At 38.7% G+C, this 243,793-nt stretch overlaps 3 protein-coding genes across 13 annotated transcripts; 2 read left to right on the top strand and 1 right to left on the bottom strand.

The window, feature by feature from the left end:
• Positions 1–28,051: 28,051 nt before the first annotated feature.
• On the top strand, positions 28,052–79,075 carry MUC6 (mucin 6, oligomeric mucus/gel-forming). Its single transcript, XM_058850190.1, has 42 exons — positions 28,052–28,103; positions 33,345–33,407; positions 37,048–37,288; positions 37,904–38,030; positions 39,128–39,215; positions 39,614–39,723; positions 40,652–40,859; positions 41,659–41,781; positions 42,432–42,552; positions 42,864–43,002; positions 43,176–43,280; positions 43,622–43,694; positions 43,976–44,113; positions 44,965–45,126; positions 45,674–45,768; positions 46,413–46,545; positions 47,186–47,435; positions 48,591–48,643; positions 48,766–48,875; positions 49,623–49,774; positions 51,292–51,433; positions 51,923–52,033; positions 52,425–52,610; positions 53,040–53,279; positions 53,714–53,870; positions 54,624–54,767; positions 55,277–55,339; positions 56,175–56,222; positions 57,508–57,684; positions 59,603–59,644; positions 59,878–60,111; positions 60,803–60,850; positions 61,945–62,209; positions 64,683–64,768; positions 65,286–65,705; positions 66,212–66,631; positions 70,851–71,270; positions 71,790–72,209; positions 72,714–72,977; positions 75,497–75,817; positions 77,097–77,199; positions 78,898–79,075. The coding sequence occupies exons 1-42, from the start codon at positions 28,052–28,054 to the stop codon at positions 79,073–79,075; spliced, it is 7,032 nt and encodes a 2,343-aa protein (XP_058706173.1).
• Positions 79,076–80,385: 1,310 nt separating this feature from the next.
• AP2A2 (adaptor related protein complex 2 subunit alpha 2) lies at positions 80,386–125,373 on the bottom strand. 2 transcript variants are annotated; one of them, XM_058839030.1, is made up of 22 exons: positions 125,180–125,373; positions 111,640–111,708; positions 103,912–104,054; positions 103,121–103,314; positions 101,054–101,183; positions 99,969–100,070; positions 98,472–98,580; positions 97,832–97,979; positions 97,266–97,434; positions 96,006–96,143; positions 94,596–94,778; positions 94,176–94,273; positions 93,769–94,000; positions 92,801–92,968; positions 90,720–90,883; positions 87,935–88,017; positions 87,115–87,204; positions 86,196–86,319; positions 85,318–85,434; positions 85,070–85,139; positions 83,770–83,904; positions 80,386–83,030 (listed from the first exon to the last, which is right to left on the bottom strand). In XM_058839030.1, exons 1-22 carry the CDS (start codon positions 125,244–125,246, stop codon positions 82,953–82,955), a joined length of 2,811 nt encoding a protein of 936 aa, XP_058695013.1. In that variant the 5' UTR covers positions 125,247–125,373; the 3' UTR covers positions 80,386–82,952. The 2 variants fall into 2 exon arrangements, with proteins under 2 accessions (XP_058695013.1, XP_058695003.1); XM_058839020.1 differs by having other exon boundaries at positions 97,832–97,982.
• A 4,116-nt stretch (positions 125,374–129,489) lies between these two features.
• On the top strand, positions 129,490–230,469 carry CHID1 (chitinase domain containing 1). 10 transcript variants are annotated; one of them, XM_058845142.1, is made up of 15 exons: positions 130,058–130,158; positions 130,818–130,984; positions 131,632–131,700; positions 132,856–133,022; positions 134,377–134,526; positions 135,827–135,959; positions 136,904–136,948; positions 138,275–138,381; positions 139,657–139,718; positions 148,959–149,051; positions 166,793–166,894; positions 168,118–168,273; positions 225,746–225,826; positions 228,121–228,163; positions 230,198–230,469. In XM_058845142.1, exons 4-15 carry the CDS (start codon positions 132,897–132,899, stop codon positions 230,294–230,296), a joined length of 1,197 nt encoding a protein of 398 aa, XP_058701125.1. In that variant the 5' UTR covers positions 130,058–130,158; positions 130,818–130,984; positions 131,632–131,700; positions 132,856–132,896; the 3' UTR covers positions 230,297–230,469. The 10 variants fall into 10 exon arrangements, with proteins under 10 accessions (XP_058701180.1, XP_058701106.1, XP_058701175.1 ...); XM_058845160.1 differs by lacking the exon at positions 130,818–130,984 and having other exon boundaries at positions 130,051–130,069; XM_058845152.1 differs by lacking the exon at positions 130,818–130,984 and having other exon boundaries at positions 130,097–130,158.
• Positions 230,470–243,793: the final 13,324 nt, after the last annotated feature.

Here is a 243,793-nt window from a genome sequence, read left to right on the forward strand (position 1 = left end):
AGATTTTCTTGACAAGCCATACTCTGATTCTACCATTATGTTTCACCACTTTCAAAAAACATCAAAACTGTCCGTTTCAAATCGTTCTTCAGTAGAACCTGGCTTGGGATAGCACAATAGAGAATTCAAATCCTGAGTGTTTGCATGCAATGTAATTAAATACCCATGAAAAAGGACCAGAGTAAAATAAAATTTACTGTTCCACAGCTATGGGTCTGTTGAAGTCCCACTCAGGTGGAATAGTTGTCTTTAACCATCTGAAAATTTAACAGTAAACACAGAAATGTAATATGATTAAGAAATGCATTCAAAGTTATTTGCATAGAAACTAAGTTTGCATAGAAATTCAAAAAGTTATTTCATACTAATTTTCACCAATCACAACATTGATGGGTTCACAGTCACAATAATCAGAAGGTATTAGATACAATAAACAATGTAAGCCTTGTGGTCAGGGTTTCTCACTTCCAAGCTAACTGGGATCCCTCTTTCCAATCTGGTAAACTTGCTGACTTTCTCACAGTTATTTAGCCTCAGCAGGAATGGAGGGATTTCTACCACCATATTCCCACAATTTTGATCCTAAAGACACTCTCAAGTTTATATATAAGCCTTCTCAGGCTGCAGCAGAAAATATTGGCTATGCAAGGATTTCGCTTGCAGTGTCAGTTCACAGAGGTACAGGTTATTTTCAGCTAACCTATTGAAAACCTAAATCACAGAACGTTCATGGATACGTTTTTAATATCTCTTTTGGTCTATCTTTAATTTGCCCAAGTCCCAAGTACTCAAACTTAACATGACAGAACAAAAGACTCTCCTAAACACAGAGAAATTAGGGGATTCATAATTTAATAAAAGAGCAAATAAAATTAGGTTAAAGAAAGTAACCTAGGCTACAGAAAAGTCCGCCCTAGAATTCAGGGCATCTAAGTTCCTGTTAGTCCTCTCTCTCACCTCCCAGTCCCTTCTCTCTCAACTCCCAGTTCCTTACTTCTCTGCTCACTTTTCCCCACTCCTCCATCCCCCCAAAATTAACTATATGTGCTTCAGCTTCCTGCTTCAACTCCAATAAAAACAATGCATGTTTTTACTATGGTCCTCCAACCTCAAACACCTTCCTGCAGGGCCTAGGGATGAAATGATGGGAGACAGCTTTGTCCCACAACTACATCCAAGGAATATCCTTTCCCTCTTTCTCTTCCTGCTGATACAAAACTGAGCATATGAAGAAGAAATGGAAATTCTGATCTAGTTTAAACCATGTGGGGCAGGGAGGATTAGCTTTCATTTTCTGCATTAATTCTCTTTTCTTCTGCAGGAGGTTTGACAAATACTTTCTCTGCAGTATACACCTGCCTAAAGACCAGTCTGTTCATTATAAGCATGTCAGATATGCTCTGTCATGTGCAGCAACCCCAACCAGTTACTTCTCCCAGGAGACAAGGAAGGAGGAAAGCTTTCAATTGAAACAATATCACTCACCAGCTGTGATCTGAGATCTCTCAAGATCTGTCCACACTGCCATAATTGTAGGCCTAAACTAGTGAGCGTTCTTTGCAAATTCTTGCCATGTTTCCTTCCTCATCCTTCCTTGAACTTAAGTAGAATTTACTACAATTTGGCCTTTAATTGTCAAAACCCTGGGAAGTCAGAATGATTTCTCTCTAGACAGCTGTGCTATTTACATTTACCACCTTATCATATGGATGACATTTGTACATTAATGAAAAGCTACAGCTTCTTCTACTCCACAGCATTTGATATCCAACACTTTAACTGATGTCTGGGCATCAGATACAGCATTTGTTTGAGCAGAGAAGAAATTTATAATATTCCATTTCCAACCAAAATGCACCTTTTTTCATCCAGCAGTTGGTGAAGATGATCAACATCAGAAACATTCTTCTCTTTTTTGGAGAGAATGGTGTAGTATCACACACCTTTCAGAGCCCCTCTGTGGTTACTCATGAAAAAGCATTCCCATAGCATTCAGAAGGCCCGGGCTTTTAAACATCCACATCCTGCAACATACATGAAGTCTGCAAAATTAAGCAAGGTCAAACCAGGAAATTTTTTCCATGTGTCTCCTCAGGATGAGCAGTTTTATGGAAAGAGGAAGAACCGTATCATTATTTTGTATTCAAAAGACAAAAAGCAACAAATGGTACTGTGTTAAAGCAAAATATGTTTCAGATAAGGAGAAAAGGCTGTTTGATCTAATTTATCCTTTTCTTTTGAATATAGGTATTATACATTTTCCTTTTAATGTTTCTCAGCATCTGCTAGTCATCTGTGAACAGAATTTCAGATGTTCTCAGGTGAAACAGCTCTCTGGTGCCTTCACAGGTGGTGGTGGAGGTTTGGAGATTGGTTGGGGATTTTTGCTTTTTTTGTTGTTTTGGTTTGGAGTTTTGGGGCTGGTTTTTTTGGGTTTTTGTTTTGTTTTTTTTTTACTTTTCCTACATTTCCAGGAGTTGCACGTAGTTAACACTTAATATCTGGGGAAATAAGCAAAATGAGGTTAGAAACTGAACCAAGAAATGAGTTAAAGACAAAGTTATTTTACAAAGGGGCAGTGGCTTGAGAGAAAAGATTTAAAAACTGAGTCCTGTGAACGAAAGTGAAGCCAGTCTTAAGAAGTTTCCCTCAAACTGAGGAGTATGAATTGCTCTTCCAAGCTAAACTAAGAGAAGTCCTGGAAATAAACTGCCCGATATGGCATCAGACCATTAAAAGTGTCAGACATTACTGTTATTTCTGTACCTTTCTAGCCAATGCCCCAGGTCAGGGGTATCTAAGGAGTACACATTTCTAGAGCAAAGAAGAATGTGTCAGCTGGCACTGCATCAGTATCTTGTTCTGGTATCCCCATCCTTGCAAAGTAGCACCATAGTCCCAACACTCTTAGACAGTATTTTACGGCATTCATTCATGAGCTTGCATTGAAAGACAGATGAGCAGGGTCTGAGGGATCAGATGTCTCCTCCTTTTGGCTCTACTGTTGAGACCTCTGACTGAGATTAGAGGAACTGCATTTTTTTAATTATGAAGGTGGCAGTGAAAAGGACCTCCTGGTTTACAGAAAAAGCATAAAATTATTCCCTGTTTCATAGGAAAAAAATTGCATTAACACTGTTTCACTGAATAATTAAATCATAATAAGGATCACATCATAAATGTTTTATTAAACTCCTTTATTAAGACAAGGCCAATGGATACTTTAAAGGAAAACGTTCTATGTAGATGGTTTTCTGATTCAAACCTTCATAAATAATGGACCTCACACAGAAATAATTGCATCGGTGTGGTAAAGATATGGCCAAGATCAATGAATCAAACACAGCGGGGAAGAAAGGATTTGTAACTAATCAAGGGAACACATCAGCTTCATGAAGAAAGCACCAGAAGTAGCCTGTCCTCGTCCTCTGCCAGCAGATGGCAACATTACTTCTCATTAGGGAAAGGGATCAAGGGACTAGATCTGTGTCATCAACAAAAGCAGTGGCCACTGTGTAGATATTTTTGCTCTTTTATTTTTGCATAAAAATAGAACGCTTTGCCTAAGGTGCCATGTTTATGTTTCAGTGGACAGCGGCAGATAAAAGTAACCCTCTGACCACACCAGGAGGCTGAGAGAAAGAGACAGAAAATATTGAAACTCACTGTAATGGCACACTACTGGTAGCTTATGCCTGTGAAAAAGGTTCACAGAGAGAATGTAAAGAAAGAGATCTGCATCTGATTCAGACCCCACATAAATTGATAGATACTGAGTAATTATTTATAATGCTTTTTCATACAGAAACTACATTGAATACCTTTTTTTCTTTAAATTCCCCTGTGCAGATGGACTCAGGCCCTGAATCACAATATTTCTAAACAATTCTTCTATTTCTGCAAATAGATGGCAAGTGATGCAAAAAATTAATGAATAATCCTACTGAACATAACTACAACTCCTGATAATACATAATGGTATGAAGCTGTGTCAAGGTACATTCAGATTGGATGGACATTAGGAAAATCCAGAGGGTAGTTGGGCACTGGAACAGATTCCCCCTTATGACAGAGAAACTTGTAACCAGTGGTTAGGGAAAAACAAATTATCTGCAAGTTAGCATTCCTTGAAAATAAAAGAGGTTCCTTTTTTTTTCTGCTCGTATTTCCACAGATTTTGCATCCAGATTTTAAAATCCAGTGCTTCAGCTGCCTTATTTATTTTCAGCAACTGCCACATCTACAGACCATCAGCTGAAATTTTTTCCTGAGATCCTTAGAGTTTCAATGCTTTATCCTGTATCTCCTATATATGTAATGACAACATAGCTTTATGAAGTCAAACAGTGGGAATAACTGATGTCTTGCTGGGGATGTAGACTCACAATAGTGCTGCAATACCCAGGAGTAGTTCCACAGCATTGCTTAAATACCAAACATACATTTCTGCTTCTTAGTCCCCTCCATTTCCAAGAACAGAATCCAGTGGAGATTAACCCTCCTTTTACTACCTTATGTTTAATTTTTCTCTGTCACAGAATGATGAGAGAAATTACTGGAAGCAAACCTGTGAAAATAGTCAAAGCCATCCTAAAGTGACTGATGAACAACACTGCTCTGAATTTGTTCAAATGCTTGGAGAAGAGGTGCTAAGGCCTCAGCCTTAAAAATTCTCTGAAAGAGAATGAAAGCAAACTAGTAAGCCAACAAAAAGGATGTGGGAGAACTATGATTTTGTGTCACACTCTTCAGAAAAACATTTTATAATAATGCTTGTATCAGATCTAATTTGATCTGATACAAACTAACAGAGAGTTCTCTTTTTCAGCACTGAACTAATTTCTCAACTGTACAATACAGAAAAAGTCACATTCAGCCATTGCAGCTGAAGTACTGTGCTTCCACAGCTGGATGCACACAGCTGCAATGAAGCTTTTTGTTTACCATGTCTCGGCATTGGGTGGGGCCAATAAATAAGGCTAATACCTGGGAAATCATACTTGTTTTTAGATTAGCATCTTAATTGCCTTTTTTTTTTCCTTTGAAATTGTGTATGTATATGTATATGCACACATATTCCTGCAGAGGTGTTCAACAAGACCCATTTACATACATTTATCCATATATCTGGAATTTGTTCAATAGTACTACATCCACTACTGTCACTTCGGCATATCAGGGTAACTATCAGCAAGAATTCTAAAGCTATTATTTACCCACCACTGAAGCACAGTTAGACCTGGTATGAAGTGTAGAAGCTGTTTGAGCAACCATACAAAACATTCCTGGCAATAATATGAAAATGTACACTCATATGCAGTAAATTAGCCTGACTGAAGAACATAATGCTCCAGAAGATGGAACTCTACCAGGATTTTTTGTTTTGTTTTGTTTTTTGTTCGTTTTTGGTTTTTTTTCACTATACTGGGGTACCGGTTTACTACTCAGAGAGAAAACATGTTATTTGTGATGTTTAAAGATCATCCCAGGGCAAAGATGCTTGAGCAATCAGTTCCATCTGTCTCCGCATAGCAGAAGGGGAGATCTGCAGCTCTTTAGACTCGCTGCTGCAGAGACCCTCCCAGACTCCCAGTCCGAGCTCTCCCGCAGCCAACCCTGATTTCTCTCGGCAAACGGAGAGGACCCGCTGTGCAGGTAGGGACGGGAGCTGGGGCTTCCAGTTCTGCTGAATAGGAGCTCGAAGTCCCTCAGCGGCAGCGCCGAGTGCAGGGATCTCCAGGCGTAGCCCATCCCCAGGGTGAGTCACCGGGCCGGGCTGTGCTCGGCTCCCTGACTCACTGCGGCACCGGCTCTGCTGCAGCAGCCGCTTCCAGCTCCCTCTGCGACAGGGACCGCACCACACGCAGCTTTTCAGTCACGACTTCTCCATTGTGCTCTCTCACTTCTCACCCCCACGCCATTGGCAAAGTACAGATGCTAGATGGCAGGATAAATTGAACTGGTTAAGCTGCGGTAGCTGAATGATAGAAAGGGCAGGTAAAACACAGTAATTTATACAGTATTGTAATTTATACATTAAACCCTACAATTTATCAGTTATTTTATGCTAATCTGTTTTATATTGCATTGCCTAGGAACATGACTTTCAAAGAACAGCTGATGTTGGCAAATGCACTGACTTACTAAAATTAAAGTCTTACTTGTAAACTGTAAAACTAAGAAGAAGGAAGTTGTCCTTCTCAGCTTGGCACCCAGTCTCCAAGAACACAGGTGAAGCAGCAGTGTCACCTAATGCACTTCAGGACTGCTGGCAGCTACCTACTTTGCTTTGTACATTTCTGTCAATAATGAAGAAAGTGAGCACACAGAGTGAATGAAGATGGATAAAAAGGTTGACTGGAAGAAGACAAATATCAAAAGCATCACCATAGACAGAAATCTCTGTCACAGCAGAGGATTGGCTATGCCAGCCATCTGCGGATGAAGCTGGGTAGTTGGAAGTGGGAGGACTTGAAAAGGTTATTCTAAGTGTCTCTGATCGAATACCTCCATCTTTCTGAAGAAAAGGGAAATTCCTCTGCTAGGAACCATTTTTAGAGACAGTTTAGCACAGAGCTCTCTCTCTCAAGCAGTAATGCCAGCAAACTTTGCAATCATGGATGAGTCACTTCTCCATTTTCTGCTGCAGCAAAACTAAACACCATTTGCTGCCCCAGCCTTGTGAGAATTTGCAAGCAGCAGACAGCCTTTACACTGTGTTCCAAAGATTAAACTATTTGAATAAACATCAAGCAGTAGTATTCTGTCAAAATTCACTGACAACATATAGCAGGGCTGAAAAATTAAAGACATTGCAAAGGAATTGGAAAATAATAAGAAAGACCTTTCCCTGGTAGGAATTCATTGACCAAGGAAAGGGGGAAAGGACATGAAGCCTGCAAACAGTAATACCAGTCTCTCTTCATTATCATGTTTGCTCCCTTTATTCCTGGGCAAGCCCAAAGAATACACACCCAATCTTGTTCCCACAGGAGGGTGACAGTTGCCAGTCTCATGCCCTGTGTGACCCCTAATTAGATCCTCTGTCAGCCAACTGTGCTGTCCAAATTCCAGAATACAGAAAAAAAAAAAAGCAATAGACCAGTCTGTGACCTCTGAAAGTTTGCTATTTACTTTTCTGCATTAATGTGCTTTTCTCCATGAGCTGCTGGTTTCCCATTGGATTTTCGCTGCATATATTCTAACACACTTCAAAGTGGGCACTCCGAACAAGACACTGCGAACTACTTCATTGTAAAGTACACACCATGATCCAGGTCACTCACAATAAACCTACCTGAGGGCACTGTAACTTATTAACCAACTTTCTCTCCTGGCATTGTTCTCAGTCCTTACAGCCACAGACAGAACTGCCGGGAGCCTGTTGCAATCTGCAGCAACCAGTCTGTCTCAGGAAGTTACTCATAGGTACTACCAGGAGGGAAAGCTAGTTTATGTAGAGTTCTTTGAAATTACTAATAACAGAATGGCTTCAAATATGTCCTATTACTGATCCAAAATTAAGCTTTGCAGACATTTCCCCATATACTGATTTAGTGTCATGAGACACCTCATTGGTGTTCACTGAGAATTCATGATCTAAATTTTTTTCTTTAAACTGCAGTATTTAAGTCAATCCAGTGCATTTTTGCCCTAGATTTATGGAAGGATAATGGTGACTGGAAGACTTTAAATGTCTCCTTCTACCTGACACAGCAGGCAGAAATATAGAACAACTGTTTCCCTGGAGAGGCAAATACATCTCAGGGAAAAAAAAAAAGAGCCATCAAACTTTAAAAGCTAATAATCCTCGTTGTGAAAATCTTGTGATGCTACCATAGTGGTTAAAGGTGAGACTGATTTTGCTCCACAACAGGAAAGAACTGCTACTCCCAGAGGGAAGCAAGCACAGTTTGCTCTCTGGAATCATGACAGCAACACAATGACAATTCCAAAGGGCAGGAACTCTACTTCCAGTCAATGATGTTATCCCATGAGAAAATTAGAAGCAATGTGAACACACAAAACTGGCTCAGAGAGTCAGTGTAGAAGGCAGCCACACAGCTGATCTTAAATGAAGATGGAAAGAAAATGACACAAAGACAGTTTTCTACCACACTTTTGCATGTTTTGCTTTCCCTGGCATGTAACAGGTGGAAGTCACAGATACCAGGACTATTGGAATAACACGGTACAAAATAATGTATTACCACAATTACATGGAATCAGTTCTCCCCTTTTTTTTGGCAGCCAGTAAAATCTGCCATGACACAGAACTCCACTGATCTGATTATACAAGCCATTTCTTAAAATATAACCTTCACTGTAAATTTCAGTTTTCTGAGGTTCAGATTTGGGGGAAAAAGGCATATAGAAGTAAACACTGCCTCCATTTAGATTAGTTCATTGTAAAAAAAAAAAAAAAAAAGTGTAAACATATTTCAACTGATCTGGGTCAGGCCTTCAGCATTGAGATCTGTAAACATTTAGTACTTCTGGTTTTGCAAAGATCTGTAATGAACACGACATTACAGCCATGAATCTCCCTTGAACCCTGCTAATGAACCTCCCTAGTTTGGTGCTACACTAAGTCCACTAGGACAGACAATTTAATCCATTTTAAACGGCACCCAAGTACATGTGAAATCATAATAATACTGTTGGACAGTGTAACACAGGTAAATCCAGAATTACTTCTGGGTTTAAATGACAGCATAACATAAAAACACTGAGCTAGAGTTTTTGCAGGGCCCAACAGAGATATATTTCAATCTCCCAGATGAATGCCTTATCCCAAGAAGCTGGAGAGCCGTGATCCTTCTCATTTGCTTTATTTCCCTTCCATGAATCTTGCTGCACTGTGTCACAGCATCAATAAGGCTGTAAAAAGGAGCATTTCTGCACAGACTAGGAGGTAGTTTAATAGTGATCAGTGCACCCTAGTGAACCATAAGAGACATGGGTTTGTACTCCCACAGACTGAAGAGGGAACAGAACTGTCTGATTAGCTTATTAGAGAAGACAGCAGTTCCTCAGATTTGTTTTCAGCCACAAATCATTTGGTAGGCAGAAAATATTCAAGAAGCATACTGAGAATTTATCTAATGCCAACATATGTACAGTCTGGCAATTGCAAATGACAAATGTTCCCATCAGTAAAAAAAACAACAGAGTTATTCCATGCCCAGAACAGATTGCCTGGTATTGCTTGACACTATGAATAGTCATTCTTCTCATCTATTGGGGTAGTTATAGTGACTGGAGAAAATTATCTTTTCTGTCTGTTCCTGCATTCTTTTAATTATTCCTAAATTTTCATCACATAGAGAATAAGATATGATGTGGATTACTGACTCTATTAAGCAACAAACAGGCATTGCAGAATATTGTTACTTCTATTATTTGGAATTAAAATCGTGTTTAGCTGAGCTGAAGTTAGCATCAAAATGGTTTCCAGTCAATAGACAATAGTACAGTTTTAGCTGGCAGAAATTTACAGTCTACATTTTCCAGATGCTGTAAACTACCTTCTCAAAACATGCTAAAAATGCAAAGTATCTTGAAAGATTTAAACTAAATGTCCCTCATTATTCTATGCACATGCAACAGATTGAGAAAAGTGTTAACACCCGTATGTGATCTGTCTTCTAGGTGCAGTAAGACTGCTCACTAACCTGAGTTTGGGAGTTCCTTGCTGTGAATGCCTTCCCCTGCATTCCCAGCTCTGATAAATGAGCAGATTATTTGTTGATATGCTGTACTCAACCTGATCCCTGCTCGGCAGGGGAGAGCCCCTTCCCTTTTTCCACTAAAGTGTGCCATATAGAGTGTGCTCACTCAAACTCTAGACACAGCAAGAGTTTGTCCATAAAACTTTATCACTATGAAAACAAATCCAGTTCTTTTATTTTCCTTTTTACTTTTTTCTGTACATTAAACCAGACTTTGTGGGCTAGATGGCCTGGCTGGTGATGGAAAATTAAAGAATCATATCACATTGGATTCCAAGATTACTGAATGTTTAAGATATGTTAAAGCAATAGAAATAAACACATCAGGAAGAGGTTAAAACCTTGTCTCAATATCAGCTCCAGATATCTAGTGCTGTTCTTAAGCTCTTGAAATGTTAAATAGAAATTACTCACCCATAAGACTATTAGCATGTTTAAAAAAAAAACCCAAGCAGTATTTCTAGCTGACATGCTTCATGCAGTCATGTAACAACCCCTTAATTTAGGAACAGGCAGGTCCTCAATAAATATAACACCATTATTTTATTATAAAAATATAGAAAGATATTTATTTCAAATTCAATCAGATGTTTGTGGTGAAGTAGGCATCCCACTCCTGTGTATCTTTTTAGCATTTAGCAGATATCAAAGTACATATTTTATACTTATATTCTGAAGTATTTTCTTATTGTTTATTGGCAATTAAGTCTCAGCATATTGTATTTGTGTTGTCATATAATTTTGGCTTGTTATTTACTGGGTTTTTTTGTATATGGTTGGAAGATTTTTCATTAATTTTTAAAGTTACTTGTCTCATTCACTACAGCATTTTAAATTTTAACGCATTTTAAAGATGTTTGCTAAACATTTCAAAAATAGAAATATCCAAGATATGAACAGAGGAAAAAGTTTTTTAAGTAAGGTCTTTCTCCTACCTTTGGCAAATTTGGATTGTTTGTTTCTTATACTTCCTACTCCTCCTTTATGACCACCATTGTCTCATCTTTGCTATAACCTTAGTTCTTCTTTTACAGCAGTGGGAAATCACTCTGGAATATATTTAGTTTGAGAAGGTATTGGATTTGTTAGATAAAATTGTGTGCATCAACAGCTGGATTTTGTCTTGGTGGGTCCCTCCTCTGGTGCACTCCAACCATGTGGCATATCCCACCACGCTTTCACGACACCAGTGAAGTGACAGCTCTGTAACTACTCTAAGACTTTTAACTTGTGCTTGTTCCCCAAACTGCGTTCATCAGTGTCCAGGCCTTCCAGAGCAGCACCCAGGAATGCTGATTCCTCAGAACAGGAAACAACCTGAGGGATCCGAGTCTTCCTCAGACTCTTCCTTCAGTGACAGAACCAAGCTTAACACCACCTCCATCCCCAAAGACTTCATCACTGCTTCACTGCCCTTCAGACATGCTTGATACTTCTCAGGTTGCCCTTGCCCCGGCAGTACTGGGGTCTCAGAGAATTGCCATTTGATGGCTTCCTCATCCTTTCAGATTCTTCACAGCTTGTGGACCTCCTCCCACAGCTGTTTCACTTGGAGGCACAGCTCACCAATGGTTCCACAGCTCTGGGCAGACCAGAAGACAAAGTGCCCCAGACCCAGGCACTCCAGGCTACCTCAGACTTGAGAAGCTGCATCCTCCTTTGGAAGTTGTGTCTGGGTCCAAAAGTCCAACAGCAGAGAGAGTGACTTCAAAACTTGAATTTGGATGTAAACCATGATTTGACTCATTGCTCTTAAGTTTTCTTTCAAAAATGACAGATAAAGAAACATGAGAATATTAAGATGGCTTTTGGTAAAATCGTAATTAAAGATTACACTAAATATCAAAAAAACTTACAAAAAAAAAAAAAAGGAAAATAAAGCCTTTCACTAAAATTGTGTATTTGCTTTCCTTAAAAATAATTAAAGAAAAAAGAAAAAATAATTTATTTGCTCTCCCTCACAGCTATTTATTTCCTTTTCCACATGATAAACAGTGGATGCTTTTAAATTACAAGATGCAAACTCAGTTATTTCATTCTGAGATTTCTACAGATAACTTCCTTACTCATGTATAAGCAGGCATTCAGAAAAATCCAAGCACCTATCACTAGACACACCTGCTCCTGCCAATAGCACACACAAAACTTCTTGCTTACTACTTATCGGGACTGTACCAGTCATGTTTGTGCAGGTCTAACGTCAACAAATATAAATATCAATATGAATAGATGTATTTTTACAAATAGATAAATGTTATTGTGTGGCACCTGTGGAAATCCAGGGAACAATTCCTATAGAGCAGTAGATTTTGCCTATGTATGTCAGGTCCAATTTTTTCCTGCTCTATGTAAAAAGGGAAAACCTGTGAACCTTTTTTTCTAAATAATTACTTTGTGTGCAGATCAAAGAAGAATTTTTCGGCTTTCAAACTCAGAAATGCTCAAATCACTTTGCACAATTGCATATAAAATACGGGCAGTGCTGTTACTGTGCTGTCAAATCTGACAGCCATTCTGTATTCAGCAATATCTCAAACACCATCCAAATGCAACCATACAAATGTCACCTCTTGCTGGTGGAACTTTATAAATGAAGCAATATTAATCAATTAAAGGACAGTGGAGTGTATGCAGAAGCAGCCAAGTCTCCCTGAGCATTACAATGGGGAGTTCTGGATGGGCAATCAAGTTTAAACTGCAGAACTGCCAAGGCACACGGATTCTCTGTATGATATAGCGGATTTCCGGTCACACACTGAGGGAAGCCCAGAGACTTTTGCCCGTGAACAGACAAAAGTCAGTTTTGCTCTTACACCACTTATCTATTATATGCTATTATACCATTTACCAAATCTTTTAACTTCTGCTTAAATAGATTTCTCTGATTAGGTATTAGGGAGATCATGCACACATTTCCACTTTGAATTTCTGAAGGCAGCATTTTCATATGAAATACCACAACATGGAGCGATATCCCTATCATAGGCTGCTTGGGAAGGGAGTCCTGTGCAAGCCTCTCAAACAGAAATGGAGACCCCCAAAAACACAAGCTAAAGTGAATCTGAAGAGTCACTAGTCACATTTTAATTACCTATTTATCTAGCAGCAAATAGAGCAGAAGAGTATAAATACATCTTGCCCTTTTATATTTTATGAACTTGCTATGCTTAATGCAAGGATATTCTATCTAAATTATCTCCTTGTTTGTCATATCAGACTTCCTATACCTACAGTTTTAGGTGTTTTCTTTCACAGAGGTGAAGAAAGTGCACAGTATTATATATTCCTCAGAGGAGATGCATTTCAGAGGGGTCAGTGGATACCAAATCAGTTTCTTTCCACTCTTGCCTTCATACACTCTAGGGGTTTATGAATTGCTTACTGCTCTAATGATGCCAACCTTTTGTTATAAACCAGCCCCAAAGAAACACAATAAACATTCCTAAATGTTGTTGTTTAGAATGGCTGCCATCCTTCTTATCTTCAAAGGCGCCAAAGCTCAACATGGCCAGCACTTCATCAAAGTTGTTATTGTAGAGGAAGATGCAGCAATTACCTTCCAGGAGCACAAAGCTGTTCTCAGGAGAAATGGCTGCACTTCTGTGGTACCTACTCACCTTGTACAAAGGCCTACACAGCTGAGACTGAAAAGCCACATGCAGTAGGAGACAGAAGCAGAGCACTCCGAGAAGATGGCTTCTTGATCAAGGTTTGTCTTTGGCATTGATAAAGCAGCTAGTCAGACTGACAGATTCTGAAAGTGAATAAAACAACCATAAACCCGTATCTAATTTTCTGTAGAACAGACTGGTACAGAGGATGTGTCAGTTTGTGCTGGTGAATGGCTGTTAAGGGTACCCTGAGAGACACGGATTGTGCTATAAACCCTTGTCAGCCAAACAATCACTAAAGGCAGATCCCGTTCCAATGCTATCTCTATCACTCACAATATCCTCATCTTTGGATAGGCACAAATAATTTTCTTCCTGCCTGGCAGAGCAGCGTTTACCACACCCTGTTTAGGAAGTATAAAGGATCAGTACCAGTGGCAGTAGGTTAATAACAGAAGCGGGGAATAGTAGAGATTGAACAACAGCTCCCTAAAGCAAAAGTCACCTTGCTCTGCAACTCAGGAAAAGGCAGAGGAGCCAGATCTTGCAAATTAGTGATTGCATTTTAGGCCTTGCAGGAAAAGCTCACCTTAAAAAGACAAACAGCCTCTTCATCCCATGATTTCAGTCATGAAATCCACCTAGGGTCTGAAGGATACCTTTAGGTCTAAGCCTTCTACAGAATGCTGTTTACCATTTCAGAGTGCCTTGAAAGATTCTCTCTGACCTGGACTAGAGAAATCAGCATTTCTCCTCATTGCCTCACAGTGATTCCAGTCTTTCTGCCTAGAGATTACGCAGCAGGCAGTGGCAGAGAGCATGGTCCAGATCTAAGGGAGGTCCTGGCACAGGAAAGCAATGAGGAGAGGAGACATCTGGGGGAGGATTACTGGGATCTTGGCCAGAAGTCATGTCCTCAGACAGCAGGAAGGAAAGATCACTAGAATACAAAGCAATTAGTTTTGGCTCTTTGAATAACTAATGATTACTAACTAAGTAATGATTCTATTTAAGGAACTGCTTTTGTTATACTTACTGGAGAATACAGACATAATTGACAGAACGCATGCAAACAATTCAGAGCAACTCCAAATAATTCCAGACATTTTTTGAATTTTGGAGATGCTGGTATTTTAAGCAATACTTAACAAATGAAAATAGTCTGCTAAGCCACAGAAAGAGATTTTTAGGATTTGGTAACTGTCAGCAAGATTTATTTGCAAGTAATTGGTTCAAATTATTTGGAACAAATGATAGAGAAGGTGAGATCCTGGTACTTCCTTCAAGGGAAGGTCACAGGAAACTAGAGGCTGGTCAGCCTCACCTCCGTATCTGGGAAGGTGATGGAGCACCCAGTCCTGGAATACATTTTAAGGGACATGAATGACAAGGAAGCTCAGTCAGGAGTATTCAGCACCAATTTTCCAGTGGGTAAATTTTCAGTAACAGATCCAACTCAAGTCTGTTTTGCATGTGACAGCAAATGGTGATTGATCTCCCCCCATCCTTATCTCAACCCATTAGCCTTTAGCTATATTTTGTCTCCCTTGTCCAGCTGAGGAGGGGAGTGATAGAGCACCCGACATCCAGCCAAGGTCAACCTGCCACAAGTTCTTATTTCAGGTAGGGAACACTTTGCTCTGAAAAACTCTCCAATAATTTCAGCATTTGCTGCAAAGAAATACTGTCAAAAGATGTCATGCAACCATTTTCCCCACATATGCTTTGCTTCAGACAATTCAGTTTTGTTCTTCAAACAAAATCTATATAAATATCCTTTAGATATCGTATGTACAAGATGAGATAAACTTGTCTGTTAGACCAACAGTGAAAAAAAAAAGGCCATATGAAACTTGCAGAGATATCACAATCTGGTATCAACATCATCAGTGAATGTAAATACTAAATAGCGACTCACTGACTGCTACCAATATGTAAACATATTCTATCTGTTGATTGCGTAGTTAAAGTCCTGGAAAATCAGTTAAGAGTAAACATTTTAAATTTTACTGGATTTCTTGATATAAAAATTATTGTTCTGGAGATTATTGACCTACTCAGAATCCTGGTTTTCAGAGATACCAAAGTCCCCACTGACTCTCTTAAATTTGAAACAATTATAGTGAAGAAAAAATAAAAACCATACAAGCATATTTTCTTCTCTTTTTTTTAAAAAAAAAGGTTTTTAAAAAAAATCCTTTTATTTAATTTCCTGCTTATAGCCTAGAACTCATGAACTGATCCTCTTAGCATGTTATATTTAAATTGCATCCAAAATATTATGGTTTTGATACCTCACTGGTAACTGGATTTTAAAGCAGAGCATATATAATTTTGAATAAATGACATCCAAAAAATTGAAGAACATGAGGGTCAATGTTTCAATAATCAAAATAGACCAAATCACCACTCTAGCTGAGTTCCATTTAATACACTACATGTAACTAAATGACATTCGTGTTTTATTAGTACTGAGAAAGAAAACAGACCCAGGTTTGAAACAAACTCCATTAGGTCTACACATGCCAGCATGACTGATAGACATCTATATTTTGGTATTAAAAAAAAAAAATATGGATTGATCAATACCTGCCATTCCCACCTCGTTGCAGACACAACCTGGGTGTACCCAGTCCCACCACACATTCTTTGAACCACTTTCAGTAAGTGTCCCCCGAGAACAATGGGTCCAGGGGGCTCTGACAGACTGAGCACAGGCACTGTGGATGACAGGAGATCATTGACTCCAAAAGAGGTGTCTGAGGGTTCCACTACCTGGCAACCACATCAGCCCACCTCCCTGCTCAGTGTTTTCAAAGTACAAGACTCAATACACAGTCTGTCAAATTGCCTGCAATTTAATGTGTATTTGACAGTATTTTGCCTCAAAAAAGAGCAGAAGTAAATGAAAAAACTGCCTCCTTCTTCACCAGCTGCCTCTTGCATGAGGGCACTTCCCGGCAAGCCGCTGGGCATCCGCAGGGAAGGGAAGGGAAGGTTTTGGAAGTAGGTAGGAAGAGGGTTTGAGCTGAGCTCCATGGAAAGTGAGGGAGCCTGTAGGGTTAATGAGGTCAGAGTCCTGAGAAGGCACAGGAGGCTGTGCACAGGGTGATTCAGGCCATGCAGGTTTGCTGACGGGAAGATGCACCCCGAGTTAAAAAGCTGCGCTGTGAGGACGTTGTGCGTTTGTGTTTAGTCTTCTCCCATTCTTTCCCTTTTGTTTCTAAATCAAAACTATTCTGCGTCATATTGTTTAAAATGGTAATTCTTCCAGTCCGTTTTTCAGGAGAACTCACTTTTATTGAGAAGGTCGCTTTAAATCCTTCACACAGTCGGGCTCCGCTTGTCCCAGCGCAGTGTTGAAGGCTGAGGTGCAGCTGGTTTTGGTTAAATCCTGAGGCCGGGAGGTGAAAGCGCTCCAATTGTCCAACAGGCCCCTCTGTTGAGGAGAACATTAAGGGCAGGCAGCTCGGTGAGCAGCTGAGCTCTGTGTGGCGGGAGCTGGGGGCTGTGGAGTGCCGAGCCTTTGCACAACACAGGGCCCGGGGACGTGTGGCCCAGGCGGGGACACTCAGAGGCAGCGCAGGTGCTGATGATTCTGCTGGAAGACCTCAGACTGTCTGTGCAGACTGTGAGGCAAAAGCTTGGGAAATCTTTTGGCGGGCACTACCAGCTCGAGCTGGTAGTTGTGGTGCTGTGCCGCGATTAAATTCTTGCAAAGACCCAGATGTCTGAAACTCCACTGTAGGAAACCCAGGGAGGAGCCGGCAAGGAAACCTCGTCAGACTGCGTGAGTGTGGGGTGTGCAGGGAGCCTGTCGGGTCAGCGGAGCTCCTGCTGTGAGGGGCCTCGGTCCCAGCTCAGGTCGTGGGAGTGTGATACTCCCGGAGTGGCTCCTGGATGGCTGGACAGGAAAGCTGCCTTAACAATCCTGAGTCACAAAAAATTGCTGTCGGATGGGGAATGTTACAGCTGTGTTCGCAATGACACTAAATTCGCGTAAGTCGTTTTCCAAGTAAGACTATGCTACCAGGAAGCTGAGGCTTTTTTCTGCTAAAAGGAGGCTATGAATTGTCTAGAATAGACTTGAGTATGGTGTTTGGATAATTTTCCAGGGAAATGCTGAAAAATTATGTGAGTCACTGCATCTTGAGAACTAATTCTGTGGTTTACCACTTTCTGTGTGTTTGCAGTAATTCTGAGTTGCAGGACACAACTTCTGGCTAACAGGTCTGTTTTGTATGGTAGCTGGGTCTGCTGCATTTTGCACAGCTGAAGCGATTAGCTATTCTCTTTCAGGAGAGCATGCCCTAAAGGCATTTCATTTTCAGTTAACAGGTTAAAATAGTCTGAGCTCACCATATGGTTTCTTAATCAGGCATCCCTTTCATGCCTACATGAACCTGTATTGCTGTTGGAACTCTGAGAGACATCCTCAAGACCTGAGTCTGGCTAAATGTGCCAGAATAGCATAGTCATAATAGATTTTCATGGGTAATGAATTATCAATGTTCAACATTATAATGTTCAATAGCATGGGAAGTTTAGAATCATTATAATTACTTATTTTCTGCTGTGAGATAAGGCTTAGGAAAAGAGCAAAGCAAGCTCAAAACTTTAAAACACACCTAATGTTTGTATTTTGACTCTAGGGCACTAGGAATTGAGTTTACCTGATCTGCTGTCAGGTGACTGTCATATAGCTCAAATCTTAAAGTTGCTCAGGGTTTTTTTTCTTAGATGATCCTAAAGTAAGGTTATCAACAAAGCTTGGTGTCATATGTAAGATTACAAGTCACAGATGCTTCATAACTGCCTTGTTAATAGGGCTCTTTGTAATTTCCACAAAGTCTTATGCTGTTGTTCTGTTTTTGTATTGCTATATTAGATAGAGTGAGAACACTACCATCTGTGTGGGGGATCAGACAAAAGTTCCCTGAATCAGTGAGATATTACACTCAGTAGCACTCTTTAGTCACAAGTCTCATGGTATACTACTGGTCTTCATGTGGACCATCACTGCTGTCAGGTCCAGAAAGAGTTACCTTGATGCCTCCCAGGTCTGCAGAAGACAGCTGGGAAAACCATTATGTTTCTTTAAAAATCCATTTTCTTTCATAATATTTTTGATGCTGATACTTAGCAATATATACTTAGTAATGACGAGAGTACTTAACAGGACATGCTTTAGTAGTGATGAGATTTCTTATCCTTCCCTCCATGCCAGTAGCCATGAATGGATGCTTCTTTTGGCATAACCAATAGCAAGACTTCTCTAAATCCAGATGCTTCAAAATGGGCCAAATAGGTGGAAAGGCAACATGAAAAGATGTTGCATCTTCACTGAAAATAAGCAATCAAAAACCCAGAGTCAATTTCCATTTGTGTATTCTTATATTTGACTCCATTAAAGAACATTGTTGTAAATATTTCAAAGCCTCAAATGCTCAACGATACCCTGATGTGGTGAATCACGCTTATGTCATTGTTGAGATACCTGTTGAGTTTGGTACTTGCTGAGGAGAATTTAACTACTTTCTGCTGATATTTCAGGATTTAATTTAGCAAGTAGGCACTATTAAAGTGCTAAATCTTGAACACCACACAATATTATGTTCACATCTAGTTAAAAAAATATTGAAAATTATAGCCTTAGTGATACAACTCAGTGTAGCAGTACAGACAGTGTCTGAAGCATTTTGCTGCTTTTATCTGTAACTCTGGAAAAAACGTACATGCAGGGACAGGTTTATCACAGTAAGTGTGCCTTCAGCAGTCCAGTGGATCCCTTATTGGACTTATTGTTAGGAAACCAATTGTGGAAGAATAATCATGTAAATTATTAATGCCCTCAACCCAAGTTGTCAGGAGAATGGTCCTGAAGATTATCTTGTTTGCTCCAAACAAGCAAACTTACTTTCCAAGTAAGAATCCATTGTCAGGGTTTATTCCCACCTGCTAGTACCACAAAGCTGCTCACTCACTTCCCTCTGCCTCTGCTCTGCCGTGGGATGGGTAGGAGAGTCAGGGAAAGGAAAAAAACATGCAAACTCATGGATTGAGATAACAGCAGTTTAATAAATGAAACAAAATATAATAGTGCTAATTATAAAAATTAATACTGATATTACATTAATAATTAATAATAAAACTCCAGAAAAACCCAACCAAACAAGTGATGCACAATACAATTACTCACTATCCAATGTCACTATCCCCGTCCTCAAACAGCAACTGTACCCATCCATATAACTCACTTCAGTTTATATGCTGTTCTGTGATGTTCTGTGGTGTGGAACATCCCCTTGGCCAGTTCAGGTCAGCTGTCCCAGCCATGTTCCTTGCAGCTTCTTGTGTGCCTCCTCACTGGTAGAGTGTGAGAAAGTGAGAAATCCTTGACTGAGGGTAAACACTACTTAGCAACATCAAAACACTGGCTTGTTTTCAACATTGTTCTCATACTAACTCCATAACACAGCACTGTACCAGCTACAAAGGGTGCAACTAGCTCTATCCCAGCCATAACCAGAACACCCATGATGCAGGTAGCCTTAACTGAGTTTCTTAGTATATCTTGGAGTTGCCAACATGCTGCTGTAGAAGAGTAGAAAACCTCCACCTCCGAACAGCAGCCACCCCACTGCTCTCAGTTGTGAGGAGAAAGGTCAGTTGGGTTTAGCTGTTACAAAAACTGCTGATAAACAACATTTTTCCTCTCTCACCTGTGTTCTTCATCATCATTGCAAACAGAAGAAAATAGAGGAAGAGGCAATTAGCACTGACAAAACCAGCAGAAATGTTTTCACAGTTATTAATGTACTTTTGCTGAGTATAACACTTTGTACCTTGCAGCCCTCTGCAGAAAACCTGCCTCTGTCAGTATAGGCTGTAATAAATGGGTATTCTCAGATAGCCATGAGTGGCTACAAACAGTTCTTTCTGTTGTCTCCCATTGTATATAAGGCTGCTAAATATCTTTCTAACAAACTGCACAGTCTTTTCATTGCTTGACAGAAATAGAGGATAATAAACTGAACATGAAGTTTTCATTATATGGGAAATGATAGCCAGTGAAAAATGCTGCAGAGCACCTTCTCATCAGTCCATTACAAGTATATCACATATCCTTTGTTAGCTGTGCTGCCTTCCCATACAGTTTCAAATCCAGAACCAGCCTTTCAGCAGACTCTCTTGTCTGAATTCAGTATTCAGAAAGCTCTGGCAAAAGGCTGTAATCCCCAGCAATGCTCTTCTACCAAACTGGCAGCCTTTTTGATAAGCTGACATTATACCTCAATGAGCTTACCTGAGAGCAAGAGAGGACTGCTCTAATGCTCACTGCTTGTCACGCATTGTGTGCCAGCATTCACCTCAGCTTTCCTGGTACATTTAATGGTGTTCATTAAACACCAGCTCTTTAAACAAGAGTCCCACTGCTACATCTTTCTCACTTTGGGGAAGAATGAGAGATTGAACCAATACCTGGTAGATGTGTAGTCTTGTTTTGCAGTGCATTACTGGAAGAAAGCAAGATCATAAGTGTGATACAGTAGCAATTATCAGGAATTCCATATGAAACTCAATTCTCAAAATAAAGGTGTGTGGGAGACCCACTTTTTTATATCAATCTTAGCAGAAGCCAATGATGCTGTAGTAATTAAACTTCTTTGCACCCGTATTTGCAGTTCTTGCAGAAGTGACAACACAACAAAAGTTCTCCCATTCTTTTCTGATTCTGTATGAAACATCTCACATTTTGATGTCTGCTTCTTACTGAAAAATCCAGAGGCTGCCAAACCCCAGAGTAACCAGAAACATGTGCTTATCAGTGAGGGCAAGGAATACATGACATTTCTTGCGCATTTATATAGGCACCACTCCACCACATCATGAGGGGTCTTAGTAATTGGTGAGAGCATATGTAAATATCGTAAGCTCTAACTTTTCAGGTGAGTTCAATGAAACACAATTAAATAAAATTCTTTCTGGAAATGTGTGGAAGATAGGTAAATATGACAAAATAACAGCTCAAGCTCCACTTATTTTTTTTTTTAAAAAATGATCAGAATATATCAGGTAAAGGGTAAACAAAAGTTTATGTTTGACTTTATTATCTTAGCAGATATGTTATATTAGCATCAGTTGGAGACTATCTGTTCTAAAATGCACACACATTAAAGTACAAGGTAAACATGGATTGCCACTGACTTCCTGTTCCCAGCTCTCAATATTTGTGTAAATACAGGTTCTATTTTACTTCCTTACCAATAGAGGTCAAAGCTTGTACTTAATGAATTCCTGGTTCACACAATGTATTTGCTTTTCATGCTGTATCTGGTAACAAAATTGATCTGATTATTAAATTAACAGAGCTGTGATATAACAAGAAGCAAATAATTTTATTTTTTCCAAGTCCGGTTTGAACATTAATTACAAACTACAGATTTAGCTCAACTGTGTGGCATTTATGAGTACAGCAATTAAGAAAACTTAGGATGTTTCAAAGAACTTACTGAACTGATTTCTAACCAAGCTAGAAACGTTTAAGCCACAGCTGCTTTCATGTGTAATGCTTTCCATTCCTTTTCTGTATAGTATGGAGTCAAAGTGCATGCTGCCCAGGAGAACTGCTGATGTATAATTCAGGATACTCCCTGAATTTCCCTTAGAAAAGGAATACTGATTAGTTGTTAAAGCCTAAAGGCCAAAAAAAGAAACCCCACCCCTGACCAGTGCTTTTACAAATTTTTGCCCATCATATAAATGTTCCCCATGTTAATGTAACTCAGAAGAAAAATATAGGTTAGGAATTTAAAAAGTAAAATAAATTGGTTTCAATATTTTCTATTTGGGAAAAAAAAAGGAGCACTCCTAGTCTGGATTTAGTTTAGCATACAGTCTAATCTGTCTCTAGACTTTATATGAGGTCATCATGAATTTTTTTCCCTCTACTAGCAAATGAAAATGAGGGATTCAGTCTTTCTCTGCAAATTCTTTAATCACTAGAATATAAGTTTGGCCTTAAGAGAATCTGCATAGAATTTTTATCATGATCATAGTGTTTGAGAGAAATTTTAGTTAAAAAGTCAAAGGGAGACAGACATGAATAGAGGTGACAGTCCTTTCTATGTTTCCTTTCCACAATCCTCTTATTCTGTTCTTTCCTGTCAGCAGTGTAGCTAAAATGACCAGAATTTAGGATTCTTATAGAACAAAGTGTGCAGTCCAGACCACTCCAGAATGCAAACCAGTTTGAGTCCAGCATCAACAACACAGGATTCAGAAGCAGGAGAAGAGTGGGGGAGCTGAGAGCAAGCAGAGTTTATCTTCCCAGTGTTCCTGTGCAGGAAGGGGAACACAGTATTATACTAGCAGGCCTTGCTTTGTTTTGTGTGGTTTATTTTTTTCCCCAAAATGGTTTTATTCCAGAAGCACTTCAAATATTTTGTCCCTGTCCTCTGGGCAGCGGATACACTTCAGGGAACTGTGGGACTGGTGGCTTTGTCAGCTTCTCGAGCTGGCAGGATATAAAGAGTGAACTGCACCAACCCAGGTCCCCACAGCTACAGTATCTGAGATATTCATCATAGTGAGTGCCAGAGGCATGAAGCCAACACGAGGAGGTCTCAGGCCATTTTTCCCAACAAATTATAATTAAAAGTTAAGTACCAATCAATGAAGTCTTTACCACTTTTAGAGGCATGTGTTTTAAATTATTTTCTACATTTTTTTTTCTAACAGGTATATGGGAAAAACTTGACTCTACAGCCATTTTAGTTCAAAAGTACTTTTGGAACAGTATTAGAGTGCTACTTTTGGAACAGTGAAAGAGTCCTGTTATTGTGTTCACTTTCATCTATACACACTGTTAAAACAAGAAATTAAATACTCCTTGATACCTTTGGTCACCGTGTGTCTGCATATTGCAACCAAACATAATTTACAATGTTAAATGAAATTAATTTGCATTTAAATATCTGTAGGCAGCTACCCAAGGACAGCAGAGATGGTTCCAACTAAATGGCAGCCCTAAGAGTCTATTCAGTACCAATTTTTTCTGGTTGTGTGTGAGATATCTCATCTACTTCAAAGCTATGAAGAAAAGTTTTCTTGATTCTGGTAACCAAAAGGAAAACAGATAGCATGGATTTCTACAAGAACCATAAGGTGGATTATTTAGTGTCTGGTATTATTTAGTGTCTGGGTTTCTTTTAGGTACTGTTTGAGGAAGGAGTTTAGGTGTTCAAAATGCATAAAGAAAGGCAGCTGGAAAGGGCACACAGTATTAAATACCAGGAAGTTCTAAAGATGGGACATGGCTGAGGATGAGGGACAAGCTGGTCATTACTTTTTTGTAAATACTTCTCAGCCAAGAATTTCTTATTTACCACAATTGGAACATTCTCAGAATATGTATCTGTTTTACTGCCAGTGTCTTTGGAAAGCATCTTGGCAGCAGGGACAACCAGCTGGCTATGTGGTGCCTGCCAGCTACTCACACAACTAGACAGGAGCCCCTGGTGGGTGCCATAAGCTTAGCCCAGCTTAGCTGTATGTGAACCTCTGCTCCCTGTCTGCATTACCTGAAAGACAAGGATGAGAAACAGGAAGGAAAAATGGGAGCTTGTTTTCCTCTTAGCACATTAATGCCAGTTACATTGTGCTTTTGGTTTATTTTTAAAAAGTGAAATGGTAATGGAATTACCTTGTGTAAGGTGAAGCACCACTAAAAGAAAACAGTGTTACCTTGAGACAGTCTATACCAAAAAAACCCTGGATCGTCACACTTTCCTACTGAAATTTTACAGCTCATTGGATTGTAGATAGAACCCAGGGCTGCCCTGCCAGTCATACTGAATGTCTCAGTCATAAAGGATAAAAGATAACCCAGTTGATTTCAAGAGCCTTATTTTATGTAATTCTGATACAGCATTTATGAGACAATAAATGTTATGTTCATTATACATAAATGATTCACTCATTAATATTTTAAAACAATTACTGGAAGGCCAGGCATCTAAAATAGTTTGGAAGTTAAAGTACAGATGATTTTAATACTGTCATATTAAAAAAAGTATTTTTCAATTATTCAAAATTTGAATGAGACAGGAAATCAAATTTCAGAGCTCAAAGACAAAACCCTCCAGCTAAGCTGTTGTGTCAGATTGCTATCAAGCTGTAGCCTGTATCTTTGCATTCCTCAAAAAGCAATAGAAACTTACAGGCACAAGCTTCCAAAGCTGGAAATTACTTGTACACCCACAGGGACTAGGGATAATCAAATACTATATTTTGATCTGACTCCTTATAAAGATATGTAGCTATTTATCCAAGATATATGCAAGGCTGCTAAAATAATATACAATGAGTATATTACAGGAAGTGGAATGTTTTCTTAGCAATCTGCATAAAAGCATCAAAATATTCTGTAATTGATATGCCTAAAAATTCCTAAAGTAATTAAACTATAGACAAGATAGTCTATTACTTAAAGTATTATAACTTACTCAATTTGCATAATATCTGACTTCCATAAATTCCTTTGACATTTCAAAAATCTTCCAGAAGTCTACATGGTGCTGGAAACTAAACTATATTTCAATACAGAGAAACTGTCACTGGATATTAAATATGGCCACAACAATCTCTGCTCTCCTGTACAACAGAAGTTTCTGACAAATGATGTTGTTTACTCAACCAATTATAATTATTAAATGGGAAAAAACCCCACATTAATTAGAGGCATCATTCTCTCACTACAGCTGGGCACACAGTTTTTCACAAAGCTCCTCCACTTACAATAATTATCTATGTACTGCGAACTCAGTCACTTCTTATAGTCCTCAAGCAAATGCTTTTTTTCTTGGTCTGGAGTCCTGACTTAAATGCAGTTGAAGATGGATGCTTTTGATTAACTGTGTTCATATCATCATTGGAATTCTCCTTAAAATAATAATTTGTGAACCATAAGTATTTAGACTGATTAACTGAAATTCCTTCCAGGGAAGCTGAAGGTAATATCTTCATCCTGACTTCTCAGACAGAATGTATTCAGCTGAGAATCTTGCTACAAGTACAGGGAAGTGAAAACAACAATATTTTTGGGTAAATATTTGTAGTACTTTTGTCAGTATGTGCATTCCTTGAGAATTTTGTAATCTCCATATAGTAAAGATATAAAAGGTTTCGGTAGACATAAAGGCTACAGAGAAAATCTTGAAACCATGGTAGGAAAATGAACTGCTACCAGTGATCTTAATTCCATCATGTCTCAGTCTGCCACCTTTGATAGTAAGAGTGATACTCTCAGGTGCCCAGCTCTTCAAATGAGGAAGTCATGAAATGCTTATTGATGTCAGCTGTTTTAATTTATTACTGCTTGACAGAAAGATTATGAAAATATATGACCAAAAAAAAATCTGTTTGACAACAGTGATGAAAATTTTTTGTCTCTTCTGTCATAGAAAGGCAAGTTTCTGTCTGACACTATCAGTTAATCAAGTCTGAGTTGCTAGGGAGCACTATAGTCCCTTATCTTCATAAAGAGGTTACTTCTTAGAAGTGAAAAAATGAAATTCAGTTTTGGATTTCATTAATAAGAACTTAGAGCTGATTTGTCTGAAATGATGTGATATGTACAGTTGTGAAATCTTAATTATATATTTGTCATAGTATCAGTCTGTTAGAAGTTTTTCACTTTGATCATGATTTTCAGAAGTGACATGTGATTTTGGTCATTTACTTTAAGGCTTTTATAAGGCAGATGCAGAAAATTTTCAACAGAATTTTTTTAATTTAGGGTTGCAATTCCTTTATCAACAGCCATATACTTAATCTGCCTTCTGTTGCTGAGGAGGGGAATGGGGAGTAGTAAGGGGAAGAAAAACCAATGCTGAAAACCAAAAAGGCAGATCTTAGTGTCAATTAAAATTTAATTTTCTCATTTTGATTACAACCATGTTGAGCTAGGGCTGAAATTACGTTAAGTCATTGTCTCTCCTGGGCTTCTTACCACCACTCAGAAGAGATAACTGAGAATTTCCCTTCTGTTTCGCTCACCTGGACTGACCTTCCCTTCTCTGACTCTTAACGCGCTGCCCCTGGATGCTGGAAGCACAGGGAAACACCAGGGCATGCACAGTGTTGGCAGCTGTGGGCGTGGCTTGTGATCTGGTTGTTGTGATATTGGTGGGGATGGCAGAGGAGGCACCTCTTGAGTAGGCAGATTGCCAAGAAAAAAGCCCCATCTATTCCCACTTTCTTCAGAGGCTCACCTCAGTATTGCATAGGTGAAAACAGGAAAGGCTGAAGAAATAAATATGGAGAGATATGTGGACCTGATTTTCTCTGAGCCTGAAAGAATTGCAAGCTGTCAGTGGCTGATCTGTTCCCAAGGGAAAGTTTCTTGGGAGATCTCACACTCAAAGGCAACATTTGTAAATCATCTTGCTTTCTCAAAACAGTTCTGCGTAACTGTAGATAGCGTGTTTTTCTCCTGTCCCACCAATGAGACAAGAGGTGGTGTTCCCTTACCCAATCATGTTAACCCTGTAGCATAAAACCTTATAAAAAACTGAAATATTCAAAGAATAAAAACCTCTTCTCCTGACAATTCAACTGGTGTGTGCTGTGAACCCACACTTCTACATCGTGCCCAACAGCGACAAAGATGACCCACGCATTTCATATTTTATAGGGAAAGTTTTCTTATATTGAGACTATTTTTTCCACAAGCAATTATTTTGCTAATGAAAAATGACAGGATCAAGCAAGTTCCTTTTTCACTGTCAAATCAGTGGTGGCAGTGATGCTTTGAACATATCCAGTGCATTCAACATTTCACTTCAAATGTGGAGAGATTCAAGTGTAACAGAAGTGGAATTGATCTGTGATGTTGGTGGGAAGGTGGAGATTAACTTGTGGAAGTTTCCAAAGTGCCACAGTGCAATAGTCTTCCCCATTTTTGAACAGTGTGCCCTCTGTCCTTGGCAGTGCTAAGGTGGTGGGCAAAGGCTTACTTAGCTCCCTTGCATAGTCCAGAAATCAGCTGTGCCATGGACAGACCTCTTTACCCAGGCAAAGTTAATCAGTTTGCTTAAAAAGTCACACAAGGGAGAGATGAACACAATCATCCAGGAGCGTGAATGGAAGTTAATGAAAGAAAAGTTAATACAAAAATCTGAGATCTGTATCTCTGTTCATTCATGTCTTACCATCTTTTATTCACACAGTCTTTTCAGCAGTTCCAAAACTCCTGCACTTCATTCTTCCACTTTGTGTGCTGGTCCAATATTATTCCTTTCCTTATCACTTAGTGATCATAATTTGTGTATTATTTGTCTTTTTGCTTTTGGGTATAATACAAAATTTGTTCAATAAAGGCAGGTAAAAGTGTTTGAGCTGTTACAAATAGAAGCTATTATAAAAACCTTGTAAGAATGATAATGAATTGGAGGAGGTTTGTATTTTCTTTTTTCTTCTTTTTCTAAGTAGCTTTTAAGTGTGTTGAATTTGATAAAGAGGAGATCCTGTTTGGCGGGTACTCTGCTGTTGCAGTTTTTGCAAGCTGTGGGAATGAGGGAGGGCATTGCAATTCTATATATAAAGCATCCAAGCTTGAAGAGGGCAGCCTAGAAAGTGGCAGCATTGGCACTGCCCGCTTGGAACGGAGGGGAGCACTGAGATCAGTGCCCAGGCAGGGCGTGCATCATGCTCCCAACACTGGTACTGCTCATCTTCTGCAGTTTCCTGCATTCTGCCGGTAAGTCCGAGGTGCCTGGGCTCCTCTTGGTACATGGCTTGAAGGAAAGTTGATGTACTACACCACATGAGGTTCAGGTTTTGTTCTCCTTTCACACAACCTGAAGAATTCAGTTTACACGTATTCTTCTCTTTTCTTCATCTTAAAACACATCAGGTAATTTAATAAATTTATGACTGAAATAAAATGATTCATTCTTAACTATTTCAGAAAGTTGGTTTATTATTTGTTTGATCCTTCCCTAAAACTTGTTCCCTAGGTACAGGAAATATTTTTAATGTGCTTTTGTTGTGTTTCCAAGTTTCCTAGTGCCTTCATCTTTCAGATGTTCATGATCCAGTGCCCTAGCGATATCGTTGCAGATATATATTGTATATCTTCTGTGTAGAGTAATAATCAAAAAAATTTTTTCTTGTTATGTGAGCTGCAAAAAGCATTAAGTATGAGCTATGTGGTGGCATTTCTTTTTTGAAAAACAATGTCATAGAAAGAATCCTGTGCTGGAAAACAGGCAAATGGTTGTAGTCTAAATATTTTACATGACTCTTAATGTATTTCTCCATATATTATTCAGTACAATCCTTCAGTCTTTCTAAGAAGTCTGTCTTAGTTTTTTGATCCAACCCACCAGTATACCAGATGAATGTGTAATTTCTAAAAAAATATTTGATAGGTAAGTTCACTGGCTCTGTAGCTACTCAGCTGCCTTACTTGTTTTTCCTTCAGTGCTGTTATCCATGGATTTTTTTGAGAATAAGCCTTTTTTGCCATGGTTTGGCATTGCTTAAGATGTTGGGGTTTTTTTTAATCTCTTTTGTATATTCTCTTTAATTACCATTTATTACAGTTGGAATTTACCAGTTATTACAGTTGGAATTTCCAGAAAATACTTCAAGCTGCTAAAAAGCATACTTCACTTGCTTTAGGTTAAACAAAGTTAAATTTATTTCTTCTGTATTGTGTTTACTACATTTAATGAACCATATAGTTCAAATTGCATGGGACGTTTATTTGCTCTTAAATCACTGACTTAAACTGTAGCATGAAAATAAATAAGATATAGGCAACTCAACCCTTTATTAGACTCTCAGAGCCAATTTCTAACCTCAGCTGTATTGTTATAAATCAGGTGTAACTCCATTCACTGAATTAGAATAATTGTAACCAATATCAAGACAAGTACCTGAATGTGGGTCCTAACCCCAAGTTTTGCTGCCTGCAAGAGCAAAATCTTAACCTACATGACTTCCTATTTTACATAATAGATGTATTGATATAAATACTTGCAATCAAATAGAAAATTGCTGTAGACACACAGCCACAAGCTTTATGTGCAAACTTGGCAATCACAAACCAGAACTTCTTCTACAAAGGACTAAGTTGAATGTAAAGATAAAAACTGTAGAAGCAGGATCTAGAAAATTCTTACAGAGCAGTTTTCTCCTTTGGGATGTGTCAATATTTCAGGTCCTTGGAATGCCTCACAAGATTGGAGACTGAAAATAGATTTCATTCAGTCAAGGAAAGATTTGAAATCAGACAATTTTTTGGATGTTGATCTCTTCGTTCTTAAATTGGACAACATGCAGAGTGCTCATTGTTTTGAACTCTAGATCCAAGTGTTGTTTCCTTAGAATGAGTCAAAGACAGGACTCAATTCTCTTCTTCATGGATTTGCATCCAAATTCTGTACCTTAAGTCTGTCTCTAGCTGGAACTGTAAATATTGATTGTAAGGGCATATATTTGATTATTTGATGTGAAGTCTGATGTAAAGTGGTAACTTTAGAAAAATCAGTAAATATGCATTAGCTTGAGTAAAAAAAAATCTGCAGAAGCTTAAAGCCTGATTAAAACTGTTCGTTCTAGCATTTACTTAATAAGAAGAACTGTTTCATTGATCAAATTGAGGCTTCACCCCTTTAGCTATTTCAGTAGTCAACCCTGCATGGATCCTTTTAAGAGGTTTGTGTACAATCATACTTTTAATAATGAAATATGTAACTAGGAAGTCACCTTGATTTATGCTGTTCACATATCTATGTTTGTAAGAGGCAAGAGAGTTAATAATTTCATACTGAAGAGAAATCATCATGAACATGTGCAACTGATAACTCATATTACAGCTACAGCTCTACAGTACCCTCAGTGTTAAATTTAATTTTGGGCTTCTATCGTTTGTTTTAAAGTTCTTGTCCTTTCCAGAACATCTGACATTTCAACATTTCTGTTTGTCTCAAATTAGAAGAGAAAAACTGAGCCCTTTAGAAAACAGAGATTTTAAATTATTTCTGCAAGTTGGAAGTACAAAGATTTCATTTCAATGTTTTGTTTTCATTTGTTTATCTGATGTGAAATACTTTGATTGAAGCCATTACAACATTAAATTTTATTTTCCCATAGGGATGTTTCATAATAACCACAGTATAGGAACAAAATTATTTATTTCTTCATAGTAAGTTGTGTTCCCTGACTGGCTTGTATTGCTGCCATGAACTAGACAGGCTGATTACACAGAAACTGCACTTCAACAGATATAATTCTCAAGTTGGCCTGTTGGCGTAGAGTGGGAATTGGAAGTTAAATCTTCCTTTATCCAAGAGAAGTGAAACTTTGGTTAAAGCTCTGCTGAGATAATTCAAGATAAGTGTTTCATGTCATTTCTCAAAGGAAAGCAGAATACTTGCAGTTATAGTAAAATGTCAGTAAGGAAGATTTCAGTACTTTAGAAATCTAATTTAACACCAAGACAGCCTGTTAAATGAAAAATTCTTAAATGATTGCAAAATAACTTCTGCATAGCCATAGCACTGGATACATCTGTACAATCTGCTATTCTGTGTGCTTCTGAATGGTTGATAACGTTGCCAGGAAAATGTAACTATTCTCTTCAGAGTTAAGTGTGAGAAAAAGAATGTAAATGCTGAGAATTACTGTACTGTAATTCATAAAATAGAATAATTTGTATAATCTGATGGGATACAGACTGATTGGCAGATAACAAATGACTTTGTTTTATTAGCTGTTCTTTGGGCAAAAAGTTAAAGTGGATTTCATATCCTTAGTTATTTTCAATCTTATTCTTGTACACCTCCATATAATCCAGGATGATTATTATGCTCAAATTTAATCTAAATACCAAACCTGAAGTATGTGTTGAAATTTTTTTGCCATGCTTAGATGTTTGAGTTTGAAAAGCTAATGAACAAGCTTTGTAAACTGATTTGTTTGTTCTCATCTAAAATATTTGTCCATTCATTATTAGACATTTTGCTTTACATCAAGCTCTCTAGATAGATCTGACTTGAAGTAATGTTTTAGGCATATATTGAATTACTGCAAATCTGATATCCTTGGAAGGCAGCTGTTACACACTCCTGAATCCCATTCATGTAGCGTTTGAAGTTTAGGATTAAGCTGTAATGATTGGAAAACTAAAACCAACAATAATGTATTGAACAAATGCAGGTATCAAAATCCAGGCATTCAAAAAAGGCAGCAGCAACTCTAGGCATGAAGAGTGTTAGCTTGAAAGCCACAGACTGACCGTTTCTTTTTGTGGTGTTCTTACTGTGTTGCACGGTTCACTAGGAACTTGGAAGGAGCATGCTGGATTTTGGAAATGCCTGCTGAGTTGCCGGCCAACTGTGGAGGTTCTCTAAAACATTGGCAAAATTTCAAACAATTATTGGCCAGTGCTGACCAATTCTAGACAGCAAGGCAGCATGAGTAGGATCTATAATGATTTTGTGATGAGTGTGTCAGACAACTTGGAAGTGGCTGAAATAAATGCCATTTTAAGCTATTAGAATATTTAGGATGGGAGCAGTTCTGTCATTGAACTTACATCCTTGATTTATTTCCTTTATGCTTAAATATTCATTGTATACAATTCTACCAGTGTAGTATTTTAGCTCTTAAAAACTTAGATTAGTTTATCGAGATAACCCCTTTTCTCAGCAAGTATCATTTCATAGAAGAATTGAGGTATAGACTGATGGGAATGTTGGAGATGTCTGGATCTGAGATCCAAAGCAAAAGGATGTGTTGAAACACTCAGTTCCAAAATTCCCTCTTGTGCCTTACATAAAAGGCAGAGCTTCACCTGTTTTCCTGCAGCCCTTGAGGTAGCACATGGCAAATATTACCTTACCTTCAGCAGCACAGTGTGGAATTGGCTGAGAGTCTGCTACAGCTGGTGAGCTCCCTGGAGGCTTCCACTCCCTGCAGTATCCAAGGAAGCAGCAGCACCCTGCAGAGCTGTAGTGTATATATAGATATGTATGTGGATTTGCCCTGGCTTATTTGATGAAAGATACCTTCTGCCACAACGTTTTCTATGTCACAAAAGATCCTAAACGTGTAATAGAGAATTACATGGATTCTACAAGACACTTGCTCCTGCTATCTGAGAAATAGCAGACATGAGAAAATTTAAAAATGACTAGCACGTTTCTGAGGCACCTCGAGTCTTTATCCCTGCGTCTTGTTTTGTTTTTTACCACCCAGCTGTTGACTTTGAGAACTCACTATAGCAGTGCTGGAGGAAAGTGCTGGGTGAAAGAGCCTTTGGGTATGTGTGACAGTGTGGAGCAGTTGTGCTCATACAGCAGGTCTGTGTTTGACACAGAAGAGGAACCATACTGTACTCAGCATTTGCTAAACATTGCTTGGCTCCTCCTAACCAAACCAGGCTTTGTGAAGAGGTGTGTAGAAGGGAGCAGGTGACAGTTTGCATCATTCCGCCTTAACGTGAGCAGCAAGAGCAACAGCTGTGTCTGGGGATTTCCTGCTCTTCAGCTCCAGATCCCATGGTTCTTGTGAAGAACACACAGGACAAGACCTTCTGCATATTTTCACACTTTTGGCTACTCCTTCCACTACTTCTACCCAGATGGTGAAACAACAACTCAAAAACATGAGGAAAGATTTATCCCACTTTTTTTAACAGAAACATAGGATTTTAGTATGAGGTATAAAGAGCTCTCATATTGCATAGGATTTATGGCAAATTTTGATAACATTTAACCAGTATAGAAGAATTTTTTATTGCTTAATTATGTAATAGGAATTATGTGATTTTCCATTATAATTTCCATTCGGATTTGTGTGACAGAGCACAGTTTGTATGTGCTGACCCTGTTTTGACTTGCAGCATGCTTAAAAATAAATAAATATACAAATATTTAACTTCCTTTCACTCAGAGGATAACTTCATTGTGTTGTCTTTTTCCTTTCACAGCTTTTGAAGGAAATTATTGGTCCCCCATTTTTCTCCAAAAACAGAAAGAATCTCTGCAAAGAAGTAAGTGTCTGACCTGGTTTTTAGTGTTTGCATTCAAGTGTGAGTGACAACTCTATTCAGCATCAAGTCCATATTGCAGAAGGCACTGTACAAACCACATAATAAAAATAAGTCTTCGCTTCAAGAAGCATATGTTTTGAAGCATTAAATTTTAGAAATTCCAAATTAAGACTTTGCATATGAAAAGTTTTTAAAATGTGTTGTCTTGCTGTCGTAAGATTTAATCTAAATGGAGAGCGCTTTATTGTGCCATGCTGAGGTTTTTGATGCCTAAGGATAGAAACTGTGAGCAGTTTAATAGCCTTCCATATTTAGAAATATGCTATTGGGGTAATTTTTGTGGTATGTTTGTGTCACACTATATTAGGAACGGCAAGAAGTACAACACAGACTCTCTAGTGTGTTGTACAAGAGAGCTAAGTTTATTATTATCCTTGATCTTCATTTATAGACAGGTCTGAGAGGTAAAACTCTCATTGGTCATTAAACTTACTCATCACTATCATTGGTCAATTGGAACACCAGCCCTTGACTGTTTAGGACAAGGATCCTAAACAACACCTGCCAAGATTGTTGTCCTTTACCAAGGACTGTTTGGATTCTTTCTTATGCTTTCTCAGGCCAGAGTGAGAAGCCTGTGTGACTTAGTTTCACACAGGCTCTGTGTTCCCTGCTTGCTTTTTGCATTTAGCATCCACATGTTTGATTTTCATTCCTACATATTACTGCCTAATGTTATCTAAAAATTTAGGATATGGATTCTTTTGATAGTTCAAAATCAAGGAAACTAAATAAAGCTCATTCTCCATGTACATTAGGTTTGTAACAATGATTTTAAAGATTTCATGTTAAAGCAAACTTATATGCAAATGGACAATCAGATTGTGGAACATTTCTTCCTCACCTTTGTAGCCAGCAGCCACAGTAGGGCAGATTTCTGCTTCAGTGTTCAGCTGTGCCAGCTGCCACACTTCTGGTAGCTTACCAGAAGTTTTCCCTTAACTCCAAAGGATGGCTTGTGTGCATCCATCCAAATCTATATGCAAAATTAACACAAGCCACCTACTTACTGTAAATTCGTGCTAGTCCTTCTGAATCTGAGAAATAAAAATACTACTGTCTTAGTTGTGTAAAACAATGTGCAATGCAAGAACAAAAAGAAAAAATAAAAATTAGCATATAATAGCTTTAAAATATTTAAAATATTAGCTATCAGAAGTATGGTTAGAAAGGCAGGTATCCTTAAAATGTTAATTCATAATTAAAATTTAATGGCAAATTTTGACTGTAGTTGTGGAATTTTCTGCTACAAAGAAATTCTGGTTCTATTCAAAATGATGGTGGACAAGGACTTGGAAGCCAGAGCACAAGGGAGGGATAAGCAGAAAAATCTCAATAGCCTCACAAAATTCTCTGAACTGAAAATAATTGGAGGCTGAGAGAGTATCTGTGGAAGTATATATGCCTGACCCGATGGTAGTCTTCCCTTGGGCAGGCTGTTAATGGTCACTGCTGGAAATAAAATACAGAGCTACATCAAACCTTGGGCAGAACCAACACAATTTTTCCCTTGTCCTTTTCTGAAGAAATCTGAGGCATTAACTTCTAAATTGAAGTTCATTCAATAGTCATTTAGTGTTTCATGTCCATGGCAAGAATGAACAAATGTCATTTATTCATGACATATTTTACAGGACATGATGTCCCTCTGCTATGGGATACAGAAGGCTATAGCCCTTCTGAAACACAAAATTTTCACAAGATCCTTTCTAAAATAAGTAGGGATATCAGTCCTAATATTTAGACTTTTTTTCTATCCTATTCTATTAACAGACAATCTTCCTAGTAATTCATAATTTTAATGTTTTATACTATCATGCTTTATTTCTGCATACCATTAGAAAGCAATTCCCTGTAGTCCAAAGCTTGTTGCATATCAGTGGTTGAATGAAATTTTTTATCCAACTTGGGGAAAATGTGGAGGTGTAAAACAAAAAGAATTTTATATAATGAAAATTTATTATAATAAGCATTTCTTTAGGCAGAAGAAACTGAGTGACTTGAATTAGGAGAATTCTCATTCAGTATGAATGGAACTCATTCAGTGCATGGAAAAGCTGCATGAAGTTCATCCTTAATGTAAAAATCATTGAAAGACTTCTGATCAGACAAAAAATTCCCAAATATTCAGGAACTCATCTCTGTCTCCTATCTGTTCTTACAACAGGAGAAACAGTAGAGCATGGATATAGACTAATTAAAAGAAAATCCCTAGATATTATTTAGTAAAAGCTGAACTAAAAACACAGACATATAATCTGGATTTAAACTTCCTTGAGTTATTGACATTCCCATTTGTTATTTTTCTTTGATAAGACTTAAATAAAAACAAATACAGTGACCGTGCTCCTGTATTTATTGAAAGGAGCACCTCTTGCACCTGACCATTGTGCAGCCCCAGGTAATCAATCTTTGGCACACTCTGGGGTTTGGTGGTCAGTATCACTCAGGCACAGTGTACTAAACTACCTGGACTTGGGCATGAAGGATCAATGATAACAATGAGCCAATTCCTATTTTCTAGTCAGACCTTCAGGACAGAACAGAAGTGTGGAAGAGGAGTACTTTTTGCCAACAGGTGAGTGTTGTTCCAACTCATTGGAAAAAGTATTTTCTACATGACCTGGATAAAACCAGTAGCATTCTGTAGTTATTTTATCTCTCCTTCAGAGTTAAAAGAGATGTTGTGGCTTTAAAACAATAAATGTAAATTGCATGTAGACTTTGATAAACTTCTCTGATATTTTGTAACTCTAAGATACATTCTAAGATACCTGTGTTTCATATGATACTACCATAAGCAAAAATAATTACAAAATGAAAATAGCAAACTAAGTCTGGAAATACAGAACTTAGGACATGATTTTAGATACTTCAGTAAAATTATCAGCTTCAGAGGGACTGTTCAAATGCTGTAAGAAGGTGCAGAACTATCAAACGGCAAGTGCTGGAGTTGTATCTCTTTTATTTTAACTCATTTCCACATCTGAAAATATGTCTATTCAGATGAACATTCCACACTACTGCTTAAAAATGAAAACTGATTAAAACTTTTCATATACTTATAAAACTGGCTAGAATTTTGCCACACAAATACGCAGCCAAAAGAGTGTGGAATTACAAGTTGGGCTTTGAAAACTCTCTTTCGATATCTGGTGATTTGACTGTGCAGTTAATCATGATACAGTAATGCCGTAGCTTGGTAAATGCTGTGCCTGAGATGTTGAAGCTCTGTCCAGTAGCTTATCTGTCACCTTTGCAAACAGATCTACCAGACTGAAATTAGAAGGTAAATCTTTATATTATCCATAGGAGTTGGAAGAGTTTTTCCCAAGCTAGGAAGTTAGGGAATTCTCCTCTGCTTATAGTAAATGAGAATATTGCTCTCACTCCTAATACTGATTCACTTCCTGACTGGAGATAAAATTTTGATATTACAAAGAAAAAAAAATAGAGGGCTACAATGTTGTTTACAGAATTAATCTGAATAGAAACTTAATAACTTGTCCTCGTATTTTTATTTTAAATGCTAATCAGAATGAGCAAATATGCTAAATCCATGTTTCTTTGTCTTTTATAGTTTTGAGCAAAGATTCCTGTTCTACCTGGGGAGGAGGGCATTTTTCAACCTTTGATAAATATCAGTATGACTTCACTGGGACTTGCAACTACATCTTTGCAACTGTATGTGATGAGACCAGCCCAGACTTCAACATTCAGTTCCGTCGTGGGCTGGACAAAAAAATTGCAAGGATCATTATTGAGCTTGGACCCTCTGTTGTCATTGTTGAGAAAGGCAGCATTTCTGTCAGGAGTGTTGGGTAAGATTCTGTCATGAATGGGCATGAAGTGTTTGGAGAAGGCAGGGAGCTGTATAGCAGCTGCACTAAAGACTGCTTTGTGTCAAAAATGAATTAACAAGTTACTAAAGTTAACACACCTAACTGGAGTCTACTGCCATTGCTTCCCATCAAGCACTCGCACTCTACAACATTCTCTTTATGGGTTTCTCTGATCTTGTCCATTTTTGGTCATAAGTCTTATATTAAAATGCCATAGAAACTCCTCAGGAAATCAACATTAGTTCCACCACACCAACTTCATGGTTACAAGTTCTTGAAACTTACAACTATGCTGTAATAAAACCAAACCAAGTGAAGATGCCAAGTCCTGTGCAAACACTGTCAGTAGTAGAATCACTATGCAACCCATTTTCTGGTGATTCTTCTATGAAATTATTTTGATATATTGATTTATATTGATCTTAAATCAATAGATACTTTCATGTGTTTTGAAATGTCACAGTTAAAAAGGAAAACAATTCTGTTTCATGTTGCTGCAGGTACTCAGACTGTGTGTGTATCATATCCAAAATAAATAACTAATACTTGTATAATCTTGCTATGAGGTTGGTTTCTCTTCTCACCTTATTTCAGTGTCATTCAGTTGCCTTACACCAGCAATGGAATCCAAATATCACCTTATGGACGTAACATCCGCCTGGTAGCCAAGCTCATGGAGATGGAACTGGTGGTCATGTGGAACAATGATGACTACCTCATGGTTAGTAAAATGTTCTCAGTAGAGAAGAAAATTCTCACTGATTTACTGGAATGGCAAGAACACTCTGAACTTAATGGATGCTTTTGTGTGTATTTACTCATTCTTTTCCTGTTTTATCCATTCCTCTTGAAATAAAAAACTTTGCAACTCTGGTTACTTTCACTTGCAGCATTGGTAGTTAGCTAAAGCCACCAGTGCTGAGATTTGTGGATACGTTCACACATTTTAATCTTTCCTCAGGGTATTCCAGCAGCTGCAAAGTTTTGTTTAAGAGATGTTGTTTAAAGTTGTGTAGAACTTAATATTTTATGCCATAAAGTTTAGTCTTTTTTATTGGGCTTCCCTGGGATATCTTTTGGTTTCAAACACTGAATGCTTCTACCAGTTTCTTTTTTCTTTCCTCTTTCCTTTTTTTGAGGTTTTCTCCTCAAAATCCCCAGTACATTTTCTCAGTGTGACCTACGGTATTATTGCCACAAAAGACGCTGAATTCTAAATTGATTAAGTTTCCTAAAATGAGGAGATGCAGTAAATTGTCTGGGAGATTTATCAGCATTACTATCACATATATAAGAGACAATGCTACTGTGATGGGTTAATCTGACCATATAAATAATATGGTTTTATTTCTCTGATTTAAGATTTTCATAGTAATTCATTGTAGCCAGTGGTAATACTACCATTTTAGTCTCTAGAACAATAGAGAATTGAATAACCTTCTTCTGAAAATAGATTTTCTTCCTATAACCTTAAATTTCTTAAGAGAATAAACCTGAAATTCATGCTCTGGCAACAAAGTTATTAGCAAGACTTCAGCATTATTTTCTTTTTTTCCTGACTCCTTAGAATGCTATCCCCACTCAATTCCCTATGTCTTAAAATTTTATTCTTTTTATTAAATACTAATTTTAAAAAATCACAATTTGCCTATTGGGAAAAGACTTCACTGCTTACAAAATTCCTCCTCCAAAAAAGTCACTGAAATTAATGAGAATCACTTTTAATTGGGTGCTTGAACTGAATTTGTTTGATAAAGGTATATCTGTATAGATAATTTTACTTAGGGTGATCCTTTTAAATGTTTTATTTTATTTTAGGTTTTGGCTGAAAAAAAATACATGGGGAAAACATGTGGAATGTGTGGGAACTACGATGGTTATGAATTGAATGAATTTGTGCGTGAAGGTAAGAGACAGGGACATTTCAGACAGAAGGAGAATGAGTTAAAGTGAATCAAGGTGAAAATTCAATACTGTGATAGCATTGCTGTGTTTCAGAAGTGAGAAAAGCAGTCCCATGGGGTACCAACATTCCTCATATGATTATGCTACACTCTGTTATCTGCTATAAGCATAATATAATGGGTTCCTCACACAAGTGATAAGGACTCTTATCTTTTAGAAACAGGTGGTAAGGATCACACTCTCCTAACTTCCACAAGAGGCAGTTGTTATCATTGGGAAGATTAACTAGTAGGGCATTTAACAGCCAAAGAGTAAAATCAGCGTTTTGCTACATCACAGCAACAAGTAAACAAATCAATGCAGTCTTTTTTTGATAAATTATAACCCTTCAATTTCCAGGTAAATTGCTGGATACATATAAATTTGCTGCATTACAAAAAATGGATGATCCATCAGAGATCTGCCTGTCTGAGGAGATACCAATTTCCACCGTTCCTCACAAAAAATATGTAAGATCTTCTTGGCTTCTCTGTAACATGATTCTTAGCAGGGGGAGCATGACAGCTAGAAATCAACAAGAGAGGCAGTGGTTTCATAAAAATTACTTCCATGAAAACAGGTACAGAAAACATCTGTATAGCATGATATGAGAAAGAAAAGGAGTGCTTTGCATTAAAATACATTTGAATAAAAGCCCACAGACATTTTCAAGGCTACATTTAAATCACTCGTAAAAATTAATCAGCATTTAGCGCACAGCTTTCTGGAATTCCATGCAGGTCATCACAGGAATGCATGGAAACTAGTGAAGCTTTAAGAACTTCTCATCTAACAGCTAGAGACCTGACACTATAAGCTGTACAGATTTGAAGATATACACAATGCCTAAAACGTATTGCCAGATAACAGGGAGAGCCACCATCAACTGCTAACACACAGAGTTCTAAATTAAATCAGTGTGCCTGAGAACTTTTGAGACCTTACACTGCAGTAGGCAGCATGATAAACAACACAAACATGTAGGCAACAGAAATGCACCAAGTGTGTTCTCAAAGAGGAATGAATTTTGTGATCTTCACATCTGGGATGTTCTTCGTGGAACTGAATTGCCATGAGAAAATACATTTCCTGTGTGTAATGTCCTCAGCCATTTTCAGGGAGATTGATGGCACAGAAAGTGACTTAATTTTCAACATAATGAGAAGTGGAATTATTTTAATATATCGAGTTCTTTCCATTGAATGATGAATTTATATTTCCTTTTATGGGAATGTGCGTGAATTTCTCATGCATTTTAAATACAAATACACATAATTAAACTGTAGGGGGAAATGCAAACAAACCAACAAGAAAATCATAACTGGCAGTGTTATTCCATTTTGGTTTTCATATGAAGGAAACACCACCAGGAACAATTTTCTTCCTCTTTTTATTTAGGCCGTGATCTGCTCTCAGCTACTTAATTTGGTGTCACCAACCTGCAGTGTGCCCAAGGATAGGTTTGTCATTCGTTGCCAGCTCGATATGCAGGACTGCAGTGAGCCAGGACAAAATAATTGCACTTGCTCTACACTGTCAGAGTATTCCAGGCAATGTGCTATGTCCCACCAAATGGTGTTCAACTGGAGAACTGAAAATTTCTGCTGTAAGTTCAAATGTTTTATTCATGAGAGACTGTGCTTAACTTTTCTGTGTTTTAAATAGAGGGATAATGATAAATAACTGGAATATTAAAGAAAAAGTCTTTACTGTTTTTAATCAAACAAATGATTCTCTACAAAGAACAGTGGTCTTTGATAAAGTTGGAAAAAGGAGAGCAGGGAAACTCCAAAGAAGAAGGAAGCTCAAAACACAACTCCTACATCTAGATCAGTGGCAATAAAACAGATTAGCATTGACCAAGTGGAAGCTGTTCAACTTCTCAAACTTCCTACAGGAGGCTGCTTGCTTGTTCTAAACAGTTTTCTTATCACTGTAGCTGGAAAATTAGCCAGTGAAGAGAGAGCACTTCTAAATAGCCCCTGAAGTCTTTGAACCTTTTTGCTAATAATTGCCATAGCTCCTTTTATTCAAAGATGAATTTTAGTAGTCCTTTTTCAGATGCCCAACCTTCTTATTTACAATTACTGATTGGAAGTAAAACCTTGAAGTACTACAGAAAATCTGATTCGTGATACTTCATTAGGCTGCAGTTTGGCCTGTTTGCCATTCTGCAAGCTTCTGAAAATAATATTTCCAATTTTTTGGGAAAAAAAACTGAAAAAAAAAAAGCCAGAGTGAATATACGATGGTAGCAAAGAATACTCAGATAATGAAATGAGTATTGGGGCAGGATAAAAGAATGTTGGTGTCAGAAATCAGGTCTTTTCCTTGCTAGGTAGTAGATGAAATACTCTTCTATGTTTACACTTTAAAAATCTTAGCTCTCCCGCTGTTTGTTGCAGCTGTGGGAAAATGTTCTGCGAACCAAATCTACGAGGAATGTGGTTCTCCGTGTATTAAAACCTGTTCCAACCCTGAGTACAGCTGCTCCAGTCACTGTACCTATGGCTGCTTTTGTCCAGAAGGTATCGTTTCATCATATTCTTAATGGATCACACAAATGTTTTTTTGCACATATCCAGTCAAGTGGAATGGACTGCTTAATAATGAACTAGCTGTGCATTTCAGGGCATTGTGCTGCTAGAACTGCTCTTTCTCAGGTAACATAATGTAACTGTAGTCTTAAAGATGGCTGGTCACTCTTTGCAAGAACAGAGCTATGAATACATTTTCCTCACAAGGCCATGGTTTGTGATGGGATAATGATATGCCATCTGCTTAAAGTTCTTTACTTAACTATACATTGATCAGGCACCAGGAAAAGGCAGCACACCTCAGAAGATATCGATAATATTATGTGAATTTTATAATTTCCCTTTAAAATAATTCAATTATGGAAAATTATGGAAGCTGTGATTATTACTATCATTTGCATTTCAAAATAGAACAATTGACTATGCTTTCATATGATGAAGTAGCCAAAAGCTGTGGTCACTTGTGAATATTCAGTTTCATTTTAATTAGGAGAAAATTTCCTGCATGTTACATCTCCGAGTATGGGCACTGCCTGTGCAAGAATAGCATTATCAGGCTAATTTCAGAAAGCATTCAAGCTATAATAACGGTAGTGCTAAGTGAGGATGGGGAAAATTGTTCTGTTCATCTTCTTTGGCAGGAACTGTTCTTGATGACATCTCAAAGAATCGGACATGTGTTCACATTAGCCAGTGTCCATGTACACTGAATGGGAAAACATATGCTCCTGGTGAGACAATGAAAGCAGCGTGTAGGACCTGGTGAGTAGCAATAGGAATTCCATGAGAGAATGAAAAGTACCTTCACCAGACAATTGGAAAATTTTGCCTAACCTTTCAAAGGGCAGTGCTTTTCACGATTCAGGAAAGTTTACTGACAATCTACACATGAGTTCAGCAACTTTGAATTAAGATGAGCAACCTCAACTGATATATGTAGACAGAGAAAATCAAAGCATAGAAAACATAAGGAGAAATTGATTAAAACTACATATTTCATTACTAGGAAGTAGCTGAGCTTTTAGAGTGAGAAGAAAAGAATAACCTTACACAGAATTTCTTGTTTTCTGTAGTAAATGTGTGATGGGTCAGTGGAACTGCCAAGACTTGCCCTGTCCTGGAAGGTGTTCCCTGGAAGGAGGCTCCTTTGTTACCACATTTGATTCGAGGCCATATCGATTCCATGGGGTTTGCACTTACATTCTTATGAAGGTAATTTCCTGCAGTCTAGAAACACAGAATATCAAATGGTTATATTTTAGTCTGTCTTTGGTTTCCTATTGGAACACAAGCTGAGGACTTAATAAGATACACATTTATTCTACAAATCATTGTTATACTGATATAGGCTTCTCTTTTTACTTCTCTCTTCTCTTTCCCTCTAGAGTTCCAGCCTGCCACACAATGGAACCCTAATGGCTGTTTATGAAAAGACTGGTTATTCTCATTCTGAGACATCACTTAGTGCTATAATTTACCAATCTGCAAAGGTAGGTATTCCCTCCACAGGTTCCATCCAGCATTTCCCCACTAGATTAGCAACAAAAGTGCTCAAAGTCATTGTTAGTAGCTTGTACTTAAAAATTGTGGGGGATAGATACTGCAGATATGTTTCTGCTCATGTATACACAGCAAAGATCTCAGTTGCTACATCAACTCAGGAAGGTATTTTCAGAGTGAAAACTAAAAGCAGCATGTTATAATGTGAGAAAATGCTTGAATTATTTTTTTTTTCTTTTACATAGATCATTAACAATGTAGTTGCTTAATTTACCTTATAAATACCATCTGTAAAGATAGTTACTTCTGGTTCCATGTCCTCTTATTACAGGACAAAATTGTGATTTCTCAGAATGATCTCCTTACTGATGATGATGAACTTAAGCGGCTACCTTACAGATCAGGTAAAAAAAAAAAAGATGGGGAATATAAATTATATCCAAATTAAATTTAATGTCTGTTTTTACACATTACACAACCCAACATCTTTCACAATCTTTCAGTTGCTAATACCAGGGGTTTTAGAGGAAGGTTAAAGTCTTTCCTTCTGCATCTGTTCCTCTGTGGAGAGTTGTGTGTGGGAGAAGAGCTGTAGACAGAGTGCTAGAACATTTAGATATGCGTTAAAATCATTACCTTGCAGTATCACCAGCATCTCTATTTTTAAATGTGCTTGTTCCTTTAGGAGACATCACCGTTTTCAGACAATCCTCCATGTACATTCAGATGCATACAAACTTTGGGCTGGAACTTGCAGTTCAAACATCACCTGTATTCCAGGCCTACGTGAAAGTTGGATCACAATTCAAAGGCAGAACGCTAGGTAATTAAATAAGACCCCTTGCAAAGGAGAAAATGTAGGGAGTATAATTTTGAAAACTTAGTATTAATCATTTAAGAAATCAATTTTCTTCTCTAGATTCAAAGAAAAAAAATGCATTGGAAAACTGAATTGATTTTTTGCTAATAACTTTAAAATTAATCAAAGAAACTAGAGGTGTCACATTTTTCATACATAATGCAATGCTGTTTTGTATTTTATGTGTGCCTTTCTCAATATGTGCTTTACTACACAATGAAGGAGCAACAAATAAGTTTGTGTGATTTCTGCATCTTGGAGCACACAGTTCTTTGAATGAAGTGCACAACCACTGTAAACACAACAAGCCTAAGAATCTAAAAGCTTCTCAGCTGGTAATCACCAGATGGAGATGTTTGTTGCACAGCAACATTAGCCACACAAGCATATTTTGCATTCTGATTATGGCAAATTTCAGAGAGGCTTTGGCTTTTACAAAAAAATTTAGGCTTACAAAAGCCTAAATGCATATTTTGTCATTATGCATTTAATACACATAAGAAAATATGCAACTTCAAAAATGTTCCATGGTCTTTCTCTTTTACATTATTTAAAACCACCTTTTTTTCCTAAAAAAAACCCAAAAACTTCTCTATGATTTTGTCATTGATTAGAAGCTGACATTTTTAACTTGAGGAGGCAGAGGCTCAGTGACTGAATGTGTACATAATCAAGATTCTCTGGCTACTTGACCTGAGTGTTCATTGACACTGTGTGCAGAGCTTTTGGATTAGTTTTCTTACTATAGAATGAAGCATAGGCCATTGTGCACGTTCTTTAATTTCCGACATCCCTTGCATTTCTGATGTTGTCAGGTTTGTGTGGCAATTACAATGGAGACACTACAGATGACTTCATGACTAGCATGGATATCACTGAAGGGACAGCCTCCCTGTTTGTAGATTCCTGGAGGGCAGGAAATTGCCATCCTGCCTTAGAGAGAGAGACTGACCCTTGTGCTTTGAGCCAACTGAACAGTAAGTAGATGATGCTGTGGTAACTGATCTCTCTCCAGCTGGCTTTGTCCAACACTTCCATAAGCCCCTACCAGGGAAACAAGAGAGCTGGACAGAAACAGAGACTGAGAGGATTGGACATCACAAATTAGGTTACAACAAGCCATTTCTGCTTTCTAGAATACATATCAAGTGAAAGCTCATCAGATCCTGTTCTAGAGATCTGGGATTGAGATGATGAATGAGAGGGGTTTGATCTGTCTAGTGAAACTGCAATGTCCACGGTTGTCTTAGGCTTGCTCAGCAGTACTGAGACTGAAATCCAAGTTTCGTCTTCCCAAGTCTCTATTGCTATTGGTCTTAAAAAAAGAAAGGTGAAAAAGTAAAAATAGCTCTACTGAGCTGCTTGTACAAGAATAGAGTCTGAAAGCTAACAAGCTAAGAAGTTGTCCTATTGTTCAGTGCATCATTTCCAAAAGTTTATGTAAAATACCAAATTTTTTTTAAAATTTCCTTTCCAATTTTTTCCCCCTAACTTTTCCTTTTTAATGTTGTTTACTTTCATTAGAAATATCTGCTGAGACTCATTGCTCCATTCTGACCAAGAAGGGTACAGTGTTTGAGAAATGCCATGCTGTGGTGAACCCTATTCCTTACTACAAGGTAATATTTGTGATGGATGTTGTACAGAGGGAATCCAAATATATACCAGATGGGACTCATACGTGTCCCACACATTGAATCAGCATTGCAGAGAAGCCTAGGAACAGGTGTGGTTTTGAAAATTGTCTCCACCACACTGAAAGTCTGTTTGGTCACAGACACCAGTCCCATCCCTGTGAATCAGAAAATATTTTTGCTCATGCTGCTGTTGTCCATGACAGCAACTTTAACTGTTCAAAGTATTAATTTTAGCATGTGCATAATTGAGCTCAATATATTTGCCAATCTACATAAAACAGTTCGAATATTAAAAACAAGAAGCAGCAAATAAAGGCATTTTTTAGGGTACTAAGTATATTTTATTTACATCAGCAATGCAGTTACTCAGATATTTTCCATCCATTTTAGTTATGCAATAATATGTATCTTGTGTGACTTAGTTCTGTAATTCATCATAGAATCATATTGGTTAGAAAAGATTTTTGAGATCATTGAGTCGAACCATAAATACAACAATACCAAGTCCTCCACTATGCCACGTTGCTAAATGTCATGTCTACAAGGCTTTCAAATACCTCCAGGGTTTAGCACTTCCAAATGTCTGGTCCCCAGTAACAAAGTACTCTCTATGTGTTTGGTTTCAGAGATGTGTCTACCAAGCCTGTAATTATGAAGAGACCTTTCCTTACATTTGTTCTGCTCTGGGATCGTATGCACGAGCATGCAGTTCCATGGGTTTAATCCTTGAGAACTGGAGAAGCAGTATGGACAATTGCAGTAAGTAACTGAACCAACTCTTAGTGGTCTGTTATCAAATAAGTAATGAGGAAATAGGGAGCAGAAAGAAGAGCTGAAAGTGGATAATAAATATCCAACTGTTGGATACCCTTCTATTGTCAGTCTGAAGAGGGTTGTTATTTCATGACTATATGAAAAGGATTATTCATATGCTTTAAGGTGAGCATGTGAATGCTTCCAGGACTTGATAACTGAGATATAGAATAGACAGAAAAATAAAGCTATCCTTTAAAATGAGAAAGAGCTAGGGAAAACTGACTACAGATTTTATTATTTTGCAACTCAGACATAGGCATAGGTATCACTGTTACTCAAAAGTACATTGATATTTCTGCTAAGTTTCCTTTTGCATTGTTAAATGCCAAGATTCACAAAAAACCTGTAAGGTGTTTTGCCTGCATGAAACTTCTGAACAGCTGCATAGTTGGCTGTTAAGTCTTGGTCTGCAACATGTTTTGCTAGAGCTCCACATCCACAGGAAGAGAAGCAACAGGAAGCATTAAACATTGAAGCTGCTGACACAAAATAAACAGCACATCCTAAGCAAAAGGACATTATCTTTCACAAAGAACATGATCAGTAAGTGAAGTTTAACATACACTCTTGTCTTGTTTTATAGCCATTACTTGCACTGGAAATCAAACATTCAGCTACAACACTCAAGCATGTGACAGGACATGCCTCTCACTCTCCAACCGAGCCCTGGAATGCCATCCAGCTGATATTCCTATTGAGGGCTGCCAGTGTCCTAAAGGAATGTACCTGAACCACAAGAATGAGTGTGTTCGTAAATCTCATTGTCCCTGCTACTTAGAGGACAGAAAGTACATTCTGCCTGACCAGTCAACAATGACTGGTGGGATTACCTGGTAAGTGTGTCAAGTTTAAAGGTGAACAAACTGAAAATGGAGGTGAGGGGTCTTCATGTCTCTGTCAAGGGTCAGCTTGACAGTAAGCAGATAAACACCACACGGCCACCTTATTCCAGCAGGATGTGGACGAGAATCAGAAGGACATCAGCAAGAAACCTTATAGGTAGAGATATAGACGGTTTACTAAATTTCTTTATTAATAATACGCAAATAGTTGATTTAAGAAGCAAAGCAGCAAGAACAATCAAAACTTAGTAAGGAATTTATTCAGAACTTCCTGTCAGCAGGCAGCCATTCAGAAATTTCCAGGAAAGCATGAATTTGCCATGCATAATGGTTGGTTGGGAAAATGAGTGCTGGAACTCTGAACATCCCTTTTTCTTCCTTCTTTACCTGAGCTTTTATTGCTGAGCTTGGTGTGGTATAGTATGGAATCTTTCTTTGGTAAATGGGTCAGCTGTCCTGTTTGTGTCCCCTCCCAGCTTTCACTTAGAATTAAAATAATTTGCTTCTCAGCCTCCTCCCTGGCAAGGCAACCTGAGGAGCAAAAATGCTGGGACACTGCTCAGCACCAGCTAAAACAACACTGTGTTACCTACAACGTTTTGGTCACAAATCCAAAACATAGCACCACTGAGCTGCTACAAAGAATATTAACTCCATTCCAGCCCAAACCAGTACAGTCTCCTTTATTTTTAATTGCATAAATTTATTTTTCAAGACATCTTTTTTGCCCTTTTCTAAACTAAAAGTATTCTTAACTGAACTGAAAGCATTTGACTTACCTTCAGCTTCAAAATATTACCAAGAAAAATAGAAAATAATAGCTGAGATCTGATTATTCTTATTAGGAGATTTTGTCAATATCACTTAGCTATATACAAACTTCTGGAACTACTTGATAGGCCATCCTCATAGTGACAATTGCCTACTAGTGATAATAGTGATAATAATAATAAGCTACTATCCACTTTCCAAACTGATGGTAATGTATAGTACAAAAAGTGAAGAGACAAGTTGACTCATATTCCACTTCAAAGGATGGGAAGGAAGTAGTAACATGAGTGAAGCATTTCTAATAAAATAATTTTGCAAAAAATCAAAATTTCTTTCTTAGAAGAGATTTTCATTGATTTTTCTTTTTCTCCCTAGCTACTGTGTTAATGGGAGGCTAAGTTGCACAGGCAAACCTCAAAATCCTGCAGGTATGAGTCTGATATTGTTTCCTTAGAAACATTTTTTGTCCTTTATGTTGTAAAATTACTACTTCACTGTTCTCTTCTATGTTAATTTCTCCTTAATGTTGATTTTTCTTCCTTTTTCCTAGAAAACTGCAAAGTTCCTAAGAAATACATATCATGTTCTGACAATTTAGAAAACAAGTATGGAGCTGCATGTGCCCCTACCTGTCAGATGCTGGCTACTGGAATTGACTGTGTGAGTTTCACAGCTCTGGGATATTTATCCTTTGAAGAGAGGCAGAATGTTCCAGTTGTTACTTAGAACTAGACTACATTGCTTCTAGTGAAATTAAAAGAATTGTTTTATCTGACATGATGCAGTTAAATATCAGGCTGTGGACACAAAAATTGTACATACATTTAAGAAGTGATTAAAGAAATTAATTGCATTAATTAAATTCTATTAGAATAAAAATCCATTAAGGATTTTTAACTACATGGCTATAATCTCTGGCTCAGGTAATCCATAAACTGTGACTCCATGTCAATGGAAATATGAGATTTATGCTTCCTGATCTATTTTTTATCAACTCTCTGCTGCTGTTGATCACAGAATGCAGGAGACCTGGGCTAGGTGAAGATCTGGGCTGTCCTGATAAGGGTTTTCTTATATTAAGGAAACAGACTAATTGGAAGAATTGTAATAAGCTTCCTTGAGATGAAGAATTTTCTGTTGTACTGTTTCTGAAAGACTGGTAGTGATGGAAGACAAATTTTTCAGAGTGTTCAGGTATGTTTAGTATCTCAGACCTCAAGTACATGGTACAGCTTCAGTGAAACTAGTTCATCTGACAGCATGTTAATACAAGGAACATCACAAAACTAAAATTAAGCCCAAACAGAATTTAGCACAGGTTCAATCCTGACACCGTTCACATCCAGGATTAAATGCATCTTACATTATTTTCTTTTTTTTTTTTTGTAATCTGTTGGTCTTTCCCAGATACCCACAAAGTGTGAATCAGGCTGTGTCTGTGCTGATGGCCTCTATGAAAATCTCGATGGCAAGTGTGTGCCAGCTGAGGAATGTCCATGTGAATATGGTGGCCTTGCATATGAAAGAGGTGAACAAATCCAGACTGAATGTGAGATCTGGTAAGAATCACAGGGTTTCTATTGCAGATCCTCTGTTTCACTGAAGTGTACAGCCACATAAAAATAAGTGTTTAGCTGACTGGAGAGTAGGAAATGGCAACAGCTGTAAGGAAGAAATACCATGACAGAGTACAAGGATTAAGAGAGAGAGAAGCTTAGCATTTGGTAATATATGCATGGATAAGAGTCATTGTACCAGCTTCAGGAGTAATTTCTGCCTTACATATTGTAATTTCTCTCTCCTTGCCTCCTTTGGGCTCAATTCTCTGTGGATACAACTTTTCTCTAGTCTCTCAGCCTCCTTTGGGCTGAATTCCTCTGGGATCCTCCCTCGTGGGGAGTCCCACTTATCTCAGTCCTTATTATTCGAAGAAAACTCCCGAGCTCGTTAGGATCTTGTTTCTCATGTTTGTTAACAGGTGGTCACAAAACTTAACAGGTCTCTCCAGGCTGGTCACAAGGTTAATCTTTGCAATTTGGTACATTTCTTTCTTCTGATGGTAAAAATAAGGCCTTGTGGCACACTTCGTGTCTGATGCACAAAGTGGCCCCGAACTACGCAGTTCTTTTATCTTTATACCTATTTTTACCCAATTAACAATAGACACATATATTATTTTTCTGAATGACCCAATGACCCATCACCTCTGTGATGCACTGCAGCATTTTCTATCCAATCACTTACTATTACCCAAAAACCTCTAGGAGAAGAATATGAAGAAGGAAGAAGAAGGGACAAGGGACAACACCCTAAATCCTCCATCTTGTCTCCTGTTCTCTAAACTAACTTTTTCACCCAGTGATTTAAAAAACTTTCTAATCTACACACTTACACTTTTAGCTTTTATCATCTAACTTTAACATTTGTTTTCATTTATCACCATGAAAACATGCTCATGAATTTCATATTATATGAAATTCAGTGTTTTTCTAGATCTTATAACTAAGTATCAGAAACAAGGGCACACACTCTGTATTCCAGACTCCAACACGTATGTTCAGGAATAAAGGCATCCAGTAGGGCCTGTAAATGATATGTGACTGTAAATGATATAAAGTCAAGGATTATCAACAACTCTGCTTAAATAAAGATTACGGAAAAATCTTTCTTCTTTTCTGTAGATAAAAGCAACCACCCTCAAAAATATTTTCATCTCTTTAGCAGTATTCTCAAAGTATTTTATTCCCTTTCTAGTTAATAATCTATTACTAAAACCAAAAAACACACAGAGCAGTGACCCCTGATCTCATTAAGAGCAAAAATAAATGGGTTTTATATACTGTTTATTTCATGAAAAAGCACAAAAATTATTTAAGTTTTCTTCATTATTATTAATTCACTTTATAGGCAGTCCATAAATTTTAATAATGGTTTTTATATTAAATGTAATTTGGTCTCAATGTACGTAAGTCAATTGAACATGCTGTCGATAAAAGTGGATGTATATAAAAATAAGCAGGTGAAGATGGCATTTCTTTCTTTGAAATCTGAATGTGGTTTCTCTTCTCACTCCCAGCACTTGCACAAAAGGCAAATGGAAATGCGTTCAGAAAACAAGGTGTTCCTCCACCTGTAATCTATATGGAGAAGGCCACATCACCACCTTTGATGGACAGCGTTTTGTGTTTGATGGCAACTGTGAATACATATTAGCTATGGTAACCTGCTTCCTCCTGGTTATTTCAGCAGCATCTCAGCATCAAGAAATAGCTGGATTTAAGATTCTAATAAAAATATGCTAGGATGCATCAATAAACAATACAGCACTTTGAATCTTTAGAACCACTCACTGAGTTTTTATAGATTATGTTTATTTCAATATTTAGAATGAAAATATTTTACATGTAAAAAACCCCATAATTTTCATGCAATCATAACCAATTTTAGATTTTTTAAAATAATATATTTAAATAGTCATTGTATTATGTATAAATATAAGACAAACATGTCTAAAAGACAAATATGTCTTTTAGAGAAGTTACTTTAGTTTGACCAGAAGTGCAGAGGTCATCCCCTCCCAAAACAGAATTACTCATGACATTTAAAGCATCCTGTATTTTCTTATACTTCTATGTTTTAGTTGGAAGACCTCAGGCACAGTCTGTTGAGCCTTTCTTCTTCCTGTGGCTTGTTTTGGGTTTTTTTAGGATGGCTGCAGTGTTAACAGACCCATTTCCACTTTCAAAATTGTTACTGAAAATGTCATCTGTGGGAAATCAGGAGTTACGTGCTCCAGATCCATCAGCATTTACCTTGGGGTAAGCTCTTCTTTCTGCCATTATCCAGCTAAATAGATTTTGAGACCAGATTTTCTTCATTTTTGGAACCTTCATGCAGAAAGGTCTTGTAAATGAAATTATGTGCTAAACCTAGAGCCTTGGTTTTAATAGGAAATGCCATATTTTTTTTTTCTTTTTTCTTTTTTTCAATTCTCATGCTGTGTTTCATTCTCCAAGAATCTCGTCTGTGTAGAAGCCAGGAAATTTTGAAGTTTACTCCATAGTGAATTGCTCAATCAAAAAATACTGTTTTCCTGCTGCAGTATCACAGTATCAGAACTTCAGCAAGGAAAACACTGAAACTTGATAACTTTTCTGACTTTTCTAACTTTTTCTAACTTTTTCTAACTTTTCTAACTTTTTCTTCCAGAATCTGACAATCATACTGAGAGATGAAACCTTCGCTATTTCTGGGGAAAATCCTGGTGTGCAATACAAAGTGAAAAAGAATGCACTTCACCTGATGTTTGATATCATTATCCCAGGAAAATACAACATGACCCTTATTTGGAATAAGCACATGAACTTCTTCATCAAGATCTCCAGAGAAACACAGGTATTGCAGAATAATTTCCTTAAAGTGTCCCTCCATTCAGATTGAACTGCACATTTGATTACAGTTGCCTTGATTCTCTGTGATGGCAAAGGTTTTCCAGAAATGCTACTAGCAATTCATTTTTATCATTATCTCCAAAACAGCAGAGATCTTCACAAGAGGCTAACTTTTAAGGGATTTCTGTACTGCGTTATTATTACTACTGAAATTTTTGAGCTAAGTGCTTGTGATTTATGCAACTGCACTTTTAAATTTGATCTCTAAATGATGACAGTTTACAGTTTAGAGGAGAAGCCCATGCACAAGTATGTTATGAGAGAGTATTTGTAGATGACATTCACTCTTAAAGCACAGGAAGCTGTCAGTAATCAAAAGGGAAGGTGAGAATTTAACTTGCTGATCTGATATTGGTGCTTCCATTGAATCTAGGAAACGATCTGTGGTTTGTGTGGGAACTATAATGGCAACATGAAGGATGACTTTGAAACTCGAAGCAAGTATGTGGCATCAAATGAGCTGGAATTTGTCAACTCTTGGAAAGAGAATCCTCTCTGTGGGGATGTGTACTTTGTAGTGGACCCCTGTAGCAAGAACCCTTATCGTAAAGCATGGGCAGAAAAGACCTGTTCCATCATCAACAGCCACGTATTTTCTGCCTGTCACAATAAGGTAAGAATGCATTTGCTGGGTTTTTTTATTTATAGGAGTAATCTGTATTCTTCCAAATGCTCATGCTCCAACTGGTGATTTCCTGTTTGGCAAAACGTTTCAATAAAATACATTTAAAAATTTTTTATGGCTTACATTTATGTTAATTTTTTTTTTTTTTTTTTTTAATTTGCACTTTGCCAGCCCTTTTGTGAACACAAAAGCTAAGTATGGTATTAACTGATTAATTAAAACTACAAGAGTGAGAAAAGAATGAAGACTTAAGAATCAGGAATTTATCAGTCTGTTCATGATGCTTGATACTGATCAATGCATTTTCAGGTGGCGAAAACCATTGAGAAATGTGGGTATTGCTGAAGTGGCTATACATACACATAGAGCATAATAAGCAGAAAATAACCTTGGAAAATGAATCCTGTCCTTTTGCCACACAGGTGAATCGGATGCCCTACTACGAGGCCTGTGTCCGAGACTCCTGTGGGTGTGACATTGGAGGGGACTGTCAGTGCATGTGTGATGCCATCGCAGTCTATGCCATGGCATGCTTGGAAAAAGGCATCTGCATTGACTGGAGGACCCCCGACTTCTGTCGTGAGTTTTCTTAAGCTCTCCTTAAGAGTTTAAGAGATTAAGAGGTTTAAGAGATTCTTATTGTCAGTATTTGGCAACATAGGAAACTTATTAATAACCACCTCAAAGTTTGCAATTTCTCTGTGGGCAGAGTTGACCTCAGTCAGCTAGGTTTTGAAATCTGTACTTTTCTGCTAATTTAACAAAAATATTTTAACTCTTTTTACCATGGAGTAATGAGAGAGAAAATAATGTGGTCACAGAAAGCAGATTGTTTCTTCTGTTATCACTGTATAGTGTACTGTGAGTTTGCCAGCAGAGAAAGCATGAAATTGTAAAAAAAATGTTTCATTTGAGCTATGATGAAATCACCTTCTGTGTGGATGTCAAGGGAATGAAGACAGCTGTGTTGGTTGGAACAGTGTAAAACAGGAAAATGACATTAAGCTGTTCTAAAACACATATAGAGGAAAAAAGAGGATGAACATGCTATAAATCAATGTTAGTGTTCATTTTTGATAATTTTCTTTCCACGTTTCAATATATTGTGTATGAATAGTTGGGGAAATGCCTGCATACTGTACTTGAAAAAAAGAAACTGACTTCTGTGAGTTAAAATATATGTTTACATCAGAATCTAATCACTTCAGTGAAGTTTTTTTTTATTCCAACTGTTAATTAATTTTGTCTTCCTCCTAGTATTTGAAAATATGCCATTAATTTAAAAAACAACAAAAAAAACCCTGACTTTTCTCTTGCTTGTCCTTTTTTTAGCTGTCTATTGTGAGTATTACAATTCTCATAAAAGAACAGGCATTGATGATGCTTTTTCCTATGGCTACAACGATGACAAATGCACCTGGCACTACAGGCCTTGTAACTGTCCAAATCAAAACTACAAATATGTCAATATTGAAGGTAATAACCTCTACTACTATAAACCAGGAAACAGTAACATAATTGTTTTCAGTGTTGTTTTGTTGGGTTTTTTTTAAATCAGTCATACCACAGTTATATAATTGTAATCTAATTGATGTTATTTTTGAAGACATTTTGATGATCTTTTTCTTACTAGTAGAATACATAATGAACTCAGTAGATGTGCTATATTTTTAGCTTTATATCAAGCTCAGCCTGTCTGGAAGAGAAATTCTGACTTGCACCAAATCAAAAGAGTGAACTGTACTTAGGAAAGAAAACATGTGGAGAGAGCAATTTATATTTTTATTAAACAAATGGACATACCTGAGGAAATCAAACAAATTCCTACATAGACAAAACCTCCTTCAGAGGATAACATTGTAAATACTTACCTGAATAGATGATGTTGCAATTTACACAATTTTTAATAACATAAATATAATATATTCAATTATAAATAGTGGAAATGAGAAATGTAAAACAGACTTCTCTTCCCCTTTCTTCAGGCTGTTACAACTGCTCTCATGATGAATACTTTGACCATGAAGAGGAAAGGTGCATGCCATGTGGTAAGCAGCATTTCTTTCTCCACAGTAACTTGAAAACCATACTACAGCATTCGCACAGACTCACAGAAGATATTTTTCTAGTATCTCTCCATAAATGAGTATTCATCTAAACATAACTTCCTTTCAAAATAAACCCATTACTATACTGCTTGTAAAATAAAGTATTGGTGTTCTAGTCTGTGTCAGGCATAGGTTCAGCAGAGCTGTGAGTCTCAGAGGTATTCAACACATTTCACAGGAAAAGGGAACATGTAGCAGAAGAGTAGATTTAGCTACTGGACTCAGTAAATATCTTTTTAGAGATTTTTTTTTTTTAATTAACTTGAGATTTATTACCATATGTCTTATTTCCATGAAACCTTATCTTATTGAATAATGTTTTGGATAGACTCTAGCTTGACAGGTTGAATTTTCATGCAGATGTAAAAAAATCCATAAGAACGAAGTGCTTATTACAAAATTCTGTCTTGTGTAACCTGGATCTCAGCTAGTGATCTCCCTTACATACAAAACCATGTTCCACTATCCCTGAAAACTGAGGCGCCCTTAGCCATAAAAGTCATAACAAAAATGGGAAAAACTTATTGATGTTCATTATAATAATGGGATGTATTGATTTATTTGTAATTAAGTCCTTTGATGTGAATTTGACCACTGAATTTTTATTATATTTTTCAAATATTACATATTTGAAATATGTAACATTAAATAATTTCAGGAATACCTCGTTAATTAGCCCAATTCTTGAAATCCAATCCAATGAGATCTGCCTTATCTGGGGTATTTTTATATGCTCCTATTCACAAATTTAACCTGTTTTGCCTTTATGTAACAGGACAAGTAAATGTTACCACCACACCGGAGCCATCTTCACCTTCACCAGGTTAGTTTACACAGTTGACCAACTGTGTAACTTACACACTGATATTATGTCCTGATATATTTATGAAATCAGTAATGCCCTTTTCTGTGTGATATAGCAGCATCATCAGTTGCACATGCATGAGGTGAAATGATGAAAAATACCCTGGTACCATAATATCCTGGGCTGCATCAAAAGCTGTGTGGCCAGCAGGTCAAGGGAGGGCACTGTGCTCCTCTGCTCCGATGAGAGCCCGCCTGGAATGCTTTATCCAGCTCTGCAGTCTTTAATTCAAGAAAGACAGAGGAGGGCCACAAAAATGACCAGAGGGATGGAATACCTCTCCTGTGAGAAAATTCTGAGATCTGGGGTTGTTCAGGCTGGGGAGGAGAAGGCTCCATGGAGACATCTTCGTGGCTTTTCAATATTCAGATGGGGCTTATAAGAAAGATGGGGACAGACTTTTTAAGTAGGGCCTGTTGTGATGGAACAAGGGGTAATGGTTTTAAATCAGAAGAGAGTACATTCAGACTAGATATAAGGAAAGAATTGTTTATGATGAGGCTGGCAAAACACTGGAAGATGTTGTCTGGAGAGACTGTTGAATCCCCTTACCTGGGAGCATTCAGTTCAGGCTGGAGAGGCCTTTGAGCAACCTGATCTAGTTGAAGATATCCCCACTCATTGCAGAGGGAGTGGATTAGATTATCTTTAATGGTCTGTGCCAAGCCGAGTCATTCTATGATGAAAAAATTTATGTCCTCTCTTACTACGGATTGGCCATATAACACTTCAACAATTGAAAAAAGTCTTGATGGAAATGTGTGACTGACTATACAAAATCCCTATAGCCTGATACAGGAAAGGAATCTACATATGATGATCTTAAATTTGTTAGAAATTCCATTAATTTCCCTGAAGACAAATGGTATTGGAAAACTTTGAACTGTGGGTTGTGTGAATAATAAAATTATAGATATTATTGGATATAAGATTGGAATATTGTTCCATCTCTGCTGATTTGAACAAGTATTTATGCCAAATTCACTTTAAAGTGAAGAAAAAGGTATAAAGTATCTCCAAGAATATCTGTCTAATGTATTCACTGCACATAATAGCAAAGGAAGCAATGGATACCAGCTCTTCAAGGTTTAATCTAAAAGGTAATGGGTTTTAATAGTAGCTACTGCTAATAGCTATAAAAACACTGGTTTCACTTAAGAAAAATTCCATTTCTATAGATATGTTATCAGTAGATTATTGAGGACTATTTCTTATCTTTTCGTTTTGATTTTTTTTCTCTTAGTAACAACAGTGCAGCCTAAAGTAACAAGGAGCTCTACCACAAGCACCCTACCAACAGTACCTAGTACTTCTGCAACAGCTGTATCACCTGAGACTACAAATCCAACAATAACTGCAAAAATTACAGTTCCAAGAACTTCACCCTCACAACCTCTTGTCACAATAAAGTCAACAACTGGTAGGTTTTTTAGTGTTATTGTCTAAAATAAATTATGCTACACTTGCTGTACATTGTTGAGATACCATTCCTAGGAATGCATTTCAAATTCATACAACATCCAAGCATTAGACTCCAAATCATGAAGCAGGCTTCCAGAAAGGAGTTTGTAAACAAGAAATGCTCAGAAGTGTAGATTGAAAGTGCATGAAAACATAAAGGATGTAGGCATTAGGTTAAAAACGCAACCAAAAAGTGACTCATCTGAGAAACACAATTAGAAGTTCTATAAGCAGTGAGCAAGCCCAGCTCCATTTGGGTTTATTAGCTCAGCTTCAGCCTCTTTTCCACTGTTTCTTTTATGGAGTTCAAGGAGCACCCAATCTATTGACTGAATAATTAAGCAAGCCCCAAAGCAGAATCACACAGGTATCAGTATAGCAGCTTTGTCTAGGCTTCTAAAGTCCTGTTCTCTGGACAATGACTCTGCCAGAATAAATTACTCTCTGATTCTGTGGCTTGTGGAGCCTTGTTTAGCCTCATACCAACGTGCACTTCAACAAATAAACCATCTTGGACCATGGTTGTCAGGGAAAGCAGAGGTAAAAATAGGTCCCAAAGGAGTCAAACACATGAAAACTGACATTGTGACAGATGATTTGTGCACTGAGAGATTTGTGCTAAGAGAGTCTATAGTATGATGTTATTTAGCTTTTCAGTATAAATTGCAGAAAGCTGCAGGTGTGGCTGATTTAGAGCATAACAAAGCCAAAGGACAAAGCCCATACAGACTTTAGCCAAAGTGACAACAAAGCTAACTACTTATAAAAACTGTATTAAACAAATCTAATACAGGAAAATACACAAAATCAGAACAAAGACAGACATGAGACAATAGAAAACAAATATAAGTATAGAAATATTTGGTAAGCTTATGAGAACATGAATACAACAGTCATACTGAAAATATTAAAAAAAATAAAAATATCTAAAATATTAATAACTTCTTTATAATTTATCTGATTTTAATTTTTCTATAAATTGGTTACTTACGTTATATTTTTACCTTTACTCCAAAAGAACATACAACATCAATTTTTACCACACCAAACATGACTACAACCATCACTACGCCTTCCATAACTACCTCAATGAAAAGAACCATAGCCACTACATCAAAGTCTGTTTCCTCATCACCTTCTGCCTTGTCAACTGCTGCTTCAACAGAGACAGAAGGAGTACGGGTCACTTCACCTCCCTTCAAGACCACCACCAAAAAGGAAACGGCAGCCTCCTCAATGTCTACTCAAACCACAACTCAGAGCACAACTTTCAGCCAGCCTAAACTAACAACAGCAGGTAAATAGCACTTTCTTATATCTGTCAGGTGAAGCCATCACTCACAAGACATATGTCAATATACCCCTTATGAAAAAAAAAACCCAAGCATTCTTACTACTAGTGGTCTCAACATTGCAAAGCAAGCATCTGACATACAAATATGTTGTTAAAGTTAACATTTCTCTTCCAACACTTCCCCCAAATTTAGACAAAATCTCTCTATGCTTCAAAGCAAATTCTTGAAAACTCACAGACCAGACTGTGTATTCCCCCTACCTATTGTAAGAAATACCCCCCCAAAAAATACTAACCTTTTTGAATGTCTGACACTCAATATACAAACAAGGTTGGTCTCCTCTGAGGCTGTATGGCAATATGAATTACTACATTAGCAAGTGACAGGCTGAGACAGTGTGTGCTGCAAAGTCTACTGTAGTGGGAGGGCAGATGTACACTCTTTCCCAAATCCAGATCTCTTACAAAGTACTTTTGGGGTGCATACATCTAGGTCTTCTTGTGCAAGCAATTACAGCTTCCTCTAGGAACCTTACCAGCTCCTAACCATGTATTCATGGTTGTATTCATTCTTTCATCACAGAGAGTGAAGGAACTGAAGCAACCACTCTGCACTACCCAGAAGGTGAGTAAAAGGGACTAGAGAGATGCCCTTGGCCTAAGACTCTGCTTCACTTACCCTAGCTTTTCCAGATGATGGTCTTGCCCAGTTTGTAATGCCTGGGAAGGGAAACGTGCATCCAACAAGGCTCTTCTTTCCTCAGGAGCTTCAGAAAAAGGCAGAGAGTGTCAAATTGTCAGAGGCACCCTTCAGACCCACCCTCAATCACCCTCAAACTTGTGCTTTTCTCTCTGTAGTTGTCACCCACATAAGACCAACGTTGACACAGCCTGTGCAGCACTTCGTCACACAGACACAGACCACCCCTGCCCCATCCACCAGCAGCACCTCTGTCCCAGGAGAGACCGGGCCTGCCACCAGCCCAGAAGTCCCACTGACAAGGACATTTCCAAGCTCCAGCTCTTTGTCTGTCACCTCCTCTTCATCTGCTTCTTCCCTCTCCTCAACCCAGCTCAAAACATCATATCCTGGTAAGGCTCCCTCCTGCCCTTCCTGCTGTTCTACCTGCTTCTTCCAGCTCCCACCCTTCTCTCCTAAGCAGCACACCCCACAAAGGCCTCAGTTTTGGTACTCATTCTCAGTTCTCCCTGCTATTGCCATGGGAGACCAGCAGGTCCAGCAGGCTTGACCCACACATGACCCTGATTGTCTCCTCCTCCCTGTGATTTCAGGGCTTTGGCTCTGGAGCATAGGCCTCTATGAGGGTTCAGGCATCCATGAGCTCCTGCTCTACAGCTACCAGACACAGGCTAAAATAACTCCCTCTTCTTACAGTGCTGCCCTGAGAATGCACAGTGGGGCAGGGTTGAACAAAAAGCAGGGAAACTGGAAACACATCTCTAGTTTACAGCTCAGGACAGTTTTGAGTGAGAGGCATAACCCAAGGCATCATCTCCAGCCAAAGGATGCCTAAGCCCTGGCACACCCATGAAAAGTGCAGTTCAACAAATATGACCTCATGGACAAATGCTGACCCTGAGTGCACGAGTCACCAGTGGAGGGTGGGCAAGAAAGTGTACACTCAACTCCAGGCTAAAGTTTTTTCAACCTGCGTGCCAGAGTTGGATTAGTGATCCTCCTTTGGAGAGATGCCAAAACAGGCTTTGCCTAGAATCCTTCCCGAGACTCAATCATTCTTTTCTCTCATCCCTTTCTTTGTAGCAAGGGAGCCAACCAGAGCTAAGACACCAACTACTAAAGTAGTAACAGGTGAGTGCTCTGGTCATGACAGAGATAAGTCATCCCTGGCCAATGCATTCATATCCCTTCAATAGCCATGGCCCTCCCTTGGATCGCTCCCACAGGAGTCTGAAATAAGCCAAGTTTAAACTACCGGTAAATATGTGATACCTCTTCCCCACGCAACTGAGCTGGGAAGAATGAGATGAGATAAATTGCTAGAGGTCTATCTTCAAAATGGTCAAAAGCAAACACTTCCAAAAGAGAAGCAGGAAAGGATGGAACATATTTAGGATAATGGACACCATTATTAAAGGAAAAACAGAAAACTCAAAACCAACCAGATTTAGTAGGAACAAGGTCTCCCATCCTGACCTATAACTGAGCACAAAACCTCAAAAACAGAAGAGCCAACATCACCCAACTTCCCATAAGCCAGCAACATGAAACTGACCTGTGCTTTCCTCCTAGCAGCCTTCACCCATGAACACTCAACTGTGCCACACATTGTACCGCATCTGACCACACCCAAGACCACAGCCAAAACCAGCATGCTGCCATCTCCTGCTGCTTCTCCCTCCTCAACTCTGTCCTCAACAGGGCTCAGCTCCTCACTGCCTGGTAAGGCTCCCTCTTACCTATCCTGTTGCTTCTGCCTGCTCTCCCTTTTCTCTTTTTCATTTCCAGCAATGCAGACCACATGAACATTTTCTTCAAATTTACTCTCCATTCCCCCTTTTTTTTTTGGTTTGGAACGCTGGTATGGTCTTACTTTCTTCTGTCTCTGGAGCACTGGTCTTTCCCATGGAGCCTGCCTGTACTAAAGGATACTGTCCTTAAGCTCTTACTAGTTGTTGAATGGAGACCTTCATATCCACACTGGGTTGAGGTAGCTGGATCTTGCCTGTTGGAAGCTACTGCATCCATTTCCTCCCTTTTTAGGACAGGAACTAGTGGCGTGAGGAGAAGACACACGATACCAGTGTTCCTTTTTTCCTGGAAATACTCACTGCAGCATAGGCAGTCAATTTTAGATTCTGTCTCCAATCTGAGTATTCTGCCTGCCTCCATTTCCTACTCTTTTTCTCTTCATCCTTAACTGACCTGTGCTTTCCTCCTGGCAGCCTTTACCCATGAACACTCAACTGTGCCACACATTGTGCCACATCTGACCACAGAGAGGACCACGGCCACCACCTCCATCAGCAGCACCTCCAAGACCTCTGTCTCCACAGAAGTCCCTCTGGAAACAGCCTCTCCACATCCCAGCTCTCCACCTGCCCCCAGCAGCCCGCTCAGCACCTGGCTGCCATCCACTGCCACCACTTCCACAGTCTCCTCCACTGCAGCTCCAAGCACCAGCCCCAGGCCTACACCTACAACCCTGAGGCCCAAGCCCTCTTCCCCAACAACCAGTGCTGCAAAGGAGTCTCCTGTCACAGAGTCCTCTGCACCCACCACAGCCAAAACCAGCATGCTGTCATCTCCTGCTTCTTCTCCCTCCTCAACTGTGTACTCAACAGGGCTCAGCTCCTCACTGCCTGGTAAGGCTCTGTTGTGGTTTTAAAACAGTAACTAAAAAATTATTTATTTCCTGCTGTGAGATATGGATTAGAACAAGAGCAAAACAGGCTTAAAACTTAAAAATGAATAAAGAAGGTTTATTAACAAACTACAAGAATAAGAACACCAGAATAAACTTCCAGAAAACCCTTTTTATCCCCTACTACCCACTATTCCTTTGTTCACATGACAACATAGAGACAAAATCTTTGGAACCTTGGTGTTTAAAACAGTCCCAATTCCTGCTGGAGTCTTTTCATCAGCCTTTGTAGAGAAACAGAAGTTTTCTTCTGCTCATCTATGGAGTTTTCTACAAGAAAGCTATTTTTGTTATAGCTTTCTATTTTCCTGATGCCAGCTGCCCAGAAATCTTGTCATCAGTTCACTCCTCCCATTTTACATCACTCTGAGGTGTGTTATGGGTCAATGAGTCTACGGATGTTATTTTTAAGGATGAGTTATTCAAAGGCAAAAGTTCTCTTCATCTGTTTCTGTGAGCTTCCCTGGAAACAGTTTTCTCATTGGCTCTCAAGGCTTCAAATCTTCAACTATTAATCTACTCCACTCTGTTCTAGCACTTCACTGTATCACAATTACTCCACCTTTTGCTCAAAATCCAAACTTTGAACACTCTAGTCCTCCCTATATACTCTGTCATGAATTAAAGGAGTTTTTTCAAGACCCTATTGTTCATCTCCATAGCTTTAACAGAAAAATATTTCAGCTTATAAAGCATCTCCTTATTCTCTACCTTTTCTGAAACTTAATTCTTTTCTTTACTGTCTCTGATAGTTTTATAAAGTCTCTTTACATGTTGATTACTCTCTTTTTTTTTTCCTGGATAAAAAAAGATTAATCTGCAGATCTCATCTGGGTAATGAAAGGGTTAAAATCTTGCCCAAGCATTGTAGATGGTTCTGTGATCTCTGCTGGAGCAGCAGCTGGAGCTGTCTGTGATGGAAGATTCTTCATGGCTGCTCTGGAGAGTGTGGTCACTGTCTCAGCCTGCCGCAGGTCAAGAGCTATTTTCTTTCTTTACTCGGCAGTCTCTGGTGAATTCAGTCACAGCAAAAACTGCAGCCGAGCCAGGGACCGGCCTGGCCCGGCCAGAGCCCGGGGCAAGCCCCGCAGGCCCCATCTCCCGGCCAGGAGCCGCTGGGCCCAGCCCAGCCCCTGCCCCATGGGGCCTCATGGCCTGGGCAGGGAACGGGAGGCCAGCCGGAGCTGTGTTACCTTTCACAGCCAGGAAACAAAAAGAGAACAAGAGAGCTCTGGCTTTACATCTTAAGGATGTGTTTACAAGTTGACTTCACTTTTTAATGGTCAAAACTGCTGTCAATTCTTAGAAATGACCGATAATTTGTCAGGAGGAAAGACTCCCATCAGCCACCAGCGGTTTCAATTTCCTTAGCTCCCAAAGCTATCTTAAAGGTAAAGCCACGCCATGACAGGCTCCCTTTAATCAATCCTGCACCTTGCCTGTGCTAACGCTTTTCCACTCATTCTTTCCAGCCACACAGGTTCCTTGCAAAGTTGTTCTAGGTTTTGCTCTCCATCCCATTTGTTTCTGCATTGGAACACTGGTATGGAATTACTGTGTTTTGGCTCCAGAGCACTGCTCTCTGCCATGTAGCCTGGCCTGGTAATGTCAAAGGGAATTGTCCTTAAGCTTTGCCTATTCCTTGAAGGAACACGTGCATATCCATACACGGTCCTCTTCCAGGAAGAGGTAATGGGATCTTGCCTGTTGGTCAGCACTATATTGATTTCCTGCCTTTTTCTGAACAAAACCACACAGCATCTTGTAGCCAGGACCAACAGGAAAACTGTTCCCTTTTCCCCAGGAATACTCAGTGCAGCACACCATTGCCATTTTCTTTATATCCCCAATCTAAGACCTCTGACCATACACATTTCCTTTTTTCTTGTCCTCAACTCAACTGATCCCTGCTTTTTTCCTGGCAGCCTTCACCCATAAAATGTTGACCATGCCACACGCTGTGACACATCTGACCACAGAGAGGACCACGGCCACCACCTCCATCAGCAGCACCTCCAAGACCTCTGTCTCCACAGAAGTCCCTCTGGAAACAGCCTCTCCACATCCCAGCTCTCCACCCGCCCCCAGCAGCCCGCTCAGCACCCGGCTGCCATCCACTGCCACCACTTCCACAGTCTCCTCCACTGCAGCTCCAAGCACCAGCCCCAGGCCTACACCTACAACCCTGAGGCCCAAGCCCTCTTCTCCAACAACCAGTGCTGCAAAGGAGTCTCCTGTCACAGAGTCCTCTGCACCCACCACAGCCAAAACCAGCATGCTGCCATCTCCTGCTTCTTCTCCCTCCTCAACTGTGTCCTCAACAGGGCTCAGTTCCTCACCACCTGGTAAGGCTGCCTCCTACCCATCCTAGTGTTTTCCCCTGCTCTCCATCTTCCCAGATTAAGTTCTAGCAGAGCAGTTTGCTTGTACTGTTCTTTTAGTTTTTAGCCTCCATTTCCATTTCTTTTTGCATCTGCATGGTTGTATGGCCATCCTTCATTATGGCCCTGGGCAAAACGTCTCTCCCATGTAGCCTGGCCTGCAGGTCTTGGTGGGTCAGTCCTTACACACTTCTTAGTCCTTGAAAAGACATGAACATTCAGAAAGGGCCATGTTTACAGGAAGAGACAGAGAGATCTTGCCCCTAGGAAGGCACCCTGTCCACTTCTTCCCATTAAAGGGGGAAGTAAGCAGGAGCATGTGGAGAGGACACAGTCCTTTTCCTCCTTCAAACTTGGGAATACTCATTGCAGTAGAGGAATTCTGGTTTTCATTATGCTCGCAATCCAGCCCTTGGACCAGTCTTCTTTGCCTTCCCCTTCTGCCCTCATCCTCAACTGACCTGTGCTTTCCTCCTGGCAGCCTTCACCCATGAACACTCAACTGTGCCACACATTGTGCCACATCTGACCACACCCAAGACCACGGCCACCACCTCCATCAGCAGCACCTCCAAGACCTCTGTCTCCACAGAAGTCCCTCTGGAAACAGCCTCTCCACATCCCAGCTCTCCACCTGCCCCCAGCAGCCCGCTCAGCACCCGGCTGCCATCCACTGCCACCACTTCCACAGTCTCCTCCACTGCAGCTCCAAGCACCAGCCCCAGGCCTACACCTACAACCCTGAGGCCCAAGCCCTCTTCTCCAACAACCAGTGCTGCAAAGGAGTCTCCTGTCACAGAGTCCTCTGCACCCACCACAGCCAAAACCAGCATGCTGTCATCTCCTGCTTCTTCTCCCTCCTCAACTCTGTCCTCAACAGGGCTCAGCTCCTCACTGCCTGGTAAGGCTCCCTCTTACCTATGCTGTTGCTTCTGCCTGCTCTCCCTTTTCTCTTTTTCATTTCCAGCAATGCAGACCACATGAACATTTTCTTCAAATTTACTCTCCATTCCCCCTTTTTTTTTTTTGGTTTGAAACACTGGTATGGTCTTACTTTCTTCTGTCTCTGGAGCACTGGTCTTTCCCATGGAGCCTGCCTGTACTAAAGGATACTGTCCTTATGCTCTTACTAGTTGTTGAATGGAGACCTTCATATCCACACTGGGTTGAGGTAGCTGGATCGTGCCTGTTGGAAGCTACTGCATCCATTTCCTCCCTTTTTAGGACAGGAACTAGTGGCGTGAGGAGAAGACACACGATACCAGTGTTCCTTTTTTTCCTGGAAATACTCACTGCAGCATAGGCAGTCAATTTTAGATTCTGTCTCCAATCTGAGTATTCTGCCTGCCTCCATTTCCTACTCTTTTTCTCTTCATCCTTAACTGACCTGTGCTTTCCTCCTGGCAGCCTTTACCCATGAACACTCAACTGTGCCACACATTGTGCCACATCTGACCACAGAGAGGACCACGGCCACCACCTCCATCAGCAGCACCTCCAAGACCTCTGTCTCCACAGAAGTCCCTCTGGAAACAGCCTCTCCACATCCCAGCTCTCCACCCGCCCCCAGCAGCCCGCTCAGCACCCAGCTGCCATCCACTGCCACCACTTCCACAGTCTCCTCCACTGCAGCTCCAAGCACCAGCCCCAGGCCTACGCCTACAACCCTGAGGCCCAAGCCCTCTTCCCCAACAACCAGTGCTGCAAAGGAGTCTCCTGTCACAGAGTCCTCTGCACCCACCACAGCCAAAACCAGCATGCTGCCATCTCCTGCTTCTTCTCCTTCCTCAACTGTGTCCTCAACAGGGCTCAGCTCCTCACTGCCTGGTAAGGCTCCCTTTTATCAATCCTGCACTTTCCCCCTGTTAACGCTTTTCCACTCATTCTTTCCAGCCACACAGGTTCCTTGCAAAGTTGTTCTAGGTTTTGCTCTCCATCCCATTTGTTTCTGCATTGGAACACTGGTATGGAATTCCTATGTTTTGGCTCCAGAGCACTGCTCTCTGCCATGTAGCCTGGCCTGGCAATCTCAAAGGGAATTGTCCTTAAGCTTTGCCTATTCCTTGAAGGAACACATGCATATCCATACATGGTCCTCTTCCAGGAAGAGGTAATAAGGTCTTGCCTGTTGGTCAGCACTATATTGATTTCCTGCCTTTTTCTGAACAAAACCACACAGCATCTTGTAGCCAGGACCAACAGGAAAACTGTTCCCTTTTCCCCAGGAATACTCAGTGCAGCACACCATTGCCATTTTCTTTATATCCCCAATCTAAGACCTCTGACCATACACATTTCCTTTTTTCTTGTCCTCAACTCAACTGATCCCTGCTTTTTTCCTGGCAGCCTTCACCCATAAAATGTTGACCATGCCACACGCTGTGACACATCTGACCACAGAGAGGACCACGGCCACCACCTCCATCAGCAGCACCTCCAAGACCTCTGTCTCCACAGAAGTCCCTCTGGAAACAGCCTCTCCACATCCCAGCTCTCCACCCGCCCCCAGCAGCCCGCTCAGCACCCGGCTGCCATCCACTGCCACCACTTCCACAGTCTCCTCCACTGCAGCTCCAAGCACCAGCCCCAGGCCTACACCTACAACCCTGAGGCCCAAGCCCACTTCCCCAACAACCAGTGCTGCAAAGGAGTCTCCTGTCACAGAGTCCTCTGCACCCACCACAGCCAAAACCAGCATGCTGCCATCTCCTGCTTCTTCTCCCTCCTCAACTGTGTCCTCAACAGGGCTCAGTTCCTCACCGCCTGGTAAGGCTCTGTCCTAGTCATCCTTCTCCTGCTTTCTCTTTCCATCTGTCCTTTTTTCTGTCACTCTACCCATCTCCCTATCTGCTTTGTTCCTTCCAAAAAACACATCCCAGTTTTGCATTTGTGTGGCTGCTTATTACTCCATTACTTAGCTTTTGATCACTGTGGTTCAGCAGTGTAGTCCTGGGCCTGTGCACTGGCTCTTCTTTGGATGGAGCTAATTATATTTCCCAGGAGATTTTCTGTGTTGTGTTTTAGATGTGGATCCCAGCCAGTGTTGATAGCACTCAAGTACTTTGGTGATTGCTCATGAGTGCCAGCTCTGCCCCTGAGCCCCCCATGTTTTGTCCTTCTGCCATCCAGGGAGCAGGCATAGGGTGGTCACAAGTCCATCAGGGACTCAGCCAGCACAGCTGGCCCAAGGCCAGTGGCCAAGGAGACACTGCCTACCACAGAACATCATGCTGAGCTGCACAGTGGTGGTGGACTGGGTGGTATAGTTACTCCCAAGCAGCCATTGCATGGAGACTGGCAGATGTTGGTCAGTGGCAAGAAGTGCTAAGTCATGACCATCTCACAGGTGACCCTTGGTTTTCTTTTCCTTTAGTTTCTTTACTTCCAAAAAGGTTTTTATCCAGACACATGTGGGTTTTCTTGATTTTTCTACTTCTATCCCAATGCCTGAAGAGCAGGAAGTAAGTGAGTGACCGCCAGGGTAGACACTTCACATCCAGACAGGGTCATCCATCATCACCAGGCAAGTATTGGATCTTACTGTGTCTAAGAAGGATGTGGAGGCTAAATGAATAAGCAAAATGTCAGATCCTTCCTCTTTCCCAGAAAAATTCAGCGCAATGAAAGGCTCAATTTCTCCTCCCAACGGTATAAAACAAGGCTTGTGCCCATCTCTTTGGCCTTCCCATCCAGCCCTGATCCTCAATTGACCTCTGCTTCCCTCCTGGCAGCCTTTACCCATAAAATGTTGACCATGCCACACGCTGTGACACATCTGACCACAGAGAGGACCACGGCCACCACCTCCATCAGCAGCACCTCCAAGACCTCCGTCTCCACAGAAGTCCCTCTGGAAACAGCCTCTCCACATCCCAGCTCTCCACCCGCCCCCAGCAGCCCGCTCAGCACCCGGCTGCCATCCACTGCCACCACTTCCACAGTCTCCTCCACTGCAGCTCCAAGCACCAGCCCCAGGCCTACACCTACAACCCTGAGGCCCAAGCCCACTTCCCCAACAACCAGTGCTGCAAAGGAGTCTCCTGTCACAGAGTCCTCTGCACCCACCACAGCCAAAACCAGCATGCTGCCATCTCCTGCTTCTTCTCCCTCCTCAACTGTGTACTCAACAGGGCTCAGTTCCTCACCGCCTGGTAAGGCTCTGTCCTAGTCATCCTTCTCCTGCTTTCTCTTTCCATCTGTCCTTTTTTCTGTCACTCTACCCATCTCCCTATCTGCTTTGTTCCTTCCAAAAAACACATCCCAGTTTTGCATTTGTGTGGCTGCTTATTACTCCATTACTTAGCTTTTGATCACCGTGGTTCAGCAGTGTAGTCCTGGGCCTGTGCACTGGCTCTTCTTTGGATGGAGCTAATTATATTTCCCAGGAGATTTTCTGTGTTGTGTTTTAGATGTGGATCCCAGCCAGTGTTGATAGCACTCAAGTACTTTGGTGATTGCTCATGAGTGCCAGCTCTGCCCCTGAGCCCCCCATGTTTTGTCCTTCTGCCATCCAGGGAGCAGGCATAGGGTGGTCACAAGTCCATCAGGGACTCAGCCAGCACAGCTGGCCCAAGGCCAGTGGCCAAGGAGACACTGCCTACCACAGAACATCATGCTGAGCTGCACAGTGGTGGTGGACTGGGTGGTATAGTTACTCCCAAGCAGCCATTGCATGGAGACTGGCAGATGTTGGTCAGTGGCAAGAAGTGCTAAGTCATGACCATCTCACAGGTGACCCTTGGTTTTCTTTTCCTTTAGTTTCTTTACTTCCAAAAAGGTTTTTATCCAGACACATGTGGGTTTTCTTGATTTTTCTACTTCTATCCCAATGCCTGAAGAGCAGGAAGTAAGTGAGTGACCGCCAGGGTAGACACTTCACATCCAGACAGGGTCATCCATCATCACCAGGCAAGTATTGGATCTTACTGTGTCTAAGAAGGATGTGGAGGCTAAATGAATAAGCAAAATGTCAGATCCTTCCTCTTTCCCAGAAAAATTCAGCGCAATGAAAGGCTCAATTTCTCCTCCCAACGGTATAAAACAAGGCTTGTGCCCATCTCTTTGGCCTTCCCATCCAGCCCTGATCCTCAATTGACCTCTGCTTCCCTCCTGGCAGCCTTTACCCATAAAATGTTGACCATGCCACACGCTGTGACACATCTGACCACAGAGAGGACCACGGCCACCACCTCCATCAGCAGCACCTCCAAGACCTCCGTCTCCACAGAAGTTCCTCTGGAAACAGCCTCTCCACATCCCAGCTCTCCACCCGCCCCCAGCAGCCCGCTCACCACCCAGCTGCCATCCACTGCCACCACTTCCACAGTCTCCTCCACTGCAGCTCCAAGCACCAGCCCCAGGCCTACACCTACAACCCTGAGGCCCAAGCCCTCTTCTCCAACAACCAGTGCTGCAAAGGAGTCTCCTGTCACAGAGTCCTCTGCACCCACCACAGCCAAAACCAGCATGCTGCCATCTTCTGCTTCTTCTCCCTCCTCAACTGTGTACTCAACAGGGCTCAGTTCCTCACCACCTGGTAAGGCTGCCTCCTACCCATCCTAGTGTTTTCCCCTGCTCTCCATCTTCCCAGAGATGCAGAGCAGTTTGCTTGTACTGTTCTTTTAGTTTTTGGCCTCCATTTCCATTTCTTTTTGCATCTGCATGGTGGTATGGCCATCCTTCATTATGGCCCTGGGCAAAACGTCTCTCCCATGTAGCCTGGCCTGCAGGTCTTGGTGGGTCAGTCCTTACACACTTCTTAGTCCTTGAAAAGACATGAACATTCAGAAAGGGCCATGTTTACAGGAAGAGACAGAGAGATCTTGCCCCTAGGAAGGCACCCTGTCCACTTCTTCCCATTAAAGGGGGAAGTAAGCAGGAGCATGTGGAGAGGACACAGTCCTTTTCCTCCTTCAAACTTGGGAATACTCATTGCAGTAGAGGAATTCTGGTTTTCATTATGCTCGCAATCCAGCCCTTGGACCAGTCTTCTTTGCCTTCCCCTTCTGCCCTCATCCTCAACTGACCTGTGCTTTCCTCCTGGCAGCCTTCACCCATGAACACTCAACTGTGCCACACATTGTGCCACATCTGACCACACCCAAGACCACGGCCACCACCTCCATCAGCAGCACCTCCAAGACCTCCGTCTCCACAGAAGTCCCTCTGGAAACAGCCTCTCCACATCCCAGCTCTCCACCCGCCCCCAGCAGCCCGCTCAGCACCCGGCTGCCATCCACTGCCACCACTTCCACAGTCTCCTCCACTGCAGCTCCAAGCACCAGCCCCAGGCCTACACCTACAACCCTGAGGCCCAAGCCCTCTTCCCCAACAACCAGTGCTGCAAAGGAGTCTCCTGTCACAGAGTCCTCTGCACCCACCACAGCCAAAACCAGCATGCTGCCATCTCCTGCTTCTTCTCCTTCCTCAACTGTGTCCTCAACAGGGCTCAGCTCCTCACTGCCTGGTAAGGCTCCCTTTTATCAATCCTGCACTTTCCCCCTGTTAACGCTTTTCCACTCATTCTTTCCAGCCACACAGGTTCCTTGCAAAGTTGTTCTAGGTTTTGCTCTCCATCCCATTTGTTTCTGCATTGGAACACTGGTATGGAATTCCTGTGTTATGTCTCCAGAGCACTGCTCTCTGCCATGTAGCCTGGCCTGGTAATCTCAAAGGGAATTGTCCTTAAGCTTTGCCTATTCCTTGAAGGAACACGTGCATATCCATACACGGTCCTCTTCCAGGAAGAGGTAATGGGATCTTGCCTGTTGGTCAGCACTATATTGATTTCCTGCCTTTTTCTGAACAAAACCACACAGCATCTTGTAGCCAGGACCAACAGGAAAACTGTTCCCTTTTCCCCAGGAATACTCAGTGCAGCACACCATTGCCATTTTCTTTATATCCCCAATCTAAGACCTCTGACCATACACATTTCCTTTTTTCTTGTCCTCAACTCAACTGATCCCTGCTTTTTTCCTGGCAGCCTTCACCCATAAAATGTTGACCATGCCACACGCTGTGACACATCTGACCACAGAGAGGACCACGGCCACCACCTCCATCAGCAGCACCTCCAAGACCTCCGTCTCCACAGAAGTCCCTCTGGAAACAGCCTCTCCACATCCCAGCTCTCCACCCGCCCCCAGCAGCCCGCTCAGCACCCGGCTGCCATCCACTGCCACCACTTCCACAGTCTCCTCCACTGCAGCTCCAAGCACCAGCCCCAGGCCTACACCTACAACCCTGAGGCCCAAGCCCTCTTCCCCAACAACCAGTGCTGCAAAGGAGTCTCCTGTCACAGAGTCCTCTGCACCCACCACAGCCAAAACCAGCATGCTGCCATCTCCTGCTTCTTCTCCCTCCTCAACTGTGTCCTCAACAGGGCTCAGCTCCTCACTGCCTGGTAAGGCTCCCTCTTACCTATCCTGTTGCTTCTGCCTGCTCTCCCTTTTCTCTTTTTCATTTCCAGCAATGCAGACCACATGAACATTTTCTTCAAATTTACTCTCCATTCCCCCTTTTTTTTTTTGGTTTGGAACACTGGTATGGTCTTACTTTCTTCTGTCTCTGGAGCACTGGTCTTTCCCATGGAGCCTGCCTGTACTAAAGGATACTGTCCTTAAGCTCTTACTAGTTGTTGAATGGAGACCTTCATATCCACACTGGGTTGAGGTAGCTGGATCTTGCCTGTTGGAAGCTACTGCATCCATTTCCTCCCTTTTTAGGACAGGAACTAGTGGCGTGAGGAGAAGACACACGATACCAGTGTTCCTTTTTTCCTGGAAATACTCACTGCAGCATAGGCAGTCAATTTTAGATTCTGTCTCCAATCTGAGTATTCTGCCTGCCTCCATTTCCTACTCTTTTTCTCTTCATCCTTAACTGACCTGTGCTTTCCTCCTGGCAGCCTTTACCCATGAACACTCAACTGTGCCACACATTGTGCCACATCTGACCACAGAGAGGACCACGGCCACCACCTCCATCAGCAGCACCTCCAAGACCTCTGTCTCCACAGAAGTCCCTCTGGAAACAGCCTCTCCACATCCCAGCTCTCCACCTGCCCCCAGCAGCCCGCTCAGCACCCGGCTGCCATCCACTGCCACCACTTCCACAGTCTCCTCCACTGCAGCTCCAAGCACCAGCCCCAGGCCTACACCTACAACCCTGAGGCCCAAGCCCACTTCCCCAACAACCAGTGCTGCAAAGGAGTCTCCTGTCACAGAGTCCTCTGCACCCACCACAGCCAAAACCAGCATGCTGCCATCTCCTGCTTCTTCTCCCTCCTCAACTGTGTACTCAACAGGGCTCAGTTCCTCACCGCCTGGTAAGGCTCTGTCCTAGTCATCCTTCTCCTGCTTTCTCTTTCCATCTGTCCTTTTTTCTGTCACTCTACCCATCTCCCTATCTGCTTTGTTCCTTCCAAAAAACACATCCCAGTTTTGCATTTGTGTGGCTGCTTATTACTCCATTACTTAGCTTTTGATCACCGTGGTTCAGCAGTGTAGTCCTGGGCCTGTGCACTGGCTCTTCTTTGGATGGAGCTAATTATATTTCCCAGGAGATTTTCTGTGTTGTGTTTTAGATGTGGATCCCAGCCAGTGTTGATAGCACTCAAGTACTTTGGTGATTGCTCATGAGTGCCAGCTCTGCCCCTGAGCCCCCCATGTTTTGTCCTTCTGCCATCCAGGGAGCAGGCATAGGGTGGTCACAAGTCCATCAGGGACTCAGCCAGCACAGCTGGCCCAAGGCCAGTGGCCAAGGAGACACTGCCTACCACAGAACATCATGCTGAGCTGCACAGTGGTGGTGGACTGGGTGGTATAGTTACTCCCAAGCAGCCATTGCATGGAGACTGGCAGATGTTGGTCAGTGGCAAGAAGTGCTAAGTCATGACCATCTCACAGGTGACCCTTGGTTTTCTTTTCCTTTAGTTTCTTTACTTCCAAAAAGGTTTTTATCCAGACACATGTGGGTTTTCTTGATTTTTCTACTTCTATCCCAATGCCTGAAGAGCAGGAAGTAAGTGAGTGACCGCCAGGGTAGACACTTCACATCCAGACAGGGTCATCCATCATCACCAGGCAAGTATTGGATCTTACTGTGTCTAAGAAGGATGTGGAGGCTAAATGAATAAGCAAAATGTCAGATCCTTCCTCTTTCCCAGAAAAATTCAGCGCAATGAAAGGCTCAATTTCTCCTCCCAACGGTATAAAACAAGGCTTGTGCCCATCTCTTTGGCCTTCCCATCCAGCCCTGATCCTCAATTGACCTCTGCTTCCCTCCTGGCAGCCTTTACCCATAAAATGTTGACCATGCCACACGCTGTGACACATCTGACCACAGAGAGGACCACGGCCACCACCTCCATCAGCAGCACCTCCAAGACCTCCGTCTCCACAGAAGTCCCTCTGGAAACAGCCTCTCCACATCCCAGCTCTCCACCCGCCCCCAGCAGCCCGCTCAGCACCCGGCTGCCATCCACTGCCACCACTTCCACAGTCTCCTCCACTGCAGCTCCAAGCACCAGCCCCAGGCCTACACCTACAACCCTGAGGCCCAAGCCCACTTCCCCAACAACCAGTGCTGCAAAGGAGTCTCCTGTCACAGAGTCCTCTGCACCCACCACAGCCAAAACCAGCATGCTGCCATCTCCTGCTTCTTCTCCCTCCTCAACTGTGTACTCAACAGGGCTCAGTTCCTCACCGCCTGGTAAGGCTCTGTCCTAGTCATCCTTCTCCTGCTTTCTCTTTCCATCTGTCCTTTTTTCTGTCACTCTACCCATCTCCCTATCTGCTTTGTTCCTTCCAAAAAACACATCCCAGTTTTGCATTTGTGTGGCTGCTTATTACTCCATTACTTAGCTTTTGATCACTGTGGTTCAGCAGTGTAGTCCTGGGCCTGTGCACTGGCTCTTCTTTGGATGGAGCTAATTATATTTCCCAGGAGATTTTCTGTGTTGTGTTTTAGATGTGGATCCCAGCCAGTGTTGATAGCACTCAAGTACTTTGGTGATTGCTCATGAGTGCCAGCTCTGCCCCTGAGCCCCCCATGTTTTGTCCTTCTGCCATCCAGGGAGCAGGCATAGGGTGGTCACAAGTCCATCAGGGACTCAGCCAGCACAGCTGGCCCAAGGCCAGTGGCCAAGGAGACACTGCCTACCACAGAACATCACGCTGAGCTGCACAGTGGGAGAGTTGGGCATTTATTGCAATGTAGCCATTGCTCTGAGAGTGGCTGGATATTGGTAAGCCATGGGATGTGGTGAGTGACTGCCTTTACATCTTATAGCTGGATCATCATTTGGTTTTTAGTTTTTTCCCTTCTGAAAACTGTCTCTCTCTGGACATGCATGGGTCTTCCTGCTTTGGCTTTTCTGATTGTCTCCCCATATCTGAATAAGGGGAGGCATGCTTAATTTTACCTGTGCCTTTCTCCTGGCAGCCTCTACCCATGGAAAGTCAACTGTGCCACACATTGCACCACCTGTGACCACGCACATGACCACGGCTATCACCTCCATGAGCAGCACCTCCAAGACCTCTGTCTCCACAGAAGCCCCTCTGGAAACCTCTCCAAATCCCAGCTCTCTGCCTGCCCCCAGCAGCCCACTCAGCACCCAGCTGCCATCCACTGCCACATCTCCATTCTCTTCTGCTTTGTCGCCATCCATCAGCACAACATCTGTGCCTACTTCCACATTTAGCTCTGCTGAGAGCACTACACATTCTTACTTCCAAAATACCACATCAACTCCATATGGCAAAACGTCCTCATTAGCTGTCCCTACCAGTATCTCTACTCAGTCCAGGTCAGCGTTGATCCCAACAGTTTTATCTACAACTATTACCTTTGCTCCCCATGTTATCACTATGGCTTCTACAGAGTCAGTTGAAAGGAGTTCCCTGCAAACAACAACACTGACCACCGCCCGAACAACATCATCTCCTCCTCTCACCTCTGGCCTTGCAACATCCCTGTCCTCTGTTGTTCCATCAACAGTGCCACACGGTAATGCATCTCATGGAATTTCCTTTATCATGGATTTGCTTTTATTGCCTTTTTTTGAGGAGTGTGTGAATTCATGTATCCTTTGTCTATGATCCTGTTTGTACCCACTGGCTCCATCTTTTCTTTTTGTCCTTTCTGCAGTTATTTTTTGTAAAGCTATTTTCTGACATCCTAGATTTCATACAGATTCCCTGCTCGTCAATATTTTAAACTTTAAGAAGTGTGAGTTAAAGAGTCTGACAGGATGCACTTCAGGAGAGCCACAGAACCTTTATTCTGTCATCCTAAAAAGCAGTGTAAGAAACCTCTCATTGGAACAGGCTATCCTCTCATTACCCTGCAGCCTTCCTGTTAGCTCTTACATACATACTTGGTGTATATATATATATATACATATATATACATATATATATATACACACAGCATCTTAGTCTAGTGTCCAGCTAGTAGTTGTCTTATTTTCCAATTAGAAAATCCCAAAGTCATTCTACAGCATTAACTGAGCTCCCTCTACAATAATGTTCAATCATCTATAACCTTTCAGCAGGGAACCTGACTGTGCTTAAAAGATCATTGTGCAGGATCAGGTGTGAGTGATACATGAGTTGCCTTCATAGTTTTCAGTATTCTTCATCTTTGTTCTCCTTAATATAAACTTCAAACACTATCTTTGAACTCCTTGGAAAACCTGTGTTTTCAGTCAGCTTCCTGCTTCATAAAGTACTTAGTGTGGTGCTTCAAGGCAGGAGAAAACACTGACACATAGAATTGTTACCAACACGTAGCATTAAACATTCTCTCTAGTAAGGCAAGTTACAAACTTCTGGCTACCTATAAATTTATCCTTAAAACGAGCAAATTAAGCAATTTTCAAAGAAGTCAAGTCTGTGAACCAGAAATAACTCTATCAGAATAAGCCAGCTGCTTGTTCACTTTGCATCTTTGTGTTCTCAGCAGAGGATTAGTTTTTCCATGCTGGACTGAATGTATACTATATTCTTAACAGGACTTTTTTTTCTTATTTGTAATTCCCACTTCTGCTATCTTAAAAAAAAAAGGAACTTTATTCTTGTTCTCCAGGGCAAGCCTCTCCTGCAACTTTAGTGCCCAGTTTAAAATCTTCTCTTGCTCTGTAACTCACTTGTGACTTGTTAATTATCTCATGCAATAAGAATGGTTTTCCATGAAACCAAATATGGAGGCTTTTGGCATCTAACAAGGTTACTCGAGAAGACCAAAATTAATTATAGCAGATTTTTCTTCTTTTTACATTTGACAGAGCATTGTAGAGAAGCTGAATATGAAGAAAAAATAACTTACAAAGGCTGTTCCACAAATGTCACTTTGAGCCGATGTGAAGGATCATGTCCATCTTCAACAAAGTAAGGATAACTGAGGCTGTACAGTACTAAAGTTGTTTTCCTTACTTGGTCACCTGTAAGTAGGGAAATTGATGAACTACTGTGCCTTTATAATTCAGGGAGGAAAATGTGGTTAGAGTCCACCCAGCAATATACAGCATTGCTGTATAAACCAGTTAATAGCAACAATAAAGTCATTAATTACACAGGGATTTACACCTAATCAAGGAAGGTCATCTCACTTCCTTAAGTTTTTGTTGTTTTGTTTTTAAAAAAAGCCAGACATCAATGCTGCAGGTTTGGAGGGCTTTTTTGTTGTTTTGATGGTTGGGGTTTTGGTTTTGTGTTTCCTTTTTAAAGACTGAAAAAGTGGTTTAAACTATACCTATTTCAAATAGCTAAGACAGTAAAATAGGAAATTTCATCTAAGGTAAGTAATGTCACTTCAGTTATCTCATAGCATGCTCCTAATAATGTAATTCAGGTGTATTTTATAATTACAGGGGTACTATTTGAGCCTGTGGAGTCCTACTGCCCATTAGGAAAATCTGACAGGAAATCAAGGTTTCAATACAAGTAAAACAGTGCAGCAGTATTACAGTTCAGTTACTGGAAAAAAATTACATTCCCAACAATCCAAGCCAATACAATGTTCAAGAATGGAAAGCAATGAAGTTTTGCTTTTGCAGAAACTAATTTAAATTAATCCTGATGCTAAAAATTGTCCCTTTCAAAGCACATTTTAAGTGTTCCCCAGCATTTTGAAAACTGAGTGACTGACTTTGTACCCTGAGAGTTGACAAAAGGGCTGTCAAATTTTAGAGCCAAGGTTGTCTCAATTGCTAAGAAAGTTGTGGTTAAAACCCAGTTTTAACTGAAACCAAGAAAACTTCTCTCTGCTTCAAAAGAAGTTTTTCCAAAAAGTGTTTTTTCCTTAACTCTTTTTCCCCTACCTGAGTTCTGGCCTGTTATTGATAGAGTTTCTCACTGACAAAGGCAAAACCAAGACTAGCAGGAGGCTGAACACAGTCAGGAATCAACAGCCTAAGAACTGTAGTAGTGTAAGGACATACTAAATCCTTACCTGCCTATTCAAGCTCTCACTTCATCTGCCTGTGCTCTGTTACTGTGAATTCAGCAATTATGTGCAAGTCTTCTACCTTGTTACCTGACCTCACAACCAGAACTGGTATCATACAGCCACCACCTCAGATTCCAGCACTAACTGTTCAGAGGGAGAAAGGGATTTTTGTTCCTCTGTGAACTGCAAAAGGAACACACACAATTCAGCATCTGCAGGAGACCTTTTCTAAACTCTAAGTAGTCCAGGGCACAGCTTTAACAAATTTAATCCCTGGACACAAGTATTCAGAAGGCCTAAAAGAGACCAGGAGAATCAAATTCTATTAGTTTTCCAGTGATCTCTGAGGCCTAACAGATGAGATCATAGAATCAGACTATCCTGAGCTGGAAATGACCCATCCTGTTCTAAACAGGAGGCAGCAGCTCAGTACACCAGTTTCTGCATCATGAGAACTTAAAATGGAGTCATTTCCCACATTGTAGTCCTGCAGTTGACAGCCGTTCATCTGAGGGCTGTGCTCTTTTCTTTAAACCTCCCACCATAGGAAAGAAAGAAAGAAGTTCATATACTTGAAAAACTGTGAGCCTAAAATGCTGTAAATGAATGCCAACTGATTCTGCCTCCTTTCCACACAGGCTGGATGTTGAGAAGATGACGGTCACCACAGCATGTGGCTGCTGTAGGCCACTTGAACTTCTTAAAAAGCAATTCCAGCTACCATGCCAAGACCCAGATAACCCTGGAAGAAGGCTCACCACAGAAATAATTGTATTTAGTGGCTGTGTGTGTAACTTTGACAGTTGCACACACTAGCCAGACCTGATGGCTGCAGATACCATTTGTTGTAATTAAATCCTGATCATGAGTTAATCCTGCTACAGCTCATTGCTGGGTTCTCTCGTGCTGATTACACAAGACATCCTTGCTGTCAGGCTGCCTGAGCAGCTGCCTGGACTACCAGTGGAGTTACCAGATAAATTATTCCTGATCAGGAGCAGGGTAGGGTGCAGAGCAGAAAAGAAAGAACAGGCACAGAAATAAAGAACAGGCTCATGGAAGACAAGGGAAGACAAGAAACTGTTTGGCCTTGCTCAGGGTGATTTATTCAACCAGAGGCTAAAACTTGGCCCACGCATGGGCAGTAACAGAAATTAGATGTTCAAATAAAATAGAAGGAACTGAATTTGCTAATTTCTTTCTCCTTATTTGACCTGAAAAATTATTTTAACCAGAACTATTTTAACTGAAAAATAGTGTATTAGGTTCAGTCAACTTGGAACTGTGGAAGAGCCCACTACTTTACTGGGAGAAAGGAAACAACCTGTTCCTTGCCTTTGAAGGTGGACACGTGTGCTCATCATCCACAGATGACAGGGTTGGAAAACAAGGTGCTACATGACCCAAAAGTGAATGGTGAGGTTTCCACAAGTACCCTTAGTGTGGTGGGACATTTCTAGAAACATAACTAACAAACACATGGAGCAGCTTTGGGATAAAGCAGGTAGCTGAGGGCTTTTCTCTGCAAGAAATCAAAGCCTACATGCACCTAACAGGATACAAATCGTTCACTCACAAGTGATTTCTACTTGCTGCCACTCTAGACAATCTTTACTTTGTTTGAAAGTCATTTAAGAAAAAGATGTATGATTGCACAAAAGCTCAGAGTGCCCTTTTTTCCCTTTTAGCAAGTGTAAGGGGAGAATCTGAAGCATACATTTAAATGTTAAATGAGGTTATTTAGCAGTTTAGATTACTCTTCTTCTACAGTGCCATCAATCCTGCATGCAATATAGGTGTGTGCAGCCTAGCCTCAACCCTACACCACTATTAGGAGGAGTCTACTGCACCAAATACTGCTCATGTACTTACTGTTAAACACTCAAGGGAGAAAGATTTTACATCTGGGGCTTTTTAAAAATAGAGTATTTATAACCTGTAACCAAACACAAACAAAATCAAGCACTCACTGGGACAGCAAAAATCTGTAGTCCAGGTGAGGCTCCAGTGAATGAACCCACCAGTACTTCTCATAAAAGAATCACAGCAATTGTGCTCCACAACAGCCATTCCATGAGAATATTTTTCACATCTTCATGCTCCCAGACAAAAAAAGGACAGTTTCATCACTGTTCTAATCATTTATTTAATCTTAATATGTTCTTCTGATGAATATAGTCTAATATATAGTCTTCTATATGAAAATTCTCCACTTAATTTGACAGAACTTTGTTTTATACAAATAAGACAATCACCATAAATGTTACATACTGGAGTGTAGGTCAAGAATGAACATATGCTACCTGTTTTGCTATTCAGTTATTTTCACATGTCAATGCCTGAAAATACTGCACTTAAAAACAATAACACTGTTTACTGCAGAAATTACTTTGTCTGCTTGACAGGATACATCACTGGTAAGTTAACCATCATTCACAAAAAAAATAAAATCAAGTATTTGTCTTTAATTTGTTCACTTTTCTGCTCATGGCTTCGTTGAGCTGACATTTAATACAAAGAGTGAACAGTCATAAGCTTAACACAGTCACCACTGAAAAGACACTTTCCCTTACCCCCCCTCCTTCCCACATTTTAATGCACATTTTAGCACATTTGAACCAAAGCAAAGTGAAATAAAGTAGTGCAGTGTCTCAAGGTGTCCTTTAATGAGGGCACAGAACATTTTTCAGGGGGACAGATATACAACAGGATTTGGAAAATACAAAAGAGAACCTCCTCCTCTGTCTTTGCTAAGACTCCCTTTAGTTCAGCACATAAGATTTTAACACAGCAGCCAAGAGCATGGTTAACATAAGAGGACTAATAATGAGACACAGAGCATCAAGAGGAGAAAACAAAAGGTATTCCATCAGTATTTGCCAACTGCCCAACCTGACTGCAGGAACCCCTCACCAAGACTTTCAATGACAATATTTATGATTAAAGAGAAGTAAGAAGAATTTGAAAGGCCTTAAAGGCACCAATTGTTCAAGAGAACTTTTGCAAAAAAACAGGTCTTTGCCAAGTTTTCAGCTTTAATATCCATAGTTACCAGCTATTTCTGGAAAAACAAAACATATCACCCAAAATCCATACATCACAGCCAAACCTTTGTTCCTCATTTTTCACTTTTACTCAAGTACAAGCAGGAGCTTTCGGCCAAACCAAGTGATAACCTCCCAGTTGCATCATTTAGTCTCAAAGCACTGAAGACAAAAAGCAAGGCACACTCAATCATGGAGAGTCCTGTCCCCTGTTGAGCACTGGGCAGCATGACAGCAGCCTCATTTAAATGTATTTTCAGTGTCACCACCATGACTCAACACCTTCATTTCCTGGGCATGCTTGTCTGTATGTGTTGTGACACAGCAGTCCCAGGCTTCCATTCAATGGCCATGAGGAAATCTTGACCTGAGGTTCCCTCCTCCTGTCAGCAGGAGCTGATTTTGTTCACCGCGATCTGTAGCTCTTGCTGACACCAGCCCAGGGTTTCTAACTGGGCCACCTCACCTGCTTTGGTTTAGCAGCCTCTGTTGCATCTCAAGGCTTGAGGAGCGTGAGCCAAAACTTCTGTCCACTGACTTCTGCAGAGAGGCTGCAAAGAGTTTGATGTGAAGCAAGGTACAAAGATTTTGGCTGTAAAAACCACTAGAAAAGATGAACATTTTTGGGTCTAACACTTTCAACAGAAGTTTTCTACACCATGTTGGACATTTTTACCACTGACAGGAAGGAAACTGCTTAGATATCAGTTATTCAACCTCTTGAGTCTGAACATTAATGTACACTGGGGAACATATATTGATTACAATTACATTTTCGCCTAAGAGTGCATGCCTTACGGCCCTTCAAGGGCCCATTTCTTCCCACTTCTTTTATACAATACTGCAGTTTTCTGCAGTTAATTGCATCACATCATCAGGACTTGTGAAGTCTGATGGCAAACAGAATGTTTAACTTCACTGAGAAACAACAAACAAGTATATACTCACTCACCCCCTACCAGAGAGGCTCACCTCATTAACAGAGATAAGCAGAAGGATTAAGAATAGTTTTTGTGTTCAATCCAAATATCAGAAAACATTAAGATGTAAAATATTACAAGATTGATACTTTTAAGACTCTGGTCCTGTGGCATCTTTCAAATACAAAGATTGCTGACACAACATAAATCTTTAATCAGATTCAAACACATCTTCAAATCTGCCCTTCCATCCATTAGACAACTTGCGGAAATGTTAAACTTTACAAAGTTTTGACTCTACATTAACATGGGAATTAACCTTCCTGAGCAGCAGTAAATCGGTTTCTTTCAGCTCAGAGCAGAGAAAGTATCTCTTAAAGGTACTGAAGCAGAAGGTTTTTGAGCTATTTTCAGCTGAAATCCTTGATTGCCACAACTAAAACAATTTCCCTTCAACAAGTTTAAAAGCCTGACCTCTGCAAAAAAAAGGAGCAAAAGACAGCCCTCCCACCCTCTGTGTAACACACTAAAAGCCATTTTTAATGGAAAAAGTCACTTCCCTGTACTGTACATTTAATAGTCTTAATTTCAAACAAGGGTCAAGTCCTATTAAGGCAGGGAGCTGGTATTGGTTAACATTGCAGTACTCAGACAGTGATGTACAAGACATTTATTTGCAGTATGATGACAGTGATATAAGTGGAAAAACCAAAACTGACATGGTTAATATTAAAACTGTTCTGACAGCAATTCACATAATCTCTGAGATACAGCTTCTTTACTTGTTCGTAGTGTGAGCCTATACATCTGAAAAAGAACATAAAATCATACTTTTTAAACGGTTTGGCATTAAAGGAATGCACAGTCAACAGTGAAAACTAACAGTTAACCCCTTACTTGCTTTGTAAGCTTTAGTAGGAAAAAGATCTCAAAATACTCAGAGGGAGCTACCCAGCAACACAGCTTTTACAAACTACTGGCTGAACCAATCCTATCTTCAAACCCTTGTTGAGAATTACTCAAGTATTTTTTGGGTTTAACAGAAAGGTGTTGTCCAGAAAATCTGTTAAAGAGCAGCAAATGCTGTCAAAAGTCTAAAGACCCTGGACAGCCACTTCTTCAGAGAACAGAAGACATAGCCACTGAAACCTTATTTTTAATCCCTACTTAATTTTGATAACACCTCTGTCAAAAAAGCTTTAGTAAAAATACTCTTAACATTATACTCACTTATGCTTCCTCTTTTAGCAAATTACTCTTTTACAAATTCAAAATAGCAAAAGGAAGCATGCTTAACCTGGTCCAAAGAGCACACAACAGTCTGGAATATAACCATCTCTTCCAAGAGGAAAGAGAATTGCTCTGAAGAAGAAGCTGACCCAGCTGGGCCAGGACCACCTGCTACAATTTAATTTCTTTTTGGAGTCTGAAGTCATAAGGAGCTATTGCAAAAGTGATTTTTCAACATCTTAAGGACTTCAGATACACAGAGATACTTAGTTCAAACAAGTACTTATATCTAAGCTGGAGATAGTTACACAGATACCTGTGCCTGGAGGTTGGGTTCAAGGCGCAGCAAGCATCCAATCTGAGTGGTTTTTGTGTGTATGATACCAGCACCAACAAAGTTAGCAGGATTGGGATCTACCTCCTCAAGCAGGGCTGATCCAAATCCAATTATCTGTGAAAGAAACACAGAAGACTTAATGTGGGCAGAGGAGGATACAAATACAAAGTATACCTAAACAGTCACCATCAAACAGCAAAACAAGTCTTAAGTCTTCAAGACAAATTCATTACTACAAATTTTTGACAGCTGAAGCTGATAAATGAGCTGTTCTGTAAATAACGCTTTTCAAAAGCAACTGAGAAGGAAGTTAAGATTTAACATCAGTCTCCCCTGGTTTTGATACAGCCATTCCTGTCTTACACAGTCACTTCTGTTTTGCCCAAGGGCAGCCAAAGAGTCAGTTTCACCTTTTCTAACCAGTACTCAAGTATAAATTAAGGCTTGAACTATCTTCCAGTTCAGTTTTAAGCAGTGAATTGGTGCTTTCTTAAACAGCTTCAAGTCTCCAGCTGCTACTGAAGACTGCATCTAATTCAGACCACAGCTAGAAACTGTCCAACTCAGCACTGCCACAATCTATCACATAGCACAGACTCACATTTTCAATGGATGATCCAACTGCTGTTTAAACAAAAAAGCACAAAGTCTGCTTATACCACATGCTAATTTGGGCTGGAATAGAGTTAATTTTCTTCTTAGCAGTATGGGGCTGTGTTTTACATTTCTGCTGAAAACAGTTGCTAACACAGGGATGTTTTAGTTATCACTGAGCAGGGGTTACACAGAGCCAAGGTCTTTTCTTCTCCCCACTCCATCAGTGAGGAAGCTGGGGATGCACAAGGAGCTGGGACAGGACACAGCCAGGACAACTGAACAGTGGGATATCCCTTTCTGTATGATGTGCTGGCCCAGCACATAAGGCTGGGAAAAGAAAAAATGGGAGTATGTTCACAGTGATGTTGTTTTGCCTTCCCAAGTAACTGTTACACCTAATGGAGCCCTGCTGCCCTGGGGATGGCCAAACACCTCCCTGCCAGTGGGAAGCACTGAATTAATCCTTTGCTTTGCTTGTGTGCATGGCTTTTTCTTTATTGACTGAACTCTCTTTACCTCAACCCACACATTTTCTCACTTTTACCCTTCTTATTCTCTGTCCCACCCCTCTGGGGGAGATTGAGCAAATGGCTGTGTGGTGCTTAGTTGCCAGCTGAGGTTAAAACATGACCTGCCACTGCCCTGGTACACTATGAATTAAAAATATCACACTACCACCCACCTTTGCTTTCGTGATCTCTGCATCCATTGGGTGCTTTGCTTTAAAGATATTCTGTACTTCCTGTTTTGGACTGCAAGACAAGGCAAGACAAATACATTACGAACAGCATTTCCAATAGCAATTAATTCTACTGGGAGAGCTCATGGCTTACAGGATTTAGTGTGGGATGAGGCACTGCACCAGCTACACTCACAATATACCTTTCTCTTCCCTCGCCCACCACAAGAGCCCCAGGTGCAAAGTCTTACTTGCTCAGCTGCTTCCAACGCTGAAAAAAGTCTTGAGAAGACATCTCTGTTGGCTGGAAAAATTTATTCAGAGTGATGGGTAATTTTACCGAAAGATTTTGAAATGTTCCACCGTACCTGCAGATGGAATAGAAAAACCTCAGTGCATGTGGCAGCCTCAGCAATGTGTCAGCAGAAATCAACCAAGCAATTGAGGAAATGTTTATGATTAAAATCCATCAACTGCACATGACATTTCTAATACACAGCTTCAATCCACTGTTAAATAAATATATTTTCTCTGCTTAGATGGAACATAAATTGGCAGAACTGTTGATAAGGTTCTCTGAGTTTTAGCATAGGTTTATTCTTCTAGATATAGCACCTTAAGGGGTGAAAATATACCCCTGTGAAAACATACCAGTAAAAACCAGTTCAGACTAGAATAACAACACGTAGCCCAGAACCCAGGATTTTATAAAACTGAGCTGATGTTGAGTGGACAGAACAAGATTCTATTTCTGGTTGCATACACTTCCAGGCCAAGTTATTTGCAGAAATGTTCTTGGTTTCCAGAAGGGAGAAGTTACTGCGTATATTCCTGTCAAGATTTCTTAAGCAAACAGGAAGACTGCTGTTTTATATAGATAGCTGACACAGAAGTCATGGAGACATTTTATCAGTAGCTGCTTCTCAACTGTTTGGTTTGGCTGGGGTTTTAAACCACATTGTTCCAAGTGGATTCTCCCTAGCACCTTAAAGCTCAATCAGATCAAATTTTCTAGTTGTCTATCCAAGAGAGCTTTGTGTGTCCGTATTTTGCATTCAGTCACTGGGCCATGCCAAATTTAACATCTTTCATCTAATTAATTCACTAACATTTGAATCCTTTGTTTTACCTGAACTGAATGTTCAGGATGGGAGCTTCCATGAAGTCTGACACACATTCGATGTTCACAACCTGCTGAACCTGTGCACCTCCATCCACTGTGGGGTCAACAGGTTTTGTCTGAAGATTCAGGCATAGAAAAGTAGTTAAGGAAACAGATCAACAAACTGATAATTTAAAAAATATAAATCTTCCAATAAACTCTATGAGGAATTAGCATCAGGTTTTCACCTATTCTCTTTGTGCTACTGAACATTTAAAGCTCAGTTTTTGTACAAGAAAAGAGTTTGTTGGGGTTTAGGTTTTTTTCATATTGGCATATCTACAAGAAATAACTCTGAAAATTCTCAGTTAATTGGATATTCTTAAAGAAAGATGCCCTTAAAAAGGTGTGGAGGCACAGAGACTTCACAATAAAAGCCACAGGACTATTTTGAACATGACAGAGACACCTTGAGTCAAAAAAGCCTGACTACTTAATCTCCCAGAAATCCTAACTTTGCAATACCAAGCATTAAGGACCATCCATGAATTAAGATCTTATTTTAAAGTACCACTGTCTTGGCACACATGTATTCCATCTCCATGTCAAGTTTCAGATTATCTGCTAATGCAGTACTCGAAGGACACATTTCTATCTCTGCTACTTCATGTCAGTGGTGAAAGCTACAGTTCCAGTACATATTTATTCAGCTTAATTTCTTGTTATTTCAGAAGCAAAATTTTATAACCAGGGCTTTGAGGGAAGAATCTTTCATCCCTGCTCAACACTTTTCTTTCCACAAGAACTTTAGAGAGATATCGACAAGTTTCTCATTTCTTCATGTTCAAGGACACCGTGCCTTGATCCAACAGATTTATTATATTGTGCAGCAATAAACCACAAAAACCTAATAAGAACAGACACATGCTACTACATTTAAGGATATTTGACTGAAGGTCATCTGAGCAGATTACTGTTGGAGTAAAATTCAAGAACTGTGTTGATGTCTTATTACCATAGAATATGAACATACGTCCTGGAAAGAGAAGAACAAGACATCAGAATTTCTAAGTCATCTAATCGCATTGAACTACTCGTGCTTTAATTCCCTAACACGTTTTCTACATTTCCTTAAAACCACTTTTAAGAACAAAATACAGTTTACATGGTTTATCTCACCAAGACATTCACAGTTCAAAATGCAGTGATTTAACCAAGCCATTCCATTAGATCTCTCCTACAGTAGTGGTCACACAGGCAGTTAAATCATCAGCGGAAGTTTTCAATTGCTGGAAAACTTTGTTAAGATGCTACTATGGCACCAAGAGTTTTACAGAAAGGGAGAAGCAAGCAATTCTATTGCTAGCCTGTATTCAAATCCCATCTCTTTTCTAGATGGTTCCAGTATCTTGTGCATTCAATCTGATCTGTCTTGTGTCTTATATCATTACAATAAACGCTACTGCAAGATATTAATTTTGAGCAGAATGGTCCTTTATAAACCTGGCTGCACCAGCCATACAATCAGGCAGTAAGAGCTGGAGCTTAACACTCCTATTTATATCAGCTACCAAAACAATCAAAAAATTTAAGGAAACAAGAACCCACACAAAAGCCACGGATGCACAACAGTGGGAGTTGTAAAAACGTTTATGCCTATAAAGCTACTTCCCTCTTCAGTAGCTGGAAAGGGAGTCCTGTCTAGAATATCATGCTGGCATTGTGATTGATAATGCAACAGCCAACCACGACACAACAGATCTTACCCAGGTTCTGTCGAAATTCAGACTTCAAACCAATTTGTAGCAACTGATTTTCAAATAAGACTCCATTATTTTTACACACAAACCTAGGGGAAGAGAGGGAAAACATGTTTTAAATTGAGCCACATTAAACAATATTTAGAACCACAAAATTCAGGGTTTACACAGAGGATGAAGATTGCGGTTAACCTAGAATGCATCAATCTGTGAGAGAGGCTTTACAGAAAACTGCAGTTAGAGAAGACAATTTCACAACCAGAACCACCACTTGTAGGACACTAAAAGAACTGACACTTTTATTTGATAGGATGTCTGAGAAACTATGAAGGAAACCACAATATGCTATTTACACACACACTGTCTAATAAAGGACCAGGCAACAGATTAGGATTTTTCTTATTAGTCTTGAGAACTTCTGAAACTCATTAGGTTGGTGCACAATTGCAAAGTTTGAAGCTTTGACTACTTAAACCTGAAAGAAAAAAACCCTCCTTATTAATTCTGTATCACCTAAGCCAACTGAGAGATGTACTTTTTCCATTTTGAGAGAGGAAGCCCATTCTCCAGTGATCTCAGTCCTTTCTATCACCCTCCACTTAAAAGTAGAAGAGGTGGTCAGCAAACATCTGCCTTTTGCATACAAGGCACTTAAAACACTCCCAAATATCTGTACTTTTGACAAGTACTCTGTTTATTTATTTCCAAATAGTTGCAGAAACTTAAGATACAACTGGCATTGCCTCATTTTAGAGCAGTGTGTGATAGCACTGACTTGTAAAGGCAACTCTAACCTGTGTATTCATGAGCCTGTCACAAAATCCACAGCATCCACAGAGGTGTTCTAGTCACAAGTCTGACAGTACATGTTTCTCTAGTTTTGCTTGTATTAAGTTAATGAACAATATAGTTTTGCTTTTTAACTCTATTCTGGAAATTGAATACTTTGCCCAGCCTTGCAAGGTTTTAGTATTGCTTACTTGTGAAAAAGCTCATCAGCATCATGCACAGTATCAGCTGGTTCCTCAGAAACTACCTCAGATGAAGCCAGGTCAGGGCTAGTTCAGGCAGCACAAAGGAAGAAAGGCAGTAGCGACAGAGACAGCAGGAGTTAGTAAAGACAGCTTAGAGCTTAGTTACTTCTTTTACCTCCTTCCTCAAAAACGGCACTGCTGAGCTTAATGCACAAGAAATTGATTAGCTGCCCTAGCTCAGTACCCTAGAAAGGTTTTAGGCATTAGGCAATGTTTTCCCCCACTTCTCTCCCCCATCCCACCCCAACTATTAGAAAACAGCAATCCTTCATGAAGACTGCTGAAGGTGTTTAGTAAATGTAAACCTCTTAGAGAACCAAGTCCTTTTAGGTGTTTAACTGTGACAGCAAAAGTGTTTAAGTTCAAAATCGAAAAGGTAGCTGCATACTAACTACTACAAAGGTGTGTTTAAAAGCAGAGGCCTCATCAACCTTAGCGACCCTTCTAATGATAGGTGCACAATCAGTTCCTAAAAACATACAAGTATTAAGCATAGGCAAGAGTACACAGGCACACAGAGAATGACTTACCCAAGCAACAGATTAGAAACAAAAGTGACAACAGCACTAAAAAGAGGCAGGAGACTGTAAAAAGCAACTTCTCAGTATAATTAGAGAAGCATGTCATCATCTACAGACAGACCAAGGAGTTGGGCATTGCTATACTTTCTTCTGCAGAAATAGAAAACTCTTTTTAAGTAACATCTGCTCATGAAGCTACTAGCATTGGTTCCTTTAGTTACCCCCTTAAAAAAAAAAAAAAAAGCAAAAAGCAAGAACAAGCTTGTGTAGCTTCCTAAAGTCCTGGTTTTGTGTTGTATGATCAAGTATCACTTCTGACTTTCCAGGAGAAACACAGTATCAAGTATTAATCACTGCAAACCTGCAACAATGCATTGCCTGGAATAAAATTTTGATAAAAGTGTCAACGATTCAGGCAGATCAGTTTCCCCAATTATATCTTTTATATTAAGATGCATAGAAAATCTGTTGTGCCAATATTCAAAATTTAGTCCTTGACTATAGTAATACATTCTTGTCGGTAGGACAGCTGATTTTAAGACATTCTGTGATTTTATGTCATTCATTCCCAAAAATTTAGCCAAATAACATTTGAGAGCAGCCACGGGGGCTTTTAATACTAATGGGGTTAATAACACATTGTACCTACACTACACTTGCTAATGCAACTGTAGTATCAAATCCCCTTTGAAAAAAAAAAGAAAAAAAGAAAACCACTTGTTCTTTATCCCCCTTTTCATGCCCCTTTGTCAGACAGTAGCAGAACAACTGAAGTGTAGCATTAAAATCTAGGGATCAGTATCTCTGGATACAATCTATCTCCCTCTGTTTCAATAGCAGCTTGCCATAAGTGGAGAGACAAGAACACTTTATGAAAAGAAAACAGAAATAAATGTATTTATATCAGGACAGATAATCCCCACTTCAAGATGTATGGAGATGTACAAGCAGCTTAATTTAATGAAGCAAAACCAGCATGAAAAACCAGACACTACTGTATGGCAGTTATCCTCAGGTTGAGTACTACAGACTCAGTTTTTCCATTATAAGAGAGATAGAAGAGAGATTCTATAAAGCACATCCAGCAGAGTGTCCAAGAACATTTTTCTTGCTGCAAAAATGCCACCCAGGAATGCACTCAATATGCTGGAACAAAACCAGAAGTTATGTTTTTCCTTCAATTCTGTTTTAACAGACATATTCTCCTTCAAATTCCTTTCAGGGTGACTTAATTACCTCGCAAAGTTGTCATCAGAACCAGGAGCAAGAGGTGCAACTGCAGAAGCTGAATCTGAAAATACATCCACGAGCAGGCTACCACTAGAGGAAGGTGGGGGAGCTGGATTGGTGACAGGGGCAGCACCCAGACCCAGCAGATCCGCCGATGGAGAAGGAGTAGACTAAGGAAGACAAGACACTTTGGTGTTACACTGCAACAAAACTATAACAAAGCTGTCTCATTTGCACAGACAACTAAGCTATGGTAAAGTGCCTCTCCCCACCCCAAATCAAGGTTTGAATGACTGTAAAATGGTTCACAAACGCAGCAGTTACCACGCTGAATTTCAACTTAAGGTCATTTACAGATGTGGTTTTCCTTTTTTCCATTTGAAGAGAGTTATGTCCATCTAACTGTTAAATAAAAACAAAACCAAAGTTCATCTATCTAAAATCTGGTTCTGCAGAAGAAAGATGACAAAGATGACAGCTTTTCCTCCCTCTCTTTTCCCATCAGTTTCAAGGCAAAGTAAGTACTGTAAGGAATAAAATTCATGTGCTGCTTTTCTTTCATGAAGAATCCATCAAGAAAGCAAGTGGCTTTTACACAAACCTAAACCACAGGTCATCACAGCATCTTCAAAATTGACTGTCAGTTTAATCTTGGGTTTCTGAAGCCTAGCAAATCTTAGAAAGAATGTAAACCCAACCAGCAAAAAAAAGCAGAGCCTGTAGCCAGTTCAAGCTGCAAACACTAGAGGAAGAGATAAGACGTTTAAACTGTTTTTCCCTCAAACAGAACAGATCAAGCAGCCAGTACACAGAATCATGCAACAGAGGCTGCATATATGTGCCCAAGTCACATGCAAGAACAAAGCATAGACTGTTAACCAAAATGGTCATGTATTAGACATTAGCAGCTTCCACTATGCCAGATTATCTGAGGATGACTCATGAGATATGTCTGGATCAATCTGAAATCTTGTTTTTGTAAGCCAACTCCAAGTTATCATATATTCCATACAGTATAATGAAAAATTCCCTTGCAAAAGACTTTAAGCAGCCAATCATTATGACCTACTAGAAACAAAGGTTGGACCCAAAATTTCCAACATTTTTGGAATCTAAAGCAGATAAAGCCACTGGTGAAGGTAACACTGTGCAGTCTGTTATATGGCTGCAACCCAGAACATGAAGCTCATAAAGCATAATGCAGTATTAACTGCCAGTCACCTCAATTTGGTATTCAAAGAAAATTTTGCAACTTTTCTGCTAGAAAGAGATTTCTGTCCAGTCAAAATTGTTGCACTTGGAGTAGCTACTCTTATACACTGCAGTGACTAAGTAGTAAATTACTATGCTTTAACAAACTGAGCAGGGAGCATGCTGCAGTATTTCCTTCTCTAGGTAATCTTCTACAGCATCTTACATCTAATAACAAGTTATTCTAGGTATTAAAACCAGAAAGAAGTATTACATTATGGGAAAAAATAACTACCAGCTTACTGACAATAAAATAAGAAGCTTCAGCTCAGAAGGAAAAAAAACACGTGGACTTGTCTAGCATAACTGAACTCAAATAGTCCTGTCAAATAAAAAGTAACAACTTTATACTCATTTAAGGACATTGCAGCGAAGGTAAGTGTCGTCCACTTCTATTAAAAATAATAACCCAAACCAAGATGCAAAATGACATGTTAGACAAAGCAGAAAAAACAACTGATACTCTGAAATTCAAGTTAACTCTTTGAAATATGTTAATTTTATAACCTCACCCTCAGTGCACTTTCACCAACAAGGAAATCCACATTTCTAAAGTGAACACCAATTATTTTTCAAATAACAATGTACAAGGGATTTTTTTTAGGCTGTAGACAGTTTATCCCCACTTATATAAGATTTTCAAAGGAAAATTGCATCCAAGCATGCAGTGAGGGGAAAGCAGCTATATATGAGGGGAAAGCTGCTTTATAGCAAACACCCACAGCCTTAGGTTTTATATGAAAGGTTTTAAATCCCCAAAAAAGCCACTTTAAGAAACCAGTCTTTTCTCACTTGCATACCGTCTAAATTAGTGAAATAACAGCTTTTAAACTCACAACATCAGTGGCAGAGGCAGGTTCAGCACTTCCATTCATATCAGAGCTCCTCTCCTTTTTGATCTCTTCCAGGTCAGTAACTGTGCCTGGGCCTTTCTTCTTCTTCAGTTTAGCCAAAATAGAAGATTCCCTCTCTGGAAAGGGAGGCATTTCTTCCAACACGGTAGCCTTACCATAGGGAAAAAAAAAAAAAAGTATTAGTTAAACTTCAGATAAAAACCCAAACCAGCCTCTGAGTCTTTGAAGAGACACACCCTTATAGATTGCATAAAGCAGAAGTAGTTACCCACACAGAAAATTATTATGCAGTTTTGTAGTGAGGGATTGATCTCTTTTTTAAAAGAAAAAATTCTTTAAAACTTTCTGAAGTCCTTCCAAAGCACTTAGTTAAGAAAACAGGAGCATATCGCTTCTCTGAAACAGTGATATTAAAAAAAAGAAAATTCAAATAATTAGATCATAGCAGACCTAAGGGTCCTTAAGTCAGGCAGACCTAGACTTAAACCATAGAGAATACTCAAGTTTCTACTCAGACCTAAGCATTTATTAGATGTAAAAACTGAATGTGCAGTGCTCTGCTCAGACCTGAGAGGTTAAATCACTGAACTTCAAGAGAAAAAAAATTACATTTTTCCTGCCCACCATCAATTAAGTCCTCAAAAGAAAGCCCCAGCCTTTTGGTATCTAAATCCTCTAGGACCCTATATTATGCCAGCTTTCCCTGGCTTCTCTGCTCCAGATTAACATGTCTCAATGGTCCTATGTCCCACTACAGCAATAACAAGTTGGAATTTAGTTCTAAAATACAGATTACTACAGCAGAATTAAGTAGACTAAAAGAACCCACACCCACATTGTAATCCTTTATCCTGCACTGAGATTTCTGAGCAATCAGATAAGGTTTAGTTGAGTTTCACATGCTGACAGCAGAGTATTACATAGTGAAGAAAATAAACCTTTATACCTACCAATATATCAGTACTAGCAATAGTACTGAGCCTCAAATACTCAACAGCTCTCTGCTGCAGTTCAACGTCAGCATTCTTTAGCTGACTATCACTGCGCAGCACATCTTGAATTGTAGTTTTGATTTCTGGAAACAGGTTCACAAACTTGATGTAGGTAGACAGAAGCAGAGCTCGGGTAGGAACACTACACAGATGAAACTTGGAATGTAGCAAGTTGAACTGGATGAGGGGACTTAAAAGATGGAAAAAAAAAGAATTTGTTCAGTTTTTGTAGATATGATAATCCTTATTATTGCATTATTAGCAAGAACTGAATGATTTGTTAACCAGCCTTTAAGAATGCTAGGAATTAAATTCTTTATAGAAAGCATTACTCCTGGAATTCAGTATTTTAGAAGGTGTTTTACCTTGATCTTGGATCACCTGCTATCAGATTTCCAAATTCTCCCAAGATGTAGCCACCTACTTTTACAAGATTCTCGTGGCATGCTGGAGCTTGAAGGGCCTGTAACACATTAATAATCATTGATAGGCAATGTATGAAAAAAACATCTCTCCTGTCACTTCCATTCCCAGTTTTCTCATCTACTTTCCTGCAAGAGCAGACCATGGATCTAGGCACTACAGAGAACTTACGAGAAAAATATGATGGGTGGTATAATTTCACAGAAGACTCTAGTGTGAGTATTACTTGATTAAGAGCACACCTAGCAGCACTGTGGACTTCTGACGACAGACAGAGCTCCTTAAGTTTTGCCTGTTACATCATGTCGTGCTTCCTTAATTCTCAGCTCATTTTGGAAGGGAATTGAAACATTTACTCTCACCTCAAAAACAGTCTTTGCTGCATATCCTTGCACATCATCCCTGTTGATGACAATCTGAATAACTCGGTACCACACTTCTTCACTGACATAGTCACCAGCAATGCGAATCAGATTCAGGATTGTATCCACATACCAGGTGTAATCCACTGCATACTTCTCAGCTAGAATTGCAACCTTCAGAACCTGAGCACACAAAAGAGGATACAGAAAATTGGCTAGCTCTGACTATGGGTTGTAGACACCTGGTGATGCCCCACACTGGCCCAGAAGCCTCAGCTTCAGATGCATGAACTTGTTCACTTGTTCCCACAGCCAAGGTGAAAGGTGAACATTGAAATGCTGTGTCAGAATACAGCCAGTTGCCAGGTACATATTCCTTTCCCCATAATGCATTCACAAGTATGCTGTATCTTAGTGGCTTTCCAATTGTGTACCTAAGTGATCAAGAGCAATTTATAGAACATTTTTTGTTTGCTATAAAAACACCATCTAAACTACCACTGAGAAAGGATCAAATAGGAAATTGGAAACCTCCCTAAAAAAGGCCAAAGGAAACTCAAGATAGCAGAGGCAAATAGTCACCAAGGCACAGCCCACTTTTTCAGGTCATACTCAGCTTCCTGCATCCTGAAGCAAACAATCAGCTTCAGGGGAGACCCCCACACAATTTACTATCAGTTGCCTTTACTACTCCTAAAAGAACAGGTCAATAAAAGGGAACAGAATGAAATTCTCACTATCTGCCAAGTCAGGGGACACTGCCAACAGCAACCAGACAGCACAAGAGGTAAATCAACTAACACTGTATTCCACACTCACTTCTCCAACCAAGGGACTTCAGCACCTAACTAAGCTAAATAACTACTGTAAGTAAAAGTTTTGTTTACCATCCTAAAAAGATTTGAGTATTTCAACTTTTATCCTACTGGTAGAAAGGAGACAGATATCAGACCTCTTAGCTGATTATAAGTTAGTGGTTTTGGGAACCCTTAGACTGAACATTCTCAGAGCATACAAAGCTCTACCTACAAATAAGCATTTACCACTAATTTTTGAAGCTATTCAACAATTGACTAGAGTAGGACCTAACCCTCAGAGGTACAGAATGTGTTGGCTCACATATATAATTCACTTTGCTTTCTATATGCACTGTCTCAGGATCAAAATTAGCTTTTAAAATTCTTAACTTTCCAAGGTTCCCCCCCGCCTCCTGGATTAGTTTAACCTAATTTTTTTGCTATTAGACTACAAAGTTAGAAGTTTTTTGTTTGTTTTAGTAGTTTTGTCTGAGTTTTTTTTAAGCCACCATGAAAAGCAATCACAGACTATGCAGCATCCCAATCAATAAATGATACTTATGGTACCAAATCCAGCTATGAAACATATTTAAGAAAAACACCAATAGCTTACAATTTCTTCTCTAATGGAATAATCAGCAGTCTCCAGGTAATTGAGCATTTCAGCCACAATCTGCTGGGCATTGCTTCGGTCACACATCGCATACAGGAGATCAACAGCTCTTTGTCGTACACTTACATCTCTTTCAGTCTGCAAAAAGACAGAGTCAAAGATCAAGATGATTCCATCTTTGATTTCAGTACAAGCAACTTAAGAGATGAAACTTAGTATAATACAGTCAAATTAAAATAAATTAATTTTTGAGATGCAGAATGAGCTCAGATATACCCTTTATATAAGCTGTGACTTTCTTATGCTATTTTGCACTTTCAGTCACCTAGGAAGCGGTCAGTGGAGACTCAGCTTCCTACTTTTAAATACTATCACAAAAATTCAAATCATCAGGTTTTGTTTCTGTAGCATACTTATTCAAATCTGTGCAGGTGCTGAAAGAATGGAGTTTGTACAGAACACTTCAGTATTACACTGAGTAGGGTGACTGAATCTGTGGTCCATTATGCACTGAGTAACTGGTACCAGCGGCCATAAATGCACCATAACTGGCGGAAATTGTTAAATTGTTACCAGCCCAAGGAGCATGTAGCTAACTGCAGGTTTAGTGTTGGGCATGCCTTGTAACAACTGAAGTCCAGCTAGAACAAATACATACTTTGAACTTAGACAAATGTATAAATATGCCACAGCACAAACTTGGAAGAAAACAAAGCATTTAAACTTTCAAGTGTGCAAGTAAATTTACATGCAAATCAGTCTTACTCTTTTGACTTCTGCTTTGTCACATAAACATGGCCTGGGAATGTGTCTTTCTGGTTTCTGGTCTTTTACAATTCTACAGTGCAAGCTGATCTGCTCTACCACTCCCCATAGCTACTACAGTGAAGGAACAGTGCCCAATACCAACAAGACAGTAATAAAACTGTCTTCCCAGCATTCTCAATTTTGAAATTGCACATTTTTAAACAATTATTCCTCTTTAGCCTTCACTTGAGCAGATACCAGTGTTACAGGGGACACAGCTACAGGTATCAGATTTACCATCAAGATGCAGAAATCAACAAAATCCGACCTCCGTAATCCAAGATTTTGCTGGATTGAGGTAAAAAACTGAAGCAGACTTCAAAGAATAACTCATTTGGTCCCTAAGTATTATTAACTTAATTGGGGACAGGGAGCTTGGGGCAATAGGGGAGAGGGCATTGAGGCAGGGGAGAAGACAGTACTCAAAAACAGACCACACACTTCAATATTTACCTTCAGTGCATTGATAACTGTTTCTATGTGTGTTTTCACAGCCTCATGTGAGAATTCAGAGCTGGCAAGCGTGCACATGCTTTCCAGTGCTAGGTAACGCAAATTAGTTTCTCGGTGCTGCAAGAACTGACCTAGCTGGTTACAGGCACGGACTAGTAGGTTTGGCTCACTGCACAGAACAGGAGAGAAAGTGAAAGGGTTAAAAGCAATAGGTTTGAGAACACCCAATTCAGAATACTATTTCTGCAGTGGAAAATTCTTAAAATGCCTTAAAGTGTCTGCTAGAATGCTTTGCTAGTGAAATGCTAATTCAGATACTGTGAGCAAATAATCTCTGTTGGATTAGAGCAGTGGGGTCAATACAAAACATCAAATAAAGAAGCAGCAAAACCCAAAGCTACACAGTTCATTAACACCGTTCAGTTACACTGCTGTGGTTGTGGTCCAATCCAGCAAGCAACTTCGTATTCTTTTCCCCTCCACTCCCTCCCCCATCTGGTTCAAGACAAAGCCCCAGCTTTTCACTTCAAAAACCCCTCTGATAAAGAAGTGTTGTCCCAGCTCACCTGTCATGATGTATAATTAAGCTTATTGCCTCAAACAGGACAGCATTCTTCGCATTTGAGTGTTGCACTTTCTTTGACTTTGGTGGCTCCTGTGCTTTGTTGAGGATGGTTTCCAGGCATTCTGTCAGACGGCCACGTACCGCGGGGTCTTCTGGAGAAGACAGAGCCATTGGACAACTTCATTTTGCTCCAAACCCTAACCCCTACTAACCCGCAGCTAAATCAAAATTAACTAAACTATTCAGAGACATTAAAAACATTTACACTCCCCAAAACACACAGGAAAAGAATTCCAAGCCACAGTCCTTCTGGGTGAGAACAAAAGCCAAGCATAGTCTGCACTACAAGACACTTCAAGGCTTTAATATAGTTGATAATATTAATGAGTAGTTAAAACGGAAGCTGCCGATGATTTGTAAGATGCACACTGGTTAGACATTTTGTTAAAATTAAACACAACATAATTCAAAAGACCAAGTAGCTTAAAGCTACCAGAAAGACTCAAAAGTACAAACTTCAGTATCTTTGCCTTAAGACAACGCGCTTGCACTCTAAGCTATAGTAACACTGCAGTGCAGTAGCATTTTGGAGCCAGTGTATTGCAGAAGAGAGATGACCAGTGCTGTGATTTGTGCATTACCTGGAGGTGGATAGCACTGTAACAGCCTTAGAAGCTTCACAGATAGCCAGGGAGCAGGAACAAAGTAGTATGTATAATCCTGAAGGTCTGTTGATGCAGAAGTTACAATCTGTAAAATAAACAGCCAGCACATCAGCTGCTGAAGTTAACTGATTCACAATCACGAAAAGGACCCAAAGAACATTGTAGGTCACCTCCAACAGAAGCTTAAAAAACTGTGTCACTAGCAATGTCTAGTTCAGTAGATAATTAGGTGCAAGCTGCCATACTAAGAATATACCACAGTAAATGCTAGTAACGGAAATCCAGTTTTGCAGATACAGTAGTCTAGGAAGTCTCTTCTGAAAGACTACTTGCTTTTTTAAAGAATGAAGACAACCATCTTTTAACATCAAAATGTTTAACCAGTAGCTTGACTTTCTCTGTTCAGAAATCATTTATTTATTAATAATAAATATTGTTATTCAGCCAATAATCTGGTGGCTGCTGATAGGTGAGCCTGCAATTCAAGCACAAGATGCTATGATAAACTGATCTAGAGCAGAAGGACCAACACCTTCAGTAATATCCATACAGCAAAGCAGAAGAGATAACATTCACAGAAGAGGTTTATATGCATAATGAAACATGATATGGGTTAGATTAGATTATCCCTCTTCATAGGGATCTTCTTTTACCCCTTTTACTCTAGGGAAACCATGAGTCTGGCGCTAGCTCTGCTCAAAATAATTCTCCCTAATTCTTACTACTCCATTACAGAACAGATCTTCACTTCTCTCAGCACTCCCTTGCTTTTAAGTATCAGAAAAAATCTTCGTATTTGAAAAGAAAGTAAACTGTGCCCTACAAGAAATTTGGGTATAAGACTGCATAAAATTGGGTGTAAAATACATTTGTGAAGTAGAAGCATCCCTAGTCTTGCACACCCTTCCAAAAGTAGGGGGAAAACAAAATCAAACAAAACAGTGACATCAGTTTTCCTGCATGGAAATGCTGACTAACAGACATGTCCCTCCACTCCTCCCTGCCCCTGCTTAACCCCCTACATCACTTACATTTATCAGATGCTTCTGATTATTAACTTAGCAGCAGCTCAAAAGAAGGAACAGGAAGGCAATTCATCTCGTAAGAAGCTTAGATAAAGTTAAAGCTACAGTCTGTATTTTTGAGGGGTTTGTGTGAAGTCTATAGAATCAGTCTTTCATCCTCCTATTCTTTGGTATTACAGAAACAAAGTGAGGATTACTACCTGGAGCACAGCAGAGATTAAACCAAGAAAGTTTGGGCAAGCCAATACAGCCTTCTATCCTGGTAAGCAGCAAGCATTTAAAGAGGTTACCTGAAGCACACACATGAAGTGACACTGAATCATCTTTACATTTAATGGTACAGTAAACTAATCTGACCCTAGAAAGCTGAACAGGAAGCTAACCTGATCTAGAAAGCTGAGTAAATTAATCAACAGTGAAGTATTATCAGGGTCATCATTGGACTCACTCTGCTTAATCTAGACACTGCCAAGGAGACTGAAGTCTTAAACTCTTCCGGGTTCTTCTGTGCCAAAGTGGTGATCAGACTTGTAGCTGCAGTAACCACACCCTAGGAAAAAACAAAACAAAGCACAAAAAAACCCATGTTCAGTTTTGTATCAGTTTACGATGCTGCCTGTTAACACCTTTCAATTCAACTGTTTCTTAATATACAAAAAGAAAAAAGAAATTTTCCCCATTACAAAGCTCTACACTAATAAACCTTTTCTTTGGCTAGCAGCTAGACTAATTACACACCTGCAGAATCCAACAGAATTTTCAACAACATGATACTGCCATGCTTGCAGAGCATTTTATGCTACTTTTTGTATTACCTTTGTCTCATGTTTGGATAGTACATCTAAAATAAAAGAGCTGTATTAAAATTAAGTCTGGACACAAATTGTCTTATTATACAAGAGAAGCATAAGCACAAGAAATTCAATGCAGATCATCCAGGAAAGAATTCTTACAACCCAACATGAGGAGAGGGCTTTGTATAACAACCACTGGATATTACTACTGCAGACTAAAGCGCTCATTACTGTTGAAGCACAGTATTATTAGCCTTATTTTCATTAAATAACTGGACTGGGGAAAAAAAACTCAGAGTCTACCTTCTAAAGTAATACAATTTTTTAAGCATCAAAGTAAGAATGCCATGGACATGACCATAGGACAAAGTTAAGCAAATCACAAATCAAGTCTTGAATTTTTAGTGCAGATCTAATCTTAAAAGGCCTAGGAAAATTCATATTACACAATGTGACTTAGTGTAACAAGGCACAAGATTATTTACAGCCAGAGGAAAAGAAGAACTTGTACATACCATTCTTGTATCTACAGTGAAAAGGTAAACAAAGCTTTATTAAAAATTAATATATACAGCAACTAAAAAAGGACACCTCCGTCCATTTTCTTCCGAAAGCCTGAAGATAACAGCAAGCCACTTGCTTGGAAGACTCAAGAAGAAATAAATTCTATATTTAAAAGCAGAAGTCACATCATTCCCTATACACACTAGACCCAAGAAGCATAATGAAGCTGATTTACCAAGTGCTGGTCATTGAGGAGATGAACCACTCGAGATGTCCAGTCTCCCATGGGAACAAGGTCAGGAGAAGTTCTGTATAAACGCAGCAAGCATAAAGCAGCACTTTGCTTCACACTATCCATAGTGTCCCTGCAAGACATACATACTGATTTAAATACAGAGGTTAAGGCGCAGCAATATGTGCAGAACAGCTTTATGCCAGATTTCACACTGACTCAGCATCCTTGGCCAGGCTTTATCTTTTCAACAGTTCACTGAAATCTTCTTACGCTGAAGTACTTGTTCTTCTTAATTTTTCCAGTAAGTTCAATTAGTCAAGTTTTCAACTATTATAGAGGCTACTAGACATATGTAATGATTCTTTACAACATTACACATCTTTTTCTGAGAACTGAAAGTTCATCTCATCCAATCACAAGAACAAGGTTCTTCCAGGCTGACTGAAATCAGACAGTTCAGATACATTAACCTTATCAATGTGACCAAAGCTCAATCTCCTGATAGGCCCTGCATGTCAGATAAGAAATCAGGAACTGCTCAACAGCTTCAACACCTACCACTAGAATGTAAGCTGGCTGTCACCAAGCACACAACTCACAAATCCATTCACCTTGTGATCCCTGCTGCTGGCAAAGAAATGGACTATTTTAAGAGTGGCATGCAACTATTCTAGTTCAGTGAACTTTTCAAAAAGTAGTTGATTAAGCATTTTGTGGGATGCATAGACAACAGCTATAAAATGTACAGAGCACTACCAGTAAAAGTTTTAAGAGGCAGCTTATAATGTGCAATCTTGGTTAAATGTTCTGAAACCTCTATACCCCCAGTAGAAGTTCAGCCCAGCTATTCCCAATTACTTTATTGGTTTTCCATGAGATCAAGTTGTACCTCAGTTAAAAACCACAAAACAAAACCATGAACCTATTCCTCCCCATCTCTCATTTAAGTTTAAGCCAAGAGAGCTACACTGAATTTGCAAATGTACCTGACAATGCTCAGTTCTGCCCAGGACACTTAGACAGGACAGGCACACCAATGTATTTTATATATATTATCTTAGAAATGCAGAAAGAATGAGACCCTAAAGAGTGATCTCAGAAAACATAAACACACCTTGAAATTTAAGCAAGTCTGACCTGAAGGTGCTGTGCTCTGTCTGTGGTTAGTGACACCGAGTGAGATTTTTGGAATTTTTTAAGGTTATCTTATTAAAACCCCATGACTCATCACTGAAGTATTGTCTCCACTATGCTACATGGAGAACAGCACCTGGCAAGGGCAGTGGCCTGACATTTAGAGTATTAATAGAGTTTTTACACCACATGTCAATTTTATATTAATGCAAGACAGTTACTTGATATAAAAAGACTCATGCATATTCTGAAACATTTCATATCCATAAGAGTTTAAATGCACTGTTTGCACTCAGACATTTTAAGTCTCAAAATAAATTAGCCCTACAATCAGAGGTCAAACTTTACACTGACTTAAGTATAGTTTCAGACATTTGCCAGGTCTGTTTAGAAACTTTCAGCTATACCGAAGTGAGGAAGTTTGTGGTGACTATTTACCATTTACACAAATTGCTGTGTACATGGCTAGTAGAGTAAGTAAGAAAACTCACAAATCACAAATCAGTATTATCGTGTTCCTTATGAAGTCAGTACATTTACATTTACATAAGAACTTCAGTTTACAACAAAATTTGTAGTATAAACATCTATTGAGATTCATTTATTTATTTTTTCATCAGGAGAGGTAAGGAAAGTAAAACAAACGCATTTCAGGAGTAATCAGTGCCACAGATTAATCCAAAACAAAAATCAGATCACAACAAGGCTGTAAAAACCTATTCAAGATACTGAAAGTCTTTATTTCCATGGAGTCTTACACTCCTACAAGCATCTCCACACTCAGGCAAATGAAAGCACCTGCAGCTATTGGAACTGTCACTACACTGCAAGCCTAGGGTTGTATAGCCCATGCACAGATCAAAGTGCTGCAATGGAACCAAGTTGCTGAAAAGTTTATTGATGGTGTATTTGAAAGAGGCATGTCATACCTACCCAGCCACAAGAATTTTGGGAATTTCTCCAGCAAATGCTTCTGCCATCTCCCGGCTGCCTACGTTGGCAATGCAGTGCAGAGCAAGGCCCATGAAGGTGGGGTTCCGGCTGGCCAGGTCGTTCTTGATGGCGTTGTTTATCAGGCGAATGAGCTCGCTGTTGGAGTTCACCAGAACGGAGATGAACAGATAGCCCTGTGAGTCACAACATGGAAAATCTATTTTACCTGACTTCATTCATTGTGGTATTAACACGAAACATGACTTCTTTGACACATACACTTTTCTCCAATACCATATGGGCAGAAATGGGTATTTAAACAGAGCAAAGGCTAGAAAGATTAAGTGAATTAAACAAAAATGAGAAGTTCAGTGTTACCCTAATTATCTGGTTTTAAGTATTTCCTCAGCCTATTCTGGAATATACTAAAAAGATAAGTTTTAGATTAATGGGGACCAATCAAGATTTTGGCTTATTATTCAAACACTAGTAAGTTACATGCACCTCATAAACTCAACCTTACCTAGGGAGATAGAAAGATATGTTTGGAAAATTAAAAGGTTACTTACTGTCTAATGCAAGACCCAAGGCAGTTGCTTAACATGAGTAATAATTTTATGCAGAACACACCTTTTTTACAACTAGTTCAAGACTAGTTCAAGATTTCAGAGAGCCAAAATAAGGCTTTAAGCCAAGGCAGGGGGAACGAAGCAAAATTCTTTACAGACTCCACAGCTCAGGCAGGGTATTAGACAGACCAGCCTATCTTTTATAGAGCCCAAGTTACTCACTATTTGTTTCTCTGTATATCTATTGGAACTGAGCAGGTTTACAGCTTCCATGTGACCAAAGTCAATGTCATGCCCCAGCAGAAAGATGAAGAGCAGTTTGCAGACATATTTTTTCTTACTGTAACCATCCAGAGCCTTGTCACCTGAAAAGCAAGGAAACAAACAACAATTAAGTCTGTGTTAAACTTTTACCTGGCTACCTAGTGGTAATTCCATCTACCATTATCTATATCCTAAAGGATGGTGATGAAAGGGTGGTTAGGAAATAATGCTACCATCTAGTCCTTGAAGTATCCTGCAGTGTCCTTAGAGAACTTTCTTACTAAGAGGCAGCACATCCATGTTCATTCCATTTTGATTTTCCCACTTCAGTTAAGAGTGTTTATGTCTTCCATGCACATTCTCCTCTTAAACCAATTATCAAACCTTTATCTCAGTAAAAGTGTTAACATACTTTTCCAAGTGCACCACTGTGGAGAACTCAGCAGCAATAAAAATACCCCCCCAGCAAGTTGTTTTAGAAAGATCAGGTGACAATGGTGTATCCCAAAGACTCAAAGAAACACATGAAATGAGATTACCGTGAGATCTTTGAAATTTTTATAAAATGAAAGCATTCACAAGTGTTCCAGTTTTAGAAGAAAAATGCACCATAAATAGGTTTGGCCATATGTTGCAGTACTGATTTTAGAATTTTGCAAAAACAACATGGAGCAGTGCAGCTTCCAGTTCATTGCGAGACCATTGCTTTTCCTGAAGGGAAGAGCTACATATCAACATTACACTTTCTGTGTTACATTCTCTCCCTACCTCAAATCAAGAAATAAAAGGGTATCCAGTAAATCAGGCACGACTGACTGCTGGCTACTTAGTCAGGGTAGCAAAATTCTAATATATACTACTGACTAAAAGGCTATAAGCTACTTCCCCTCAGCATTCTGGGCCCAAAACTTATCTGTCACATGAAGTGTGTATTCCTTAATATGGGCAAGTTCATCTAGAACAGCATTCAGAACAGCATACACTAAAGCTTCAGTAAGATATCCCTTACTCACTGCCCTAAAAAATTCTAAGTTGCCTTTTTATTTTATATTTAGCTGCCTATTACATAAATCTGAAGTTGAAAAAGAATCTTAATAGTAGAGAGGTTGCTCCTTCTTCCTTCTCATGAACTGATACAGAGGCATATTAGATTTGCCAGGTCACATGAATCTACAGCTCTCATGGATTTCACACTACATTCACACAGACCAGATAAAAACCAAGGAAACCTTACCACTACTAAACTTACAGTTAGTGAAGGAATGAGGACTGCCATCTCTGTGTGAAGACAAGTAACAGTGTAACATGTAACAACAGAAAGCATACTGGCCCACTGAAGTACACAATGCCGAAAGGTTATGTCTACAGGCTGCAACTATGCATTTTGGGGGTCGCCTTCTATTTTGACCCTAAAATATTCTTCTATTTAATCTTATTTCAGCTGAAATAAATTTAAGCAAACCACTGCTATTTTAATGCAGACAATGATACCCTTCTAATTTGGGTTTTTAGGTGCCTGTTGATTTTTTTTTTTCCACTGGCACAGACAGTGCATCAGTTGCCAACAAAAAGCTTCACCTTAAAGCTATCTTTATGTTGTGCAAAGAGGAGTCGTCTTCAGGTCCATACTACAGAAGCCAATATATGTCACATTTTACTTCAATACAGGAAGCAGCATTACTGAAGATACCAATGGCAGTGAAATCCTGCTATACTGGATCCTGTCAACGTCCTCTGACAACAGCCAGCTCTGCAGAAAGCTGCCTGAAGATGTATTTTCTTCAAGCCACTTTTACAGTTTGCTGTCATAAGGCTCTTTTCCTGCAGAGTCAGCAAACAAATGTAGGGAATTTCACTCTCCTAGACATTAGAACTACTATCAGAAGAACCAGAGTGAAACATCCAGTGGCAAGTATTGTTTTTTTCCCTTCTCTGGAAGCAATATGGCCAGAGGAAAGAGAAGATACTCAACCATGTCTGCCCAGCTGCTGTGACCTTCAAACTATGGCATAAGTAGCAATGGAATATTCTGCATAAATATTTTCAGCTATACTATTTTCCCAATAAAATGGCACTCAAGAGCAGAAGCTTCTTCCTATCCCACCATGGCAGGGAGATGCAGATCAAAGATACCCTTCCTTAGCAAAGGTAAGGAAAAAACCACAGAAACAAAACACAGGAAAAGGCAGTGATAGCTTTAGTTTTCTAGTATTTTTTTCAGCTGCTTAGGAAGTATTTCTACTAACTCTTAAGATTTGATTTTAATTGGTCATCTACGTGAGATCCAGAAGGAAAAAAAAAAAGAGTGAATAAACCAGTGGGGCTTTACATAACCTAGCAACACAAACCATTCCAACTCCTGACAAGCCAGCTATTCCAGGGGACTGACGAAAGGAATTGTGATATATTACCATCAATCAATACCATTAATAGATACTATTATGATTCACTAAATAAACTGAATCCATTTTAGTCAGTCTAGCTCTAGTGGCCAAGCTCTACATAATTGTGGACTTACTATGGTATTGGATATCATTAATATCACTAGTTGCTTCTCTGAGATTCAGATACACCAAAAGACATCAGAAAGTAATTTTCACATGAACTTTACCACAAGTGAAGACACCCCAACCAGTCTCCAAGACGGAATTCCCAGCAGGTTAAGAGGCTGATCTGCAGCTGTCTGCTAGTATACAACCCATCAGCAATATAGAAAAGTCAGAAGCATTAAATCTAATCTCTTATATTCTCAAATGACTGGTGTTGGCTTTGTGATACCCGAAGGGAAGAGGGAGTACAGAATGCTGCAACCAAACTGCTTAAAGAAGAACGTAAGTGGATGAAAATATGTATACTTTGAACAACATCAGCTTTCACAACAAGCTATTTGTCAGTTTGGCAATTCTTTTTTTAGGTTTAGGACCCAGCTATTTAAAACATTATATACTTCCAAGATACCAGTATTTTAAGAGCTCAGATTAGCAAGTTCCTTGGATCTCAGGGTATTTGAAGAATTTTTCATAGAAGCTATGCCACGCAATCAAGCACAAAATGTATCACCATCCTAAGAAGCAACTTCCTTCAACACCATGTGGTATCAAAGAAAAATACTGTAAAATCGGTACCTGAAACACCTTTTCCGAAGACAGAAAAAATGCTACACTGAGTGCTTTCAAAAGCTTCTGTTCCTTGTAGACAGAACTGAAGGCTGTGTGACCATTCTCAGGCAAGCTTATAAACTAGGCCAAGTTGAAGTTACTACAGTTCTTCTTTAAAGTCTTAGTAGTTTCCAGCAAAAACAGAATATTAAGGATTTTAAAAATTTTTGTTATTTAATTATCTGAGCAATTTGAAAAAAGAGCACTTCAGTCAAAGGTCTCACAATAGTTGTTTAACTCCAGCTGTGTTTTGAAGAAGTCTGTGACTCAGATTTTTATTGAAATTTTAACTATTCCTCTCCCTTCCATGTTGCATTTACCAGGAGTTCTGAAGGTTCTATTTTAAACATTAATAACAAGTCTCATTGCTTAAGTACGTGCCAAAATAGCACAGCTTCCCCCAGACCCAAGCAAACATCCGAACAAGAGCAGAAGGAAATGTCACATGTTCTGTTATCTTTATTGCAATACACAATCACTTCTTTTAACTCAGCTCATTTACAAATGCTTTCAGGAACATTTGCAAGTGCTGCAAATCAAGTCAGCAGAAACAGGAAGGATTCACAACACATGTCAGCAGGTTTTGAGCCGAGTGGACATTTCAAAGTCTACTTGCTTTCCCTGAAAAATTTATGAGTTATTTTGCTAAGAAAGAAATTATTTACAGTTGATTAACCATGAGTATTATTAAGAAATAATTACTACTGCCAAAATTTCTGTGTATCACCTCCCTAGCATTTCAACACAGAAATTGGTTTTCATTGCTCATACATGTTTTTCACACAGCCCTCTGAAAAGAAAGAAATAAGGCAAGAAAGTATTCTAAGACCCTTTGGTTCTCAGGCAGCAGCTTCCAGCTGTATTTTGGAACATAAGTTAAAAAGTAGTACCTGCTTTTCAATCTAACTCAGTGTACCTAAAAGCCAGTGTGCTGCACTGTTACTGAGCCTGCTTACCAGTGAGAGGGTCAGGAAAGCAGTTTAGTCCTTGGGATGTTCACTGGGGGTAGATAAGGAAGTCTGATAAATCTAATCTCACTAGCTTTCACATGGCTGACTGCTACCTTAGTATCTTAGCTTTTAAACCCACAGTAATGGCTTTTGCAAAACAGAAGGGACAACACTGTTTCTTTGCTTCCTTCCTACACTGACCTCTGTTCATGCAGTTGGCAGCAATCCAGGGATATACTGGATCAGAAGGCCACTACTACATTATTGGCCAAGAAAAAAAAAATTGATTTTTATGCACATTTTATACACTTTGAGACAAGATCTGTATTTCTGTAGGAGTGACAGTCCAAGACCTCTACATCAAACACTGAGTACCTGTGACAAACAGCCCATACAAATCCATACACTAGTATTTATTTACCATAGTACTAGCACCAAAACAAAGAGCAACCCTACAACTTGGGTTACATTTGAAGCCAGATTTTACTTCCAACAATTCACTCTGTCACTGAGGACACATTATGATTTTAATGTGTGATTGCCTTCACATGTGATCAGAAGACAGTGTGACTAAGCAGGCCCTTCTTAAATATAAAGCCAAAGCTTTCACAGCCTGCCAGGAAAGTAACTTACTGTTACACAGTTTCAGTTTAAAAGAGGTATTTAGAGCCTTATCTTAACTTCCTCCAAAGGGTTACCCTGTATTTCAGGAAAAAAGAGATTTGCTCAACTATGGAAAACCAAGTCAGCAGAAGGAGAAAAAATAAAAAAAAAGAAAAAAAGAAACCACAGCCATTTACAACTGACATTGCGGCACTTCTGCACGGGCTGAAAAGAAGATACACAAGCATGTCTGAAATCTAGCAGCCACTCTTGTAACACAAACCCTACTAAACAATCAGAACAAAACTAAATTCTAAGGCCAGAGCAGGAAAAAAAAAATAAGCCTGAATCAAGCAGAGAATACAGCTCCTCTGAGCATGTAAACAGCATACAGATTTGTGGGCAGCTTCAGGAATACACAAATTCTGGTTTGAGAGATCAAAGTGATACAACAATTTAATAAACCTGTTCTTTTTTTCACTCCCAGAACAGTTACTGCTCTGACACTGAGACTTCCAATTTGGTTCAAGCATAGGAGCAAAATCAGCTTACAGTCTGAACATGTAAAACAAAAGCTATAGCATCTCTGCACACGTTACTCCTACAACTTCTCCTTTATCATACTGGTGTCGTTTCTCTCTACTACATTCTTCTTATCTCAGTTAATGCAGAAGCATTTAAAGCAACTGTCAAGGACACAGTGACCTCAGCAATGAAGCTTCCTCATGCTTATACAAGAGACACGGTCACCTTAAGTACAGAGATTCTAAATTCCTGCTGAGCTTGCTGCACAAAAGCTGGATCAGAACCCAAAGCCATAGCACAAGTTCCATCAGTTCACAGAAAGTATTGCTTGTCCAGAGATGTGAAACCTTATCCCAGCCTTGTTAAATACAAGGGTATTTTAAACACCAAGTTACCCAAACATAAAACAGGTATCAGGCTTGACAGGTACTTGCAGGAGGTTCTGTCTGCAGCAGTGTAAGAATACACCTTGCAAGCTACATGGGATAGGTGTCTACATACTGCAACAACATGTGCTGAAGCACACCATGGCCCAGAGGTAGACCAGACTCCTACACTAGTGTCAAGCAAGAACTTCTGACAAGAGGTCTTGTTTCTTGGAGCTTTCCCTAATTACAGCCATGCAGGCAGTCCAAAAGCTGCATCTTTGGCCAGGCAGGGCCAGTAACTCACGGCACCAGTATTCACCACACTTATTTAGTAAGAGACTTCATCTTAAATTCACAATCACACATTTGTCTTAATCCAAACTATTTAAAAACATTTTAAGGTCAGGGCTATGTGAAAAGAAACTGGGCTAAACTGAGTAATTGCCACTTTAATCAAGAATAAAATGCATATGAAGGTCTCTTAATTTTTATATAGCCCTTCTGCAAGGAAGAACCACACTGCCTGAAGTCCATGTGAGACTCCTGCAGCAGAAAGATAACACAGCTATCAGCTCCTCACACTCTCAAGGCCTCAAGCAGTTACACGAGTTGTCTAAACACAATTTTTTCCAAATGGTGACATTTATGTTTTTGCTTAGGCTTCATCAAACTATTGTCTTCAGGCAATTGAAATTTTCCACCCAAAATCCATATAGATTTAGTAATAAACTATAATGAAGATCAGCTACAAGAAGGTTTAGCCATCTTCCACTCAAGCAATTGAATGAGCATATACTGACCTTTATTCAAAGGTATTTAAATAGTGCTTAAAGGATGCTACACAAGGTATGCAGGCTAAAGTTATGAATGACACTGCTGAAAGCACCTCTATTCTCTGATTGTCACCTGATTTATGGTTCTATATATCCAGAGAGTCCTATAATTTCTCCCCTGCTTCACGAGTAAGCAGAGAAGAATTAACCGTTTATGTACTTTTGCCTATTTTTCTAAGAGAAAAGTATAAAGAGGAGGCATCACAGAGGCATGTGATGGGTTTTAATTTAGAAGAATGTCTTGAGTGTCTTGCACTGTGGTTAACTTTTCCCTTCTAAGCTGTTGATGACACTCAGGTTTCTAAAGGTCTTCATACACCTTTAAGAGAGATACCACTTAAAATGTAGCCACAGATCATACAAAGTCCAGGAAAGTTATTTGTTAAAGCATCATGTATGCCAAACAGATATGCTATTCTAAGCCAGGATAGCCAACTAAGGTAAACAAATTTACTACAAATCCAGCAGATTCTGAAGGCACATACATGATCTCCACATTGCAATGCCTTACCTAACTACACACACTGCCCCATAACTATTTAAACGGAACTTGCCACAGCCACTACTAACTCCATTTAAAAACATCCCAACTGCCCCTCAGAATCTTTAAACTTTGAAACCATGTACACAACTTGAAACAGCTAACAGCATGAGTTTTACCTTGTGTTATTTAATATTAATTGCTGCCTCTTGGAATTAGTTACTGCATATCCTTTGTTTCATATTAATAATTTGTACTGCTGTGCTGTTGTTTGTGGTCAAGATGTATAGCTTCAGCAACTACACATTTTAATCTTAATTCTGCTAGAAGACACCCTAACTCATTACTTCCATAAAGGGCTCAGGGCTGAAGAGCAGGGAAGGAAGAAAAGTTCAAACAGGTGCTGTTTTACTAGAAATAATCATGTCCACCCATATTCCTTCAATCTATTCACAGTCTCGCAGCCTTCTGGAAGCAAACAGTCTGAGTAGTCACATGGCTAGGAGGCCAAGTGTTAGAAACAGTTTGTGACCAGTAGCCCAATTCTTTGGTAGAAAAGGGAGTTTGCTTCTGTTATGGCCAAGAATCACAGGACTGTCAGAAGGTTCTGTAGTTAAGAGAACATTTTCAACCATTATTCCAACAGATTGCTCTAGCATTTTGCTTGAGTCAGCAGTTGACAAAAGAAGTCCAAGCATGTAAAAACAAAACCCCATTAAAGAATGTCATATGGAAATATATATAGTGTAGTATGACCAAGTCACTTACCTTTAAATTTTGACCGAATATTTGCTAGTTCTTTATTTATCCTCTTTATCTCTGCCTCTTTACTTTTGCCTGAAATGAAAAGAACATCTATCAGGACACAGTGATTTGGACATCCCTCTACCACCCGAAGCATCTTTTCACACAAACAGAAATATACATTTGTGAACATACAAACATCAGGAGGAGTTATTACTCTCCATTTCCATCACTGGAACTAAAGGCAAACAGAGGTAACTTAAGCATCACTTTATACAGGAATTTGAGAAGCTCTAAGGACCTCCCTGTTTCAAGAAGCTTTACAGACTTTAGACGGTGTCACTTGCACATAACCTGAGATGCCACTGTTACTGACTTTTACAAATGCTCCAGTTTTTCTGTTCCTGAAACTGCCCAGAGAAAAGTAAATTTTACTTCCTATGTGATTACTAAGTTGACAGTGCTTTGAAGGAGCGAATCTCCTAAGCACAATCTTATAAACAAGCAGCTCATGTTATTCCTCACCTTAAGGACAAGCCAATTCATTGTTTCTCTCTTGAATGCTTATTCAGTTCAACAGCTTTAAAAACACTCTTAACAGACTGAAGAGGAAACACAGTAAACTCACAAGGAGTCCCAAGACTCAAGACCTCACACAGTTAGGATACAAGTGCAGACTTCCTATGTACCTCATGGAAGTCACTTGAAAACCCGAAATATTTAAAATTCATACTTTATAGATGACTTGGCAACCTTATGCTTCTCAGCACCATCAGCATTTCATATCAACTTTTGATTCCATCAATAGGTATTGGAATTTCTAGTACCAATTCAAGTTACATAGAGAAACAGCTGCAGTTTAAATTCTGATAATGCAAACTTATTCAAATAATATTTGCATTGTCCAAACCAAAATGGCTTATTACTCTTTAGTATTTTAGTTTTTTGTGACTGAGATTCTACAGACATCTGGGTCCATTGTCTCCTATACGAGTAGGAGCACAGAAGGGTAAAACAGCCAGCTCGGGCATTGTGATCAGCTGCCTTTCATTTGAGGAAAGCAAGCAGAGTACATTTCAGCAATGCAGAACTGGCCATTTAGTTCTGTTGTTAACTCAGACCTGTACCTACTCAAGCTTTCAACAAGTCTAAAACTGTTGTCCATTTTCCAAAAGCTTCAAGCAGTTTCAAGGGTTATAAACATCAACTAGCAGCAGAAAATGACAGCCTCTTTCCCTCTTCATCACATATATTTTCTACAAGGTTATGAGTAAAAGTCTCCTACCCTTGGTTCAAAATGGTCCAACCGTATGAGTAGTGGGGATCACATGCCCTGTGTTCACACCACACATTTCCCCACACCACTGGGATCACAGCTACATCCATGAATGTGCAAGCAGGGGATGTGACAAGGCTTGAAGAGCAGATCATGACCAGCATTCCAAAGCACCTCCAATCCTTTCAATAGAAACATCTCACAGTATTTAAATATCCCACTACATTTGCATGTCCAAAAGCCCGTCACCCTATGACTGTTAATCCGCCCTTTACAATTCCTTTGGGGATCTTACAGCAGGCCCTATGAAAGGTGACTAAGTAACTTAAGAAAACAAGTGCCTCAGGATAGTTGAAGAGCAAAGTATAAAGGAATCTCTTGCCAAAATGAATCTAGATTTTGTAATTTCTTGACTTAGACTCAAATAAACTGAAGTTAAGCGCTTCTGAAACCAACTCTTGCATAAGCTGCAGAGAATGGGTTTGTATTAATCTGACTCTAACAATGGCCACAAGAGAACAGACACAGAACAGCCACAGCACACTGTACAAATGGAAATGTTAGGCTCAAAATAGAAGCAACTACTTCAGTTTGCCTTGTCCTTTTAACAAAATACCTTCAGACCCCACATATTCGCTTAAAACGGAATTTTTCCATTCCATAGTGTTTCGTAAGGGCCACTGCCCAAAAGACTGAAATGCAGAGTGCCTTAGCAGGCACTCCACAGGGCAAAAAACAATTCATAACTTCAGAGCTCAATAATTTACAATACCTTTTCAGAAACAAATGGTAGTTGCTATCTGTATGCACCTTGATTTCCAGATAAAGCAGAAGATAATGTCCACAGTTTAAATTTGACCTAGAACTTCCAATTCACTTCTAGAATGACAAACTAGAGAACACAGTATAGTTCCCTTAGTTTATAAAGATGCATCTATTGGAATCACAAAGCTGAATCAGTTTTCACTAATATATCATGCAACACATAATGAATATTGGTCTGATTTAATCTGTCAACCTAAAGAAAGCTGGTTTTAAAGTAGTAACACTATTGAGTAAATGAGCAGCAAGATGTACAATCTAAGACCTGCAGCGTCTTCCTTTATAGATTTTAGATTTGTCATAATTGGATTATTTGTCCTGTGCACACAGCAGAGGCACTCAAGTGTTTGCTTCTAGGGCACTTGCCAGCATTAGGAGTTCATTATTAGACTGAAGCAAGTAGTTTTCTTCGGGGTCCACCCTCTGAGAACAGGAGCCACAGTAACATACCCCAAAAGGGTGCAAATATTTATGTAAATAAACAACACTCCAATTTTGTAATCCATTTCTTTTTAAAGACATGAAAACACTTCCCTTATTTTCAGCTATGCATCTGCTTCTGATGAATAATTTAATCTCCTAAAGCTATTAGCTTATCTTTCCTTTTACCATGGGAAGAGCACATCTCATTAAGACATAACCACAGAATCTGGAGATTTTGTACTTCAGTTACATTAACAGGGCAGAGAATATAGACCTCAGTCTGGGACACTGCTAGCCTGAGTAGGATATTTAGTTATTTAAATCTAGAAACTAGGTCTTTGCTCTGTATTGTTAACTTATGTTTGTAAGGAAAGTGAACTGCTTCAGTTTGATTTATTAGAAATTGTTTCTCTAATCTTAGCAAGTGTGGCAATAATCACAATTTTAAAATGTTAAAAATGGGGTGAGGAAAGGGAAACAGTAATACGTACCAGCCAGCTTTTCTTATCCCAAGATGAAATCAAGGCTATCTTTTACTTTTTTAAAACCACCAAAACCTCCTGGCAAACCTTTCAAGCAGCATTATTTACCTGCTACACTCACAGATTACCAGTTACTGCTAGAAATTGGGTTCTTTGTGTCCTAAGCAAGCAACAGAGCGTTAAGCAAAGCCTGACTAAAATACTTCAGGAATTTGTGAAGTCAGCACCTTTGGTAGAAATAGTCTGCAGGCTCAGCAACACAAACGTGGAAATCCCACCCCATGCACACAGCTGTAACAGCAAGATGACAGTAACACCCAGAGTCACATCTGAAGGTTTACTCTCTCAAATTTTACATCTTGCTTAGCGTATGAACAAAAGCCTTTTTCTAATAATTCCTTCAGGCTATTCTATTTTGAAGGCAGTATATGATCTCATCCACACTGTGACCAAACATAATCAACATAGCAATTAGCAGGCGATAGATAAAAAGTTTAACTCCATATTGGAGATCACATTGAACAACTAAGTTTTCATCTTATAACTAATTACAATTGATGCAAGCCTGCAATTGTAGTTTTAAAGAACAGCACCAGCACACAAGTGTTAAGTGTCACTGAGGGCAATCACAATGCTGAGGACAACTCACATGTTAAAACCAGGCTGAAGTATCTAACCCCAAATTTCCTCAGCTCCAGCAGTTATATTGTATGGTAACTTATTCAAACATGATTAACTGCTTATATTGGAGGATGACAAAGCAAAACAAAATCTCACAGTGGAAGGCAACGTCCATTGTAAAGGACAAAAGAAAATAGAAGTATCATAAACCAAGGGCCAATTTCTAGCTAGATCTTCTGTCCCACTAAATGTGGAAGGAAGGGCATGGTTAAAATGCATTGGATTAACTGAGAAGTTTTAATCACATTACTCTGACTTGCCAACACTCACTGAATAATTTCTATATGCATATTTTATTTTTACCATCACTAGAAACACACAAGTAGTCTTGAGGACAGTAAAAAGTATGATGATGATAGCTGAAGGAGTGCTGTGCTGCAGCAATAGAGGTTTACATTTCAGAGTTAACAAAGGCAATTGTTCTGCCACACTTTCAGGCTGTTACCCAGCTCCCAGTCTCGTGAAATTACCAGAGGTATATACCAACAAAATGTTCTGTAACCACACTATTCAGCTTGGAGAGGCTTTAATAAAGGTCATGTCATGTATACAGACTGCTGGGTAGGACAATAGTTAAGCCAGAGCACAAGAAGATTATGTTCCATATGAGTTCAGGCTTTATCCTGCTCACTTTCACTTATTCAGACTTTTACCATTTTAACAAACTGTCATCAAATATCCATACTAAGTTATTAAAAGAGATGAGTGCAAGTCAGTGTGTGAGTGCAAGCTTTGGGTTGCTGTTTTTCTGCAAAGATGTGTAGCGTTTGTAGCCTTACAGCCCTAGCGTACAAGCGCCACTCATCTTCTCCAAGATGAGTACTGAGCACACAGGTACCCAGCCACAACACAGTCCAAGGTGCTCATGAGTGATTACTTCATATTTGGCAGTTTGTCAGGCTTCAGACTCCATCATGCTGCCTACTGCCTTCATTAGACAAGGTAAATTTAGTCTTCAGAGCAGTATTATCTTTAATTACCATCTTGTTTAACAAAGATAGAGTAGGGAACATCGTAAGTCACGCAGCTCATCAAAGAACCAACTACTATTCTTGTATTTCCCAGTAATCCAGGCTATAGTCAGCACTTCAGTACTGCATAAATACACCTCCATTCCTCTGTTCGAAGTTCTGCATTACAACCTAAAGAATGAGGAAACAGAGGTTACAGGAAAGGGGCTTGTTAAGTCCATTCATTTGAAAAGAACACCTGACATATCTTAATAGAAACCTGGAAGCAGGGATGCAAGGTTAAGTAAGTGCTTCAAGGTTAGAATTAGTGGGTTGCTTTGGCTCACTCAGCCAGTCATCTGCTCCATCAGGATTAACTTGTTGCTATACTAACTGCAGACTGTTTAAGGCAAGTTTGAGGCACACAACCCACCTGTGCTAACTAGAACTGCTATTAGTTCTTAAATTTCATACAAACCATTTGATATACTTCTGACCAAGCCTACACATTTATTTCCCAAAGGAACAGAGAAGCATTTTTTTTCTATCAGCAGCTATACAAATACTGAGCAGAGCAGACTTCTAGAGGCAAGGCCTTGAGACACAGGCATATTGTCAACATTTAAAGCAGTAAATAAATAAATCACTTCAGAAAAGTTTAGATGTTCCCAGTACTCATCTGTGTCCTATCTTCTTACGGCCACCAGCCGGTGTAATTGAACCCAGCCAATAATTCATTTGTTTTGAATTCATGTACAGGTGAGAACTGCTACGCTGTGTTATCTCTCAGCCTTACCTGCCCTATGGCCATCTGAGAATTTATGATTACAGATGCACCACTGCTGGTATGAGCAGCCATAAAACAGTGGGTAGGAGGCTCTGTTAGCACAAGGAAAAAATCTGCCACAATTCTGTCATGCTTCCTGAAGGTCAGTTAGTAGTGTAATGACTTTTTGTGGCACTATTGTAATTCTAGTATAACATGAACTCTGTTCACATTCAATTATGAAACAGGCCTTGAAGAGAGAGGAGAAGTCTACTTTTCTGTTTAGGAGAGAGAATACAAATACTACCAAGGTTAGAAGCAGGAACTTCTCCAAATTCCTTAATAGCTAGGAACACTTGGGAAGAACACAGTTCTTACACAAAAGACAAATTCTCCATTTTAAACGTGATGTTAGACATCTTCCCTGAGAGCTGTGAGTCATTGTTTTCCCAATGTAAGAACGTTTCTGGTTATGTTTTCCTCATCCTCTGCATTAGGAGCATCCAAGCTGACTGGCCTCTTCGATGGGAGAGACAGCACAGTCAAACTGCTACACTTCAGCGAAACACTGATAGTTTGAAAGTCAGCTTGAGTCAAGGCTATGCTTCTTGAGAGACAGCTACAGATAGTTCCTGAACACTGCTCTCACCCTGGCATACACATTCCTGCTACTACCTTGTATTGCTGCAAGTCAGCTGGGAGCCAAACAGCCAAAAGCAAGATGGGTTTATCCAAAGGCTAGGTCATGCCAGCTTTACTACAAGCGATAGTACCAGCAGAAGACATGACCAGGTATAGAGCAAGTTCACCCATTCACTGTCTAAACACACTTTAGTTGGCATAAAGCAATCAAATGACCCACTTGCCTTTTCTATTGCTAAAACAGCATGCAAGCATGATGCAAAGACTACACTACATTCTTGAACCCTGCTGTCAGGAAACAGAAAGAAACTGGTTGAAAGATAGGGAAAATCAAAACAAATACTAGTGTCTCTACTGTAAAAATGGTAGAGATAGAGGAAAATATGCATGTAAAGGCAATCAGTGCCTCCATTCTTGCCTTTGTGAAAGAGCTTTTACAGTACTTATAATACTTACTCATATCAGTAAATTAAACCACTACTTTTACCTCCCAGCAGGACAGATACTCATGTTACACTTCTACAGGATAGATTAGCCATTTGCCATGCAGATCATGATCTTCATGAAGAAAAACACCAAATCCATCCTCCAGCTCTCCCTAATCCCTCAGCTGGCTCTTAAGCACATCAGGGAAGAGGGCAAAAGAAAGGCAGACAGGTTGCACAGCAGTACATTACAGTGGTCTGTTTTCCCATCCTCACGCTGTTGATCTGTCTATATAAATCCCTTCATTTGGTTAAACTATTTAGGGTGCTACAATAGAGCTGAAAGCTCCAGCTCCACCCAAGTAATCTGAAGGAGCTTGTTGGTGATTTTGTTTCCAAACTCACTGCATAACTAATCCAAAGAGACTACAATAAAATACTGAACTCCTTTACAAAATGTTAGTATGGCTTCACTTTTGTTCACAAATCAACCTGTTCAAGGCTGCAGAACAAGGAACTTTTTGTCTACTGATGTGCTAACATGCTGTTATGAAGAAAAACAGGAGTGTGTGCTTCCACAAGATCTGTTTGACCGGAAGAAAGAAGTGCCTGTCTGTCATGCTGAAGATCATGAATGACACAAAGGCAGTTTAGGAGTGTTGTGTCTTGGGACATCCTGCTGTGATTAGATATCTAAAGGCAGAGACCAGTGACCTACTGATATTTTAAAACTTTGTAGAGTACATTTTCTAATATTCTGCACAGTAAGTGATCCATAGAACTGACTTCTTCCTCTGCTATGCCACTACAGATTTGCACCTGTAACAACACTTCTCAGGAAACAGCAGGGAGTCACAGGCTTTACTGTAATCCACTAATCCATTAACTCCTTGTCCTCACAAGAGCAGAGAAATAAGAGCACAAAAGCAGCTTTCAAACCCAGATGTAATAAATGGCAACAATTTAATACAAGTTTAATGATTTTAGATGCTTACCGTGGCTATTTCTTTCTAACTAAGCACCACAAGTTAAGAGAAAATTTGGGAAGTAACCCGGTAATAGCGTCTAGACCAGATTTTTCCCCAAAATAACTGAAAGCGTACTGGAAGCTCATATCCAAGTGACGTTGTGACATACAGAACATATATCTGGCAGTTTAAGTGGCAAAACGACATTGACTCCTATGAAAAGAGAAGCTTTAACCCAAGAAGATATGTAAACAGTAAGTGCAGGGTTAGGCTTGTACATAAAGCAGCTCTTCCTCCTTCCTCAACTGAGCAGCACCCACGTAGTCATTTCCTTGACCAGTCTTCTCACACTGTAGAACTACACTCCCTTCAACAAGATAAGGCAGTATTTGCACTGATTTACTACAAGTCACTGTGGACTCTCTTCTACCTTTGTTCATGTTCAAACAGAAGAACAGTTTGAGGCCTATCCTAGTTTAGCCATCACTTCTAAACTACCGTTTCAGGGACCTTAAAGTTCTTTTGAGCTCATTAACTAATGCAAATATGTAATAGCCTGTGCAATAATCCTTAATTTCCTCTTATCAGTTCTGATGAGCAGTTTTTATCCAAAGGATTTCAAATTAAGCAGTCCAGGGTATCTAATGGAGAGGTTGGATGTCACATGAAAGATTCTAGCTCTTTACTATCTCTCCTCCAATTACTCTCCCCTAAGACAAACATGCACAAACTAAACAAGCGTAAAAAAACCGCAACCAAACGAAAAAAAACAACAGAAAAATCCCAGCCCCTCAGAGCTAAGGGATGATAGAGCAAGCCAGGACAGAGAAGCCATTGGAAGAAGAGCAGTTTTGTTCTAGAGATCCTCCTCAGACTAATCTCATGCTAATTGTGTTTTCCTTAAATCACTCTCCTGCAAATAGTAGCCAGTGATGCAAGACTTAGTGCTTATTATAGCTCTAAGCAGCATGTTTGTAGGCCGGGCTTTTTAGGACAGAAACTGACCATATTAGATGTGCTGCCACAGCCTTGCAAAAGCAATAGGAGAGCAAAACAAGATGCCTTGTCTTCCAACTTCTTCAAAAAGGTAAGTAATCTAAGAATACACATAAAAAAAGTCTCTGACTGTCCAGAGTAGTATTTCAAGTCCTACTTTAGCACTACACACAATGCAAACAAGAACTCACATCTCAGAGGAGCAATGCAGTAGCTTTAGCCTACACAGTGAAAGCTTGTTACTGACATATAATAATTACTTACAGCTAACTAAGCCAAGCTGTATGTGCTCAACTCGCTCTATGTTTAGTTTGTTTCACTGGGTGGCTGTTCTTACAGATAACAAATAACTCTGCACATACCCATGTAGTCATTTAATCCATGTATATGCCCCTCCGACCTACACCTGCAAGGCACTTCATGACCTACCATCCATTCAAACAGAGTGATCATCATATGGTGAATTTAATGAACCATCTTTATTCAATCCCCACTTGCTGATCTTTAACCTGATACACCAGTCCCAGTGCAGCGAAGCAAAGATACATTTTGAGAGGTTCAACTTTGGGACACCATCCTTTGTCCAGTACAATGAAAATTTAATGCATTCAGTTCTATGAGAAAAGACAGACCTTTGTTTATTATATATGTTGCATTTTATTTAAGGAAAAAATATGGCCTGAGGAAAAATAAATAGTATTTTAGAAGAAAACATACAAAGAAACATTTGGAGACTGGAGCAAAACTGAAAAGGTAGGACAGTTACTTAGAATGGGAAATTAAGAACTGTCTTGTCCTCCAAACCTGTGACAAAAGCAGCTTTTGCCTCTGTGTACTTCATCAACCCAAGAGGAACTGGATTCCCAATTTTACTGTGGAGCATGGGGTTACCAGTAATACATTTAATACTGTAATAGAAACTATTTCCACATTACAGCCTGCAAATGAAAGGAGAATTGCAAGCTTTCCTGGTTTTCAAGGTGAATAGTAGATAGCACTGCTGCTGCAGCAGAATAGGCTGAGTGACAAATGACTTAAAAGTATTTCATTGTGAGATAAGCATAAAGCTGTACTCAAAAAAATGAAAACAGACTCCTGATGATGTATCTGTCAGCTAAGACAGCTGGAGAATTTATGAAGCACCATCATGCATAAGCAAAATAACTTCAGCAGCTCTGCATTACATACACAAGTACATACACATGAAAAGACAACATACTATTTAAGAATAAATATTTCTTGCAGGAGTCCATATGCTTATAACACAAGCAGATCTTGTTAGGTTTTAGTTCATGAGGCACATAATCCTTGCAGTGACAAGGACTCCTCCTGACCTGAACTCCTAAGTTTGAATAGCACTTCACCAGACCACAGGGTTCAGACCTTTCAGCTCCACTCCACCACAATCTTTTTGTACAGCATAGCCACACCTAACTATTTTCTCAGTCACACCAACCAAGCACTAATTAATTGGGATATCCTAATCAAGTACTGCAGTTTGGCTTTCAACCTGTAGCCTCCTTGTCTCTTCCCTGGTGTCTATGAAAGATAAGCTAAAAACCTACTTAGTGCAGTAATTCATATATGTTACAAAACAATCCAAATGAGCAAGTCTCTAGAAAGTCCATACATCTACTGGCAAATTGACAGATGTCTAAAAGGGTTGTTTTCTAAAAAATACTTTTATCTGCCATCTGCACTAGGACCTCCATATGCAAAATGCAAAGCCTACAATGCTGCCCTGAAACAAAATTCTGGAGAGCTATAAGAAACTGAAGGATAATCCATTTCCTTGCATTATCATATTTTGAAAATTCACTTGATCTTTGTATGAATAAAGAACACTTCATTTTGAAAGAAGACATTCAATATGACAGCTTCACAAAGACTAGAGCAAAGTCAAAGTGCTAAGAAGCCTCTCTTGGCCTTGAAATATTTTACAATTGCTGCTACAAGTAGTGTGCCAACTGTTTTTAATGAAAAACATCACAGGGTTTTGAGAAATCAGTGTACTTTAAAACAGTCTGCTTTAAAAATTACATCTGACATAGAAGTATTTAAGACAAAAATCAAGAAGCTTAATAGATAAACCACGTGCCAAAAATATGTCTAAACAACACAGAAGTGACAACCAAGCTTTTAAGTATTAAAGACAGGCTGGTAGAGCTAGATGCGTGTTCACAATCAGCTACAGTTGTAAGCACTGAAAACTGCTATCAAGTAAGACTTATGTGAAGCCTGTAACAGACTGGTATAAAGACAGGCAAGACAGGCATCACCCCCAAACCAGTAATATATCCAACCAGCAAAAGAAACCTGCATTATTTAGTGCTGCAGACATTGTAGATACAAATGTCCAAAAAATAAATACTGATGTAAGGAGACCAAGCATTTCCAAAGGTAGACAGTCAAAATTTACATAAGTACCCCCAGAAGTTTAAGATACTTTAATTATTTGAAATCATATGCTGTGCATCCACCTGAACAGTCAGCACACAACAACTGCACTTTCATTTTTCAGCAGGATCTATAATGTAGAATCTTTATCTGTGCAGTCTTTCAGAATACCCCTCCATACACACCATGTTTCACCATTACTCATAATCTGGAAAGGCTATTGGCAAACTAAAAGCACCAGGCCTTTGTGGCAGTATTAAAAATAGATACAAGAGTCCAACAAAGCAAAAATTTGGACTGAAATTAAGAATGCCAGCAGAACTTTGCATGTCACTGCAACTACCAGATATTTAGTCCAATTGCAAGGCTAGAAATAGAGGTCAAGAGCTACACATGGTATCTAGCTTCCCTCTCTTCTCAGGAAAGGGACACTTGCTTTCTTTGCTGAGTCAAACGATGCTGTTCACCTCAACAGCTGCTATTTTGTTTTTGACAACATCTAGATCCTCACTGAAGAGGCAAAGAGGGAGCTTTAGCGAACAGGGCTGCTTGCAAAGCCCAGGGTCTCCAGAGAGTACTTTTGTGAATACTGCAGGAATTATTTTTGTGAATCTTACTCTATGTACACTAGCCCATGGGGTTAGCTGGCAGCACTCAGAGCTCCACTAAAGGCTCAAATGCCATTCACAGCTATTTGGAAGCTTCATACATCACCTGCTAGTGGGAACACCAGCTCTTGTGCAGCTGTGTAGAAGATGCTGGTACTTTTTTCATTGTGAAGACAAGAAAGATACACATGTAATTACAGCTCCCAAACATCCGTCAGGACAGAGACAAAACATTAGAGAGATACCACTGTTTTTTTAAAGAGTCAAAGTGTTAACATTTTATTTGTATCACCAGTAAGTTACAACTTTGTGTCTCCTGCAGATAAGGAGAGCATGAGAGGTTTGTTATCCCATCTGGACCGAGGTAGCTTCAACTCCGTTCCCACACTGTCTAGTAGGGAAATAAGACCCAAATTGTAAAATCCTACAACTTTAAATTTTGTAATTCCACATCCCTTAACACAGCTTACAAAATTCAGATCCTGAATGTTTTTCTTGTATTTACTTCTAGTGAATTCCACTGAAAACAAGAGCAGACAAAGTTAAGCAAATGCAAGACATAAGACACTGACGAATCAAATCACACTGCTTCTAGCTAAATCAACAAAAACAATGATTAAAAAAATAATCGTGAATTGTATTGGCTAGCTACAACAGCAAGTCTTAACTGCTATGACACCAAGTGGAACTACGTTACACACGTATCTTGCACAGAACATCAGGACACTGGAAAATGCGCACTAAACAGCAAGGCCAACAAGACAAAGCACAAGAGCATTTGTGTAATTTTGAGCTGCTACACTACACATTTTATAAGCCATCTTCAACACACACCAAAGTAAAGTGTAAAGCAACCTAAGGACCTGCAACCCTGCTTTGAGAAAGAAAAACCACCACATTCAAGGTGCTCTAAGGAAGATTATTAACCTTGAATTTTACATATAAAGCCCCTGCTCACATGTCTGGAAGTCCAAATCACCTGATTTTAAAGACACTGTATTTAAATGGTCTCATTTTACCAGTGTAATTCTTTGACAGGTTTTTTTGTATTAGAAGTCATCAATATGAAGTTTTCCAAGCCAACGTAGTTAAATAATCCCAATGCAAACCCAGTTAGAACAATATAATTTGCAATAAAAAATTATCCAAATCTATTTATATCTTTAGAGAGAAGACCTTTCCATTCCTCCATTGCTTTTAAAATAGCCTCAAGTGATCTACAGAGACACACAGGTGGACAAAATAGAGCTGTTTCATCACACCAGCCGCAGCGACCTTAGCCCTTCCCCAGGCAATTCCTGCCACATCACTCACTTAGATCTCTAACTCTGATTAATATTAAACTATTGTATGCAATTCTCGGACAAAAAGGAAGACTGAGCACTGAGGTGTGCCCCCACACATACCCCTTCCCCCGAGACCAAGCAGCAGCAGATTTGTACTCCTCCTCTCCCGCTGCACACTCACAGACACGCTCCCTCGCTTGTCTTGGGGGGGCACTTACTCGCACCCTCCTCCATCCCGTTCTTAATTACACTGATCCAAAGCGCTGATTTCCGTCAAAGCAGAATCTTAAAGCCAATTTAAGCCAAGCCTAGGCATACGCACTGAGGGCCCTGCTCTCAGGCGCCTACAGAGGCCTGTTTTCCATCAGTGACGTGATGAACCGAGAGCCGCTCAGGGATCTGGAAGGAGCCCAGGGACGCTTCTCCCTGCCCCGCCGCAGACCCACCCGCGCCCCGGCACCGCTCCGGCGCATCGCGAACAACGGCGGCACCGACCCCCGGCACCCCCTCCGCCGGGGCGGCCACCGCCACACTCAAGGACGGGGGAGGGGGATGACAGGGGTGGTGAAGGGGGAGGGAAACACCCCAAACCCACCCACCCAAAACGCACAAACCCATGGGCAAATGCTTCATGCTGCCCCCCCCTCCCCACCGCGCCGCCCCCCCGAGCGCGTCGCCATTTCGTGAGACAGGAGCGCTCCGAGCTGCCCGCTGCGGGGATCAGGGGGAAGAGGGGAGCACCGGGGAGGGGATTGAGGAGTGAAGCCCCGGCCCCAAGGGGCATCAGCCCATGGCGACGGCCGGCGCGGCCCAGCCCAGGCCCCGGCCCCGACGGCACTCACAGTTGCGGATATCGGAGATGAAGACCGCCAGGCCTCGCATGCCATCGCCCTTCGACACCGCAGGCATCTTGGCGCACGATCACGGCCGCCGTGGGACGCGACACGCCGAACCCCCGCAGCCGCCGCCCGCTCTCCCCGCGGGCTGCTTCAGGCCGCTCCGCCGCCGCCGCCTCCGCAGCGCGCAGGCGCCGCCGGGGCTCCCGCGCCCCCGCAGCCGCCGGGCGGGCGCTGCTCGGGCGCCACCTGCCGTGCGGAGGCGGGAGCGCCGCGGGTGCGCTGGGCCCCCTGCGCCTCCCGGTGCCGCAGCAGCGGCGGGCGCGGTCCCCGTCTGTCCCCCGGGATGTGCCCTGGCTTGTGCCCCTGTTCCCGGACATCCCCTGTGCGACCCTGAGGCCCAAAAGGGCTGGCTGGCTAGAGGCCGGGCTCCGGGGATCGGCCGTGCCGCTGCTGGGACGCAATTTCCAGTAAGCGCCCGTGGGGGCAAACGGGCCCGGGCCGAGGTGAGGGGCGGCAGGGCGGCGTCAGCCGCTGTGTCCGTGGGTGAATTCACTGCACGGTCTCTGCTCCAGAGCAGCCTAATCCCTTCCTCTCCTCGTGACTCTAATGGCCGAGAAGTTTGATGATTTTTGAAGGTGAAATACCGGGCTTCGCAGGCGCCTCAGAGGATGTAACTGCTTAGGGAGGAGAGGGACGGCTGATCAAGATACTAGAAAATTTCACTTCATCGCTAAACTGTGAGCAGACTATTGACCTGCAATCTTATTTCCAAAATATGAAGGGCAAGGTAGAGTAGTATCGTCCATAAGAACATGCTTTCCACAGGGTGGACTGAAGGAGGCTGTGCCCTGGTCCTTCTCCTCAAAAGGGACCCCAAAAAAGTGCACGGGATCTACTGCCCGTGCCCTGCACGGTCCCTGTGAGCACTGAGAAGCCCGGAGGCTGCTGTGTGCAGCTGCATCCTTAGGCACATCCCCCTTGTGAGCCTGCCATCGCTTGTGTGAGTGGCGTAGTTGCTCTGTGTTCATGTAGAGATTCCCACTCCCTGACTCCCTGGGCACGCAGGTGTGCAAACCCAGGGCCACTTGTTCCTCCTGATGGCTGTAAACACGCAGAGTAACATAGTCCTACACCGCATCTACTCCTGAGACTGAACACATTTCAAGGTTAAACTGTCTTAAACATGCCAAAGAGGTGTGACTGTGCAGAGCATTTAATATCTTCAGCTGAAAATAGGTTCAAATGGTCTCAAAACTGGCCTAGACTCCCTAGCCAAAAGTATGCTGGGGGTTTCAGTCATGTTGTAAGGGATTAGTATGCCTAGTGGAGAATAATGACTTGTAGAATCATGGGGCTTAGGGTTACTGGAGATCAATCAGTCATTTCACCTCAATTTCAACATACTTCAAGCCATTTCATTTAATCTAATTTTTTTTCCCCTCCCAGTGAACTGAGCCCAATATCTAGCTTTTAGCTACAGACTCTTCCAGAAAGGCACTCAGTCTTGCTCTGACAATCAAATTCACTGTTGCCCTGAATAGTTTACTCCCATGGTTAATTCTCCTTGTTTAGAGCTTGCATCTTGTTTAGATTCATCAAGCTCCAGTACTTTTAATTTTGTGATACATTTTTCTCTCATAAAGATCTACATAATACTTGATATCCTCTGTCTGACAGTGGCTGTACTCAGTTAGGTCACCTTTCAAGGGTCTATTCTGGGGGTTTTCAGGATACATTTTTATATGAATGCTTTTTAACTGTGCAAGTATCTATGAGAAAGGCAGGATGACAGCATGTGGTAGTCACGCAATTATCCCTTTGTCCCTGGATCCATTTTGTAGACCAAGTGCAACTACAGGCAGTCGTGCACAATTAGTCTATTATTCAACTCAGATTATTTTTAGGCTTTCATGAAGAACACTCTCCTTTTTCACAGCTTTACAAATAGATTTTGATGCTTAATAATAATTTCCACACACCTTTGAAGATGAAAACTCCCCATGTCATCAAATGAGGCTTTTTCTATGATCAGAAAAAAAATATATATTTTTAGCTAGCCAAAATGTTGAGCTAATTTCTACTCTTAAGAGCACAGTGACACCTAAAGGCTCAGTCTTTCAGTCCTGTCTGGCTGTATTCTTGTCAATACTGCAAGTCATGCAGGTATCCAACTGCCTTTTCAGTGGTGCCTTAAATACTGCCAGCCGAATAGCTGTGCCAGTACCAAGCTAAGCATGAGCTGGAAATTCTTCTTGAAAACTGGTAAAATATCCAAGTGGTTAACACATGTGGATGCCTCTAGTTTTGTAGCTATACAGCTAAATGTTTCATTTGAAGGGGTCCAGTATGCAGTACACATACCCTGATTACTTTATGTCAACCTCCTTTGACTGGCTTTCGAGACTTCACTATATTCACCTTGTTCTCTGTCTTTTTGCCTCAACAAAGGCTTGTGCAATCAGGACTGTATGTCTGTCCTTACTGCCTCATAACTTAGAACTTAGTAGCACTGTTCAGATGTCTTAGTGTAGACAAGGTAGAAATTTTATGTGAATAATAGGTCCCCAGAGGAAAGAGAGTCTGTAACGGTCTCTAGATGCATCCTGGCTGAAAGAAACATTGTAATGTGAACTCAGCTGTTACTCAGCACAGAGCTTGCAGCAGGCACAAACCTCTGTAAACACAGAGTTGGTAATTCTGTAAAATAAAACACCAGGCTGCCTAAAAACAAACATAAGTGGTTCTATCCATCACAAGATGTTATGATTATATAAGATATTTATAATTTCTGTAAAATCAGCATTAAAGGGGAGATCGTACTAAGAAATATTTTTCTATTACATAAAATGTTTGGCATCACATTTGTTTGCCAACAAGTCCACAATGTTTGTCCCCTCCTTCCCATTTTATATGGGAGTTATTTCAAATTTTTTTTTTCAGGATTTCAGTGCTCTTTGTTATAAAGGCTTTAATAATTGCACTGACCCTCATAAAACTATTACTATTCATCTGAGTGTTTTCAGCTGGTGAGGATCCAGTTGTGGGAACTACAAAAAAGGAATTGTTCCTTTTCCTCTGTTACTTCTCTCACATTTGTCTCACCAATTATTGTTTTCTTCTGCTCCTCATGATCATTCTAGCCATTACTGGAAGCAAAAAGAACTCAGGAGTAAACAGAATTGGTGGCTCCACCATGCATACATGGTTGTGTATGTTTCTGTACTTGACATCTAACATTCATTATCCCTCAACAGAGACCACAATGCCTTCTGCCATGCCAGAGTATGAGATGTGCTGCTTTCAACACTAGAAAACTCAAAGTTAGTATAATATTATTATCATGAAACTCTAAATTTACAGAAATTTGGGGTGGATCTGGGCATAGAAGACCATGCATCTGCTTCACTGGCATGACTTTTATTCAGAGGAAAAATATTTCCATTTTTCTTTTCAGAAAAGAAGAAGAATGCTCATGAAGATCTTCATTACACAAGAGGGAATTAAAGAAGAGGGCAGTTCAGCAAAATAAGGCAACCTTCCAGTTCCGCTTCTAGAAGGTTGCACCAAACTGTAACCAAGACAGAAAGCAGGTCACAGGAAGGCTTCTGTTGGGAAGTGCACTGCCAGGATATGCTGGCCTTGCCACTACATCATGATATAACACATTTGGTTTTTTTCAGGTCTTTTGATAGGGTATTTAGTCCCTGCAAGCAGCCTGTGAAATAACAGGGTTATACCAAAACTTCTGCTGCAGTAAAAATAGCAATAGCACAAGCCATGCTGCACGCAAAAACACAAACTGTAGAAGGTCTAAACAGAAGAAAATAAAACTCCATTAAAAATGTAATCTTTTATTTTAGAGCCTGTTAAAAGCTGTCTGAGATTTGACTCCTCCTTTCTGTACGCCCAGTCAGCAGTATTGCCTGCAGACTCTCCACAGCCTTTCCTATACGATCATTTTGACTCCAGGTGGGAGTGTGCATTTTAGCTCAAGCTCCTGATTTACTCACACTATTTCTCAGAATCACAGAAACAATTTGTTTTGAAAAGACCTCGGGGATCATCGCGTCCAACCTGTGATCAAACATCACTGTGCCAACTAGACCACGGCTCTAATTTTTTCTTAGACACCTGGGACAGTGACTCCACCACCTACCTGGGCAGCCCCTCCCAATGTCTCATCACCCTCTCTGAAGGAATTCCTCCTCGCATCCAACCTGAGCATTCCCGGCATAGCTTAAGGCCATTTCATCTCGAGTTGCTGGGGGCCTGTGAGAAGACGCTGGTCCCAACCTGGCTACAGCCTATTTTCGAGCAATTGCAGTGAGCGATAAGGTCAGCCCTGAACCTCCTCCACACTAGACCTGAAGCTGTATCAATTCGCTATAGCTTGTGCTAAAACAAGAGGCTCTTTATGGACATTTAGAATCACACCATTATTAGCATTTCCCTTCTTCGGCTGCTGATGAGCCCCAGAGCACCGCGGCCCGGCTCGGGCCGGACCATCCCAGGGGCGGCTGTCCGTGGGGCCCGTCGGGATGTGCCGCCACTGGGCCGGCCCGGAGAGTGGGGAGCCGCGGCCGCTGCCTCTCCCGCCCCGCCATGTTGGCGCAGCCGGCGCCCTGCCGGCGCTGCCCGGAGCAGGCGGGGCGGGGCGCTGCCGCCCTCCCGCACTTCCGCGGCGGCGGCGGGCGGTACGTGCTGTCTGCGGCCCGCCTGGGCTGCGGAGCCACGGGGGAGAGGGGAAAGGGCGGCGGTGAGGCCGCGCTCCGGCGGGGCGGGGGCCCGGCCGTGCCGCGGTGGGGGTGACGCGGGGGGCCGCCCCGCCGGGTCCGAGCTCGGGGGAGGCCGCGGCGGGGCTGGCGCTGATGGCACAGCAGCTGGCGAGCTTTGGTATCTCGAGAGTCGGGCGAGTGTGGGAGGGAATTCTGAACGTCAAAGTGGAGCACGTTACAGGAGGGGAGGGTTTAATGTTTACACAGGTTAGAAACGGATTTGTTCTCACTCTTCACTCCCCAGTATAGATTTTATTGCTTTCATTTAAAAACGCATCAGCGGTATGCTCCCTGGGCTTTCTTCACGAGGTGATGCCGGCTCTTTCTGCAAGTGTAGTTAGAATCTAGTTTCTTCTTTATAAATACACTGTAAACATTAGCTCAGTGTTGTGTACCATCCATTTAGTTTCTTTGCTTGCTTATTATGGACAGCCTAATTCTGTGCTAGCTTTACTTGCTTTTAAAAATGAAGACAAATTTTAAACAGCTGACCAAAATTATGTTACCTCATGTGGAGGCTGGGGTTAAGCAACATCTGTGACCTGGCTAAGAGAAAGAAACCTGGGCTTCAGATCAGTTTGTCAAATGATATTTTAAGCTTTAAATTCTCCATAGTATCAGTTGGACAAGGACATAGACAGTCTTCAATTCTGTTTGCATTTTGCAGTGATGGAGGAGATAAACAAAGAGTGCCAGGCTCAGACAGTTCTACTGAGTTCAGCTAATTTGAGAAGTGTTAAAAATGGTGGAGAGTTCGTAGAAGAAAAGTTTGATGAGGGTTTAGTTTTGTAAATCTTGCAAAATGCATGCTTGTATTTTCCATAAAGACTATTTAAAGTTTGACCAGTTCATCTTCTGAGTTACAGTGATGCCATCTACTTAAATTTTCATTGATGTTATTAAAGAACAAGCTATTAAAATAAGTGTCCAACCAAGAGTTGATATGGACTGTCAGTAGCAGAAACCAATTTGCCACAGGCTCAGTGCTTCCTATAAATCTAGGAGTGGATGTTGACTTAACAATAATTGACAGGTGGGTACGATCCTGTCAAGGAAATGAGCACATTTTGATGTCTCATTAGAGTTCCGTGATGGTTTTTTAAACTTCTGTTATTCAGCTGTTAGATGTTATCTTCTTTTCAGGGAAGTGGACACTGTTGCTGATTGTTTCTGAAAGTGAAATCAAACACCTCCAAATCAATATATATGAGCTTCTGGGAGAATTGATATTCTGTCCAAATAGTTAAGACTTGTATTGACTGTTCAGGCTCTCAACTGTTCCTCTCTGCAATAGTTTATAGATCTTGTCAAGCTAGATGGAACATAGGAGATACTATCAAAAACAACCTGCTTTGTCTTATTTTTTAAAATGTGGAAAACAAGGGGGTTACCAGTGACCTTGAAGTCAAAGTAGAAGCATAAGACCTTAATTATTCATAATAGTGAATTTCAAGCAGTATAGCAATTTAGCTTCTGCCACACTCTCTGGATCCAAGAAATATTAGAAGGCTTTATCCTTTTATTTTACAGCTTCTAAAAAACTTGACTAAAATCTTCAAATCATTTTGTACGTGAAGTTTTTGATGTTTTTTGGTGATACTGGCATTGGTTTTTTTCAGCACTTCTGCCATCATCCTTCTGCTTTATTGCCTAATCACATAATCCTCTCTTTTCCTTCAGAATCCCTAAATACTTCAATAAATACTTCTGGTTTTAAAAATCTCACTGCTAAGTCACATCCAAATACTAGTAAGTTTGTTGTTTTGTTGTTTTTATGTCGGTTTCATTGAGTCCATTTCCATTGAAGCTTTAAAGTTCCTTCTGTCACAGTATTCAGAGCCTCAGTCTGGTGTTGTGGAATCCCTCACCTGTTGTTTTGTACAAAAACAAAGTACTCAAACTTTGAGCAGCACTTGTTACCAGTGCCAGTAGAACAAGTATTGTAAATATGTGTAGAAATGAACTTGTAGGTCTTCAAAGTGAGTGGTAGAGTAATATAGAAAGCAAGATAGTTTTTTAAGTGCAACAAAAATTCAGAATATTGGAAAAAAACTTTTTTCTTCTCCATCAGGATCTCATATTTATGAGAAGCAGCTTGATACAGATCTAGAACCCTGGTTCCCCAAATGCCATATATTTTTTTCTGTGTTTTCTTATTCACTGCTGGGAGCTAGGCTGGGAAACCAGTGTGACTTTTAAATGGGGAGAGTTTGGAAAACTAACTCTGACTATATTTGAATTTTTTTTTAAAGTCTTCCTATAGATTCAAGGTGTGATAGATAAATAGAACTGTTGTATACTAATTCTCAGTTCCTTTACCTGGTGCTAGGGCAAACTGTCCAAGCTATTCTTCTAGACAAAAAGGACATTCCTCCTCCCCTTCTTTTTTTTTCTTCAATTTCTGTGCCAGTGACTTGGCAAGGAATTGAAACAGAGCTTTCACCTATTACATTAAAGGGGCATAGCTGTGAGCATATAGCTATAATTCTTTATGTCTGTTAATTAATTTATGACACACTGGCCAGGCTGGATAGGACCAGAAACAAATGTTATCTCTTATTTGCTATAGAAGAGGTAAGGTAGTACAATAATTGTTCTGTGCAGCAGACATTTATCTCAGTTTCAGCTATAAACAGTTGTACTTCTTCTGGGGGATTCTTTAAAAAGGAAGCTACAAGAGTCCAATCCACTTCATGTGATACAGCTGTTAAAACAAGGGACAAAAAAATGTTTGAGTCTAGAAATAAGCTCTTTCAGTGATCTGCTTTCGTTGCCAGAGCAAAAGCACTATTAAAACAGTACTACCTTAATAAGTCTGGTTCTAAACAGGAGAAGATAAGAAAATGTCTTTACTTTTTTAAGACATGAAAACTGAATGAAACTGTTATATTCCTCTGTTCACAGAGACTCAAACCCTTATGTTCTAAGGAGAAGAGGAACTTGACATGGGGAAAAACACCATGAAGCTTCTCTGTGCTTCACTTTCTCTTGCCATGATATGCTGGCTAGCTGAAGGTACCCTGTCAAAAACAGATGCAAAGAAAGGTGCTACAAAAAAACTGGAGGAAAAGGTAAAGGAAATAACTGAAATTTTTGTCTTATCTAACATGTGCAATGAATTAATTGAACTTTGGTAAGTGGCCTCTACTTCTGTTAAAACAGTGTTAATGCATCTCTGCTGAAGCTTATATTCACAGATAAAACTTGAAACTGTTCTTTCCTTCAGCTTTTCTCTGTGTCACAAATGTTTATTTCTTGAAACATATGATATAGACTTCTGCATCTATATCCTCTATGCAAGTTGCAGATGCAGGAAGTTTTTGTCCCTTCAGGGAACACACTTCCATCCCTTTGGAAACCAGGGTGGGGAACAGTAGTTTGGGCCAAGAGCTCTAGATCATTTACTGGTGGAATGGAGCCTTGCCAATGGGAAGGCTGTATCCTGATGAAAGAGTTTGAAGAGCATTCTGAGCAGTAATCCTTTTGCAGGCAGAAGTGATTCAGAGTCCCACAATAAGCAGAGCCAGCATGCTGAAGTGTCTCTTCACTTGCTGAGCATGTTGTTGTTTCCTGTCATTATGCATATACATCTGTCAATGTTTGTATTACTTGCTTAACATCTACCAGGAAGCAAATCTCATCTGCAGATAGTGAGGGTAATACAAGGTGTTAAGTCAGGTCAAATCCCTACATTCCTTACAATGAATCAATAGATGGCTTCTACGTACCCAGCATGCACGTCTTACTAGATCTTCTCATTCTGTTTTTATCTGCTAGGTCAGTGGAAGCATCTTCACTAAAGAAGAGTGTTTAAAATCTTGACCTTCAGTAACCACAATGCAGCATTCTCAGATTAAAATATATCCAGTTTAAAATTTGTCTTCAAATTCTTGGTTAAGAGCTTCTGAGTAACATGACAGAAAGCATTGATTACAAAACAGAACACCATCATCTGTCATAAATTATGTTCTTTACTCTTATAATATCTTGGATTTTTGTTTTTTTAATATGCTTTAAAATTAAATATTACTATTTTATATAATAATATATATAATAAAATAATAAATATATAATTAATTATATTATTTTATATATTATGTATTATATAGAATATATATTAAATTAAATATTCTAATTTATTGTAATAGATAAAATCAAATATATTTTAATATATTATTTAATAATATTAAATATTTTTAATATGTTTTTAAATTTTACTTTCCAAATAAACTAAGTTTACCGATGATGACCAATCATTTCTGAGGACTTGTGTGTTTCAGTTCTAAATCAAAGTAATCTGCATCATTTAAAAGGAGTGCTCAGAGTTTAATGAAGTGATTTGTTTTGCTAATGTTTTTAAAGTCTGTTGCCATTGAAAGTGGCTGTTTCATATAACTGGTTCTAATAACTGTCTTCTCTCCACAGAAGCTGCATTCTGATAAAAATGTTCAGGACCGGGGATTGGTGGTTGTGGATCCAAAAGCAAAGGATATTATACTGGAACATAAAAGTTATTGCTCCAAGAAGATGAAGGAACGACATTTCTCAGGAGATGTTCTGGGATATATAACTCCTGTAAGTTGATACAATTAATAAAATTTGTGCTTTGAATGAATATGCAGCAGACTGTGCTGAACTGCAACTTTGCATCCCTGCTATAAAAGTATTTTTATAGTAATGGGGGCTGCTGGTTAAATACAGTCAAATAGCCAGACAAGTATTTGAGACTTGATTTGGGGTTCAGGTGGTCTCAAACCCTTGTTCTCCCATCTGTCTCTCGGAGGCTGTTTAGGTTATATTGTTTTTCTTCTCCCTGGCATTGAGGAATACACTTAGAGCATGTACTGGGTGTGCAGTTGCAGTGAGAGCTGCAGGTTGTGCCTGGGTGGGAGCTGTGACCTGGTGCTGACCCTTCAGACAGCAAAGAGCACAGGGACCTGTGGCACCAGCCAGGGAACCGGACACTCAGGCACAGCAGGAGCCAAGGGCTCAGCAGAAAGACCCCAGACTCTTCCAGGCATGGAGGGTACAAAACCTGGGCATTCCTTTGTTGGGCGTCCCTCCCCAGCGGACTAGCTGGTGCTATTTCTGTGTTACTGCACCACAAATAAATTACTGTAAGGATCCAGACATCTGGGACTATGCCATGGGAAACCCAGGGCTGAGCCAGTAAGGAGACCCTGTCTGAGTGTGGGGTGTGCAAGGAGCCAAGAGAGATGCCCCTGGAGTCACTGGAATTGCCCTCAGCAGTGAAAGTTTGGAGTGGTGGGCGTGTGACTGCCAAGAGTGGCTTGCGAATGGTCAGACAGGGAAGCTTCCTTAACACTGGTTTTAACAGGGATGAGAGTATTTTCCTGTCAGTGGTGAGTCAGGTGAAGTTGCAGTGAAGTAACAATTGTATGCTGCTGTCAAACTGATGTCTTTTGCTATTCTGTCTCCTTCAAAGCATTCTTTCTTAAATGATAAATATTTCATCCTTTTTTTCAGAGGATAGTTTTCACTTGTTTTTGTCTTATACTGCTCAAAAGACAAATAGGTGCCCTATAAATTTTCACCTTTCTCAAGTTCTCTTGAACATAAATTCAGAGTCTGTAGATTCAAAACTGTGTGGGAATCTACAAGCAACTTCCTGTAGTTCAGCTGAATTAGCACAATTTGAAGATTGCCTTTCATGTAGCTATTAGAGCTTCCAGAGTACTTTCTTATTTAAATGAAAGCAATATCCTATAAAGATATGAAGTTTCCTCAAATGAATGAAGAAGGATCTAGCAGATGATTATATTTCTGTTAAAGAGTTTATATTGCTCAAAAGTGAAGTGAACTGCATATCTTGCTTCTGAGTCTCTCATGTTTTTTCTCTCCTTTGTTTTTCAAGTGGAACAACCATGGCTATGACATTGCTAAAATATTTGGAAACAAATTTACACTAATCTCACCGGTTTGGTTACAAGTGAAAAGGAGAGGGAAGGAAAGGTTCCAGTTCACTGGGCTCCATGATGCTGATCAAGGTGTTATTTTCTTTTTCTTTGAATATGAATTGCAGTATTGTTGTGACTAGGTAGGTTTGGCATACTAGGTGGGTTTTGCTGGCTCTGCCTCATGGTGAAGTACTTTCATCCACTCCATTTTTTGGGGTTTTCTTCAGAGTGAACTGCTTTCTGTCCTCATCTGCTTCCACGTGTGTACATAGTTTATTTGTCAAAAAATGTAAGTAGGGAGGTTGGCTTTTCCACCATGCTATCCACAAAGCTCCTCTTAAAAGAGGAAAGGGAAAAGATCCTGTACAGGGAAAAACAGTCTTGGTGTTGCACTGTGCAGCTATTTGCCTGTTGTGGGTTTTGTTTTATTGCTTTGCAAAAAGCTTTAGGCAAATTTGTTTTAGAAAGGGAAGATAAATTTAATTTGAAGAGAATTTTTTCCCTTCATTGTGAGGAAAGTGGCAACAAGTTTAAATTTCAGCTAATATGTACTACTTCGTGGTTTTGAAGTTAATTGAATGTGAAATTTCATTTGAAATAGCTATAATTCTTACCATGTTAGTGCCTACTAACAAATTCATCCTAGTGCAATGACTGCCAGAAGGAGTGGATGGGACACTTTGAAGTACCATCTGAAAAAGTGAAACATTCCTCCCAGGTGATGCCTGGTGGCTGCAGAAGTGTTGTTCTAAGTAGGGAGTAGGGTAGTTTCCATGATGAGCCAGCAATAAGCAGGGAGGGGCTGGGAGAGGAGTATTTTAAAGCTGTAGTGAATGCTGTGGTGCGGGCTCATGGCTTCAGATTCTGTGCATCACAGGATGTTCTGTCTGGGTGGATTATGAACTGCTAGTCTGTGGCAGGAAGATATGTATAATGAAACTATGCTACATCATTTGAAAAATGCTTGAAAATACATTGCTATTGTCAACATCATTTATATTTTATCAGCTGTCTTACTTGATACTGTTTGACAGGCTGGATGAAAGATGTGAGAAAAACCTCCAAAAACATCAAAATAGGTGAGCCTCTGGTTTATGATTGTTTACTTTCTTTTTATCTTTAGCTGCTAGGAGAGAAAGGAAGGCTTTCTTCCAGGTCAGTATGGCAGGAGGGAAGATTACCTTAGCACAGCTGTATGAAGAAGATGTCTGAGAAGAAAAATTAAAGCAGTTAACTGTAGATAGTTAGGTAACTGAAATGTTGACCCTCTTGATGCCTTTATATTTTGCCTTAGCTTCTTGTCTCTGAATAAATCCTGGGTTGTAGTGCCCTCCCTGTAGGGATACTAGTATATAACACTGTGTACCTCCCTCGGGAAAGAAGTCTTCAAACTTGTTGCTTGGGGTTCTGTGTAGTTAAAAAGAAAAAAGAAATAAATCCACATCTGAATCAGTCAGACTTTCCTGCTTGATAGTAGAAAAGTCCTGTTTGTCTTTTCTCCCCTTAAAGCTGGGAACTCATGGGATGTGCTACAGTGTGTCTTTAGGGAAAATTGCAAATATTGCTGTAGAGATTCTGCTGTGCTAGACTTCTTTTATTTGTTTATAGCAAGAATTATATGGAACTGTGAAATGTTTCTTGATTCAGACGGGAGTATGAAATTTGAAATGTATTAGAAAAATTGAATGCTCAGTCAGATATTTTAACGTACTTCAGCTGCCAGAGGATAAGGCTTTTGAAATCACTCTATACTTTTCTAAAGCACTCTTTTACAACCATGGTAGTTAGAAGGGGCTTAGACACAGCTCCATAAAATCCATTGCCTTTTCCTTTGGGCATGATTGTTGACTCTTCCAACAGTAATTTTTTCCTATCTATGTTTTTAATGTTTTGTGTTTTTGGAAAAATAAATTACACAGGCTCAAGTGCTTTCCAAAGGTAAAAATTTGTCTTAGGGCCTTGAGTTGAGTGGAAGAGTGAAGTGATATTGGGCTATGTATGGAGTAAATTAGAATTTGAGGTGAACTTTTGTACTTCATTACTGTGGTAGAAGGGATGCACAACTTAAAGATTGATGTCTTGTGTTGTTGCTAGTTTAGGACTCTACTTGAGGCCCTAAGTGGTAGTTCAATTAAGAACGTTCAGTCAAATGAAGGTATTTTCTCTTAAAACTTGTGTCAGTGCTGGTCATTAACTAAACTTAAAATGAAGAAGAATGTTCAACGGTGTCAGTTTATCTATGCTGCTGAAGTTGGTCAGAGTGAAAAAGCAATTATCTCAGTTATGGGATATGATTTTTACTGTCATCTCTGCTTGTATCTGCTGTATTCTGTTACTGCAGAAACATTCCAGTATAGATAATAAATTCTTAATTTTCCCTACTGATTGACTACTTTGCCTTATAGTGCCTCGAATTTTGTTTGATGGCTGGACTTACCAAGACTTTGAGAGTGTTTTTGGTAGTGAAGATGAGATAGAGGAACTTTCCAAGAACATGGTTCTGCTAGCCAAGGTAAAAAACTATTTATGATGCTTATAAAATAGTGTGAGATGATATTTGATTCCTTTTGTAATAGATGTTTTCTCTTTTCTCATGATTTTGCATTCTACAAAATAGAATTGACTCAAAAGAATAATGAGGCAGGATTCTTAATAGTGTGTCCAGTTCCTATAAATATGAAATGTAGCAACACTTAAGTATAGGTGACTACGAGGCTAATGTGAGACTACATCAGTCTGATCAACATAACCTTGTTGTCATTGGCAGCTGCACTCATGATTTTTGCCTGCTTTAAATTTCTCTTATATTTCTATTAAAAGTATAATTATTGAGCTGTGGCTAAACTGCTTAGTGGTATTTTCTGGTAGGCAGAAAAAGTGTCATGGGTGCAATGAGTATTGTTTTCTGCACAGGAATACATTCAGGGTTCGTGTGGTAAAGCTAAGGAGCCAATTTAATACCAAGAATCATTCACTGGATATGTTTTACTGAACAGTTTTGCTCAGGTCTGATCAACCAGTTTTCTCAAAATGTTCAGAAACTAGGGAGAGGAGAAGAGGAATTTTTCTAAGGTTTCTGGCCAACCCCTTTCCTAATGGCTTTAGAGCTATCCCATGTGTGGGACTAGACAAGTTGCACCCAAAAGATATTCGGTATTGGTTGTTGATTCATGGCAGCCTGTTTATTGTCAGAATAGGAGTTCTCACTTGCTGCATGACATAAAAAAATCTTACAGTGCTCTAGAGGAAGTTGGATGTAGAGTTAAACTGAGTAATTTCTTAAAATTTGTAACCGATACATCAATTTTAGGTCCTCAGTAACATCTGACCTCTTAAGGAGATCAACTAAAGTACAACAGTATCCTTGATCATGCTAAGAATAAATTATCAAAAGGGAGACTAATTGTGGGAGATATTTGGAATCAAGTCTATGCTAAATTAGCATTTATGTCTTTAGACTCAAGAGATAAGGGGTTTTTTCCCTGATACACATGTAAAAGTGTGTCAAATGATTTGTTTAAGAACCACCTTTCATTAGTGTCTGAATTTTCCTAATACAATATTGGTTTATTCTGTAAGAGTAGATATCATGGATAACTAATAGAGATTTTCAACTTTTGCACGTTTGTGTTTGTTAAATTATTTGATTCTCTTGGACTTCTCCAAGAAATGCTGTGTTAAAGATGAATCTGGTGTAAGAATACAAAGCATGTTCAATCTGTAATAGTACAAGAAAAATAGCTACATGGTCATTAACTGTGTGTTGATGACAATTCTTTTTATTTAGAATGAAAATTTTGATGGTTTTGTAATTGAAGTTTGGAGTCAGCTGGGAAATCAAAAGCAAACGTGAGTATAAATCTCTAGGATGCAATTCCTAAAAATCAGTTCCTTTAAAACATCCTTTTAATTTGTCCATGTTGATTTGAATATGTCTTTATAAATAAATACATTTCATATTAGAACAACTAAAGGTTGTTCTGCTTGTCTTACAATGTTGTAAGTAGAAGAGTTTACCTCACTCTACATGAGATCAAAGATTACATAATAATCTTCACAGTGGGTTTAGCAGGCCATGTTAGTCTTTCAGACTTGAGTTTTGCATGATGTAACTTTTACGAGGATGTAGAGGGTGCATCAATAACATACTCACTCCCATGTTGGCACTTTCCTTTATCATAACATTGTTTGGTTTGGGTTACTGGGTGAAGCTGGGAACAGTGTGAGACTTTGAAGACCTGAGGCAAACACCAAACTTCTGCTACATGAGGAAAATTCAGAATAAGGTGGTGAAATTAATGATTTGGTGCAGGAATCTGAAGATTTTGTGTTAGTTTCTCAGGAAATCCAGGCATCCATTTCTGTAAAGTGCAGTGTTTCTTACAGATCTCTGTTGCCTAAAATGTCTGGGGGAAAACAGCTTCAAGGAAGCTGCACAGAATGCAGAGTTTATTATGGAAGGCTTTCACCTTTCAGAAAATGGTTACTTCAGGTTATTCTGGTTAGGGCAAATGCTTCTGTCTCATGGCATATATTAGTTACTTCTCAAAATGAGCGTACTATTAGCAGTCCTACCTTTTTCCTGTAAAGTTAACACTGGGGAACAAAAAATTGAAACTGCAGAATCTTCTTAGCTTTGTAAAGGGCTCCATCAGTTGCCCTGCAATGAGTAATCCTTCAGCTAGATGCTCTTGCTTATAATTAGGTTGTTCCTAATTTGCCAGGTTGTTCCTAAGAGCTTATCTGTATCCTGAGCTCTGAACCTAATGCAGTGTCTTAATAAGATAGCCAAGAAGGTGACTGAAGCAATTAGTAACTGCCAGTCAGGGTGGTAGTGGTCATTTTATTTATTGTACTTACTGTATTTAAGTAAAATCAATAGTTTTCCTATTAGTTAACACAGATATAAGACAGGCTGTGTAACTGTCATTGTAAGACTCACTGAACATAATTTTAAACACACTGGCATGAAAGTGCTGTATTGCAAATGGAACACATGAGCAAAGCATACTTTTCTGTTAGCTCCAGGGTGAGTTTATTTGTGGCATAGTAAAAATACTGCTTTCTGTTGGTTTAAAACAGTTTCACAGAATCACAGAATAAGCTGAGTTGGAAAGGACCCACAAGGATCATTGAGTGCAGCTCCTATCCCTGCACAGCACCATCCCCAAGAGTCAAACCATGTGTCCAAGTGTGTTGTCCAAAGGGTTCTTGAATTCTGTCAGGCTGGTGCTGTTACCTCTTCCATGGGGGAGCGTGTTCAAGTGCCTAAGCACTCTCTGGGTGGAAAACCTTTTTCTGATATCCAACCTGAACCTCCCTTGATGCAACTGTTATCAGAGAGATCAGTGTCTGCCCCTCCTTGTCACCTCATGAGGAAATTGTAACTGCAGTGAGGTCTCCCCTCAGTCTCCTCCAGAACAGACCAGACCAAGTGACCTCAGCTGCTCCTTATACAGCTTCCCCTCCATCCTCGTGCCCCTCCTTTGGACACTCTCTAATAGCTTTATGTCATTTTTGTATTCTGGCACCCAAAACTGCCCCCAGCACTGGAGGTGAGGCTGCCCCAGCTCAGAGCAGAGTGGGACAATCCCCTCCCTTGCCTGGCTGGTGATGCTGGGCCTGGTGCCCCCCAGGACAGGGTTGGCCCTGCTGGCTGCCAGGGCACTTCTGGCTCAGATCCAACTTGGCTCAGATCCAACTTCCCATAGTCCAGGACCCCCAGGTCCCTTTCCATGGCACAGTTTATCTGTGTGCTGGACATTTGGAAATGTGAAACAGGTGTCATAAAAACTGTGCATACTAGAGGAGATACTGCTGTTTAGTTGCTGTAGCTTTCAGTTACCTGAATGTTATTTAGGTGAAACGCTACTTCCATTCACTGTCTGTCTGTTGTTGATAGAAAGGATTGGGAAGTATTTTCCATAATTTCTGAAAAGGAAAGAGTTCTCACACCATATAATGGTAACTGGATCCTTTCCTCTGAGTAGGTAACACATAATCGTATGTGGCCACTGTGAAGAACAGTTTAGGATTATCCAAATTTAGATGTGAGATTGTTTGTCACGGAAGTATAAAAGGAAATAGAAGTTAGGAACTGCAGGTTTTCCTCCATTTCAAACCTGATCTGATTTAAGTGCTTAATTGGAAACTCATTGGTGGGTTTTTCCTCCTTTTATTGCCATGTCCCTAAAAATCGTTAGGATGTTTATGTTGCACAGTACCTTGGGTTGGGCTGGCAGCATTCTGAATGATGCCAATTGAGACAGAAAGCTGAAGCTGGGCTTAGTGTGTAGTTACAGCTATTTTGTGAATGTAGGAGACTCACATCATTACATGGAAATTTTGTCTCATGGTGCCTCTAAGTTGTGGGAGCAGTGTCTTCATTTTGAGATTGTGTTTTCCTATCACTTGCTTTGAAGCTCGGTGGCTTGGCTATCCAGTGTCCCAAGAGTTTTCCCCAATAATGTTTTTTGCAGGGAACAAGTCTTAGAACAGATCTGAAGGGGCAAAATTAAGTGAATTTATTACATTGGCAAGCCTATGTTTTTATTGCACTTTGAATGCTGTTACTTTGGGATCAGTTCATTTCGAGTAGCAGAGCAAGAGTTTTTTCTGGGTAAGCATGGGTGGTCTTTTGCTTCACTTGTCGCTGGAGTTGGAGCAGTGCAATGCCTCCTTTAGCCCACAACGTGGCAATATTGTAACGTGAGTCACGCCTGATCCTCCCTCAGCTTGTGTCTTTCAGAAGTGGCAAACACCGGTAGTAAAGCAAGTTCTTAACCTAGGAAAGGTGGGGGTTAGTTCGCAGAGGATGTCAGCACAGAGATGAACCCTCATCCTTTGGAGAGGTTTGTAGGACGGTATTTGTGCATGCTTCAAATAAAGCATCTGTCGTAACTGTTAGGTACAGTGCAGGCTTTCCTGATTCAGATCCTTCAAGGTCAAATGCCTGGAAGTAGCTTAACCTGCTTCTAGTTAAGGGGGCAAAAGATCACAATGATGCTCCTGGGAACAAATATTTTGCCTTCAAGCTACTTTCAGAGCAGTCTGACAATACGAGGAGACCTGCCTAGCTGATACAATTTATTCATGTTATTAAATGTGAACATGTTTTAGTTTAAAATTAAAATTTAAAAAATCCCTTCTTTTCCTAACATACAATGAATAATTTCACATAAGCAGATAGCAACAGGTTATTGAAAGTCAACACAGATGCATAAAAATGTATGGGTATACACTGCAGCTGCCAGCTTGCTTTATGCAATGTTAGAGCAGTGATGTTGATCCAGAGAAAATATTTCACTGAGAATCATTATGGTTCTCATTTTTCAAAAACTAAATGAAGTGCATACCTAGCTATTAAATTAATAAATGGCACTCAATTATTCTATATATTTCATATATCTGTGTTGAGGGAAAAGCTATGGAAATTTTTCTTGTAATGTTTTTAACTGTGTTATGGAAAAGATCTCTGACCTATCTAATGCGCTGCCTTAGTGGTGCAGGAACACTTGATACAGCACAGGTTTCTTTATCCAGCTTAAAATGACAACAGAAGGATTTGCTTATGGAACGCTTGTGCTTGATATGATGTTTCAGCTACAAAATCAGCAGCCACTCTCTAAAGAGAATGTGCAGTGATACTTGCTAGCAGAGTGCACCCAGGAGCAGGTGAGTCTGCAAATGAATCTGAAAACCTGCAGATTAGTGTCCTAACTCACCAATAAATTGGGCTATGATTTTAAAACTACTTCACATATCAGAAAGCTGGATTAGTTGCAGCTGAAGGTCTCTTTTCAGTCGACTTCAAATGAGCAAGTGTCCCCGTGAGGTACCTCTTTTCAGTAGCTGAACCTGAATATTGGATGGGCGTTTTTGTAACACATGCTCTCCCTTGATGTTTGGGCTTAAAAATTGCCTAAAAGCTTTGTGATTATTAAATTACATAAGAATCTTCATGCAACAGGGTAACTGTACTAGCTCTGCAGTAACACATAAATCCTTTGACCAGCCTCTTTAAGAACCTGTGATCACTGATCATTCTTAAAATTAGGTACATTTAGATGCTTTTCTCTCAGCCCTTTGCATGTTTCTAGAAAACCTTTCTTTTTTGGGGTACTCAACATAACTTTAGAAATTAGTGAAAATTTTCCTTTGAGGCCCAAGGAGTTATCTAAGAAGAGTCTTCAGTTTCCTGTTTACTCTAGCTGGCATCACAGATGAGGGGAAATGTTGCTAAGAAGTTATGTTGCTGGCATCCACTAAAACATGAAATTCTGTGGTTTCAGGCTTACTAATTACCTTCTGTTTTGTGTCTTCTTAAGCAGAACTAAGTCAGACTAGTTTGGGTTTCTTCAAGAGCAAAAAATTTTTCAATCACACTGGTTTGGGGTTATAGAATTCCTCTGTAATGCTTAGCAGACTAAAGTATTACATTATATAAATCCTTTGTGCTGCTTTATTTTGGATACCATTAAATGTTGATTTATCAAAATTATCAATTTTTATAAGAGAATTATGTTCTTGACTATATCTGTCTGCTTTTATGTTAGATATCCTGAGCAGCCTCTTCTTTGGCTGTTCATGTAGGAGCCTTGGTGCCTCAAGTCTTACACAGCAATGCTGTATGCATACTTTGTATATTTTCACATGTATAAAATGGCATTAGGGTCTTCTGTTTAGGTTCTTAATTTTAGAAATAACACCTGTTCCATCTGAAGAACCTGAATTGCTATTATACATGTGCGTGGACCTCTTTTGGGGGCTTTATACTGACCATTTCAGGCTCTTGCAGATGTCTAATACAGATACTTTGAAGTACCCTCTGTAGCACTGGTACTTCCTTCTTCCCTGTGTTTTCTGGGAATAGAATTATTATATACAAATCACAGTGGCATCAGATTTAGCTGGAGATGAAAAACTGCATCTAGCTAATGCTGCTTCCTTTCATTCTAGCAATTACTGTATGGTAAAAAAGGGTTCAGCTGCCCACCTTTTACCCTAACACAGGAAAGTAGTCTCCTAATAGAAATCTAAATGAGCTGAGATGTCCTATGCAGATGATACCTCAATTGTGAACTGTTTTACTGCTTCTTATAGCTTAAACCTACTTCTTAAATAACTGATTTTTTTTTCCTAAAACTTTTTTTGCCTGATTTCACAATAAAATATTCCAAGTTCTTCATCTCATGGCATTAAAGTTTAGAAATGTACATGGAAGAAATATTGAGAGACCTGAGCCAGCAAAGGTTCTCCTGCTTATTTAGTTAACAGCTAGACAAGACCATGTCTCACTTACTAATCTCAATTATGGGTTTACTGGGTGGGTTTATTTTTCTCCAGAGACCAAGATATGTTCTGAAAAAGGCATAATATACTCATAATACTCTCACAGGGTACATAAAAAGGCACACAATATTCTGATCAGTCCAGCATTACTTGACAGATGGCCATCACACAGAATCAATCTGAAAAACGTGATTTTTTTGTCACTCTTTGCAGAAGATGACCTTCAGGCATCTTATTAATGTTGGTAGGAGTATAGGAGGAAAAACTCTTCTGGTAGTTGTATCCTTCATGTTAGTCCCTGAAAAATTAATCTATTAATCAAAGATTTGCCATAATTCACTCCCATTTCTTGGTATTAACTAGGCAGTGAAATGGCAGAAAAGGGCAATTTCTTCTTCAAGTAGACAGCTTTATTTTGTCCAATTTTCTTGACAAGGCATAAATTTTAGGGAGCAGTGACTCCAAATTTGTGCAGAAAGGGGACTGAAGTTGGAAAACTGCAGAGCTTTGAAGGATAGTGTAACTGAAGGGAATGGTATGAAAACCTTTCATATCTTCTGCAAGGCCTTTCAAATGCATTGACATCCCACTCTTGTGCACTGAAGTAAACTCTTCTACAAGGTATCCAAAATGCAGTAGACCAGCGATGCTGGAAAAAGTGATTTTTGGAAAAATAAGCTTGCCACAAACTCTGGGTGATGAAAATTTGGAGGTCTGCATGCTTTATAGGGGACAAGGTACTTCGAAATCATAAATGCTTGGAAAATTGGCCTTCCAAATAGTAGTGATAAGAGAAGGCTTGAAACAGTATGAATGAAGTAGACCTTACTTAGCTCAAGATAGAATCTTATAGCTGCCAATATTTCAGTAGCTGCTCTGAAGTTGAACTTGACTGTAGTGAAGTGTCTGGTAAATATTTAATGAAGCTTTTTTAGAAAGATTGATTCTATTCTTACTTTCTTGTACCTCATTATAATGTTTAAAATGTCACTAGCTTTTCTTTCAAAATTGCCAATTGAAGAATATTGCATTTAAAACACTGGAAAACACTGTTGGGACACAGTAAGGTTTTAATTTATAGCACAATAAATGAACATTCTGCTATTGTTCTTTGGAGGAGAGGGAGGAGTGCACATTTGATTTACTTCATCTGTCTTGGCCAGCACATGGAAGTGAGCCTGAATTAAGTCTTTAGCCATTAATCCTGCCTGATTTGCCAGAAGGTTTTAAGGGCTCCAAACCCTGACTTGACAGGTTAGTGAATAGATATTAATCTGGGTTTCTTGAGCAAAAATCTGCAATTGTCCAGCTGTCCTTTTTCTTCTTGACCTCCTTCAAGTTGAAGGTAATTATTTTTTAGCCAGATCTATAGTGATTGAATTTTGCAGGGGGGAGTGTACAAAGTAGCTGTTTAGATGTAGCCTGTTTTTAGAGTGCCCAGTGCACCAATAATCCAAACTGCATTTCCACCCCTTTTTTCAGACCACAAATCCTCTGTCCTGTGTTTACAGTTGTAGGTTATGGTTCTACACTTGTATGTTTCAAAATATGACTTTTTTGTGCAGTCACTGTTTTTGTGGTTATGTCACTGCCTCTGTGGATCAGTTTTTGCCTCTGCAGAATGGAGTGAGGGTGTCAACCTTGTTTCTAAATGAAAAAGATGTTGTCTTGTTCTGTACCTATGCTAGATTCTTTGGTCCTATCCTACTCTTCTTTTTATCCCTTCATATTCTTAATAGTTAAAGTCAGCAAATGTTTTGCAATGTTCTGCATCTCAAAGCTCCTACAACTAACAAAGGCAGCCAGGCAAAGAAAAGAGATCCCTGCTGATGAACACTGTAGAATAATCTCAAGGCGAGAGGAATTGATTCTTTGGTCAAATTTATCTTATGTATAGCATCTCTGACATCTAATAAAGGTTGAGTTATATTGCAGTTTTGGGACTAATTAGTTAAAAAGGCACAAGACACAAATCAGTGGGAAAGCTTGCTTTCCTAGTTTTAATACTGATTATAGTTTTTTATAAGATTATGTCATGTGGGAGTTGTAATGTGTATGTTTGTATCAATAAATGTCTGTTTAGCTTAGTGTTGTAATTTTTTAATGTATTCCTATGGAAAAGGATTCTTATATGATATAATTGTTTTGTCTGAATAGTGGCATACTCCAGATGCGGAATGAATATGGTAAAGTAACAGGAGGGAGAGCTGTTGGTTTCCCAGAGCAAGAATGGTAGAAGTACATGCTGCAAACAGACCAAAAGCTGATTTCTGTAATCCCATGTCTTCCCCCAGAGAAATATAGGTGGCAGTGTGACAGTTCATTGTTAAGGGCCGTTCAGCACAGCCAGCTCTCAAATTGTAAGCACAACATATTGCTGGTATTGGGAAGGTGATAAAATGTGCTTTGTTTGTTTGCCAGGATTTTGAGAGTAATGGCTTTTGTAGGCCCTAGGAAGTTTTCATCAGGCATCAAACCATTTCAGGGAAATTGGAAATACTTGGTTACCTTTGGATAGTGTCTACATTGTGAAATCAAGCATAATCACTGTGATGGATAATTATATAGGAAAATCAATAGCTCCAGGAAAATATCTTTTTATGGCAGGGCAGGGATTATACTGCCTTGAAAGGCATGGCAGTACCAAGATGTTGTTTCTGAGAGTTAAGGTCTAATCATGATTTAAGTGGAGCAAACACCTTGGGTCATGGCTTTTGTCTATTCTGCCTTTCCTGCTTAAGCACTTTTAGCCTCCTGGAATGGATGTTGAAGTTGATTTCTATTTGATTCTGATTTAAGTGTAGTCCTAAACAGACCTAGAGTTCTGTATTACTATCATCTGACTATTTGTGAATCCTCCTGACCAGCTGAAAAATAGGAAAGTTAACTTTGTTCTGAAAAATCAAATGACTTCAGAAAGGCACTCAGAAGCGCCATGTTTGTAGTGCAAATTTAAGGAAATATTGGATTCCTCTTAAGATGACATTAAGCTTTGTTTCTGCTTGCTGTTGTTCTGATTGAAGAGTTTTCTATTAACATTTCCCTTCCAGTCAGGAGTGCTAAAAGCAGTTTGCAGAAGAATTTTTAAGTTTATTTTCCTATTGAAATACTAAGAACACGGATATGAAAATCAGCTTTTGTGGAAGTCTTTATTTAAATGATGCAGACAGAAGATACTGTTTCCAGATATGACATTGTCAAACATGTATTTTGTAGGTACACAATGAAGTATGGAGAAACAAAAGAATTATTAATACAGGAATAAAAGCAGCAGAAGAAATGTTTCTAAACACAGGTCTCAGTGTTCAAGGAAATATCCCTTGAAGAGTACATGTTTTGCTATGAAAGCATCTTCACAAATTCTTGTGTGTAGCAACACAGTGACAACTTTAATCTCATCAAAAGCTGCTTCTTCAGAATAGTGTATTGATCTATTTATTTTCACCAAAAATGACCTCAAGGTGACCTGCTCTGCTAAGATATGCTGGCTTGTTTTACATGCTAACAGTGCATAGTTAGATTAAAATAAAACTAAGAAAACTTAGAACCTCAGGGTGATCACCAGCTCCCATAAAACTAAGACTGTCTCAAGCAGGGCAGTGTTCATAGTTCTTAAAGAGGATAAACCTAATCATTTTTCCTAATTGTTGTTTTTCTGCTATGGTCATTTGCAATAAATTGTGTTTGTCTCTCTTGCCAGTTGCATCTCTTTTCAGTTATTACTACTGTTACTTTTTCTTGTCAATATACAGCAGCAGTTTTCCTGTCTTTCCCTCTAATAGTATATTTATATTTCAGGGAGTTGATTCACTTGCTCACTCACCTTTCTGAAGCTCTCCATGAAGCACAACTTAAACTCATACTGGTCATCCCTCCTGCAGTTGCAGCAGGGTGAGTATTCCTATTTAGTTTCCAGGTGCGAAATACTTTCTTGTCTGATAAACAGTAAGTTCAAAGCTTTGTTTAAAGCTGTGCAGTTTAAAAGAAGAAATAGGTATTTGGGTTTGATTGGTAGTCCTTTCTCCATGGATGTTGCACTGAATAGTCTTGGTAACTATATGCACTCATACATACGTCTTAATTTTTGATGTGATAGAGGAGCCAACAAGGAGAGATGCTATGCTGGACCTTGTTCTCCCCCACATTCCAGCTGGGGTGTTAGGAGAACAAGTAGAGGGGCAGAATCCCCTCCCTTGACCTGCTGGCTTCCCTTGGTGCAGCCCAGGATGTGGTTGGCTTTCCCAGCTGCAAGTGCACGGTTGGCAATGAAAGATTATTTTTTCCCCCTCCAAGTTTCCTTTCTTTCTTTAATCTGTTCAGCATCCTTATGCCTGCATACGAAGATTCAGTAATGTAAGTCAAACAGAGAAGCATTGTTAGGTACTTTTTCAAAGGAAAATCAGTAAACAGCTAACGAAAAATTTGACAATTTCTTATTTTTCTCACCTTGGGCTTTACAGCAGTATGGATAGGCTCACAGCCAATACAGATTATGACAGTTTAACAGCACAGTTTCAGGACAGTGTTGCACATCCTCCTAAATTTCTTGTAGGCTGTCACATCTTTCAGTGTACATTCATTTTCAAAGTGCCAAAAAGGCTGAGAAAATTGAATGCCTGAGCAGTCTGGTAAATGTTGCTTCTGTGGCTGGACTTTTCAATGACCTCAAGTTTTTCTTGAGTTTTATGTGGAGGTCCTGTAGCATGTTGGGGAAATAAAGCATTTCTGCTTACAGCTATCTGTGTAGACTTGAATGCATATGGCTGAAAAGATTCAAGGATCCTGTAGCAGGTGACTAAAAGGTTGTCTGTGTGCTGAGATCAGTTAACATCTGCCCTATAACTCCAGTGTCACCTCTTCTGTAGGTTAGTAGTGTAACCCCATCCAAACTAATTCCTGAATATAGGTACTTCCTACCATCTTAAGACTTTAAGCCCAGAACAATATCTACCTAGTTTTGTTTTTCAATAGCTGCCTGAAATCTGATTGCAGTGTATTTTCTGTAAAGTATGTACTTGACGGTATTTCTTGTTTCTTTATCTTTTCCTCTGTTGCATGATTAATATCCTTGCAAGAAGTAGCTAGTTTAATGCAAAAATCCTCTGCTTTTGTGTGGGGCTGGCAACACAACTTTGATAGGCAGAGAGAGAGAGAAACAGAGTGTTGAAAACTGGCAAAAGAAAACAATAAATTCCTTGTAAATTGGTGAAGTAGACATTTGTAAAGTATTACCCATTCAGTGCCCTTTAATTGAAGGCCTAGCTGCATTTTGAGGAGATTCCTTTCTATACCTCAAGTACCTACGCTTTTTAGCTTGGCTCTGGATCATTAATACTCTAATTTCTTGCAGATTTCTCTGGAAAATTGTGGGCTGGTATGCCTTTGCATCACATGGCTTTTCAGTGGTGCTAACAAGTACTTTGAGTTTCTTCTATTTGGTTAAATGAAAAATAATGCAAAATTATTATGTCTTATCTCTTGTCTGTCATTTATTCCAATCTTTCATGCTGCCCTCTTGTGTCCTACTTCTCATCCCAATTGATAGTTGCTTTAAAAAGTAATTTTCTGTTGCTATTAATTTTAGTCTATTACAGGTGAAGCAAAAGAGAACATTTTAAAACATTTTTCTAAAATGCCTTATCAGTCACTGCATCACACAGATGCTTTTTAAAATACTAATGCATGCTCTGGTAGAATTTAAGTAATTGCTATAAACGATGTTTGTGGTTGAAGTGCATTTGTGCTTTTGGTGGTAGGGAGAAAGTGGAGAATAGCACAAACCTCAACATTCCTGTTCATTGTGATACCTATTGATGTTACCAAGGTCACCCAGAGGGATCTTTGTTTCTGTAAGTCATTTGGGGCTCTACCCTCAGTTTTTTCTAAATCCCTAAACAAGATGCTGGAGCCTCTGTAAAACTGCAGTGTTCTTAAACATGTTTTGCCTGGACCAGAATTCGCATTTTTAAGGTAACTATCTTTCAGGACTATTTCTCTGTTGAACAACACACTGATCTTGTGTGTTCATCGCTGCCTCCTGCTGTTCTGCATATTGACACAATAGTGAGGTCACGGTTCTGAAACCTTTCTGAGCTGGGATTTAGGGATGCACTATTAGAGCTGGAAAGAGATGCCTATCTAAAGTGCAATTTGTAACCTGAAATAAGTTTTACATTCTGATTACCCGTTATGTACCCATTTACATGGGTGTTCCTAAATGGCCTGTTTGTAGAAGAGCTGAGAGAAATAACAGCTGTAATTTATATAAAAGAATCATAAAGTCTCATTCCTCTAAACCAATTAGATATATCTTTATGCATTCCTAAAGTTTTTGAGATTTATCCATAGACCTTTATGGCCCAGGAGAATTCAATAATCACATTCTTTTCAATCAATAATCTTGCATAACCCACTGTCTGTGTCTTCCATGTATGTGTTCTTACTGCATTAACTAGAAAAAACACTTTTAAGTTTTTGAGTAATAGGTTGTTGAAATAGATTCATAACTTACAGAAACATCTTAAAACACAATGTCCATGTATACTTTAAAGATTAGAAGTATATTTGATTTAATGATGTAAGTAATCAGAATTCTGAAATTTTCTTTCTGCCTTACTTGACTTTTTGGATAGCAGCTGTACTTGAAAATGTTTGATTTATAGGATGCAAGGCTTGAACTAAAAATGCCTCCTACTGTGTATTAAATATCTTGTGTCTTAAAACTCACTTTGGGTTTTAACACTTCAACATGGTTGAAAGTAGGCTTTTTGCATCTTATGTTCTTTAGTTTTTGGAATCACTTAGCCTGTTAATCAAAAATACAGCAAAAGGCATGGAAATAAGTGCCATCAAGAATCAAATAATATATCAGAGTTCAGCAGCTGGCAATAGACTGATAAAGGAGACATGAGCTGTATGTGTAGCATTCTACCCAACTGGGATGTTAGGAGCTGAAACACTGTCCCTTTTGTGTTCTACCCTGATTAAAATTTAAAGAGAGCATAGTCAAATGTAAGCAGTTTATTTAGGAATTTGTAATTTAGAGTCTTTTGATATGCATTAAGATCAAAGCAGTCTGTCTGCAAATGTTATCTGAAAGGAGACATTTAAGAGCTAAAAATACTAGTTTGCTGAGGGAAAACCCGTCTGGAAAATGCAACACTGCACATGAGATCGAGTGTGGGATGCAGGAAGAAAACATGTTGGATCATCTGTTTAACTTCTCAAATTCAACTTTTGCAACAAAAACAAAGTGAGACTGAGCCTCTACTGAACCTTGCTGTAGTAACTTGAAGGTTCCAGTGGTGCCTTTGGATTTTGGTTTGCTTATAAAATGTTCTGGACTAAAAGAAAACTTCACTCTTTTTAAATCCACACGTTTTATAGCTTTTTACAACATTAACCAGAGGCAGCTGAGCTGGCATAATCAAGAGTAATCAAGAGCTGGGAATGTGTTTGGATGCTGATTGGGAGGCAGGAATCTCTCTAGCAAGCTTTACTATCACAGAGAATGCATGTAGAGCTCCCATGATGAAAAACAGAGACTGAGATAGTTTTCATCCACCTGATGTCTAGGAATTGCATGATTTTCCTGCAAATGTAAATGATTTACAAGAGAAAGGAACAGCAGGAGCCAAAAGCTGTTCTTTGGGAAGTGTGTGTGTAATTCTCCCTTGTGGACTGGAGTCTTGCAGTTGCAGATGCCTGAAGAGATGTGCAAGGACTGCAGTGGTGTGTAAGTGGTTGCTAAAGCAGATGGTTTGGTGAAGACTTCCACTTTGTCTTTCAACAGAATGTCTCAAAAAGTTAGAATTTTACTACTTTTAACATGCATGGACATTGATGCATGTATAAACTATGGGTACCATTTCTATAAGGTCAGTGGGTAGCCAGGCATATTCTGTCCATTGCTGATTGTGAGTAACTCCATTGGTCCTGCTAATCCTGGTCTTGATTAAATTCCTGCTTTAAATATATGCAATTCAGTGTTTTATTGTGGTGCAGAAATTATAATGGGGAAAGATGTGTGGATGTTTTTATAATGATTTCACAAGCCTCTTTCTAAATAGGATAGCTGTGCTGGAGTGAGCTGCCTTTATGCCTAAATATGCACTTGCAAAACTATGTTGGGGGAGAAAAATAAATATGGCAAATGGACCTTGAAATTCGGTTGTAGTCATAGGCATTGGGTTGGTTATTTTGTTTCTCTGTACTTAAATTATTTATAATATTAGGGATCTATTCTCAAAGCAAAAAGTGAGACTTTATATAATAACTCTTTTCTGTCTGCAGGTAAATTGAATTTCATCTGACTAGATTATTGCATGTTTTGTCCAGGTTCAGCAACCATTTTATCCACTGTTTCCCAATTACTGTCAAGAAAACAATGAGTAAATAAAATTGAGTTTATTTACATAAGCTATCATTGGAGGGAGCATCAGTAGTGTTCCTGTTTTTGGCTGTCCTGAGAAAGAACAAAGACAAAAAGTTCCTGGAAGCTGTAGGTACAGTGTTGTCTTCACAGGGGTTCTTAATCTATCCATGGTTGCATAACCATTGCCTTCCTGGCATTTGTAATTTATTACAGACTTTAGACATATGATATAAATATGTAAAGTCTCAGTATACACTCATTAAAAGCTGTTCATTTTGTTAAACGTAGTGTTAAATAACTCTGTATTTAGGTTGTTAGTGATGGCTTTCCTTGGACTTTTATCATCCCCTGAAGTATAATCCTTTGGACAAAGTAGAAATAAGTGGCCTTGGTTGTGTCACTTCATAATGCAATACTATACTCTTTATTGACATTTTGATGGTTAGGATATGCACTAGGCAGTTTATCCCGTGTGATGGATATCCTTTTGACACACCTCTCTTCAGGCTACAAGACAGTAGCTGCTTCTTGAATAGCAGATGATTCTTTTATCTCTTTATTCTGTACAGAATCTGTAAATGAGAGAAAGTGAACTGTGAGTAAACTGGGTAAGCAAGGAAATTCAGGTGCTGAGGTGAGAGGCTGCACTGTCAGCATGCTCCATGGTGGAGCACTCTTAGTGTGCTGCTCAAGGGGGTCTCCTGAATGGAAAGCCCTCAGGGAACTCCACAAGGAGGTGAATTGGTTGAGGAGTATCCAGGAGTCCAAGGGAGAAATGAATTACAGGAATCACACCCTGTCTTCCCTGGTAGAGACCTTTAGGCAAATAGGGCACATGACACAGAAGATTCCCCATCATCTTTCCACCTGACTGAACATGTGACTTAAGGGATAGGGGATAAGGGTGACAAGTTCTTGCCTGTTGCAGCAGCTGTGTCTCCCCTGTCATTTCCCCACCTTCCCCATTTTGTCACTATTAAGAGTTTTAGAATTACAGATGTAGCTACTGCTGCATTTCTGAGAAAGAATATCAAGAATCTGCTGAAAAATCTCTAAAACTTTGGAGCTTTGTTTGTGTCAATCATAATTAAAATGCATGGAAGACAGTGTTAGAAAAAGATTGTTACAATTGTTTAAGAAGCCTCAGGTAACACAAAGTAGCTTTATACTTTCAGTAATTTTATCAAGTCTAGCGTAATAATAACTAGATATGTCAAACCTTGATCCTTGATTTAAGTAATTGTATGCAAAATAGCTGCTGTTCTTAGCTGTGTTTTAATGACATGCCTGCCAGTACAAAGCAGAGGTCAGTGAGCAAGATGGTTTCATTCAACCATGTGGGGACATGGTTTTGGGCATTATTAGTAAAAGTGAAGTAAAGTAAACAAACGACTGGAGCTATCACTGTCCTTATGACATTCTCAAAAAATGCTACTATTGGGAAATTACATACAGTTTAGCTAGAATAATTTGTTATCTCCTGGCTAGTTTCTGATAGCATATATCAAAGCAGTATTTAAATTAAAACCAAACATGTTTCTCCCTGATAAAAGGTACACTTAACCTCACAGCTTCTAGAAAAAATTCTGTCTTTATTGACTTCTTGAGATGCACAGCTGTAGTGCAGTTGCTTTCATTTTAAAGCTACAGGAACCCAAACTACTTTCTCTCTTCAAATATTTGAACATAATGTATATTTTTGTCTCAGCAAAATACAGCAAGCATCCCCAACTTTGGATTTCATATTTGCATATGTAAGGGAAAAAAAATCTACAGCTTCTCTTCCTGTTACTTAAAACTTCTATAGGTATGTATTATCAGTATTTTCCAGCACTAAACTTCCACTTGACCAAAATTAACATTTTAGCTGCTCTATTTATGCTTTATTTTTGCTGCAAAAACATTGTGGATGTGAAGTACTGTCTTAAGTATCTTCAGCCTTTTCTTTGTAGAGCTGCTGTGCAATGAAAATCACCAGAATCTATGCAGTCTTCATTATTGCTATCCAGTAGCTGTTGATACCAGCTTAGTTTTGCTACTCTGCCTCTTGGAAAGATTGGCAGGAGGGTAGACATCTCGTCCCTCCTCTTGCTTTGTGCTGTCATGCTCTCTTCTGCCTTTCCTATAAATATACATACATATTTTTCTGCAAAGTAGGAAGAGCACACAACGAATAACTGCTCATTGACCTCACACTTGCTCAGCCTAATGGATGCTGCAATTGACCAGTGTTTTGCAGATGTGATAAAGGAAATAGCAGCTTTGATCTTTTAGAAACTGATTATGAACAGACGCTTGTAATGTTATTTCTATTTTATGTCAGTAATCTGTCAGTCATCTTTAGAAGTTGCTGCAGATTCAATTGCCTTGCCATAACTTTGTGTATACTGAATGATATATTTGTTGGTTTACTATTCCAGTGTATATATACACACTGTTTTCCTTAGAAGTATTTCTAGTAAGTAGCAATTCTGATGTACAATATGCAAGTAAACAGCAGGGTAATTTTTATGATAATGTATGGTAAACAAATTCAATGAAATATAAGCAGCTTCTAACGTGTCTGTTTTGGAGTGAAATGGGAACTGTGACTTACTTTTAACATCATTCTCAGGAAGGACTATATGGAACAGAATGTAGAGCCTTGAACTTTTGGTAAGTAAAGAATGCCAGGGATCAAACCAGCAGAAAACATACTGCTTGTTTCAGATGAAGTTTCAATTATAAAATTATGTCAAATAACAGTTTATTAGAAAACCAACTTTGTAGAATACTATTTATTAGGTAGGATTCTGCTTTACCAATACATGCACTTAAAATTATGGAAGGTTAACATATTTGTGAGAAACCTGGTCGTAATAATCATATTTGATTAATCTTGGTGATGGAAACACTAATACTGTTGCTTTCTCTGAGCTTTCCACATGTCTAATATTTCTTACTTTTCCTTCCAATTTGACAAATACGGAAAAGCAAGATATTCTAAAAATTACAAGTGTTTATTTATTGTAGAGTTAGTAAGTATATACCAAATATGTTCTGCATGCTTGCTGTTGCTGATAAGGAAGTTTGATGCTGGAAGACAGTCTTTTTAGACAATATACAGAAAATGGGACTTGGGAGGGAAAATCTGAAAGCTAACTATGCACAGTTTCATATTTGGTGTGGTAATAACAGTTGGTTATACACTTTGGCCCCCATTGTTCCCATAGTTGTCCATCTTCCTGTGAGTATCCTAAAAAAAGAGACTGTCAGAAATATGGAGAGTGCAGTTACATATCAAGAGATTTTGTAGTTGGGCCCTGTATATGAAATTCAGCACTCAAGAAGGCACAGAATCACTGTTATGAGGTCTGTCTAGGCCAACTGACTGGTATATTCATTTTTATTACATGTTATAATATGTTTGATTTGAATCGCAAGATACAGCTTGAGATATGAGTTTATACTGAGTGGAACAGAAAACCCAGTAGGAAATTGTTACTGTCTACTTCTGAGTAACTGTTACTGGAGCAAGTTTAATAATGTCCTCAAATTATGGTGGTGCTATTAAACCCTGCTCAGAGTCATGCTACTGGGCTCATGTTTTTCTCTGTATAAAGGCTCAAAGTATAGGTCTGTCAGTTGCATCTCTTTTTAAAGTGAATTCTGTTAGCTACAGTAAATCTGGATGCTTGTTAATGGCTCTAAACTACATGTTTCCCTCACTGATGACTTCCCTGGTTTTGCTGCTGTTTATTGGGCTGCCAGCTCAGTACAGCATGGCACTGACTGCAGCCACGAGATGTTCCATGCATTTTGCATAGATTCAGAAAGGACTCAAGAGGATAAAATCTATTCTTAGAACTGAGTCTTTTAAAGACAATACCTTACAATATAAAATCAATGCAACAAAGGTCTGACTCTGCTGACATCTTCTGAAGTAAGTGCACACATCTGGTTTTGAGTTCCCACCAGGGAGAATCATTAAAATAATCTGTAGGTCAGCTAACAACAGTCAAAGAGAAGAAAGGATGGAATGTATTCCTCTGCATATCTGTCATTTGTAGCTCTACCAATTCTGAGCCAGCTGGTGTAGAGCAATTACTACATAAGTTTCAGTATTAAGTTGGAAAACTTTCCAAAAAACAAAGAAGAAAAATGGTGAGCATTTTATGCAAGGAGGAATTAAGGCTACATTTGGTATGTTAGAGTTTTTAAATCAGGCTCATATGCTCCAGAGTACAAGCTTGTTTTGCATGATGTTCTGCTATTGGAGCATGGCTTGCCTGGGCATTAAGCCCTGGCATGAAAGGCACTAGAATAGTTTGGAAATTAGGAGAAGCAAATGGTGACACAGTGGATGTTCATTTGTGCATAGTCCTTCTTAAATGGCTCCTACGAAGAGACTGAAGCAACGTAACAGAAACAGCATGAAAGGAGAACAGTTGACCTTCCCAAAAATGGAACTGGTAAATACAAAGTGTCAAAATTAATTTTTTCTTCTTTGGTAGTCAGATTGTCTGGTTTTGTGAAATGTGAATTTTTTATGTTGACTTCAGAGTTTTAGATACACTGTATTTTTCAAGTAACTTAAGAATTTGTAAGTGACTGGTCTGCCAGCATGCCTCAGTTCTGAGGAGAGCAGTTTTCAGGCTTATTTGTCACTAGCCGTCTGCTGAGATTTCATGCTTTCTTTTCAGGACATATATTGCTTGGCATGTTTCCCCTTCTTGACTTCTGTTACTGGTTTAAACCAGATGGGCCACAGGTAATTAGTTTGGCTTCATGAAAACTAGTAGGCTAGTCCATGGCAAGAACAGATCCCATGCTTCTCCCTATTTGGAGAGCAAGGACTGCAAAGACAACAGCTGGGATGGGATGTGTGTATTAAAGAAGAGTGCCAGCCCATAATGTTCTGCAAAACATTCATTAGATACAGAGATACCATTCTGCTTCCTGATAAAAATATAGCAAGTTTTTCACTTGTCAGTCTGTTAAAATTCACAGTCCCCCAGTGATATGAAGCGCTCAGAGTGTATGAACTCCTAGGGCTTTTGTGTTGTGAATCTGTAGCACTCATAATTTTCTTGCTCGTCAAGCTGTCTAGGTTTTATTGGTTTTAAAATACCTATCTTAATCTTTCCTATCTGAGAATTTGGTTAAGAGATTTTTGCCATTGAGAAAATTTGAACACAGTCAGTAATGTGATTTGTGGTTTTCAGTAGAGATGTTTGTTTATTTTAAATTGTGACCTTTTCTGTGAATAGGAGACAGATAGCCCTTATGCTTTGAAGGCATCTGAGTGTCAACATTGCTATCATGAAATAAGTGCCCCAGACAAAGACAGTGCAGAATTAGGGTTGCAGGTTTTTACTTAGGAATTTAGGCTACTATTCAGAATAGTAGTATAGTATTGTAAGGTGCAAATAATAAAATAAAAAATTGTCAAAATAAACTATAACTACGTTATTTTTACTAGAAGTTTACCTAGCAAACTCTTAAAATCTACAAATTAATAGACATCAGAACTCCCAGACTACCTACATCTTTAGAAGGTTCTCCCTAATGTCTAGCCCAGGTTTGCTAAAGCAATTATCTTGGGATATTCAGACTGCTCCAACTCATTAAAAATGAACTACTAAACTGTTGTGTTTCATTAAAATTTTCCTATTTCATTTGCTCATTCTTTTATAATTTGTGTCTCTTGAGACAACATTTTTCTGTCTTATTAACAATAAGGTGTCCTTTCATATTCTGTAAGCAAAATGTGATTTGGAGATGTTAAGATGGGCTTTAAATGGGAGGGGTGGGAACCTCCAGCTTTTTTTCTGCTTTCATCTGTTCCAACACTACTGTGTGAAACTGGGAGGATGTTCTCTAAGTAGAACCAGGTGAAAAACCATGACTGGAAGAGTATGGGACTGGAGGTGATTGCATTTGTTTTATGGAATAACCTTTTACTTTGACTTTTAATTCTATTTTAAGAGGTATAAGACTTTTGTATAGTGATTGCTAAATACATAAAAAAGCGGGGAGGAGAAATTTATACTAACTTGGCATTTGTGTTATTTGTTTCTCCTGAAATGGACTGACCTTATGAGTGTGGTTCAATGGATGTTTTTGGGTTTGAAATGGACAGTTCCTGATTTGTCGTACTGATCTGGATTTGTAGGCCACATGACCAGACATTGTGTTTATATCATGCTTCACCTCTTGCAACATTTTGTCCTTAGAAAGGAATTAGAGAAAAAGAAATCTGTAGTTTGAAGGCTGGTGAAGATACTTGAATTTACAGTAAGCATGTACATTTTCTGAAATGCCTGAGCAACATACATCTCTGCAAAATCCTTAACCTGTTGTCTAGGAGGATGTGTGCACTGAGTGAGAGAGGTCAAAGATGGAGAACATGCTGTGTTTTTTACAATCTCTAGCTGCATGGAATTAATCCACCACTATGTAGTAAATCTGCTTTTGTCTACCTGAGGACCTCTCTTTTGTTGGTTAAACATTCAGTATGGTTGTGTTCTTTTGACAGCAGGGATTAGAGCTGTAATTATTGTTCATGGCTTTGAACAGCAGTATTGTTTCAAGATTCTGTTGCTGACTTGGCTGCTTCATACAGTGCTGTTGTAGACAGACCTTAATTCTGTTTTTAGCCTGATTTCTGAGGTAACAAGTTGTCTGTATGCTTTCTCTCTTACATTTTTCATCTCTCTGATAAAGCTTCTTTGGCATTTGACCAGTTTCAACCCAAATTGACATAGACATAGAATTTTAATAGTCAGGTTCCTGTTACTTCATGAAAATATATAGCTGGAGAGATGAAGATAAAAAAATCTTTTTTTTTTCCCCCAAGACCCAGCTGTAAGAGGGCATTGTAAATGAAACTTCTATAGGACAACAGAAATCCAGTTGCAAAACATGCAAACCATGATCCATGTAGAATTGTTTTCTGAGTACTGATAGTGAAAAATTACTTCAGTGAGCTGTCTTCCTGAGAGTTTGGAAAACCTAAAATGAAAAAGGGTAGTTACAAAACTGTCAAGAGGATTTTTTCGGAAAAGGAAATGGATTCAGATTGAACTTGGTTACACATTTGACTGTTTCATTATCAATGACTGTAACTGTGTGATGAACAGGGTAGACATTTAGCTCTTTCTTCTATTTTCTATAGAAAAGACTTCATGCAGCATGAAACAGTAAATTTTTTATTCAATGATTGTGCATTAACTGAATTCAGTGGTTTGTGTTCATAAAATGCAGTACCATTATATTATAATGCTCCTATCTGCAATGAGCTATGAAAACCAATAATATCTTGTGGTGAAGAAAGATTTGCAAACAGTTGCTTTACAAAAAATTACACATGACAAGAAAATTAAATCATTACTGAGAGGCTGACTTCTGAAATAGAATCATAGTGGAAACAGAAAATCAATCAGTTTTCCATTATGAAGGCTATTCAAAGATGAGGATACAGGAAACTTCTCTTTTATAAAGGAGGGTGAAGGTGAGGTAACCTTACAAGAATGCAGTTTGAACTTGCAGGGAATAGCAGTCAGTTAAAAGACCTTTTTTCTCCTTATTTCATTTTGAGAGTAATTGTAGTGAGACAAGAAGTAGTTGAGAATGTAGATTGATTTGAAAGTAAGTGAAAGCAGCTTTAATTGTTGAAATATTTTTTTCCAGTCTTTCAATATGAAAGACTACAAACTGAGAATCATACAAAAATACTTATCAGTAAAGCATTAATGGAAATTTTGGTACGTATTACTGTGCGTAATTTGCAAGATTCAGGTAATAAACCTTCCAGGCTGTGAAAAAACCCCTCTACAGTTTTTTTAGACATGAAAAAACAGAATAGTGAAAAGAGACTGTGGAATTCTAAGCTGGGTATGTGGAAATACCAAGGAAAACAGGTGGTTTCTTCTAAGTCTGTGATGTTGTCCCAATAATAGGGATTTTTTTATATACATGTGGCAGTGTGCCATTGGGAAATGTTGACAAATTCTCAGGAATGTGTGCAAATAAGACTTATGCTCTCAGGGGAATCTTCCTTCTGTGAGTTTTGCCAGGTTGCCATTACTCTCTTACTTGAAGAGGAGAACTTATAAAGATTATGTTGTATTCCTGAGGCTTTTTACGGGAAGGATTTCTGTGGATGTTGTGTAAGGCAGCTTCTTTACTGTTTGTTAAAAGGAAAATATGTCACAGAATAAAAAATGCCCACTTAAGGTAAAGCAGCAATGAACTGGAAAGGAAAATTCTCATTTTCTCTTTGCAGTGTGTTTTTGTTCTTTCACCCACTCTCTGCACATCCAGCAGTCCCATGCCCTGTTTTCTATCCTTAATAATTTCCCTGCACTCATAATTTCTACTTGTAGGAATTTTTGTAGAGATTTTGTAGAAAACCACCTCTCTGAATTCCTGATGTATGGTGCCTTGTCCCTTAAATGCTAAGCAGGAGTGACAGACACTTTTTAGATAAATTCCAGGTATGTATTTTTACAGGGTTAAGTCCACATTTCTTACACATTTTAATAAATATTTAAAAATACCATAAAGAGTAGATATTATATCCATTAGAAAGTCTTGTTGGGCCAGATAATTTGAGTGTTTACATTTGGCTGGTATTTTAGAAATATCCTACAGATGTTTCTAGAAAACAGAAAATTGAAAAATATGGGATAAATATCATTCCATACTAATAATTGCTTCAAGCCAGAAAGAAGAAAAAATAAAGTTTCATTTCTTTGAGAGATGCTTTTCCTTTTCAATAACAAGGAAAACACATTCACCAGTGTTAACTAACACTAAAGTGTTAGTTTAAAATATTAATTATATAAGATAGAGGATACAGTTTTATTTTTCTTTTATTGTGGAATTTTATATCATCCTCATTACCAGTGTCTAAGCATTTTCAGGTCACTCTTTAAGTGACAGAACTGATACCTGTCATAATTTTGATGTCTTTTCTTATGGAGATTTGTTTCTGCACTTCATACTTTGCCTTGGTATAGTCTTGCTTAGGTATTTCCCCTGCCTGAAATGTGCTTGCCAGGCAAATAAACCACATCCCCTGTACTGAAAGTAGACCATGAACTGTAAGATGAATTTTTGGATCCTGAATTGAAAGTCAGGAAAGGTTGAGTGATGACTCAAGTCTGAACACTTCCTAGCTTTGCATCTGCTTTTCACCAGAGCATTTATCATTGCCAGAGAAGCTCTTTCAGGAAAATATGGAAAGCATATTGGGTAAAGAAGACATAAAAATACAATATAATGCCTGGTTGCATAGGTTGAGGCTTAATATTGCACTGCCACATTGAAACTGTTTTGAAAGGAGCTAAAAACTCCAGTGCTTTCTCAATAATAGTGCAAACTAAACCTGTAACTATGAGGCATTGGCTGAGTAAGTTTAAGGCCCATTTAATAGTAAAAAACCTTCAAGTATCTCAGATTAAAAAAAAAAATAAAAAAGGGGTTCTTGTTAATAGTGTAAGGCAATTGTTTCAGTTGCTTTCAGAAATCCCAGAAAAATCAGTCTTGGCCTTTTGTTTTTACTTTCTTCTGAATGTCTGTTTCATTCGGGTATGCACTGAGGAGCAGGTTTGGTTGTAGATTCAACTTATATAGTTCAGTTTTTCAGTTGATTGTAATTCACATTCATGTATTTTGTTCAGTCCAAGTTACTGAAAACTCCCATGGATTCTAAATAGCAAGAGTTGATTCTAGCAGGAATGCTGGGGAATTTCAACCCTTTGAGGATGTCTGTAGCTGAAACTGGTTTCATCCCACTGCCCTGAGTTCCAATAGGGTCAGGTCAGGGCAGTGTCACCAGGCCCATCACTTGTGTGGCCTCCCCAGTCCCCTTGCACTATGGAACAGTGCTGCCCCAGGGAGTGAGTCCTGGCATGGGACAATCCAGTGAGCTGGAGCTCCAGGGCTGCAGATTGAGTGGCTGGGGTCACCAGCCATGCCACCCAGGGCATCCCTCCTCCATCCTGTCTTCATTCCTTCTTCACCTATCCTGCATCATTATCCTTCTCCCAGCTCTGGGAGGGTTTCAGCATCTTGGGAGAAGAGTTTGGGTCCGGTTTTGCAACTGGACTTGAGAGGAGCCCTGGCTTGCTTAAGACCAGTGGAAGTTTTAAGAGCAGATTTGCAGTGCAAACTCAATTGTTATGCTTGCCTCTCCTTCTGCTGTGTCTCTTAATCTTCTATATTAAGTTTTAAAATTAAACAAGCCATGTTAAAAAAAAATAATCCTAAGTGGTAGTGGAGTCTGTGCCAGTTTAGCAGACTGGAAATACTCAGCAAACTGGTTAAATTATGCTGGATTCCCTCCAAGGCAGTGGGATTTAGGCTTGAGTATTTTAGCAGACTAGTGTAATTGTAGATACAGGCTCTTTGGTCTTTGTGGAGGTTTAGGTTGGAACCTTAGAAGAAGGTTCTTCACCCAGAGGGTGGTTGGGAACAGGCACCCCAGAGAAGTCATCACAGCACCAAGCCTGACAGAATTCAAGACATCTTTGGACAATGCTCTCAGGTATATGAGATTGTCGGGGCTGACCTGTGCAGGGCCAGGAGTTGGACTTGATGTTACTTGTGGGTGCCTTCCAACTTAGCATATTTGATGATTCTGTGAACCTAGGTATATTGTAATAAATGATGATGAGGCTTCTGCTACTTCACTGACTATTTTGGAAATGGTATTCAAAGTGTGGAAGAATGACAAGCTTTTGACATAGACTTGGAAAGTATTACTTTCATGGTCTCTGCATGTTCTCTGCCAAGTCTTCTGACTTTCCATTTCCACGCTGGATTTCTCAACAAAGTAGTCAGAAGAACATACCTGCCCTTGAGTTAAGTTTGCATAAATATCGGAATGATTGGAAAACCTCCAATTTGAAGTATAATAGCTGTCAAAAAAAAATATTTAGGTTTTATACTTGAATGCCAGTTTTCTTGACTCAGAACAATTCTAAAGGCATTAATCAAATAGTCCTGGTTTTGTTCCAGTGGAATTTCCCAAAGTGCTTGACTAGAGCAGAGTTGGTGGTATTCATTGAACTGCTGAGTGGTGCTTGTTTTTTTTGAAGAGTGCTGCTGTTTTAACACTATACATTAATGGACAAAGTATATTCATTGCTGCTGGGTTTGTTCCAAGTTGGAAATCTGTGCCCTTGCCACTCAGATGGCATTCTTTTGTAACAGAAGTATTTGAGTTACAAAATTGCTTTGGAGAAAATTATGGCAATATCCATTTTAACCTGTGGGTTTCTTCTTAAGTTACACATGCAAATTTCATTAAAGTACTACCTGGCTAAATCTATAAAGCAATCCAACTTGCCCTAATATCTAATACACATTATAATTACTTTTTATGTTTTCCCCCTCAGGAGTAATCACAATCAATTTACTGAAAATGTGTTTTGCTGGAGTTTGCATTGGGAAATTGCTTTGCCTACAGACATCCAAGTTGCCATGGCATTGTTTCAAAGATGTATTTATTATTTTAATTCTTGTAGAACAGCTGTAGTTTGCAATTGCAGTACATCACAAGCAGATAACTATAAAAAAACCTGAGGTCCACCAGTAGGTTCCAGAAGTGAAGAATTTTTGTTTTAATTTGTTGTAACCCTTGAACGAAAAGGGATTTCTCCTTCCTGTGACCAGTATATCACTGGTTCTGGAAATCTGACAGGCATGTTATGTGATTTAATCCGCCCTACTTTGTAACCTGCATTTTGTTCACCTCTTTCCTTATGCAGTGGAACACAAAGTGTCCTTGTGAACTGATAAATGAACGCTGTTATGCTCTGGTGATCCATTCAGCACATATTGTTGGATGTAGAATTTGCACACTGATCCAAAAGGGATAAAGGTCAAAATATGTGATTTTTCTGTTTATTACTTGCATCTGTCACTGAGCATCTTCTTGGTTTTTACATTTAGGATGGAACGTGAGTGGTTTTAGAAGCATACATTGCCTAGACAAGGTATTCTAATTGGCTTCTAATTTTTAGATCAAGTAGCAGTTTCTGATATTATTAGGAAAGTCTGGTTTCTCCAGTCTCTCTCCTCTGCTCTCTAGAGGAATCTTGTACAATCATGTAAGTCTGCCTCTTAAATGACAAAGATATACTACTAAGTTTATAGCTGTTAAATTACATTATTTCCCTCTTTTCTCTTCTTTTGCAGTGTCCCCTTATGTACACTGCTGTCCAAGGTTAATTGGGACAATAACCACTTTTTCTATCTGTTTGTCTCATGTTAACATGCTTCAGAGCCCTCTGGTTGAGGACAGGGCTCTTCTGGCAGTAGCTTCTCCATTTTAGTCCAGTCCCATCTTCGCAATGTGATTAAAGGTTGCCTTATGTTGCCTGCTGTGCTATTTGTGCTGCTATTTTGAAATTGCAAATTCTCTTTGAAACAGATTCAATGTTTTCAGGCAACTTGTGTGAATTAATGTTTCCATCTTGAATGATTGAAGGAAGTCAATAGCCTCTCTGAGTCCAAAACAGACAAAATATACACCCCCTCACCCATGAGGATAAGGTAGATATTAATCTGGGTCTGTATTTTGTAAATCAAGAGTAAACAAGAAAAGGGGGAAGAATGGTTTTCCGTACTTCATACCAAGACATGCTGAAGGCATAACTAGACCTTCATCTAGAAAAGGTTGTGGAATGGATTTCTTCTTTCTTTTCCCCTGCCCAAAGAAAGAAATGGATCTGTTTTTGTCTAAAGAAAACAGGTTTTCTTTCTTAAGTATGGTATAAACTGAAATTGTTCTTTTTGAGGCTGAAAAAATTACCTTTGGTTTATATTTTTCTATTAACAGCTGCACCCATCCATTTATTTAAATATGCCTCAGAGAACTTAGTTTCATAAGTGTCAAAACCAGTTAAGCAGCCCAAAGAATTAAAGGTTTTCTAAAAGCTTTTAGAGTTCAATTGATTGCTACCTAAGGCAATTTGATTAGTCCACAGCCCTTATAATCACTATTGTAGCCATGCTGGAAATGCTTATTTGGTAAGTATGCTGTGGAAGTATGATTCTTCCCACTGGCCACCTACATAGCTTTGAAATTTTTTTTCCTTAGCTGTTTATTACAAAAATGGCACTGAAATACATTTTTTTTTTTTTTTGCTACCTCAGAATGAAAGATTTTTCCTATGTGATCAAATGGTATGAAACCCAAAGGAGAAAATAAGTGTGGTTATTGTAGTAATTTATCTCTTCCTGTTTCTGTTTTGCTTTGTTTTGAAAGGACCAACCAGCCAGGAATGTTCACAAAGAAAGAATTTGATCAGTTGGCCTCAGCAATAGACAGCTTCAGTCTCATGACATATGACTATTCTGCACCACATCGGTAAGACTCCATGTGACATCAGAAAGATCATTGAAGGAGCTGATTCCTACTTAGATCTGTTAAATCTACAGTACATTTTTTTTTCTAGTAAAGTGAATACTTCTTTGTACTTGTATGATACTAAAGTTCTGGATTAGTAATTAAAATAGATGGTTTTCCAGAAGCTGATAACTCAGTACATTTTTAACAGCAATGTGTATCTATGGTTTGGATATTATGAAAGACTTTGTACTATAGCTAAAAAGGCATCCTTTTAAAATGATAACCTGACACACTTTTCCAGGCCAGGTTCTTTTGTTTTGAGTTATTTAGCACAGTTCTGAAGGATAGGTACACTAATAATCTACTAATAATAACACTGTCAAACAAATCAGCTTTAAACAATTGATACTTCATTTGCCTTTAAATATGAGCAGTTGCTGACAGTTGTCAGCAACATTGCTCTGCTGTACTAACATGTGGAGTTTTAATGGCACAAGTATCATGAAGGCTTTGAGGCAGATAATTGGTAGGGAGTAGCAGATGATGATATTTGTAAGACTGGGATATACACTTCCTGTTACCATGCCAGTGAGTGCCTTTTGTTATGTTAATGTTTGAGGGAGAGCCTGCTCTCCTCTCCAGTGAGGTAGGAATGGAATGAGCACAATATCCTGATGTTACATACATGACAATTCAGTTACTCTGTGCATTAAGGCTATACTCTTTCTTCATGTAGCTTTTTGTTTAGTAATTTGTAGGTTTTGCCCATAAATAAGTATAGCACAGTCATTGAAACTTGTTTTGCTTACCAGTCACTAACTTTATAGTTCCTTCTGCAAATAAATGGTAGATTTTGTCCCAGTGTATTTTGCCAGTTTGCAGTAAAATGTTGAGGAAAAAACCTGAAGTCATACAGAGTTTTGAATTATAGCATAGGCATTGTGCAAGGCCCTGTAACAATATGCTAGGGGGAAACCTTTTCTTACCCCTAGTGAGGAATTCTGTGCCCCTTCACGTTAGAATTTAATCAAAAAGTCAAGAGTGGGGCAATCATGTTTTGTGTATCAGCACTTCAAGCTACTGAAGAATGTGCATTTAACCTTGATAGAATTGTAGGTTCATCTTTACTGATTTTTGTGTGCCATAATTTGCCCTTTACAATTACATTGATCAAAAAGAGAAGGCTAAGTATGAACACGTACTTTTTCTGACAACCTGTTTGATTTTTGCTAACTTGACAGACCTGGCCCAAATTCCCCCCTTCCCTGGGTACGAGCTTGTGTTGAAGTACTGGATCCTGATTCAAAATGGAGGAATAAAATACTTTTAGGACTGAATTTCTATGGCATGGACTATTCTGCTTTGGGAACCTCTGGGGAGCCAGTCCTTGGCAACAGGTATGACTTCTCTGGATAGTAAGTACTTCTGTATGATATATTCTCACAGAAATTATAAATTCACAAGTATTCTTGTTTAGAAATATGGGTGAGTTAGCATCACAGAAATTGCAAAAGTGATAAATCTGCACATGAAATTGTAGCTCACCAGTTACAGTAAGACCTGTAACTTCTCTTTCCTGTACAGAAATGCAGATAGATGGCACAGTTATCCTGCCAGAACTCTTATGCAGAAATGGTTTGTGTAGATCTCCCTCTTTGCTCTATTCATTCTTGTACATGCAGGTTGGCATCTTTGTGTTAAAAATGTTCTGCAGTATTCTCTTATTCTCTTTATAATTTTGGGGGTTCCTGCAGTTGTTCTAATAATTCTTTCTCTCAGCTCCTGATGTTGCTGGTTACTTTGAAATTTGATACTGGTTTCCAACAGCAGTATGCCACCAAGTTTCTTTTTTGCTAGAAAAAGCTACAATAAGCTCACCTGGAGACAAAAATCTATAACAAGATAAAGGGAAATATTCCAAAGCCAGCTTGAAATTTTCTATTGATTCTCAGAGGAAAATGGTTGTTTTTAGTTTTGGGTAATAACCACCTCTAATAACAGTGAGCTTTGCAGAAATACATCAAGCCAGTAGAAAAACAAGAAAAACTGTGAATTTGACAGGAAATTTGTTACTAAATTATAAAATAGAATGAAGCCAAGTAGAAACAAACCTAAAGCACACAAGGTGACTGTTCTCACTTTCACAGGTTACTAAGTTCATTACCCTGTTGTATTTGAATGTAATAACAAATTTCTGTTTAGACATTGAAATACTGTCTGAGGTAGACTGTGTAAGGTAAGGTTAATTTTTTTTGTGCCCGTGCCTGCAGTTACACAAACACTCTGTTATTGTACCTGTTTCTGCTTTCTTCCTGCTTCTCCTTTGCTCCTTGCAGGGGTATAAAACTCTAGGCACAGTTTTCTTCCAGATCTCTGTATCTGACTGAATACCAGAAAAGGAGAGAATAAAGCCATTGTTTACAGTGAAAGGTATTTAGCAAGTATTCCAGAATGACTTCTGTAACATTAGTGGTGGTGGTTAGGCAGGAAGAATACTCAGTAGTCCAAGCATTGTTGATTTACAGACCTAATTATACAATCTCAGCAAAATTATGTACCTTCACTGTAATATTTACAGCTCCTTTTGCAAGTGGAGTGTAGCGCTATCTAGCAGAATAAAAGGCTCTTGCTTTTTTCTGTACTGCAACTTTGAAATTAAGTTGCCACTTGAAAACCACTGTGCGCTAGGATGGCATCTACTTTTCGTAGATTCTTCTGGACTATATATATTATAATATTAATTCATGTTGCTTTTTAATTAATGGCAAAAATATCCTAGCCAAGAATCATGTATGATTACTTTAAATTTTACTGAAAGAGGCTATTTACCTGTATGTAGGACACTGGTGCACAGTATGGTTCTGTCAACATATTCTTCATTGACAGATCATGAGATTGTAGTTTTCCAGATATTTACCAGAAACAAGGTTCCGGACAAAGTCTTTAAGAGGCTTTGAATTTTTACATAAAACATGTAATTTTTCCCTTTGCTGTATTACCTGTTGGTCAACAGTTATATTTATTTTTTCCAGAAATACAGCTCTAAGCATTCACAGTTGTGTATGTCATGTAGTAATGTAAAAGTAGAATAGATTCAAGGTAAAATATCTGCCAAATAGGCCAAATTTCTGACATAAAGAAAAAAGAAATAATGGGGGTTTAGTGTAAAATAAGCTTTCTGCCACTTAATTGGTATCAGGCCATTTATAAGCCAGTCCTTTAACCTGCAAAAAGTGCTAAGGATTGCTTTATTTCACCTTTAAGGAACTGTCCATATGTTGTAGTGATAGTGAAGCTGAGCTAAAGTAATGGTATTAAAATTAATTCAAAGTATATTCAGTTAAGTGCAGTCTGGTGTATGTCAACTTCTTTGTTGTAGATTTCTGCTGAAGTTTTTGCATATGAAATTTATTGCAAGTCTCCAGCATGTCAGTGCTCCTTGGCACATAGAAAGGTGCACAATTTCTTTTTGAAAGATATTCATTGGAATCTGATCCTCTTTTAGAAGAGAAATGGAGAATTGCCAGATTTGGTGGCAAACTGTGTATTCTCAAGTTGTTTGATGTCAGTGTATTATGCACCTTAATTGATTATTAGTAAAATGTAAGCATAGAATTGCATGCAGAATGCAGAAATCTATGCTGTTCTTGTGTCTGTATTTTTCTTTAGGATAGGAATTACGTGATGGAAAGGGGTGCTGAACATAGGTAGATTTTATTCTCTACATATTTTTTCAATCCAGAAATTAATAAAATAACTTACAATGGAACTCCTATTTGCATAACATATAATTTGGCAGTGGTTTTTTATTGCAGAATGTAATCTAAGGGTAGAAGTACTTGCAAAGATATACAAACTTTCCATGTAATATCCTGTTTCCTTCATACACACCATAAGAAGTAATAGGTATGTATGTATATGTTTGCATGTATATATATCTATATAGATATATCTCAAGATTAAATTAAATTAAAACAATTTTTCTCTTACAGCAGCACAATGTAGTTTCTCCTTGGGTGTTGTTACAATAGGAACTATAATTTATATTTGCAGCAACAATTTGTTTCTTAAAGCTCAGTCACAACTATTACTTATTAATATGATGAGTCAATCACAGAGATTACAGCACTTTCTGGTGCTTTAATCAACCAAGTACTGTTTGGTTAGCTGCAGGAAAGCTGCATTCCTGTGTAAATTTCATTGTGACATAATTGTTATGAAATCCTAAGCTGGAAATAAAGGTGTTCTGTTTGTGATTCTCCAAAATCACCTGTAGTGCTTCTGGCATTGTTTTCTGCCCTCTGGCTGTCAAGAATCAGGTGTCTGAATTGTAAAGATATGGAGATGCAGTCATTCTAACTTTCCACTGTATTAAAATCCTGTCAGAACATAACCATCTGGTGCTGCTGACTTGCTTTTCTAGTGATCACCTTATTCCAGCACATGCTCTGTATATACTGTGACCTGATAGTATTTTCTCTTCACTTCCCAAGTATATATCTTGGGTAAATAATTTTTCAGTATACTCTGAAGCTTAAGAAATGGATTAGTCTTTCTGAGAGATCTTTACCTTTGAGTCCTTCTTGAGACCTGCAGTAGGTCAGCAAGCCTCTCAATCTCATGAGCTTCTGACTTCCAATGTACTTTTTCTGCCTTTAGCTATCTGTTCTACAGAATCTCTCTTAATCATTGGGACATTACATTTCAGTTGCAGTTTTGTTTTGCCTTCTCATGGGAGGTTAAACAGCAGTGTAATGGTGTTGCTCATTCCATACCATCTAAAATCTATATCCATTATGACCTGGGTCAAAAGGGAACTGATAAACTTCATTGCTAGCTGTGAATTAAAAGCAATGTAAATCAAAGGCTGTCATGTGGCAATGGTGTGGCTTATGTTTAATAAATCAAAATTCTTTATTGAGCACCTCCCTGCTAAGTTTCATGTGATACTGTAATTCTGTCTTTTTTCTTTTTTTTTTTTTTTAGTATAGTGTTGAAAGTGGGAAGATAAAATTTCTAATGTTCCACCTGGCTCTGTGTAACTTTTGAATATATTCTGCATTCAAGCTGCTTTTGTCCCAAATGTAGCCATTGAAAGTAGATATGTGAATAACTCCATTATTTTGAAACAATGCTGAGAGTGCTTGCCTTTTATTTAAGGTAATCTGAATAAGGACTTTTATGTTCATTTTAAACATTTAAGAAGATTGGTATAATAAATTACCAACCAAAGCAAGGGAGAAACTAATTTTACAATGCATTTATATATTTTTACAGTGCTGTTCAGAGATAGAAAATAAGATGACTTGCAAGCTATGTGAGGATGTAGAGTTTTACTGAGAATTTCACTGGCTGCCTGCCATTCTGTAAATACCACATAAAATGTGGTCCTTAGAATCAGTTAGAGGTGAACTTTTTCTCTGAATTATCATTGCAGTATCTTTATAAGCAGCAGTTTAATATTTGGGCCAGCTGTGACTCATGATTGTCTTGTAGAAGTTAGCAAAAAGCTTGTGCCAGGAACTCTTTTACTTTTGAAGCTGCAAAACTTTTACAACATTTCTCTTCATGCTTTAATTCTCTTAGGATTTCTATTACTTCCCTGTATGCCAGGATTCTGTATACTGATTTAATCTATTTTGTTCATTGTTCATGGAATTTTGGGGAGATAATAATATTTCAAATAAACCAATGTACCGATTGGCTTTGTAGAACTGAACAGCTTGACCTGTTGTCCACCTCTCCTCTTTACTGAAGAAACTGCTAAGCTATTTCTTCTTAAACTCTACTGGTGGGTCAGATGGTAAAATCATGGTAGTGATAGAAGGAAGTTATAATTGAGCCTGGAATCAGAAATTATTTCGATATTACAGATGTCTGAATATTTCAGGGGTTTTTCAAAAGTTTTATTCGATTAAATTCCCTCTGGAATATTCTGGTATGTGTTTCTTCCATGGTATATCTGTCCCTCCCTCCCTTTAGGAATGGAAGGTGAGATTGAGCTGTTAGCTGAAAGTGTAAGACTAGTTAATTCATGTAAGGTAGATAGGACACCTTACAAAGTAAAATTATGTGTCATACTTCAGCTAATCCAAATTTACCTTGTGATGATTAATCAAAAAACTGTTGGTTTTTTTTTAATATAAAACACATTCTTATTTCTTTTGAAATGAGGAAAAAGTGGCTTTTGTTTGTAGGCAGATGATTGGTTCTCAGGTTCAGTTGTACAATGGCATTGGCTGTGTGTGAGTGTGTGTATCTCAGTGAATCTGCTTTAAAAACTGGCCAGTTGTGATGTACATTTTAAATGTGGGCATATTACTGTGAAACGTGCTCTTCTCTGTCTCCCATGGTGTTTTTTAATAGTAAATTTGCTACAGGCAATATTTAGGCAGTTAAATATTGAAAAAATAATAAGGATATAGTTCTTTACTGTCTTGTTGTTGTACTCCAACTATTAGCATGATGAAATTAGGAAAAATAGTTCTGTATTTAAAACTAAGAGCCAGAAACCTTTACTGTCAGGTAGATTTACTTATGCGCTTAAATTTTCATGTAGGTGTTAATGCCTGGTGTAAAGTGAAAGAAACTCTTGGCTTTGGTAGCCTTATTTGGGCTTGTGAGATCACTAATGGTGGACCTAAAGGCAGTCCTAGCTCTGATTGAATCTCTTCAGATACATGATGATTAACAAAAAACAGATGACACCTTGTATGTATCCAGATCACCCCACTATGAATCCCTCTGCTCCCATTGCTCCATCCTCTCTCATGCTCAGTGCCGAAAGGGTAATCATTAATTTTGCCTGGTGCTGGTTGTCACAAGATACTCCTGGTGTTCAGTTCCATTGCAATTCAGTTGGGAATGAGTGTGAAAAGGGTCTCCTGAAAATGCTTAGTGACTTTATACCTGGAGCTGGGTCAATGCACTGTGCTCACTTGTTGGATTGTGTACAGTATAGATTCCTCTGGGAATCTCCAGGTTCTGAAGGCATGGCACCCTCTTTCGGAGCCAAAAGTCAGCAGCCTGGGTGAAGCTTAACTGCTACACTGGGACCTTCCCATCACTGACATGGATGCATGGGCTAAAGTGTTGGCTCCAGACAGCTGGATATATTTCCCTCTTATCTCTAAACAGAGAGAGTTTTTGACCTTTTCCCAAAGTAAAAAATAATAAATAAATACAGATCCTGAAGTTTTAGATTGATTGCCTATTCTCTTTACTAGAAAACCGGCAGTAGTGAGATCATTTGTATTTTGTTCAAGGGAGGTGCATGGTTTGATGTGTAGTGTAGGCTTGGGGTTTTTTAGCAGACAGGCTTTTCTTTTAAAAGCAAATATCTTGGAGTTTCTCTGATCTTAAACTGATTTTTCAGTCCTCATTATCTAATTTTAACATTAATCTGTTCAGTGAATTGAATTGCCATGATTGTTGGGCAAGCAGTCAGAATTAAAATCAAGTTTCTATATAAATTTATATAGGCTTATTAAAACTAATCTGAATATCATCAACATAGATTTAAAAGTTGAAATGAACTTTCTTGGCAACTCAAATGTAATTTCAGTTGATTGAATTTATAGGAAGACAACTATATACTCCTTCATTTCCTAAAGAGCACCATTTCCAAAGCTTTATTTAGCAAGCTCTGAAACATAAAGTAATCCCTTCTCTTAGCTTTTTTCTTTTTTTGTGAAGTTATGTCTTTATTACTTGCCTATGTGTATCCTGTCAAGCTGACTGGCACAAAAGTGGTGTTGGGGACCCAGTGCTTACAAATGAGTCTGGGGCCTTTTCCTTTGAAGTGACTCTGGTCCTGTGAGCTGGAAGTCAGTAGCAGTTTGAGTGCCACTCCAGTTGTTTCATCCAACAAAAGCATCCTTTTTATGCACTCTGAGACTGTTCCACTTTAGTGCAGACTAAAGCATGGTGCTAGATTTTATTGTAAAAGTTCCATCCTGATGTGAGCTGGGAGTTTGATATAGGCAAAATCACACAACCTACATGCTTCCTTTCATTTTGACACAATACAGTGTACAGTACGATTGACAGTACAATGAAAAAAGAAAGTAAGTTACAAAACATTATTATTTGCATATGGCAGTGAAAAAAATTCTCTAAAAATAATACTGCATTTCTCAAGACTTTTTTTTTTGTGCACAGTTCTTTCAGAGGGCAAGAATAAATGTGCATGTTTATTGCAATTCCAGAGAAAAGTACCAATCACAGCAGCAAAGTATTAAGAGTGATCAAGTTACCAACAGAAAGACTCAATAACCAAGTGAAGAACCAGGGTGGAAATGTGTAAGATTTAGCTTAGAAGCCTTGAAGTAATACTTACAGGAAATAGTAATGGAGCATATAGCTATACAGTTTTTGAAGTATAGAAGTGCAAGTGTGTTCCACAACATTAACAGCTTTTGATTTGTGCTAACAGCTTGTTTATAGTTGGAATTATACAGCAGATGATTGAATAAGGTTTCTGGTGATAACATTCAGTAGTGGTACAATGTCCAATAAATTTTTTTCTTTATGATTTTATGAGCTATTTCAGTATATTAGTAATACCAGCAAACAGAGTGGGATTTTTCCACCCTAAATTAATTCATACCCACATTAGGAAAATGGATCGAAAAATGCTGAGTAATTGTGCTGGTTTTGCACACACCAATTTTGTGTAGTGGTTTAGGTTCACTAATTTGAGTTTCCTGGCCAACACACCAAATTGGTGTTTCCGCACGGTTTTCGAACCAAAACCACCACAGTAATAAATTTTACCTAAAACAAATTTTTGGATTTTGGGCTCTAAAAATAGGAGAGTTACATTTCAGAATGTTGCTGGAATGCAGTGTTTTTCATGGCTAAAATGGAAATCCAAGCAGACTTTTTGATACTAAGTTTACTAAAAATACAGTATTATGAAAATTATTGCAAATTAGTTATTTGGAAATTCACTGAAATTTAAAAGAATATGCCCAAAATATATATATATATCCTAAATGTATACCTTGGTTACCATGTATAGCCATATAATTAACCATTTCTTACAGTTTTATGTATGTAATTTTCATGTTTAAACCAAATGTTGGTTTTGTTGCAGTATTTTAGAAAGAAACTGTCTGAAAAAAGTAAAAATCTCTCAATATACTACATCTTTGTAAACCATTTGCAAGTAGCTTCTGCCTTTTGTTGTTTACTTGTCCTTAAGGTTTGGGAGGAAAAAGAAAATGCCTCTAGAGTGGTATTTCCTGTAAAGTTCAAGGTAACTGCACTGCCTGGCTTAGAGCAGGTACATCCTCTTCACTGCTTGTGAGTGAGAATACTGAGCAGGCAAGAGGGTTAAAGAGGAGACTCTGTGACCCAGTTTGTGTGAGACTGGGGATAGTCCTACTGCCAGCCTCTAATACAGGATGGGCGTGTAGATGGCACACGGTGCTGTAGTTTTGAATATAAAATTGTTTTCTACAATGGTTAAAACCAACAGGAGATTGTTTTATCTTTAGGGTTTCTTTCCATTTACCAAATATAGAAACATTAGTATTCTACTAATTTATTTTTTTTTCCCTGTGCATGTAAGCAAATGTCCTGAGTCCTGGTCTTTGAGCCCCAGTAAATTAAGAAAATAAGGTGTTTCCAGCTGAGAAGGTGTTGAGGGTTAGAGATCTGTGCTTCATACACTGTTCACTTGTGGCCATAAATCCAGAAATATAAAAGCTATTGCTTTCCATATTCATGCACTGCTTTGACTGTGTTTTAATGGATAAATGTGTAGTTACATTTCACTGGATTCTACATTTTATAGTAAAGAGACATTGGACAGTTTGAGCAAACTCCATATAGAAGTGGAATGTATTTTAGTATTGACAGCAAAAGTGAAGATCCCTATTGATAATAATAATCTATTGACTTGATCCTAGGTTTTAGCATTTGTGGATTGTGTAAGTATATGAAGATAAATCAATGGGTCCTGCCTCTTTAGGGAGCCCCTTATGTACCAAATCTGGGAAACCAGTATGGTCATTGCAAATTGCCATTGCTGAGCCCTCATTACGCAGTGAATACAATGGGGAAAGCATTAGGAGAGCATGGTGTCTCTGCAGTCACCACTGAAATTTTGAGTTATAAATATGATGTGGTGGTCTCATATTGTCTCAATTGCTGCTACCTTACAAATTAAAAGTCTTACTTTCCTCAGAATTTTAGTCTTTGTTTTTGTGGACGCTAAGTCTTAGCTGAGTCCAGGCATTCATGTTAATTTATCCTGGCTTTGTTTCTATATTTGAGTTTGCATATTGAAAGACTCCTGAACAATTCTGGTTTTGTTGATGCATGCATCCTTGGGAACATTAATTAGGAGACAAGAGAATGGGTAGAATAGTTGAGATGAATGGGAAATTGTCATGTGTAATTTCTCGCAGTTGACCCTGAAAACCAATACTATAAGCATCTCTATGTGTGAAGTGGGTATCATGTTGCAACTGTTTAAATCTTAAGTGTCAGTGTCTCTGCAAGCCTTGCTTGAAGATGCCATTTTTGGGATTTTTAGAACTATGAGTTGATAAGGGCAACAAACACAGTGCTTCCATTTAAAGGCATAGCAAGCATTGCAGTATCTATGGGACAGTTTTTCTGATTTATATTCAAGAGTGTTTTGGCTGATTTTTTTATTCTTCCTCACAAATCTCATCATGAAAGAAACCTGGTGAATGTGGTGATGAAAACTGATTACCATAAGCAGCCTAGTCTTAAGAAAACCAAGTTAAATTTAAGTCCAGAGAAACTAAGGTGCTTGCTAAATATAATGTAAATTTAGTCTTCTCCCCAGATTAATTTGTCAAGCTTACAGGGAACACCACCAATACATTTCAATCTGATCTGAAAAGCTCTTTCCAAAAATGAAGAGTTTTCATCTTGCTTGTTACCCCTAGAGTATTCCTTGAGAAAATCCATAAGGGGAATATTAAGAATAAGATGTGCCTGGAACCCTGTAGCTGACTGGCAGCATTTATTTAGCAGATGTATTAAGAATAGTTGAAAATCTGTGGTTTTTTAAAGCAAAAATCTGATACAGAATCATGAGCTTGCCTAAAGTAAACCACTGTTAATTTGCAAAGAAACCATTTGCCATTAGTCTTTCATGAAATGGTCGTTATCAAGCTGCATAATAAAGGACTGATGGCATCCTTTACTATGTACAAGAGTGTCTTCCAGGATAAATAGTGTTTTATTAGAATCTGTTTTATAGTACTGTGAGAAAGAGATGTTTAAATAGGAGTGGATTAGGAACATAAAATCTTCAAGTGCATTAGTAGATAGATTTAAACAGTAGGGAGTCTGTGGCAACAGATGAAACAATTTGTTCTGAAGAACTCAGTAATCTTGTACTTGAGCAGGAAAATATGTGTTTTTTAGTTGCAGTAAGGAAGAATAAATGTCATCAGAAATAGTTGTTGTTTTAAAGCATGGAAAAAAGGACATGGAGAAAATTACCTGGAGCCATTTGTTTCAAATGACATTAATGTGCATATTTTCACGTGTGCTGCTCAGATTTCCATTCTAAATAAATATCCATTCACTTTCTCTAAGTTCACTGCACATAGTTACTAGAATTCCCTTCTTTGCATTGGACGCAGTTTACAATCACCTCTTCTGCTCTGCTACATGTTGACATCTGTTATTTGAAATTAGAGGGTTTCTGTTCACACACATTTGATGGGAAGTTATCCTTAGAATTGTGGCGGTGTTATTTACATACATTCTGTGTAGAAAAACCACTGAAGCAGTGCAGTGTGAGTCACTTTGATGCTTATGGAGGGTTTAAAATTTTAAGAATGAGTAATTTCCAAAATTGTTTTTTCCATCTCCTCAGTGTCTAAATTCCAGAATGTGTTTACAGACCACTAGAGTAGTATTAGCTAATCTAGGCCATGTTTTCTGCTTGATTGTTTATATTTTGGCTATTGTTCTGAGTAGTTTTTGGATTCTGACATTAAATTACCTGCTGTTTATATGTTTCTCTTCCTCCCTCCATGAGTTTGTAGATCTCTGTAATTAAAGTATTTTGGCAGCTTTAATTTCTTGGATATCTGAATTTTAGTAATAGAATGGTTCTTAAGCTAATTGTTTTTTAAAAGATGCTGATTTATACAATGAAAGTCTTTGTTCACAGGATAATGAAATTATTCCAGAGCTTATTTTCACATTAAAGTTTCTACTGGGAATCTTTTTTTTAATTGTTATTAGGAAAGAGAAAGACATTTGACATTTACCTATTTTAGCGTATTTTACACATAAAAACTGCATCCAGTGAAAAGCTACTTGTTCATGAAAATGAGTCCTCAGCTGGCACAAAATCAAACATAAAGACAAGAAGAGAGTGATCAGGGGAGAGAAGGCTTTTGAAGTTAACCTTCCCTCATTTATTTAAATGTATAATTTGAAAAATGCTGGTATATTTATTTATTCAGTACTGTTATGTCAGTTTTAAAGCTGATTTTACTTTCCACAGTCTAATTGTATTCTCTAGTAGCCAGTTAAGGCTAAGTTGAGCTAGCAATATTTGTAGAAATACAGGGAAAAATCCTTTCAGAAATAAGTCTGAGTTGTATTTGATTTAAAAAAAAAATAAAATAGGTTGATGGTTTCTACACAGGTGCTGGGTCATGAAGAAAAAAAACAACCCATGAAATAGTGGCATAAGTGATAGAATTATATACTTATTTACTGCAAAATGCTCAGATTCGGAATTTAACTTGTTTATACAGCTGCTCATTCCAGTATGTGGTGCAGCAATTCTCTGCATGCAATCTATCACAACTGTTAAATTTTGGAGCATCTTGCCATTTAATACATTTATCTTTTTAAGGATGCCTAAACCCCAGGTGGTTGTAATATTAGGGTACTGGATGTGAGGTACATTGTGGATGACCATGTTAGAATGCTCTAGCGCAATCACACTAAATCTCCTAATTTTCCCTTCTTTTCTTTCCTTCAATTTTTTGCTACTTTAATAATCTTAATGTAGTGACTGCTCTTCTGTAGTCCTGTCTCCGAGTTTAACAGAGTAATAAGCCAATCATTTATCAATGGAATTCTTATCCAGAATTGTTGTTCCACTATTTTAACAAAAAGGAACCTCACCAGATACTCAGTTTGTCGTGAAGTAGGCATCAAATTAAAGGGATGGATTTGAGACCTTTGACCAGAACTTCTGAATCTCATTGCCTGTAGCTGTGCTTTTAACTAAATGATCAGTCTTGCCTTTTCCATCTCCTTCAAGCAATGTCTATTTATGTTTAAATATAACTTTAATTATTCCAAATTGAAGCTGTTCTTTAAACAGCCTGACCTTGGGACATGGAACTTTCCACCTTCAAAATGTTTTTTGCTCAGTCAGACTGAGGCCCACAGTCTTTCACTACTGTTTACTGCCAACATGGTATCTCAGTAGAGCAGTGCTGTACAAATATTTCCCTTTCCTTTGTCAGTATTTTTATTGAATCTGTATTTAATATGCCTCAATATACCTAATAACTAATGCCAGGGGCAGTAAAGCCTCCCACCACCTCCAAAGCAAAATGTTGTATGAGACTAGAACTGTTCTAGAGTTTGGAAAGCAAATGATAGGGAAACCTATGCAGAAGAGTCATCCCTGGAGAGGAACTCCTGCTTTTTTAGCTACTGAGATAAAAATCAAGGTTATGTTTCTAAAGGGAAAGGAAAGGAATATAATGGTGAAAAGGCAGAATTTTTAACAGCTCTATACCTGCTCTTTATTTCCTTTTTCAATGCTGTTTACTTCACTATGAAACCTTAGCAGCTTATTTAACCTCTTCCTCTTTATTTGAACTGTTAGAAAAGCAAATGTGTATGTATTTTACTTTCAGGAGTATTACTGGTAAGAGATCTACATTTGAACTTTGTCAACTGTTGAGATTTTTAATACAGATGGAACAGCTTGGCATTAGTTTCAATATGCAGCTTGTGCTTTTGTAGTGATTCTGTATCTAAAATTGAAAAGATACCACTTAAAATTAAAAAACCTGTGGTGCATTTTTCTGAGCTATGGCAAATATAGGTAATGCAAAATTCAAGAACACTCTGCAGTAATAGGATAATAAATATTTGGCTGTCAGCTGGGACCTGAGCTGGGCTCTGCTTTTGTTTTGTTTTGCTGTTTTTGAGGAAGGAATATCTGATCTTTCCACCGAAGGAAAAAATGTGTTTCATCTTACCCAGTAATAACTTTCAATGATTTCCAGTTTCTTGAATGATTTTAATCATGTGCATTTAGTCAGTTAATTAACATTTTCTCTCATTCTTCCTGATTCCTCTGATTTCTCTTAAAGGGTTTTTCTATTAAGCTCGCTTCCCGCCTTGTGACATGCAGCTCCAAATCCTTACTAATTGTTGATATTTAGCCATAAACTAAGACAGTGTTCATGAATGGAGTCACTTTCCTTTTTTCTCTCCAGACAATTTGTGTGGAGGGTAGGTTTTTGACAGGGAGAAAAAATGACAAATATGGAGCCTGTTAAACAATCAAAACCTCTACCAGGATTGCTGGGGGAAAAAAAAGTTCACTCTCATGGGAAGTAAATGGAACTTTTGCTTCCTGGATGTGTTTCATACTAACAGTGGTTCAGGTAAATAATTTTTATCATGCCAGTGACAATGCAAGAATCATCGCATGAAATGAGCCAGAGATCTCAGCCTTTCTCCAGCCTTCCCGTGGATAGCAATCCTGTCCTCTTCTCTTTATGTTGCTAGAGTTACTGGCAGAGAATAAATAAAGGGAAATCAGTATATTCTGTCTTACTTGATAGCTTACCAGAAGGGGGATTTTAGGACCTTTTAGAGCCTTTAGGAGAATGAAATAAATTTAGAATTTGTCAAGTGAGCTGTTTTATTGTAGGGAGGGTTTTTTTGGGTTTTTTTTTGGCTTTTATTAAGAACAGTCCTGTAATACTGTGCAACAAGTGATCTTGGTTTGGATCTGGAAAATGTGTTTCTGAAAATGTTGACATTTGATATTTTGTCTTGCTTCACAATATTAGTTGGCAGCATTTTTCTCCATTATAACTAAAGCAATTTTACAGTGTCTATGTTGTAGTAGAAGGAGCTGGTTATCTCAAAACTATGTGTTCGAGGATAATCTGAGGTGTTATAATATTTTCACCTACTTTGAAATTACTTTGAGGAGATTCCAAGTTATTTGTCTTTTTTGCCTCTTTTCTATCTTACTTTATAGAGTAAAAGTTTTGAATGTTGTCCATCTAAGGAAGAATAATCTTTGTTGGAGAAGGATACATGATACTGTCTTGTACCAGTACTGGAGGTCCATTTTAATGGGTTTCTTCTACTCTGGAAACAAATAGCAGTGCAATATCGTTACCAGTGCTGTAAATCTCATTACAAATTCTTCTATTTTTAGGCTAGCTATTTGATCTGTGATTTTTTTAGCAATTTATTCACAATCTCTAAGACTTCTACTACATATTTTAATATATATGTTCATCTTATGGAAAGTTTGTCATACCCATGCAACCTCTCTTATCCTACTTTGCGTTAAAGCTTAGTTTAAAAAAGATGTTCTATTTATAATTCCAATTTCTCTGTATTTTAAACTCTGAAACACTGAAATAGAAAGTTCTCAAATAAGAATGCTTCAAGCAGGTAGTGAGTGTGTTACCTTCAGAGCCATTTAAACCTTCTTTCACTGTTCCAGCATCAAAACAAACATTCCTGGTGCCAGGGCTGGAATTTACCTAATCCAAATAAGGAAACAGAGTTCCCAAAAAAAGTCAATTAGATTAACATCCAGTATTGATTCCAAGATCTGTCTGGGGGGGAAGATGAGCTTGTTAATCTTAAAATAAATTGGAGATATAAATAGAATATTTGGACTATAACTGGACTTGATCATCCTGACCTGCTTCTATTGAAGAAAGATCTGTATTGTAGGCAGGAACAAACGTAAAATGAAGCTAAACAGAGGGATGAAGGAGGGATGCTAATCACTCACAGTTGCACAGAAATATTGCAGTATTTGAAAAGTAGTGAGACTGGCTGAAGAAATTACATGAAATGTATTTATTTATTTACCCATGTTATGGCACTGTTAAAGTGCAGGATTGTGCTTTCAATTGCTAAAAAAAGTAAAATGTATGAAGACAAAATCCAAGCATGTATTAGAGTAGTCTGAAAAAAAGAGAAAGGCTGTTCTGAGGACAGAGTTTAAGTAAATTATGTATTGAGATGCTAAGGAGTGATTTTTGAACTACCAGTGAAAATTAGTAGCTCTTCATGAAGTGCTTGAAGTTTCACTGAGTTCTATTTGCTTTTGAGAAGCTTATGCATGTTTCATATATGGTAATGTTAAAATATATGTTTTGGGTTTATTTGATAAATTTCATATCCTGAATATTCTACACTTGGCCATCCAGATTGTTATTATTTTTTTCTAACTTGCTTAAGAAAATAAATTCTTACTGCCTCTGTTGGTCAGCTTGTTCATGCAGTTGTTCTCTATGACCTCTTTTGCATATATGAACTACTTCAAACCTTGTTTGATGAAGCTCTCAAAGATGTGAAAACTGTTCTGAATACAGCAGAGCTAAGTTAGGGTTGTGAAGTTGCTGGTTGCCAGAGAATCCATGTAAAGCTCAAGGTATAGGAAACTTCATCTGCTCAAGGTGCAGGAAGCTTCTCTTCTCCTGTCTGCTGTGAATTGTGTAATTATTTTGTTTAGAGTAACTTATGCCTGTGCATTTCTCCCTGTGATTCTTTGGATTTGGATTGCAGGGAATGTTGCAATAGCTTTTTGATAGGTAGAGTTAGCTGCTGGGATGGTTTCTCCTTGACCATAAACAAATTTGGGACCGAAAAGGGTATTTTTATCACATTCAAATGTGTCACATTCAGGTAGATGAGTTGTCAGGGAAGAATGGTACTTAGCTAAGTTACATAATTTCTGTTTATCAAAGATACTGTTCTTGGGGAACTAAGGCTATCGATGTAATAGGCAGTTTTCTGGTAAGCAGGTAAAAAGTTGTACTTTTTTTCTCTCAGATTACTGTATTCACCTTCTTTTTTTCTTCTTTTTTCTTCCTTTCAAAACTTTTTGACAGATGCTAAGGTTAATGAATTTTAATTTTTATTTGGCCTTTTTCTTGAGTCGCTGACAGTTCCTTCTACACCAGAGAGACCTTTCTTTTCCAGCTCACTTCATGTTTCAGTAAAAGTGGAGTATCTGATGGAAGCTTCTTCATGAATAAGTGAACCCCACTGGAACACAGCCAAACACTGTCAGAACTGGCTCCCTGATTCCCAGTCTTGTATTTTACCATGGTTTGAGAGATTAGATTCATTAACCTCTCATTAGAAACATGTCAATGCTAAAATCCCTCAGCATGCTAGACTCAGCTTATTAGAAATCCCAAAAGGCTAGTTAACATTAAAGAATTAACATTTTGTATTCTAGAAGTTAATAGTTCCTCATTCGGCTCAATTCCATTTCATTGATGTGGTAACTTCTTAGGTGCTTTTCCCTTTAGAATTAGCAAAAATGTTATTTATCCAAAAACAATTGTTCAGTAAAAAAGCTTTTATCATTGTAGAAATAGAAGCACTTGCAGTATAAAAATGCTTACTTTATTGTAACATTTTCTACATATGTGTGTGGAGAGCACTGCATGTATAGAATATGGTATAATTTTTGGCTACAAATATAATAACACTTTCAAGAGTGATCTCTGTACTAGTGATAATTTATACAAAGTTTACTATTTATGGAATATTTAATCCTATTTGAGCAGGTCTAAATGAATCCAGATAATAAAGCACTGGTTTTAGTTCCAGAGTTCGTAGTCTAAGGTAAAATGAAATATAATTTCCTTTGTCTTTTGACCTCAGGAGTTTACTTCTCTAATGAGAATAAAGACTGAAAAATAATTTGACTAAAATGGAATTCATTCTATATCAGTCATATTACATGGCTTCTGCTCTAGCTTCATGTGAATGCTGGTTAAAATCCATAAAACAAGAAGTAAATGACCCTTTACTAGCAATACATTTTTGTGTGTATTCATCTGCTACTGTGAGCAAAAAAAGAAATTTCCATTTTGTGTGGCTATTATAAAAAGCATGAAATAATGCTTTTGAATCACTTAATGTCATTGCTTGAAATGGAAAACAGCATTTTCAAAGACATTGCACTTTGTTATTCAGAGCCATGCTTATCAGCCACCATTATTAGGACATTTGGCTCCTATTTCAAAGTACAAGAATGGAACACAGGGTCATTAGTAGGGAAATGAGAGAATTCAACTGGCAAACCCATGTTCTGCTCTCCCTGAGACAGTAACAAGAACAGCCACAAGATCACAAACAAAACACAAAATCAGGGGCATCCTGTATTTTTCCCCTGCCATGCACAAGTCAGTAGCTTAAAAAGAGTGAACAGGGATAAGTCCCTACATGGAGCATCAAGCAAACCCCTCTTTGCCCACCTTGTCTTCCCACATGCTTGTACACAGCAGTGATGAAGCTCTGGATGTGAAGGGTAAGTCAAAGGGTGATGTGGGTGATGGCCCATCTACACCAGAGCTGCTGCTGAACAGAAAGGACTGGCACCTGTATGATGACCACCTTCACAATGGTCAGTGGTAGGTGACTCCCTCCTGAGGGAAACAGAGGGTCCAGTGTGCTGGACAGAGCCTCCTCGTAGGGAAGGCTGCTGCCTCCCCACAACCTGGGCTAAGACCATCACAAGGAAAGCTCTTTGGTGGGTGCAGCCCTTGGGTTATTACCCATTACTGTTCTTTCATGTGGGCAACGATGAAGGTGCAACATGTTGTCCAAGGGCTATCAAAAGAGAAGTCATGGTTTGAAAGGGAATTCAGATTTCAGTTGTAGGCAGTGGTATTGGAAGATAGCAAAAGGGGATGATGTGAGATTATTGTCAGTACTTCTTTATCCATGAGGAAGAGCTCATGGAATGCTGTTTACCAAGCATTGCTACAACCCATGGCACACTTGGCACTTGGTTGTGTGCTGCATCATTGTATGGCAGTATGTCTTTTGGCCACTGGCACCTGGTTCCAAAGGTTGCATTGGTCTCCTTCTGAATGTCAGTCCAGCAATTATGTGTGTTTTAGTCATGTCAGAACAAGATAACTGCAGTCTTCCCTGAGGAAGTTTTATCTTCTCTCACTGGAACAGTCTAGAATATATAATTTGGTGAGATTACTGAGTAGGGTGTCTTTGGAAGGGCAAGCCTGAATCAACTATCTGAATGGAAAATATAGAAGTAAAGGATTTACAGAAGTGTTCTCCACAGGAATTAAATATATCAGCATCATTAGAAAAAGTAGTCTTTTAAAATTCAGAAAGCCACCATAGTTTCTGTAAGAGTAAGCTGTGACCTTTTGCTTCCAGGATTTGTTTGGAGAAGCTATATTCCAAGAAATAATTTCATTTAGATTTGGATTTTTTTTTTCTTTTAGAAAGCATATGAAAAATTGCTTCAAAAGATCAATAAAGAAACACAGTTATAGAGAAATTAAACAGTCCTTGTTATGTATAACAAGTCACTGAGGAAATAAGAACAAAGAAATCATTGCATAGAACAAGTAGTTAACAACAGCATGATTTCTTTTAAGTGTTTCTTCCAAAAAATGCTTGAGTGATTCCAGAATCACACACAACAGAGAAGAAATATTCTATATGTATATTTTCCAGTTATACACTATTGTCAGTATAATTTCAGGGTTTTTTTTGTTCAATTTAAATGTTTTATTTTTAAGAGTTGGATGTTAGAATATTAAAGGTTTAGGCTATGATTAGAGTTAAGATATTAGAATAGCTTTCTTCAAAGAAAATTCTAGATAGCAATTCAGTTTGTTTTACAGATTTAGTGAAGTAACACAGGGTTGATTGCTGCAACAGAAAGTTGTACATGTCTTGACAAAACAAGCGTGAAAATACCTTTCAGTTGCTTTTGTTCAGTGGTTTGGTATTTGTAGCGAAGGTCTTTTTCAGGTTTGTTATGGTTTGGGTTTTTCTTGAGGGTAGCTTTGCTATTATTCTTTACAAAAAGCCAAGAAACTTTTCCCTAGAATATTAAACTGAAGAGCAGCTGTTCAGTAGAATAACGCAAAGGGAAGAGATCAGTTCTGTTTGCTGGTGGTTCTTAGTTGCATTTATGCTTTTCAGTATGTGAAATTCCTGATCTGCACAATTTGAAAGACAGCTGTGAGATGTGCCTTTGTACAACTAATTGGAACTGCAATAAAATTTGTGACGAGTTTTAATTCAAGAGGGTTTTGCTTTTTCTGGTGCTAAATAATGGAGGTAATATAGCATATTGCTTAAAAGTAATGGCATATAAAATCATACTTTTTCACAATGTAATAATTCTTGCCTACTTTTATGTACAAATAGAAAGTTGGGTTCACTTTGGTACTTTCTAGAGAATGAGGTTTACCAGGAGCTTCCATTGAACCTGAAAAGCAAAGCCACTTGCCATTCACACATTATCCTGGGGCATAATGTGAGCAGTGTTTTTTTCCAGGTTTGGCATGATTTTGTATTATTTTAATGTATCCTTTTGCACAGATGTGCTGCATTTTTGTAAGCTCCTTAAGATTCAATATTGAATGTCATTATTGCTAATATGATTTTAAGGACCTTAAGTCTCGAAGGTCCTTAACTGTAAATACTTGCTGATGCTCTAGTTTTATATTCTTGGAACTGAAGAATGCTTTGGAAGTCGATGGGATTCTCTGTTGTGTTGTAGAGATTTAGAGTTTTTTCCTGTTTCATATGTAACAAACCAGTGTATCAGAGATTAATAAACATTTTCTGAAATTGTAGTGAGTATTCTCACAAGGGAATCTACTGCTACATCTACTACTGATACACTTAAAAAGATGCAGTAAAAAGTGTTCCTTAATGTATGCTGTAAAAAAAATTTGGCACTTTTCCTATTGCATTGTCTTCAGGGGATAAGGTCACCATTTCATACAGTGTATTTGGTTAAGAGACCAGTTGAAAATGGAAGGAAGTTATTTCCAATCTCTCTGTTCAGTCACAGTTTAGCTTTCATTTTATATTCTTTTATCTCCAAATAGATTGAACTCTGGGATATAGCACTGTTGGCAACACTTGCTGATTAAATTTGCCATGACCTCTCAATAACACAGGGCCACACAATTTTCTTTCTCCTTCTAGCTCCTCATTATTTTAGTGGCACTTTTTTGCAGTTAGAGAGGTTCTTTAACTGTTAGTGAAACAACAAGCACTGTAATTTGGTGAAAGCATGGGATGTTGATCATACATTGTGACTGCTATTCTCATTCTTATGAGAGCTACGTCTGCTTTACATGCATGTGAGTAGGTGTCATGACCCTTTGTATAACAAGTGTTTGGGGAGGTTGGAGAAAAGAGTTTTCCTTGGAAATGTTTTTTTAGTTTAAATAATTGTTAGACCAGTGTTTTCTTTACACACATATGCTTGGAAAAATTAGGCAAGCTTAGAACTTATTGATGTTAACAAGCATGGTGTTTAAGTTAGTTACAGAGAAAACTTTTAAGTCCCTGTATGACCAATCCATACTAATGAATCCATGTAAAATATTGAATATTGAAAACACTTAATGCTAGATAATGGTAGATATTTTCTAAGGCAAATTTTAGCACACTTGACATTCTACCTGAAGTACTTCCTTAAAGATATGTTGGTCAGGACTTGTGTGTTAGCTGTTTTTCTGTTGCCATTTCTAGTCTTACTGAGCAATCCTTCTAAACATAATCTTCCTGTAGGAGAATTTGCTTCTAAAATGCATGCTGAGTGATCTACTTGTGTATAAACTGTTATTGCCTAGCATGGCTTTGCAATGTGTTTTGCCTAGGTTAAAGTTGCAAATTACTTCTAGTTGTTTACCGTCCTTTAGATCTGCAGCTTTGACAAAATAATTGTTGCAGCTTTGAGCTTTAAGACATTCAGTATTTCCATTGGTGATGTCTTCTGGTTGAATCATTCATAATCTAGCAATTTTTGCTAATCCAGTGATTGTGTACATTTTCCAAACAGCTCTTTTACTAAGCCACATTCATATATGCATACAGTAATTATCTCAGTAAGCATGTCACATGCAGTGTTTATAAATGGATACGGATCAGCTAGTCTAGCCTTCCAGTGTCTGCTTACAATCTCCTTTTCAATTACTTTTACATTCAATAGTCATTATTCATAATAGGAGATTATGTAAGCTTTCTATTTTTGTCTCATTCTAGCTGTGGCATATGAATAACTATTAATACTCTCTAATAGCAGTGAAATTGCAAGTACATACTCCAGGCTATCTTCTTACGCAGATTTGCTAATGTCTGCAATTCATAAAGACCTCAGTGGTCAAGCTGACTGTTCTTCTGCTGTCATTCACCTCTGTGTGGTGAATTGAAATTCAGAAGCTTGGAGCTAATTACACTGGATAATAAGTATACTTCCTTTAACAGTGGCTATTAGCAGAGGATATGCTTAGTATTTTATGTATTCTTTCAAGACAGTGTAATTTTGAAAGTGATATCCAGGGAAAGGCAGTTCAACATTTCTTAAATGATGTTAAGCAGATGTACCTTGAGTGGTGTCAAAGAGCCAGTACTTGACAGAAAGGCATAATTCTTGTGATGGACCAACAGAAGCATAACTGTCTTACATCAAGGGAGTATTTCAAAATCTAAAAGATATTATTAAGGCATAATATTTTGACTTCTGTAGAATAAGAGTTAGGCTGCTTTCAGGTAATAAGTGGTTTACCAGAGAAAGCAAGTTCTAGTATCTGAATCACTCTCTTGAATAACACTGGCCACAAATTGTATGTAAACATTGTATGTGCTAGGACATTTTAACTTTCTTTGTTCATGTGTCTGGGATGCTTGTTCAATGTATTCTAAGTGCTTTACACAGTCATGCAGTATTTTTTGTAGAGTTAACCTTTGTAGTTTAATGTGTTCATAAAAAGATTCAGGAGAAAATTACCTCTATGTTGTAAAGGTGATGCTTACCACCAAAAAGTACTCCATTCCTGTAGTTGCTGCTCTCTGTATTCTCAGTGCCTTCTTGGCTGCCTTGACAACACTTGCACAGTGTGCTGAGGCTTCACTATTTTCACCAGCCTCCCCATCTCTTCTGGGTCTTTTCTTTTTAAATCATGGGCTTCTTTCCCCTCTCTTTTTGTGTTCAAATATGGATGCTGAAAGCAGGCAGGTAGCACAGAGCCTGTGTGAAATCAAGTCACATAACTTTCTCTGACTGGCCTGAGAAAGTATGGCATGAGAAATTATAAGGAGGAATCAAAACAGTTCTTAGAGTTAGAATATAACCTTGCAAGTGTTGTTGGTCATCTCGTTTTCCTGCAAGAGAACGTCAAGGGGTGGTGTACCCAGCTGACCAATGATGGTGATGTGTTAGTTTAATGACCAATGAGAGTTTTACCTTTCCAGACCTTCTCGGACCTACCTATAATAGAAGATCTGGAATAATATAACTTGCTCTCTTGTACAACCCAGAAGAGAGTCTGTGTTGTCCTTCACCATTCCTAATATGGTGCGACATCCAAATTTCATAGATTCAGTGAAAGATGTAGCAGTCATCCTGGAGCTAGGACAAGTGGTAGAACAAGTATGCCTAGAATTTAAAATACTCTTAAGCAGCCTTCCTCTCTGGGGAAACAGGCTGGGTATGGGGGTGCTGGATGATGGAAGGACATAGATTCTATCAGCCATGCTTGAGTGTGCTGTACTGTACTGATAATGTTGACTGATCATCTAGCTGAAAAAACAACATCATTTACAGCCATTCTTAAAATTGGACTGTTTTACATTTCATTTGAGCTGTTTCAGTGCTCAGTTGCAGTATCAGTGCTGGGTAAAGAGCACATGGCTTCTTTCTTTTATTAATACTTCTCTTGCAGTGCTGTGATGTTGCTGTACTTCATCTATGTGGAGAGCTCTTTGTAATCTTAGGTCAAGCTAGTGTTGCACTGTCTGGCTCTGTTAGCTATTGCAAGAGGCCAACACAGTCCTGATTACTAAGCAGATAATCATAGTAAAATCCTTGACATCTCTTCAGCAAACATCTTTTTTCCATTATACAGTTTTCCTGTATAGTACCTCTCTTGTCCATCTTTCTTTATTATAAACACTGTCATAACCAGTCAGTCTCAGCAAACAAAGAATATGGAGAAGGAGACCTCATATCTCATAAGACAAGAAATGCATGCTCAGGGAGGGAGCGTTTAATGACAAACCCCACTTGTCTTATACATCATATGCTTGATTTCAAAATACAAAATAAGGTGGGTGGGGAAGGGGAATCTGGGTTCATTCCACTCCTACTAGTTTGATGCCAGTGCTACTAGTAAATGTCCTGAGCCTGGAGAGGGATTGCAGGTCGGCTGAAGAGCATCTGCAGGGCAGCACAAAGGAATTCCAGAGCTTCAGTCAGTAAATCAGCTTCATTGCAGGCCCACCTTAAATGCCTCTGTGCAAACACACAACATGGGGAATAAGCAAGAGGAGATAGAGGGGTGTACATGCCTGCAGGGCTATGACCTTCTTGCCATCATGTTGACTTAAGCATTGGAATAGAAGGACAGGGGGTTTTTAGGAAGCACAGGCAGTGGAGATGAGTGGGTGTCACCCTCTGTGTTAATGGGTAGCTGGAGTGCATGGAGCTGGAGCTCTGCCTGGGGATGAATGAGAAGCAGAAAGCTTATGGGTCAGGATTAAAGGAAGAGTGATGCTTAGGGAGGTAGTACAGTAGGGGTTTTTCAACAATTCTTTGATATTTCAGTGTGCTTATTTTAGTATTCATGTGAGTGTCCCCATTCTCATGTCACTTGAAAATATTTAATGAATGCACTGTTTTGTACTGATTTAGATACTATTGTATGGAAAATCTACTTGTACAGCAGTCTGCTAGATTATGAATACATAAGTCATTAATTTACTTAATGCAAATTTACTGGTGGAAGCATCTTCTAGACTTCGGTGTTAGACATCAACCTTTTGCTTTTAAGCTAGAGAAATCACTGTCTCATTCTCCACACAAGGCCAAAAAATAAGGGGAGGGGCAGGAATAACTTAATTGCTTTTCTCCTTAGTTGCCTTTGAAAAAGGCTGTAAAAAGTTATGGATAAAATATACTTTATTAATTATTTAGGGTTAATTAATTTTTCACTTTTAAGATGTTTTTTATTCTGAAATGGTTTAATGAAGCTGGTCAGGTTAGACCTTCCAATACATTTGATTTCACACTTGGGAGTCTGTCTTACTGCTTTACATTAATTAGCTGCACTTAACCTTGTGTGCCGAAAGGCTCATATTCATAGGAAGATGTATCCATTTCACTGGGAACATATGGACTGAGCTGGAGCACTCAGCTGGCCTGGTGGAGCCAGTACCATCCTTTCTACTGCTTTGTGACAGTTGTAAAATTTTCTCTGAAGCATGTGTATCCAGCTGGAGATTTTCTGTTATTTCTGGGTGTTCAAACAAATGGTCAAAAAAAACCAAAAGGCTGTCCAGCAAGTAAAATAATTCCAAGGTAATATGATATTTATCAAGAATGCACACACAAAGTTAATCTGCTGTCTGGGGTTTAGATGATAGGATCCTATAATGCAAAAAGGGGTGGTCTTGAGAGCACTCTGAAGCGGAACAGGGGACTGTGCAGTGTCTTTAAATAGAAAATAAAATAATGATGTTTCTACTTTTGCGGGTTTTGCTGTCTGCTTTTTCAAGAAGCTTAAGGGACTGCAGTACTATCACACTGAGTGTGTGCACATATTTATATATATTCTGTCAACATAATTTCTGAGCTTCTATTAGCGATATGCGTTGTTTGCCCTGACTTTAAGGACTTTACTGATGAGCAGTTTAGTTTCAGAATTCAGTCAGGAACTGGACTCTGCTCATAATTCTCTTATTGGGTTGAGTTGCCTTTGGCAAATTGCCTAATATTTGCATTTCTAGTATTTGAAAAATGCTGGTACTTATTTTTGTACACTGCTTCTGGGGGAAGCTAGCTTTAGAGTGAAAAACTGCTGAATAAATTAATGTTTATTTCTATATATTAAGCCAATCACTCTAGGATTTTTTTTCATATTTAGTTCCTCAGGCAGATGTTCAATTTAATAATATTTTCTTTCTGGTACAATTTCCAAAATTATTTTCAGGGAACTGATTGTGGTGTTAACAGCACAGAGGATGGAGAAGGCATGAGAGAAGCAATGGATGAAATCTCTCTGAAACACTCAGGTTTTTTCATGCTGTCTGCACTACATACATGGGTAAATGGTGTATTTTTATATCATGAAAATTAGTGGGTCTGTAGTAGCAATAATGTTACTACTTCTTAGTGTTTTCACCATAATGTTTTGATTTTGGTTTCACTGGAGTTATACAGAAAAGTAAAAAATACTTGAAAATATTTTCTTTACCTATTTCATTTAAAAAAAGAAAGTAGAATGTACATAAATTAAGGGTATAAATGAGGGATCAGCAAAGTTCCCAGTGAAGCACAATACTAATTATATTTTGATGTTATGAACTACTGATGGATGCATATGTGTGAGATAAACATGCATAAGATCTACTAAATTTGACATTTCTTTGAGAGCCTTCCTTTTCAAATTTTCTGATGCTTGTCTGTTTAAGAAACGTAATACTTATTTTTTTGTGTGCGTGATGTTGTAAAAAACCCCAATGAAATTCTATCCAATAGATGAAAGCAGTGAACAGGTTTAATGTAGCTTAATCAGAATTACCAGAATAAAAGTATCTTGTATAGAAAGTTATTTATAATCAAGTAACATATAGGTTATACTATTGAAGAAAAACTTAAATGGGTACAATGAGAGTAATGTCCTGCAAAATTGAGTCTATAGTAAAAAGTGAGGGACAGCAGTTCTTTTCTACAAATTCCCCCCGTGTGCTACGAGCAGCTGTCCGAAGGCTTGCCAGCCTCTGCATTCTCGTGGGGGCTTGTGAAGACAGCTAAGTATTTACAGAAATGCAAACACACAAAGCTCAGGATTCAGACTTGAGTGTTTGTGTGCACTTGTAAGCACCCACACATGACCTCTGTGACAGATGTGCCACTTCAGTAAGGGAAGCCTGGAGATACACAGCCTCTGGAGGACTTCTGGTGATATCAGTGGACCTCTGGCTGCCTTCCTTCTCCTGCAAGCTGTCCTGGGGCAGACATGGTGCCAGCATGCAAGGATATTTGGCTCTCCATCTCTTTAAAGCTGCCTTCTACCAATGAAACATATTCCTTCAGAATGTGCTGTGACATTTGATTAATTACTATGTGTTAGCAAAAACTAACAAACTAGTTATAACTAGTTTATTAGTGAAGCAAAGCAATAATGCTCAATGAAACATTAATTTCAACAGTGAGAAAATCAAATAGTAGGAGACACACGCAGACATACGTCACTCATACATGACTAACTACAGATAGCTGCTGTATTTAACCCATGCTGTGGCTACACCAGAGAAGTTGTATTCCCATGCACCTTTCATTCCAGCTAACTGCAGCAGGGAACCCATCTGACGAGAATGGAGTTGTTCTGACCATTCACCATAAATTATTATAAAACAATCACTAATTATAAAATTACTTCAACCTAGGTACAGCAACAAGCATTTCAGTGCTTTTTTCCTTTGGAATTTTGTGCTGCCTCCTTTGAGGTTTTGTTTCTGCACATAAGTTGTACCTGTTGGTGGCTGTTCCTCTAGGGTTTTTTGGAAGTGTCTTGGCCAAAAAAAAAGCAAAAATTTTACTGAGATTAAGAAATTTATCTGTCCATATTTAATTCAGGTTTTTGTTACTGCACATTTTGATGCCCTGTGATAAGAAGGTGTATTTTATATTTATGCAAAAAATAAAACTGTACATGGCAGATATAGACAGAAGCAGTCACCTCAATCAGCAGCAAAATAAATTTTCAAATATCCTCAGTCAGCTGTTTCCATCAAAACCAGATGCTGTTTCTAAGAAAAGATAGCATTCTCTAGGTTTTGGGTTGTTGTTTTGTGCTTGTTTTTTTTAATATACAAATCTCATTGCATTCAGATAATTAAAATGCCGTAACAGTTTTCACATTTCATTGCCTAATTAACAGCAATAAAGGCCACACTAAATCAGGATGAATCTGTAATTTCAACACTAATCGCACAAGTGTGAGTGTCAGAATCATAATGAGATGCACAAATCTGGAGGTAATGAGGCTGTGGCTGTCTGGGAAATTAGAGCAAGTGCTGGCACAAATTGTACAGCAAGGTTTATTCCCATTTTATTAATTATATGCTTGCACAGGGAATTGTAACCAACTCAAATCACTTTAATTTGTGAAATTCATGCTCTAGCTATGAACCTGACATCTGAGCATGAAGTTGGGCTCCCCATCCCTCCCTCAGTGCAAAAATTTTGAAATAATTTAGTGCTCTAAAATGTTTGTTTAGATGCGAAGATTTTGACATTCTAACATGGAAGGATATTATAACACTGATGGAAGCACTGTGGCATAGTGACCGCTTAGATGGGACCATCCTACTATGTAGGACACCAAGGCTTTCTCAGGTGGAAAAGAGTTTCAGTAGTACAAAAATTAAGAATATGGCAAATAAAAATACTTGGGGCATACATAATGACTAGTATAATTTAATTTCTTCTGTTAACTAGTGTAATACTTCTTTGGAAAACTGAACAGTACCAGCTTGACTGTTTCAGTCGACTTTCAATCATGACTGATTGCTGCTTCAGGAGAGAATTTTTTCTGTGTCCTTTTCTTTTTGGCACCACTTGCTCTTAAGAAATTTGATTTAAAAGTTGAAGTTTGACAAAGCCATGGTTCTGACACCTCCCATAAGGCTGGTTGTTCCATCTCAAGATGCTGTCTGCCAGATCCTTGTTTTTAGATTCCTGTTTCCTGGTAAAAGATTTTGGAAGTCACAAAGCTCTAGAAGTTTTTGCTCTAAGAGGACAAGTGACAGACTGTAACACAGTGAGTGGTTGTGTGCTCTGACCTGAGTTTATCCTCAGTCTTTGATGCATAGCATCAAAGAGGACATAGGCATGTCATAGAAGAAACACTTTCAGTGGAAATGACATCCTTTTCTCTCAATTTTTGTTCCTCAGATTTCCCCACAAAGCATTAGATGTTTTTTAATTTAGCCTTGTCATGTATCTGTAAATATTCTGTGACCTTTTATTTGGCTTTAAGAAAATTATGTTGTCAATCATATTTATTATTTATATAGTTTTAATATTTTATATATAATATTTATTATTTGCATCCCAGTACTGACGTGCTATAATCAGGAGCTAACTTCAATTTATTTTTTTTAGAGCTTTTGCATGTCTGTGAATATCAAGAAGACTATGAGGTTTGTGAACAAGGAATAAGGGGAAAGAACACTGTATGTTTTATCTTAGTATTTATTTTCTAGACTAGTTTAAATTTTTTTATACAGCATAACTTTTTCAGTTATTTTGGTTGGATAGAACAGAGGATGCTGTTTGGCATTCCAAAAATTCCAAAAGATGCCCCATGACATTGGTACTGTGCACAGGATGAATTCCATCTGGCCACCATCACAGCTTCCTGGAGCTTCCAGAGTTTCTGCTTATCTCAAACATGGAACTGAGATGCAGGAAAGTGAATTTTCTCAAACCTGAGAGGCAGAACTGTAGACAATATTCTTTTCCCAGGTTTTCGTACATTGCCTCCGTGTGGATTTATTGTATTGTAAGGATCTTTGTGAATTTATACACTGAACTAGTGGAATTCTAGGAAATGATCAGAAAGCAATTGAGTGTATAAGATGGTCTGGAGTAGAAGCAGCAGCTCAGCACTGAGAAATGAATAGGATTTTATCTACAGCTTACAGGTGGCAGTGCTAATCAGATATCTATCAGATATCTACATCTTTTCTTCCTCTTCCCTTTCTTTTCTATGTAAGTTGGTTTAACAGATGCTTTTGAAGAGTAAGAAATACTGAAACATTAAAAATTGAATGCTTAGTTTTATTGGTAAAGATGATCTAAAATTATATGTGAAAACTCTAAAGAAGCAGTATGAATTGCAGTTGACCTATTTTTTTGTGACTTGATGAGCTCATACTGGCTTTGAAGGTACTCAAGCTTTTGTAGCATAAACTATTATCCTGAAATGTGATTATCCTGTTGAACTATGGTTAGAACTCATTGTAACTTCATTCATTATTCAGAAGACTGTAGCCTTAATAGTAGCTTAAGATACATGTCATGTATTTGTAATGAATTAATTCGCTTTCAGCATTGATCAACGCTTAATGTATAATTAGTGAGCAGATTTAACAATCTGCTAGGATGATGCTCTCTGCTACATAACCATTGTGCTCATATCTCATAAAATCTGGGGCAGACAGAGGCCGCAAGAGAAAGGTTTTCACAACAGCACTGTTGTTGTTCAACAAGCAAAGATAATGTGTTGTGTGTTGCTGGATTTCAGAGTGTAATATTTGTGTGTAATATTGAGTTGGTACTGGAAGGCAAAGTAAGATGGAATATGCAGTGTCTGACATTGGCTTTAGCATTTGAATGTCAGAAATGCATAGCTGTGCTGCCTAAGGTTGTAGTGAGGTGGGGTTGGTCTCTTCTTCCAGATAACAAGCAACAGAAATGAGAGGAAATGGCCTCAAGTTGCACCAGGGGAGCAACTTGAGGCCATGAAAAATTTCTTCACTAAAAGGGTGGTCAGGCATTGGAACAAGTTGCCCAGAGAAGGGGTGGAATCACCATCCCTATGAGTGTTCAGAAGACATCTACGTGTGGCACATGGGGACATGGTTTAGGGCTGAAGATGACAGCTTTAGGTTATTAGTCAGACTTGATGATCTTAGAAGTCTTTTTGAACCTTAAAAATTCCATGATAAGGGACATACAATTTTAAAATTAACCTAGGGTGGCTGTAGCAATAACTAGAATTAGATCCCTCTTCTGTGTGTTTGTGTGTTTTACTATCTTACTTACCCTTAGACAGCAGGGTAACTGGAAGGTCTAGAGGGACTTGTTGCTAAGAACACCCTCCCTCCCTTAACTGAGCTTGCACTGTTGTAAGTAAAATCCCAGGCATAACAAGCTATTCTCAGCTATTGTACTACTGCTCTCCACTCAAAACTTTACAGAGGTGCCCTGTAGAAACACTTTAGAGCAGTGTTTGAGGGCTTCTACTTATTCAGGCATAGAGTGTTTCAATATCTACAGAAGGAATTTATGAATGAATGAGTGAATGAAAAAATGAGTAAACACTGTATGTGTTTGCTTCTTAGGAATTTCTGCAAGTACAGCCACATTTCAGAAGAACACTTGGTCTGTGCTCTGGTGAAGGCCTGAGCACAGCTGCCCCAAATGCATATTGATAAATGGTTGTACTAGGTTAGTGTGGGGCTGAAATACACACAGCATTCAACAGGTTCTAACAAGCAAAATTCAGATGATATTCCTTATGTCACACTGACTTTCTGGGTTGCTCTGAGAACATTGGAAGAGCTGCTAGTTTCATATGGATGGCTGTAGTACAGCATGGCAGTCAGCTATTCACAGGCAGCAGCTAAGAGCTGTTTTAGGGAGCACTCATGATGTATTAAAACACAATTTTCATATTACAAGCAATTAGAATAAGTGGCTTATGGAGAAAATGAAAAGTTTCTGCACATTAAATATGATAATTTTATCTCTTGAAATAGAATTCATGTAATGTTACACTGTATCTAATAATAATTATGAAATAGCATCATCCTTCTAATTCCAGCTGGCCAAATGTTTGGTTACTGAATGTTTTTCAGTACAAATACTTGTTCAGCCACAGGAGATGGTGAAACAGCTTGAACAAAATAGTAATCTCTAGTCAGCCCATCAGGGCACTGACTTTCTGGGGTTGCTATGTATCAAACCAAGATACTTGAAAGGCTTTAAATTTGTTGATTTTCCACACGTTTTAAAAAGATTCTTCTGACTGCAGCTGTCAATTAGTCTAGTGCTTCTCATAGGAACTGTTAAGATGAAAAACTGGCGTGTTATCACGAGGTACAAAATTGCAGTAAGAGTCTCCTGTAAAAGGAGTATCAGACAGGCAGAGTCTGAGAGAACACACTGCTCTAAAGATGGGAAGAATGGCAAGCATTACTCACTGCAGCAGCTGTAGCAATTAGCCAATTAAACAGGTCTTATTGATGATCTGCAATAGCTAATAAACATTTAACGAGCTATATAACACCCCATGGATCAATCTTGCTACTTAAAGGCTGGATCATAACCAATACTTGTTAATTCTAACTAGCCTTATTGTTGGGATATGGAAGGAGTAAGTGGACTATATGCCAAATGTAAAAGTGGAGACATCATTCCAAATAAATTCTGATAGTTTAGGGAATATTTATAATTTACTTCAGCACATAAACAACCATTTTGAAAAGGAAGGTCTGGGGGCATCTTTTTAGCTTTCCATGTCATTAAGGCAAGGATGAGATTTCCAGCCATCAGACTATAGCACAATCACAGAAAAGCTGATAAAGAAAACAAGGAAGGTTTGAGGGGATTAGGGATTTTCTATAGCTCTATGTAGTACAAAACCATCTCTAGGGGAATTGCTGTTCCAAAACACAGGGCTTAAGTAACGCTAGTAACTACTTGCCTGGTACTGTATTTTTATCTGATTGGCTGAATGTTATTTTTCTCAACCAGAATGGTTATTTAATCTTACACACTGGCAGCTTGGGGTTTTTTTTAAGATGAAAACATAGAAGGCTAATAGGGAGATATTTAAGGATTAAGAAGTTTTAGAAAGTAAAATGTTGACAGATAAGATATTCCTAAAAGTTTTAAAATACCGTACATAGTAAGGAACTCATAAGTATTTAATCAGTATTACTGTTATAAGGTAAATTCATTGGGATTCCTAGGATTTTGAGTGAGTGACTGATATAAGCTACAACTGTGAATTTATGGGAAGTTCTTACCAAATTTCCAAGCAGCATCAATGTTAATAGTTTGCATTTTTTAATTGCTGATGTCACATTTTCTTGTGGTTAGTCCAGTACTGTTATTTCCATCATACTATTACCAAATGATGGTTCAGCAGAAGATTCAGATTGTTGTTCAGGGAAATTGCCATGATCCATGCACATGTATCCAATTGTGCACTTAAAGACAGAAAGTAATATTGCCTAACATAGGTCCTCTTTCTAGCTCCATGCGTGAAAGCACTTTCCTCAGTGTAACATAAAGCCCGTACATTAAGATTTCAAATACTAAATTTTTGCACCAAAATGTGGGCTTCAGCTCTCTAAAAAAAGGAGTTGTTTCCTGTTCTGCAGAGTTTTTCTTTATCTTCCTCTTTGGTACAGCATTGTAATGGAAATTTTCTGCACCTAAAGTATCTAATGAGCTCAGAGTTTTTTGTAAATATTTGCTTGAACACATTATAAGCATCTGTTTGCAAATGTTTGGAGTTGGGAATAAAAATATTTGCTGGTATAGCTACAAGAGAAAACATTCCCAGTGTAAAGTGTGTGAAAGAAAGTGTAGCACAAAAAAAAACCCCTCTCTTAGTAGATGAGACACGTTGCAATGAGAATCAGTCCTATAGCCACCCAGGCTATCCCAGCAAAAACTTCAGTTACACTGGAATTGTTGCTAGAAAATTACCCTTGATTTCTTGGCCCTGAGATAATTGAAAGTGTAAATAAATTGTAAATAAAAGCCACTCTACTAAGTAACATTTAAAGTGAAATCTGTTACTGTAACAACTTAAGATTTCTCTGCAACAGGTAAATAAACAAGAACCAATATGAAAACTAGGTAAACCTGTAAAATGTTGGTTATAGCTGACTTCAGCAGGTCTTTCTTGTTCCAAAGCTACTACAAAAATAATTTAAATTCAAAACAGTATAGAGTGTAAAATGCCACTTGGTGGTCATTTGGTTTGCATCTGCTGTGCAATCAAGTACTTAAACTTTTTCATGTGGACTGTAACCAAATCTTTTATCAGGGGTGAGAATGAGAGGTGGGCTATGGGGGTCTGTGGGGTAACACCAAAATACATCTGTAATATCCAGTTCCTATGGTATAGAATCAGTACACAGCTAAGTTCTTCAGAACAGGTCACCCAACTCTGAGTTCAGTTGAGGTGTTTACTTTCAACTTGCAGCAGTTCTAATTAATGTGGTGAGATTTATTCAGGGATATCATAGAAAAATTAGTTTACTGCAGCTGGGTCTTACCTAGAACAGACGTTGCAGGAGCTGCAGACAAAAAAGCTGTGCAAGCAATGAAAATGTGGCACAAGCAGCACTTGGTTCCATTGCTGCATGTGCAGATTGCTGGGTTTGAAGTTCACTATCATCCTTGTACTCATACCTTTGCCGGGTCTCGGTTGGTTACAGTGCTGTCACTTTCCTTGCTTCCCTGGTAGTTGTCTTGGAGGCAGATCCTTGTTTATTTCCTGGTAATGGATTGTACTTTGCAACTGTCAAAGTTCCTAGATGTGCATGAATCCTGCAAATTCATTGTTAGCACAGACTCTTCCTGCACCCCTGCTGTACAGTTTCATTTTGCAGTTTGTCTTGTCAGATAGTTGTGTTATTTAGAGGAAAAATTAAGAAATAAACACCCACTGGGTTTTGCTAATGGGTCCAAGAAAACAAACACTCGTCCACTTCAGCTAGAAAAGGAAACATACACAGAGAGCATAATAATAAATGTCTGTGTATTTCTTATAGGTTTATTTTCCTTAGTAAACTGCTTTTTGAAGATAATGTCAGAGCCTCTAGAAGTTCATTATTCCCCTCCTGCACAAAATTTTTACCTTTCTGCTTAGAAAATAAAATATTGTCTGCTTGCTATTTTCTCACCAAAGAGCCGTAATGTAACCTCTCCTTTTATAATCCTTTGTCTCTCTTTCTCAGGAAGCCTTGTCTGAGGATCCCAGTTCAATAGTACATCTAGAGTTAGAAGTGAAGTGAGTTTTGTCTTATGTAGCAAGCCCTGGTCCAAGGCTGCTCCCTCTGAGTAGCTGGTCAGTAAATGGTTGTTTATTGCACCTGGCCTTGGAGAGCAGATGCTGCTCTGACTGACACCTGCAGAGTGTGTGTGCCCTGAGGCCGTAACTGCTGCCACATTTTTATAGCCTTGAGCAAAATTCGTAACTTAGTGACATTCTTGAAATTCTCAGAAGTAGTTGATGGAAATGCATCTTGAAAAAATTATATTTAAAAGATTTATTTGGGACCACATTGTATAATCTGTACTGCAGAAAAGGTTGTTTAAAGCTCATCACTATGATGTTGCTTTTGGATAGAACATGGATGGAATGGCAATGCAAAGGCTTATTAATTCAAGTGACAGTGACCCTGTATTTGCTAAGACATGGATGTTGAAGAAGCAAAGACTTTGTGACTTTTACAAAATGTAGTTGGTAAATGCTAGGATTCTAGAATCTGTTCTTGCTTAAGTCTGTAAAAATTATGAGTAGACAGACTGCATACATCTAGTTTTTAAGTTGCTGTAAGCAGAGAAGAATTTAGTTGCCCTGGATTGCCAAATTCAGCATTTCATTTGGATTACATTTGTAAATTCTGTTTCTCTATTTTGAAAATTTAAATTTTCTGTTTACATAGTTAACCATTTTGTTACCCTTCTAACTCACAGAAAATGTAAAGGGGCTTCAAAGCACTGGACTTTTTTACACCTCTGTAGCGAAATTGAGAAAGAGAATAGCATTGAAGTATTTCAGTTTTACAGTTAGAATACAGTTTGATTTTGATCCTTTTCATATTCTATCTAAATTGCATAATATTCACATATTATTAGATAGATATTATTAGATTAGATATTACTGGTGCAAAAACTGTTTTTCCAGGGGACATGAAGACGTAGAATCTTTAGATTGCCTAAAATATTATAAGCGTGATAAGAGTTATTTTCTTAACTAGCAAAGCTTTATGCTGACAAAATCCTAGTGCAGATTCATTTATCTTTTTGTCATTTTACTTATTCTGATGAAGTAGCTGATTCAGGTGCTGGCAGTAAAATCTTGGTCAGTCCTATAGGTGTGTTTTCATTTTGGAGGGATCACAAAGTGGGGTTAAATTGTGATTTACTAGTTGACTATTTAAATATGTACCATTTCACAGATTAGCCTGGTCTTCTTGACAGGGAAAACAGTTTCTATTCTTCTTTGGGTTTAGGTCTCATCCTGAAATGTTGCTTTGGTAATTATTACTGTAAGATGAAACTTTGAGGGATTATACACTTACAGGAAGACCTGTAACAACATTATTGTATGTTTGCCTAAAACTGCAAACTGGCAAGAAATATGTGTGCTTTGTCATCTCTGAAGTGCTTTTTATTTATGGAGTTTTTGTTATTTTCATTACAAAAGTAAAGAATTCTCATCTTTCACTTTCACTTGCAAGTTTCCGGAATTTTTATCAGTCTGTACTTCTTTCACAGCATCAAGTGTTCTCTCTCATGCTCAGGACTTGCAGTTATGAAATCTCTGAAGCAAATCTCAATGAACTTCCAACCATAATATTCAATCATGGTACCATTGTAGTACTAACTACATTTATGATAATTGACTTGCTTGAATAAAGTTTTAGAATGCCACAGTATGTTAGTATGTTCTTCAAGTTAGGTTTAGAATTTTGAAAATAATGCGTTTGCTGCTTTTTTATCACAGTGATTGGAAAATAATTCTGATATAACTGCTCACATTTTAATAGAGAAATTAAAATCATTGTAACAAATCCATTTATGTATTAACTGACATTACATTGGCAGTGACTTTTTTAGAGCCAGTTGGTAAACAGTCTGTTTTGAAAATTATTATGGTCTCAATAGGACAAGTGAAAAAATTACTAGGAAATGTAGCTTATCTCTGTTGACTTGCTGAAATACCATAACAGTGATTAAAAATAACAGTCATTTTATTAGTGTTGTTCAATTCCAAGGTTAACAGACTTTAATTCAGAAAAAAATGATGATCATGTTTAATGGCAAGTTAGTGTTACAAAACCCATGTATAAATCATGGCTTGCTCTCTTATTAAGGCATTTCTCAGTATATATGCATGGTGTATATTTCTAAAAAACTAATTTATACCAAATTTCAGAACCTATAATCCTTTAATTATGTTGTACAATTATCTGAGCAAATTAGAGCAGTAAGATGCCAGATCTGCTGCAATTAACATTAAGAACCTGGTTCTATTTCTAATGCTTTTCTAAACACTGTAAAATTAATACACTTACTTTGATTAACCTTGGAGTTTTGTATGTTTCCAGGCAGGGCTTATGCACCACCAGCACTTGTTGGAATATGATTCAATATCTCATCTGCACTTTTCTGATTCCTCCTGAGCCACAAACTTTGCTGGTGATTGACACATTCTGTTAATGCTTGTTCCTGTATGGAGATTAAACCATGACTGATGGAACTGTCCCAGACTTTTTCATTTACCTAGATTTCTCCCTCATCTACTGCAATTGCACATGCTTGCCCTCCGGGAAAACAAAATTGAAATAGGTGCTAAAACCACGATAAGTTTTATATTCACCTAACTGATTACAGTACTTATGGGCAAAGTAATACAAATTATTTCTGGTTTGTTATTTCCTGGTTCAAAGGAATGTGTAGCAGACGGTGGTGTTGGCTGGAAATTGGCAAAGGCTGGTTAAATGTGACCCTTGGTTGAATGTTGCTGTATGATTGGTGGAAATGTTCTTGATAGGTATCATGAGCTTCCAAACGGCAGAACTGGAAACTGCATTCAGAGTACTTAATGAAGTTAGTGAAACAGTTTATCACTTGTAGCTCCTGTTTCTGTGGTCCTTTCTTATTAATTTCTGATACTTCATTTGACTTGACAATTTTTGAGAGCTAGACTAATGCTGACAGAGAACAACCTATATAAACACCAAAGTAATTTTTCTGGGTGATGGCAACTTATTCAGAACCCATATATTTTTCTCATAACTATTATTTAGTGTTTATTGGCATCCAACTTTAGTTGCCATTTTATTGCAGCATAATTTGTTTCCCTGAGTGTCTGCAACTCACTTTGGTCAAGTTTGGTTTTTAATTGGCTCTAAGCAGTTTCATATAATCAGCAAATTTTGCAGCCTTGCTAATTTTTACAGATTTTTCTGTATATGAAGTGAACTACAGAGGTCACAGCATATATATATATATTTGTGAAATGCTGTGCCTTCTTTCTGTTGTGAAAACAACCACTTACTGTTGCCAGATAAACAGTCCATATATCTAGTAATTTGACGAAGAAGCCTTATTCAGTGCAGAACTATGGATTCCTGGTATCTTTTTTCCCTCTTCAGAGGGTTTGAAGTCAGAGAAAGCTGGGCATCTGAGACATCGGAAATAGAAAATTATGGTAAAAAATCATGTAACAGCTGTTCTCTCTTTAAGGGATGCATCTGTATGCCTGATTTACTTGCAGTCTGCCTTTGCACTGCCCTTGGTGGGAGATACATGCCTACATCCTTTGGTCACACAGGTTAGTCCCCTTACACAGAGCAGTTGTCTTCCAATTCTGTCATTTCACTTGCTCGCACTTTAATCTGCAGCCACGCTCTGCTCCCATTTACCCAGTGACAGAAAGGAATAACAGAAACTTGTGGGCCAATGCACCCATGCATTGCAATCCTCTGGATTCCCCAGTGACCCTGCCTGGGCTTGAGCCTGGGAATGCTCAGGTCCTGCCAAATGTTTGTGCAGCGCTTTCCGATGTATGGGCTGGGCTGATGAGCTTGGAGAAACACTGCCTGCAGTCATGGCTTTGCCATATTCTTTCAGTTGATCCCTCTGTAGGCTGCAGGTCAGTGTGTGACTAGCAGTGACTGGATGGTGTGCAGGTATTTCCCAGAGTTCCACTGCCAGCAAAACCATGTGTCACGCAAGTTTTGGGTTTGAAATACCTTCACTCCCCCTTGGGCTTGGTGTTGCAGAAGGGCATGATCACCATCAGACAATCTTTGAATTAATGAATATTTTCAGGAGTGAATAATGCATAAACCCAGCTCTTACTGCCACCAACAATCCATGTTGTTTTATAATGAAATATGCATTTCTTTTATATTTGAAAAACATAAAGTACATTCATTTTGTGAGTAGTGCAAAATTTATGATCTTCTTAATTATTCATTTCAATGCTTTTTAAATTTGTAGATATATTTAAGTGACATGACAGATGACCACTCTGTTCCTTACCAGCCCTTGAAAGGAAATATGATAGGTTTGGAACTCCTAAGGCCTGAGCCTTCTCTTTCCCCCATCAGTTTAGGTATGATCTCTACAGTTTGCAACCCAGGCTGCCCAAAGCATTTGAACACTTAGTTCTTCCTGAAGTCTTCTGTAGCAAAGGATCTTAATAGAAGGAAAATGTGTGAAAATGTTTGAGGCTCTCTGCTTGACCACCTGCAAGGCAGTGCTCAGTGTGTTAGAGGGTTAGACCTAGCATGCACATGTGCCATGTGCAAATTGGAGATGGAAGCATGTAATTTGTGCTTCCCGGCCTTGAGTATTTATAGTCAGGATTTTTTTAAAAGAACATTTATCTTTGTAATTGACATAGAGGAATAGAAATTTAGACTTAAGAAACATCAGTAATAAATCATAATTTGTCAGGTCTGGTTTGTTATATCCAAATTAAAAACAAGAATAGCTGTGGACTGCTTTTGACTTTCATTTGTGTCTCTTGTGTGAGCACAGCTCTAGGTTTTCTAACTTTGTTTTGTGCAATTTATATGCCTTACAAGTTGCATTTGTTGATAAACTGGACACTAGGAGAAAATTTTTGCAGAGTACCATTTTGAGTAATCAAAAAGTGAGATGAATATTTGGTTTTGACAGGTTTTCAGATTTTCCCTGTGAGAAATCCTCAAGTACCTCTTTCAGACTCTGTTTTCTAAATGCTGCTATTTGAAAAACTTGACATTTTGTCAGTACTTTGAAGATTGTGCACATGGTTTTGAAGCAGTCCATTGCAAACCACAGAATGCAGTTCTTTCAACTTGCTGAGCTGTCATTGCAGCAGCCTCCAGCTGCTCTGTTTTTCCTAACATGAACTACCTTGATCATGTGTACACTTCAACCACTGCCCATTTGAGACTTACCATGATGATTTGCCTGAAACAACTCAGCAAGACATTTTGCTGGATTTACAGGTGTAAGACTAATTTAACGTTGTTACTTACTGCTTTTAACGTGGTTCTATTCTTTTTTCATTCAGAGCTGTGAACAACAGACTCCTTCAGTTACGAGGGTTCTTCCAGTGCTGTTCTCTCCTGCATTAAACTTTTCTCTCTGGGCTTTGAGAACTTTTCCAGTGGTAGATAGGGTTGTTCACTTACTCCTGTGCATCTAATTTTATGACATAAGGAAATTAGAAAAACTTTTTGATTTATTTTGTTATTTAGAACACTGTTGATGTTCCTTTAAGTCACTGTACTGTCATTGTAGCAAGAAAAATGCCCAGTATTTTGATTTACAGATACTTCAAATGCAGCAACTAATGCTGTCACAGAATGAGTATTTAACACAGTGTAATCACTAGACTACAGTGTGCCCTCTCAAGAAATTTCTTATTTCTGCTGAAATTACATTTAAATTCAACCATTGTCCTGTCTGACACATCAGTCTTAACAGACCACACGCTTCCCTTTACAAGGTCCTCTTATGCATATAACCTGGTTCAGCAGGGGAGCATTCCACAAATTACTTAATTCTCTTTGCTGGCATGCCTCACTGGGACAGCCAATACCAAAATGTCACTCATCAGCATTTTCTTTGATGTACTTAATTTTCTGTTAGTGAATTTAAGCTGAGTGTCACATTCCACGCATATTGAATATCTGAGGGGCCACTTTAAGGTACTATAAGAAGGGTCATACTGTGATTCTGTTCTGTGTCATCTGGGGCTCTTGCTGAACATCTGACTTCTTTCCCTCTGCTGTGCAAGTGCACTAAACCAGACCCCTTTGCTATTCCACTCCAGCTGTGAAAGGCTTGATCAGCAACCGGTAGCTTTCTCTTGAGTGCTAATTTTAGAGATTCTCTAGTTAGCTAATTGGGGGCCGAAGGAAAACTGAAAAGCTATACAACCATCAAGTATCTTAGCATAAAGCATTACCTTAGGCATTAAGCATTGCCCTTTTTTCTTGGGGTATTTAACCTATTCAGAAGCTGTCTAGACACAACCCTGAGTAATGTGCTGTGGAGTTTGAGTAGGGTGGTTGGACGAGATGACCTCCAGTGGTTCCTTCCAACCTTAGCCATTCTGTGATTCCTAATGCTTTTGAAAAGAAAAAAGGAAGTAGCAGAGAGCAAGGAGATAAATTGTTATGTCTAATTTCTGTTTCCTGCTCAACCTTCTGTACTGGCATTCTGTTTCAGAAATTTAATTAGTAAACCACTATAAGGTTCTCCCTGAGCCTCCTTTGTCTGTGGGCTAAACACCCCTGGGTCCCTCAGCCGCTCCTTATCAGACCTGTGCTCCAGATCCTTCCCCAGCTTCATTGCTTAGCTGAGAGTGTTTTCTAGATGTAGCTAGCTTGTCATTTACATAATGCAAGGAGTTTTAAATTATTTGGCTTATACAGAGGAACACGGTGAAATCAGGCTTTCACTGAGCAAGATTGTTGCCTAATCCTTCATGGCCCTTTCCCATGTTAAGTAAAATTTTAGAATTTCTTTATGAACTGTACAAATTAGACCTGAGTCTCTTTATGTAAGGCTTTAAAATAGTGTTGAAAGTAATTCATGTGGGCATGATATCCAGTGTGAAGTTTCAGTGTGTCAAGTAAAAGCAAGTACAGCCTTGTTTTATGTTGGGGGTATTCCATGTTGACAGATGACTTGCCTGTGACCGTAAAAGAGATGTAGGAGTAGCAAACCTGCAATAGAATGTTTAACTCATAACTGTTCTATGAGTTAACCCCTAGGTTCTGCTCCCTCATTACTAAGTCAACTAGATTTACTAAACTGATTGGAGCAAAACTTGCACTCAGCATCTACTTCAGGCAAAAATGTAAAATCATCATGAGCTTCAGCAAGTTTCAGCACACAATCTACATATTAATGTTTCTTATAAGTAGGGTAATGAAAAAGATGTTTTATTCTTCTGGCTCTACAAACATAATTCATGATGTAAACTGAGTAATTTTTGTTCACATCTAATATATTGAGTGATTATATTGTTTTCTGTTCCGTTTTTAATATGTGTAAGTATATTGACTTTTTTTAGTAGTGATATTTTAGTAACCAGACTTACTGCATTTTAATTATTTCTCAATCCTAATGTTTCTACGTTTGTCCTTAAATCTTATGTACAGTGCATCTTTCTTTAATCTATCCTGAGTTCTGAAGATTGTTATAATTTCCAGTCTCCCAGTTCTATGCTTTCCTGCTCTGTTTTTCCTCTGCTATACATAATCTCCCTCCATGAGTTTCTTCTCTCCTTGACTGTGAGCTAATAATCCCTCCTAGAGTTCTACAATGGAAGGACTTTGGTTTTGTACTGTGCTTTCCTTTGTGTTTGTTTTTAAGAGCACACATTTTTTTCAGTACTTACTATGTGCAAAATTCAAGTCATTTTAGTCATATTAAGTGTTTCCTAATACATGCTTGGATTACTAATGATTCCAATTCTCAAGCTTTTCCAGAGGTTTTCCAAGATATACTTAGAGATTTGTGAATTTAAGCATAAAAATACAATAACTTTAAACATACATTTAGTGTTGCATACATTCTTAGAACTTTTTAGAAAATTTTCTTTAAAACTAGAAAAATACTTTTAGAAAAATCCCAAAGAAATTTAGTAAAATTCTTCTGAGGAGAGACTAAAATTATACAGAATAGTTTAGGGTGTAACAGGTGTGGTGAGACTCAAAAGTTGATGTTTAAAAATAGGCAGAAGGAGCAGGACTAGTAAAGGACAGTGCCATTGCAATGACATCTCTACTCTGCTTTATTTCACTTTATTGTTTTCCAGAACACTCAGAATAAGCACCACCATATAGTGACTCATATAAATATGCATTTGACTTGCAGAAGTAAACAGTTCTAAATTCAGGAAAAAATTTCCTAGAAATCAGATTTCACAAAGCTACTATGTGAAATTTCATCCTGTCTGTAAAGCTTTTTTTTCTGAATTAGAAAGTTTGTGTCTTTCATAAATAAACAAAACAAGCAAATGTGCTCAGGATCTGGTTTTATTTTCCTTGTGAAAAAAGTGAAATAAGTATTTTTTATTGTGTCAGTGTTTTCTATGCATAATTTCAGAACTTTCTAGAATGTGAAAGTGTTGGAATGGAATGGTTTGGATTGGAAGGGCCATTATTAAAGATCATCTCGTTCCAGCTCTGCTGCCATGGAGAGGTACACCCTTCACTAGAACAGGTTTCTCAGAGCCCCATCCAGCCTGGCCTTGAACACTTCCAGGGACGGGGCATCCACAGCTTCTCTAGACAACATGTTCCAATGGCTCACCACCCTGACAGTAAAGAATTTCTTCCTAATATCTTATCTAAACCTGTTTTCTTTCAATTTAAAGCCATTACCTGTCACTATATGCTTATCAGAAGTCCCTCTACAGCTTTCTTGTAGGGCCCTCTTCAGTTCTGGAAGTTGCTTTAATGTCTCCCTGGAACTTTCTCTTCTCCATGCTGAAATCTCATCTTGTCCTCATTGGAGAGGTGTTCCAGCCCTCCGACCATCTCCATGGTCTTGTCTGGACTCATTCCAGGAGGTCCATGTTCTTCTTACATTAGGGATCCTGAATCTATTGAAATGAGCTTATGAGCTACTGTGTCCCTGTTGTTTATGATGAATTAATATTGAACTATTAGCGTGCCAAATTGCAAGCATTTCAGATGTAATACTGTATCACCATTGCTGTGTGTTTCATGTTTCCAAAGGTGAACACTTTTTTCACTTCTCTTGCAACACAGATTAATCTGACTTTGCAGCTTTGTTTTTGGGATACCCTGAATCCTGACACAATTCAGCAACAGAATCAAGGTCTTACACATGCATATTTAGGATACTTATCTTCAGGGATACAAGTTATTATTCAGGTAATAATTTCTTATCATAATTCTAACTCAATTAGACTTGACACTTGAAATAGAGTGTGGCTGTTCATACTGGACTTGACAAATGCAATATGGGGAAGGAAGATAAATGTACACTGCATATAGATGGGAGAAAATCCAACCAACCAAAAAAACTGCCACAAATTATTCTTTTACTGAGGAACAATGAAAAATAGTGTGGTGTATTTTCATTGGTTTTGGACCACACTTTTTTAGTCAGTCTTCCGTATCATCTCCCATTTCTGTTACTTTAATTTGCATTGCAGAGCAGTCTTGAAATACACAAAATTAATTTATTTTGGACAAGAGGTCCAAGACTCTGCTAAGGAAACCTGGGGTCTAGCATGTAAGGAAAGCCTCATGTGAGGTATTTTATAGTATTTTCTCCATTAGTGAAAACTTCTGTTTTGTGTGATGCGGAAACGGCTTCTTGATGACTGTCTAACCAGGTTATCCTGCATGATAAATCAAGGCAGCAAGGTTCATAAGCCTCCAGAAGACTATGGAATGCATAAATTATAGAAGTTATTAGTGTGTTTTGCATACAGTGATGGCACAGTTATTTTAAAATACACTTTCAGTGCAGTTGCAGTTAAGAAGGCAATCAGTCAAATTTAAGAGGTGCTTAAGTTATTCTGTTTGCGAGCTTATTAATGAAAATCACCATCTTTGCTATTTTTAGAAAAAGATGTGAAGCTTGAGTTCCAGTTTTTTCGATGTTGACCCATGCAGGAGAATTATTTCTGTATATAAGGGCTACGTTCTTCACTATATGTGGGGGTGGAGTGGAGTACCCAGTAACAGCGTCCTACAGAACTCACCTCCCACAGATGTGACTTTCATCCTTTACTAATGAATGTATTATGTCCTTCTAAAAGACCTCTTTTATCCTTTTAATTTATTTTCCTTTATCTAAATATATGTGAATATGAATCCTGTGATTAATTCTCATGCATTTGTTCAATCAGCTGGTCTTCCATATTAATGGTGGGATGGTAAAGATGATGAAATTACCCTAATCTTTACCCCCCAAAATTCATACAGTGTCTTAATAAAATCTATATTATGAAAATATTGACAGATGCTATATCAAAATATTTCATAGACTTTCAGATTTCCATACAAATTTTAAAATAAAGTAAGAACTTTATGTAGAGATTTAAAATCTTTTGAAAAGGAAGTAAAACACTGAACAATGTTCTCTTATAGAGTAAGAATTTTGTGCTTTAAAGTATTTTATTCATTTATTTGAAAATTTCCTGTGATGCATTTGAAAATCAAATTCAACAGCAAAAATGCTATTGCTGCTTGGAGAATGAAAGTTAACTGATTTTGACTATTAAATAAACATTTTCAGTTTATTTCTATGTGTTTGTGCTTCTTTAAATGTTACTAAAATACTTAAATGTTTAAGTAGTTTCTTAATTTATGATTTAACTAGGTACTTTTGGAAATATTTGTGGATCCAAATGCAAGTACTTGTGTACTAATGTGTGCGAACATTGACTATGAGGGGAAAAGTTTAGGATTTGCCTATTTGTTCAAGGAAGGAGCGATACCATTGATTTGATACTGACAAAATGGTAGGGATGTGTGTAATTTTCTAAAGAATTTTTGAGTGTTGGTTTGATTCACAAGTTGCTTTAACTTGCTAAAGATGTCATCAAGAAAGAAATTTTTGTGGTGAAGGCAAGTATCAGACATCAGTCAAGAATTTTTTCCTACTGTTCTATTTGAGGCTGTAATTGGGGACAGATACTACAGACATAAAATCCTAATGATTTCCATCAATTTTGATTATTAGAGATGAACTTTTTCAATAAATTATTTAGACTCTAAAATAAATACCCTGTATTAGCTTTAAATTTAATTTTGAGTATCTCATATGAAACTCATATGAAAAGGTAAGACAACTTGTAGATGTTGTATTTTGTATTATGTAGATGTATTTTATTATAGCATACATTGGCTGGAATGAAACAGTGCCTCTGGTTCTGTGAAGCCCATATGTTGTCTTCCTGCGCTCTATATTATAGAACCAATTATTTACAGAATGATGCTTTTGTATCTGTAAAAATTGAGCACCTTTCTGAATTCCCTTTGAATTACTCGTCTTTTAATGGTGTTAAAAATAAGACTTGAAGCTGAGTTATTGACCAACTTCATTCAGCGAGCAGTTTAATCTACATTAGCTATAAGATTGAGAAAAGTGCTTCTGAAGTTACCCAATCCTGTCATGTAATATACTTAGGCCAACTTGGTAATTTCTTAGCCTTCCTTTCCCTCTGTGACCTTTTGGGGAACACAATGAAGATTATCTAGAATCACATAAAGAAATTCAAAGAGTTGTTATAATTTTTGATATCTGACCTGATTCTTCCTTTCTAATTATTTCTTTTCATAATGGTGTTGAGTATTTCTGAAGAAATAATTATACATCATGGCATCTTTAGTTGGTGGTGTAGGGGTAAGTCACTGTTCTATCACAAAAAAAATCTCCATCATTATTAACAGGACTGGTATTGTTTCTGTCTAGTTTAATTTATAATGTTATCCTAAACTTCTGTCTTCAGAAGATGACCTTGTTTCCACATAGGCTTTTTATTTTAATCCATGGTCTGCCCACCTCTGTCAAAACTGGTTGATACTTATCCATTATCCCATAGTGTGAAATGCTGTGACAATGTCATGGTTTTGTGAATTCTTTCAACACTTTCCTATTCAGTATGTTCTTATTTTATTGTAGGTACAAATTAGAACAATGATACATTTGTAAGTGAAGATACAGAACAAAACTGTTCTGCCCATAGGAGAAGAATTTGTAGTACCTGCCAGTCAAGTTCATTAAATGATGTTGTTATAGCAACTGGTTAGCCTCTTCCATACTTAAAATATCTTGTGTCAAATAATTAGTGCTGCTTAATTGTATTTTATTGCAAAAAAAGCAAGTAATTAAAGAGGTTCTTGCAATGGCTGTGGGGCCATAAAGGGTCAGAAACTACTTGTAATTGGAATATGTTTCATGAATATAAATTAACAGATCTAGTAATCTATCTCTTTATTCCCCAGGATCCAAAAAAAGTATCCAGCATATTTGAATTACTGTTCCTTGCTTGGAAATACTAATAGATAAAAATTACCTCTTGTCCTCAATCATATTTTTCTCCTTTGTTCTCGTCCGTTTAGGAAATCTGTAACATGTGATGTATTTGGCCCTGTCCACATAGACAAATGGCCTGATAAAATGCATTTTGTACTTCTCAGGGCATTTCTCTGTGTTCTGGCTGTCAATCATGTGCTGCAGCAAGTTCTTTTCCTCCAAGTTTGGTCCTCTGCATGAAAACTTCCTGAGCATTTGATCAAAAAGAGCAGCCATCATAATCCACAAATACAGAGCTTTGTGGGAGAGAAAAGATTTCTAACAACATAATATTTGGGATTACAAATCAGTGAGTGCCCAAATCAGTCATCCAAACAATCACAGTTATGGAATTAGAGCCTATTGTTAAGACAAGAACCTGCACTTTTTTCATGCTGTGAGTTGATTCTCTTAAGGACTTTTGGAATTGATCATCAATCATTCTTGATGCTGAGTACAGAATCCATTATCTGGCAGTAATGGTTCTTTACTTAAAGAGAAAATTCTGCCATCCTGAGGGATCCTGAGGGGGTGGGGGATTGAAATGAAAGAGCTTCTGAAGTGGTACAGTGGTTGTGTTGTAGACTACAGAGTGTGTAAAGCAGTCCTGGCACTTACAGGAGTAGCTGCAATGCAGAGTGAGAGAGATTACAGCCCTCCACTTCATGTAAAAGTAAGTACAACTAAAATATCACACAGCAAAAGCCTTACCTATCCCAAATGAAGGACAGTAAGTCTTCTGGTGACTGCAGTTGGATCCATTTTGTCTAACCCAAGCAATATTCCCCATGTTACCCATGCTTTTGCATTGTAGGGCTTCACACTTCTACAGCTGACAGTCCCATCTGTGTCTCTTAATCTCCAAGCCTTGCTCTCATCCTTTTACATGTCTTCTTCACCTAACAAGGTCATTCATTCCTCTTCTCTCTGCATACCACTGTAGCAGGAGCTCGTGTTAATTAGGTATGTGGGGCACAGGGATTTATTCCCAGATGTTGTCTCTGCCATATAATTTTGAGATACTTCTTGACAATGAAAAGTAGAGCTTTACTTCTCCCCTCAGGCCTGCCTTAAAGTAGAAAAGTTGACTTGTTTGTGGGTATGAACCTTTCAGAATCTTGTCAGACATAATTCAACAGAAACAATTTTTTTTTAATTAAAGCAATCAAATTCTTTTCCTAAGCCTTTGAAAGAAGCAATGTTCACTGATGAAATCAGAAGAAAAAAGGAAAATGAAAGCTTGTTCCCCAACGGTTGTTTCTAAATTGTGCTTTTAAAAAAAAGAAAAAAGATGTTTCTTCATTCCACATTGTATCCATCTCTCAGCCACTATGCTTTTAGTAATTGATCCTTTGCAGTATTTTTTGCTCTTTAATCTTGCTTTTGAGTTTCTGGATTTGCCTTTCTTGCATGCATATCATAATGTTAATATTTAACTTCCTTAGCTTTACAGTTAGCAAGGGTTTAAAGGACATCATCTTTTATTGATTACACAGCTGTAGTGGTGATTGCTCCATGTGTTGGATGACCTGTGCAAAGTGATATTGTTTTGAAAGTGTTATTGCAATCTAGTATGTTTGCATATGGAGCAACTTTGGAGACAGAAATGCCTGACTGTTTTACCCTTAGAAGTGCACTAGGATAATTTGTCAACACTTACTGTCTGAATTTGCTCAAATAATTCCAAAAAGCAAACTTCTGTCATTCAAGCACAGCAAAAGAATTTATTTTCTAACTTTCCCAGATGTTAACAAAATTTAGATGTACACAGATCCCACATATGCCAATCTTTTCATTCTTCCTTTAAACCAACAATTTCTTCAGCCAACCACAGATCTTTTTAGAGGATTAAAGATTTTTAAAAAATGTGCATACATGTTAGAGGTAAATAGTATTGCACTTTGAAATTTCCAGTTAATTTAAATGGGGAAAAAATGTGGTGGCCACAATTTTGTCCCTTGATATGCAATCCAAGTGTTACTGTTTGATTTAAGTAACAGCTCTTTTGGAAATAATTTTAAATAAGTTCACACATATTTCTTTTTGCTTTAAAATTTAGTCTTAATCTTAGAAAATTTTATCAGAAGGCAGGTATGTGTGTTCAGCAGAAACTAAATAGATAAGAATATACAAATTTTTTTTTTAATTATGGCAAAGATATGGAAGATGTTCTGCTATTTTTTCACGATGAAAAGTTCCAGGCTTTTCTTTAAAACTGAACACTGTCACATGAATATGCATTACTTTAACTAAATATCAAGGGATTTAAAATTCATGTTCTCAAATATTTACTTAACTGCCCTGATGAAGATAGTTGCTTAAAAGGGCATAAACTTCCACTCTCATTGGTTAAAAGATAGTTTATGACTTCATAGCCTGTCTTCAATTCAAATCATGCCAAAAACTGAGGAATTATATGATATCTAGATTATTTTAAGGCATGTTAAAAATGTATTAACCCTCTGAGATTTGCATTTTTTATGAGAGATTAATACTCATTTGCATGAATTTGTCATCATTCTGTCTTTTCAGAAAACAGTCTCAAAGTCTTGTATTTGTTCTGTTGGTGTACACGGTCAATTGAGAGGAGAAAGATCCCTCTGCCAAGTATGAAAAATTAACTCAAAATTCAGCAGCACTGTTCTTTGTTCTTCACTTAACTTGGTCCCAGTAGATGGAAAATAGTATATAGTTCATATCTTCATGGGACACTGGAGGTTTGGAAAACTTACTGCTCAGCCATAGATTCTCCTTTAGCATAGTTAACGTCTCTAATTACAATCCTCCCTGCCAAGGATGGAATTTATTATTTCTTTCATATAAAATGATCTGCTGTATTTGGCTTGATAACTTAAATTTATTACTGTGCATCTGTAACTACTACTACATGCCAAAAAACTATCCCTGATCTGTGTTTCTTTTATTTTATAAAAGGTGTTTGGTATTCAGGTCCTCCTTTTGCCAATACCTTTGATGGTGTTTCTTTAAGCAGCCAAACCACTCATTCATGGTAGTAGTGGAAATTGTAGGCCTGATCAGATTGTCATCTAAGGAACCTGAGCATTCTTCTGAGGCTACTTGGAAGTGCAGATACTTTTCTGTGTCTCATTCTCAGCATCTTGTAAAGCAAATGGAATCCAAATTGTGCTCAGCTTTTTCAGGGTACAGTCTCCTACTGTAGTTACTTTCATTGTCTGAAGTTCTGGTTCCTCACAGACAATTCTGCTTCTGTCTGACCTAAATAATTTCTCCTATTTTTTGAGAGACAGCAGAGGCAGCATTTTATTCCTAAGGCAGTTGCAGACCTGGGTCAGTTTTACATCCCCAGAGTCCTGCAGCCTGCAAATTTTGTGCTCTGCCTGACTTAAGTCACTTGGGAGCAGATCTTTCTCTTCAGTCCTGTCCTTGTCCCATCCTTGGTGCCTTCTGCTGCTTCCACCCAGTGCATGTTCCCTTCATTTCTCCTTTGCTTCCACGTATGTCCTTTCCCCTGCATGGGACTCAACCAGGGCATCTTAGCAGCCCTCCGGAAACAGGACATGAGTACCTGCCTGGCACAGGGCCCCAGGTGAGACAGGCCTGAGGTGGAGGCCTGGAGGAAGAACTGCACTCCCGCTTTCCTGAGGGTGAGGAAAAGATGTTCCTGCTGGCTTTTGTGTTTCTTAAATCTGCTGAATGACATTGCTATTGACCTTGTGTTGTGCTGGGATGATTTGAATTCAGGAATGGTTGAAGAGAGCTTCCAGAAACAACTGGAAGAGCTAGGAATGTTATTTAATTGCTTTAAGATCATCTGACTGTTCAGAAGAAGATGGGAAAGAAATGTGATTTTTTAATATGTACTTTTTTTAACGAAGGAGGTATAGAAGAATTAAGAATATCAAAGTAGGTGAGTTTGTACTCAAAATTAATTTTCCTGCTGGAGTGGATCAAACTTCATCTCCTATACACTGAATTAAGATTAACTGAATCTGACCAGGCTCCATATCCAGTATAACAGTTTTCCCTAACAGTTTTGCTAATAATAACAGTTAATAATAATAACAGTTTTGCTAATCTGTGTTGCACTGTGTGAATAGAGCTGATTTGTATACTTTGAGCAAGAAGAAAGTCTGCAAAGTTTGATGCGAGTAAAAGAAACCCCAACAAACCCAATCTGACACACAACAGAAGTAGCATAGTTTTACTTTTTGTTATTTACAGTGAAGCCGAGCAGCAGATGTATTAGTGGTTCTGAGCTTTGTTCAGCCTCACATCCAAAGATAAATAGCCTCACTTTTTCAGATCCAGAGCTTATTATGTCAGTTCTTAGAAGAATGAAGCACAGTGTTTTACTTGGAGTGCTGAATCTGGAAATGCTTCAGCCTCAATTGAGTGTTACTTAAACATTTCAGGAAATGGACCCTTAAACTAGCAGTTTTATCTTCAGAGATTTTATTTTTAGGGTGAACCTGCTGGTTCTTGAAACAAGCCTGTAGGGATAAACAAACATTAGTTTTCATCATGTTGAGAAGTATTTTTAAGCAGAGACACTCTGTCTTGTCTGAGATTCTGCACTAAGGCAGATTATTGGGTGAGCTGGAGCAGAATGTAAGCTTTTATGTATGGTCTAGGAAGCAGTAATACTTTTACTGTTTCTTGATGGAACATTACCTTATAGGAATCTATTAGGACCTGTGTTTCTTCTATGAAGGATGGGCATTAAGCTTCTGTAATGTCAGTGCAGTGGTTTGACCCTGACTGAGGAAAGAATCACATGTTGGCTTCTCAACAATACATGTTTTCAGTTTTCCTTCAGAAACTGTAATTCTGCAGAACAGCAATGTGTTACTGAAGGCACACAGATATCCAAACCTTCTGCCTGAATCTAATTCTAGCCTCTTCTATGTCCTCATTGTCTAAGAAATAGTTTTTGACTTAGAAATCAAGGTCTTGTTTTCTTTAAGAAAATTTTTGTCTGGTCCTCTCATATCCATCAGTTTGAGTAAAAATCTTAAATGTACAGATAAATGTTTACATCTTTCTGCCTTGTGTGTGATTAATTCTATTCATAGATCAATATCTAACTGTAACTTTGTGGGCTCATTTTTTTTTGGTAAAGAACCACCATTCTGGTTATATTGAGAAATAAAGCATGCTTTCAGCTGTACTTGACATTCCCATAGATAATTTGCCAGTGTACCACTGTGTAAACACTCATGTGGGTCTCTCTATAAAACCTCTATGAACTTAAATGATAATAAGGGACATTATTAACATGTAAAGCTCTATGCATAGAAATATGTAATGTTTGTTTTCTTCTATAGCCACCATAAAGCACCAGAAGGTTTTGAAGCTTATGATTTCTTCAGATGGGGATGCTTCTGAAAAGCTTGACGTTGTCCACTGTGTCTCCTGAGATCTGTAAATTAGGAATAATATTCTGTCCCTGCAATTCTATCCAGCAAAGTATTATTGTTTCCAAATCACTTGGGAATGCTGAACAAGGTGCTCTTTTGAAGAGCCCAGAGCAATGGCAGAAATGTCACTGAAGTTCTGCTTGTCTTTATTGGGCTGGTGCATAATGGCAGAAGGTACAAGGTCAGCAGGTTTGTGTGAGGTTGGTGTGGAAGTGCTGAAAAGTGTCATCTATCAAGTCAGTAATGAAGTATTGTGAAGAAATCAGTGAGAATGATTCTGTAAAACTTACTGAAAGCAATACACCCAGAAAAACTACTGTCCTGAAAACCTGATACTATTAAAATAGTAAAAATATTATTTTTGCCTTTTAAAACTGACAGAGCAAGGTTCAGGCAGCAATGGAGAGATTACTAGAGAAAGATGATGCTTTCTTATAGATTTTTCATTTCTCGGCTGCTACTTGGATATTTTAACAGCTAACTGATTGATTTCTCTCTTCAAACTGTGTTTATGAGTTCTTTTATATTAAATAATCTAAAGACCTTAACAGAATTATTTTTGAATAATATACCCTGTAGACAGGCTTATAGTGTGCTCTCCACTGCTCTCAGATGCATAAATCTTCAGAGTAAAACTTATTTCAATGTTAGTGCATTCTTTTGATTCTCTAGGACATACACAGTAGCTGTCTTTTCCTGGATAACCTGTTTGCTTTTGAAAGAACTCATGGGATTTGTGTTAATAAAATCTGAATTCTTTTATGTGCAAACAAGGGATACAGTGCTATGCAACATTACCACCTTTTAAAGTTGGAAGTTATAAATTGTAAATATGGTGTTATTCAGTGGAGAGAGGAGATGAGTAAAAAGGTGCTTAAGTGATCCTGACAGAACCAGTGTGGTGAAAGCTTAATTGTTCAGTCTGTTGTTGACATTTTTTACTGCACTGTGTAATGCTGTATATATATACATATATATACACACACACAAATAACATTATGCTGTTACTGACTCTGCTAGGTTTTTCATAAACTTATGCATTCTTTCAAAATTATTTTAAAGGCTAATATCTAAGGATTGTTAAATTACAGGGCATCTCTGCCTTTTGCAAGCTGCAATTTTAGAGACGCAAAATCTGTATAAAATCTTTTCTCTTTTCCTTTTGTGTTTTTATTTATTACCATTGAAGGCATCTTTCAGCAAAACTGTGAGTTCAAAACTGATAGTTTCATGACTAAATCATTCAGTAGCTTATAGGATATTCAGAATTTTTGCATTTGTTTTTTAAAAATTATCTTCTAAGAAGCGCAGAAGGCCAAAAAATTCCCACTTTGGAACCTTTTTTTAAAAATGTCTCTAAATTGTATTGTTTCCTGACATTTTGTCTTACCTAAAAGGGTGTAATTTAAGAAAAGCCTTAAATGGCAAGTGTCAAGGCAGCTAAAATTAAATATTAAATAAAAGGGGGTTTTACTTACAGGTTATATATACAACCCCTCTGAAAAATCATGTTTTGAAGATGGGTATCTCCCATTCACGGTGTGCTGATAGAGCGGTGGGGAGATGGGCTGGTAATTTTTTGGAAGATATGTACTGAGAATGTTCTCGGGAGTACTCCTGTGAACACTGTTTTGGAGCTATTTCTGTCTATTTGTTTTGCATCAGAAATATGAACTCTTGAGCTTTAGAATATAGCCTTTTATGTGACTTTGCTTATTTTTAGTAAGAGATTCAGCTCCCTATAAAGGGGGAAGATGGGCCCTATCCAGCTGAGTCTAAAACATGTGTTGCCATGTATAGGCACTGTTGATTGTTATGGAGATACAATTCCTGGTAGGTTCACATTTTAAAGCTAAGCCTATTGTAACTGAGGAAAACTGAAAAGAAAATATGTGGTATAGATTTTCAAGCTGAGTAGTATTTTTATTCTTTGACTGAATCTCTCAAATTTGGTATATTGGAAGATAAACTCAATTTTCTGTAGCAGCAGAAAATGATCCTTCATTCTGATTAGAGACCTGTTGCTTCTAATCAGAGTTTTGTTCATGTGAGAAGTGGGGAGAAAATAGAAGGTGTTAGAAAAGAACATTAAAATGCAATGTATGCTCAGTAGTGGCTTCCTTTTCACTAAAGTTTTTTGGTTGAAGAGTGATTCAGGACTAGTAAAGCAAAACACCTGAAGATTAAAAAGTTTAACTTCATAAATAAATCCTAGTCTAAGAATTAAATATGAAGCTATCTCTTTTCCTAGAATGTAAATTTTATTGCAAAAGATATACTAGAGACTGGTTTCTTTATATTCTCAGTGAAAAAAGCATTATCCATGAAGATAAATACTTTCTTCAGCAGGACTAAAGATTGTGGGTTTTACCTTAAAATATTCCAAGGCTATGCCATTTTTCATGTTTTGGAAGAAAAGCATCTTAGAAAAGGAACACCCAGCATAAATCCTGAGAACCTTTCATCTGGTTCCTTTATTTATTCATTGAATGAGCAGTGAAGTGCAGTAGTGTATAGGTGTAGCCACATTAGGGTTGTTCATAGATACACATCTTCGGCAGCAGCTCCATAATATGCATGTTTTGGCTTCTCCTTTACTTTGCACAAGGGAGTGTTTGTTTTAACCCAGTATGTTTGTAACCAGGAGTGTCTGTCACACAAATAATAATTCTTGTCTGAATACCAGAAGTGACCATTTTGTCAAAGTTATGGCAATTTAAACGAACCAGAATGGCACTTGTCTACGTTAGAACATTTATTTGCAAAGTGGACATGCAGGTGACATCTGCCTTTTGTTACTACTCCTGATGATCCATGTAGATCTGTCATTTCTATGTGTTGCATTGATGCTTCAGTAAAGGATGGCATCAATAATCCAGATATTTCATTCGTGCTGACCTTATTTCAGGCTAGCACCACAGAAGCGGCATGACTTGCTCTGCAAATGGTGACAAACTTCCCAGGATATATGTATAGCAAGGCAGTGAGGCTGAGTTTTCAGTGTTTTTCATTCTCTTAAGTGCTGAGGCAGCTTGGTAAAAGAAGAAAGGTAGTAAGTTAGGAGCTGATGGATGAGGAATTAGTCTGGATAGCAGTATAAAAACAGAAGTGAACTGGCACAGAAGTGAAGAGGCAGTAGAAAGAGGAATAAATTAGAAAGAGAGGATGAAAAAATAGCAAGAAATATGAGTTGAAATGTATAGAGTGAGGTGAGGGGTGGAAAAAAGGAAAGCTGGCTATGGTGACCTTCTTGTCACTTTCTTTTCCTCTTTGAGAACCTGAAAATTTATCTAGAATTTTGCTATCACAGATACATTGACATCCCTTGTCTTGTACAGGGGGATGGCAAAATTTATTTATTTATCTATTTATTTATTTAAACCAGTGCATGTCAAGTATTTGTTGAGTCAAATACTGCCCCAGCTAGGAGATAATATATTAAGAGTGCCTGCTAAGCATTAGTTTGAGTCAAGCAAGTGTGCTGTGATAGACCTGCTGCACTTTTACACAGGAACCTTTCCACTTATGATGCACATGGTAGGATACTACATAGATAATAGGAAAATATGGCATATCTTGGAGTTCTTGCCTTCTTTCTTCTACTGATAGAAAAGGAATCAAGTAAAGGGAAAACGATAACAAGAAGGGAATGGGTTATTCCCAAGTTAGGGCAATAGAAACCCATGGGAAACAGATGTGGTTTGCTGATGTACCTCTTCCTGACTCTTCACAGCAACTTTGTGTCTGGCTGAAAAATACAAAGCTTGATTTTCATAAGCATTGAGTATGCAGTTTCAGCTGAAGTAAATGAGTGCTTATTTTTTTGAACACTGGGCTTCGAATTTTTGTTGTCCTTAACAGAGATACATAAAACCAAGTTCATGTTTCAAGTAGGCTCCCTAAGTTTAATGGATAGCAGTGACAATTTGGATGCTAATACTTCTTTTTTCCCCAACTCAAACTTGTAGCTAGTCTCATCACTGTAGATGTGATTTCAAGATGAACTTGTTCATTTTTGCTGTTACATACTGTGGGGGTAAATGCCTAGAGACAGTAGAAAGGGAAATAAATTCTCTCTGCTTGGTCAGGATGAGTGCTCATTAAATGTGGTATATGCCTTAACAGTTTCAAAAAAATGATACACCTTTTATAGAATAGGGTATAATAATTGGTTCCTCTTCCATTTCTAATTCTAAAGCTTGTTCATAAGTATTTTGAGCACACTTTGTGTTGGGAATTTTAGCAAGCAAAATTAAGATTTCGCATTTAAAGCCATACGTTCAGGAACGATGTTGTGTGCCAGGATGTCTTGGCTGGTAATTCTTGTTTTCTGGTCTGGAACATCTTGGTACCATATTCCATATGAGTGTAGTCTCCTGTCATTACTGAACTTGTCATTCTGGAATGGGACAATTTGTTAAAATCTGTCCTTAAATTTTAAGTATACAAAACTGGGTCTCTTTGCATATGTTTCTAGTGGGGCAACTTAAAATTTTGTGTGTCTTAAAAAGGGATGGGCAGGTTCCAAGGTCTAACTTAATCTATTTGAAAAGATGTGTGTGTGAGGGAGCACATGTTTCCATGTGCTAATGTGTTACCATGTGTTTCCTTATGTAGATAAATCCATGCCTGGTGTGGGTTCATTTGACATAAATACAAAAGAAAATCTTTTTTAAACCCGCTAGCAGTAGGAAACAATTTACCAATACATGAATAAGCAAGCCACAGCAAAAGAGAGATGATTATGAATGTTTTAATTGCATTTAGAATAATACCAAATTAGAGAATAAATCTTTTTCAAACTGAGAAATACAAAATTTTTCTCTGTTTCTTGATGAATAGTAGTGAGGTGGAATTTCAGCACTCATGCCATCAGGATAGTGGCTGATGGAAATTTCTTAATAACATGAAATAACATGATTTGAAGGAAATGTTTCCATCCAAATCCTGTCATAAGCAGAGAAATTATGGCAAGAATGAGACCAATTGTGGGAGATGTCTTTGATATATTTTACAAAAAGAGATGGCCAAAGATGCAGGTTAAAAAACGCAGAAGAGAAAGGGCAATGAGACTTCTTGTTTTTGTGTGACATATATGTGGCCTCTATCACTGGCAGTAGTTTGCCATCTTCTGGTCCTCTGACATGTGGCAGCCAGCAGCTTGTTTCTGTTTTGCAGTCAGAAATGCAGGCACTATCTCTGCACTAAGAGGATACAATGAGCTATGAATTTACAGCCTACCAGCTCTTCCACCCCAGTTCTCTTTGCAGAGTTTTGGGTACAAGTAGTACTCTATCCTCACTTCGTGTCAGGGGAGATAGGTCATTCCATGTTCAAAATGTCCATGCCAGAAAGTAATGCCAAGAAGCCAGTGATGGGGAAAATTCATATGCAGAATTACTTAGCAGTGAACTTTTCTTGACAATTTCTAGCTAAGCCCCTTTTGTAGGAGAACTTTCCTGGTGACATAAGCCTCATAGTGGAGAACACAGCTGTGTACAGCCTAGGGATGACTTCAGTTCCTGTGCTTTGGCATATGGGCTTCAGACTGTAGAAATATTAAAGCAGTAGTGCCATCATGCGTCCTTGCAGTTTTGTCCAATGAACATTAATTAATTCACAGAGTCACACACAGTCCCAGAATGAAAAAGGGGCCACTGGAGGCCATCTGGCCCAAGTTCCCTGCTCAACACATCACTGAGGGTTGTGCCCTGACACCTTTTGAATATCTCCAGGGAAGGAGACTTCACAGGCTCTCTGGGAAATCTGTTCTAGTGCTTAGTCACCCACATAGAAGTGTGTTTCCTCATATTCAGGTGGAGGTTTCTGTGCATCAGTTTCTCCCCATTGCCTCTTGTCCTATTGCTTGGCACCACCTCCTGACACCCTCCCTTCAGATATTTATATGCAATGCTTTAGAAAAAAATAGCCTAAGAATGTGAACATGAAATTGTGAAGTGGTTTAGGAAATTAGTTGTCAACAAGAAGATATTTTTGAAACCGTGTTCAACATCTAAACATGGTAAAACTGCTCTTTCAAAAATTTCTGCAATGTAATTTCATAACTGCTTTTAGTGAAGTTAATTCCATATCTATGTTTTTAATTTGTAGGTACATTGAAACCTTGAAGGAACACAAGCCAAAAATTGTCTGGGATGAACAAATTGCTGAACACTATTTTGAATACAAAAAGTAAGTTACATTTATTGACTTACCATTTTGCAAATATTTTTGGGCATGGGCCAGTGGCTGTAGTATGCAACTGAATTCAGCAAATGGAAATTCTGCTGGTTGTGATCTGTTTGTCAACACTGAACTGTGGCATAAAAGAGTGGTTTTTGGGTGAGAGGAGAAAATCAGAGAAAGATTCATGAAATTACATAAACTAGAACAATCTTTAGAAGAGAAGTCTGATGAGTCGTATCTTTAGAAATTATCCATCAAAGTTACCTATTGAGTGTCAGTTAATCAGAGGCTCTGAGATGAGTACTGTGAGCTGTCAGGTAATTACCAATAACTCAGCCAAAAATAGTTCTTAGAAAAATCTATGGTACAAGAGCCTGGTTTCACAAGTCCTGCTGCTAAGATTGTTTAAGCGGCAAACTTCCACTATATGGAATGGACTGTAGAGAAATGGAATGGAAGTAAAACTAAGTGACTTCCTGGTAAAGTTTTTGAAAGAACTGAGAGTGTTAAGGGTAATAATGTTTTTTGTCCTCCCTTGTTCATCATGAAATGACAAGAGGATTCCTGAACTAGGAGGAATCCATTTAAAATAGATTTAAATAAATAAACGCAGCACCATCTTATTAACCCTCTGATAATTTACTATTTTTATGTAAATATACCAAAATATGCAAAATTATACAAACAAATCCTAGTAAATCTGCAAAATTATGTCTTGTATATTACTCAGTGCATTGTTAATGCAAAGACACAACTGAAAGGAAGAATAAAACACATTTTAGTAACTTTTAATAAAAACAATCAAAACTTCTTTATTTCCAAAACAATCTTGTCTAAAATATTTTTAAATATTACCAAAAAACAAAAACCCAAACTAAATCTAATAATCTCCTACCTTTGTATTTTTAGTTTAATTTTCAAGATGTTTCTCAGCCTAATTTTCTTCTGACTTTCATTTATCAGAAAAAATAAATCTGTTGTTCAGCAGTGTTTTAATTTGTTTTCTGTGTTTGTATGAAAGGACAGAGATCTGTATGCCTTCATTTTTAATTGACATCCTCTTGCAAAATTACTTTGTACCAAGCAATTACAGTTTTTTGTGTTAGCTAAAGAGGAATAAAGCAGAAGCTCTGTTTTACTGATCTCTGGTGTCCAGTCCTGTTGGAGACACTGAGCACTAGATGAAAACTTACTCTCAAAAGAGTAACTCTGAGGAAACTCTGTTTGAACGGCATGATTCTGGGATTTGTGTCTGAGTCACATTTCTTACAAGGCAAAATGAATTTGTGGCAAAGGGATAGCTTGTCAGTAGTACTTCTTTTTTCTTTGAAGACAAACTTTGGAGGTTCTTGTGTGGGGGCATCCTGGAGAAATTTTTGATGGATGAAGCCCTCTGTCTGAAAATCACTCTAAACTTGTGCTGTGCTTAGCAGTCAGCTGTGTGGTTCAGCTGGCTGCAGGAGAGGGTTATTTAAGGAACTCCTTTTCAGTACCACTTTGTTTTGCAAAAGCTCAATTATCTTGGACAGGGGTGGCAGCCAGGCCTGAAATATGTATGCCTCCCTAGTGAAGCTTCTCACCTGGAAATCTTGCACGTCTGCTGTGGCTGAGAAATGAAATCATGAATCTCTAAGCAAAGCATACCTAATGGTTTCATGTAGCAGGCAGAGACTGTCAATTACAAATAGTTGCAGAAATCTGAGTGCTTGTCCCAGTGTGCAGGCAAGTATCAATTTACTTGTTGTGAGATTTTAGGAGCAATTCCTTCTAGGTCTGTCCATGCACTCTCCTTTTTCTCCTGGCCTAAGAAAAGTGGTGCTGTGAAACCCCTTGTAACTCATCCTTCTCATTACTAGGGGTTTAAAATGCAACCTTGGTATTTGTGCCCAGAATAGCTTGCCCTGTCTGTATATTTTATACTCCTGGCAGTTAATTTAGCCTGAAAGATAGTAATTCAGGGAATTGGAGAAAATATTTCACAGTTTGCATCAGAAAACCAAATGTCTTCATCTTTTTCAGATGCACGTTTAGCAGGCACAACTGTCTGTTACAATCTGACAGCTTTGTCATCCAGTTGCAACAAAATATCTCAGTGTTTACTGTGATATGATATCAAGCCATCTCTGTTGTGTGATCTCTTCTTGGATCCTCTGTTTTTGTTGTCAGCCTTTTTACAGTATCACAGAATCTCAGAATGGTTACAGTTGGAAGGGGCCAACCTGATTTTGAATTCTAGCGTTAGTTTAAAATCCTGTTACCTATCAAAGTTATTGTGACTATTTGGTTTTCTTGTTTTGCAGAAATAAGGGAGGAAAACATGCAGTCTTCTACCCAACACTGAAGGTAGGTGCCACTTTCTCAGGTCAGAGGGCTGTAAGAGGACAGAAATGTTTACTTAACCTGTTTCATTATTGAGACATTTCAGAAAATGTTGAAGTGAGTTTAGGCTTTTGGGAAAGAAGTTGGCCCTCATGTAAATGTTATGTAAATTACTATGATTCAAAGCTTCAGCTGCCTATGCAAGAAGGTTGTTTTTTTTCTCTCATGCATAATGGAGTTTTGGGATCTCTGAAGATCAAACATGTCTAGACATAAGACACAGCAGGACAAAACAGTGCTGTGAGAGGATCATTTTAGCTCAAATGCTATCAGACATGTTGTTAGCAGATTCTCAGACAAGATACCAAAGAAATTTTCCTTCTCATCATGGTGGGGGGAAGCTTAGAGAACTTTTGCCTTCCTTTGTAACAGGGTCCTGATTCTCCCTGTCAGCTTGCATCACCCTATTTTCTTCAGTTCTGTTTCTGTGGAACATACTTTTTAGTGTTTTGAAAACTTCTATCCAATAATCTGCAGTAGAGCAGAATACAGGATAAAATGGTTAATTACAACCTTGGTTCCTAAGAAGTTACCTTTATGTTTTCTCAAATTAAACTGAAGTCAGTGTGTTAATCTTCTGCTGGGTTTTAGTATTGGAAGGAAATTGCTTTTTTATAGTAAACTACATTGTATTTACAGAGACCAGAGACTTTTTTTTTTATGGTTAAACTAATATGAAATTATCTAAGGTTCTGTTTTCCTGGACAGGATTGTTATCTTAAGCACCATGAGTAAAAGGATATTTCCCCTCATTAATCTAATATAGGTGGAAGTACTATCACATATGGGATATTAACTACCACGTCAGTGTTCTTGCTAGTGCTTCATGTCTGACTGTTAGAAAGTTTCATTGTGAATGTATCAGAAAAAAGATAGCTTGTGCTGTTATGCTATGTTTTCTTCCACCCCGGGGAAGGATTTCACTGTGCCGTTCTCAGTACTAACCAGGTTAAGAACACTCATTCCTGTACATTCCTTTCATTATTTTTTCTCTAAGAGATCACCATTCAACTGTGGTGACTGGTGAATGCATGGAAATAGGTTTTCTTTCCATTTTCCACATGCTTGTAATGAAATATTTTGAGATTTGTTTACTGGTCAAGATTTGTTTACTTCCCAATGGTCGGGAAACACTGAATGTTATTACCTCATGAAAAATGTGTTTCTTTCCCTTGATGTTATAATCATTGCTAAGTTGCTCAAAATTAGTTTGTTCATGACTAGTTAAAAGCACTCATGAATGTCAGGATCAGGATTTGTAAATGATGCTGTGATAATTTATTCTGTTACCCATGGAAATGTTTTTAAGCTCATCCCTAGTGTGAGTAATTTAAACATTGCAGTCCTGCAGTTCAAAGTAAGAAAACCTGAGAGCAAAAGATTGAAAAAGAATTCTTTTTGTTTGAACTGAAAAAAAAGGGCAGAACATGAATTGTTGCATTGCTTCCCTTGTTAACCAATAGCTAAATTAACTCTTCTTAATTAATGGCTGGAGCTCAAATAAAGATACTTATAATTATTATCTCCAAGAATCTCTTTAAAATAGAATTTTTGAAATGTAAATTGTGACTCTGTCCTGGGAAAAGGCAAGGGTAGGTAAGAGATCTTGATGGTATTTGACAAATCGTTCTGATTGTCTTCAGTGATAAAGTTTTATTTTACCCCTGAGATATTTCTGGGAAGAGTTAGAATTTCTGTACATTGTGAAATTATAGCCTAAATTAGAATAGTCCTTTGCATAGTTCATAAATCTGATTTATTTCTGTGGCATTTTGTCAATTTAGCTGGTAATCTTTTATTAGGTCATTGAATTAACTGGTACGATTAACTGTCTTTGACTGAATGATTGCTTTCTAACCAGAGAGTATTTGAAATACAGATGAGGTTTTTCAGTAGCTGGTTCAAGGGTAGATATTTTTAAAAGGCCTGATAATGGCATGTATGGAGTGTCTGGTATCTCTGACTGAGACATGATTGCTTTATGTGTCTTTCTCTTAGTCCATCCAGTTGCGCTTGGAGCTTGCAAAGGAATTGGGCACTGGAATATCCATCTGGGAACTGGGACAAGGCCTGGACTATTTTTATGACCTGCTTTAAAATGAGAGATGATCTGAGAAAGACTTTATTTGCTTCACTGAGGCTCCACCTTCAATTAATCCTGAAGAGGTATCCTGAAGAGGTGATTTTTAAAATATTTTTTGTAATTTATATCATATGTGTATTAAACTTCCATTTTTTTTCCCAATAAAGAATCTTTTTTTGATTTGCCACACAGACATGATTGTTGGTATCTGATAAAACACAGAGTGAAAAACCGCAGAAATTTTTCTTAAAACATGCGAATTCCGAGTCATTGAAAACAGATCAACATATCTGGATGGAGTCAGAGTTGAAAATATTTTCTGAAATGTTTCCTACAAAAAGTAAAATGGAAAAGTTGATGCCATCTGATCAGAGCTTTAGATGGAGACCTCTCAAAGAGCTGCTGGTAATAATCAAAGTAAGAGAACAAATAAATCCATCACATTACACCCAGCAAATTTAAAATGTGCTGGACTCTGCATCTTGCTGTCTTCTGGTAAGGTAAGTGAACATAAAATGTCAGGAGAGGAGACCAATTAGAAGACTTTCCCTCAAGCTGGTAGAACATCAAGCACTGACAAGCTAAGCTATTGGCTCTATTTTATCATGCTAATAAATTCCTTAAGTAGTTCAAAGTCTCAGTAATTTCAGTTTATGACCTGTTTCTAATACAGTTCTGTTTCAAGAGGTGCTCTGTGATTTCTCTGTTCTGCTTAGCCTGCTTGGTGGCTCAGATACAGTATTTAGCCCTGGAGCGTGATGCATTAGTGGCCAGTTTCTGGGAACTGTAACATTCAGCAACAAAGGCTCTAATGGTAATCATGGAGTCCAAGGACATGATGGATTCCATGTCCCCAGTAGACAGAGCCCCAGCAGCTCTGACAACCTCTTGACTTTAAGCAGGCACTGTGAATGTCATCAGCACCTTTGTGCATGAAGTTGTCATTCTTCAGCTGCACACATTGATGCTTTTGTCTCTGTAATACGGTTTTTTTAGGAACCCAACAGCTGTAAAAACCCATCAGTTTAAAAACAAAGCCTAGAAATTGTGTCCCTGCCTCCTGGTTTATAGTATTTGTGTTTGTAGAAATCCACAGGCTTCAAGGCAATTTTTTCTAAGGAACTTAGAGGTGCTGGGAATTTGATGAGGGTGTCATTGGTCACCAGCAGAGACTCAGGCAAAGAGCTCTGTACTCCCACTGGTGCTCTTCTTGCCACTTACAGTTGTCACAAAGATGACTGCACTCCTCTGTTCACATCTACCCTTCCCAGTAATTAATCTCAGCAGGGAATTTATCTGCCCCTGCTGTTTTCAGCAGAATAAATCCCACTGTAATCCACCATTGATTAAAGAACTATTGATCTTCACCTTTCTGATTTAGTTCTGGCATCTCTCAAACTTCTCACATTGTGAGTATCCAGCTGGGCTTACTAATCAGGTTTCTTTCTTCCATACCATTAGTAGTAAGATAATTTGCTACATGAATCCTTGTGTTCAATTAACTTAAACTTTCTAGTTCGTTCAAAAGCAATTTAAAGTCGCTCTGGCAATGGTATCTAGACTAGCACAAGAATTAAATTCTATTATGCTGTTTTTTCTACTTTCAGTGGCACTATTGAACCAGTGTCTCAGAAAAAAATACTCAGAAATGGAAGGGGTTATGTTCTGAAATGGCATCCATTTTTATTGTAACTAATAGGTAGCTTCCCAAATTGGATGTGGGGAAGAAAATGATATTTCATTTTAGCTTGTTTCCTCTCTAGAAAAGACGTACATAGTTTATCGCAATTCTAATTTTTTTTATATTCTGTGAAGATTTTTTGTGAAGTTCATGATTCCTGTTTGTCTCTGAGTACAACTATGTTAAAAAAGCTAAAATTTTTTTCCATCGTTAGAGGTAGAATAAATACCTCTGTGTTTCAAAAAGATAAAACTAACCCTTGCTGTATCATGAAAAATAAATATCAGGTAAGAAATACCAGATAGGATTTTGAGCCATCCATGATACATTAGTACTTCAGGCCAAGAATGTTGCCTTTGTCTCTGAAAGCAGAAGATGTTTGTTGCTTTAGAAATACTATTCTAAAAGAAAAAAAGTTGACATTATTCTTAATAATTAAATTCTCTGTTAAAAAAAAAAAGAAAAAAGAAAAGAAAAGAAGAAATGAGCATCAGAAGGGCTGTGAACCCCAGAATTAATGCAGAACAGCTTCTGATGGGTTGGTCTTGCAATTTCCCTAAATTTTCAATATGTAGGAATGTCAGGTTGTCTTGTAATAACAGAGAATTGAGAAATCAGTGAGCCACAAGAAAAACAGCTTTCTTTTGAAATTTTCACTTCAACACATTTATGAAAAGATGACACAGGAGATGCTGGTATGAAAGGAGATCCTGCAGAGCATCTCCTTTTATGACAAGTGGGGAAAACTGCAGAAGGGGGGAGGGAGTGCTGAAGTGGCAATTCATTATTTATTCCTAAATTAGAAAAAAAAGTGTTCCTAAAAGGAGGTACTTGGCAGGTCAAGGCCAAAGGTACTGGACATAAAGGATCAAGGGTATGACTGGGGAAAAGAATTTAGTGTCTCAATTAAAACAACTTACACCTAGTATAGTGAGCAGTGAAATGGAAGAGTGTTTATTTGAACACAGTATATTAAGTTTTCTAAGCGACGTTTAAAAAAAAAAAAAGGTTTGGTGTATACTGGCTCTGTTACAATAAAAAAAAAAAAATTCTTGTATTTGTATGAGATCCCAAACACTAACAATGTAAAGGTATCTTTGGTTTGCCTGATGCCAAATGGAGATTTCTTCCAACTGACCCTTGCTCTTGTATTTCTGGGCAATTTTCTTTTTTGGGTGAGACTTACACAGGGTTAAGATAAATACATTTTTCTGCACAATTTTTATTGCATTCACTGAGAAAAGAAATAGCAGCTGATTCTGTTGCAGCTGGCCTTTGATATGAAGCTGGTATTTTCATTGTCAATTATCATCAGACACATTGTTTTAACAGGTATTGGGCAGGGGTTATATCTGTATACAACTACATACCTTACCAAGACAGAAAAGAGGACTTACCTGGGTGCTTGTATGACCACATGGACCATTCTTCTGGGATAACAGAATCCCATCTTATCTCCTGTGGTGTGTCCTGAAAGCTTGGCCTGCCATAGAGTCTTTGGAATGAGAAGCAGATTTAACGGAGAATTGTGGAAGATAGTTGTTTTGCTTTGCCTCATTGTGAGGTGCTACTTCTTCAAGAAAAATTGCTGTAGTATTTCATGTTATAGTTTCCTTTTTTATTATATATGTATGAAACTGCAGAACCAAGCTTCCAGGTAAGAAAGTTGGGAGAGCGAGAGAAGAGAGAATGTGGTAAGGTAGACCAAAGGATGACAATACTCAAACAGGTTCTTTAACCACTTCTTAGTTATAAAGAATGGTTCAATGAGTTGTAACAATTTAGTGTATATGGGCTCAAGCAAAAATAGGAAATGCTTTTTTCATTTCTGCTGTGAGATACCAGTGGTAATCATTTGTAAGAGTGGGGGAAATGTTTTGTGCATGCTCGTCTGTGGAGACTGTGAAGCTAATGGATGTTCACAGGAACTGTAATTACAGTCTCTCCTGAATTTGGGACATGCCTTTTGAAGTTTACTGTTTTGATTAATACACAGTACAGCTCTGTGACTTCAGTTAAACAAATGGCAGTGCAAAGCAGATGGATTCTGCCTCTACAGCTTGGAGAGGTTGTATGCAGCTATTTCCTGAAAATAACATTCCTTCAGTGATCGCTTTTATATGTAATAAGTGCAAATTAAGTAAGCCCGAATTGGTGTTTTGTAGTCTGCCAGGCAATCACTTTGATAGTCTGTGCTGGGGAAAAAAATATCATCTTTTTTAGAAAAAAACCTAGCATAATATGAAAAAAATAACTGGAATATAACTGGATTAATGTTGCTTCAAACAGTTGCAAAAATAATTAACATCGCTAATCTTGTTAGTATATGAAATTAAAAGCAAAATGTGTTTTAAAATATATTCTATTGGAATGAGAACATTATAATAAAATGTTATTTTGCAAAAAAAATTGGGTGAATGGAATCTAAGACTCAAAATTTAAAACTGTTTTACATTCCTACTTATATCAGTTACCTTTTCTGGATATATTTCAATGTTTAATTGGTTACACTGTAACTGACAATCATTTTAGTGAAAATACTGTAGAAAAATTTGTATGCTATTTTTCCTAGAAACAAACAAGGGAGTTTCTTAAAAACTCTTAGTGAAATAAACTTGTACTTTGACTTCCAGCACTTGAGAACTTATTCTCCATTTAACTGCTGAGACCACTAATCTCAGCAGACGTAGACATAGTGGCAGAAGGGCACAGACACTCTCGTGTAGATTGCACACCATGGGGTTTTTAGTGTAAGTGACTTGCTGTAAGGCTTCCCAAATCACTGCATTTTTCTGCAAATCCAGGAGCAATTTCTCAGAGCTGAGCTATCTAATTTTCCAGCTTTGTCATCTTTTGCTGTTCAGTTCCTGCTCTGTGTATGGCTGCAGCAGGGACTGGCTGAGTGATCTGCCTCACCTTTCTCAAAGGTTAGTGTGGATGTAGAATAAGATTATGGTATTTCAAAAGTTTCCTCCAGTATAAAAAATCTACACGCTATGGCTACCTCTGCTGCTCATCCTACTCCAAAAGGTAATACTGAATTTTGGTTTTTTTATTTTCAAGTGTTAAAGCAGTTAAAAATAACCCACACAAACATTGCTAATTTTCAGTAAACATTACTTTTCTATTCTTCCTTACAATCTCATTTAGGAATGGTCTGGGTAGGACTTTCAATATATTCCAGTCAGTTTTCTTCCAGAGCACTGATGGAAAGCATAAACTCCATTATATGCTGTGTTTGCTTGTAGTTTTGGAGGATGGGACTGTGACTAAAAATAGCCAATAGGCAGAATTACTGCCCAGTGTAGGAAATTATTTAGGACTGTATGTGTCCATTTTCACCCAATCTCTACGGTTTCTTCTCTGATTTTTCAGGTGAATTCATGTAGGGCAGAGAAGTTGCTATATTTAGCTATTATTACAGGTTTTGCAATCTTTTTGTGCTTTCCTTTGCTCCACTGGGGGCTGAACAAAACAAATTCTGTGAGCAGGTATGTTTGTATATCATGAGTACATGAAAGCCCAGCAGTAGCAGAATCAGCATCCTTATGCTGTGGAAGTTAGGGAAAAGATGCCTGGGTGTGTTGTGTGACCACACAGAGAGAGGAGGAGAGAGTAATTTATGCTATTTGTAAATCTGGCTCCCTAATCCCTACAGTGGTTAGAGTGATATTGTGGGAGGAAGGGTGGCAAAGCTCAGCTCTCCTCATGGCAGCTGCCTCTGGGCTGATTTCCCCCTTGCTTATAGGTGCTGTTTCAGTTTCTGTGCTGGAGGCTTTTGTGTAAAACAAGTGGTTGTGTTATTTTTGCTCTGCTGTTTCATGTCTTAATGTGAAAAAACCTTTGTGCAAATATTTTTCATTTTCCTCATTAAAACAACTGATCATCCTGGCTAAATGAAAGCCAAAAATGTCTTTGTTTTGCACTAGAGCTGCAGCTACCGAGGAACCAGGTGGAGGTGTTTGGCACAGTTCATGCAGACCACTTCTGCTAGTATAAGTAAATAGTCTCTTCATAAATGACAAGCAGTCTCCCTTTACAGATACATTGTATCACATCTTACAACTGTACAGCCAACTTATAATGAGTCGTCCTTGGTTTTTGAGTCTGGGTATATTGCTGATATAATTAGCTGGAATTAACACTACAAAGTGTTATATTTAATGATGCTTTTAGAATCACAGCACTAAATTGTTGCTTGCAGTATGAGGCCTTTGCATCCTGTTCTGCTTTTCAGCTCAGAACACTCCGTTAAAATTAAATTGCATTTGCTGTTAGCTGAGAAGTGTTTTAGATGGACTGTCTGAATCAAACAGTGGGTCAGGATTTTAAATTCCATCTAATTCCTTCTTTCTCCATTCACATCAACCCTGAAGTCATGGTTGGTGTGAAGATGCAATTGCACAAAGAAGATTGGCTGAGCACATGTCTTGAAAGCCTGGTTTAGCAGTTTATTAACTATTTTAAATCACTGAGGGCTAAACATTTAACCTTAAACCTTTAACATTTGCTTTAAGATTTGGAATTACTGCCTTTGGTACAAGAGGGAATGGTCAGTAACTTTTAAGAGATTTTTTTTTTACTTACCCTGATTTTTTAATTGCTTTAGTAAGAGTTAAATAAATATATAAAGTGGCACGGAGAATAATCACTCTCCCCAGAATGAAAACTTTCCTGTTGTGTCTAATATAGAGTGCTTAAACTTCTGATCTCTGAGCAAGGTCCCAGTTTTGTGTTCAGATTTCATCTTCTCCCCTTGGCTGCAGCAAGTGAGCTTATGTACCCACGTCTCTTAAGGTGGTGGGCAGGGTAGAGTAGACAAACACTGTTTGTGGCTGCTTGAAGAGGATGAGAGGGAGGAAACGGGGCAGAGCAATTGCTTTTAGAAAAAATGCATGTCCTCTTTTTCTTCCTTTTGTAGGACCTGCAGAGAGATAGACTTAGCAAGACAAAACCCAAACCCTTGTGTTCCACAGCAATCCCTGTGCATTTTTGAGCATTGTCTGTCTTGGAGCTTAGGACTGTGAAATATTTTGGCAGACTGTGGTCTGTCCTTGGCACATATATTTGTCAAAACTGAGATGACTTTTCTGATGGCTTTCCCCAGTGCTTTTTAGCAGAGCACTTAAAGTAATTGAGTGGATTTTGCAGATGACAACATGAATATTGTAAATACTTGTTGCCTTCCCAGGTACACATATTAGTGTATAACCTGAACTTCAAGTGTGTGAAGTATTAACCTCATCATGGATATAAGAAATCATCAGTGGTGTATGAGAAGCCTTCTCCTTCGCAGGGGCCCTTGGTTGTTAGGGATAACTGCACTGGAAAAAAGGTACAGTGGACAGTGTTCCAAAGAGTACACAGCCTTAAACAGACCTGGCAGACAAAGAACAAAGTAGAAAAAAAAGAGTAAATTACCTCTGCTATTCCAGGTAGTAAATCTGTCTTACAGTTGAATGGGACCCAGGGTTTTTGACCCTGGGTGTTCTGGAGGGCATCAAGCTCAGCATTGCCAGCCGGGCAAGAGAGGGATTGTCGCACTCTGCTCTGCACTGTGGCACCCTCACCTCCAGTGCTGGGGGCAGTTTTGGGTGCCAGAATATAAGAAAGATATAAAGGTATTAGAAAGCATCTACAGAAGGTGAAGGGTCTAGTGGGCAAGCCATACAGGAAGCAGCTGAGGTCACTTTGCTTTTTGAGACTGAGGAGAGACTTCATGGCAGTTAAAACTTCCTTGTGAGGGGAAGAAGAGGGACAGACCCTGATGTCCTCTCTGATGCCCAGTGAGAGGACCTGAGGGAATGGCCTGAAGCTGTGTCAGGTGAGATTTAGGTTTGATATTGGGAAAGTTTCTTCACCCAGAACATGCTAAGGCACAGGAACAGGCTCCCCAGGGAAGTGGTAACAGCACCCAGCCTGACAGAGTTCAAGAAGCATTTGGGCAAAGCACCCTCAGGCACTTAGTGTGACTCTTGAGACTGCTGTGCAGGGACAGGAGTTGGGTTTCGATTATCCTTGTGGGTCCCTTCCAACTGTGGATATTCTATGATTCTGTCTCCCATCACATGCTGGCTAGAGCCTGCTGCTGAGTTACACTAACCAGAACAAGCCAGAGCAAAGTAGAGTCACTTCATCAGACTCTGTGAGGGTCTTCTCAAAATCACTCAGTACAGAACAATCTCTTGGGGTTGTGTGCATATCAAAGTGAACAGAGCACACTGCCATTCTGAGTGGTTCTGTGAGAACTGGTGAGTCCTTCCCTTACCACCACAAACTGAGGAAAAATGGCTTTGCTTGTAGATGTGGAGACAAGTTCTTATGCAAAGCATAAATGGAAATAGTAATTTGTACAGCATGCAGTCAGGTGGAGGAAATAACTACTGCAATAAGGCATAAAGCTATAGAGAGTAGCTGGATCTTTAAAAGGCCTGAATATTTTCCTAGTCATGATGTCACTGATTATACACTTCAAAGGGAACATAATGGTGTGTTAATCCTCCTGTCATAAGGTGAATTGTTACTCCTCTGAGGCATCTTCTCTCCATCCTGACCTGTTTCTGCATGTTGTCTGGGTAGGCTGAAAGTACAAAAAGGAGCAGAATCTGTAGGGGATCATGTGTGCAAGGCTAACTGTTGCAGCGGCCTCAGGGAGACAAAGAGTTACATTGTCCCACCCCAAACCCCTTGTGAAGGGCGGCCCAGGAGTTCTGATTGGGTTTGAGTCCCTGGGGGGTTCTCCCTTGGTGTGTTTCTAATGGTCCCTGAGCCTGAACTCCACCCTCAAAGGTGTAAACCCTCGGTTCTGTCCCTCAAAAACCCCTGCTGTGCCTCTGTTCGGGGCTCTCTGTTCTGGACCTGAGTTTGTTCTCATGCTGAATAAATGGTTTCATGAACGGGAGCCCGTCTCGTTGGTGTTTCATGCTGGTCCCCAGAACCCTGCTGCTTCCCTGGACGAGATCCTGAGGTTGCAGGCTGCAACAGCTAACCATGTGCTTTTTAAACTTGCTTCTGCATGTGCTGTGGGAGATGTACTTCTCTCTTTTGAGACTGAGTTTTTGGTCTCTGTGTTTGATGTCTGAGTGGAACTACTGGTCAGCTTTCATTTCCAAGCTGTTTTCTCTGTAAGTGAAAGCTTTTTTTGCTTTTTCTTTTTTTTTTTCTGCTGAATGCTGACATTCAATCACTGTTGGTGTTCAGGGACCATTGCTGCTTGAAGAGTCCACAGGCCCCATTTTGCCACTGACTTGCATGTCTGGGAGCCCATTTGTTTTCAAGGATTTTTGTTGTTTCTAATTAAAACAGAATTTAATAGTGCAGCTCACCTTGACTGAATCTCTTTTGATGAATCTCAAATGAAAACATAATTCTACTTCATCTCATGTAGACTCAGCAAAAATAGAAGGAATCAAACAAGTAGGAATGCCTTTCTCCCATCCCATTCCACTTATTTGGAGTGGAAGAGTAGATGTTGGTTCTGCACTGTTGCCCTGAAAACTCAGCTTCTGAGCTTGCTGACATGGTTTTCTAAAGACTTTCCCAGGACAGTAACTGTAAACATAGATATGTGTACATTCTTTCTGTTATACGTCTTGTGATGGGCATCTCTCATGGCCAGTGCAGTGAGAAAGTGTTATCCTGACCATCCAATCCCTGGCCGTGGTCAGAAGCCTATAAATCCTGGGAGGAAAAATAAACTTTCCCTTTTCTCTCACCACACCTCGACCTGTGTCCGTGTGATCTATTCATCTTCAGCAGCAACACTGCACAATGAAAAGGAAAACACTTCTGAGAACAGAGCTATGCCATGAAGTTGTGTAGCTTATCCAGTTTTTATTGAAAATGCTATTTTTCTAATAAAAAAGGCTTTTTAGGTTATTTGCACAGGCAGCATTAAATAACTCACTTGGGGTTTTTCCAGAAGTAAATACTAGCATGTGAAAGAATTTACTTCTAATTTCAGGGCAAACCCAAAATAATGAAAGCTTTGCTTATTGTGAAGCATTCTACAGTGCAGGTGTCAGGCACTTAAATGTGGGCATTTTCTTCATGGTGATAGGGAGATGTTACTCAGACTGACTGCACCCACTAACAGAGCAGGAGGAAAATGGCTTGACTGCACATGAAAATGGTTTTGAATTTCTGATTGTACTGGAGTGATCTAGAAATGCAGCACTGAAAGCAGCAGCACCTGGTAAGCCCTTGGAGTATCTCTCTATGCAGTGCTTTTCTTTCACGGTAAAACATTGCTTTCTGCCAGACAGGAAAACCTGTGATGCTCAGCTGAAAGGATTCCATTAATGGTCTATCAAATGTGCATCACCCTGAGGAAGGATGTTTGGTGTAGCTTCCAGATTACCTGTGTCCTGATAAATGTCTCAATCTTTTGCCATTATCATTGGAACAGAGTTTATGACAAGGAAAACTTGGCTTACTTATGAAGAGACAAGATTATAAAAGAATTTATTTAGAAATAAGATGAAAAGCTTATTTTTATTTAATGAGTCATGGATTGTTCTGCAGATTATCAGAATAATTCCTTCCTGTGCTTACCTAAGTAACACATTTTTCTTCAAGCTATATTGCACGTCAAGCGTTTTGTCCATTAAAATGATTCTGTGTTTTGGTTTTGTTGCTTTTACATAAAGAAACATTTGTAAGCATGTGTAGTTAGTATTTCTAAATACTGTCTTTATAAAATAGGTGTTCAAGTATGGAATAGGGCAGGAAGAAACCAAAGTAGTGGACAGAAAAAAATCCTCTTGATAAATGGAAGAACATTACGTTATCAAATCCTTACTGTTTCAAGGACTGGCCTGTAGGTCTTACAAAGGAGTTTGAATATTTTTTATTTATTTTTAACTGTCTTACTGCAGACCTTACAATTTTCTGGCCATATGAGCCACTAGTGGAGGAAGCACAAATGTTCACAGAGTTCTGGTTAAACCCCCATTCCTTTAGAAATTTAAATCTAAGCTACTGACATTCTTGTAGGTGAAAAGCTTGGGGGAGGGGGAATGGGAGGCAGGACAAACAGACTGCAGCTGCATATCACCAAATTGAGTTTTGCATATTCAGTAGTTAATACATGGGTTGTGTGTGTGAGAATGACACCAAATGCTGGGATTGTTGTAATCCCCTTTTAATAAAGGGATTGGCTTGCAGTACAAAATGACTTACATAGTTCTGCATGCTGTATTATCTGTTCCAGGGGGTTTGAAGCCTTATGTTTGCTAGCCCTCAGTACCTCCTGACTTTATTGCACTAACTGCAGAAATTGCTTTTCTGAAATGTTATTTGTGGATATCAGGAATTGAAAGTACTTTGTCCCATACTGATGGCCCTGTAGATGCCATGGGTCAGGGAAACATGAGGCTGAGTCTCAGCTAAACCTCTGGCCAAAACTGATCCAAATGGTAGTTTGCATTTTGAGACCTGACAAAATAATGGAAAAGTTTTGTGAGTATATTGGTTTTGCAACCACTCCTTTGGGCCCAAATGTAAATACTGTGATGGGAATGACAGTGCCCACATGCTACCCATGTCAGTGGTGTCCACTGGCATAGAGCAGGACACAGTATCCACCAGCCTGTGCTGAGGTCCCTGCTGAAAGAGCCTCAGGCAGCTGCTTGGTGTTTTGCTTCATTGTGTTTTACCTCAGCACTAATTCCACTATTGATTGACTACTTTTGATTCATCTCTAGGTTTGCATCTATACATACAGACTTTAAGCTCCTTATTTCTGTCATTTTTTGGCAAGATCTACATTTTGTTCGTATGGTGTAATGCCTGAACATTGTTTGATAGCTGAGCTTGTCTAGAAAGGTTTTCTAGTTTTCAAGTTTTTTTTTTTTTGTAGAGAAGCTGATGTGGCTCTGATTCCTGACAGAGAGGTTTTCAGCATGCTAGCCCTCAGGGGCTGTGATGCTGTGAGAAGAGGAGCAGGTCTGGTTCCAGCAGAAGGCTTGGGTTGAAGAGAAGGGAACAGAGAAAGAAGACAAAAGAATTCTGAAGCTGGAAAGATCTCGTTTTCACAGACAGTGTAACAAGCTGTACTCCATGTGATCTCACAGGCCTGCTTCAGGGGGCAGCAGTGCTTGCAGTACAGACCTCCAGTGGAAGAGGCAGGTGGCATTTCAGCACCCTGTGGGTACTCCCTGGCTCCTTTCCAAAAGAGAGGTTCTGAAACAGGACCCTCATTTGCTGCTGACCATTTTCCCAGTCACCATCTCTTTTACTGTTGGGTCTAGAGGAAAGCCTTAATCACATAAAATTCTGAAAATGTCAACTAATAGCTTTCCTGGTTTCTCCCAACCCACCCCAAGTTGTTCTGGATCTAAAGTGATCTTTCTGAAATACAAGAGGAAAGTAAAGCATCTGACTAGATGACCCCTGTCCCTGTTAGGTAGAAAATGGTTTTTCAGAAATTCCTGTACTGGATACACATCCAGCTTATGCATTTTAGCCTAATATTTAAGCAAAACCTATCTTAGCTGAATGTTTTTAAAAATAATGGAATGGAAAGTCAGAGAGATCAAGTACCAGACATGCTGCTGATCCTGCTACCTTTAAAATTGTTTGTCTTTCTCTTTACCTGTAGTGTAGCATTATTAGAGTAGTGTGAATCCTGCTGTGACCATCTTTCTAATTCCTAAGCTGGCATTTCAAGGCCAGGAGAGAGGCGAGCTTTTGTCCTTCAGAGGTAAACCTGTGAAAGCTGGGTCTAGTCAACTGGAAAGGGATGTGAGTGTGGGGATACATGGGCTGCTTTAAAATGAATGGATTTATTACACAATTCTCCTGCTAGTTTGGGGACATGTGCTTTTATCTAATACTGTTCTCTCTCTCTCTCTGTATATATATGTGTGTATAGATCTATTAGTGGGAAAATGTTTATCTTCTGCGTACTGTTTAGAATTTCTCAGTCAAACAGAAGTACTTAAGATTAAGACCTTAATATTTAATAAGCTCTCAATTGTTAGAGAGCAGTGAGCCTGCCAGTGTGAGATTGGGCTGGCAGCTCAGTGGATTAATGGAAACACAGAGTTCGGTTTAAAAGCCCTGAATGATAATCTTTAAATATGCTTAGGTATTGTGGCTGTGCAGTTTCCCTGGGGAATCATCATACTCTCTGCTTCAAAAATTTCACTGAAGACCTAACTGAAACTACAGCTCAACTTTGCCTCCTGGGAAATCTACTTTCATTCCTGGGGCTTATATTCCTTCTGTGTACATCTGTACACCCAGAGTGTGATTCCTTGTGGGTATTCACTTATATTTTTGCTGCAGGAACAGTTTTACACAGACTTGAAGAACAAAAATTGCAGAGTTGAGCAACTTTCCTACCTGAACAGAGATCTTGCTTAGGCTTTCAAACAAGCAAATGTTGCTATTTGAAAATACTGAAGTGAAAATTACATGGATGCTTGTGATATGTGATCTCAATAAGGTAGACAGACGAAATAGGTTTTTATTTAAACTCCTGTATGTGAAATTCTCTGGTGCTTTGGGTTCCTGTAACCCATTTCAATAGTACTTCATTCTCTGATAGAGATCTGTGTAGTCCCACCGCAGTGATAGTGTACACACAATGTGGTGCATTCTGGGATGTCCTCAGACAGATTGAAAAGCTTGAGAATTATAGGAGATTGCTTTTTCTCATTTTTATAAGAACTTGCCAGTCTGAAAGGTGTCTAGACTTTGAGTTGTTTTAGTTGTGTATACATTTCTGGGGATTATCTCAATTTCAATTTAATTTGCCATTTCACTTCATGCTATAAAGCTTTCAGGGACTCTTTCATTTCAGTGAGAGCTCACTAAATTAAAATGA

This window comes from Poecile atricapillus, chromosome 1 (assembly GCF_030490865.1).
Source record: "Poecile atricapillus isolate bPoeAtr1 chromosome 1, bPoeAtr1.hap1, whole genome shotgun sequence".
NCBI lineage: Eukaryota > Metazoa > Chordata > Aves > Passeriformes > Paridae > Poecile > Poecile atricapillus.

What these genes read in the sequence shown, in the direction of transcription:
- MUC6 (XM_058850190.1), top strand. Translation starts at nt 28,052, where the DNA reads ATGCTCCCAACACTGGTACTGCTCATCTTCTGCAGTTTCCTGCATTCT. An exon ending in GCACTTACATTCTTATGAAG is followed by an intron (nt 43,003 to 43,175) that starts GTAATTTCCTGC and finishes CTTTCCCTCTAG; the next exon opens with AGTTCCAGCCTGCCACACAA. An exon ending in CACAATAAAGTCAACAACTG is followed by an intron (nt 57,685 to 59,602) that starts GTAGGTTTTTTA and finishes CTTTCATCACAG; the next exon opens with AGAGTGAAGGAACTGAAGCA.
- AP2A2 (XM_058839020.1), bottom strand. Translation starts at nt 125,246, where the DNA reads ATGCCTGCGGTGTCGAAGGGCGATGGCATGCGAGGCCTGGCGGTCTTC. An exon ending in CAGTGTCTAGATTAAGCAGA is followed by an intron (nt 98,581 to 99,968) that starts GTGAGTCCAATG and finishes TTTATTTTACAG; the next exon opens with ATTGTAACTTCTGCATCAAC. An exon ending in TGAATTTCGACAGAACCTGG is followed by an intron (nt 87,205 to 87,934) that starts GTAAGATCTGTT and finishes TTCTCTTTCCAG; the next exon opens with GACGTATGTTCATATTCTAT.
- CHID1 (XM_058845197.1), top strand. Translation starts at nt 132,897, where the DNA reads ATGGGGAAAAACACCATGAAGCTTCTCTGTGCTTCACTTTCTCTTGCC. An exon ending in GACTATTCTGCACCACATCG is followed by an intron (nt 166,895 to 168,117) that starts GTAAGACTCCAT and finishes CTAACTTGACAG; the next exon opens with ACCTGGCCCAAATTCCCCCC. An exon ending in TCTTCTACCCAACACTGAAG is followed by an intron (nt 228,164 to 230,197) that starts GTAGGTGCCACT and finishes TCTTTCTCTTAG; the next exon opens with TCCATCCAGTTGCGCTTGGA.